Source organism: Ambystoma mexicanum, chromosome 13 (assembly GCF_040938575.1).
Source record: "Ambystoma mexicanum isolate Mex_15411 chromosome 13, UKY_AmexF1_1, whole genome shotgun sequence".
Lineage (NCBI taxonomy): Eukaryota > Metazoa > Chordata > Amphibia > Caudata > Ambystomatidae > Ambystoma > Ambystoma mexicanum.
The window spans coordinates 720,405,057-720,693,414 of record NC_090938.1 but is presented as its reverse complement, the minus strand read 5'-3'; the positions used below and the strand labels follow the sequence as shown (position 1 = coordinate 720,693,414).

The following is a 288,358-nucleotide window of genomic DNA, read 5'->3' as shown; positions in this document are numbered from 1 at the left end:
ATGGACCACCAAGTGCGAATAGTGCTTTTCCCACCATCTCACATAATGTCTCGCTTCCCCACCCCCCTGACTACTGCTAAACGTTGTGGGCTGCCTAGGGGCTATATCTACATCAATCCGTACATCTCAGCAAAGTTACGTTCTTATTTCCCTGTTGGGGGGTATTAAGCTTTTTGTATTTCCTGCCTCCTGACATTCTCTTCTTTGTGAAGAGACTACCCTCCAGACTCAGTTTCATCGGTGCCCCACCGGCGTCTCCTCCGGGGTCTTTGTTCGAGATCTCCTCCTTCAGGACATGTAAAACCTGTTGCACATCCTGGCAACTGGTGATTCAATAGTCCACTTCTCCCCTCTCAAAGGTCAGCGCAAAGGGAAACGACCAGCGATATCTAATGCCCTTCTCTGTGAGCCATTGTTTCAGGGGGCAGCAGTCAGACCTGATAGATCCTGGAACACATTGACTGTGTCCCCCTCTAAACGCACGCTGCCCAGATACTTCGCTTTTTCGAGAACCTCCATCTTTTCCTTGTATTTTAGGAAGCGGACCACTATGGACATTGGGCCCCTGCCTCCTCCGCCTCCACCTCTGTGGGCCCTCTCCAGCTGAACGTCCTTTCCACCATCTGCTATGAAGATGGTGTTAATCAGGCATTGCACCAACATCCGCCGCTGTCTCCCCCTTCTGTTCTCGTAGCCCAAGAATGCGCAAGTTGTTCCGGCGCTCCCTGTTTTTTTTAGGTCTTCAGGTTTCAACAACATGGCCTCCTCCCGGGACTCATGGTCTGTGAGCCGCGCCTCATACTTCATGTCTAGGAGGTCAACCTGCAGATGTTTATTTTCCATCCCTTCCATTTTGTCAACCCATCCCTTAAGGTCGCAGATTGACACCTGGATGTCTGTTCTGATGGCCTTGCTTTCCTGGAAAATGTCTTTTAGTTATTGCTAGATAGGGCCGGCGCACCCCTGCCTTCGGCCATGATGTTGTTCACTTCTGGGGTGTCCCCTGGGTCTTCCCCCACAGTATCTCCTGAATCGTTGTAGGGAGGCTATCCCTGACCCCTGATCCCACTGCTGCAGGGCCGGGCCTCGTGTTCGCTCCAGCATGTCCGGGTGCAGCTGGGCTATCTCAGTCCATTGCCATTCACAAACCCTGATGATCAATGCAGGCCTGTGCCCTGTGCTGCATCCCACCTCCGCACAGTCTTTTTGTCTCTTAAGGGACAGGGGCCCGCCACTCCCGCCAGCCCCACCGGGCCACCTTATCAGGGGATGGGCCCCTCATGGCTCCCTATGCCTGTCAACCTCAGAGAAGCACTAACCCTAAGGTCCACGGGCCACGCTGTATCTTGTATTCTGTCAAAGGGACAAGGTGGGCAGTCTCTGCGTTATCCTCCTCTGCACTCCGGGGTCCATCTCCCGCGTGCTTGGCTGCTGTTCCTAGGTCCAGCCTAGGCCAGCCCACTGTTCCTGTGACCCAGTGCCACTGAATCGGGAGGGGATGAGGGGCATCTGATCCCCCCTTCCTGGATATCACTGTACGTGGGGCCACCAAGAGTCTCAGATGATGTCTGGGCAGTCGGTGGCCCACGACTAGCCTCACCATGGGGCCTCCTTCTTGCCAGACCCTCCCGGGCCGACTTTCGACCCCGCCGACTGGGGTTCAGCTCCTGATGTAATTTCACCCCATGGGCCTGTAGCCGCTCCTGGATTCCTGGGCCCAATGTGGCCTGGGTATCGATCGTCCCGCTGAGGGACAGAGTCCAGCACCGCTCTTCAGTGGCCCCCAGCCAAGAGCCCTTTCAGCCCTCCGCACTGGGGTCAGATCGTCGCCCTGCAGGGCGCAGGGGGAGGACGGAACGCGACAGCCAACCTCCTCCGGGTACTTCACCTGCCCAGGGGCTCCCGTTCCCGTGTCACTGTGCGCTTCGCACCGACGGCACTGCATGCGCCACCGCCAAAGATCGAACTCTGCCCTGTCGTTCAGCTCACAGGGGAAATTGCTACTCCCCACTGCCCACGAAGCCCCAAAATGCACCTCTCCTGTAGCCAGGGGAGACCGATATCTCTGCCTACAGACGGTGTATGGCAGAGATCGGTCTCTACGTGGCCATCTTGGTCCATGCCCTCTGTTGGTCTCCCTCACAAAGTTTTTAAAGTGTATTTTTTCTTTGTTGATGGACGGATAGATAAAGAAGATTGATGCATAATACTCACCTTTGTATCTTAAATAAAATCAAAACCCCCACTAACTTAAGGGGGATTGGCCATTATCGGTGTGGGGACAGGGGGAAATAAGAGGGCACAAATGGAACTTGGGGGAGGGCATAATCAAATAAGAGTCAACAGGCCAAATTGGTTAAAGTAAGCATATATTTTGCCAAGCTATTTCCATGTCTTAAAAAAGGGGCATTATTTAAGTTCAGAATAGGTTTAACAAAGTAAAAGGTCTGCTTTAAGTTAATGTCACCCTAACAAGGTAGCTTATGTACTGAGCTTGTAAAAAAATCTTTTTTTTAAAACGTCCAAATGCATTTGGTTTTAGAAATCAATTAATGAAACAATACATACAAAAAGAAATGAACAGTCTGCCATCACCCTCCACTCTTCCCCTTCATCAAGAAGCTTCATGCTGCACACCACAGATACTAGAATTCCGCCAGAGCCCCCTTGCAAGTTACAACTTCATCATTGCAGGTCAGCATTCTTCCTCAAAGTACCCACTCAGTGCTTTGAAGCAGCCTTTTGGGTATACACAGTGTGCTCCATAGAAGCCTTCTCCATTACTTTAGTGTAAAAATAACATGAATATTACATGTTTAACTTGTGCTCCGTTGAGGAGACTATTACTATCTTATTTCATATTAATGTAAAGTGCCCTTCTGCCATTTCTTAGTGACCTTGTGACTCTTGGTTCTGACAGAAATAGTGGGTGTTCAGCAGTGTAGAGGAAGTGTCTGGCGTGAAACCTGTGATGTTGATTTATGCAGCGTGTAAGCACCAGAGTCCCTGGTGCTGATATGGCTTTTATGTGGTTTGCGGTATTGACATTTGAGTATAGATTTTATCCAGAGGGGAAAACACAACATCTGTCAAATGACTGTGCTGGGACACCGGGAGACATACTGGTGGGGGTGGGTTTTATATGATGATGTTGAATCAGTAGCTGGTCGTGCTCTGAGTGCCTATGCCAAGGTTCCTGTGTTTGGGTGGCATTAAGCTACCATGTGTTGGATATGGTCTGTTGTGTAGTATAAGGGCGCCAGTAGGGTGAAAGGTGAGTTAGTTAGCTGTGGAAGGGGTAAATGGTGTGGGGCTCTCTTGGATTCCTGTTTTAGGGATTTTAGAGCTCAACTGAATTGATAGAACTCATGTTGTGGTGTTATCGGTCAAGATGAAGCGGTGTTACTGTTCCGGGTTCCATTTTGTGATGATTGTGTGGTTGTGTCAGTATCTTATGTCTGGTGGGGTGGGAGGTTGGAGAGACTGACTTGACTGGGCCTAGTTTCCAAGCTGTTTTTCATTCAAGTGTTGTACACGGGTGCATTGCATGTGACAGTGAGGCTGCTGACCCACAGGGGTCCCATCTCTGTTTGGTCCTGGCTTGTGAGCTTGGTGTTCCAATATATTTTGGATCCAGGTAAATGATGCTTATTCTTAAATGTCTGAGTGCCCCTTCCCTTGGGAGTTGCATGCTTGTTCATCTGAGTGGTTCTGGTCGAAGGTCCCCTTTGTCCGGCCTTTAGAGGGTGCTGTGCTAGTTTGTATTTTGCAGTCTAGTGAACAGCCAGGTTTTGAGATTTTCTGAAGGTTATGCAATCATCCTCAGTGCGTTGGGCATTGAGTTCCAGAGCTTGGTTGACAGGAAATGGGATACTTCAGGTACTCAATTTATCAACCTCTGAAAGATGAAGACCCAAGTTGGCCCTTCCAGAATTCAGGGGTCTCATTGCAGGTTACACACACGGCATAATTAGCCTGAAATCCTGCAGCCACACTTATGCTAGATTTGAAAAGAAATCTGATCACACTACCCCTGCTCTGCAATCCCTATACTGAGTCCTACTCGAGGAAAGGTCCATCTTCACAAACTTGCAGGGAATACTGGACTAAAGCCCCAAAAACCTGCGAAAACTACAACCTGCCTCAGAACTTCAGATCCACTTTAGAAGGAAAAATCACTCTGGCATCATTTAAGCATAAACATTTGGGAAACAAAACCTTGGATATAGTTGCCCAACATTCAAATTACAACAGAGGTGAGTGAGGGCAGCAGGGAGAGGGCGGTAAAGAGGGTGAGTGAAAGAGAGAGAGGGGATGATGTAGGCGTAGCTTGACATTTCTGTAGCTATTCCATATTAGTGAAGCTTGCACTTCTGCTGCTCATTGTGATGAATCCTATGGACTCCTCACTACACCCCTGCCTAAAGTCTCCTCCCAGGTGGCCAGGGAAAGGCAGACGCTTCCTGACCCTGACCTTGGGGGTGGTGTACTGCAGGTGGCCAGGGAAAGGCAGACGCTTCCTGACCCTGACCTTGGGGGTGGTGTTCTGCAGGAGGTCAGGGAAAGGCAGACGCTTCCTGATCCTGACCTTGGGGGTGGTGTACTGCAGGTGGCCAGGGAAAGGCAGACGCTTCCTGATCCTGACCCTGGGGGTGGTGTACTGCAGGTGGCCAGGGAAAGGCAGACGCTTCCTGATCCTGACCTTGGGGGTGGTGTACTGCAGGTGGCCAGGGAAAGGCAGACGCTTCCTGATCCTGACCTTGGGGGTGGTGTACTGCAGGTGGCCAGGGAAAGGCAGACGCTTCCTGATCCTGACCTTGGGGGTGGTGTACTGCAGGTGGCCAGGGAAAGGCAGACGCTTCCTGATCCTGACCTTGGGGGTGGTGTACTGCAGGTGGCCAGGGAAAGGCAGACGCTTCCTGATCCTGACCTTGGGGGTGGTGTACTGCAGGTGGCCAGGGAAAGGCAGACGCTTCCTGATCCTGACCTTGGGGGTGGTGTACTGCAGGTGGCCAGGGAAAGGCAGACGCTTCCTGATCCTGACCTTGGGGGTGGTCTACTGCAGGAGGATCACCTGGGAGGAGAAAGGGCCCAGGGGAATAGGAGGACTCAGTGGGGTGAGACGCAGTATTGGTCTTCCTCTAGGAGGGACATATCCTCAATAACAAAGTGTGTGATGGTTTGGTGTCATAACAATCTTCTGGTCCCACAAGTTGAACATCTTATTGGGGACAAAAACAGTGAGATACCCTTAGACATTAAGAGAAATAAAACCCTTCTAAAACCCTGGACTCTTATAAAGCGAAAAGCTCCCCTAACTCCCAAAGGTGCTGTGTAAGGAAGTCTGTGAATACTAACAATTCAATCTCTAAAGATCTTTATTCCCCTACCCAATCCAATATTCCTTTAAACAATACTATGCAGAACAGAAATGTGTTTGAGACAGAAAAACAAGCTAGAGAAACTAACGTTTTCATTAGGGACTTCAAGTCCCATAATTCCTGAAGTACTGGGACGTTGAAGAGGGCTAAAGAGGAACCAAACTGCAGAAATGGTCTGCTTGTTAGTGGCAAAGACCCACGCCTGAGGGAGATTGGGAGGCTTAAAAGGTCCCCTCATGTGCAGGCCATTAGTGAGCAGGGAGAGCAGTGTTCGCAGCAGAAGCAGAACCTGGAGGAAGGAGAAGACACCGGAACCACTGTTATGCAGAGAACAGTAGCAAGTCCTGAGAGGGTCTTTGCCTCAAGAAGCCTAAATTGCAGAGGCTGCGCAGTGGGAAGCAAAAGCGTGGCAAGCTTTATTCCTAATGAGGCTAACCCCGGTGACAGGCGAGCACTAGAGAGCCTCTGGAGCGAAGGAAGCTCAATTTTCAAGTGGTGCGGGTGGCGGCGCGTGAACAACAGCAGATTCTTGGGTCGCGAGGAGCCACTGAAGCAGAGTACCTGTGAGCAGCGAGGGAATCGGATGCAGATGCCTTACCCGTTGAGTTCACCAGCTGATAGTGACCCCAGAGCGCTCTGAGACGCTCACATGCTCGATACAGGCGTTATCAGCGTATGAAACACCTGTGTATAAGTGAAAGTAAAAGTAAAGGTAATTTTGAATACAGAACTATCAGAAACCAGAGAAAACATTTTTCAAAGCCAAATGACTGTCTTTAAAAAGTGTGTGAGTTTATTGAGAACCCTGCAACAAGATCAGCCAAAGTAAAGAAAAATAATTGAAATTTAAAACCAACAGATATTGGAAAAGGCAGGAGGGGACTAATGGAAGTTCCAAAGGTTGTGAAGTTGGTTGCCCATATTTGAAGAAACCTATAACAAAATGTGGTATAAACCCACATTACCAAAGCCAAGGAAAAAGGGGAATAAAATCATATCTTTGTCAGTGTTTGGTTATTAACGCAGTGGGCAAAGAAGAGTGGCAAGGAGGCTGCCCTTCTGGAAAAGATTCTTCAGAAGGAGAGGAGCATAACTTGCAGAGTGTTGGAAAGTACAAAAGGGTACTAAAGCGCACCAGTGTGATGCGTGGTTCCCCTGAAGCATTGCTTAAAGTCTGATGTTGTACAGTAAGGAACACTGCAAAGCTGCTGTCAACTGATCTTAACCACAGAGGCACTTGTTGTTTATGAATTACTGTTTGGGCAGGTGGGTACCCCTGATTAGCGAACCTTGAAAGTAATAGTCCTGACATGGGAGTTAACCAGATGTAATTGAAGTAGTAGGTCTGGCATGGAAGTAAACCAGGTAGAAGTTGAAGAAGTGCTGTGAAGTGGTGTTGACAAGTTATTCTAACAGTCTTACATTGCTGAAGATAGAACTGTATAAAACTGCTGCAGAAGTGGTATATATCTTCAGAAATAATAAGTTGTGGCAAAACATCCCGACAAAGACAATTTATGTTGCTACTAACGAACTAAGAAATATTCTTCGTTTATGTGAAGAAGACCAATTTGAATCTAACTATTGTAAGTGTAAAAGAAAGAACATTTTTGTTGAACCACTGGAGTGCTGGAACTTTCTGTTGTCAAAGTTGAAGTTACAAAGAACTGTGTTGGACCTTTGTTATAAACCAGGATTTTCTTGTTTCTTTTTGGAACTGTGGAGCAGAGTCCGGCTTCAATCTGGGGAATGGGACCCAGATCCTAAGGAGAGAATGGTGTCCTATTGTAAATTTAACTACTATAATTTCATTTATTTTTAACTGCCATGCATTACCTTACTGAGTTACTGTATGTATAAGTGTGAGGGACAGATATCTTTTATTAAAAAAGAGTGCTTCCTTTAGTTAATTTTGGGCAGTGAAATCCTCATCAGGTTAGGGATAGTGAGCTGCTTATCCAACCTTATAATTTAATAAAATGGCATCTTTTGAAAAACCTTCACAAAGTAGTTTGCAAATGTTATTCTCCTCGCCATATATCATAATTAAATATTTCGAACGTGCCTGTGCAATATGTACCAAGTTAGCCGAAGAAAAGAGAGATGTGAGGAGGTTGAATACTGTATTAGGTTTTTTTTAGAGGCATAGTGTTTTTTATTGTAATTAAGTATTATCGTTTTTTAAAGTGGTTGTCAGAATTCCATCTTATGGGGCTTGACCATGAAGCTATTTAGAAAGAGAATGATGTAATTGTGCATATGAATTATATACTGTTGTTTTTAAGGATGTATTGGTATATCCAAAAGAAACATTTGTTTGATGTGAATGATATGTAGAAACAAAGCTCTAGAGTTGTAGGAAGCGAGGGCTGAGATGTTCAAGGTTGGCATCAGTAGTATTCTTGTCCTGTGTTTGTAGTTTTATTCTCACACTATAAAGTCAGGTTTAAAAGTACCAGAATGCTGTGTTATGATGAGCACTGCTGGTGATCGTTTGGTGCCCTTTGCTGACATTGCATCATTTGAAACTAATGTTGGTGCCACTATTAAGGTGCTGTATTTCTATCACAAGTGGAGAACATCTGAGAGTGGGAGCCAGAGAGGGCTAACACGGTGCACGTGCTACATCACGAGAAACATTTCTATGGCATACTCAATTTGGAAGGTTTTCTAGGCGCTAAATGTGTCTGTGACTTGTAATAAAGTGTTTTAATACTAAGAGCACACACCAGTGTCTAAATAGTTGCACCCCTTGTCAATTAAGCGGTTGAAGGGAAAACTCTACAGAAAAAGTTAAGTGTATGTGCTGTGGAATTTTCAACACAGTGATAAAGGATGGACATGTAACATTTGCACAGCGTGCTTAGAAGGACCCATTCAGAAGGTAGCCTTAATAGACTGTGCTGTACGTGCACACTATGCTGTGCCTCAACACAGTGATAAAGGATGGACATGTAACATTTGCACAGCGTGCTTAGAAAGACCCATTCAGAAGGTAGCCTTAATAGACTGTGCTGTACGTGCACACTATGCTGTGCCTCAACACAGTGATAAAGGATGGACATGTAACATTTGCACAGCGTGCTGTAAAGACCCATTCAGAAGGTAGCCTTAATAGACTGTGCTGTACGTGCACACTATGCTGTGCCTCAACACAGTGATAAAGGATGGGCATGTAACATTTGCACAGCGTGCTTAGAAAGACCCATTCAGAAGGTAGCCTTAATAGACTGTGCTGTATGTGCACACTATGCTGTGCCTCAACACAGAGATAAAGGAGGGACATGTAACATTTGCACAGCGTGCTTAGAAGGACCCATTCAGAAGGTAGCCATAATAGACTGTGCTGTACGTGCACACTATGCTGTGCCTCAACACAGTGATAAAGGATGGACATGTAACATTTGCACAGCGTGCTTAGAAAGACCCATTCAGAAGGTAGCCTTAATAGACTGTGCTGTATGTGCACACTATGCTGTGCCTCAACACAGAGATAAAGGAGGGACATGTAACATTTGCACAGCGTGCTTAGAAAGACCCATTCAGAAGGTAGCCTTAATAGACTGTGCTGTACGTGCACACTATGCTGTGCCTCAACACAGTGATAAAGGATGGACATGTAACATTTGCACAGCGTGCTTAGAAGGACCCATTCAGAAGGTAGCCTTAATAGACTGTGCTGTACGTGCACACTATGCTGTGCCTCAACACAGTGATAAAGGATGGACATGTAACATTTGCACAGCGTGCTTAGAAGGACCCATTCAGAAGGTAGCCTTAATAGACTGTGCTGTACGTGCACACGATGCTGTGCCTCAACACAGTGATAAAGGATGGACATGTAACATTTGCAGTGGGATTTATGTAGCAACACCCAGGTGTTACGTGGCCCGCGTAAAACTTCCTAAAAGCTGACTCACACATCGTCTTTGACATTGAATGGGGCCAGGAAACTGGTGTACATGTGCCCAGTTACATTTATGCTCGACATATGTCAAATTACTCTCCTTGGGTGTTTAAGAGTGAAAGTTTGCATAAACTATTTCATCAGCACCTTCATAGACACCCCTTTTTTCGGGCTACACTTTCATTGTGCACAATTCTAAAGACTATGATGGGTACATTGCCATGAACCAGCTGATTAAGGAAAACACTGAGAAATCCCCTTCAATGAATGCAGGGCTGTAAAATCATGATGTTGACAGTGGTCCCTTTAAACTTCACGTGTATTGATTATTTAAACTTTCCACCCATGAGCTTGAGAAACCTGACAGAGGCTCTAGGTTTTGAAGGAGCCAAGGGGTATTTTCCCCACTTTTTTGACACCGTGCAGATCCAAGACTACATAGGAGCCCTGTGGCATGGGCGCAATGATGCCTGATGTAAAATCAGATATCCTCCAATGGCACACGGCCAACAGTGGTGACATATTGACTTTCAAAAGGAGCTACCTTCTAATTGCCAACAGGATCTTCACATACTGTGGCCAGCCTGTAACCTCTTTAGGGACGGCATGAAAGAGATGACTTTACACAGATGGGAATGGGAACACGTGTGGAGAATTAAAAGTGGCCTCATGGAATATTGCGGGTTCATTGAGGTGTTTGGAGGGCACAGATTGGGTAGAATTTATGAGAGGTTTTGACACACTTTGCTTCCAGGGTTAGCCCAGGAAAGTTCCAGACTGAACGAGCACTTCATACAGAAACAGACAAAACCTGACCTCCTATTCAGAAGCTATTATATATACAGCAATTTAAAGCCATGTTTGGTGAGGATGAGTGTCGTAACCAATGAAAAGAGCGGAGCCAACTTTCATCACTCCAAGTGTTTCTTTCGGAATCACTATCTTAGACATAGTTCAAATATAAAATTGAGGGCACACTTTTGTTTCCAAAATGCTCTTTGCTTTTATGCAAATCGCCAAGCGTGGGTTCCTTGAAGAGATAGGGTGTTGCGTGCCCTGACCCGGGGTCGTGCACCTCATGATGACGACCGCGCCCGGACTGCTGTCTCTTAATCGACCTGTCTTTTTCTTTGTCGCTCTCATTTAGGGCCTTTGTCGCTCTCATTTAGGGGCCGATTCATGGAACAAATGTGCGCCAAAAATCTTGGCGCAAGCGTGAAAAAGCATGCGCACGCATGCGATTAATGGAAGGGCTTGCGCGTGTTTTCCTCTGGATGTGCGCCAAATCCGTGCGTGGCACAAACGGGCGCACACGTCATTGCAAGAACCCGAACGCCGTGTGCGACGCGCACAGGGAAAGCACACAACGTCGGCACACACCAAAAAGGGGGCGTAACACGTGGAATGGGTAACAACGCATGAAAATTAAGGCCTAACTGGGCAACTACTGCAGGGAAATACACGGAACGCCCACACGCACGCGAACCACACATATTCATGGAATCGAATACGGGAAACCCGCGCACGCTAAAAGACGCGCATAGCCGTCAACACGTCCGCCACACGAAGGCAGGCGGAAGCGTCCCCGCGCACAGTATAAAAGTGCCTGCAAACAACAAACATGTATATACAGCTATGATGAATGCCCCATTTGTCGCAGCACTGATCGTGGGACACCGCAGGAGGAGGAGAATAGCCAGGCATTTTGTCCCCCCGGACCAGCCTTTTTGGGATGCCTGACGACCAGGTCTATGGCAGGTATAGGTTTCCACCTCGTATCATCCTAGACCTGGTCAGGGAGGGGGAAGATGACCTTACATTCCCCACCCTGCACCCTTGGAGAAGGTGCTCAATGTCCTGCATTTTTTGGCCACTGGGTAATTTCAGCGGACAACTGCCATAGTGGGGGGTCACAGGCCACGCAGTCACGCTGCCTACACCAGGTGTTGGCAATCATGACTGCGCGCCCCTCAGTCCGCAGGCACATATACATGCCCAGAACACCCGCAGAAAGGCAGGCCGTGGTCCAGGACTTTTGCAGGGTGGCACACTTCCCCAAAGTGCTCGGTGCCATAGATTGCACCCATGTGGCCCTACGTCCACCTAGGGCCACTGAGCACATCTATCGAAACTGCAAGCACTGGCATTCCAACAACGTGCAGGTCGTATGAGATGCAAAGGGAATCATCACCTCTGTCTATGCAAACTACCCTGGCTCCACCCATGACAGTTTCATATACAGAATGTCTGCCCTGAGCCGGGCCCTGGAAGCTGGGCAGCATGGCGACATATGGCTCCTAGGTGAGTACAAATGCCTGTGCACATGCATGTATGTCACACACAGACAAATACACAAACCCTAATAATCACAACCATTATCACCTCCCCAGGGGACAGTGCCTGCCCTCTGAGCAACCACATGATGACGCCAATCCGGAACCCCACCACACCACCCCAGGTAAGATACAATGCTGCCCATATTGCAACCAGGGGCATAGTGGAGCGCACATTCGGAGTGCTCAAGTCACGCTTCCGCTCCCTTGACCGCTCTGGTGGACAGCTACTATATGCACCCCCAGTAGTGTGCAGGATCATTGTGGCAGCAGGTGTCCTGCACAATGTTGCAACACAGCAGGGTGTACCGGTGGACATGGTGGTGCCCCCACATTCCCAACCACAGGCACAGGCGCTGCCCATGGGAGGGGATAGGGCACGTGGCGAGGCAGCCCGGACCTAGCTTGTGGCCACATTTTTCACCTAAACTCCCACCCCTGCGGAGTGCACACAGGCCTGGCACATACCAGGTGACAATCCATGATGACAAAGAGAAGTCAACTGTCACAACCTTACCACCCTGAGAATGTTCCCATGGAAGTGCTACATCGTGTGCATCCCTAGCTACTTAAACATAACCAATCCTGTGTGACCAAAAGGAACACATGCAAGGTGTGTATCAACACCCCCCTGCAAAACAGGCCATGACAATCCCTGGTATGTCACCCAAACCCTCCCAACCCACATCACCCTTGTCTGCCACACCATGACATGGCATTCAATAGCAAAAGGCCAACACATGACCAATAAGATACAAAGTGACATGTGATAAATGGAAAGTGGCCTGAGACAATGATGCCTGACATGGAATCAGATGAAATGACTGACCAACAACCTCCCACACATACCAAGTCATACACAAATGCTTTCCACCAGTCATAGCATGAACACAACACTGAATGCCTGTTCACATGCACATTAGGCAAGGCAAAATCCCTACTCCCGAACCCGTGTGTTGTGTGTGTCTCCTGCAACACACTGCTCAGCACACAGCACAGTGAGCAGCACATTGTGTTGCAGATACACCTTGAGCATCACATGAAAAGGACAAATTAAATAAATAACCAATTGACGCATGTACAGGATACCCAAATGGTCATAGATAATGCACTGCAGGGACACAGCGGGCCCGAGAAGGCAATCTGTGTGCACCTGTGGCCATGGAAGGGTGGTTGTACGTGTGGTGGATCATTGTGCAACTGTGTGTGTCAGTAGGGACATGCACTCAATATATGCATGTGAAATCAAGTGACCCTCAATGTCCTGTACACATCACATGTGAACATTGCCCATGTGTACACCCCAGCATGTCAAACCACACCAATCCCTTGACACCTGAAAAGTAAAGACAACACAGGAACAGGGATTGACCAGCAGAACACATCATGTACATAGTACCCCACAATTACAATGTCAGAGTGCCCAAAACACTGTAGCCCAAGCCAACTGTCCATCACCAGAAGGCCCTCCCTCATTTACACATCACCATGACCTTCTGAACAACTGTCTCTGGGGTATGTAGCCTTCTTCCTTCGAATCTACCTGGCTACAGGATCACCCTACCCCTTGGTCTCCATGTTCCACCTTGCATGTAAATAGGGTCCAGCCCCCTCAGAGGCCACCTTGACTGGCAAAAATACCAAATCGCAGAGAACTCCAAGGAGCCAAACCCACAAACCAGGGAAAAAGCCTGTAGGCACCAAAAAACCCTGGGAGGGTCACCAGTAGATGACTTGAAGTAGCAGAAAATGTCCAAGCACATGTCCAAGCACAATGATGGAACAACCAAGGTAGCACAGTTCAACAATGCTCCAACAGGATGGGTACCATGTTCGGTACATAATATACAATGATGATGCAAAAACTGATGGGTAGTGTCACAGCTCCGGTGTCCAGGCGCAGGAGTGGCACGAACCAACCACCCCCTCCGTGGTCTGGGCGCCTGCAAGGTCAAACTTATACAGGCCTCTGAGACCCCGGCGGGGAAGGAGGGTCAGGGATATGTTGTACAGACAGGCATTGGTATTCAGGATAACCGGAAAGAGGGGCAGGAGAGGGGAGTAGGATTGACAAGGGAAAGTAGGCAAAATACAAAAAACAACTATTGACAATAACACATACTCAATCAGAGAAAACATGTTCATCATGCACATTGTACCAAATGAGTCAAATGCAAGCCAAAGAGAGACTTATCTCTGGGGTGAGTGCTGGCCTCCTGCCTGCGCACCCTCAGGTCCGGTAATAGGAGCAGTTCAATGCTGCAAAGAGAGCGCAAGTTACTAATCTGTGTGTGTTTACAACACACACACACACACACACACACACACAACACCATTCATGCCCCAAAGTAAGTGACTTCTCCACAAACAAACACTCTTGTCTGCTGCTTTGTACCCATACGTTAGCTTGTCCCTGTGATGGTTCATTCACTGTCAATGCAGTAAGGCAGGCGCAGGTGGGTGCGTGGGAAATGGAAGACCAATGCGTCAATAATCACACGTGACACAATGGTCCCTGGGTGAGCTGCTAGACGCGTATAGCGAGGTGCAACTTCAGTACAAGTTGTGTTCTGGCAGCTGCGGATTTCAATAGGTAGTGCACGTGCCAATTTGCCCATGCAAATGATATGCACTGCACACAAGTCTGTGCCTCGCTGGGTGTCCCTGTGCGCTGTATCAGTTCCTGGCTAGGAACGCTACTGCGCTAATAACTGTGCTTCAATGGAGCAGGGGGGACTCAAGGATATGTTCGATGGCCCCTGCGTGTGCCCCTGACAACTTTTAAAGCTACTTGGCACTTGGCCCCCAACGCATGTTAGCTGTACTGTGCGCTTCTCCAACAAGGCCTGGCGAAGCTCCCCAGCACTGGTGCTACTTAGCATGCATGTGCAAGTGGTCTGGGGGAAGGTTGTCTGCGGTGTGGCCCCTTGTGCTGCTCACCTTGCTTCGAGCTCCTGGAAACACGTCTGCTTCTGTCGGATGTCTGAGCACAAGCCCTGTACTTCTGCTTGGCAACACATGCGCACGTCTGCACCACCGAACGTGGCCAAGCTTCATAATTTCTTTGCCCTGTGTCTGCTGGCAAAGGTAGTCTGGAGGCTCTTTTTCCTGCAGAAAGGGCATAAAAGATGTTAATAAGGCTGGAAAGCTCCCTTTGTGTGTCTTCATGCTGGTTGTCACTGGGCCAGGTTACAAACCTACATCCAAACTCCTCCCACCATCAGTGTGACTTTGACATGCAAAGGGTGCAGGCTACCGTCTACAGTATGAAGTGCATCAAGCACATATACAGGCAAGAAAATAACACACATCACAATCCACATCAATTAAAGGAGATATCAATCATGTACCCACCCAAATTGATTACAGAAATGGCGTGGATAAAACGCAACCAATCCCCACTAGGGGTGTTAACACAAGCAGTACAGCAGCAGACAGGTCACAGTTATGAGGAAAGTCCAAAGCCCTAGTGTAACATTTCGGTACACTGAACCATCCTAGTGAGCCCATGGATAAGGGAAGCAGGAGTGGCCTTTTTGAGTCAGGACCCCAAGCTGCAAACACATACACGAGACAAGCTTGAAGGGCCCAGCTGGAACAGACAGTGGATGCTTTCAAAAGCCACAAAGCACCACACCATCACATGAATGCACAATAGACAAGCAATTTTAAACTAAATTAACTAATTAAACTAACAATGAAAAACCTATATTACCTAATTAAACTAACTATCAAAAACAATATTAACTAACTAAACTAAAAAGAAAAATCAAAAATGGCCACATACGACCCGGGGGGGGAGGCACCCAGGAGAAGGGAGGTACAGGGTGCACCTCAACACCCACATGCGATGATGTTGAGACAAAAAAAAAAACCCTCCATGGGCTCAACACCTGCACAGCCCAACCTGTGTGGGAGATATCTTGTTGTCCGAGTCAGCCTCTTCCTGAAAAGTTAGATGTGGCACAGGAGCCTGACCACGCCTAGGCACAGCTTTCCCCTCGTCGGCAGCAAGTCTGGCGGACGTGTGAGCCTAATTCTGTGCAGCGATGACACGTATGTCACAGGTTTCCCCTTTTCTCACCTGTTTTCTCTGTTTTGTGGAGTCCTTTGTCAGGGTTTTCTTCCGAGCAGTTTGTGTCTTGTACAAGCCCGCTCGGCCGTCTTCGGATTCCAGGATTCGTTCAGCTTCTTCGTCCGGGATCTATGGAAACTCCAGGAAGCTTGGAATGGAGGCAGCACACGGAGGCGGTCTGCGCAGAATGCAGAAGAAACAGGATCAAGGAAGGTAGAAGGAAAGGAGAAGGAGGAAGGTCCGGGAACCAGGAAGCAACACAGTTCAGGAGAACGAACTACAGAACACGTCAGGCAACAGCTATCGGTAGCGTTGAGACGCGCGGAACCGCAGGGGAGTGGCTAATTTATAGAACTTGCTGCATAGGACGTAAAGGTCGATAGACCGCGTTCTGTGTATACGGCCATGTTGGGTGTACTACAGCGAGTAACCCCCCATGTGCCAGGGACCAGGAAGACCAGAAAGGGCGTGATCGACGGATCATGACAGCATGCCCCCTTCTAAAACCCGTTCCACCGGGTTTACCTGGATGTATTCGGTGGAACCTTCTGAGCAATCTGGGGGAGTTCAAATTTGAGACTGGTTCCCAGGTACGTTCGCTGGGTGGATAACCTTTCCATTCCACCAGGTATTGAAGTTTGCCTCGTCTATATCGGGAATCACAAATACGAGAAACTTCATATTCCAGCTGGTCATTGACAAGCACAGGACTAGGTCTAAGAGTAGTCCGGGTAGTTTGGATGAAAGGCTTCAACAGGCATTTGTGAAAAACTGGATGTATCTTCTTCCAGGAGTCCGGGAGTTGGAGTCGAAAGGCCACAGGATTGATGATCTCTTTTATAGAGAAGGGTCCATAATACCGGGGAGCCAACTTATTCGGTCTGAGATGTCGGAGTGGAAGTTTCGAGGATAGCCATACTTTATCCCCAATGGAGTATGAAGGCCCTGGTCTTCTCCTTGAATCTGCATAGTGTTTGGTTTGGATTTGCGCTCTTTCGAGTTGTTCCTTGGCTTCTCTCTGAACATTTATGAGTGTTTCAATCCAGGAATGGACAGTAGGAACAGGTGTAGGGTGTGGAAGAACAGAAGGTAAAACCGAAGGGTGAAATCCTTGGCTGCAGAAAAAAGGGCTGGTTTTAACAGCCGAATGGTCCGAATTATTGTAAGCGAATTCGGCTACTGGCACTAAAAGTGACCAATCATCCTGGACTTTGGTAGAGAAACAACGAAGATATTGTTCAAGGGTTTGATTTACTCATTCTGTGACACCGTTGGTTTGGGGATGATATCCCGAGGAAAGAGCTCGTTGAATCCCTAGTATCCTGCAGAGGTGTTTCCAGAACTGAGAGATATACTGGGGTCCTCTGTCCGATATGATCTTGGAAGGAAGTCCATGCAGTCGGAAGGCGTGTTCCAGGAAAATACCAGCAAGTTCTGAGGAGGATGGTAATTTATACAGAGGAGTAAAGTGAGCCATATGAGTGAATAGATCAATGGTGACCATGATAGTGGTATAACCTCTAGAAGGCGGCAATTCCACAATGAAGTCTGTAGCAATGATTTCCCATGGTCTGGTTGGTGGTTTAGGCTGTAATAAGAGACCTGCTGGTTTCTGGTTATCATGTTTGTTCTGATTACAGACGGAGCAAGATTGAATATACAGTTGTACATCGGTCTTCATCTTGGGCCACCAAAATTGTCTTTGTATTAGATGGAGGGTGTAGGAAATACCACGATGACCGGAATGAAGAGTATCATGGCAGAGATTTATTATTCTTTGTTGTAATTTTTGTGTAGGAATGACCAGATTGGTATCTTTGAACAAGTATCCGTCCTTGACTCTCAAGTTCCATTGATTCCTTTCTGAAATTCCTTTCAAAAGTTCTGAAGTCTGAGTTTGCATACGAATATCTTCCAGGAGGTTGTTTGCTTGAGCTACGAATATGGTATGAGGAAACATCTTGGGATACGTCCGATCTTCCGGAGGTTCATAGTCTGGACGACGAGAAAGTGCATCAGCTATTACATTTTGGGTTCCAGGGACGTGGTGAATCTGAAACTAATATTGGGCAAAAAAGAAGGCCCACCAAGCTTGGCGACTATTCCTACATTTCAGGGCTTGCAACACTTGTAGGTTTCGATGATCCGTGCGGACATGGACCGGAAATTTGGCTCCTAGAAGTAAATGACGCCATTCTGTGAAGGCTTGACGGATGGCTAACAGCTCTTTCTCTAGGACGGAGTAATGGGTTTCACTAGGAGTTAATGTCCGAGAAAGGTAGGCGATGGGATGTTCCAAGCTATCCTCGAATTGCTGTTTTAGGACGGCTCCAATGGCATAATTGGAGGCGTCTGTCTCCACTATGAATGGTCGATTAACATCAGGCTGAGCATTAATGGGAGCTTGTGTAAATTCAGACTTTAACTGTTGGAAGGCTTTCTCTTGGGCTAAGGTCCAATGGAAGGGAACATCTTTTTTCAATAAGGCAATTATTGGTTGGACAATCTCGGAAAAGGAAGGTATACATTTCCTATAGAAATTAGCCAAGCCCAGGAAGGATTGTATCTGTTTCACCGAGGCGGGGCTAGGCCAGGATAAAATAGCCTTAACCTTGGATTGATCCATACCGATACCATCGGGAGTAAGGACAAACCCTAGGTAGTGAACAGTAGAAGTATGGAAGATGCATTTCTCGGGCTTCGCCAGGAGTTTATTTTCGCGTAAGCATTGTAATACTGCTTTCACATGTTCTTCGTGCTTGAGAGGGTCCTTCGAAAATATTAGAATATCGTCCAGATAGACAATCACAAAAAGGAACAGCATGTCCGAGAACACTTGATCCATGAAATGTTGGAACACCGCTGGGGCATTAGCAGGTCCAAAGGGCATGACTAAGTATTCAAAATGCCCAAAGGGTGTTCTAAAGGCTGACTTCCACTCGTCACCTGCCCTGATACAAATCAAATGATAGGCGCCCCTGAGATCCAGCTTGGTGAACACAACTGCGCCTCTTACTGCCTCCAGGATGTCTGAGATCAAGGGCAACGGATAGCGGTCCTTGAGAGTACATTGATTTAGACCTCGATAATCCAGACACGGTCTGAGTTCTTTAGTGTCTTTTTTAGGAACGAAGAACAGGGAGGCCCCTGATGGAGATTTAGATGGTCGTATGGTGCCATTTGCAAGATTTGTATCCAGGTATTCACGAAGGGCTTTCTTTTCAGGTTCTGATAGGATGAACATCCTTCCAAAAGGAATCACCGCGGAAGGTTCCGTTTCAATAGCACAATCTTCAGGTCTGTGGGGAGGTAAGGCCTGAACAATGGCAGAGGAGAAAACATCGGAATATTCCTGGTAAGTCTCCGGAACCCGGATGATGTTTGAGACTGAGATTGTGTTCTGATGAGTTGTAGGAAATCCTTTCGATGGTGTAGGATCAAGGTCTGGATGTAAGCAGTGGGACATACAAAACTCAGAACCCAGGAACAAGGATCCCGCTGCCCAATTTATATAGGGGTTGTGTCTTTGAAGCCAGGGCATTCCCAAAACCATGGGGTCATGGGCTGACTTGATGATGTCAAATCTTATCATTTCTCAATGTTGATTTATAGCAAGCTCGATCTCCTTGGTCTGCAGGGTTATAGGTCCAGAAGAAAGGGGTCTTCCATCAATTGCTTCTACAGGTTGCAAGATAGTCCGGCATTCGTAAGGAATATGGTGTTTTAGGACCCATTCATGATCTATGAATACCCCCATAGCTCCACAGTCGACCAGTGCCAGGATGGGGTATATTTCTTTCTTGGATGTTGTCAAGAAGGCCTGTAAGATTACCAAGGAATTTTGTCCATGAGAGTTCAAGGATGGAATAGAGGTGGAGCAGACATCTCTCTCCCGAACCTGCACTCCGTGTAGGATCGGGAGCTGGCGTTTCCCGAGCGCTGTGGTGGGGCAATCAGACATTCTCTTACTAAATGTTTGTCGGATGCACAATACATACATAATCCAGTATGAATCCTTCGCATCCTCTCTTGGGGGGTAATGGGTCCACGGAAGGCCCCTAATTGCATAGGTTCAGGCTCATTGCTTGGAGTAGAAATGCCTTCTGAGCTCGAAGGGGTTCCAATGGGGTTTTTCTGGAGTGGTAACTTGGTTTTCTTTTTTTTCTGCCTTTCTCTCCTGAATGCGAAAGTCAATCTGTAGAGCGAGATCCATTAGGGCTTGAAAGGAACCTGGCGTGCCACTCTGGCTAGTTCGTCCTTGATCTCTTTGTTTAGCCCTCTTCGAAATAAAGTGAAACAAGCTTCAGAGGACCAATCTGCTTCCTTAGCCAGCTGTTCGAAGTGTGTGACATATGAGAGCAAATCCTGGGTACCCTGATGAAAGTCGAGTAAACGTTCCTGGGCACTGTAAACTTGTTCCGGGCGTTCGAACATGGTCTTGAGGGCCTCTATAAAGCTGTCATAGTCATCCAGGAGAGCATCACCAGAGTTAACCAATGGGGTGGCCTAGGTCAAGGCATTCCCGGAAAGATGCGAAATAATAAAGCCCACTTTAGCCCTCGGCGTAGAAAAATAATAAGGCTTAAATGTAAAGTGGACCAAACAAGAATCTAGGAATCCACGAAGGCTCTTTGCTGAACCGTCGTACTTGTCAACGACACCGCCTAGAATTACACTCTCCTTCGTGGCGGAATCACGGGATAACACCAATTGTTTTAACGTGGCGTTTTCCGCCTTTAAGTTTTGCACTTCGGTCGTCAGCTCTTGCATGCCGCGCATAATATCCTGGACGGCCGCTTCCATGTCTGTATCGAGATCGGTCAGGTGGCGTCTCAATCTGTCACAGGTTTCCCCTTTTCTCACCTGTTTTCTCTGTTTTGCGGAGTCCTTTGTCGGGGTTTTCGTCTGAGCAGTTCGGGTCTTGTACAAGCCCGCTCGGCCGTCTTCGGATTCCAGGATTCGTTCAGCTTCTTCGTCCGGGATCTATGGAAACTCCAGGAAGCTTGGAATGGAGGCAGCACACGGAGGCGGTCTGCGCGGAACGCAGAAGAAACAGGATCAAGGAAGGTAGAAGGAAAGGAGAAGGAGGAAGGTCCGGGGACCAGGAAGCAACACAGTTCAGGAGAACGAACTACGGAGCACGTCAGGCCACAGCTATCAGTAGCGTTGAGACGCGCAGAACTGCAGGGGAGTGGCTAATTTATAGAACGTGCTGCATAGGACGTAAAGGTCGATAGACCGCGTTCCGTGTATACGGCCATGTTGGGTGTACTACAGCGAGTAACCCCTGATGTGCCAGGGACCAGGAAGACCAGAAAGGGCGTGATCGACGGATCATGACAACGTAGGTCAGCATGCACAACCTCCCGTGATACGCGTGCTTCCTTTTGCAAGGTAACACTTGTAACACGGAGTTCTTCCGGCGTGGCCTGGCTGGACAACTGATGCACCTCCCGGCAAGCACGTAGCTCGGCCGAGATGGTACGCTCAAGCTGCGCAAACCTCTCCTCTGACCGCTCACTCTGGGACATCAAGAGCACACCCAGAGTGTATCTGAGGGATTCATACTCAACCCTCAGGGCCTCCATGTGTGCCTCTGCGTGAGAAGCAATTGCTTGATGCAAAGACACCATTTCAGCCTGGCGTACCCTGTCTGAGGCCGCCATGCCCAGCCTGAGCAAGGGGGCTGTGGACTGTGCCGCCCACTGCTGGAGAAGCACCAGCCTAGCAGGGGGAGCACGGATTTGGCCACACGTTCCATTCTCACAGCGATGTTATTATTTGCTGCCCCCTGGCGTTCTGAATCGGCAGCCATGTCTTGCTCCCACTCAGTATACCTCGGAGGCACGTAGCCACCGCGTTGCTGGGCTTGACACCTGCGGGCCGCAAGGACCTGCCGTCCTTGTTGGGCTGGCACCGCTGGCGGCTGCAGGACTACATTCCCCCGTTGACGTGATGGCCCAGGCACATCAGCGACTGGTGTGGAGGGTGACCCTGCACCCCGATCCACCACAGGCGGAGGTCCCACCACCTTCTGGCCCCTCAGTGCAGGTGCCGCGGACAGAGGAGCATCCACATCAGAATCACTCACCCCTGACAAATGGACCTGATGCACATCCAACTCGACATGGACGCCAGAGTGGTCATCTGGGCTGGACTCATTGCCAGCCATAGACAAGATGGTCTGTAGCACATGTGGGTTCTCGTGGCATACCACCCCACGACCCCCACTTGTGCCGGGTTGCTGTTGTGATAACAACCCTGTGCCTGGCATGACAACACCATCCTCTGGCTCCATTGCATCATCATCTGAAAAGTGGCGAAAAAATAACATTAGTACACATGTCAGAAGCACATAACACACACACACATAGACATCACACAGACAGCCAACACATGAAGCAGACATGTGACACACAAATGAGAACCTGCCATGCATGCCAGGTCACTTTGACATTGCATCAGTGAGTAGGCATGTAGAACGGTGTAACACGGCTCAGAAGTGGGTTGATGCAGTGCAGAACATGTGTACGTTACCCACTATCTACATGAACAAGTACATCATGATGTGTATCAAAAAACCTGAAGGCAGTGCAAGGGCAAGTTCAGGAATCACGTGCAATGTGCATGCAATGTGTTGCATGGCTACAAGCAAACCCCTCCCCCCCTAAGTGAAAATGCAGGAATGCCTTGCATGGTAGCGAAAGGGTGACCAGAGACCTGTCTATTGGCAGACAGTGTTGATTAGCATCAATTGCATCATATGAGTCAACTGACAACACAGCAGATGATGATGGGACAGTAAGCAGGACACATGATGAACCCTCAGTAGTACACCCATGTGTGCAGAAGCCACTACACCAGTTGGACAGAGTCAGTGGGCCTGAAACAGGGGGAGGCCTGTGCCCCACACAGACGGTGACACCCTAAACATGTGTATGATGCAGGACTGAGCCAGAGTGGGCATGGGATGGCTGATGAAAGGCCATGAAATGTAGGTCACCCTGGACACGTACTACAATGATCATCCAGTCAAGGACACATAGGGGCATGCATGGAATGCACATGGAGCATGAATGGGCACTCATGTCCCTGTGGAGCATCTGCCATCTGCACAGTCCAAGTGAGACACCCTGCATGAAGGACAGAGGATGTACCCCACTGCATGTGTCTGGCAGGTTGGCTGGTGGAAGTTTGCATGTACACAGGAGGCTTGAACAGGCCATTGCAGTATGGCTAAATGATGCACACCAGTGCAATGGTGAAATTGGGGTACAGGGGGGGGTGGAGGGGCAAGGGAGCATGCCTACGTGGAGTACCCGCATGCAGGCAGAGGACACATGCACGTCAGTCATGCAATGACATAGTCCCAGTGCTGAGAGGAAAGACACCCCAGGCTACATGCAGAAGGGCCAGTGAGCTGGAACATGGACTGGAGGGGCATCCGGGTGACTAGCATGTGAGTAGGGTGCAAGTGTGGTGATGAGGACAGTCCCGTCTGCTCTACATGTCCACCATCCTGCACAGCAGGCACGCATCAGTGAAGCATTGCATGATTTGCGCATGAGAACCATGTACACATGACATGTAGTGGCAGTCATGCACAACACATCACACAAGTAAAACACACATGGCCCCAACAAACACAACACTTACTGGATGGGGCATCAAAGTCCTGCATCTCTCCCACTCCTTCGACCAATTATGTTGGTATGAACCCCGCAAAGACGGACTCGTGCAGAGTGAGGTGTTCCACCTCAGGTGCTGGCCCACTGCCAGTCACAAGAGTCATGTTGTAATTAGAGGCACGCTTTGGCTTAGTGCTGCGTTTGAGGTCCTTCCAGCGCTTCTTGCACTCGGCAGCTGTGCGCACCTCATGGCCGAATGCACTCACATCATCTGCAACGTGCTTCCAGTGGGTATCACGCTGGGCAGCCGTAGTTTGACGATTCGGCCCCACTAGCATGTCACGGTTGTGGTCCCGCACGTAGTCCACAAGGAAGTCCAGTTCCTGCGCACTCCTTGATGTGCTGGAGGCAGTAGCTGTGTCTGGGGTCCCAGCCCATGCTGCAGGTGCAACCTTCTTCCTCTTGGACGCAGGTCCGGACCCTGGCTAGCGAATGCCGGCCTGATCAGTATGATGTAAGATGTAAACAGCACCCCTGCACCTGCAAGACTGTATGCGACCCCGGTGATGAAGTGACGGGTCACGCAACGCTCAGGCACCCCAAAACTTGCGTAAAACCGCGCACACAACCCCCGGTAGCCCACGTGTGTGGAATTAACCTCCGGCAGTACGCGGTGGCACCCAGGGACACAAAAAACACATATGCGTGGGACACGCAGGCTACTATGACCTCGAAAACAGGTACGCGATACACAGGGGCACCCGCAGTGGGAAAAATAGTGTGCGCCACTCACCGTCAGACTAGCGTGATAATGAAAAACACGCATAGCCAATACCGCCGCCAAAAGAAGAGATACGTCCTTGATCCGCTGTGAAGATGTGATGGTGCGCAAAACAACACTAAGTAGCAACACACACGTCGGTCTCCACGAAAGGCACGTGCAGCGAACTGCTGGCCCCGCTCACCTTTAGCCCGTGCTGGGGGAAGCGCCCGTGTGCGTCACGTCACTTACGCGCTTAGGCCCTTTCCTCAGATTACACGCATTAACACACGGATGTGCTGTTTTTTCACATGCTGAATCACTATTCACCCGTCACAAGGGAACCGCCTGTGTGCGTAACGTCACAGACGTGCTTACGCGCTAAGGGCCTTTCCTCGAATTACACACTGACGTGCAGTTTTTTCACGTGCCAAATCCTCCATATCAAGCTGGCCACGTGACAACACACGGAAGACCATGCTCCTGCCCAGAAGGCCATTTTCCTGCCCCACAGAGCCCCGAGCACGCTCCCACCTGCCATCTGCTGCTGCCTGCCTGCCTGCTGGCCACGTGCCCTGCTATTTGGTGTCTGCACGTCAGCCATCTGCAGGGGTCCAGCTGCTGTGACCACCCCTGCTGGAACAGAAGACTCTGGTATACCTCTGGTATACCATCGCTCCACAGCCCAGGCCCAGGACCTAGTTGCCCACCCACACCTGTCTCGGGGTTGCCATGTCCAACACACCACCATCTGGCACCAGTGGCAACCCCCCAGCAGTGAGGCAGAGGGCTGCCAGCTTCAGTGACAAAGAAGTTGGCATCCTGGTGGAGCAAATCCTATGCCCTCTTTGGAAGTTCACACGCCGACTATGAAGGACGGAAGGGGATCTGGAAGGACATCATGGCTGCCATCAACGTGGAGGGGGTGGCAGCCCGCGACATGCAATACGTCCGGAAGAGCTGGGAGGACTTCAGGTCCAGGACCCTCAGCAAGGCCCGGCGCCTCTTGAAGGCAGAGGATGCAGAGGGGTGCCACGTCCACCTGACCAACATCCAGACGAGGGTCCTGGAACGCATAAACCCAGCTCTCCACGTCCAGATCCTTCAGAGGCAGACCCGTCTGGAGTCGAGCGGTAAGTGGCCATGCATTGCTGTGTGAAACAGGGCATGTAGCAGTGTGCTGGTAGTCAGCTACTTGCCTGTATGTGTGACATAGGCCATGTATGGATGTGTGTGTGCAGGGACATCATGGTGCTGCATGTGAGACCAGTCATGCGTGAACCACATTGATGGTGCATGTGTTACAATGCAACATGCGGAGCAGCATGCGGAATGGGAATGCACACATGAATGCATGCCTGTCTCCGTTCTTGGACATGGATGAGGTGTGAGAGATGGGTGCTGCTGTCATGGACATGTATGGTGTACATGTCTGTGTGTCTGAGTAGCGTGTGTGTGACTTTGAAACGCCATGGATGCATGACACATGTCCGTGACGATGTGTTGAATCACTGATGCAGTCTAGTCATCCTTGTATCCACTGTGTCTGTGGTGTACGAGGCCAGATGCATGAGCCTCCAGTGATGTGTGTGCATGTGATCAGTATGACCCATGATGCATGTGAGTTTAAACCCAACATTGTATGTTAATAGAGTCCCTTGGACATGGATGCAAATGTTGATTGCATGCGCCATGCCTGTTTCTGCATGTGTGTTGCCTGCTTTGACCCATGTGTTGTGGAGGGACATGATGGAAGTGACGTTTGACAGTGCCACTCATGTGCTATTGCTTCCTGTCTAGGGGACTATTGTACAGTACCCTGATGCTTGTGTTCTATGTCTCCCTCGACACAGCGGCGAGTGAAGAAGAGTGCGGAGACCGTGCTGTGGAGCAAAGTGCCGGGGATGCCTCCACCGGCCGGCGACGCAAGGCCCAGCCACCCTCCCAGGAATTACCATCATCCGGGAGCGAGGGGACTGGTGCCGTGTCTGCCACTACGGCTGCAGCGGAAGGGGCGGGTGAGCCCCCACAGGGGCTTGTGATGGCGGAAGACAGTGCGGAGCCATCCAGGTTGGTGGTGTACACAGAGGAGGAGGAGGCCGCTACTGAGCCGCAAATGGGGCCTGGTGGGGGTGGTACCACTGGTGCAAGTGGTGCAGTCCAGAGCCAGGGGCAGGAGGCAGCACAGGTCGCCGCGGAGGGGCCTGTGCATGTCACTGTCCCTAACCCTGTGACTGCACCACCATGCACCAGCAGGGATGCCCCGTCACAGGCCCGTCCGCAGGTAGGGGGGAGGTCCACGTCATCTGGCACTCCACTACCCGTGGACGAGGAGATCTGTGACCGTTTGGAGTCCGTCCTGATTGGTGTCGCGTTGCGCACGTGTAACATTCGTGATGACATGCGTGCTTCCTGGGGGGAGCACGCATGTCATCATGAAGAGCTGCGTGCCAACGTGGCCCAGTTGGGAGGGGCCCTAGTCGGAGGGTTCGTACATGTGTAGGGCGCTCTGGTGGCCTTTTCGTCCTCTGTGCAGACTATGCGTCCGTCTTTTTCCGTGCCAGATTCCACCAGGACCCCCTGTGGACCTGCCTCGACCAATGCAGCCAGCTCGGTGGAGATCACATCCCTGCCACAGTCGGGAGTCGGAGGTCCAGCAGGGGTGGACACCCCACCAACTGGAGCCCAGCAGATGGAGGATGTGCCGGCATCATCGGGCAGGGCACGTACACAACGACGCCGGTGGATTCCATTAGCCCGGATGCCGTTGTGCTGGCAGAGGCAGTTGCGTCGGAGGCAGCGGCAGGCTCAGCGTGGGAGGCATCATGGCTCGGGGCTATCAACATTAGAGCGGCAGGCATCGGCCGGAGGGCAGGAGGACCCTGGAATGGGAGTGTCTTCCATGTGGCAGCGGTTGGGCCAGCGGATAGATGCGGAGCGGCGGCGGGCGGAAGAGGCACGGCTCAGTATGGTCAGGGCGGAGAACTCCATGCGCAGGGCGTTGAGGCGGGCTGAGTCCCACGGGGCAACTTGCAGGGAGTTGGAACAGGCCATGACTACATCCCTGCGAGACCCCGGGGACAGGGGAGAGGCCCGCCTCCAGGACATCGACGTGGGGTTCGATGATGCCCTGGCCCGGAACATCACAGAGTGAGCCGTAGGACTTGCCCGCCGCCATTGTAAATAGTTGATTAGTGTTAGGTTTCCTTTATATTTTTCTTTCATTTGGGGCGCATGGACTATGCCCCACCTTTTTGTATATAGTTGGTTATTAGGTAGTGTTTTTTTGTAGGTTTCCTTTGAATTGTTGGGCTAATGGACCCTGGATTTGTACATTGTAAATAGTTGAAGAATGGATTTGACCTCTATTTTTTTTTTACCATGGAGCAATGGATTTTTTTTCCATTTGGTTTGATGGACGGACACTTTCGAGCCATTTTCATTTGATTTTATTTGGATTCTGCATTGATATATTTTTTGATTTGATTGGGACATCGAGCCTTTTGTTTGTTATCATTTTCTCTTGTGTGATTTTCTTTTATTCCATTGATTTTTCATTTAATACATTTTGGTTTCATACTTCAATTGTGTGGTATTCTCTCATTAGTTTCATGCATGTCACGATGTGGCTTTTCGCATTCACTTGCACCCATTGTGTGTGTGTGACGGACATGTATTGATGTGCATACTTGCCATTTGGGATGTTTCATGTAATGGGGATGTCAATGTGGGGTGGATGGAATACTTGGTTGGGGGTTTGGACTGGGGTGGCGTGGGGTGGGATTTGGGTGGCCATAAGGGCCCTGATTGTGGATGGTGATGACGTGTTGGGGGGGGGACTTGAGCCGGGGCCTGCTGGCAGGTGCCCGTCAATGCTGGGTGGGTGGGGTTCCAGGGGGGCATGAGTCGGGGCCTGCTGGCAGGTGCCCATCAATGCTGGGTGGGTGGGGGTGCAGGGGGACATGAGTTGGAGTCTGCTGGCAGGTGCCCGTCAATGCTGGGTGGGTGGGGGTGCAGGGGGACATGAGTCAGAGCCTGCTGGCAGGTGCCCGTCTATGCTGGGTGGGTGGGGGTGCAGGGGGACATGTGTCGGGCCTGCTGGCAGGTGCCTGTCAATGCTGGGTGGGTGGGGTACAGGGGGACATGTGTCAGGGCCTGCTGGCAGGTGCCCGTCTATGCTGGGTGGGTGGGGGTGCAGGGGGACATGTGTCGGGGCCTGCTGGCAGGTGCCTGTCAATGCTGGGTGGGTGGGGTACAGGGGGACATGAGTCCGGGCCTGCTGGCTGGTGCCCGTCAATGGTGGGTGGGACATGTGTTGGGGCTCACGAGTGCATGGTGCCATGTGGGCTGCCTGCGGGGCATACCCAGGGTGGATGGTCTGCGTGCAGGGCATGGCCAGGGGTGTAGGGTAGTCCCCTGTGGTGTCGGCTGCTTGCAGGACCTGGGGAGGGGGCACACTGGGGAGGACCCACACTGACAAATCGCGTGTGAAACTCCCTTCGCACCCCTCAGAATACACGTACCCCTCTCGCGCTAGCAAAAATGCGTTAATGAGTTCCCGCGCACACACCACATACATGTACCCCGCTCGCACAAGGCCTATCGCGTGTGAAACTTCCCGTGCACCCCCCAAATACACGTACCCCGCTGGCACAAGGCCTATCGCATGTGAAACTTCCTGCGCACCCCCAAATACACGTACCTCGCTCGCACAAGGCCTATCGCGTGTGAAACTTCCTGCGCACCCCCCAAATACACATACGCCGCTTGCACAAGGCCTATCGCGTATGAAACTTCCCGCGTACCCCCCAAATACACATACCCCGCTCGCACAAGGCCTATCGCGTGTTAAACTTCCTGGGCACCCCCAAATACACGTACCCCGCTCGCACAAGGCCTATCGCGTGTGAAACTTTCCGCGCACCCCCCAAATACACGAACCCCGCTCGCACAAGGCCTATCACGTGTGAAACTGTCGGAATGGCACTCTGTCAAGAGTGGCACAGGGCACCCAGGTAGGTTTTGGGTGGCTGTGCTGATGTAAGGTGACAGATAAGCACACACAGCAGGAAGCTCAACAAGAAAGAAGAATAGGCAACAGTAGCTGTGAACAAAAAGGGGCAGGGATTACAAAGGTACAAACAAACTGGATTCCCTCTTGGGGTGTATGCAGAAATGGGAAAGTGTGTTCCACGGACCTTTGGAAACTCCAGCCTTCTGCACAGATTGCTATAACAGGGGCCCACTCTGTATGCTCATGGCTGGGAACAACAGCAGTGGGTGTCTGTACCTGAATCCTAAGGCACGAACAAGGTAACAGTACTTCACAAGACTGAAGCCTGTACGGGTCCAGCAGGAACCAAACAATGACACGAAGTATGACACTGAAAATGCGACAAGGGAAGGGGCAGAGGTTGTCTGCCGGAAACCAACAGTCAAGCTCTGTACAAAGGATTTACATAAGACACAAGTGAAGACAAGAACAGAAATATCCAGGGAAAAGGAAGTCAAAGAGAACAAGGTTCAGAACAGGATCCGGAAGAAAGGAAGGACAGAACCTAATATCTAACTGTAGGCAATGGTGACCGGAAACTGTACACGGAATAGTAGAACAGTAACTCAGGGCTGGAAAGACAAGAGACAGTTAGCAGAAGGAAAAGAAGGAAACAGTATAACGGGAATGGATAACCTAAGGGGAGGACAGAAGACTCAAGGAAGAGAAGGACAGGGATCAAACATAGCTCTCAACCATTTGTGTCGCAAAGGCGGGTGAAAACACCCGATTTTATTTTTGGCCGTTGAGAGGCCCATTGAAACGTATGGGCGTGCAGGAGGCTTGGCGGGTGACACCCGCCAAAAGCATGTGAGTTGAGAGCTATGGATCAAGAACAGGGGGTTGCAAACAAGGAAGAGAGCAAGGGAGCAGTATCCAGGAAATAGGGGGGCTGCAAACAAGGAAGCAGGGCTGCAGTAACGGATGGCACAAGGTGCAGGCAAACTGTTGTGGACTGCAGAGGACTGTAGTAGGCTGCAAGGCAGGGAGTCCAGAGGAGCCGGACAGAGAGCTGTAGTAGGCTGCAGACAGAGAGCCCAGAGGAGCAGGGCAGCAAGGAGCGAGCCCAGAGGGGCAGGGCAGCAAGGAGCGAGCCCAGAGGAGCAGGGCAGCTAGGCAGGGAGCCCAGAAGAGCAGGGCTGCAGGCAGAGGAGTGTAGCAGGCTGCAAGGCAAGGAGCCCAGAGGAGCAGGGCTGCAGGCAGAGGGGTGTAGCAGGCTGTAAGGCAGGGAGCCCAGAGGAGCAGGGCAGCAAGTAGCGAGCCCAAAGGAGCAGGGCAGCGAGGCAGGGAGCCCAGAGGACCAGGGCTGAAGGCAGAGGAGTGTAGCAGGCTCTAAGGCAGGGAGCCCAGAGGAGCCGGAAAAGGGCACTGGATCAGAAGCAGGATAATACGGCAACAGGAACAGCATACAAATCATGGCTCAAGGAAAAAAGAGGCTGGGAGAACTCTTGATGCAAGAGACTGAGCTCCTGCAGGCAGCTGCTTAAATACAACCCTGCCCTGTACTTAGGCAGGCTAATTGGCAACACCTGGAGCAGCACACCTGAAGGTAATCTGCCTCCTCCTTCTCTGGTCCTGAGAAGGTGGAAGCAGCACTGAGCGCTAGGGCTTCTGGGGATTGTGGTTCCAATACTGATGAATGGGAATAGCCAGGAATTGATAACTGCAGCAGGGTGCATTATGGTACATGTAGTTAGCTGAATTAAATGGAAATTAAGGACCAAAGTGTGAATAGGGGTTGTTCAAAGAGTATCATGATGATAAATGAGTTCCAAATAGTCCATGATGGTTGCCAATGTGTGCGCCAGTGGCACATGCATGACAGTATGCCCCTCTCCATGCCCCTCTCCAGGCCCCCTGAAGACTGACCAACAAGAAGAGCAAGTCCAAGGCCTGTCACACCGTGAAGAGTCTTATACTAAGAAGGCACATCATGAAGATCCAAAAACTGTTTAAGGCTGCAAGGTGAGGGTTTTTAAAGGAGGAAACTTTACCATTGTTCAGAACCTTTGGGATTGAATCCAGAAAAGACAGTCTTAGGGGCACAAACCCCAACAGTGCGTTCATGAACTGAGGAACTGTGAGGATCTGCTGCAGGCTCCATGGCATATATTGCTTTGAAAGTAGTGGTCTTCCTTAGGGCTGGCAATGGTACAGTGCTGAAAGGTGGAACCAGAGATGCAGCTGAATTGGTTGCTCTAGGAAGGTCTTCCAAATCTTCGGATCTATTGGTAGTCGACGTGATCTTTATATTTGAAGACAAATCAGGCAAGACAGGAATTTCATTGCAAAGTGTAAACAGGGGTGTCTCTTTGTTCACAAATGGATCTTCAGCAGTATTCAGATACATGGACTGGTTCTTGAAAGGAACGGTATCCTCTAAGCACTCGGTTGTCTCATTAGATATGATAGAAACTATCACCACCTCCAGGATAGTTTGAGGGATGTAGATCAGGAAGAGAAGGTGCTGTGGGATCAGGTTGTGTAGCAGAAGCAGAGGATTCAACCGCAGCGAGCATAGCTGCGGAGGAAGCAGAATTCGGGACATCGAGAGCATCAGAAGTAGCAGTAACTTCAGGAAACACAGCCGCAGGTTCTTCAGAAGCAGCAATGGCAACATCAAAATTTGCAGCAGGGACTTCAGGAGTCACAAATGTTGCAGGGACACCATGAGTTGCAGGGAGCTCAGAAGCCACAGCAACTGGGGGATCAGGAATAGCAGTAGGAAGTTCAGGTGCTGTAGCAGCTGGGAGTATAGGCGCCACAGGAGCACCAGCGGGCAGGGACGTAACTGAGGCTGATGGAGTAGAGTCTGGTAGTTTAGGTGCTGCAGAGGCACCAGCAGGAACAACCAGAGCTGTAGCCTTAATAGGAGAACTTTTAACTGGCTTTGCAACGGGTACTTTCCTTGCAGGCAGAGAGGAAGGGGGTGCTTCTACTGCAGTAAGAGTGATTTGAGATGCTGCCTCAGTATCAGATTCAGGAGTAATAGCAGGAGGAGCAGCTGAGATTGAGCTTGCAGATTCTGTAAAAGGTAGCATGGCTGATGTAGGGTCAGGAAAGGGTAGGCTTTCTGATGGCTGGCCTTCAAAGTCTTGTGTGCTCAAGTTGATAGATAGGTCTGGGGTATTGACTGTTGGCAAAGCTGGATTCCAGACAGGTACTGGGTATAGTTCGGGATCTGACTCATGGTCTGGTACACAAAAGTCCAAAGAAGCAGAGTACATCTCTGACTCGGTCACTTCAGTAGAGGGTGTACGTGTGAGTAAAGGACCGCCATCAAGGGTAAGAACAGGACAATCCTTTGACTCAGCAGGATCTCCAGTCAGGTGATTACACTTGATTTGTGGTGTAATGGCAGTGTGAGTGATTCGGCCCACCGGAGGAGTTAATTCTTCACCATCTGAACAACAGCCTGAGTTACTGTGGCTAGTGAGTGAATGAGCTGTGTCAAGCTTTAGATGGTATGCATATGCCAAGTTCAGATCTTCCAACTGCTCTGTATAAGTCTGTATCTTTTTCTGTGTTACCATTCCAGGCCTTATCATATCAATCTCTAAAGACAGAATGTCTGGTGTTTGGCATAGTGTCAGATGGTCTGGTAAAATGTGTCCCTTTGCTAGATTCTTACAATGCAAATAGACAAATTCATCATAGAGGTCTTCGGTTTGTCTTTTAAGGCACAAGAGCTGTTCTTGTAACTGGTATGTTCCATTTGCCAGTTCTACAACTTCAGAATCTGATGTGGCAGAAAAGTAAGGTGTTGCAATGTGAAGACTGACCTTGGTGTTATCGTGGTTATTAGTTACTGGGGGAGCATTAAGACAACCGATGGTCAGTATTGGTCTTTTGTACCTAGGACCAGCTGCACTAACCTCAGGATACTAAATGCCTTGTCCTGTTAAATGAGTGTTATCAGCAGTCTGGGGAGGTTGTGTACCTTGCCAGGCTGATCTTGAGCATATCCACTTTGGCAACAGCGTACTCTGGTTGAGAGTCTGCCACAATGAGTGCAATATCTTTGGCTGTAGCAGTGTTAAGACATTGGTCCTGAGACAGGGCAGCCTGGAATAAAGGAATACAAGGTTTGTGTACAGGCTGAATGTCGAATGCAGTGTCAGAAGAAATGCCAGAAAGCGCATGAGTGTTTTCCACTGTTTGGGCTAACAAAATCTGCAGGAATTCATTATCTTGCTGCAGCTCTTCTACAGATAGGGACTGCGGATCATAGTTACAAATATCATAGTAGTTTAACATAGAATTGTCAGAGAGCCAGTTAGTGTAGTACTGTGCTTGCAAACCTTTGTTTACTAGGGCTAGTCTGTCTTTTAAATTAGGGTTTTTGTTTGCTGTCCTTAGGAAAACTTTAGATTTCTGCAGAGGTTTCCTGAACCGAAAGGAAAGCATCTTTGGTCTGCGTGTGCATTTCCTGCCTATGGAACAAGAATTTATTGGCTCTTGCATTCTGTCAGGAATGGCATTCTGTCAAGAGTGGCACAGGGCACCCAGGTAGGTTTTGGGTGGCTGTGCTGATGTAAGGTGACACACCAGGAAACTCAACAAGAAGGAAGAATAGGCAACCGTAGCTGTGAACAAAAAGGGGCAGGGATTACAAAGGTACAAACAAACTGGATTCCCTCTTGGGGTGTATGCAGAAATGGGAAAGAGTGTTCCACAGACCTTTGGAAACTCCAGCCTTCTGCACAGATTGCTATAACAGGGGCCCACTCTGTATGCTCATGGCTGGGAACAACAGCAGTGGGTGTCTGTACCTGAACCCTAAGGCACGAACAAGGTAACAGTACTTCACAAGACTGAAGCCTGTACAGGTCCAGCAGGAACCAAACAATTACACAAAGTACAACACTGAAAACGCGACAAGGGAAGGGGCAGAGGTTGCCTGCCGGAAACCAACAGTCAAGCTCTGTACAAAGGATTTACATAAGACACAAGTGAAGACAAGAACAGAAATATCCAGGGAAAGGGAAGTCAAAGAGAACAAGGTTCAGAACAGGATCCGGAAGAAAGGAAGGGCAGAACCTAATATCTAACTGTAGGGAATGGTGACCAGAAACTGTATACGGAATAGTAGAACAGTAACTCAGGGCTGGAAAGACAAGAGAAAGCTAGCAGAAGGAAACAGTATAACAGAAATGGATAACCTAAGGGGAGGACAGTAGACTCAAGGAAGAGAAGGACAGGCATAAAGAACAGGGGGTTGCAAACAAGGAAGAGAGCAAGGGAGCAGTAGCCAGGAAATAGGGGGGCTGCAAACAAGGAAGCAGGGCTGCAGTAACGGATGGCAGAAGGTGCAGGCAAACTGTTGTGGACTGCAGAGGACTGTAGTGGGCTGCAAGGCAGGGAGTCCAAAGGAGCCAGACAGAGAGCTGTAGTAGGCTGCAGACAGAGAGCCCAGAGGAGCAGGGCAGCAAGGAGCAAGCCCAGAGGAGCAGGGCAGCAAGGCAGGGAGCCCAGAGGACCAGGGCTGAAGGCAGAGGAGTGTAGCAGGCTGCAAGGCAGGGAGCCCAGAGGAGCAGGGCTGCAGGCAGAGGGGTGTAGCAGGCTGTAAGGCAGGGAGCCCAGAGGAGCAGGGCAGCAAGGAGCAAGCCCAAAGGAGCAGGGCAGCGAGGCAGGGAGCCCAGAGGACCAGGGTAGAAGGCAGAGGAGCGTAGCAGGCTCTAAGGCAGGGAGCCCAGAGGAGCCGGCAAAGGGCACTGGATCAGAAGCAGGATAATACGGCAACAGGAACAGCATACAAATCATGGCTCAAGGCAAAAAGCAGCTGGGAGAACTCTTGATGCAAGAGACTGAGCTCCTGCAGGCAGCTGCTTAAATACAGCCCTGCCCTGTACTTAGGCAGGCTAATTGGCAGCACCTGGAGCAGCAGACCTGAAGGTAATCTGCCTCCTCCCTCTCTGGTCCTGAGAAGGTGGAAGCAGCACTGATCACTAGGGCTTCTGGGGATTGTGGTTTCAATACTGATGAATGTGAATAGCCAGGAATTGATAACTGTAGCAAGGTGCATTATGGTACATGTAGTTAGCTGAATTAAATAAGAAAGTACCAAAGTCGTGCAAATGGAAATTAAGGACCAAAGTGTGAATAGGGGTTGTTCAAAGAGTATTATGATGATAAATGAGTTCCAAATAGTCCATGATGGTTGCCAATGTGTGCGCCAGTGGCACAGGCATGACAGAAACTTCCTGCGCACCCCCCAAATACACGTACCCCGCTCGCACAAGGCCTATCGCATGTGAAACTTCCCACGCACCCCCCAAATACACGTACCCCGCTTGCACAAGGCCTATCGCATGTGGAACTTCCCACGCACCCCCCAAATACACTTACCCTGCTCGCACAAGGCCTATCGCGTGTGAAACTTCCCGAGCACCCCCCAAATACACTTACCCCGCTCGTGCAGGGCCTATTGCTTGTGAAACTTCCTGCTCACCCCCCAAATACAAACAGGCACCCCTTCCACCCTGGGCATGCCCCACAGGCAGCCCACGCCACATGGGGGGGTGCTTTTTCTATGCAATTTACCTGGCGCGAGTGGGGTATGTGTATTCAGAGGGGTGCGCAGGGAGTTTTACACGCATTCTCGTGGTTGGGAAGCTGAATGCTGGTCAACTGGCCTTTGCACCATGTACTGGATTTGTGTGCTGTTCATGGCGCACGGGGCGGGTTTGGGGGCGTAACTGGCGCTGCTGCAGGGTCGCTGCGCCACGGCTGGTTATGGATGTTGAAATCCATGAATACGCTGTGCACTGAAATGGGTTTTGGCGCACGCGGCTGGCGCAGGCTGCCGCACGTGCACACTATGCGCCAGCCGCGTGCGCCACTTGTGCGCCGATTTCTATGAATTACCCCCTTAATCACTGCAGAGCTGCACTGTCAGTAGTGTGCAAGGGATTAATTCCCTCGCCACGCTGCCTGCAGTGCGCCAGGTAGTTTCTCTCCCTCTCCCATCCCTCTCCGTTAACCTTTCTACCCATTTCCCACTGGGGCCTGTGCAGTGTGAGAGTGCACTCTTTCCTTTGCATTCGTTCGCTCTCTCTCTTTCTCACTCTATCTGTCAATCATGGCGGAGTCAGGGGGAGCAGGGAGGATGGTCGCAGCCACTGGCTCCTCCCCTTTGTTCCCCCATGTTGCCCGCAGGGCTGCTACTGACTGGGTATCAGCCCTGATGTTTTCTTTAAATAAAAATCCATAAGTGCTGATGTACGCAGCTCAGCGCGCCTGTTAGTGTAGATTTTCCTTTTTGTGTGAAATTCTCTTTACCTGTGAGTCCCCCAGCACTTTTGCTAGACCCTGGATTTTTTACTGATTCGCCTGAGTGAATGGGAAGCTTTTTCCATACTCACTCCTTCTTTTACTCTGGTCCTGGCAACCCTTTTTGCCTCTTTTTAGTATTTTCTTCTGGAGACTTGCTTTCCTCCAACTTTTCTGCCTGGCATCTACATTTTACTAAAGCAGCACACTGCACTTTCTGTGCAGTGTTGCTGGGAGCTCCTAGAGCTTCCATATTATTGTTTCTTTTATTTTCACTGGGTTAACGCAGAGTTGCCAAGGTAGGGCGATACTTTTTCTCCTACCTGTATTTTCTTTTGCGAGATCAGCACACAGCACCTTCTGTGAAGTGCTGAGGAGATCCAATGTATCTCTTTTCTCACCTCTCCCGTAACATTTTGGTTACTGTGATAAGTCTATCTTTTCAGGCTGGTGTAAGTGTACCTTTAACACAACTTTGTGTGAACGTTTGTCGGAGGATGTAACATGGCTGCAGTAGTGGACACAATGATCACCATTTACCCAAAATGGTGCCTGTATTTTTTAAGTCCTGAACAAGATGGCTCGTCCTTTCTGGTGTCTTCTTCTACCTATCTGGGTGAGGGTGGATCCTCTGGTACCTATGTCTTTGCCTGGCTTCCCTTGGAAAGCCCATGAAGGGTCTTTGAGTGACTGGCAGGACAGGAAGTGGGGGAGGTCGACCAACAATCCCCTGTCCTTTGTCCTGCAGTGTGACTGAGTGAGACCAGTTCAGACTGGGAGCGGGCTGTCCTCATTGGACAGCCATCCCCAAGTTTGAATGGTGCATCGTACATGATTGGTGGGCTCAGCCAGTGTTCCTGAATAAATTCTGAGGTCCTGGAAGCCCGAAGAAGGACACTGCCAGCAATTTCCAGCGACTGCCAGAGCCTGCTGACTAACTGCTACCGCCTGACCTCAAATGCTAAGCGGCAGGGAAGATCCGAAGACAATGACTTCCTCCCTTGAACTGGTGGGCCTAACTAGTCATAAAACGACTTACAATTTGCTGTATCTCTGGATGAGCTGTGACCTCCACAGCCTGCAATTCCCCCATACCCTGGGACCTGTGCTGCATTGCTGTATATCATCACCTGAAGCACGGTTGCGCCTGGAACTTTGTGGGCATCGTACTAAGCCTACAGCAAATTGATCCAGCTCCCCAAAGTCCCCTCAGCCGAGATGAGGGCTGAGAAAAGGAAACGAGTCTACCAGCGCCACACACGTCCTTTTACAAGCCTGAAAAAGGCACCAACAAGCCAGAACCACGAAGATCCTTTGCTGGGCATCCGTCTGCATGAGAGCTGTTGCCAGATCCACCAAAGTCCCTTTCTTCTGTCGCCAAGACCGAGAAACCTGTGACCGGGTCTGTTGTCGCCTCACTGCTGGAACTGTCCTACAGCTACTGCTTCTTCATTCCAAGGTACTGTCCTGCTCCTGGTACAACTTTCCTGGGGGACTGCTTGTTGATCCTCTGATTCTGGTGGCTGTAGATAACCTTATCTCGCACCCCTGCAGGTCTCCATAGCGATGCATTGGGTCGGACAACCCATTGTACTCTGTTTTGCCTTAGCACACTAGTCTTTGGTGCACTCTTCAAGGAAACCTCCTAATTTCCTTGACTAAAAAAATCGTGTTACTTACCTGCAACCTGAGAAGAGCTCCTGTTGGACTCCTCCACTCTGAACCTTGTACGTTGCCTTTAGCGCCTTTTCCTGCTCAACCCCTGGTCACTCATCGCCAAGTGACCCTGCTGAACTGTGTGAGACACTTATACATTAGGGTTGGACTCTCTAAGATAGGCTGGAACAAAGTTACTAAAATGCATATGTTTGCAACAGTTTGCATATATGTTTCAGATGGTTTTACTATGTGATGTATTGCTAGAACTGCTATTCTAAAGTTACTACAAGTGAGCATTTCTATCCAAACATTACTGCAAGTGTTCTTCTATTGTTCTACTATGTTAATAGTACTTACCTGACTTGAAATACAACTGTGTTCCTTAGTGTGTGTATATATATAGATCTCTATTTTGTATGTAATGTCTTAAGGGTGTGTTTCCTTAAACTAAGTGTATGCTCTGAGTTCATTATACCTCACTAAAGCCCACCTCCATCCTTAGACTAAGCCTGGCTGCTCAGCCATTGCCGCCAAATCTTTCAGTAGTTCAGGTCAAACCTAAGTAGTGTAACCCTGTTGAAAGTGCTACCACGGGTAGTACTTGTAAAACTCCCTAACAGCGCCACTTATACAGAGTCGCTTGAAAACTACGTTGCTAATGGCACAGTAACGGGGTGCACCAGCGCTGCAAGCATGGATTCAGCCCATCTCATGTTTAGGCTCAGTGCTGTCACTGTGCCCAGCCGAGAACCCTCCCGCCCAGTGAACCTTCCCCTGCTGCCTGAAAAGAAGACAGAAAAGAGTGTTTCATGTAATTGTGTGATGTGTATGTATGCTTATATGTGTGCGTGTTTGAATGTAATGCAGTGTGTGTGCGTGGGCCTGTACGTGCGCGTGCCTAGGCCTATGTGTGCATGTGTTTGTATAATTGGTCACTGTAAATCCCTGGCAGAGGCTGTTGGTATAGACAGGTTGTGTCAGCAGCTTCATGCATGTGATTTATAGTGACCCTTTCAGGTAGATCGGTTGTGGCAGCAGCCCCATGAAAGCGTTTTCCACTGGCCATTACTGGTGTAGGTATGTGTGATGCTGGAAATGCATCGGAGGGACAGGGCCTCCGTATCCTTGTCCTTTACTGCTTTGTATTGTGTGTTCTGTCGTGGTTTCCGCGCAGGAGTTTGTGTGGGACTCCTGGCGGTGCAGCTCTCTCTTTTGGTTTGGTGAACAGACCCATGGGATACCCTTATGGCACCCACGGGTAGGGGTGCAACCCTGTGCCCCTAGTGTATGTTTTTGGGCACCTGTGTGTGACCCACAGAGCAGGGTACGGGCTGGTGGCAGCTCTGTGCTGAAATGACTGGTGCCCAGAGCATCCTCCATTTTGGGATGCCCCGGCCCTGTCATTGGAATCGGTAGATTCCTGATGGAAACAAAATGGCCCCCTTGGCCTCTTGTCTTTCATCACCTTTTACCTTGATCTTCCCGAAATCCCGGGAAGCCCTGCCTCTGTCCCTTCCCCCTGACTGGCTGTTGGGTGGAAGTTCCATATATGGTAGTGTGGGGAAGTGCTGACCAGACTGGCTGGAGCCTTCTCAACGACCGTATGTTGTGGATACGCCTGTGGGTGGGACCTGGGTGTGTGGTGAATACGTATTCTGTGTTGTGGGTGTCTTGTATCTAGTGGTTGACACAATGACTGAGACAGCCCTGCCCGAAACCGGTATGAATGCAGTGTGGAATGTTGAATGGCTCGGTACTTGTCCCAATACACATAACTTGTTGTGAGTGTCTGGAGAGAAGTGAATGGCCTGAATGCACTGTGTGCCTGATTGGCTACCTGCCTGCATGATTGCCCTTACTCGTGATTGGATGCTTGAGTGTGACCCAGCAGAATGAATGGGAGATCAACAGTATATCTGGGGACATCTCACTGCTAGGAATCGTGTTCAGAAGCTGAAGTCCACTACGACGAGTAACTGGAGTAACTGAAGCTTGACCTTGAAGCCCTGCTGGACGAGAAGAATTGCTGTTGCTCTCCTTCACAATCTGAAAGCTGCTGTGCCTCCAAGGACTGACCCAGAGAGGACCTGGTAAAGCGCCCTCTTCCCGAGCTACAAGGGACCATCGTGCACCAGCTGATCTTTGCCAAAGCTCCCTGGTAGACAGACCTTCGACAGGCTGCCAACCTGATACAGGAACTGCTGCGGAACTCCAAGGAGAAGCGCCCGAACTGTTGTCCGCCACTGTCGCCGACCGCCGTCTCCAACTGGAGCCGCCGTGCTCCCATTTGCCTAAGAACTTTTTCGAATCCAAGGATGCTCTCGTCCACATCGTCACCGTTGTATCCTGCTGGAGAAGGCCTGACCGTCGACGCGCCGAGGAGCATCCACCGGTGGGTTTTCCGCCACCCAAAGACCACAGAGACGCCGATGACTCGACGCCCTTGCTGGGCCACAGTTCTTCAAACACTTTGTGGTCCAGAACTATCGACACCGAGGTGCCCCGTACTTCTCTTCCTTGCAGGACGTTTACGCTTCCCCGTCAATGAGCACCGCTAGGAACGAAGCTGCCACTTCACCGTTGCAGTTCGACCTGTTCTCCGTCAGACGTTCGAAGACCCGTGCCTTAAAGGGAGGGCACTCAAGAAGGGCCGTTGATTCCCCGACAAGGAACGCTACAGCACCAGGTGTTAGGGAGAATTCTCTCTTTAGGCTGAATTTCCTAACCTAGTGAGTCCCCCAGCAGCTTTGCTGGATTTCTGGAGTTTGTTTTTTCTCCTGCCAAGAGTGAGACTCTTTTTCTCCCACTCTTGGACATGATTTATGGTGTTCCTTTGACTGTTAATGTGTTTTATGGGCTATGGGGTCCTTTACTCCATAGGGTCTCGTGTTTTTACTATGTGTGTTACACAGCACCCTCCGTGCAGTGACACAGGGGTGTCATAGTGACACCCCACCATAGACTCCATACCCTAGGACTGACTACTGTCTCCCAGGGCATGTAAATTCACCATTGGCTTTACTAGTCTCAAATTATTAACAGAAACCAGTACAAACCATCATATTGTGGACGTACTGGTCGGGGCAATTCGATTGCCCCGGGGTCTGTTAGTCGAGGGGGCACGTCTCCGTCCCCCCTGATCGAGTTTTGGCTGGTGGCAGTGGAAACAACTTTTTATATTCGACCGCAAATATATTCCTATGGGATTTTCCCATTGTTCGAGGCTACCAACTTTAATTATTTAATTCTCATAGCCTGGAACATACCGCCGGTTTATTTATTTAATATTAATTCGCCGGTTGGTATTTTTTGCCAGGACTCGATTCTAAAATGGCGTGTGTGTCCTCTTCTGTGACTCCAACCCAAGTCGAGCCCTTTGTTCCACTTTTTGGCGGGCTTCTCCACAGAAGCCTCCAAAAGTGGTGCCACTCTGTCTGGGTACCACAGGGGGTGTGGGAGGGGGTTTAGGCACCCTGGACTGAGTTACCTTGGTAACTCAAGTCGCACTCTTGTGTGATTGGCCCAAGTGGTGAGCCGGCCGGCTCACCACTTAGCATGTTTGATTGACAGCTAGGCTGAGTGAATGGGGGTGTGCTGCATAAAAGCAGGGCTTTGGGGACTGGAACTTCAGAAGTCACCACAGGACCTGAGAATCCGACGAGGGAGAAGCTGAGCCCATCTACCACGACAACACCACCGGTGGAGCCCTGCGGAACCGACTCACCACTTCCCGACGACAGAGAAGATCTCCCGGCTGGAGAGGCTTCTTCCCCTGACTGGTGGGCACAACCAGTTTACCTTCTTCTCTTCGCACCCCAGACCGCCTTGTGGTCGAATTGCCTGTGCCAAGCACCCCGGCAACCGGATAGCCACTTACCACTGGACCTCAAATCAAAGGACCGCTCCTTTTACCTGAGAAACTCTGCGGCTGGTTTCTTCCCTGGCAGTGCAACGGACTCCTGTCTTCCTCCCCGACGAGATCCTCTCTTCCCCCGGACGAAGCACCGACTTGCATCCACTGCCAGGAACAACTGCCCCCGCTGGAGGAGTCTCACCACTTTAAGGTACCGTGTCCGCCAGGCCTCCCTTTCTAAAGATTGCTACAAGGTAATAATAACCCCTTAACCTTCTGGACTGGGCTGGCCGCCTTGACCTTCTAACTGGTCCCTTTCTTTGGTCCAACTCTTTTTGAACCTTTTCAAGACTTTTTGTGCACTGCAACCGTGTGACCTTGGACACATTTCGTTTGATCCTCTTAAAGTGGATCCAGCCTACTGAACTCTAACTTCACGGTGTTACTTTGCCTTCCTCCCTTGTTGTGTTCTTGTAAAAGTGTTGGGACCTGTTTCAATGTATTCTCTGCTTTTCTCTCCCTTTTAAAACGAATTATTAGAGTGCCATCTGTGTTAAGCGCTCACCGCTGTCTGAAAATAAATGGGGCTTTACTTAAGACTTGTCTAATATTTTTCTAAGGGAGTGTATATCTTTTAGTGACCGTGTTTTTGAATTGCTTACTATTAGTGCCTGTGTGTTTTTCTAGATGTGGTTTTAAATAAATAATTATATCTCTTTTACACCAAGCCCTGGTCAGTGTTTACTTGTTCTACTGTGTTCTTTTGACCTATTGTGAATACTCTGTATACTGCCTAACTCTTCTTGAGGGAAGTCTGACTGCTCAGCCACAGCTACCAAGTGAATCTGTGTGGTACAGACTGTTACCAAGTGGGTTTACTGCCAAACACCTGTAGTCATAAATCTTTTGCAGTGGTCCCAGAGGGAACTGCACAGGTTTCTGCCTAACACCAGGTACTTTGGGGTTGCAGAACTATTGGGAAGGCTGTTGAGAACAATATATGGACTGGGCTTGTATCTTTCTTCTACAGGTTGCCCAGGTGGGGGGATCTCCACACAGAACTGTGTTTAACGGTAGTGACCAGTATTCTGCCAGTTGTTCAACCATCTGGCTTTCCTTCCTCTCTCTACTGCTGGTTTCCCTTTATTCAATCTGTGTGTCATTCTGACCGTATGCACTTTAATGAGATCTAATAATGTTTGTGGTACCACTTTAGAACTGTATATATTTACCATTGTTGATTTTCGGAGTACAAAGTGAGTTATTGTAATAGTGTACATGACCTTGAATATTAATTATATAAAGACTGTGTTTTAACTAATACAGTGTGTGGACATTCCTTTGTCGAGGCTTGGGGACTACACTGTACTTAAGAACCAGCCTGCATTACCTCCTGAGAAGCTAGGCCTTGATTGCTCGTCCATTGCTACCACAATAGAGAATCTTGGCGGGGGTCCTCTGTGCCTCTCCTCTACCATATAGAGAGCGGAAGTACAGACACCCCCTCCGGTCTTTACAGTATGTTGCGGCTGCAGTCTAATGAAAATGTGATAAAGTGCTCCTGTGTATTGTAATGTTGGTGACACGGCATTTCATAGATTTTTTTCATGTGTTACCCTAAAGAACTAATTATACACTGTATGGCTTTTTACACATTTTTCCCAAAATTGGGCTGCAAAATGCATCATTTCAGCACATGATTTAAAAAAAGTTTTTCGGGGAACCCCCCCCTCATTACCCTTGGTCGCTCGTGCTAATTTGAGTAAATATTTAGGCCCCTTCACTAAATATATGCACCAGACATGACTGGCTGTGAATCATGAAAAGTACAGAATATTTTTCATGTTTCCCCATTTGTACATCATTTTTTCTCAAATGTTTTGCTGCAAAATGCATAATTTCAGCACATTATTTAAAAAATTGTCTGGAAGACCCCCCATTCCTCCACCCCTCCCTTAGTTATTTTGGGCGCTGTGAAGGCATCATGAAGAAAGACACAGGCAACAGATTAAAAATTCAGGAATTGTCTCATCACTACTACTACAGATAGCAAACCCAATAGAGCCCTTGGTAGCTACTGAGGGGTCTGATGCCCTGGCACTTAGCTTTTCGAACTTTAGGGTCCCCCAACTTGTATCGGTTAAGCCGCATCCCATTTCTGACGGCATTTGTGAAGGCATCATGAAGCAAGACTCAGACAACAGATTCAAAATTCAGAATAAAATACTTTATTAAATAAAATGTCCTGATGGTAGAAGGTCTAACTTGCCCTATACTAAGGTGGGATTTCCCTACCTGAACATCACTAAGGAAAGTCTGAGTCAAAGAGTTCAACTTAAAAGCCTGTCTGTGTCCAAAACCTATCCTTGCCCTACAACTAAAGCTAACCAATATGTGGGGATGTCAATAATGAAAGAAATGGTGATTAACTCACCGTTCTGAGCTTCTTCCATCTCTTGCCTTCCTTTTCAGTTCCACTTCCCCAAGTTCAAGAAAGTTCCACAAAAGTCTCCAAATTACCTTTCTCACGTTCAAGGTAATAAATACAGTGCCTCACAATCCTCGGCCTTCCCTTCCCCAAGTTCCAAGCAACACAGTTCAAAAGAAAAGCGTTTTGAGGCTTCATTCTCAAGACAATACTTGCAGTTTCTCAATTCTCAGGGTTCCGTCCCGTCCCCTTTCCTCCATACTTATGGGACATTCTGTCCTATGGGACGGGACCGGAGCACTTTTGTTAAAAGCATCAAAAATTAAAATTGGTGTCCTTCTTCTCTTTTTACGCGGGGTGCCGCATGCGGCCGTAACCCCGCCCTTCTGAGCTCCGCCCCGCGCATCACCCTTCAGTCCTTTTCTCTGCACTGTCGGGGCTGGATGCACTTCCATCGCTGGGAGGTTTACTTTTTTAGCACCTGCTGTCCTTCCTTTTTGCTCCGTTTCCTCGGTCGCCAGTCCTCCGTCTATGCCAGAGCGTCTGGGATTCGCTTCCTATTCTTCGTGCGAACATCGTTTGTCAGGGGTGGATCCTCATCCTGTTTGGAGTGTCTAGGCTGGCGCATTGTTGTGACTCATGCCTTAGCGCCCAGTGAGGTCTTTACTTTTTAGGGCACACCGGCCAGGGGACTCCTTCACGGGGTTCTCGACGGCCAGGAGGGGCTCTAGTAGCTCTGTCACTAGGGTTTCCCCTGAGGTGCTCCAAGCGCCTAACAGGCGTACCGGAGATTCCTCTGAGGGTTCTGACGGACCTGCCAGTACCGGACATTGTTCAGAGGTTCACCATCATGGTGCTAAAGTTAATCCCAGTTCGGCTGGGTGCTGAGATACCAGGGTTCCCCTGAGGTCTCTGTTTCTGGAGCTTTCCACACTATTACCAGGGTATGCCATGAGGTCTCCTCTTCTGGAGCTTTCTGTACTGAGTCCCAAATCGAGGCCCCTTTTAAGGGAGCTTTACGTACCAGGTTGAAACCTGAGGTTCCTCTTGTGGAGGCTAAAGTCTGTACCGAGTCCCGACTCGAGGCCCCTTTTAAGGAAGCTTTACGTACCAGGTTGAAACCTGAGGTTCCTCTTGTGGAGGCGAAAATCTGTACCAAATCCCGACTCGAGGCCCCTTTTAAGGGAGCTTTACGTATTAGGTTGAAACCTGAGGTTCCTCTTGTGGAGGCTAAAGTCTGTACCAAGTCCTGACTCGAGGCCCCTTTTAAGGGAGCTTTACGTACCAGGTTGAAACCTGAGGTTCCTCTTGTGGAGGCTAAAGTCTGTACCGAGTCCCGACTCGAGGCCCCTTTTAAGGCAGCTTTACGTACCAGGTTGAAACCTGAGGTTCCTCTTGTGGAGGCTAAAATCTGTACCGACTCCCGACTCGAGGCCCCTTTTAAGGGAGCTTTACGTACTAGGTTGAAACCTGAGGTTCCTCTTCTGGAGGCTAAAGTCTGTACCGACAGATCTGAGAGGCCTTCTCAGAGGGTCTTGTCGGTGAGGTATTGTCCTCAACCGTCCCACGCTCAGGGTCGTGGTGGTACCGGGTCTGTCGAGGGGTCAAAGAGGGGGGTCACGGACCGCATTCCCTCTGATACCGGCTTGTCCGAGGTTCCTCCGTTGGAGGCTAATTTTGAGACTGGTTCGAAGATGTCCACTAAACATCCGAGTCCATCCAGTACCGGCTTTGCAGAGGATCCTTGTAAGGCTAAAGTGTTACTTAAGTCCCCCGAGTCTCCTGAGGAGAAAATTGCCTCAGCTACGCATTTGACGCAGTTCTCTTCAGGTGGTGACAAAATGGCGGGCCAACCTGCGTGGCCTACAGCAGCCATTTGGGATACCTCCCTTACACCTACGTTCACAACATCTGCTGCTGGGAGAAATAATAACAAGTTCAGCCCTTCTTTTGACTGACATGCGTGGGCTCTGCTGCCTTAAACTGTCTCGCTCCCTCCTGCTTCTGCTCCACTGATCTATGTGGACCCGGCTGGTGGTGGACCCTCCTGGCAACCATCCTCCTTGTGTTCATGGGGGTAGGTCCCTTACAAACGTTTTCTTCCTCTTCAACACCTAAGCCCTCGGCTAAGGATGAGTTTTTTGGGAAGTTTCAGATGCTCATGCACTCTGACCCTCTGAAGACGTATTTCAAGCGTCTATTCCTCCTGTTCCACCCCTGGCGCGGCTGCTCCAATTCAGTTTTCCTTTTAAAGCCTAAGGCTATGGGCGTGGAGGACCAATCTTCTGTTTCCGCATTCCATGACCGGGAGGGGCTTGTGTAGCTCTGTTAATAGGGATTCCCCTGAGGTGCCTCAAGGGTCTAATAGGTGCACCGGAGTGTTCTTCGAGAGTTCCTCCAGAGGACCTGCCAAAACCGGACATAGTTCCGAGGTTCACCATGCTAAGGTTCACCCCAGTTTGTCTGTGGCTCTGTATACCAGGGTTTGCCCTGAGGTCTCCAATTCTGGAGCTGTCCCTGCTGATACCGGGGTAGGCCCTGAGGTCTCCATTCCTGGTGCTTTTCACACTGAGCCACGGCTCGAGGCCTCTCTTGAGGGAACTATACATTCTTGGTTAAAACCCGAGGTTCCTCTAATTACAGTACCGACAGAGTCGAGGGATCTTCCAAGGGTCCTGTCGGTAGGGTACATTCCTCAACCGTCCCACGCTTGGGGTTGTGGTGGCACCGATTCTGTCGAGGGGGCAAAGAAGGCGATCAGCAACAGGCCTTCCAGTACCGGCTCCGCCAAGGTTCCTACATTGGAGGCTAATTCTGGGTCAGTTCCTAGGATGTCCACTAAACCTCCTAAATCTGCCAGCACCGGCTCGGCCGAGGATCCTTATTTCAAGGCTAAAGTGTTGCTTAAGTCCTGTGGGATATATTTGCCCACTCAGCAGTACTTTCCCACATCACCAATCTGCATTTCAGCAGAAACAGCAAAATGGCTGCGCTGGCTCCTGTGAGCACCATTGCACCCAAACTACGTTTTGCAGTGACAAAAGGATGGCTGCACTGTTTTGAAAGCATCATTGGGCAAGATGGAACAGGGAGCACCCTAATAAAGGCTACTAGGGTGTGTTCTTGTTTGTCTTGAAATGGAGTGAAAAAGCAGCACTGTTTTGCTGCAAGCCCAAAATTCCCATTGAAAAAGGGGATATTTTACCTTTAACCCCTGAAGTATCAAAGGTGAGGTATCTCGTCCTTGGGATTACCTCCCTGCTGCCAAGGATGAGATACCTCGTCCTTGGCACTTAAGGGGTTAATGAAACAGAAAACGTTAGAAGGCATTGAATGGCGAAATACCAAAATCACCAAAAAAGACCTTGGCACTGGTGTTCTTCATCACACTACCTTTATCAAAAAGACCCTGTCATGCCCAGCCATATTCACATTGTGCTCCATCAGAAAAGAGCCTTATTCCTGAAAGACAGGCTGTGGCAGCTAAACCTGAGAAAATCAACAAAAGCTTTCCTTCAGCTACACAGTAAACGCTTAAATTTTGTTACAAAATGTCAAAAATGAATTCTTGAAAAGAAAATCATATCTTTCTGTGCACATGTCAATTTCATGAAGACTACAGCTACAGAACAATAGTGGGAAGTAGATGGATGATAAATCCCAGCAGCACTGACCACGTGTCAAAAGGGGCTTTTGCAAACCAGAGAAAAAAAATGCCCGTTTTAAAAAAGTACAATGTTGAATGAAAGCTTGTCTGTGCCTAGCAATGTAAAGGGGTTTGTTGCTGGGGAAATGTATATGGGCTGTTTATTCAACAGCCTTGTTTTGATTCAGGACAAAATAAAATTAAAATAAAACCGGTAAACTGCATGGGATGGATTTTGCAAGCTCCCAAAACATGTTATTCCTGTTGCTCTGCTAAGGCTTCCCCCAAAAGGGAACCACTATAAACTTCCAGGACACAAAAGTGGCTCGGAAGTGGCTGTTTTGCTGGGACATACTCTTTCATCTACGACCTGTGGACTTTTGATTGACACGGATGCTATTAGCCACACCCAATTGTCATTAAAAAGAGCCAGCCGCGCGCTGCTGCGCGCGCGCTCCGAGAAGTGGCTCGGAAGTGGCAGTTTTGCTGGGACATACTCTTTCATCTACGACCTGTGGACTTTGATTGACACGGTACTACACATGAAGACCTTCTCTGGACCTAATATCCCTCTATGGACTTTCATAGACACTGTAATATATTTATGCCTGCTACTGTATAATTATAGTATCCTAATATCCTTCTTTTATATATTTTTTCAGGATACTATTAGCCACGCCCCATTGTCATTAAAAAGAGCCAGCCGCGCGCTCCTGCGCGCATGCTCCGAGAAGTGGCTCAGAAGTGCCTGTTTTGCTGTTCTGCTGCTCGACAAGTGAGCAAGCGTACAGCAGAACCCTTTGTCTACTTTGTCTACTCATTAGCGCTTTCGTCACTTGTTACTGGTCTCCCTGGCCCTCACTATTGAGAGTGTGTGCGGGACCAGGAGAGGCCTTCTCTCATGCTGTATTATCGGTGTGTGTAGACGTGTGGTCGCCGCTCTAAGAAAGTAGCAGTCGTAGTACATGTTCTCAGTTCTGTTTCTTGCAATAGGTAAACAAACCGTTGTTTATACTGTTATACTGCACAAAGTTCTACTGCTGTTTTACTGCCTAGGCGCTCAGGCGCTCTGTGTGTTCTGGGTGTTCGGGGTGTTCTGGGTCTGTGTGCCCCCTCTCGCAGTTAATACTTGCTTCTTTGGTTAGCAATCTGGACCACAACAATACCAACTACTACCATTAAGCTTTCCACTATATTGTCTTCTTTACTGTCAGTGTTTTATTTTGACCAGCATGTTGACCTGGATGATTATGAAAAGGAACTAGCCATGCATACAAATCTGCGTAATCGTTGCATTTGTGTTCCCAAAATTATCTCGCGCCCTAAAAAAGGCACGATACAGGGAAATTTGATTAACGACTATTTTGGGAAAATGCCAAGTGTCACGTCAGAAGCTGAGCTTGTTGAGATTGCTTCTCTCAACTCAGCATCTGTTGACTTGGTCTCCGAGTTGACTAGTGATCTGGGCTGTGTTAGTGCAAAATTGCTGTGTGATGTGTTATGTGGCCCCATGGAAGTACAACACGATTACATTGATGGTGGTGATGGTGTTAATGTAATTCATACGGATACACAAGTTGCCATCAATTACATTCCAAGTCTCCTTGACCCAAAAGCTAATGATTTTTTGCCTAATGTGACACAAATGCCGTCTGTCAATGCTGAGTTGTGCGGCCTAAATGGCAATGGTGGAACACATAATAGGAGCATTGCTGCCATTGTGCATAGGGAATTTAACAGTCAAACCACAAGTGCTATCGATATATCTAACTCTGAGCTTGTGGACTTAGACATTGAGTATATGGGCATTGACCCTGAAATGTCCCTTGTTGATGCAGTTGCTACCCCCATGTATTTTAGCCCCCCTCAAAGATGGCTCTGGTTCCCATGTCTAATGTTAAAGAAGCTATTAACACCGAGCCAGCTCCAAAGCGTGCCTCAGAGTATAACTCCAATAAATCTCCTGTATTTAGCTTCACTTCTAACGGAAAGCCTGGAAAGATTGTACGCTTACCTAGAAATGTGATTACTGACCATGGGGAAGGCTCAAGTGAAAATGACGCAGACACTAGTATGAATTCTGATGAAATGTTTAACGCCCTCGAAAACTTACTTTCAATGTTACTTGAGAAGTGTTCGCACCTAGAAACAAAAATCGATGTGCAATCCTTGTTAATCCATACTAGATTTACAGAGTTATGCTGTAAAGAGTGTGTAAGTAAGCGTGTGATGCCACATGCAACAATCCCCGTAGTAGCAAATCTTAAAACACAAACTCATAAATGTATTGATATGAATGTAGGAAAGAAGCCTATCTCTGCTAAAAGGAAACCCCCACAAGCTCATCAAGCTTTTATGTATAGTAAGAGAATGGTGAAAAGGAAAAAGTCCCCACATGCTGATCCCATTGCCGTTGTAACTATTGATATTTGTGCTGCTGAGGCACCATCAGCCATAATCATTGATGATGATAATGTACAAGGACAAGTGGGTGCTAAAACAAAGGCTAAAGTGCGGCCCAGTAAAACCACTGATGCTGCGTCTGACTCAATATGTGTGTTGGATGAACCTGAGGGGCAATTGGCCAAGGTTAATACACCAGTATTGAAGCAGCCGTGTGCTGCAGTGCCTGTTCAAAACAATGGTGTTGCAGTAGCGTCGATGCAAATGACACTGCCAGATGCCTGGGTGTTGAAAAATCCTGTCAATGGTATTTCTAATAGTTGTGTAAAGGAAGCATCTAATGTGGGAATGTTGGCTGCGCTACAAATCACTCAGGTGCATATGGATAAATCTCCCCCTCCGCTGAATTGGTCAGCGATCCTGAGTATATTCAAATCCATTGTGCCCTTGCGGGTAATCTCCTCCAACAAAATCCGTTTGGTTGATCAGTTAGAAATAACCAACAAATATACTTCTAACATATGCTTTGAGGCTGAAAGCACTTTGCATTATGTTTTGTGCTACGAGGTGGGCCTATTACGTATGGGCTATGCCGCACATAAAGTAATGATACCAGCTGTGAAATCCTGAACTAACTTTGTACAGCAAAAGCCCACTCTTTTTGATCTTTGTGCACCCCACCAACTTAATCAGGAACCTGGGCCAAAGGTGAATTGTGGGAAAGGACTAGCAACCCATCGTTTAAGTCCACCTGTTCCTCCTACAAGAAATCCCCCAGCAATGAATGTGGCTAATAGTGGGAGGGATACTGGCAATGGTTTCCACTGACGTTTAAATCCATTTTGCAGAGTCCCGCAATTGACTGCACTCTTTACAACTGTTATATTCATGGAATACGAGAGGTTACTCACACTTATTTGAGGCGGAGGGTCTTATCGATTACCTGTCAATCTTTCAAATTGTTGCACTCCAAGAAACGTAGCTGTCCTCTGAGATCCAACTAGACGATAGAAGTACCGTACATCAGGTAGCTACTAAGGGCCCTTTTGGACGTCCAAAAGGGGAACTGTTGATATCTGTCCAATCACCATGGAAGATTGTAAAGCTCCCCCTGCCCACTCAACATGTGTTAGTTGCAAAACCAACTTGGCTATTGGAAGTTATAACAGTTATTAATGTTTATGATCCCCCCAATATGGGCCATACTATAGAAAATGTGCTTACTGTAGATGCTGTTTTAAAGAGGTATAGTCATCGCCATTCAATCTGGCTACTAGGGGACTTGAATGCTAAAATTGGTGATCTCAGCAATAACCTCGAGACGAATGACAGGCTGATGAGATCAGCAACCGTCCAGGAATCTAATAGGCAAGGCCATAAATGGGCTAACCTCACTAATAGCCATGGTCTAGTAAAACTAAATGGACTCACTCCAGCCAATGCTTTGATGAAATATACCAGGGTTGAAGGAAGATCAGCCGCCATCCTTGATTATATCTTCACTAACAACTTGGGCCTCCACTCCATAAGGGATATGGGTATTGTGGAACGTGAAGAAAGTGATCACCTTCCACTCTGCCTCTTGTATGTATTCCCTTGTAAATGTGATGTTGGAACCGACCATGATGAAAATGGGATGGTTCATGTGAATGAAGGTAAAAACAGAATAGTCTGCCATAGTCGAAACCTTGAGAATGTCACTTATGTTGTATCTGTTCTGTTACCTGAGTTTATTAAGGAAGGGGTCTCGGGTCTAATGTCTGCGAGCCAAATCTTGTCCCAATTTAGTCTGCTAATGCAGAACATTCGTGAACATGTGCGCGAACGTAGGACCTATAAATCTGCTGGTGAACGGACCAACATTATGTTACCTCGTAGGGTGGGCAATGACAATATAATTAGAGAAGCAAAAAAGCACCTTCGTAATGCTATTAGAATGGTAGTGGAGAAAACTGATCCAACATTATCTGTTCAGGCTGTTGCATGTCACATAAAACGGATTACAAAAAGTGGGCAAAGCTACATAAAAGGGAAACTGAAATACATCTATGCAAAAAAATGGCAATGATGGCACTGTCTAACAACAGCCAAGGCATCTGGCATCTCCTTAGAAAACATAAAAAACGTGATCTGTCCATTAACTGTATTTCTGAGGATACATCGGCCCTATACATTAAAGATCCATTGGGTAAAATTGAATGTCCACTAACATTCTCCCATTGCCTGATGCCACATGGGATTGCAACGCATCAGTATCCGATATTGTTAGGATCATTGATAAACTTAAAAATTCACGGGCGGCAGGCCCTGATGGTGTCTGCAACTTAGTCATTAAGAAACAACCAGTTCTATGGGGTGCGGCACTCTTGCTGTTATTTAAACAAGTTGGTAGGTCGGGTGCGATTCCCCCATCGTGGCAACAAGCCATATTCTAACTGTACACAAAAAAGGATCCTGGGACAACCTGGCTAATTTTAGAATGCTTGCAATGCTTGATGTTTCTTCAAAGATTTTCACTAAGGTTCTGCTTCAAGAATTGAATGTTTGGAGTGCTGCTTCTAATATTTTACCTTCAAATCAAATAGGTTTTCGTGATAAATCCAGTACTACGCATAACCTATTGATATTAACATCTGCAATTGAGCATGCTTGGACCAAACAGCATTTAGATGTATATTGTGCCTATATAGATTTCTCCGCCGCGTTTGATACCATCCTACGCAACAAATTGTGGCAAAAACTAAACTCTTGGGGAATTCCACAAGGTCTCTTGTGGATGTTGATGTTGCTTCATACAGATACCTCGGTAAGAATAAGACTCAATGCTGCTGGCAGGTTATCGAAAAATATGGCAACTCGTTGTGGGGTGAAACAAGGGTGCATGATGGCGGCAATCCTCTTCAATCTCTACCTGTCCGATGTGATGAATGCCTTTAATTTAACTAATGCCAATCCCGTAAAAATAAATGGTGTGATTGTTGGATGGCTCGCCTATGCGGATGACCTGTTGATACTGGATTATACACCAGCCGGTCTCCAGCATATGCTTGACTCCCTAGTGGCTTACTCTGCCACCAATGGCTTGACTATAAATAGTGATAAAAGCAAAATGATGGTCTTTTCAAAAAAACAAAGGCCTAAAAGATATTTGTGGAATCTGGCCTCAAAAAAGTTGGAACAAGTTACATCATACAAATATCTTGGTATCATTGTGGACGAGAAGCTCACTTGGGAATCCCAATGGTCAGCACTTCAGAATCGGTTTAGGAATGCCTTGAGTGCTTTTATTGGTCGAAGCAGTGGCTATTCTGTCACGTCGGTTGTAAATATCTACTTGGCTAAAATACGGTCAATGATTCTATATGCTGCCGAGATATGGGGTCACTCTTTTGTCAAACGCAGGGTAGTATTTGAGGCCAAACTCTTGAGGAAGTTATTCCGGTTATCACACAACCTCAGTGTGGAATACCTGTATTTGGAGTTTGCCATCAAAGGTATTTGGTGGGCCTACACATGCCAATGTGTATTGACCTACGAAAAGGTGGTTACTCTAGCAAATGATACGATTATTGTGCTATACGTGCAAGCATATCTTTGCTTAGCAGGCAATATGCCTGTTGGTACTCTTGGCACCTTACAAAGATCCTATAGAAAATGGTTGCCTGGGAGTACTCCTGGAATACTAACGATTGCTTCTCAAAAAAGGGACATAAAAAAGAAAGTGTTTGAGTTCTGGAATGAGCAAAATGTAACCAATGTTGCCTCAAAGTCAAATAGTGGTCCATATCTCGAAGAGTACCTAACTAGAATCAAGCCCCCTAAATATATTGTGGCATATCCTAGTACTCGTTTATGGTCATAATACCGAAAATATAAATCTCATTTTTTTTAATGTCGTTTGTTATTCGAAAGGCGGGGGTTCCCCCCCCAACCCCCTTTTTTTAAACATTTTTTTTTCATCCCAGACCCCAAAATAAATATATAATTAAAAAAAGAGAAATTCGACTTTTTTTTCGAGATTTTTTTTTCCAACCTTTTTGTCATTCGAGATTATTTTTTCGATATTTTGACCGACCACCCCTAGTACTAGCACTTTTCGTACTTACCTTCTAATGAAATTTAATATGACGGAAGCACTGGCAACCAAAGGCGATATTACTGGTATTCCACATGAAATGAGGAAATGTCATCTATGTGGCAATAATGTCTCTGAGTCACTTTATCATTTAATTATGTATTGTGAAAGTCTGACTGCGATTAGAACCAAATCTTTTAAATGTTTTAATAATGCAATTGACATGACTTATCCAACTGAATTATGGTTGTCTTTTATGAGAGGTAATGATACTAATTTAATATACTATTTTGTTATTTTTTATGTAAAGATTGTGGCAATTTTAAAATGTATTGAATGATGAATTTTAATGTGTATTGGATGCTATATTTTAGAATTGTGTAATTTTAGCTTTTGTATTGATTACCTGTATATGTTGTATGTCTCTGTGTTATAGAAAGCCTTTTGGCTAAAAGTATATCTAATAAAAATGTTAAATGTGAAAGTGATAATTGCTAGGTTGGAAAACTTTGACTGACCAAGACAAAGAAACTTCACATACTAATCAGACTTGGGTCTGGGCTGAGCCATCTTACAATGGATCTTCCAGGACACAGATGTGCGAAGTGAAAAATCACACCTACTCGTGACTTCTACAGGAAGCTTCAAAGGAAATCTCTGTGACAACCCTGGATTGAGGGGGTAGCTTGGAAGCTATGCCCATATAGGGGAAACAATACTGAACATTTGTTTCCAAATACTATTTTATAAATAAAACCTATAAGACTTTTATCTTTGCCACAGGACTTTGCAAAATGTAAAAAGTTAACAGTTTAAATGTGATTTTATGGGCTTTCATTTAAGACGTCATATACTTCACTGACACATGGGGAATAGAAATGGCAGAGAATTGGGTATTATAAGGAAAGTATCCATGATGCCATGGCGAATTTTAATACTTACATGCCTAATGATAATCCACACCCATGTATAAAGTTATAGAATTTTAAGTAATATAATTCTCACTGAAAAACGCGAAAAACTGTTAGAAGGGTGAAACAAGGTTCCACAACTGTGAGGATTGGACTGCTATGCTCTACCTACAATATGTAATCTGCCCATGTGATTGGTTAAAGTGCCACAAATGTATAAATGTGTAAATTAGGTTATCACTGATTTTTGGCAAAAAGGACTGTGGGATGGCTGTCTACCTCATAAAATTCACGCTCATAAACTGGGACTCCTGCTCGAGGAGGCAACCAACATTGATTGTCCTATCCACTTCTTGAAGGTAGGCCTAGCTCAGTTCTGCCCACCAATAATTCTGTGATTTCACCATGCTCTATAAATAAGAGTGGTTGACAGAGCTCTAGGCACACTCTCTCCTGAATTTCCAGCACCTGCGTTCGCGATCTTCCACATTCATCCTACCAGGCCAAAGCAAAGATGACCAGATTTCACTGCCAGGCCAAAGCATAGCTGGCTCTACTCCAGCAAAGGCCTAAGTTAAGAAAATCCCACTGAAATCCCATTAAAAAGGGGAAAGGCTGTGGTACCTTAGCATCCTGAGACCAGACCGGCTTGTCCACTACCTGTGCCATCCAGTGACCCGAGTTGCCCAGCTGCACTTGCCATCCGGTGACCAGACCTTTGCCCAGCTGTCTTTCGCCAGGAGAGTCCGCTACTTGGTGACCCGAGCGGTGCAGTGACCAGAACCCCGTTGACTGTTCCAAAATTCCCAAACCCAAGCGTGGACTGTGAGTATCCCACATCCCATAACACATAGTCTACCCCATCTTGACCCTTTTGTCTTTGTTCCACTCTCTAAGCAACCCTATCCATATCCTGATAACTTGTCCAACTGTCAGAATTCTCTGTGCATCTTGTACTTGATCTCCAAGCATTAGCGCCACGTTTCTCTTCATTTCTATAAGAAATCATAATCATAAGTCATTAGCGATATTTTGATTAAATTAATTAATTATCCCTAAAGAAAAGGGGTACACTGCGTGAAGGGTTACAACTGCAGCGTAACTTTTATATTCATGGGTGGCGTTCCTCTTTTCTTAGCCATTAAATTTAGTTTAAGTAAAATAAGTCTTTCACTTTAAAACCAATTTTCTCTTTTTCACTGCTATATTTTCCTAAAAACAAACCTCACTCTACCTTCCAAATCTCTCTGAATTTACCAGCTAGAGAGCTATTTTCACCTCTATTTTGTCCCTGTGATATATATCTATCCCCAGCCCAAAAAGCGCATTAGGAATTCAAGTATTTCATCCATTTTTCCTCAAATTTGTTTGTGTCATTTTAAACAGGAATTAAAAAAATTGCAATTTTCCAACCTGTCATTCGGCTGCAACATGCTCTAATTTTCCACTTGTTTTTGAATTGTGTGCTTCTTATTAATCCCTTGCCTTGTGATTATTAGGATTTATGCATTACTGTCATCGTGAGAAGTCATATTTGTCTCAAAGATTTAACTGCACATTAATTATTTATTTGTCAATTTCTGAGTGTCATTTCATGCTATTACAAAGAGTTTTTCCCTTTTATTTTGTGAGGGAAGGTCAGATTTTGATTCTGTTCACTGCCTCTTATCCCTGACTACCTGCTGCTTCTTTCTATCCACTCAGAATTTGGGTTGCATTGCACCTTAACTTGGGTGCTATCTATCAGAATTCAAAAAGTGTTCCTATTAAATTGTGCTTTGGATATGTTCTAATAGAAGGTTAACCAAGTGCATTGCTTCCATTTCCATTGTAATTATAACCTCAATGGTGATTGCTGCCCAATATTAAAATGTGTGTGATTTTTGTGATTTATAAGAATAAAAAAATATTGTATTTCACTAACCGGCCTGGTACATGGTCCATTGTGACCAGGAATATTTGTAAAAATGGGTGTGAGACGAGTTGGGTATCGGCTCAATTTGAATTCATTGAAATGAAAGAAAAAGCATTCCTATTGAGCACCACATCCCAGGCCAAGACCAAATGTCCTGGTCCAGTGTGTGACGCCGATTGGAATCCTTAACAAATTGGGGGCTCGAGTCGGGGATTGAGTTTGTTTATTTACCCGTGACAGCCTAACACAACAGACTAACCTGCAAGGTAGTGATACTTTTTGTGGCTGGAATACTGGGTTACACTGTGGAAGCGCCTCCCAAAACAAAAGACCTAACTACCAGGCCTTTGTATAAAATTAAACCTGAATCATACCCAAAAGTAGACAAAAAGCAATAGCAAACAGATTACCCTTACATACATTAATTAATAAAGAAAGAACACTTTCCAAAATGGCCACAGTAGAGCTCAACATAGCTAGGGAGCACCTTCTGCACAAACTATTTGTCAGGGGGGAATGGCCAGAACAAGATGAAAAAGTCTGGCTAGAACAGGTCACTGCCATAGACATGGATACATGGCAAGACGTGGCCTATTACACCAAGCCCTGAGTGAATTATACATGACTCCAAAAATTAAAGAGGAACAGACTAAAATTGTCAGAATTTCAGCCTTTATGTATCTTCATATGGGAGTGATGCGGGAAAAGCATGAGGAAAATATAACTCTTGCACAAAATCAATCCGAACTTTTAGCTCAAATTCAGACTGAACTGAAATTAGCGGAACAAAAATTGCAGAAGAGCCAAGATTCTGAGGCAGAATCTGGTGATTACATAAAAAGCTAAAAGAGGACTTGGCTCTCCAACAGCAGAATAATGTAGACCAACGGGCCCAATAAAAAGTCTTAAAAATGAAGTGTCAAGAAAAGGTTGACGGTTGGAGAAAGAGTATTTTGGACCTAATACCAACTTGAGGGACCCCGAACAGGTAGAGAGGGACAGGGCAACCCCTGATCATAGTATGATGACCTCTGTACTAAGGGACTCAAACCCATTTAACACGTTGTGCACTGCTGACTTCATGGCCACCGGTTCACATGAGCCGGAAACCATGAGGCCATCAGAATTAAATAGACCGAACATAAAGGAATTGACAGGTCCGTGTCCCCCAGAAATTGATAGAAGGGCGTCCCTGTACAGGTACAAAAATATAAAGGCCGATGCCTCTGACCAGGAAAACTCCTATGAGGAGAAGGTCAGGGAATCAGATCTGCAGAATCACTACCTCCAAACAGACGAGTCAGTTCGATTTGCACAGGAACAACAGGTAAAGAGGCCCCAAAAGAGCATCCTGAAGACCTCCACCCAACCAGGGCATGGGGGGGCGCTCCTCCGCCAGCCCTGGAAGCAGGGAGGAGTCAGAAGACTACTCTCCTGTGCGCCACAGGGGAGTAAAAACTAGGCTCCACCACTCTGCGAGCCTCTCCCAAGCTCAAAGAATCCGGGAGCGTCTAGATGATCATGAGGGGACTTCAAATAGCAGAGCCTCTGATTCTGTGGGTGAGTGGACTCGGGTGGCAAAGCCAAAGAAGGCAAATAAATTAAAGAGAGTTACGGCAAAAGACCCCATTAAACAGATTAAGGCGATTAGGAATTTCATAACCCCATACCACAAAAACGCAAAATATTCTGTCTGGGAACATTTGGAACTCTATGAGCAGATGATGGACACTTTCCACCTTAAAGACAACCATAACTACATAGAATATGCTAAGTGGACGTTCTCTCCAGAGTACTCCAGCTTCTTTGTTGGACTGGAGGACCAGAACCATTCAAGGTGGTCCACCTACAGGGCGGCCATCTTGAAAAACTTTTCCGCCCACAGAAACCCTCAAGAGGCATGCAAGGCGGCCTACAATTTGCAGTGCGGGGAAGATCAGGCCCTACGGGAATTTGTGCAGGAGCTAAAACACGCCTTTGCACAAACCACTAGGAAGGTACACATGGACAGCAGGGAGTTTATAACTACCTTCTTTCATGCACTCCCAAAGTATATCATGACCCAGCTGGTGAGGGATTTCCACGATAAAAGATCTCTGGACTGGGTCATAGAGCAGGCGACCCACATTTATGAAGTCCAAAAACCTGCAGAAAACTAAAATCAGACCAAAAACCCCAAGCCAGCCAAGACCCCTGCGGCTGCTAAGGTAGCAGATGTGAAGGTTGCCCCCATTTTAGACCTAGAGAAGGGGGAGCCTAAAAATGTACCTACACAAAATCAGCTAAATCAGAGATCCAGAAGGCCTTCAGGCCTTCAGGCCAATCACAAACAGGTGGCGGTCAGGGAGGCAATCCCACCAATGGGACCCCCAAGCCCCCTGATTTTATAAGTCCCAGATACAAGAGCAACCAACCAATCTTGGGGTATGTATGGGCTCCCCAGCCCAAAGGGGATCCAATCAGGTAAGTACTGCCCCAGGAAACTTCCCTCCTAACCTCCCCCAGGAGGGCAGTAATCGCCCAAATGCTGGGTTAAGTTTCTTTCCCCGGTACCCACAAAACCCCAACCTGCAGGACAACCCTCCTTTCTTTCCCCGCTTTCAGGAAACCAGACAACCCAATCCGGGAGAGGGGAGGCCAAGGGTGGAGGGTTACCAAAATTCACAATATCCAGGTTACTACGGGAGAAGGGATAGTTACCCTTCCCGTGATCCACCTAGATTTGAACAGAGACCCCCGTACCAGCCGGAACGGGTGTCCCGACTGGAGCGCCAAGTCCAGAACTTTACCCAGGATCTGGGTTGCCTGTTGAGGGCTCAACAGAACCCTGAGATGAACATGGCGGCTCAGAACCCCACAAACCAAGGGTCTGGCACCCTAGAACTATGATGGGGAGAGAACCCTGACAACTCACTGGTTCCAGAGGAGGAGGCACGGGGGGAAGGGAGGTGTAAAGCCCTAGAGGAAGCTTCATTCCTCACTCGTGAAAGCCCCTGGAAACCCAAGAACCGGAACCGAAAGACGGAAAAAAGGCCAATTTTGTGGAGAAAGTTAGTGTCATCCAGTTTGAAGGGGAAGAATCCTCAGAGGATTCTGGGAAAACCATCTTCTCCTTCAGGGACAGGGGAACTCCTCCCATAGAAAAATGGGTCCTAAGAGATCTAAATGAAGACTGGGTGCTGTGGGGACTGGTTCAGAATCGCCCATCTTTGAACCCCAGAATGAGCATCCAGAGAATCAAATATTAATAGAGGGATCCCAAACCTCACAAACCGATTCTGGTGAGTGCCTCCAAGAACAGGGGGGTCAGCCCAGAATCAGAAAAGAAGGGGCCCGAAACTCCCCAAATATCAGAATGCAAAATTTTGCTTTTAGATTCCCAAACTCCAACACAGAATTATGCCCAAACTACCCCTGTGTCGGAGTCCAAAATAAAGAAATTGACCACCCAGCTTGCCCAAAATGCACACTACCTTTGCCCACTTGAGGAGAAGGAGGGTATATTTTATGCCACGGTCCAAGTGCAGGGGCAGTGTACATTTTCGGCACTGGTGGACACTGGATCCCAAGCCGCTCTTCTGTCAAAATGGGCCTTTGATCAGCTAAATTCAGGAAGGGGGGAGATATACCAGCTCCCTCTCACCCCTCTCCCAGGACAACTCCAGAACTTTGACGGGAATGAAATTCCTATCAACGGGAGAGCGGATTTGGAAATAAAAATTGGGCGACATAAGGTTTCATAGTCGTGACTCCAGAGGGCACACCCTGTCTACTAGGGAATGCCATCCTGCGCAGGTTGTTCCCGCTAATAGACTGTGTGAACAAGGTCCTCTGGACTCAGACTAATAGGCCAATAAAATTGAAACAGAGTGTCAACCATGTTAGTTTAAATGGCACATGCCACATGGTTGAACAAAAACATGATCATATTGTGTTTGATTTCCAGAACAATCAAATACCTGACGTGACAGTAATTGCTGTCGGACAACAAACTGGTGATTGGAACACCTCTCCATTCCTGAAGATCAACCTTCCATCCAGTATCAGATGGCAATACACACTGGAAGGAAATACCTTGAAATTCTATACCAATTCACAATCTGAAAATCCCAATTCTATAGTCACAAGTGATGAGAAACCAGCTCAAAGTTTAGCTGATATTCAGAAAATTAGAGAACAGTTGTTCATCCCTATTCAGTTAAATGAGGGGAAGGAGTCTGTTCTCGCCTGAGTATGCGTGAACAATGGTAAGAACTTCATCAGTGAAGCCATGTTCCGAAAGCTCCCAAAAGATCCAGCCACTCACACATTTAAATTGGGAAATGGGCCTGGAAACTCCCAATTCCAAACATCTCCTGCCTAGCAGGTGTATTCTCAAAATTTCTATAGGAAATAAAAGCATAGAACATAATTGTTGGGTCGTGCGAGATGTCCCTGCTGCATTCTATTTAGGCAGTGACATTCTCAATCGTTTTGGCAGTAATTTGGACCTGATAAATTACAAAGCCTGGTCCCGACTAGGGGGCAATCCCATGGACTTCATGATTCAGAAAAAGCATTTCGGTGAGCCCAATTGCTGCCGTATGCAGTTGAAGTTCAGATTGGAGAGGAGGTCACCATCCCAGGACGGACCCGACTATTCCCACTTGAATTAAAAATTAAAAGAGGACAGAAACTGCAAAATCCTGGCGCATATGTACACCTCAATGCCCATCTCCAACAGCAGGGCCTGGGGTTAAACCCAACCCCATTGGTCAATACAGAACACAACACCATTCCAATATTGGTGGATAACAGCGATCTTGGGAGTATCACTCTGGGCGCAGGCACCATTATTGGAATGGCGGTTGATGACCAACATTTTCCATGGATCTAGGAAATTAACTAATAGGACCAATCCCCAAAGACTGTTTTGACAATGACAGTGACAATGACTTACCACCTGACAGGATCTTCACCCGGCAAGGGCGGAATTTCCTGGTGTATTCTTCCTGCCCTTACGGTGAGGAAGAGGTGACTTGTGACATCAGGCCGGATGAGGTTATATTCCAGGTCCACAAGGACTGCCTCTCCTACCTGAAACCTTCTGTCCAGGTCAATACTCTAACCAGAGACCTCTCCACCCAGCTGGAGGAGGCCGCTGAGATAGCAAAACCAGAAGTCTTTCCAGGCTTCAGGCAAACGGGTCAACCTAGCTGATGCCTGTGAGACTCTGGAGCAAAAGCAAAAGTTGAAACAGGTGTTCTTAGATTTTCAGGATCTCTTTGCGGTGGACTTGTATGACTGCGGTCGCACCGTAATCCACACTACAACAATTCCCACGGACCCTGGAATGACTCCAGTGTTTGTGAAGCAATATCGCTTGCCTCTCGCATCGATGGAGTCCCTGATGGAAATAATCAAAAACCTTGAGTCCCGTGGGATAATTCGTCCAGTCCACCAGTACCTTTAATAATCCAGTGTTGAGGATTTAAAAACCAAATGGCCAATGGAGACTCTGCGCTGACCTTAGGGAGCTAAATGAATGGGTCCACATATCCCGATGGCCTCTCCCATACATTGACAAAGGACTGGCCCAGATCCAGGAGTCAAAGGTATACACTGCTATTGACTTGACCAATGGGTAATGGACCGTGCCTGTCAGTAGGGAGGACCAATGCAAGCTGGCCTTTCCTTCGGGGGGCAGCTGGACACGTGGACTCGTACTCCCTTCGGATACATCAACTCCGGCAACAAATTCAACATCTTCCTACATAAGGCCATGCCCGACTTGGGTGAAAGGGGTAACTTGGCCTATGTGGATGATGTCCTGATAAAAAGCTCAACTGTGGAGGAACACATAGCGGAAATCCGTTATGTTCTGACCCAGTTGAGGGTTGCCGGAGCTAAACTATCCTTCCAAAAGACACATTGGTGCAGGACCTGTGTCAATGTCCTGGAGCACGAGATAATTCCTGAGGGTCTCTGTCCCCAGAGAAGAAAGTGGAAGCACTCCTAAAACTGAAAGACCCCACAACTTTGCATGAGCTAAGAAGCCTCCTTGGACTAATTATAGTAGGAAGTTCATTGAGGATTACGCAGAGATCACAAGACACCCTGATCCATCTGTTGAAGGGAGGGGATCCAGTGGGAGTGGGGTCCAGAACAAGCCGAGGCAGTAAAGCAACTCAAAAGAAGCCTCTTGCAAGTGCCTTGTCTAGCTTACCCTGTCAAAAACAAGGAGTTCTTCTTGGAGACAGGGTTCTTGAATACATGCCTGACAGCAGTATTATATCAAAAGCATGACAAGATCAATAAAGTTACCTCCTATGCAAGTAAAACTTTATCCGCTGTGGAGGAAAAATTCAGCAATTGTGAGACGGCACTCCTGGCAAAGGTGTGGGCATTGAAAAATTACCGCCTGTTGATCCAGGGGGAACTGTCATCCGCCGCTGCTCTTGGCGCCTGTTTCCGCGCTGGCGGATCCTCGACAGGGGACGGGGCTGGTGTTCCACCACATTCCGTCCCCTGCATAGACTGCCGGTCTAGAGGTTTTTCAACATGGCGATCGCTGGGAGGTACCTAGCTCCGCTTCCCCCAGTGGTCATCGCGTTGCAACCCCCTTGCTGTGCGTTCTTTCGCAACTTTTGGGTCTATGCGCTAGTTTTCCTATTTTCCCACGGCCACCCTTGTCTGTGTCTTCTGTTTTTTCTGGCTCGCCCCTCTCGCGCGTCGCCTTCTCGCTCTCTTTCCTCCTTTGTTTTTCGCCTCTCTCCCGCTGCTACTCACCGGTCTCTCCCCGCGGTCCCTGCTTCGCTTCTCCGCAGGCCAGCCACGGGCGTCCACTTGTTTCCTCCTGAAGTCTCTCTCTCTCTTGCCGCTCTATTCCTCCTTTCTCCGCCCAGTGCTGGTTGTGGAAGGCGTGTTCTTTGAGCGGATTCCAGCAGTGCTCCTTCACCTGCAGTTCTCAGTCCAGTCTCGTTCCTGCTGCTGCCTGCTTCTGCCAACTTCCCTACTTGCAAGGACTTCGTCAGTCTTCAGATCCTGGACTTCTCGTGCTACACAGCATCTCCACTCGCCGGAAAGGGTTTTTTCCGCCAGTAACAGCTTTTTCCCTTCTGCACAGCCTGATCGCGGGAAGGGGGCCCCAGGACTGCTGTTTGCTAGCATTCACTGTGGCTTCCTCCCGAGACAGGCATTACAACCTCAAGAAGGAAAAGGATTACCTGTCTCATCGACTGCTACATCTGGAGGACTTAGAATGAGGTGAGGAGAGTTGGGAGGAAAGAGGGTTGGAAGAAAGCATTGAAGAGGACAGTTTGCAACGCCAACCAGTAAAGATGTCAGCCGAAGAACAAATTCAAGAATTATGGAAGGCAATCCAAAGCATGTCCCAAGAGCTCCAGACCGTAAAGGCGGAGAATGTTGTTTTGAAACAGATGATCTCGACACGTGAACCCCCATCGCCGGAACTACCGGTCATGGCACTCTCTGCAGGAAAGTTTGATAGGACACCCAAAAAGGTCAAGGAGTTCCTGGAAGCTTGCATAGTGTATTTCACATTCAGACCCCTTTTGTTTTCTACTGACCAAACTAAGATTGGGTTTATGATTTCTAATATGACCGGTAACGCTCTGACATGGGTTACTCCGCTGGTTACCAGTGCCAACCCAATACTATAGGATTTCACCGGATTTCAAACCTTATTAAAACAAACCTTTGAAAGGCCTGAACTGACATACACGGCTTGTGAGGATCTGTTGGATCCGCCAGGGGTCTTCGGATATTCTAACTTACATATCTGAATTCAAAACATTGGCGGCAGGAGCCGGATGGTCGGAGCAAGCCCAATACGCCATTTTCCGGCGGGGTCTCAAAGAGGAGATCAAGGATGAACTTGCTAGAACTCCTCGACCACTGTCTTTTCCAGACTTACTGTCCGCTGCTCTACAAATTGAATACCGCCTACAGGAACGGCGTTTGGAACGTCGTAGACACAGAGCAACGGCCTACCTTACTGAACCCTCAACTTCCTCCTCCACTACTTCTTCTTCTTCTCACCTTCCTGAGGAAGCCATGCAGATTGGAGCTACGAGGAGACCTTTGTCCGCAGCAGAGAGAAGGAGAAGAAAAGAGAAGGGGCTATGTGCCTATTGTGGATCAGATTAACATCTTCTCAAAGAATGTTCCGAACTTCCTCAGAAGAAACAGGGAAACGAGCTCCCTCGGCGCCAGTAGGGACCTGGCTCCGAGGGGCTTCAAGCTTGACTTGCAGTCCCTATGTTTCTCTCTCGATCTCAGCTCCCAGTTTCTAGGATGACTCAAGACTCATGGTCCTTCCTGTGCTCATCAATGTCCATGGAAAGGCAGTTGAGTGCCTCGCACTCTTGGATTGCGGAGCGGCAGGGAACTTTGTAGACACCTTTTGGGTCAAACAGGTGGGCCTCCGCAGACTGCCCCGCATCGAAGATCAAAAGGTGGAGGGTGTGGATGGATCCCCCCTCTCTTCAGGACCCATTACTCACACTACCGAAGAACTTCCTGTGACCATCTTTCAACATTCTGAGAATATCAAGTTCGACATAATACAAGCTGCCCATTTCCCGGTTATTCTCGGAATTACCTGGTTTAGGAAGCACAACCCATACATTAACTGGGCAGAAAACCAACTAAACTTCTGCTCCTCATATTCTAAGCTCCATTGTTTTTCCAGCAGAAGTGATCTCCAGACCATGACAGTACTGGCCAAGGAGCAACCTGGCGTACATGCCTTACCTTTGTACTGCTCTCCCTACCAGGAAGTGTTCATTGAAAGAAGACCTGCTACCTTGCCTCCTCATAGGCCAGAGGATTGCACCATTGACTTGGAACCCAACGCTCTGATACCGTTCGGAAGGATGTTTTCCTTGACGCAAACTGAAAGACAAGTTTTGCGGGACTATTTGGAAGTCAATCTGCAGAATGGGCTCATACAAACTTCTAAGTCTCCGGCAGGAGCTTCTTTGTTCTTTATAAAGAAAAGGGATTCCACTGACCTACGTCCTTGTATAGACTACAGAGGCCTCAATAAAGTGACTATCCGGGATCGGTACCCTATGCCATTAATACACGAAATAATTGAAGCAGTTCAAGGAGCACGCTGGTTTACTAAACTGGATCTAAGGAATGCCTATCATTTACTACGGATTGCCCAAGGGGACAAGTGGAAGACAGCCTTCCGTACCCCCTTTGGTCTGTACGAGTATAAGGTTATGCCTTTTGGCTTGGTTAACGCTCCAGCAGCATTCCAAAGGTTCATGGACCGAATGTTTTCAGACTTGTCTGTCTCTGTCATAATCTGTCTAGACGATATATTGATCTTTTCTGTCACTCTGGAAGCACACAAGACACATGTACAACAGGTATTGGAAAGACTTAAAGACAATCAACTTCTAATTAAACCCGAGAAGTGTTTTTTTGCCGAATCTTCTGTGCCTTATTTGGGTTACATTCTATCTAAGGAAGGCATTTCCATGGATTCGGGCAAGGTGGCTGGCATACTCGATTGGTCTTCTCCATCTAATGTGAAAGAGGTACAGAGATTCCTTGGGCTGTCGAATTTCTATCGCAGTTTCATCCCTAACTTTTCGGAGATTGTACTTCCCATAACTCGTCTGCTCAAGAAAGAGGTCAGCCCCTTTCGCTAGACTGATGAAGCAGAACAAAGCTTTGGTCGTCTCAAGAACCTCTTCTGTTCAGCTCCCATTCACCGCCATCCCGACCAGAACAGACAACTTATTGTTGAGACAGATGCTTCCGCTATGGCTATCGGAGCAGTTCTATTACAGTCTTTTGACGACCAAGAACACCCCATAGCCTACCTTAACAAAACTTTGTCTCCTAGCCAACTTAATTATTCGGTTCTGGAAAAGGAACTCTTGGCAATAAAGCAGGCCTGCGAAGTTTGGTGATATCTTTTGATGGGAGCACGCCACAAGGTCATTATCAGAACAGATCACAAGAACTTGAAGGCCCTGCAGACTATGGAATGTGTCAACTCCAGGCAAGCCCGATGGGCTTACTTTTTTGCCCAATACGATTTATGCATCACCTTCCTACCCAGCACCCTTAATAAACTGGCTGATGCTCTCTCTAGGAAGGATTCCCTTGAATCTAGGGTACCTGTGAGAGAACCAATGTTCCACAGAAACAAGATTTTGGCTCTTGTCAACACCTTTCTCCAAGAGGTCAAGTCCGGGTTGATTTCTGAAAAATCAGAACTGCTGCAAAAAAGAAAAAAGCCATATACGGAGAAGAATGGTCTGGTATACCTGAACAATCACCTGTATATCCCTGCTGGTCCTCTGTGTCAGCAGATCATTGGCTGGTGTCATGATGCACTCACCGCCGGACATCGTGGTACATATAACACCACGGAACTGGTTGCTCTGTCTTTTTTTTGGCCAGAACTTAAGAAGGACGTCAAGGAATATCTGTATGCTTGTCCGGTTTGTGCTATGACTAAAACACTTACTGGAAAGCCTCTAAGCCTTCTCACTCAACCGGAAATGCCTACACGTCCTTGGGGTCTAGTGTCCACTGATTTCATCGTCGAACTCCCGGTTTCCAACTCCTGCACGTGCATCAGGGTGAATATTGATACTATGACCAAATTGGCTCACTTTTCCCCTTTACCTGGTCTGCCTTCTGCCACAGAGATGGCTGAAGTGTTTTCCCGGGATATCTTTAGACTTCACGATCTTCCAGATAAGATCATTTCAGATCGTGGCGGTCAGTACGTATCCAAGTTTTGGAAAGCACTTTGTTCTCGTCTGGGTATGGAACGAGCTCTTTCCTCGGGGTATCACCCCCAAACTAATGGTCAGACAGAGCGCCTCAATGCTACGTTGGAGCAGTACCTGAGATGTTATAGCAACCAACTTCAGGATAATTGGGTTTCCTGACTCCCTACGGCTGAGTTTACGTACAACAACTCTAGGCATTCTGCCATTGGCCAATCTCCCTTCTTCTGCACTTACGGAGTACATCTCGTGCCTTTCTTCCCCTAGTGCCGTTGCCTACCAACTCCCCGACGGTAGAAGGAGTCCTGCAATCCATCGCAGAGGCCCATACCATAGCCAGACAGTGTTTGGAGGAGAGTCGGAAATCCAATAAGACTCAGGCCGATAAACATTGTAGGCCTTGTCCGGATTGGAAGGAAGTGTGACATGGTCTAAACTTTCTCCTCGTTTCTTGGGGCCCTTTCCCATCCTTTCTAAGATCAACCCTGTCTCTTTTCGGATAAAACTACCCCCTCACTTGGGGCGCGTTCATCCTGTTTTTCATGCTTCACAGCTTAAGCCTTTTATCCCTGATTCCTACCAGAGCACCATTCCCGACCAACAAATTACACAAGAGACACACTCTGATGGATATGAAGTCTCGGCTATTCAGGATTCCAGATATTACCGAGGGAGACTGGCATACTTGATTTCATGGAGGGGCTATCCGATATCGGAGGACTCTTGGGAACCGGCTTCCTACATACATGCTCCCCGGTTGCTTGCACGTTTTCATTCCCATTTTCCCGGCAAAGACTTAGAATCAGATGAGGAGAATGGGGAGGAAAGAGGGATGGAAGAAAACATTGAAGAGGACAGGAACACAACATAGTGGAGACTCCACACCAGCCTTTGCAATGCCTCCAAAGTGACAGAATCCGGGCCGGAAATGTGAGTAATTCCAGAATTACTTCCTGGATTCTGTCAATGCAAGGCTTTCGTGTGGAGGTCAGATATGGCCAAAACAAGAAGAGTCCCCTCGCGCAAGGTCTGGCTGACTTGCATGATTGTGCATGAGAAAATTGTCTCGAGGACAAAAGTCTTAAAACCCAGGACAACATGGAGGCGTAGCTGAATTCCCCACACAAAGTCTATGAAGAAGACAAGTGCGAGGGAATGCCCACAGTTTATGTGGACGGGTGCTCCTACCATGTTGAGAACAATGCGGAAAAGGAACTGGTGGCCGGAATTGGGAATGCTTGGGTGAATGATGCCCTGCAACCCTCTGCTGGGTACACAATTGGTCCCTGCAGTAGTCAGGTGGCAGAGTTGATGGCATTTCAGCAGACCATCCTCATTGCCGTCCAACACCAACTACACAAACTGGTCATATCACCGACTCAGATTATGTCCGGAATGGGTTCGTGGAGCACATAGTTAATTGGAAAAACAGAGGCATGCTGTGTGCTAATAATAAATTGCTGAAACATGGCAAGCTAATCCAAAATATTAATGACCTGGTCACCTCTACTGGGATGACAATCTATTGGAAGAAGATCAAGGGCCATTCCAGAATAGAGGGGCCAGACAAAACTGCAAATGACCTAGCTGATCAGCTGGCCAAAACTGCAGCCCTCCAGGGGGATCTCCTTGAGACCGAGTCCCTGTTGGGGGAAATCCAGGTCATGGCTATCACTGGGTCCCAGACAAATGCTCACAATGAACTCTCAACTGCCCAGTGGAGTAAGGAGACCCCAGATGCTGATTTAATCACGGCACAAAAAGGGGATCCGATTATTGGTACATTTTATCAACACATTGAGGACCCTGAGAACTTTCCCCTGACGGTTACCGAATACATTGGGAAATAGGACCTCAGAGTTTTGATGAAGTGTCCAAAAAGTTTCCGAATCCAAGACGGTTTGTTGGTAAGGAGATTCATATCTGGCTGTGACCAGTGGGTGGTGCCTTCCTCATTCCGAAGCCTGATGCTAAGTCACGCCCATGATGTGGCCACAGCCATTCATAGGGGGTTTCACACTACTTTAGAAATCTTGTGGGAGGTTGCATATCAAGTAGATTTCATCGGGCCCGTGATCCGCTCCTCTAGGGGGAACAGGTACATGTTAACCATAACATGCTTGTTTACCAAATGGGTGGAATGTCTCCCGGCCCCAAATTGCAAGGCAGAAACAGCAGCTGCCCTGATGATCAACCACATCTTATCACGTTTTGGCCTACCCCAAAGTATTGAGTCAGACCGAGGTAGTCCCTTCACCAGCAAAGTGATGACAGAGATATGGGAGATACTTGGGGTAAAAAGGAAACTTCACATCGTATACCATCAGTCCTCTACTGGTGTAGTTGGAAGGTACAATAAAACAATTGTTAGCATTCTAAAAAAGTTTGTGGCAGATTCTGGGCCAAGTTGGGACATTCGATTACCGCTTGTTCTGATGGCCATCAGATCTACACCTTCTTCTGCAACTAAGATGTCTCCATTTGAGCTGATGACTGGCCGAAGGATGGTGCAACCTCAGCATCTGCTCTATAGAACACAAGAGGAGACACTGATTAACGCCTCCACAACTCATGAGTATGTTGAGAATCTAAGAAAACACCTTCAACATGCCTTTGCGTATGCTCAGCAGAATCTGGAAAGATCTGCAGAGGGTATGAAAACTCAATATGATTTAAAAACAACCAAAAAGGAATACCAAGTAGGAGACAGGGTCTACTTGTACAATTTCCAAAGGACCCAGATCAAAGAGCGTACATTTTTGGCAAGCTGGCGGGGTCTTTTTGAAATTGTAGAGAACATTTTACCTGTTGCCTACAGAATCCGCATCACCAAAGGCGAACTGACAGAAGAGAAATGGGTCCATATTAATCAGCTAAAGAGTTGTCACCTTAGGCACACTTTGCAGCAAATTGAGGAGCCAAGGGAGAATCAAATAGAGGAGACATCTGAAGAATAAGAATAAGAAAAAGAAGAACCAGAAGGGGTCAGATAGGTTTATAGGGATAATTAATGAACAGGGAGTATTGTTCATCATTTGTCTTTATTGTGTAAAATACGGTCATTATTGAATGCATGTGTATCCCACTGCTGTCAACCTTCGTGGATGGCAGTTAGTGGGAACATTTAGTAACCGGTTTGTGTTTATTTCATAGATTTGTACTGGTTCCACCCATTCATCAAAAAGGAGGAACTCCCCAGGGACCGGGAAAGGAAAGAACAAAGGTAAAGCTGGGGTGTCGCTCCACACCATAAAGAAAGACCTAAAGGGAAGCTGCGCGTGTCACTCCTCACTACATCGTGAGACAACAGGAGGATCGTGGAAGCACCGCTCCCTGATGATGGAAGGACTCCACCTGATGAGCCCAGTTGTGCCCACCTGATGAATCTCACTTTTCCCTACTCTCCCTCGGCAAGGAATCTCAGAAGAGTCGGGGGGGATTTGTGGGATATATCTACCCACTCAGCAGTACTTCCCCACATCACCAAGCTGTATTTCAGCAAAAACAGCAAAATGGCTGTGCTGGCTCCTGTGAACACCATTGCACCCGAACTGAGTTTTGCAACGACAAAAGGATGGCTGCACTGTTTTGCCAAGTGTCATTGGGCAAGATAGAACAGGGAGTACCCAGAGAAAGGCTACCAGGGTGTGTTTTTGTTTGTCTAAAATAAATGGAGTGAAAAAGCAGCACTGCTTTGCTACAAGCCCAAAATTCCCATTGAATAAGGAAATATTTCACCTTTAAAATGATGCCGCTTTAATGCTATTTGTCCCTGTTCTTCATCACACTTCCTTTACCAAAAAGACCCTGTCATGCCCAGCCATGTTCACATTGTGCTCCATCAGAAAAGAGCCTTATTCCTGAAAGGCAGGCTGTGCCAGTCAAAACTGAGAAAATCAACAAAAGCTTTCCTTCAACTACACGGGAAACGCTTATATGTTGCTACAAAATGTCAAAAATCACTGCTTGAAAAGAAAATCATAGTTTCTGTGCACATGTAAATTTCATGAAGACTTTTGCCTGGTACAGACAGTTGTGTAAAACAAGCTGACTACAGCTACAGAACAATATTGGGAAGTAGATGGATGATAAATCCCAGCAGCATAGAACACGTGTCAAAATAGCTTTTACAAACAAGCGAAAAAAAACGCCTGTTTTAAAAAAGTACAATGTTGAATGAAAGCTTGTCCATGCCGAGCAATGTAAAGGGGTTTGTTGCTGGGGAAACATATATGGGCTGTTTATTCAACAGGCTTGTTTTGATTCAGGACAAAATAAAATAAAAATAAAACTGTTAAACTGCATGGGCTGGATTTTGCAAGCTCCCAAAACGGGTTATTCCTGTTGGCCGAGCTAAGGCTTCCCCCAAAAGGGAACCACCAAAAACTTCCAGGACACGAAAGTGATAATTGCTAGGTTGGAAAACTTTGACTGACCAAGACAAAGAAACTTCACATACTAATCAGACTTGGGTCTGGGCTGAGCCATTTTACAATGGAACTTCTAGGACACGGATGTGCGAAGTGAAAAATCACACCTACTTGTGACTTCTACAGGAAACTTCAAAGGAAATCTCTGTGATAACCCTGGATTGAGGGGGTAGCTTGGAAGCTATGCCCGTATAGGGGAAACAATACTGAACATTTGTTTCCAAAGACTATTTTATAAATAAAACGTGTAAGACTTTTATGTTTGCCACAGGACTTTGCAAAAATGTGAAAAGTTAACAGTTTAAATGTGATTTTATGGGCTTTCATTTAAGACGTCATAGACTTCACTGACACATGGGGGAATAGAAATGGCAGAGAATTGGGTATTATAAGGAATGTATCCATGATGCCATTGCAAATTTTAATACTTACATGCCTAATGATAATCCATACCCATGTATAAAGTTATAGAATTTTAAGTAATATAATTCTCACTGAAAAGCGCAAAAAACTGGTAGAAGGGCGAAACAAGGTTCCACAACCGTGAGGATTGGACTGCTTTGCTCTACCTACAATATGTAATCTGCCCATGTGATTGGTTAAAGTGCCACAAATGTATAAATGTGTAAATTAGGTTATGACTGATTTTTGGCAAAAAGGACTATGGGATGGCTTTTTACCTCATAAAATACAACCTCATTGTTAGGGAGAATTCTCTGTTTAGGCTGGATTTCCTAACCGAGTGAGTCCGCCAGCAGCTTTGCTGGATTTCTGGAGTTTGTTTTTTTCTCCTTCCAAGAGTGAGACTCTTTTCCTCACACTCTTGGACATGATTTGAGGTGTTCCTTTGACTGTTAATGTGTTTTATGGGCTATGGGGCCTTTTACTCCATAGGGTCTCATGTGTTTTTACTATGTGTGTTACACAGCACCCTCGTGCAGTGACACAGGGGTTTCATAGTGACACCCCACCATAGACTCCATAACCTGGGACTGACTACTGTCTCCCAGGGCATGTAAAGTCCCAATTGGCTTTACTAGTCCTAAATTATGAACATAAACCAGTACAAACCTTCATATTGTGGACGTACTGGTCGGGGCAATTTGATTGCCCCGGGGTCTGTTATTCGAGTGGGCACGTCTCCATCCCCCCTGATCGAGTTTTGGCTGGTGGCAGTGGATACTACTTTTTATATTCGACCGCGAATATATCTGTATGGGATTTTCCCATTGTTCGAGGCTACCAACTTTAATTATTTAATCCCTATAGCCTCGAACATACCGCCGGGTTATTTATTTAATATTAATTCACCGGTTGGTATTTTTTGCCAGAACTCGATTCTAAAATGGCGTTTGTGTTCTCTTCTGTGATTCCAACCCAAGTCGAGCCCTTTGTTCCACTTTTTGGCGGGCTTCTCCACAGAAGCCTCCAAAAGTGGTGCCACTCTGTCTGGGTACCACAGGGGGTGTGGGAGGGGGTTTAGGCACCCTGGACTGAGTTGCCTTGGCAACTCAAGTCGCACTCTTATGTGATTGGCCCAAGTGGTGAGCCGGCCGGCTCACCACTTAGCATGTTTGATTGACAGCTAGGCTGAATGAATGGGGGTTTTTTGCATAAAAGCAGGGCTTTTGGGACTGGAACTTCAGAAGTCGCCACAGGACCTGAGAATCTGAAGAGGGAGGAGCTGAGCTGACCTGCAACGACAACACCACCGGTGGAGCCCTGCTGAACCGTCTCACCACTTCCCGACGACAGAGGAGATCTTCTTGCCGGAGAGTCTCTTCCCCTTGAGCTGGTGGGGACAACCAGTTTGCTTTCCTTTTCGCCTACCAGGACGTCTAGTGGTCGAATTGCCTGTGCCAAGCACCCCGGCAACAGGATAGCCACTTACCACTGAACCACGAATAAAAGGACCGCCCCTTTGAATCAAGAGACTCCGCGGCTGGTTTCTTCCCAGGCAGTACAACGACCTTCTGCTTTCCTCCCCAACGAGATCTTCTTTTTTGCTGGACGAAGCACCGACTCGCAACCGCTGCCAGGAACAACTGCCCCCGCTGGAGTGTTCTCACCATTTCAAGGTACTGTGTCCGCCTGGCCTCCCTTTCTATAGATTGCTACAAGGTGACAGTAAATCCTTAACCTTCTAGACTGGGCTGGTCTCTTGACCATCTAACTGGTCCCTTTCTTTTGGTCCAACTCCTTTCTGAACCGTTTCGAGACTTTTGTGCACTTTTCAACCGTGTGACCTTGGACACATTTCGTTCTGATCCTCTTAAAGTGGGTCCGGCTTTCTGAAACTCTAACTTCACGGTTTTATTCTGCCTTCCTCACTTGCAGTGTTCTTTTGAAAGTGTTGGGATCTGTTTCAATTTATGCTCTGCCTTTCTCTCCCTTTTAACCGAATTATTCGAGTGCCATCTGCGTTAAGTGCTCACCGCTGTCTGAAAATAAGTGGTGCTTTACTTAAGACTTGTCTAATATTCTGCGAAGGGAGTGTATATACTTTAGTAACTGTGTTTTGAAATTGCTTGATATTAGTGCCAGTGTGTTTTTATAGATGTGTTTGTTTTTTAATAAATAATTATATATCTTTTACACCAAGCTCTGGTCAATGTTTGCTTGTTCTACTGTATTTACCTGCCCTATTGTGTATGCTCTGTATACTGCCTAACTCTTCTTGAGAGAAGTCTGACTGCTCAGCCACAGCTACCAGGTAAATCTGGGTGGTGCAGACTGCTACCAATTGGGTTTACTGCTAACTCCTGTGGTCTTAAACTTTTTGCAGTGGTCCCTAAGGGAACTGCACAGGTTTCTGCCTAACACTCATAAACTGGGAATCCTCTTCAAGGAGGTAACCAACATTGATTGTCCTATCCGCTTCTTGGAGGTAGGCCTATCTCAGTTCTGCCCACCAATAATTCTGTGATGTCACTATGCTCTATAAATAACAGTGGTTGGCAGAGCTCCAGACACACTCTCTCCTGAATTTCCGGTGCCTACGTTCGTGATCTTCCACATTAATCCTGCCAGACTCCAGATTCAACTACAAGGCCAAAGCAAAGCTGACCAGATTTCACTGCCAGGCCAAAGCATAGCTGACTCTACTCCAGCAAAGGCCTAAATCAAGAAAATACCACTGAAATCCCATTAAAAAGGGGAAAGGCCGTATCCTTAGCATCCTGAGACCAGACCGGCTTGTCCACTACCTGTGCCATCCAGTGACCCGAATTGCCCAGCTGCACTTGCCATCCGGTGATCAGACCTTTGCTCAGCTGTCTTTTGCCAGGAGAGTCCTCTACCTGTTGACCCGAGCGGTGCAGTGACCAGAACCCCGTTGACTGTTCCAAAATTCCCAAAACCAAGTATGGACTGTGAGTATCCCACATCCCATAACACATAGTCTACCCCATCTTGACTCTTTTGTCTTTGTTCCACTCTCTAAGCAACCCTATCCATATCCTGATAACTTGTCCAACTGTCAGAATTCTCTGTGCCTCTTGTCCTTGATCTCCAAGCATTAGCGCCACTTTTCTCTTAATTTCTGTCTTGCATAGATCATAAGTCATTAGCGATATTTTGAATAAATTAATACATTTTCCCCAAAGAAAAGGGTACACTGCATGAAGGGTTAAAACTGCAGCGTAACTTTTATATTCACGGGTGGCATTCCTCTTTTCTTTTCCATTAAATCTAGTTTAAGTAAAATTTGTCTTTCATTTTAAAACCGATTTTCTCTTTTTCACTGCTATATTTTCCTAAAAACAAACCTCACTCTACCTTCCAAATCTCTCTCAATACACCAGCTAGAGACCTATTTTCACGTCTATATTGTCCCTGTGATATATATCTATACCCAGCTCAAAAACCGCATTGAGAATTCAAGTATTTCTCCCGTATTTCCTCAAATGTGTTTGTCTCATTTTAAACGGGAATTGAGGAAATTGCAACTTTCCAACGTGTTATTCAGCTGCAGCATGTTCTAATTTTCCACTTGTTTTTGAATTGTATGCTTCTTGTTGATCCTTTGCCCTGTGATTGCTAGGCTTTATGCATTACTGTCATCGTGAGAAGTCATATTTGTCTCAAAGATTTAACCGCACATTAATCATTTATTTGTCAATTTCTGAGTGTCATTTCATGCTATTACAAAGGGTTTTTCCCTCTTATTTTGTGAGAGAAGGTCGGATTTTGATTCTGTTCACTGCCTCTTATCCATGACTACCTGCTGCTTCTTCTTTCCACTCAGAATTTGGCTATTTGTGGGTTGAGGGAACATTGCAGTGGGAAACCTTAACTTGGGTGCTATCTATCGGAATTCAAAAAGTGTACCTATTAAATTGTGCTTTGGATATGTTCGACTAGAAGGTTAACCAAGTGCATTGCTTTCATTTCCATTGTAATTATCACCCCAATGGTGATTGCTGCCCAATATTAAAATTTGTTTGAATTCTAAGAATAAATATATATTGTATTTCACCAACCGGCCTGGTTCATGGTCCATTGTGACCCAGGATATTTGTAAAAGTGGGTGTGAGACGGGTCGGGTATCGGCTTAATTTGAATTCATTGAAATGAAAGAAAAAGCATTCCTATTGAGCACCACATTCCAGGCCAAGACCAAGTGTCCTGGTCCAGTGTGTGAAGCCGATTGGAATCCTTAACAGTCCCCTGACTCCCCTGAGGGGACAGTTACCTTATTTTCTCCTATGACGCAGTTCTCTTCAGGTGTTGACAAAATGGCGGCCCCCACCTCCTTGGTCCACGGCGGCCATTTTAGATACCTCCCTTACACCAACTTTCATGACGACTGGTGCTGGGAGCATTTCTTTTTGGGCTGAGCAGTTTTTCCACGCTATGTGGACAACAAAAAACAGTTTATCAGTCCTGGTGACAGCTCCAACTAAGGCCCCTTGTACACAGAGGTCAGAGTCCCAGACTCGGTCCTTTTCTACGGTCAGGGGGTTTAAGGGTCGCCGTGCACGCCGATTTGAAACTCCGGTTGGTGGCCCTGCCTAAAGCTGAAGCGGCAAGGTGGTTGGTTTTTCTCTCAGCCATCAGTCTCCTCTACAGGGACAGGGAGTCTCCCTACTGACAAATCACCCAAATGATATTTTTTGTCTGTCACACTACACTCCGGTGGGAAGATGAATCTCATCTCATCTGGAGGGGTGGTAAACCATCACCGAAGACTGGTGGGGATGGCCCATCGTTTAGGCAGGTTTTCGTATTCGCTTGCCCTTTCCTCCTGCCCCACCCTTCAAACCTCTCTTCCAACAGATCGGATGTCCTCCCTCAGAGCAGAGGTACAGAAAATTGTATACCTCAGAGCGGTGGAACCTGTTCCCCTCATGAACCAATGGAGGGGCTATTACTCCTGTCTTTGTCACAGTGCTCAACCAGGCTGGCCTGCGCACTATCTTTTTTATTTATTTGCAAGTCCTCTCTTCGAAGGGCGATTGGCTCAGTGTGGTGGTCTTCCAGGATGCGTAAATGCACATTCGAATAGATTGTGTCCTCCAACCTATTCCGCATTTTAGATGTAGTCCATCCAGCTTTCTCGGCACAGGGCGCCGTCCGTCGATGTCGTTGAGTCGAAGTCCTGCGAAGGCTTCCGTCGAGGGTGACGTCTTCGGTATACAAGTAGCACGTGCAGCGCCCGTTGGCCTCAGTTCTGTTTTTCGAGGTCCCATGAGAAGAAATCTCCTTGACGTGAAAGGCAAAAGCATCGGTCTAGGTCCCGAAGTAGTCCACACCACTCTTCTTCTTCGATAAAACAGTCCAAAAAAAGACACCACCGGTCCCCTTCCACCTCGTCCTCAGATGAATCTCCCAAGAGAATGAAATGCCCCACCTTCCTCCGAAGAATGGGAAGCATTTAGAATTAAAATGATGGAGGTTTTTGAAAAGGCTAAGCCTCGGTCAGCGCCTTCCTCAGAAGCCGGCCAGGAGCGTTACCGTTCCAAAGATTGGGAACCCTCCAGGATCCCAAGCGAAAAAGATTGCTCGAGTCGAGTCGACCGCTCGAGGTCACCAACGCTGTCCGGAACCCGACACACCTCGAAGGGCGAGCCTTCGAAGAGCACCTCGATGCCCTCGAAACCAGCTCCGTCGACGACTACTATTTCGTCTGCGCCACCGATGCCATCAACACCTTTGTCGACGTCGACCCCAAAGCCTTCAGCGCCAAATGTTTCAAAGGCTCCAATTCAGTCATAAACTGTCAAAATGACAGTAAAAGAAAAAGATGCAAAGACTGTAAAGCCTTCAGTGGCTACTGCAACACTTCCTCCAGAAAAAATGTATAAACCTCTACCAAGGAAAGAATTTTTTAAATCCTTAACTTCAATTTTTGAAGATCAAGAGAGGTCTGAGGAGGAGGAGGGGTAGGTTCCTTTTGGCCTAGAGTATGGCACCCCTAATGTCCCTGAATGTCTGATTTCTGAGGAAAGCAGAATGAGGGATCTGGTGGAAACCTTCCATAAGGCAAGTGGAATTGACACTTCACCTGAGACAGATTTTGGCAGGCCAGAACCTGGGGAACATGCCAGTCCCTTATACAGGCAGCTGATGACAAAGGTGGTTGATTATTTAGGATGGGCTAAACCACCAACTCAGTTCATCCAAGATGATCTGACTGATATATTGGATCATGGCCCCACCGAACATCCGATTTTACCCTTCAATGTAGCCTTACAAAATAGGGTGGTCAAAAATTATAAGACCCTGGACTCAATTCCTCCTGTGAATAATTCCCTCACTTCAAAATACTGCCCTTCCATTAGCGACCCCGGCTATCTGTCCAAACACCCTACTCCTGGGAGTCTGGTGGTCCAGGCAGCCACAGCTTCAAATAAGGTGGCGTACCCTTCCATCCCTCAGGATAGGGACGACAAGCGTGTATATGTTTGGGCACGCAAGATATTTTCAGCTGGGAGTATGGCGTTAAAATCAGCCAACTGCTCATGTGCCTTGGCAAAATGTTCATACACTCTGTGGGAGTGCATTGCAATAGCGGCAGAGCACATACCAGAAGGGGAAGAAAGGGAAGGATTCCTAGTCATTGTTAGAGATGGAAAGGAGGCCATGCAGGAATCCCTTCAATCTGGATTGGACACTGCAGATCGTGTGAGCAGGTCCATGGCCACTAGCACAGTGATGCGCAGATTTGCGTGGCTGCGAAAGTCGGGTTTCGCACCAGACATGCAAAACCGTCATTTGAACTTGCCTTTGACGGGTCTCACCTTTTTGGCAACAAGACTGACGAGAGCCTTGAGAGGTTGCAGACCTCAAAATCGAGTGGCAAATCTTTAGGAGCTGCTATTAGGCAACCTCAGCCTTTTCGTGCATCAGGAAAATCTTGGAGGGGACGATCCTATCGTTACTACTCCTCATATGGAAAGGCGAGAGGAATGGCCAGTCAAAGAGCCAGAGAAAAACCACTCGTGGTGGACGAGGAAAACGTGCAAAGCCAGCCCCAGCTGTAGCCTCTTTACCATCAGCGGCCGCAGCAACTGCCACAAAATTACTTTGAGGACTTGCATCACAAGACACCTGTGGGAGGTAGGCTGTCCCAGCATCTGCAAGAATGGTGAGCCATTACTTCAGATGTTTGGGCTCTAGAAATAATAACCCAAGGTTACTGCCTCCCTTTTCTAATGCAACCCTGAAGCAATCCACCAGGGAGACACTCTTTGAAGTTTCCAGACCCGCTCCTACAGCAGGAAGGCATGGTACTCCCCATATTTTTTGATTCCCAAAAAGTATGGAGGACTGAGACCCATCTTAGACTTAAGAGGCTTGAACAAGCTCCTCGGGAAGGACAAGTTCAAGGTGGTCACTCTTTCTCAGATCCTTCAGGCCCTTCAACTTCAGGATTGGTTGGTGTCATTGGACCTCCAGGATGCTTATTTTCATGTGCCAATCCATCTCAAGCACAGAAAATACCAGAGGTTCGTAGTTGGCGACTCGCACTATCAGATTCAAGTCCTACCATTCGGGTTGACCTCTGCCCCGAGGGTCTTCACCAAGTTGATGGTAGTGGTGGCAACGCACCTCAGGAGAGGGGGGATTCATGTCCACTCCTACCTGGGTATTGGTTGATCAGGGCACGTTCTACCGAACAAGCACTGGATCATCTGGAAGTCACCTGCCACTTCCTCCACAAACTGGGCTTCGCCCTCAATTTCAAGAAGTCACAAATGACACCTTCCCAACAGCTCCAGTACATAGGAGCTGTACTAGACACATCCTTGGTAAAGAGCTCGCCTCCCAAGTCGAGGGCTCAAGACATTCTTCCGATGGTTTCAAAATTCCAAAATGCCCAAAATCACCAGGCCTATGACTTCTTAAGGTTGCTTGGCCTCATGGCATCCTGCATTTTCCTAGTGCCAGAAGCACGCCTGAGGATGAGATGCCTTCAATGGGCTCTAAAGACTCAATGGTCCCAGATCTCAGGACAAATGATGGATTTCCTTCAGATTCCGAACAAGGTTCGGCAGGATCTTCTGTGGTGGACTTGCACAGAGAACATGCTAAAAGGAGAAAATGTTTGGCAACCATGGCCGGAGATTACAGTAGTGACGGACGCCTCACTCATGGGGTGGGGAGCTCATGCCAACGATCTGACAATTAGCGGTCATTGGTCTCCATCAGAGTCCAAACTACACATCAACCTTTTAAAGCTGAGAGCAATCAGACTAGCGCTGAAGGCTTTTCTGCCATCTGTCAAGAGGAAAAATGTCCTGATAATGACGGACAACACAGTAGCCATGCATTAGCTAAACAAAAGAGAAGGTGTAGGGTCACCACCTCTGTGCAGAGAGGCAATGTGGCTCTGGTATTGGGCAATTCAAGAAGGAATCTCCTTAGCGGCAGTTCATCTAGCCGGGGAGGAGAATATGATGGCAGATGCTCTGAGCAGGCAGAGTACGGTGTCCCACGAGTGGGGACTGGCTCAGGAAGTCCTTCAAGAGATCTTCACCCTTTGGGGAACCCCTCAAGTAGACTTGTTTGCAACCGGAATCAACCGGAAGTGTGTAAATTATTGCTCAAGGTAATTTCCCCCAAGAGGAGCACTAGGGGACACGTTCGTGGTGGAGTGGAACTTACCACTGCAATACGCGTTCCCTCCGATTCACGTCATTCCTCAAATCATCAGGAGATTCAGAGGGTTCGGAAACGGCATGATCCTAATTGCCCCGGATTGGCCCAGGAGAACGTGGTACCCGGACCTTCCAGACATGTCCATCTGCCCTCCATTACGTCTTCCTCAGAGAGAAGACCTGCTCTCACAAATGGAGGGCCAGGTTCTTCATTCAGAGATCAGGACTCTCAACCTTCATGCTTGCTATCTGAAAGGCTGAGATACAAGGATTGGGACCTTCCAGATGACGAAATGGAGGTGTTGCTTTCGGCAAGAAGGCCAGCAACAAAATCTCTGTACCATTGCCGCTGGAAGAAGTTTTGCAACTGGTGCAGGGAAAAGACTGTTGATCCTTTTCTGTGTTCTATCCCAGAAGTGTTGACTTTCCTCTTGTCCCTGGCACATAGAGGCCTCAATGTTGGGATCATTAAAGGTTATCTTGCAGCACTTTCCATTTTCAAGCGCTCTTCGGAATAATGTTCCTACTTTAAAATTCCTTTGATAATACAATTCTTAAAGCGACTCACCAATGTGTTTCCTCCTTCTTCTTTCCAAGTCCCAGTTTGGGACCTGAATCTCGTTCTAAAGTTTTTAATGTGTGCCCCTTTTGAACCCTTGCACACTTGTCCATTAAGATTACTAACGTTGAAAACTGTTTTCTTGGTTGCTTTAACATCTGCACGAAGAGTGAGCGAATTGCAGGCACTATCCACTGGGCCACCCTATACTGTGTTCCACAGGGACAGAGTTGTATTGATGGTCAAACCTTCATTCTTACCTAAAGTTGTGTCTGATTTCCATTTAAATCAGAAAATTATTCTGCCCGCGTTCTATCCTCTACCTCATCCCAGTAAGGAGGAGGAAAGATTGCACAAGTTGGACCTGAGAAGAGCTCTAAGTTTTTACATTTCTAGGCTCTCCAAGCTTAGAGTAGATAATCAACTTTTCATTGGCTTCCCATGGAAGGAAATTGGGTCAATCAGTGTCAAAACAAACCCTATCATGTTGGATTGTGCTTTGCATTTCAGAATGCTACAGATTGGCAGGCAAAGATCCACCAGAAGGCTTGAGGGCCCATTCTACCAGAGGCATTGCCTCTTCGACAGAAAGCCCTTCAAAGAGGTGTTCCCATAAAATCAATTTGTGAAGCAGCAACTTGGTCATCGCTGCAGATTTTTTCAAAAATCTTTAGTCTGGATGCTTCCGACTCTAAAGAGCTTGCTTTTGGTAAAGCAGTGTTATATTGAGCCATATAATATTAAAAATCTACTCCCTCCTCCAGAGAACCTTCTACACTGCTTTGGGAGTCTATCTAAGTTGAGGAATACGTTGGAGGACACAATCGATTCGAAGAACAAGTTACTTACCAACTGGTAACGTTCTTTCGACTGGATGTTCCTCCAACATATTCCTCATCGCCCTCCCATCCTACCCCTCTGTAGATTTTCCGGTGTTATTACCACTTCAACTCTGGCAAGGCTGACAACTGGCTACCTACATTATCTATACAGCAGAGCAAGAGGGGAAAAACAGAACTGAGGCCAACGGGCGCTGCGTGTGCTACTTGTATACCCGAAGACTGCACCCTTGATGGAGGCCTTCGAGGGACTTCAAATCGACGACATCGATGCATGGTGCCCTCTGCCGAGAAAACATTTCCGAAGCAGCTAAAGCTGGATGGAATACATCTAAAATGAGGAATACGTTGGAGGAACATCCAGGCGAAAGAATGTTACCGGTTGGTAAGTAACTTGTTCTTCTGATTTGGAGCCCTCACATGAAATATTGGCGGTTCTCCCTGGGAGCAGACCACTTCAGATTCGAGTACTCCTTTTGATCTCGGCTCAGCGAGATGCACCGGAAACTCCTCTGAGGGGCCCCGCAGCGAATATCCAATACTGGATCTTCTTCCAAGGTTCCCCATTTGGGGCTAAGGCTGAGCCCAGTTCTGTGGATTAATCACAGGATCATAATTGCCCAATAAAGATGCAAGATTAGGAGAAGTGCATGTGATCTAAGATTTACACAGTATCACACAAACAGTATTAACAAGTCTAATATTTATCATCACAACTGCAGGTCAAAGGATCGAGAAGGGCATTGCTTACAGAGCAGTGGAAGATTACCTGCACAACCAGCTCAGATCAACCTGTGATGATTTCAAGCACCAGTCATGGCCTATGGCCTTTAATGAAGATTCAGGAGTGTAAGTGATGCTGTGGCCCAGGAGGAATGCATGGAAATGGTCCAAATGACACTGCAGCATTGAGACGGGAGGTGTTGCTTCAACAGGTAAGCTTCAATGCATCGGATAATGCTGGGGATCTGGGTGAGCTGAAGATAGGACGGGTGGTCCTTTGAGAAATCTGGAAATTGGAAGTTCCTAGAGAATCCAGTTTTTATGTGGTCAGCATTCCCCAAATGAAGAGGGATTTGTGGATTGTAATCGGAAACTACATGACATTGCGGCTGAGAGGGCCCCGCAAATCTAATGCACCAACATGGCAAAACCAGGTCCTATTCTGACTGTCAAAGATCCAATTGGCTGGGAAGAAGTTGCCAAAGGTTTAATGCTCAATGGAACTCGAATGTGTATCAAAAATAATAGTTTCATGGGCCTGAAGAAAAGACTTGGGACCTCATTACGAGTTTGGAGGTAGCCATGGTGCTATTAGCACCATGGCTGCCTCCAAACCCGTGTCCGGGTCCGGGTAGTCGGAATGGGGACTTACCGGGTCATTCCAACCTTGGAAGACCCGTTAAGTCCCCATTCTGAAAACCATTCCCCATTCCGATTCGAGCCCTATAGGGCTCAATGGGAATGGGGAAGGAGCTAATAACGGGCCCGCAAATAGCGGGCTGCTTATTAGCTCCCTGGTCCCTTAGCGGCTCCCGCTAAGGGCAGCTGGTAAAACCAGCCGGCCTTAGTGGGACCCGCTAAGGGACCTCGGAATGCGGCGGTAGGGGGTTAACGGCACTGGCATCCTTACCGGTGCCGTTAACCCCCTAACACCGTACTCGTAATGAGGCCCTTGGACTTGATGTGAGTTCCCGTTATTGGCTATAACTGAAAATCATTACATATTCTGGCCAAGTGCATTTAAAAGATGACGTTAAATTTAATTGGTTTGACATTGTTTCCTATCTCTTTGATTATTTATTGGAAATTTTGATCAATGTTCAGAGACTGTTATTAAGAAGGAACTATATGTATTGCAAGTAACATTTAAAATGAAAAGAATGCTATTGAACAGTCACCCTCTGTTCTGTACTGGATGTGTTGTGTCACCTGTGATGAATCTGATAGTATCATCACTTCTCTCCCTGAGGGAGCCTCTCCCTATGTGGCCAGGGGATGGCAGCTGCTACCCGATCCTGACCCTGGGGGCACCTATATGAGGGAGGACACCTGGAGAGAGGCGACCATCTGGAGAGAGACATGACATCTTCAGGGAAAAACATGTATCCCCCATCCCCTTTTAGGGATGTTCCCTCCATTCCTTAAGCCGTAATGGCTTAGTACATCACTAATCCTCATCCACGTACTGAATCCAGTATTAATATTCCCTGACATGACAATCAGAGTAATACATTAATTACTAAGATGATGAAGAGGCAGGGAGCAGTAATGATTACTCCTGAGATAATCCCATACCAGCTTCCTCAACAACACAAGGAATCCTCCATCAACTACTGAGACGAGGAAGAGACAAAGAACAGTAAAGATCACTAATGCCGGGTCTAGTCTTTGGAAACTCCTTAATCAGACTGGGAAGCTTAAAACACATATAGCCGACAGCATGAAAAAGAGCTGCAATCGCTGAGCAGCGCGGTAACCGCCATGAGCACCGGCCGGAGCGTTGGGAGAGAGACGCTGCAGGAAATGCTACCGAAGCTAATCTGCCCAGCAGGATAAGATAAAGGAGTGCAGAGGACGCGCTGCCTGAGAGGGAAAGGCTGCAGAAACCGAAGACCGGCACAGCAGATGCTCAGAGGATGACTAGTCGCCCGCCTAGCCCACAACGCGAAGCAAACAGAAGCCGAGAGCCGCTCAAGACACTTGGAGCAACCGGTAAGCCTAGGGAAACAGAAAGGGGTACCGGGTTGCCTGAAAGTGTGCGCCACTTCAAAGTAGCTATCCGTAAGCAAAGTGAAGTATGTGAAGAAGCTAATGACATCTTCAGGGGAAAACATGAATCCCCCATTCCCCTTTAGACATGTTCCCTCCATTCCTTAAGCCTTAATGGCTTACTGCACCACTCATCCTCATCCATGTACTGAATCCAGTATTAATATTCCCCAGTGTTAGGAAAGATTTCCATTTATGTGTAATTTTCCCTCCAGTTGTGTACCCCCCAACTTTTTTGCTGCTGTTTAACACCATAGTCTGACTTTGCCAGAGAAGCACAGCCTTCAGTTGCACTCCTCTGGGCTTTCGCTCACTTTTTATGGGGAAACTGACAAGCCCTTAAGACAGTCAGTACTTGGAGATCTTATTTCCCTTAGCCCTTTTCTGTGTTTCAACTTTTCTGCAACATGTAACAAGTGCACAATGTACCTTCCAGTACAGTGCACTTGAGTATCTTAGTCATTTCCAAAGGCCCTAGATAATCTCGAAGGATTTTTTAGGAGATGTGAAGATGTGTCAGGGATAGGGCTGGTGGCAGCTTATCTATTCATATAATGTTAACTGTTTCCTGTCAGGTAAACCGTGATTACCGCGTTTGGCATGAATAGGTCGCCTGGCTCCAAAATGGCCATGCCACGAGGTTCTTTGTCCTGTCGTTTGGCCATCTTGCTCCTTCACCTTCCCCAGGTCGAGCTGACCCGGGTCAGTCCTTATTTGGGCATGCAATTTCCCACAAAACGCCAAGCTTTTGCAGGCTTCTGCAGGTCTTGTGTGTGTGAATCCAGGATGTGGGCTGGGATGTCTGTTCCCAATACACATCATGGGTGCCAGAGAGTCTGGAGTGCTGTGAATGCGTGGGACCACCGTAGTCCATGATTGGTCCACGTATGGTGTGCCTGAATGTGAGCAGATCTCCCATTGGGTCCTCTTCGTTTTGGCACGAAGGAGATTCTGGATAAGAGAAGCCCCCAAATAGCCATACCATGTCGATCTCTGGTGTTCTCACTGAAAGAAGGATAGGATCCAAGTATCCTGAAGCTAAGAAGCCAAGTCGAGGAACCGCTGATGACCCGCTGGAAGGTTTGGCACCCTGAGCCCACTGTTGTCCCGTGGGACCCCTCTGCATCTGGTCGTCCTAGAAGGTCTGCGAAGACGCTTCGACCCATTAGAATAGTGGGATCAGCTATTCTTGGCACTTTCAACAAAATCTGCAAGTAAGCCTTCTTGGAAGTGTCCCTGGGTCGTCCAGTGGGCTGACCATCTTACGCAGGATGTTTGCTCTGTCTCCGCCGCCGCTTCGAGGAGACTCTCGAGATTTTGTATACTGCTAGCTCTGTGTTCACTGCACCCTCACACCGAATTTCATACACTTGGCATTCCCAGGTCTGAAGTGAGATGAGTGCGCCCGAACCGTCGCATACGCGGATACCGTGTTGCCCAGCTCTGGTGACAATCTTTGCAGGTGCGCTGCATTTGTGGCCCTCCTGCCCCTGAAGCCTGCTACAGTGAAACTGGCCTGATCCATCCACCAGGAGCGGAGAAATCGCCACTGTCCCGTTTGGGAATCATTGCTGTATCTTCGTCGCAGAAAGCCACAGAGCCGCCAAAGTGCCACACTTGAACCTGCAACCAAGGTGGACTCGACTGCCAAAGTTTTGTTTTGAGTGCGACGAGGGACGGTGAATAATTGCAACCCTAGCCAGTGGCCCCTAGTGCCTCCACCCATTTTTATGCATGTATTTGTATTTTGTTTATTTGTATTGCGCACCCTGCCCAGGGGCATCAGGACGCATGTTTGAAAAGGCAGTTACAGATAAGTGTTACATAGATAGGTACAAGTTACATTATATATACATATTTACAGCATGAATAAGAACATGGATACGAACATTACACGGAATGGCCTAGAGGCCTACATATACAGTATATACAATGAGTAGCCTGATAGCGGGTAACAGCTGCATGAATTACAGTTAAATAGCCAGGGCATCCTGATTGTGTAGCCACCGTTTGGTTTTATTTTTGAAGGATTAGATGGATGGAACATTCCTAAGAGCATTGGGTAGGGAGTTCCAAAGCTTAGCCGCAAGGACTGGGAAGCTCGAGCCTCTGGCTGTCTGAAGCTTGAAGCTGGGAATGGTTAGTGGGTGCGCCTGTGCAGATCTCAGGGGTCTGGATGCTGTATGCTGTGTGAAGCACATGGACAAGTAGGCAGGTGCAGCATTGTTCTGTGCCTTGTGGGTTAGAACAAGTGCTTTGAGGGAGATGCGAAGTGTAATGGGTAGCCAATGTAGGTTGCGCCTGGTAGAGGAGATGTGGGAGCGCCTAGGAACGTTGAGAGCAGCCCTAATGGCATTGTTCTGGGAGACCTGAAGTTTATAAAGGTTTCTTTGACTAGACCCTAAGTAAAGGGCATTGCAATAGTCAATTTTGGACATGATGACAGTTCTGGCAAGGATCAGGAAATTGTCCGTTGTCAAGAAGGGGCGGCAAGCTGTGATAAGTTTACACGTATACTATGAAGCTGAAACTACTGAATTGGTTTGTCTATTGAGGGAGAGAGTGGAATCTAGGTAAATTCCAAGTGTTTTGGTGACGTTAGTGACTTTCATAACATTTCCATCAATAATGAAGGAACTGTATTTGGGGTCAAGTTTCGTGAGTTGGACTGAGGCCTGGATGACAGTGTAGACTGCATTGAGAGTGTTGACATCGGTTACATAGTCACCAGTGATAGGGATGAGTATCTGAGTGTTGTCCGCATAATTAGTGTAGGAGACACCCAGATAGTCAAGAATATCAAAGAGCGGTTTAGTAACGTTGTAAAGCGTGGGCGATACACAAGAGCCTTGTGGGACTCTGCAGGGGACATGAGCTGGGTCAGCAGAGGCTAAGGGAGTGAAAACCCTCATGGATCTATTTGCCAAGAAAGAGCTGATCCAGGAAGTAGCTGCGTCAGAGAAGTAAGCGGCAATCTTAAGGTGATGGAGGCGGCTGGTACGGGGAAAGAGGCGGTCGCAACCACCGGACGGGTACTGGAGCCGCGGACAGGTGGAAGAGCGAGCATCAGGTGGCGCCGGAGCAAGCCGCGGTGAGAGAGCGCCAGAAGGCACCACGCGGAAGCGAAGCTTCCGACACAACACATTGAAGCAGCTGACCATGCGGGAGACCGAGTGTTGTGGGGGTGATCTTCCACGCAAGTAAGCCCGGAAGAGAGAGGTGGCGAGGAGGCGGTGCTATCGCGGGTGCAACAAAGGAGGTCGCACCGGTCAGCTGATCAACAGCTGAGCCCCGCATTTCTTGTGAAGCGGAGCACCTAACACTGGGCAGTACCCGAGCTGCATTGCGCCAAGGAGAAAGATGGAGGTACAAGGAAAAAGTCATGAGGAGCAGCAGAGGGACGACCTGGAGGCATTCTTAGCAATGGCAAGGAGGGCTGGGGACAAGTATGGCACCAGCTGGATGCAGCAGATGGCATCACAGGTTGGGGCCGACGTTGCAGGCCGCAGCCAGAGGTCCGACTCACCGTTGTTGTTTCCACCAATGCCAGTGGAAGAGGCATGGGTGGAAGTGCACTCCCAGGAGGGAGAGGGGCAGGACATTGAGGAGCTCGAGGAAGAGGACGCACCGGTCGGCAAAAGGAAAAGGGTGATGACCAAGAGAGCCAAGGACAGCCAGCAGCAGGCGGCGGCAGGACAGAAACGGAAAGCCAACCCTAAGGGAAAGGGGAGGGCGCAGGAGGTTGAAGCCACACCGACACCTATCCCTGCTGAGGCTCCAAGGCCAATCGGAGGTCCTCGCAGCGCACCTGTAGCCACACCGGCGGTAGCAGCGGAGGGTCTGACCACCTTGGAGATGGTTAAAGGTAAGTTCAGGGAATGTATGGAAGCATGGGGAGCTGGAGTAAATGCACAGATGCCTTTTAACAATAATAATGCCTTGAACCTAGTGGGGAAGGGGGCTGAACCGATTCACCAGCAAGGGGTAAGTGTGGTCTTGGAGCATGGGGGACTGTTGGGGAGTCAGCCTGTTGTGGGGGTGAGTCAGCCCGTTGTGGGGGTGAACCCGGTGCAGACGGGTGGAACAGGCCAAGTGACACAAGGAGCAACCAGCGCATATGCGCCCCAAATAGGGGGAACACCATGGTGGGGCGCACAAGCGCCTCCACAGGTTCAGGGGCAGGAGCCGGCTAGCAATGCCACAATATATGGGAGGCCCATGCCAGGATTTGCACCGGCCAGAGTGGTGATTAATGCGCTGGCTTGGCACATCCCTCTGGCATACAAAGAGCGGGTATGGAGGAAGGAGTTCATGGATATTCTGGAGTTGGTGGGGATGGTCCCCGTGGGACAGGGGTTCAGTGAGCCAACTGAAAGGGAAAAGGAAAAGAAGGAGAGGGAAAGGCCTAAAGTTGAGCTCAATATCCATACCTGGTTGAGGGCTTTCCGGGTGTATGCCACCAAAATATTAGAGAAATTCCCACAAGATGGGGTGGCTTTGATGGCTTACGAGCAGTATATTCATGAGCAGTATTTAAAGCATGGGGGAGATGCATGGATCAACTATGATAGGGGTTTTAGACTCAAAATGCAGGTATGGCCGGCAATGACCTGGGATGAAGTGGACGTGGGCGGATACATAGACAAAATGGTACCATCCAGGCCAGTGGATGAGATTGTTCCGAGCGAAAGACCAACACAGGGCAAGGGGTCCTACTCCAGGGGGAGGGGGTCCTTTCGAGGGAACTCCTCCTGGAATAACCGTTCCAACTACCAGGGGGAGTTACCAGAATGTTGGTTGTTTGCAGAGGGGAAGTGCACCTATGGAAATGCATGCAGGTTCAAGCACTCAAAGGGCCCGAGCTCAAGGAGGCACAGCTCCACCAGCAGAGAGAGTAAGGCGAAGGGCAGCACAAGAACCAAAGAAAAAAGCAAGCATGATTAAAACACAACTACCAACGCCAATACGTTTGCAGGCCATGATTCCATTTCTGAATACATATTGTGACAAGGGTGACGCAAAGATGTTGTGGGAAGATTTCAGGTGGGGTTTTAAGATTCCTTTCAACTGGCAAATGGGACCAAGGGAGGCTCGCAATTTGAAGTCGGCTTTGGCAATGCCTGAGGTTTTGGCACTAAAGGTGGGGAAAGAAGTGCAGTTGGGGAGGGTGGCTGGCCCCTTCACCACACCTCCACTAGAAAACTTGGTAGTGTCTCCACTGGGCCTGGTACCAAAAAGGGAAGTGGGGCAGTACAGATTGATACAGCACCTGTCTTTCCCGGAAGGGGAGTCAGTCAATGATGGCATTTCAAAGGAACAATGCAGGGTTTATTACGCATCATTTGAGGAGGCGGTGGAATTGGTAAAAGCCTTAGGGGGAGGGGCACTCATGGGGAAGGCCGACATAGAATCGGCTTTTCGCTTACTACCTATCCATAAGGACAGCCATCATTTGCTGGGGTTCAAGGTGCTACAGGAATACTTCTATGACAAATGTTTACCGATGGGGTGTGCAATTTCATGTGCCTATTTTGAGAAGTTTAGCCGATTCCTTGAATTTTCCGTAAGGCAAAGATCCAAGGTCGGGGGGTTACTCCACTACCTCGATGATTTCCTTTTTATTAGGAGAAAAGGAACACAGGATTGTAAGGAACTCATGGGGGTATTTCAAGGGCTGATGGAGGAGTTTGGGGTTCCGCTGGCCAAGGGGAAAACTGTGGGTCCGGTCACGACAATGGTATTTTTGGAAATTGAAATTGACTCGGTGGCCTGAGAATGCAGGCTGCCAAAGGACAAAGTAGTGAAATTGAAGGATGTAATTGCAAGGATGTTGGGCAGAGAAAAAACACCTTGAAAGAGCTTCAGTCTCTAGCGGGCAATCTGAATTTTGCAGGCAAGGTGATTCCGGCAGGAAAAGTGTTTGCTAGAAGTATAGAGCTAAAGACAGTTGGCTTGCAGCATGCGGGTCAACATGTGCGCCTAGGGAAGGAGGTGAAAGAGGATCTTAAAATGTGGAATACTTTTTTGGACTGTTTTAATGGGGTGTTGTTGTGGAGAGAAAACTTGGGACATGGAAGTAGCCGGAAGCTGGTTACTGACTCGTCAGGGGCCCTAGGGTTTGGTGCCATCTTGGAAAAGAGATGGTGCAGACAGGCATGGCCTGCACGATGGCATGCAGAGGGGATCACCAAGGACATTACGGTGCTGGAGTTGTTCCCGATAGTGGTGGCATTCAAGCTCTGGCCAGACCAGCTGCAAGACAAAAAGGTGATGGTTTGGTCGGACAACCTAGCGGTAGTTCAGATTATCAACCAGGGAACAAGCAGGAATGGCAGGGCACTGGGGTTACTCAGGGAGCTAACAAGGTGCTTGCTGCAGCTGAATGCAGAGGTCAGGGCACGGCATATCCCTGGGGTTAAGAATGTGGCTGCTGATTCTCTTTCTCGTTTACAGTGGGGAAAGTTTTGGGAAAATCACCCAGAGGTGAGCACGAGGATGACACCCTTCCAGACACAATGGTGGGGCTTGGTTGGGGAGATCTGAGCACACTGATTGACGCGGCACTGGCACCTGGCACAATGCGAAGATATAGAGGGTGCTGGGACCGATTCGTAGCCTTTCAGAACAGCATCTTGCCCGAGAGTGAGAAGGAAAAGCTGGTGCGGGCCTTTGTGGGATGGTGTTGGCAGCAAGGAAGGTCCAGATCTTGGGTGGTTTATCACCTGGCAGCGGTTGCTCATTTCTACAAATTGGGGGGCAGGCCCGATCCCACTAAGGAACATTACATTGTCATGGCAATGAGGGGTTGGGCCAAACAGGTGATAACCAAACCAGATGAGCGGCGGCCCATAGATGTGGGGAAATTACACGAAATGATCAGGAGCTTGACTGGGGGGTGTCGGGATGAGTATGAAAAAGCATTGTTCGCAGCAGCCTTCTCACTGGCATTTTTGGGGCGCTAAGAGTAAGCGAATTGGTGCCAGCCAACAAGAAGGGTAAAGGTTTGAGTTTACTGAGGAGCTGTGACATAGGGGTACAAGGAGAGCGGGTATACATATTTCTGAGGAGATCTAAGACGGATCAAACAGGGAAAGGCAGAAGCATCATGTTAGGGGGTACCCGGGACAGCCCGGTTTGTCCAGTAGGATGCGTAAGCGCGTATTTGAGGTTGAGGATTCACACGGGGGAGGAGGAGCCTTTTCTTGTGCATAGCGATGGGTCAGCTTTAAGCCTTTTTCAGTTTAAAAAGGTAATGGACATGGTGGAAGTAGGTAATGGTAATGGTGGAAGCAGGGTTCTCGATGGGGGTCTACGGGACACATTCCTTCAGGATAGGGGCAGCCACGTCAGCAGCAGGGATAGGCCTGGGAGCAGAAGCAATCAAGCAGATTGGGGGCTGGAAGTCCGGTTGTTTTAAGCGGTATGTCAGGCCTGAGAAAATGTAAGATTAACGGTTCCCCCCTCCTATCTCCTCTCAGTAGCATCGACGAAAGGAAGGCGACGGTCCGCCTGGGTGGTGGGCCATTCATTTGTGTCAAGGGCCAGGGCAAGTTGGACAGCCAAGCAAGAAGAGTTGACCGCCGGGGAATACCGGGTGCAATGGCTTGGAGTGCCAGGTATGAAGTGGGCGCAGCTGCGGGGGTACATGCGCAGACTCCTGAGGGAACATCGGAGGCCCGATGTGTTGGTGGTGCACCTCGGGGGCAACGACCTGGCTAGTCTAGGGAGGGGATCTTGCTCAGCGAAATTATGTCTTCTTTACAGGAGTTATCGGCAGAAATGGGGGAGACCGAAATCGTGTGGTCAGAAATCATCTCGAGGCACGAATGGAGGGGCGCTGAGAGTCAGGCAGCCGTGAAGAATTCAAGGAGGTAGAATTGGGCGATGGCAACATTTTGCAGAGGAAGGGGCTTTCAGCATATCAGACATGGTTTGATCAATCTCAAAAACACGGAGTACTACTTGAAAGACGGAGTTCATTTGTCAGAGCTGGGAATGGATTTGTTTTTCTGGAATATCTGCACAAAATTGTTGGAATTGTAAGCAAGGAAAGGAGGGAGCCACGGTGGGCGGTAACCCACCTTTGGCGTGGCAGTGTTGTGGTAACCAATGATAAGACAAAGACTCTGAATGAGCCATTGCTAAACCGGAAGGGGCTTTGCCCATTCTAGACAGCGCCTCCTGGGAGCCTAAACGGCGGGGGTGTCTGACGGTAGCATTCGGGGCTCAGCTTCCCCCCAACAAACGGCGCTCCCCCAGTCCGCAAAGACCTGCAGGGGCAGGCGGTTCTCAGACTCGAAGGCCTTGGGGGAGTTGGGCCTGCAATGGACATGGAGGTAAAGGGGGAAGCAGGACGGGGAGCAGTCGCCACACTTTTGGAACTATTTTCAATATCTGTTTGCAGTGGTTGTATATATGTAACAATAAATATGCGGCCTTGTTATGCCAAACTAAAGGAAATGTCTCATGCAGCACCTTACTGGAGGGGAAAGGAAAGGGGCTTGCAAAAATGGGACATGGGTGATACAAATGGCATAGCTAGTGGACAAATGCCCAGGTTATGGCGAATTAGGAATTAGTCCAATTTGCAAATTACGGTTCCCCCAGTATGCACAGGGTGGCTGGATTTTGTCACGGGGGATAATTAAGAGTTTGTGACTTTGCGGCATCCAGACATGGAACATTGTGGGGCGATGGGGCCCTCAGCAGGGAGTATTCGGGGTATAGAGGGTAGCCTCGTGCGGGGATTACAATAGGACCACGAGTACCAGCAAACACTTGGCCCTAATGGGCTTTAAAGAAGGTGTTTACTAAGCCCTAGGGCATTTCGATTTCAAAGGCGGTTTAGGTCATACCAGATGTGATTATTCTTATCGTGTTAGGGCAACACACCTCATTATGTGCAATGTTGAGATGGTTTCGGCCGCTGAGCCATATTCTTGACGATGCAGTGTATAATTGTTTTTAAAATGGACAGTTTTAATTCGATTGATCGATTTGCTATCAATGTGCAGTGGTAGGCGGTATGGGGTTTGGTTTAGACCGCGGGTTGGTAATTAATTATATTCTCACCTATCGCTCAGGTGGCGCAACTGCAGCAGGACAACTTGAGACTTCGAGGGTAGCATACCTCTCGTTAATAATGGGAATTATGTTCTGCGTAGAACGGAAACAGTATGCACACACCGATCGTATGTTGACTTGTCGGGTCGTGCTTATGCCACCTGGAGACTTTGCAAGGTATGCATTGGGTCGCTCCGCTGCTCCTCAGGTGTCTTTCAATTGCATGGTGCACGTCTTGACTTGCAACTAGGAAGTTGAAACCTGGCTCTGTATTAACAATTTATTCAGGGTACATGGCTGTACAAATGGCGGCGTGCCTCAGAGAATTTTCAGAGGGAGAACTATGCATGTTGTTAAATGGCGGCAAGGTAGCATGAATGAGTGCCCCAGTTACTGGTGATGGCATTGTGCCTATAATGTGTTGGTCATGGGCGGCTGTGGGGCTTTGTGAGGCGAGACCATTGCAAGTTAGGCAAGCGCACTACGCATCAACATGGGTGGAAATGGAAATGGCGAACACTACAATTAGCACAGCACCGTTAAGGGCTTACGAGGTTGTGATGCACATTACAAAATGGGGGGCCACCTCCTTTAGTCCTTTTATTAATCACAAAACATGTGGGGGCAGGGGAATTAGTGCAAGAAATGCAGCCCCCTCTGTTATGCACGTGTTAAGTTCACCTTCAATGGTCGCAGCGCTGCACAGCGCTTTTGAACAGGTTTTCACGTTCCAATTGCCGGGTGAAGGGCAACGAGGAGTTAGAGGATGGTATCCCCTAAGATTGGGGGATGCGACATTAAGGCATTCGCTCGAAATAGGTGTGTTGCTTTAGTAAATTGGTAAAGGAAGGTATTTGAGGTGGAGGATGTAATGGGGTAGTTGCTCATAGCTGAGTCACTATGAAGGGTCGAGGAGGGTGCACCGTAACGAGAAGAGGTATGCCTCGAAAGGAATGGTTAAGGATGACTAAGGTGCTTCAATCAGTGGGTATACCGCATTTAGTATACCCGGGGAAATGTGTTTTACGTGGAAGGGTGGGGACAAACTCTGCCTTTCATCACACACGCCACAGGTAGAAAGGTGTAACGCTCCGATGCCGGAGGGCTCGTTGCGGATATATAAGGCTGAAGTATTCCAGATTTTAAGGGGCTTCCCTCAAGTAACTCGTAGGGTGATGCGCTTGCTGCAGCCCCCAGGTTCAACATGGGACGTAGTTAGGGGGAAGCTAGGGGTCAGCTGTTTCTTTTGGGGACAGAGGCGGTCAGTAGGAGAGTGTTGTATCCTGCATAAGTATGAATGAGGTCTGAGTCAGTGTAAGAGCTGTGTTGGAATGCTAGGGGAGCTTGGGGTGTTCAGGCTCTTGGGGATTCCAAGGGAGACGGTTAGGGACTTGGAGCTGGGCAGGGAACCAGGGAAGAAGCTACTAATGATCTCTCTCTCCTATACTATGAACTGAAACTGTAACCAAGAGAACAAAGCGTGTTTCCTTTTTTATACCTACCTGGGTCAGCCTGGTTCCTGCTCCTTGTGATTACTGGCCCAGGGTAGATCCTGCAGGAGGCAGGACACATCAGAGAGTAAAACAGAGTTTGATGGTAATTTTGGGGTAAGCACTTCACTGATCAGGGAAGGTGTTGGAGTGCAAATTTGGGTGAAGTAAGCCAGTTCACACTGACAGTACGGATCTGGAGGGGTGCCAAAGCACGCAGGACTCTGGAGAAGGTTAACGCTCACGAAGGCCAGATTTCAAGTTAGTGGGGAATATCTCTATATACTACTGATTGTGCGCTGGGGTCGGTTAAAGAAGGCAGCGTTATTAGTACCGACTTTCAACTAAAGACAAACAAGATTGTTTGGCAGACCCAGGGGATAACGAGTTTTCGGAAGGGAAGACGGGGGGCCAGGTGTCAGGCATTACCAAAGCTGCAAAATTCTCTAAAAATAAGGGTTAAGTTGGGAATGAACTATGGGGGAAGTAATGTGGTCCAAGAGAGGGTTTGACATTGGTGTTAGGGGAGGTTTAAGCAGGACCCTATGTCCTTTCCCGCAACTTTCAGTGGTGCCGAATGCCAGAATGCAATTTAGGGAGTACATAAATTGCGAGTTTATGCTACACTAACACCGGGTGAAGGCTGAGGGCAGATTAGGACGGAATGATCCTTGTGCGCAGCTGGCCGATTGTAGCGACATAGCGCCATGGGTAGAAAATAAAAAGGGGGATACGTTTGTGTGCGATTATGGGTTAAGTCTTGAGCAATATAAAATGAGTTGAAAGAATATCAGGATTGGTGGGTTAGGTAGCATCGTCTTTGCAGGGCTAAGAAAGCAGCATGAGTAGTAGCATGAGTAGTGGCAGCTTTCAACTAAGCACAAGCAGGACTCTTTATCGTTGCGTCTGACCCAGGGAATATCGAGATCTCCGAGCTTATGATAGCAGGTCGGCAAGGCCAGCTCGGTGTTGGGATTCGTTAACATGATGACCGACTCAGGTAACAGCGAGATTTCTGATGTTATGACTGGGGGCTATAGGTCATGCTTTACTAAAGCTGCAAGGTAAAATTGGGGAAAGGCATCATTATCTAAAATAAGGTATTATGCAATGCAGGATATTAAGCAGTACATTGGGGTACATCGATGGCATTGGGAGTGGGGGTTTAGGACTCAGAGGTCGGCAGGGCCAACTCAGCCGTTTTGTCCTTCCGGGGGCAAGGATCAAGTAGCAGTGGGGTGGTGCATCATCATTCTCTAAAATAAGGTGCTAGGCAATGCATTGGGGACATCATTAGCATTGGATCTGGGGTTCTATGGGTGAACAGGTCGGCAAGGCCAACTCAGCCGTTCAATTCTTCGGGGGCAATAAACGAGTAGCATGGGCTGGGGGACATCTGGTAGGTAGTAGTCTGGGTTTTGGTAAAACGCTACTAAGGTTGGGAAGCTTTGGCCTACGTACTGAATAGAAGAGAGGAAAGGGGTCTGTTTTAAGGGTAAGAGGTTGGGCCAGCGGCTCTCTGTCATGAATGGCACTCCCCCAGGCCGTTAATACTCCCAAAAGGGCAGGCAATCAACAGAGGATCAGGGTAGGGGAGATTGGGCCTACATGACGAGTACTAATGGAATTGGGAGCCCCCCCTTTGAAAGTCGGGCGGCGAAGGGGGCTTTTTCTAAAGGAATTAAAAGGTCAGCTTCTCCCATCGGAAATGGCACAAGACCGGGGATTCTTGTGGGGGCGAGTTTAGCCTGATAAAAGAGAGGACTGAGGCAAAGGGGAAGTAAGGCAAAGGTGGTGTCTGAAAGTCTAACTAAGGAATGAAAGCTCTACTTCACCCGTCAAGAACGGCGCTCCCCCAGCATGGTAACTCCTGCAAGGGCAGGCAGAGCAAGGATAAGTTGGTTGGGGAGTTTTAGCCTGATACAATATGGAGGGAATTTACTGCGGGTGAAGTATGACGAACGGGTTGTCCGGACAGCCAGGTTAAAAGCAGGAGCCGGTGGAGGAGCCATTGCAAAGCCAGAAGGGTCTTCACTCTTTCGGACCAATGCCTCCTGGGAGCCTAAAATGGCGGGGACATCTGGTGGTAGCAATGAGTGCTCAGCTTCCCCCCAACAAGCGATGCTCTCTCAGCCCAGGAACACCTGCAGGGGCAGGTGGGTCTCAGACAGGAAGGGCTGGGGGAGTTGTGCCTATTATGGACTTTGGAAAAAAGGGGGAAGCAGGTTTTGGATGGGGCAGGGAGGTTTACAGAAATTGGGCACTAAGCTCCTGGAACTAAGAAAGAGGAAAGGGGGGAGCCGCAGTGGGTGTTAACCCACCCTCGGCATGGCGGTGTTGTGGCGACCAGTGACAAGAGACAGACTCTGAATAAGCCATTGCACAGCCGGAAGGGTCTTCGCTCTTCTCGGACCAGCGCCTCTTGGGAGCCTAAGCGGCAGGGGCACCTGATGGTAGCAATGAGGGCTCAGCTTCCCCCGAACAAACAGCGCTCTCCCAGCCCAGGAACACCTGGGCAGGCTGGTCTCAGGCACGAAGGGTTGGGAGAGTTGTGCCTACTGTGGACTTTGTTGGCAAAAGGGGGAAGCAGGTTTTGGACACGGAGCAGTCGCCGCACCTTTGGAACTATTTTCACAATTGTTTGCTGTGTTTTCTATTATGTGTGAAAATAAATCTGCAGCCTTTTAGGCCAAAAAGAAGACATGTCTCATTCTGCACCTTACTGATGGGAAGAAGAAAGGGGCTGAGAGGAATGAGCAAGAGTAATGTATATTGGTATAAGAATGGGCAAATGCAAGGTTATGCGCATGTACTTTCTGCGGTCTCTAGGGCTGTTGTCAGGCCGTAAGGCACTGAAATTAAGTTTAATCAAAAGTGGTGGATTCCCTGTGAGACCCCAATTTTATGCTGCATCAGAATATGGTGCTATTTCGAAAAGTGTCGCTTTGCCATAGAACATCACTTTTCTATATGTTCACCGTCCTCAGAATCAGGCCCACAGTTGCTTATTGGAAAACCTGGTGACTGGTTTATAAACTATGAAACAAGAACATCTCCCCTGGGGGGATTTGGAGAGCAACATCTGTGGCAGACCCACAATTTGTAGTCACACATCATTTGCACATTAAAGTGGAACAAAATAAAGAAGCTAAAAACTAGGCAAATGTGTTTAAATGTGGTATGCAGTGTTACGTGCATCCCTCTAGACAGTGCTCTGAAGCAGCTCTACTAATCACGGCGCTTTAAAACACACTAAAAAAGAATAGATTTTGGGAAATTCCAATGTGGAAAAATGTGCTTGAAAATATTGCTTTAAACTCCATTTCAAAGCTTTCGAGAGGGGGACACCCTCGACATTTTCCCCCTTACAGGGATTGTTCTTGCCTACTCGCTGTAATGGGGTTTTGGGGCTCTTTTAAAACATTTTCCAGGGCCACTTTTCGTTCCCAGTCCCTGCGCTACTGTGGACACGCCCTCCCAGCTTGATTGGCATGTGCCACAGCCAGTCAATACCTCACGCTCCTGCAGGGTGTATAAGGAAGGCGAAGCGACTGACACGCCCACTTCATGGTCTCTGCTGAGAAACGAAACTGAACGTCACTTGTGTATAAACTGCTGAAAAGGGACATGGCCGCCGCAGCCGCCCAGCTCCAGGGCCTGAAGGAGGAGGCCACCTGCTCCATATGCCTGGAATACTTCACAGAGCCGGTGTCTGTGGAGTGCGGTCATGCCTTCTGCCGGTCCTGCATCACCCGGTGCTGGGAGGGACTGGAGACAAACTTCCCCTGCCCTCAGTGCAGGAAAGCTTCCCAGAGCAAAACCCTCCGACCGAACTGGCAACTGGCAAACGTGGTGGAAATAGCCAAACAGCTTCCCCTTCCCAATGCGACCCCCCCGGAGGAGAATCTGTGCTCAGAACATGAAGAGAAACTGAAACTGTTCTGCGAGGATGACCAGAGGCCCATCTGTGTGGTCTGCAGCATGTCACGTGATCACAAGCCCCACACAGTGCTCCCCATCAGAGAAGCAGCCCAAGAGTACAAGGTATGTGTGCTATGGGGACATGGGCGTGTTCTCACACACTACTCCCCATTTCAGAGGCTGCCCAGGAGTGGAAGGTATGTGTGCTGTGCTGTACACCAGGGACATGGGTGACTACGCCATACAGTGCTCCCCATTCCAGAGGCTGGATGTGTGCTCTAGACCAGGGACGCAGGTGGGTTTTCTGCATAGAGTGCCCCCTATTTCTGAGCTGCCCAGGAGTACAAGGTTTATATATGCTATAGGGACAGGCGGAGATGGGGAGGGCAGGGTTTCCCACACAGTGCTCCCCATTCTATCTGCCCAGGAGTACAAGGGTGTGTGCTGTAGGTCTGGGACATGGGTGGGTTATCACACAGCGCTATTCATTTCTGAGGCTGCCCAGGAGTACGTAGAAGGCACACTATAGCTCTGTGGAGAAAGGAGGGCCTACACAATGGTTCCCACTCCAGACACGAGTGTCCAGGATTACACAGTATGTGTGCTCTATGTAGGTCGAGGAGAATAGTGGGGCTCAGCCTCCCAGAGGAAGAGGGGCATCGTTGTGGATATGATGGCACTCATTATAACCACAGTGAACCCCTTAAGGGGGCGGTCCAGCACAAGGAGGGGCGAGAGCAGACAGGGTGAGTGAATTGACTGGAGGCAAAAGGCACCCTCCTTGCACCCTCATAAGGGTGTCCAGGCGGAGGTAGAGTATGTAAAAGGCCAGGATTCAAAGAGTCTGTCTAAAAAAAGCAGTGTGCGTTAGACGGGTCTGCGATCTTAGGGTGCACCCTGTATATCCAATATAGGAGACTGCCTAAGGGCGCACTCTGTATATTATGTGAAGGGCCCAGTGCCATAGAGTTCACACCTTGTGTCGTATACATGAAGATACTCAAGAGCACACAATGTGCACATTGCAAGCTTGGGACCAAAGGGTTGTCACATAATAAGGCTGACTAAATGTACAAGATGTATATGACCAGATAGGAACCACATGTGCCACGATGCTTCCCAAGAGTACAAATGATGTATGTTACATGTCATGAGAGCCTAAATCTCATAGTGAGTGGAGGCTGCCACAGAGTGTTTATGCGGCATGGCTTGGGACCCTAAATCTCATACTGCGTGGAAGCTACCACAGAATACAGGGGCTTATGTGGCATGTCCTGGGATCCTAACTCTCGGGCTTAGTGGAGGATGCCCAAGATTACATGGTGCATGTGTAGCATGTCTTGGGACCCTTAATCCCCTACTGAACAGAATGTGCCACAGAATACAAGGGTGTATGTGGCATGTCTTGGGATCCCAAAGCTCATGCTGGGTGGAGGCTGCCCAAGATCACATGGGCCATGTGTGGCATGTCTTGGGATCCAAACTCTCGGTCTAAGTGGAGGCTGCCCAAGAGTACATGGGGCATGTGAAGCATGTCTTGGAACCCTAATCTCATACTGATTACAAGATGCCACAGAGTACAGAGGGTACATGTGACATGTCTTGGGATTGTAAAACCCATGCTGAGGGAACGCTGCCACAGAGAACAGGGGGTGTATGTGGCATGTCGTGGGATTCTAAGTCACGCTCTGGGGAGACTACCAGTGACTTTGTGTGGCTTGTCTGAGTTCACAAGTCTAAAGCTATAGGTCCCCCCAACCCCACACTGGGTATCGTCCCACTGATCATTGACTTTAATGACCTGGATCCCAGACACGGTGTGAAGTAATGTGGAAATGGTGCATCAGGTATTATTTTGCCCCTTGGGTGTGCAGTGGTGCATAACAGGAGAGCCTTCATTACCTGCCCTCTCTGGGAGGAGACAGTCCCAGAGGGACAGGGGCCCTGAGGTCTGTGCTGGTGTTCAGTGTACTGATGTTGCTTCGGGTGAGTGTTCATGTACAGGGACCCCCACCCCAATTTTTTTTATTTTTTTTTATTATTTTGGATGGCTGATTAAATCAACCTTTCAAAACAAGGTTAAAACATGACACACACATCATAAAAAGAAATTTTGTCAGATAAGTAAAAAAAGAAAATTACATTACATTTGCTTGACTAGTGATTAAGACAAATAGGTAAAACCCTCTACACAGCTACTTTCAGTTAGCGTGTCTAATTCTATGAGTCAGCCTGCAATAGCATGTTAAAATCAGATACAAACACATCACATTCAAGTTGACGATATATATAGAGAACCAGGTACTAACCCATTTCTTCTATTGGGCAGACTGCTTACTCACTTGGATATATTGGACATAATATCTTATTTAGAAATTGGATAGTGGCTATTCTTACTGTTATCTTTGGGGTTGCAAACAGCTCATACCATAGCTCATCATTAGAGCGTCTTATGTAATGGTACCTTGTTAGTTTGTCAACTAAGTCCTTTCTCTGCAATTGTAATGCAACACATTCTATCAATAGATGTTTCAGTGTTTCTTCAGCTTTTTCGTCATTGCAGAATCGACAAAAAAAACAGTCTCTCTTAATAGTGCCCCTCCTTAGCAGAACTTGTTTCGTTGGCCATAAATTCAGGCGAAATCTCAGTATTTGATTTCTCAATTTGTGAGAAGGACATTTTAATAGATAGTCAGCAGTTTCCCGGAATTTTTTATGCCCAAACAGAGCTCTATCAAAATCTTTTAGTTTCATACAGTTCTGTTGCGTTATGTGCCAATCTAAATGATACAGTTTGGTTTTAGCTTTGGTAGGATTAGATAGTAAGAGATCTAATGAGATATTAGCTTCTGTTAGATCCGACAAGACAGCCGCTCTCCAATTTGATGGCAATAAATGTTCTGATCGCAATAAGTAGTCTGCCAGAATCCTTAACACACTATTGCTGGATAAGCCCAACACACATTTCCGAAATAAGCAGCATCTCTTCCAGGATGCTTGAATGTTCACTGAGAGAATTCCCAACTCAAAACGAAGCAGTGCTGTTGGGCTAGAGTTTGGAAGATTCAGAACTTTCTTCCAAAACCTAGCCTCAATTTTGTTCCAGTAACCAGCCTGTAAAGGTGACCAGGCTTCTGAACCATAGGTAACAATAGGGATTACTTTCTGCTGATAAAAAGTGAGAATGTGTTTGCACGAGAACTTACCATACTTGTATTGTAAGATTCTCGCTTGCGATATTAAAGTGGACAATTTACTCTTTATACTATCTCTTTGGGGTATGTTAATAGGGGAGTTGCTAAATGTGATTCCTAAGTATTTATATTCATTCCATCACTTGTGTTTTCTCCAGATTTAAGGTCAAATTGTTTTTGGCAACGTACTGATCAAGTTTATCAAGCATGTTTTGCAGGCCTCTCGGTGTTTGCGAGATGAGAACTAAGTCGTCTGCATACAAAAGCCATGCAATGACCTGGTTGCCAAGTTTGGGAGCGTCGTTCACAACGTTGTTAAATTCATTACCCAGATCAAATATAAACAAATTAAACAATGTAGAGGCTAAAATGCAGCCTTGTTTCAGGCCGCGTTTGGTAGGTATTTCATCCGATAGCAGCCCTTCTAAGTTCAATTTGACTTTCATTGAGGTATTTGAATGAAGTAAATGTATTAAATACACAAGTGAGGATGGACAGCCAAATTTTAGTAACTTCTCCAATAATAGGTTCCGATCTACCGAGTCAAAGGCTACTCGAAAATCAAAATACGCCAGATATATTGGTTGATTTCTTATGGCGTGTAACTCTTTGATTGCATTAAGGGTCGTTCTATTGATGCTGGTGCCAAGACCTCCCACAAAACCAGTTTGAAATGGATCTCGCCGATTCTCTTCTGACGCCCAATTGTTGAGATCTCTTAAAACAATTCTGCTAAAGATCTTGCCAGGGGCGTCAAGAAGAGAAATCGGATGGTAACTGGCCAGATTCGCTCAGTCGCCTTTCTTATAAATTGGCACTGTAATGGCCTTACACCACGACGGAGGAACTGCCTGTTTTGTTTGCAGGACCTGGAAGATAGCATAAAGAATAGATGCCCATAATTCCGGATTCTGTTTTAAGGCATAATTTGATAAACCGTCAGGACCTGGAGCTCTTGAAGAGCTAGCTTTGTTGATGTAAAACAAAACATCTTCACGATCAAAACTAATCTGAAAGGATGAGTTCAATACTTCAAGATTCAGCTTTGAGATATTATTGGACGGAAGAGCGTAAATGCTGGTGAAATAAGCGACCCAACTTTTTTCCGACACACCATTAAGTTGTGCTGTTAGCTGCGGAGCACCTGCTCCATTATTTATCATTATCCAGATTTGTGATGTATTTTTAGTTTGGACCATCTGTAGCCATTTTTCTCCATCATGTTGGAACATGTTAGCTTTGTGACCTCGAATCCAGGTTCTATATTTGGTCTTCAATTTGCGTAGGGCCAGTTCTCGATACTGTACCGGTAAATAAGAAGTCTGTCTTTTCTGTTTTCGATATTGCCTCTTTCTATCTCTAATGGCCAGATCAAATATATGGATGTGCCGCTGCCTGCTCTTCTTAGTCTCTGTGGTTGAGACAGGGGCAAAGAGATGCATTTTATCATGATAATCAGTAACATCCATACCTCTTGTCAGTCGCTGTTGGTCATTTGTTACACTGCATGCAAATGTTTGCAGTGCATCACTTGACCAATGTAGTCTGTTTCGTTGGGGATTTATGATTAGACCACTCAATTGATTTTGACTGGAGCGAAGTTCTTCCTTGGTTTGGATCAAAAACTCAGCTCTCAGAATCCAATGATCACTCGCTGTGGTGGGAACTACCCTAAACTCGGAGATTTTCTCAAACAGCCCTCTATCAACATACATATAGTCAATTATAGCATTTTGAGCACCACAAGACCAAGTGTATGATGGAGGATTATCAGTTTTCACTGCCCCATTTAGCATAATTAGGTCCCAAGTATTAATAAAGGTTCGCCACGGCGAAACCCGATCCAAACTTCTTTTCTTAGATGGTGCCAGCAAATGTATATTCAAATCCCCGGCTAATATTACATGCGCAATGTCCGGGCTAGTTATATTGTCTTCCATTAATGTATTCAAATCATTAAGGAGAGTAGAAGTTGAAATTGCAATTGGGTTCCAATATATATTTATGACTAAGAATTTCAATTTTTGGAACATTATTACTGAACATTGCAAATGGGAGTTTGGATTGGGCCCCTCAGAGATAATGGCTATCGTGGACATGTTAGAGATAGTTGCCAACCCAGACATAGGTCTACCTTTTTGTCCTTTAATTGCTGGAACTAAATGGACATAATGATTGTTCCACGATAGGGGGACGGTCAGCCAGGTTTCTTGCATAAGAGCTAGATCACACTCTTTGAGATCACACTTAGCATTATTTACCAGATGTTTGTGTCCCCTCGTGTTCCAGCTCATGACTACCAATTTCTGACATCGGAGTCATCGGTTCCTAGTTACGCTTTCCCACAACTGCATCCCCTACCTGAGGTGTGCTCACCACTAGTTACCTGACTAGCAGGTTTAATGGTAGCCTCCACCGGACGGGATTCTTTGGTGGTTGGAATTAAATCAAAGCCCAAATCAAAAAATTCAGATCTAGCGGACCAGATGATATTATAAATGATGCGAGAGCTTAACCACATGCAGGACACCGTTGGGTCATTATCATCGGGGAACTCCACTTGTACCACATCACCTGAGGAGATATCCTCCAAATTTGGGATATCTGCAAATATTTGCATGATGCTTCCTCTGTTCATTATGTATGTAGGTAAGGAACCCCCCGACAACTAAGGAACAAGGAAAGCAACTGGGTAGGCTTTTTACTCTTGGGTGGTGCCTTGAAGTCAGGGTGATTCCGCTTACTAAATGTATCTCTATTCTTGTAGCATTTTGTCTCCTCCAAAGGGGATTTAAACCTTACATTCTTAGAGGTGCTTTCTTCATGAGATGGGTTTACCACATCAGAGTGGCCACTCCTCATTGCCTTCAGGGATGATTTAAGACTTTTTTGTTCTGTGGTTAAAGCAACTAGACAGTCTTTAATTGTGCATAGAATATTGTTTTGCAGGTTGTCTTGAGCATCCGAGATTGTTTTATTTGTTAGTAGGTCATTCTTAGAGGACTTTACTTCCTGATTAGGGAGGGTCCTTTCGCCATTAGTATTCTCATCATCCCCTGACTCAGGTTCCTCCACTGATGGATTAAAAATCTGAGACAGTGGATGAGTCACACACGGCTTAGGATGGTATTGACTCATATACTCGTCCACAGCTTTCCTAAGATCCTGCGTGTTAACTGTGGCATTGGGCACTGGGTCAACTTTCACTCGATTATTCTTCAATACAGGTGGCACTTGAGTCGGGACCATTACATTACTAGATCCACTCCCTAGCTCCTGCGCAATATGCACCAACTCGTCTAAGGGAGAGTCACATGGTTGGGGTCCTTACCCTTATTCCTCATTCTTTGTCTTTCCTGAGATAGATTCTGATATTTTTTTGTGATTGCACTAGAAGCTAACATTGAACATCTATCTGGTTTAGATAGGGATTTAAAGAATTGTTTCGCAGACCCACTCGCAGCCATTGTTTTGGACTTCTGATTTTTTGATTTCTTTGGATTTATCATTGATTGATTGGAGGGGCCCTTAGATTTTTTCGCAAATATCGTGTACGCCCCTTTTGACTGCTGTGTTTCTCTTATTTTTGAATCATCAACTATAGGAACCCTTGCCTCCTCTTCCCTCAGTATCAACTGGTCGGGTAAGGGATCCATTACTGTCATCTTCACAAAATTTCCTCCCTTCCCACCGTGAACAGATTTGGCTATTTCTATTCTTGGACCTGATTGTAGCACCAAAGGTGCATTCATTGTCTCCTTGGCTGTTACTTCTCTTATAATGCCCTCAACAAAGGGCACAGCCGTGTTAACGCTTCGTATATTTCCCCCAACTATAACTGGGCTCAATTTGCCATTTAGTTGGTCATCAGTATTTTTGCAGGTTAATAACAACATACCCAGTTGTTTTGATAGATGGGCTGCCTGTTCGACATCAGACTCTTGCTTTTGGGCCAAGGACAAACCAAATGCCTTCTGAGATCTTTGGAAATTATTAACATTATCTTGTATTACATTAATTTTGGAGTCTAAAGTTTCAAACAGTCTAGCTAGGGACATCAATGCCATGTTCATATTTTCCAATGTTACAGGAGCATCTTTTTTTATCGCGAGATCCGGACTTGTAATCGAACTGTTTCCATTTGGTCTCCTGGGAGTCGGCGGAATAAATGAAATCGAGCTTTCAGATTCGGAAATATCTCCGGTATTAAATAGTGCTGGCGATTTAGAGAGATCAGATGCGTCGTCCTTGGCCACAAAGCAAGAGTCCGATGACTCCAGCTCAATAATTGCAACATCTTCAGCAACACCAACATCCTGGCTTTCTATCGGGAGGGGAGCTAAACTAACAACCCCTGAACGAGCATTCTGAAGTATCATTGAGTCAGACAGTGAAATATTACATAGCTGTTCTTCCACTTCATTACCACCATTTGTAACCTGTGTCACCTGTGGAATCGCAACAGATTGCTGAGCAGAGCTCGCCCCTACGTCGTTACAGAGGGGCTGTGCCTCTATATTCGATACACTTAGATTGTTAAGTTCAGGCATTCTAGCCACAGAGCGTGGTGTCCGTCAACTGTTGAACCCAAAGTTTCTTAAATCGCCCATGACGGAATCAAGTCGTGATCTTCTCTTCTTTATTCGCTTGTCCCACGGTGCACTTTTAGCAGAGGGTCGTGCCGTTTTTAGAGACGACGCTGGACTGTCTCTTGAAGTGGACTCCAGTAGGGCATGTACTCGTTCCGTGCAAGGCATGCCAGTACGAAGTGTGTACATCTTAACACTGGGGTGCCTCTTTTTGGACACCACAAGATTTTTATAGCACTTGATTACAATGTGCTTTTCTAAAATCTAACTGGAAGACAAAACACCAGCTTAAATAACCGGCACTAGCCGCGTTGCCGCGGCGAAGCGGCAAAGCAGGACTTAACAGTGCTTTACACGGGTGCGCGCGCCCCTGAGCTTATATAGCTCCTCCCAGCCCTTGATGCAGTAAAGCCTGCTGGGTCTTGTAGTTGATGCAGCAACAAATCCTTTATCCACAGTAGAAGCGCTGGAAAAGCGTCCGCGGCAAAGCGGGACTTAACGGGGCTTTACACGGGTGCGCGCCCCCCACCCCAATGTGTGTCTGAGGCTGAGTGGGCCCCACCTGATCTAGCACACATGACCTGACCCATGGCAGTGAGGTGGGCAGGGCACCCGAAAGTGATGAGTGGGCACTGGTCCCCGGCAGTCTCGACTCTACCACATTTACTATAACAGGGGACGGGTGACACCTGCGAGGGAAGGTAACTGGTGCTTTAAACCAGGCAGCATCGGGGACTGACTCAAAGGACCTCATTGCAAGTTTGGCGGTATTATACCGTGACACTGTAGCTGCTATCTGGCTGCTGCTATCCCCATGATGGAATCCCACAGGACAGGCAGTAATCCTGCATGGACAGGTGCTGCCGCTTTACCTGCTAGCAGTAACTCCATGTCAAAGTGTGGCTTCCAAACCCATAAACTGGCGAAGCGGTGGCCTGACTTCTAATGACGCCCTTCTTTTAAGGAAATAACGGGCGATTGTTCCCGAATTAACTCCTAAAATCTCACTTATTGTGACTGCAGACCCACTTCTCCACCTTTTCTGACTCCAGACCTCTTTCCCTACTGCTGGACTGCAGCCCCTCCCACCCCCACTTCATCCAATGGCGACCTCTCTGCTGATGGGCAAGGGCCCCTGCCCTGGGGCACAGTCCCATCACATGTGAGGCTGGCGCTACTCTACGCCGGAGGAAGAAGAGACATGTTCATAGGACAGAGGATAAGCCTTTCTTGGGCTTTAGAGGGTTGGGGAAAAATCTTACCTGTTACACTTACAGAGCCAGGCCTACTGGCTTCGCCAGTGCTTGATTCTTGTGTTGCATCTTACAATGACAGGCCATCTAAGTGTAAATCACTGTGAAATGTGCTCTTACCAAGGAGGTGGTGCTGGGAGCCTAGCGTACATTAGTGTGAGCATATGCACCGCCTGGCCTATAACTAGGGTGTGGGCCGATAATGCATGTTAATGCCCTCCCCCTGGCTTGCATTGCAATAGTAGTTACTAGAGCAAACCATGGTTGATATTGAGGTTTCTGCGTAACCTTTACTCTCTGATCAGTGCACTGCATGTAACTTGGAATGTGCCCAACATGTGACCTCACACATGACCTCACGTGTGCTGTGTGTCCCAAGCCTCGCTGCGGATGCCCCTGCTGAGGGTGCAAGTTCCGGGACCATAAGCCTCCCACCGTAGGAGGGTCTGCTGAGGAGAACTAGGTGTGTTTGTGCCAGGGCAAGGATCTCAAATCAGGTTACATATGTGTCGGGGGTAGTGTCAACGGTCATATTTAATGGCGGAAAGTATATGAGGATTGATGATTTTAAGACCTCTATGGACAGAGTGTCTTCCAAGATGGATGAACTATGGATTGTAAACCAGTCTATGGGAGCAGCTGGGAGTCTGAGGCAGCATTCTTTATAGACTGTCCATTAGCCTATGGGAGCAGCTGGGAGCCTGAGGGAGCATTCTTTATAGACTGTCCATTAGCCCATTGGAGCAGCTGGGAGTCTGAGGGAGCATACATTATAGACTGTAAGTGAGTTTATGAGTACATATAGGGGGCGAAGGAGGCTTTCTTTATAGACTATATACACGCGTAGGCTGCCCTGGGAGACTTCTGTCTTGTTCTCTGTAGATTATTCATTTGCAGGAAATCCTTTCACTAACAAACTGTTATTCTTTTAGGGTAAACTTTGCCGCCACATGGAACATCTGAAAAAAGAGCTGAAGGACCTGCACGAGTGGGTAGAGGAAGAAAGCAGGAAAACATCAGAGCTCGAGGTGAGAGCAATGGCTGCATATATGTGTAGAGAGGCTCAGGGCAGAGAGGCACAAGGGCCCCTTTGAGAGTCCATGGAGCGGTGCTGGATGAGTGAGCTACGAGACATCCCCTGAGAGTACAGACAGAAGAGCTGGAGGGGAGACGTACAAGACAGCCCTTGAGTGTACAGAGAGCAGAGCTGGAGGTGCGAGATACGAGACATCCGGTGAGAGTACAGAGAGCAGAGCTGGAGGGGAGCGATACGAGACATCCCCTAAGATTTCAAGTAGCAGAGCTGGAGGGGTGAGATGCGAGACATCCCTTGAGTGTACAGAGAGCATAGGTGAAGGGGAGAGATACGAGACATCCCCTAAGAGTACAAGTAGCAAAGCTGGAGGGGAGATGAACTAGAGGGCAGAGATACAAGACATTCCCTACAGTTAGCAGTTCTGGATGGGAGAGCTATGAGAAATCCCTTGAGAGGACAGAGAGCAGAGGTGGATGTGAGGGATATGAGACTTCCCTTGAGAGTACAGAGAGCAGAGCTGGAGGGGAGAGATATGAGACATCCCCTGAGAGCAGCAGAGAGCAGAGCTGGAAGGGAGAGGTACGAGACATCCCCTAATTGCACAGAGAGCAGAGCTGGAGGGGAGACATACAAGACTTCCCCTGAGTGTACAGAGAGCAGAGCTGGAGGGGAGGGATACGAGACATCCCCAAAGAGTAATAAGTAGCAGTCTTGGATGGGAGAGCTATGAGACATCCCTTAAGAGCACAGAGAGCAGAGATGGAGGGGAGAGATGTGAGACATCCCCTAAGAGTACAAGTAGCAGAGCTGAATGGGGTAACTATGAGACATCCCTTGAGAGTCCATGGAGCAGAGCTAGAGGGGAGCGATATGAGACATCCCCAAAGAGTATAAGTAACAGTGCTGGGTGGGTGAACTATGAGACATCCCCTAAGAGTACAAGTAGCAGTGCTGGATGGGAGGGATACAAGACATCCCCTAAGAGTACAAGTAGCAAAGCTGAAGGGGAGAGATACTAGACATCTCTTGAGTACAGAGAACAGAGCTGGATACGAGACACCCCTTGAGAGTACAGAGAGCAGAGCTGGAGAGCAGACATACGAGATATTCCCTAAGAGTACAGGTAGCTGTGCTGGATGGGAGAAGTATGAGACTTCCTTTGAGAGCACAGTAGCAGAGCCTGAGGGGCAAGATACAATACATCCCCTGAGAGTATAAGTAGCAGAGCCTGATGGGGGAACTATGGGACATCCCTTGAGAGTACAGAGAGCAGAGCTGGAGGGGAGAGATACAAGACATCCCCTAAGAGTACAAGTAGCAGAGCCTGATGGGGGAACTATGAGACATCCCTTGAGAGTGCAGGGAGCAGAGCTGGAGCGGAGAGATACAAGACATCCCCAAAGAGTATAAGTAGCAGAGCTGGATGGAAGAACTATGAGACATCCCCTAAGAGTACACGTAGCAGTGCTGTATGGGAGAGGTAAGAGACATCCCCTGAGAGTACAAATATCAGAGCTGGAGGGGAGCGATATGAGACATCCCCAAAGAGTACAAATATCAGAGGTGGAGGGGAGGGATACAAGACATCCCCAAAGAGTACAAATATCAGAGCTGGAGGGGAGGGATACGAGACATCCCCTAAGAGTACAAATAGCATAGCTGGATGGGGAACTATGAGACATCCCTTGAGAGTGTAGCGAGTAGAGCTGGGGGGGAGAGAAACTAGACATCCCCTGAGAGTACAAGTAGCAGAGCTGTAGGGGACAGATACGAGACATCCCCTGAGAGTACAGAGAGCAGAGCTGGAGAGATATGAGACATCCCCTAAGAGTACAGAGAGCAGAGCTGGATGGGGGAACTATGAGACATCCCTTGAGAGTACAAGTAGCAGAGCTGGAGGGGAGAGATACGAGACATCCCCTTAGAGTCCATGGAGCGGAGCTGGAGACGGGAGAGAATAGACATCGTCTAAGAGTGCCAGGAGGATGAGCTGGAAGTCCGACATGAGGGTCCTATGAAAATAACAAAAAGCAGGAACGGATGCGGGGGAGTCAGCGACATAAGGGAATAATAATAAGGAGACCTCCTGTGGATACTGTTCCATAGTAAGGGCATTAGGGGGTGTATAAAATCCCTCTAATGGTGTGCAGCGAGTGGTAGAGCGGAGTCAGTGGCAATGAGTGAAGCTGTTGGACTATGTACAAGAAGCTCTTGTGCATGTCTGTTCACCATCTTTGCAGCCCGGCTTTGCTGTGGAAGACGATAGCCCGGGTGTTTGCTCTGGAGCTTCTGAGCACTATATGTCTCTCTTAGACCTTCTCCCCTGTCTCCTGCTCATGCACATCTCTTTAGAATGTGTGTGTGCATTTTAACCAGTGTGAAGTTGGGTGGGGATGGCCAAGTCCCTACTTGCTGCCCGTATCGAGCTGGCAAGTGGATCGGTGCTTTGTGATCGACTGGAGAGTATGTGAGAGTAGGAGACTCATTATGTGTCAATCTAGACTGCATTTTTGGCATGGAGGATCGCTGTATTGTAATGGCAGAGGTGTTGTGCGGTGTATCATTGTCATTGAAAATGTATGATAGCAGATGCATGCGGGTGTGAGGCCTTCCATCCCGCCTCCGAGGCTCCTTTCCCCACAACACAGGCCAAAAGACCTGCTCCACGGCACGCAAACCACACCATTTAAACAAAGTTAGACTATTGCAACATTCTACTTCTAGGCACTTGCGCAAATAACATCAACAGACTTCAAACCGCGCAAAACTACGCCCTCAGAGCTGCCCTCAGTATCCCAAAGAGAGATCACATCTCCCAGGCGAGGAAAGATGCCCACTGGCTCCCCATCAAAGAACGTATAACATTCAAGGCCCTCACGATCATTCACAGGTGCCTCTCTCAGACTGCCTCAGCCTACCTAGCAGAAAGAATACACCAGGCTCCAGCCCACAGACCAAAACGAGACCAATACTCTCACCTACTCTGAGTCCCAGCTTTTAACAGAGCCAAAGCTGGCGGCATTAGCTTCGAAGTTCTAGCCCCAAAAGCCTGCAACACCCTCCCGTGCAGCTTAAGAAACGTAGAATCTCTCACAGTGTTCAGAAAAATGCTAAAGACTGAACTTTTCAACTAGAACGCCGAACATATTGTCTCAAACTCTGTTCCTCTGTAACCTCGGAACACCCTTTAACAATGTTCTGTGTTCTCTGTTTATTGTACTATTGCTTTCTAATGTATTGGCCTAAAACCTGCTAACTGAACATTCTGTAACAGCGCCACAATGCCTCCAGGCCGCTGGGCGCTTTATAAATCCAAATAAATAAATAAATACATTTAAGAGACCAAGGAAGCTAATGTGAGTGCTGGCAGGCCCTCGAACCACCTATAGCCACCATGTTATATTTCACGGGTTGTGCTTTAAAAAGCACAAAGAGCGCTGCGTGCGCATTTGTCCCTCTAGCCTGCCCGCTTCCTCAACCCATTTCCCTCCCGCCTCCCAGCCCTCCCACACAATCTGATTGGTCCCCTTCCCCTTAATAGACAATATGACCAGGGCAGCCCTGCCCAGCAGCCCCAGAGGCTAAGGCCCCCAAGGCAAAGGGTGGCTCCTACAGCGGTGGCTCCAGACTGTGTCTGCAGGTGTCAGCAGGGGAACAGGCAGCCTAACAGTCTACTAACACCAACTCCTCATTCACTTTTAACAAAGCAGATGACACTGCCCCCACCTACGTTTGCCTCAAGGAAAAGGAAAGCAGTAACAAGCACCTAGTATACCCTAGTTACCATTTAAAAGCAGCTGTAAAACACAGAGAAACGTACATCCTTCTCCCGAACCCCCCACTCACTCAGGGACCACCCCCACCTCCACTAAAACCTTCCTGAGATCACCACGAGCAGCCCCAACAGTATCCACAAGAGCTAGACGAAGACCACACTGCCGTCAACCAGCATCAACTGACAAGGTAGGCACAATTTCAGTTACAGTTTCAGTTCAGTTCACGCTACTACCTAGAAATCTCAAATCTAGATGTGTTTAAATCTGCCATTTTGTGAAACATAGGCCTCCCTCCAACTATCTAGGCGTCTCAAATCCAGGTGTGGTTAGATCTGCCATTTTGTGAAACATAGGCCTCTTCCCACTATCTATAGTCTCAAATCCAGGTAGATCTCCCATCTTGTGAAACATAGGCTTCTCACCCACTATCTAGGAATCTCAAAACGGGTATGGTTAGATCTACCATTTTGTGAAACATAGGCCTCTTCCCACTATCTAGGAGTCTCAAATCCCGGTGTGGTTAGACCTGCTATTTTGTGAAACATAGGCCTCTCTCCCACTATCTAGGAGTCTCAAATCCCGGTGTGGTTAGACCTGCTATTTTGTGAAACATAGGCCTCTCTCCCACTATCTAGGAGTCTCAAATCCCGGTGTGGTTAGACCTGCTATTTTGTGAAACATAGGCCTCTCTCCCACTATCTAGGAGTCTCAACACCAGGTGTTGGTAGATCTGCCATTTTGTGAAACATATGCCTCTCTCCCACTATCTAGGAGTCTCAAAACCAGGTGTGGTTAGATCTGCCATCTTGTGAAACGAAACATAGTCCTCTCTCCCCCTATCTAGGAGTCTCAAATCCAGGTGTGGGTAGATCTGTCATTTTGTGAAACATATGCCTCTCTCCCACTATCTAGGAGTCTCAACACCAGGTGTTGGTAGATCTGCCATTTTGTGAAACATATGCCTCTCTCCCACTATCTAGGAGTCTCAAAACCAGGTGTGGTTAGATCTGCCATCTTGTGAAACATAGGCCTCCCTCCCCCTATCTAGGAGTCTCAAAACCAGTTGTGGTTAGATCTGCCATCTTGTGAAACGAAACATAGTCCTCTCTCCCCCTATCTAGGAGTCTCAAATCCAGGTGTGGGTAGATCTGTCATTTTGTGAAACATAGTCCTCTCTCCCCCTATCTAGGAGTCTCAAATCCAGGTGTGGGTAGATCTGTCATTTTGTGAAACATAGGCCTCTCTCCCACTATCTAGGAGTCTCAAATCCAGGTGTGCTTATATCTGCCATTTTGTGAAACATAGGCCTCTCTCCCACTATCTGGGAGTCTCAAATCCAGATGTGGTTAGACCTGCACCCGAACTACATTAAAGCATACGGTACGTATACCTTACACCACGTCTGAGGACACAGGCCGCAGGCACGGCCAAACATCCATGCACCGTAGAATGCAGCTATAGCTATGCCATTCCTGTCTAGCAGCACACATAACCGTCTACATTGAAACACCTGACGTACCTCAACACCTGTGCCGCTAGCATACAGCGACTACCAACGAAAAGAAATTCGGTATAGCTGGGCACACATCGAATCTTCAACAATAGCACTCTATCCCTAACCTTCAACAGTGCCCACCCACGTGCCTGACCTTTGGGCTGCTTAGTGGAGCCTAGCCAGCCACCTAAATCCTAAGCCGGTGAAAATGCACACAAGCATCTCTTAATCTACACTCTTAAAACCTCCACCACATTGACTGCGGTAACCTAGGGCGTTACAACCACAAAGCGCGTTGAGGCCATACAAATGGGGAGAGAGCGCTATATAAATAACTGAATACAATACAATGTCCCAGGTCTATAGGTTGCTGTTCCTCCTACGAGGACCTTTACATAAGTGGATGCTGCCCTCAGAGCCGGAACCAAATGCTGACTCCAGAAGTCTCCAAAGTCGCACCTTCACTTCTATTTGTAGGTTTACTGCTGCTTTGGGATTCCATATTTTAACATGCTCTATTTGGGAATGTTAAGGAGGCCTCGCTCAGTCATAATTCAATAAAAGCCCCATCAGTGACGGAATTGTGCAAACAGCAAAGGTTTTATTCTCAGTCGACTGGGGGCCGTTACACAAGCCAACGTTGATCAGTTAACCAGGCAAGGACTCAAAAGCCTGCCCCTTTTGAACACACCTTTATTGAGAATACAGCATTGCACAATATTTGTATACTAATCTAAAGCTTAGATTTTAACATATTCTAATTTGCCCTTTTACTTAAAGGTCAAAACACTTCCTGAAATACATTACTCTTTATGCAAATTTGCAAGACTAGGTAGTTTCCCAAATTTCACCGACTCATTGACATATGTTTCAACCTTAACACTGGACAAAACAAGTTCTGGAAATGACCCACGTCTTCAGACGTCTTAGCACACTGTGTCCCAGACATGGATAAGCTGTCTAGTTTTCTATTGGCTAATCCATCTTCTTATTTATTTGTGACTGTATGCCAGTTTCACTGGCAAAACAGCACTGTGGAAATAATATATTCTCCCATTTGATGCTGCCAAATTGTCTGCACCTGGATTGCCCAAGCCCCATCCTCCAGCCGTGGCTGGGTTACTGGCCACCATGTTTTGAGCTCTTCACAGCTATGTATTCTCTGGGCTTTCAACACCCTGCCCTGAGGCCTATTTCTAATTTAACACATGCCATGGTATTCATTTTAAAATAAATGTATGCCTGTTGCTGTGATATTTTTTATGTCAGGAATCAATATTCTGTGTTAATGTTGTGAGCACTGCAAGCGTACCTATATGTTATATGTTGTCCTAAACAAGTGTGTCCCGTGTTACCTATTTCCAATGTACATTGCCTTGTATAAGGGCAGCTAAACTACCTAAATAGACAATACTCCTGAGTTTTCAATGTTGGGCAGGTGGGAGGGGTATAGGCCCTAAATACCATATTTACCTATCTGTCACAGGAGAGGGGGGGTGCTTCTCTACATGAACATTTGAGAAAACCCACACTTTCACTAGGGCCACTTGTATTTACTTTGATGCTTAAGGACATATTTGATCCTGGAGAGAGAGAATCTCCTACACTCCCAGACTTTCCTATGGATCTGCTGGTGAAATCTGTTTGGGCTTTATTCAGTGACAAAGGGTGCTGTTTTTCCATGAGAAATTCTTGTGTCCTTACAGGGTACCACACCTCAAACATCCCACTTTCTCCCTTCCAATTCTCACTTTTCAATCCCTATTGGACACGTGCTTTAGCTGTGGGACTTGAAGCTGACTAGTATGAACACATCCCAGTCAGATATGTACATAGGGTTTTAAATATTTCATTTTCTGGGAAGGATGTTCACCCAGTCTTCATCACAAGGATCAGCGAATGGCATCACCAAGACCTTGAAGCCAAGAGTACAAGGAAGAACTCTTAAGAAAATATCACAAGAACAGGATTCCCAGACGATTTTAAAGGACCAAACACATAAGAACTACATCTCCCGGAATTCCCTCTCTCACAAAGGGAAAATCTGGAGCAGATCTGTGAAACTCAACTAGAGGTATAAGGAAAAGAAGACTATGGGGAAACCCTAATCATCCCACAGAAGTAGCTCCCCAGCCCGCAAGAGACACACCTCTCTCCCATCTAACAGCATTGGTGACTGGGTGAAGCACAAGTCTTCCCTGTGCAAGAACCAGTCACACAGAGAGGACTTCACTTCTTCCCCCACTTCAGGAAGATTTGAAGACTTGCTCATGCCCAATTCCTTCCCTGAAGCTACCTCAGCCTCCAGGCCCATGCTACTCCCCCTGAGTGGTCCTTCTGGTATGTCTCTACTGCCTTTGACTAACATCGGGCGTCTGCATGCTTTGCTGCATCTTCTCCTGGGGCTTCTGGTCCTTCAGCCGACCTCTGGATCTCTTGGTTTGGGTCTCCTCTGGCCCTCCCTGGAGTTGTTTACGGCCAAATCTGCATCTGAGGGGTATAGTATAGACTTACCTTCATTTTCCCCATACAAGCAGACGGGTTTTAAGTAGGAATGTTTTACTCCCTATTTTTGAAATTGGAGGTGAAATAATTTTTCAGGGAGTAAAAAGTAATTTCTTCTCTCAATGGGGATATTTTTTAGGAGACTGAAAACATTTGATCTAAAAAAATAATTGTAACCATATATCTTTGCACCTAGTGATTCGCAGCTTATAATGCTTATAATGCATGTTTACATTAAAGCCTTTCCTCAGATTTGGCGCTAATATTAGCACTCCTTCCTGTTCCTCTGCTCTCCAAATGCCATAGATCCAAACCTGTCCATTGAGCAATGTGAGTAGCGCTTCTTCCTGTGGCACTGCTCCCCAGATGCCATGGATCTGAACATATCTCTGGAGCCGTGTGGGTAGCGCTCCTTCCTGTGGCACTGCTCTTCAGATGCCATAGATCCAAGCCTATCCATTGAGCTGTGGGAGTAACGCTCCTTCCTGTGTCTCTGCTCTCCAGATGCCATGGATCTGAACATATCCACAGGGACCAGTGATGCACAGCCTGGGGCAGGAGATGGGGCGGGGTGGGGGGCTAATACAGAGAGCACTACTGCTGCCCACAGGGATCAGTGATGCATAGCTTGGGGCAGGAGATGCAGAGCGTAAACAGATAGCTCTGCTGATGCACACAGGGGCCAGTGAGGCATAGCCTGGGGCAGGAAATCGCAGTTGAGACAGGAAGCACTACTGCTGCACACAGGGACCAGTGATGCACAGCCTAGGGCAGAAGATGGGGTGCTTATGCAGCGAGCACTACTGCTGCACATGAGCTTCAGATGCACATGACAGCATGGGTGCGGGCAGAGCCACCATATGGGGAATATACTGATCTTTAGCTGATTGGCAGTCATTAATCAATAATTCACGTGTGTTAGGTTTAATATTTTAGAAGTTATTAAGAGGAAACCACTGCAGGTGTTACATGTAGGTTACTTTATGATGGTTAATATAATAATCAGAAATATAATGTTTGTCTTTTGTTTGTTTTAAATCTCATTTTTAAGGCAAACATTATGAACCAGAGAGAGAAAATCCTTAGTACATTTGAGCACCTGAAGCAGTTTCTGGAGAAGGAGAAACAGCAGCTGCTCAGCAGACTGGAGAAGGAGCAAGAGGAGAACATGAAGAAGATTCAGGAGAAACTGACCCAACTGGAGAAGCAGCAAAGCACCCACAGGGACCTGATCACAGAGCTGGAGAGCAAGTGCCAGCAACAGGATGTGGATCTCCTGAAGGTGAGGGGGGATCAGGTATCTATAGAACTATAACAGTGATCCACTCACAGGAGCCTGATCACATAGGAAGTAGCAGCAACAGGATGTGGATCTACTGAAGGTGAGAGGGGATTAGTAACCTAAAGATAAAGAGCAGCAATCCACCCACAGGGGTATGATCCCAAAGCTAGAACAGAGGTGCCAGCAGCAACAAAGGGAGTTCCTAAAGATAAGACTGGATCCGAGATCTATAGACCTGCAACAGCAGGAATCCACTGCCAGGGACCTGACCACAGAGCTGGAGAGGAAGTGCCAGCAGGAGGATGTGGAGTTATTAAAGGTAAGACGGGATCAGGGATCTATGGACCTGTAACAGCAGTGATCCACTGCAAGGGACATGATCACAGAGCTGGAGAGGAAGTATCAGCAGCAGGATGTGGATCTACTGATAGTGACCAGGAATCAGAAACGTATAGCAATAGAGCAGCAATCCACCCAGAGGGGCTTGATCCCAGAAACTACAACAGAGGGTCCAGCAGCAGGACGTGGATCTACTGAAGGTGAGAGGGAATTGGGAATCTATGGCCCTGTAACAGCAGCGATCCACTTTGGAAGGTCAGAATAAGGACCAGTGATTCTGATCCATTTTCAAGCCATTTATATTAAACACAAAGATGAAACTCCTAACTGTCTCCTCAGTCGTTGTTGGGTCTCCAAAGAAAACCGTCCCTGTCCAACTCTAACCTATTCTATCCCTGCCACTGTATATATAGAACTAAGGAACAGGAGAATGACTCCCTTCTCCTGTATTTTGCTTTTCAGTAATGTCACTTTTAGTTCTTGGCAATTCCTTGATCAAGTTCACACAGTTCAGAGATAGGGTTCTTCAGCTTTTCCACGGTGTTCTTGACACTTTTCTTTCCCCTCTTTATCTTCCTTCGATCTCTCTTTTGATCTAATGTCCTTATTGTTCCCTCTTGATACACAGTCCACTTCCTTTTCTGGCTGGGCCAGTTACTCACTCTTCCATAAGTTTTCTCACTTTCTTTGTACACTTCTTTATCACTGGATCAAGTATTAAGATCCCAGAAATGGTCTTGGCTTGATTTCCACTTTTTTATATTACTGGAACGAGTATGATTGTGCAAGTAAGGATTCACTCTTGGCTCCCTCTCTTTATTACTCGGACGAGTATGATTGTGCCAGTAACAATTCACTCTTGGCTCTGTCTCTTCTGTATTACTGGGATGAGTATGATTGTGCCAATAACAATTCTCACTTGACTCTCTCTTCAGGGTTTCTGGGACGAATATGATTTGTATACTCATTATGTTCATGTTCCCTCCCAGTTCTCCCGCTGTCCTCATTAACTTTTTGTCTAGGGGTTAGTGTTACCAGGCCTATTATCAGGATGGGAAACTCTTCAATCTTCTTCAGGATGCCTTCTCTCTCTTCTCTGGTTTCCTCTCTTGCTACGCAACTATCCCTGGATGTCAGAGTCTCGGTGGTGTCTGCGTAGTTGTTGGACTGCACAGTCTACCCCTTCTGGGTCACGCCACCAGTTACAAACAGCTTGCTTCCTTGGGGTTTCTCTGCCCCAACAGCTCCTGCCTTCAGCTGTCTGCGGAGCCGTCTTCCACGCCAGTTGGTCCCTTTGTCAGTCGGCAGGGTTCCTCGCGGTATCTCCTTCTCTTCAGCAACACCTGCTGGAATCTCCTGGGCTTCTCTCCACGCAAAGCAGGTTTGAAGCTCCCAGGTCTCTCTTCCTGCTTCAGCTCCTCCTTCTTGTTTTATCACGTGCAGCTGGGCCTTCCCCAATTTAGGATCCCAGTCCTTCTCTTTCTCTTGAGTACTCCGTATTACACAATCTCTCTTCTTCTTCACAGTACTTGATGCTTGACTGTTCTGTATGCATCAATCACTCTTCTTCACAGCACTTGATGCTGGAGTGATCTGTAATGCTCTTGAATATTTCTTCTTCTTGGAATCTTCAAAATATACTTCTTCATAGTATACCAATGGTTTTACATCACAGTAACGGATATTGGTTTAGTCTTTCTGTGACTTGGTCCTCACTAATGTTTTAGGGTTGAGTACATCAGGGAGTTTGTCAGTGGAATGTGAGTCATTGTCCCCAAGGGGGGAGTCTCTCCCAGTGAGGTCCACTTGCCTATACCCTTAGGGAGGGTATTGCATAGCGGTCTCACGTCCCCAGACTCACAGGGAAAAGCTCCCGCCTGGGAAGAAGTGACTGAATCCTGTGATTCATCACACCACCCACGGGACTAGATCACAGAGTTAGAGGAAAGTGTTAGCAGCAGGAAGAGGATTTACTGTAGGTGAGGGGATCAGGCAGCTATAGAACCAGAAGTGCAACATTTCTTCCATATGGACATTACATCAGCGCTATAGGGCAAGTGTCAACAGCACAATGATAAGAAAAGGTGACCCCTTGAACTTTCTTAATAGTAATTCAGAAGTACAAAAACCATATGTTGGCAACTGGATCCATTTGGAAATAGTCAACTGGAATGTGTGCCAGGGCAGGCTGCATTTAAGTGAAGAACTAACAACTGCAGAGGATATTTACAGCTAAGGTGGGATATCTCAAGTCGCTCTATGTCAGCTTCTACTAAATACGGTTGTTAATGAAAATATATAAGTATGTAATTATCTACATCAAGGTATTAAACAATAACATTAAAAATTTAATCAATACAATATTTACACCTCTCGATTTTCCTTCATAGCAGTTCAGGAGATGCACATAAACTCAATTTTCAGTAAAATGATAATATAGCAAACAGTTGCAAATGATTTCTACTGGTCCTAGTTGCTGACATACAATATCATATGTAAAATGCTCAGGATGTCAGTGCAAAATCAGTTCACACTTTCATCAGCAGGTGGCACCAAAGTGCTGCGGGGAATGGTGTGTGATGCTATGAGCAAGTGATGGGTGTAGGTGGGCAAGTCCACACTCTATTAACTTTATACTCAGTGCTGTTACCCTTGCCCAACCTCTTAGCTGTCCCTCTTGTCCCACAGTTTGAGGACCACCCAAGGGTTGCTGTGTGATGGATCTGGTCTCCCTATTGGTCTCCTGATACAGGACGGCCCCCAATCCCTCCAGACTTGCATCCACATGCAGGATGTAAGGGTGCTGGGGATCTGCATGGGCCAGGGCTGGTGCTGTAGTGAGGGTCTGCTTGAGCTCCTCCAAGGTCTGCTGGCATTGGTCTCTCCATCCTTAACCATTGGGGTCCCAAGAATGTACATTTTGTGGGACTGATGGTACTCCTCTTGCCCTTCTGGGTAGTGTAAGGGTGTGTAACGAGTAGACTGGCACACGGGTGGTATTGTAGTAGCTATAGACTTTTATTGTGGGTAAATGAAGAAGGAAAACTATCTATCCTGTAAGGGAGACATGGTATCACAAGTATGACACTGACACAAGAGCTAGAAGTTTCAAAACCTTTAATAAATTCTTGGGGTTTTGAAAAACTCCTACTTTGCCCTGTAGCTATGATGAGAGTAGGCTCTACCATCAAATATCAAAGAAAACACAGTCCTAGTCAGTCTATGTCAAATCAAAATGGCCTACACTAAAAGAAAATCATGCTTGCCCTATCTCTTATACAAATATTGTGTAAAGGGGAATGTGTATGCAAAGGAAAGTCGGTCTTATAACAAAAGATTGAGGTGGCTGAGTCAGCTCTCCTCCCCATGTTGGACAGCACGGAGTAAGGTAGACACTGTAGACAGGATGAAACACACTGGCTCAGGTTATCAAAAAAAGGACAGTTCAAAATGTGGGTCGAGGCCCGATTGGCCTTCCACGTTAAAGTCACTTTCAGTTCACTAAAAGTTTTTTTCACAGTTCAACAAAAGTTCACATAGGTCTCCCATGTTGGGCTCGGACCTCTCAACAAAAAGTACCTGATTCAACGTCACGTAGGTCTCCCTCAGTCGGGCTCGGACCTCTCAACAAAAAGTACCTGACTCAACATCACGTAGATCTCCCTCAGTCGGACTTGGACCTCGCAATGACAGCACTTGCAGGGGTTCCTTTCCCCAAGCTTTATTCAGATTCATTAGGGGTTCCCTTCCCCTAACTTATTTCATATTCCAAGTCTCCCTCGGTCGGGCTTGGACCTTCACTGATGTTGAAGACTTTCGAGTGTGCACAGCTTTTTCCATATACCTCCACAGGACCACTTTGACTTTCACTTTATCTCTACCTTATGGTATTTGCCCCAGTGTCTCTTGGTCTTGGTAGTTCCACAGCACAATCAGGAAAATTCAAAAATCTTTCTCTTAAAGCAATCACCTTTTAACTTCTCCTTTCAATGGGATTAATATTGACCATTGCCCCCTTCAGAGTTAGTTCACTTTGACGCTTTTTAACAAGACATGGAGACTTTAGAGTGAGCAATTTCCTTTCGCGGGACCACTCCGCTACTCTGTATCACTGGCTTCACTGTTATCAGTAACGTTGAAGTTCACTACTGGTTTGCTTTCTTTCGCATCTCATCTGCACGCGCGCAACCTTCAATCGTAAAATATACTGTTGCGGCTTCAATCTTTCCTTGACACAAACCGCCTTTCATCTCTTTCGCTAACTCACCGGTTGTGTGCATTCCTTTCTTTTCTCTGCGGCTTTGATTCACAAGTCCAGGTTGATACCACAGGCTTGGCCTCACCTCCCCAACTCTGCAGTTCACCCAGGAGGGTTGCTGGCATGCTTGAAACACAATGCTGGCTTCTTCTTGGCTGGGATTTGGCTTTCTTTGCATATCCCTCACGGTTTCCCAGAGGCAACGACCTCCTGCAGGGATCTTCAGGGTTTCTCTACACCTCTCTCTGGTCCCTGTATCTGTCGTCCTACTCCAGTGAGTTTGCCTTCGCCCCGGAAGATCTGCTCCTTCTCGTGCCTCACTGTGCTCAGAGTGTGTCTTAAACTCTCTCATGACATTCAAAAAAGGGCTAAAAACCAAGCTATTCAACTAGCCAAGTCCCAAGGGAGTTCCACTGTAACCATGGAACACTCCCACTATAATCCTGTCGAACCTGTTCAATACTGTTCTCATGAAAATGCTTTAAGTTGTATTGCTCAATATTGCCCTGATGAATATGCGTTAAGTTGTACCTAAGTGAATATACTGTAACAGCGCCACAATGCCTCAGGGCCGTTGTGCGCTTTATGAATTCAAATAAATAAATAAATAAATACATAAATAAATAATGTTCCACCTTTTATCCGTGTGAGGGGAGCTAATGGGTATCAGATGTATGTGATTAAGGTCAACTGCCTCACTTTGACTTACCTTATTAACGGGACATGTCCAATGAGATATGCAAGTGTTAGACTTTTTATTCTGTCCTCCTCTTCCTAGGCCCAGTGTTTGTGTAGAAAGGGGGAATGGGGGGAGTTGGAAGGTCAGAGAATCCTAAAAAATAGGATGGGGTATGGGACAGGAAAGGGGCGGATAGGGCATCTCACCATCGGTTGCCTCACCCACAATCCCCAAAGATCCCCCACCCAAGTGATCCTCCTGCACTGGTCCACCCCAAGGGTCTGGATCCAAAGAGTGAGAGAGAGATCCCCTGGGACTTGTAAGGGAGACACCCTTTGGTTTCTCACAATTCCTATTTCTAAGAGGAATTTCCCTGCCTCAACTAAAATCCTAAGGATTCGGTCAGGATGTCCAAGAAAATAAATAGTCCACCGTCCTGTGTCAGCAAAACTATTTCCATCCCTTACACTAATCACTAAATCTAAAAGCTGCTCTACAGTTTGTGGTCCAGGAGAACGACTCCCTTCTTCTGGACTGGGTATAACTGTTCTGGGTGATGATTTGATCCAAATGTGCATTACCAGATGGAATAACTCCCTTACCCTGGTCTTTCATTAATGTCCACAGTGTAGAACTCCAGGGGGAATGACTCACTTTCCCTGGCCTTAGAAGAAGGACTCAACTTTCTTGATATCTCTTTCTATGGATTTCACAATGTTACTGAACCAGGGGGAATGCTCCCTTCCCCAGGTCTCTCTTGTTCTTGATATTGGCAGCTCACAATGTCAGGGGGAATGTCTCCCTTCCCCTGGACTTTCTTAGGCTAAATTGGTAGTTCACAATGCCAGGGGGGATCTCTATCTTCCCCTTGTCTTTCTCAAATAAAAACAGATCGATATGGCTCCCCAACCCTTGTTTTCTTAAAGATTTGTTTAGGCAGACCTGGTTCACTTGCCTGCCTGCCAGATACTGCCATGAAGAAGATGGTTAGGGAGGCTCTACCTCTCAAGTTGCATGTCCACGACCCTACTTCCTCTTTTAGTTATTCTTCCCGATAGACTTGGTTCACTCTCCTGCCAAGTAAGATCATAATAACAGTTGTTCCAGCTATTTTTAACTTTACCTGGGTCTCAGACACGGGGTTCAGGGTTTCTTTCTCCCCCTTTCTCTCTCCCGACAGCCCAAGTAGTCTCTGGAGGATAGCTCAGGGGCAACGCGTTCGCCTTGGAAACAAGACGCCACAGACCAACTGGGTATTAAGCGCGTTATAAATAACCAATTACATTACATTACAAGTACCTTCTGGGTCTCTGCCAGTTCTCCTCCGTCAGTTGCGTGCTCTTCTGACGACCTCTTGGGCTTCCTTAACTGTTGTGCTGCGTCGGCTCTGCAGCGTTTCCTGCTGGGTGGCTTGCGCGTCTTTCCCGACCGTGTTGTCCGGTTACTACTTCTTCCAGGACTTCCGCTCTTCCAGCACTCCTGTCAGCACAGGCACAGGGGACCGTATAGGGACACCAAGGCTCCCTCGCTCATATCCTGATCAGTGGTTTCCTCCTCTCTCCATGCGAAACGTCATTCATGCTTGTGGAACCTCCTGCGAGGGTCTGACAACAAAGTAAGTCTGACTGGACCGCTCACCTAAGTCACATGGAGCATTCTTCATGGCTCTACACCTCTTCCTTTTCCCAGTACTTGTCTGGTATACCTACTTTGGGGAGTTCACACTCTTCTTCGTCCCAGTACTTCCTAAAGTTCTAGTTTCACAAAAGTACAAAGGAACACTAGGCAAGGTGATGGTGTATGGAGGTGTGTAGAGTAGGAATGAAGGTTGTTAGCAGAGGTGTGTGTAGGACTGGTAGATCGCGTTCTCCCGGGTGTCTTCCCTGTATCCCAGAGGGGGAATCCCTCCCCCATGAGATCCTCCCACTGAGTACCATTTCCAGGGGGACTATCGGGTAGCGACCTCACCTCCCTGGCCTCGTGAGAAGGGTCTCCCTCTGGGAGAAGGGACGACATCACGTGATTCATCACAGTAGGCTGATATCCCTTGGTGTGGTCCCCAAGTGGTCGGGTGATTTTTGGCAAATCTCGTGACTAGCCTCCAGTAGTAGTTACAGAATCCCAGGACACTGCAATTTCTCCAGGGTCTGAGGTTGTTGTCAATCATAGCTCTGCATCTCTGCAAAATGGAAATTAATGTTTAGAATATTGTGGTATGGCTATTTATATTGTCCTCTTTCTCTCTTTCTCTCTCTAGGATGTGAAGAGCGTCTTGGGCAGGTACGTCTCCTCTTGCGTTGATGAACCCTCATTGTAGACTCCCTTTTATCCCTGTGGATGTCCTCTGTTCCTCACATTTATTACATACTACAGACCCCGGCTCCATCTTCATTGAAGGAAGAGTCCTGTCTCTAAGCTCACAGTGCAGGTCCCTACCTTCACTCTAACCCTATATACACCATACAGGCTCTGTACTATTACCACTTGCAAGCCTCAGACTCTGTACTATTAGCCCTTGCAAGCCTCTCCCTCCTTTCTCTAAGCTCACAGAGCAGGCCCATCCTTCTGTAAAACCCTAAAGACCCCATATATACTCTGTACTATTACCACTTGCAAGCCTCTCTCTCTCTCTTTCTCTCTCTCTCTCTCTAAGCTCACAGTGTAGGGCCCTTCTTTCTGTATAAGCCTATGGACCCCATATAGACTCTGTACTATTACCACTTGCAAGCCCCTCACTCTGCTCTGAAAGGTCACAGTGCAGGGACCTTCCTTCTGTGTAACCCTATATAGAGTCAATATTTTATGCTTACCCCTGGGATGTCTCCCACTCCTCTATCTGAGCTCAGCAAAGAGGTTCTTTCTCTCGCCCTAACCCCATACGTTTTGCCCTTCCTCTTACCTCTCTCAGCTGCTCGCAGGCCCATGCATACCCTGGAAGTTCTTTCATTCTTCTCATGTACCTTTTTATTAGCACTGGCAGTGGCCGCCTCAGCCAATCAGAATGCTGGAAACGTGGGCTGTAGCTTGTGGTACTAGTCCGCATTCGGAGCAGTCTAAGAGTTGCTCACGTTTGTTCACTACTCTCTCACTTTTGTTCTCTCGTTCACTGCTCTTGGCTGCCATGAAAATAGAAATTGCGCTTTTTTGCTTTTGAAAGAGACCTCTTCCTGTTTTAATTGCAGAGTTCTACAAAAAATGAAGCGACACTTTAACTTCCGCCCCTGGAAGACGCTAAAGGGTACGAATGGCGATGATCAGCGGCCACATGGAGGCATGTTTGATTTAGTTATGCTTGAGCACGTCATGAGCGCTTAGTCGCCTGACATGCGTCAGCACTTTGCTAATTCCATCATCACGGATCCAAGGGAAATAGCAAAGATGGCTGATTTGTGGCTCTCTCACAGAGTCGACCACAGCGATAAGGGGACAGGTAAGGCAGGCCGAAATTCAACCAAGTAGAAATGGGTAACCACTTGTGGGTGGGCCCTAAAAGAAGGATGGCACCACTAACCCAAAGGTGAGTGGTGGTTCCTCAGTAATACCCTGGCTCCCCAGCACCTTCTGGGACTAACGGATTGCTGAGCTGTGCGCCTAAAGCAGGGCTCAAGTCGAGGGTACGCGCGGGTGGACGGCGTTCCCCCCCACTTTATTCAGAGAGCGGACGCCAGACCCCAGGGTTTTTTAGAGGCTATGTGTAAAAGAAGACACTTTGACCGTCTTCTGCAAATTTTTGATTTTATGCACCATCTGGGTTTCGAACAGTCGCCAGGTTCACAGGTCGGGCACTTCACCATTACACTGTATAACCGGGTGAAAAATAAAAACTAAGGGTGAAATGTCACATTTTGGGACTGCAGTCTCCATGGAAAACATTGGCATTGATTCTTGGGGTTTAAAACGTGCACACTTTTTAACATTTTTAAACCCTAGAAAATATCCTTTCTTGGTTTATGTGTATGTTGATTTTATGAAAGGCAAATGCCTATCCGTCTTGTGCAATTTGTATGGTTATGCAAAGCCAATTGAATTAAATGTGCGTATTTCACCGTTATATGCTCATCTGGTGACGTCACATCCCATGGCGTATGTTAATAAGTCCCCTAACTTTTTTCTTTAGGACTTGACCTCTGGTCACCGGGAGGCTTGCCCTTGTGCAGACATCCCAGAGATGTCTTCAATTTCGCTTAATGTGGCAGGGTTAAGACCCAGAAAGGAAGTTGGGGGAGTGCTGGTAGGGGTTCCCTCCAATACTTAGCAGTATGTCCATTCCATTCTAGTGGAGAACCAACATACCACTGGAATCAGAGACACTGCTGTCAGTACCACTGATGTTGACAGCACTTTCCTTTGGCCAGGGGTTCTACCAAATAGTCCTCTGCAGGCCGCTAAGTTATTTAGTGCCTCGTTAAGACTTTCCCTATTTTTAACATTTCCCTCTAGATAGTAAACTGGAAGTTAACTCTCCCTGTTGGTGTCCAAGAAAATGTCCCGGGCAAAGATCTGGGAATGACTTGGAAGAGAGAGGCATCTTTAAAGGCACCACTCTCATCCCAGGAGTTGTAACATTCAATTCTACTCCTGTGGGTTTTATGTGTTTTTAGTGAGCATTTTTGATTTCTGATTTTATTTTCACCATGTCTTTGTATTGCAAAATATGGGGGAACCCCCCCACACCCTTGCTGCCCCATCTCGCCACGCTCTCTCCTACTGACCCCCAAGTCACATTGCCTTATCCAAACACACTCCCTGCATTTTGCAGTAAAAACAAATTTGTGAAAATCAGCAATAAAAAATACCACAATGAAAAATATAGGGTAGCAAGTCTCTGTACCCTCTTGTCAAGGGTCAATTTATGAAAAGTTATCCAGGTCCAAAAGATGAAGTACCAGTTTCTCTTCTATGTCTTTAGTTGTTAAGCCTTGTATTCCACCTGCTCCTGCGGGTGAGGCTGAGAACCCAAAGTCCTCCTGGACCATTCAAAACCTCTACTGGGGGGTCGCTGTTGTGCATGAGCAAAATGGCTGCTTGATCCAGGAGCTCTGCTGCCTGAGACCGCAACGCAGTGGCAGAAACACCCTTTCTGTGCACCATATGCAGCGAAAAGGCCTGGTGGTAGATCTAAGGGATGTATCTCCCTCCTCGCCGACTTTGAGACCTGCCAGTGCACCTGGACCGCGGCAGGCCTTTGTGTGCGTCCCGGCCTTCTGGCACGGCTCACGTTTCTGTATAGGGCGCGCCTGGAGCATTGTAGCAGGGGACCTGGACTGCGTGGGCTGCGAGGAGGGACCTGCAGCTGGGGGCAGCCACCTTCACCTCTGTCACCCCTATATGAAAGAAGGAAATCTACAGACTACAATTTTCACGAAAGAAACAGATAGAAATAGTCTTCTACAGGCAAAAAGTTTCCACCCAAAAAATACCTTCTCAAGCATTCCACTCAGTCAGTTTCTGAGATATCGTAGGATCATCTCTGAGGACACTGATGTAATAAATGAGGATACCGGTAAAAGTTTATAAGAGCTTTAATGTAGGCCCCCGGAGCGATCAGCCGCCGGGAATTTAATGCATATAAACACTCTAACAGAAGAACATTCTATAATCCCTACGTTCCACTGACAGTGTCAGTGTGTATCTAACATCTAACTTCTCCCTTCCTATATGAAACGGGATGGGAGGAGAATGAAAGGAAAGAAGGAAACAAAGAGGAAATAAGAGAAATATGAAAGAAAGTATGGAAACTTGGAATGGTTGGGGATAACTGTGACAGTAATATCATTTGCAATAGTTTTTTTCTAAACAGGAGGATGCTGTGGCCAGCACTTCAATAATAGACATAGTCACTGTTGAAGTTTCAGATGGCCCTCTGATTCCTCTTGGACAGTCCACCAGCAGAACCTTTATCACTTTCATGAGAGATCTTGTCATCTTCTTCTTCATAACCTTGTTGGTGTATATCTTTTGTCTGAACATTGCCTTTCAACAGTGTGTCTTTACGTGTGCTTGGTTTGTTGAAATCTTTTTCTATTTTCACCAGGTCATCACCAGACCATCTCTTCCCATCATCCAACAGCACAGATTGCAGGGATCTGAAACCAGATTCACCTTTGGGTGTTTTCTTGGGCTCTCTGACACATACCCAGTCTCCTTCTTGAATTACCATTTGTTTTACTCTGTTCCTTGAGTCATAGTATGCTTTGTATTTACTTTGTTTTCCTTTCACTAATTTCTGGACATGGTCCATGTTCAATTTTGCTTCTCCATTGTCCATGAAAATCCATGCTGGTCTGAGTCGATTGCATGCGACTCTGCCTCTCATCATGATGAATGGTTCGACATTGGTGGTGGTGTGTGGAGTTGTCCTGTATGCACATAGGGCTTCTTTAAGTGTCTCCCTCCATGGAAATGTGTTGACTATGGCCAATTGAATCACACTCTTTACTAGCCTGTTCCTTCTCTCTACAAGTCCATTAGAGATTGGGTGATATAAGGATGTGGTTATGTGATGGATTGACCTGTCTCTGAGAAACTCTTGAAATTCCAATGATACGAATTGTGATCCATTGTCGGAGACCAGTTCTTTGGGATCTCCTTCTCTGTTGAACACATCTGTCAGAAATTCTGGGATCTTTTTTGTGGTTACACTTGTTTCTGATATTCCCCACTCTGTCCACTTGGACGTATAGTCTACAAGCACTATGATGTAGATTTTTACAGCTTCAAGATTCTCGAATGGACCCATGATGTCTATTGCTAGTTTGGACCACACATTCTTTGGGTTTTCTACTGGCTGTAATGGTGTTTCCTCAGAACTTTGGATTTGTCGCTTGTGGCGCAGGCAGAGCAGTTCTTGACCATTTCTTCCGCTTCCTTCCACATGTGTGGCCACCAGTAGTTGCTTCTCAAGCGGTTCTTTGTCAAACTTCTCCCTAGGTGTCGTTCGTGTGCTAGGTCGAGTAGTTTTTTTCTGAGTTGTACTGGTGGAATGACTCTATCGCCTCTATAGATGTGTTCCTTGTCCATGGATATTTCTTCCCTGATGGGCATGAAATTTGTTAGATTTTGACACAATCCTCTCCAGTCATTGGTTATTGCTTTCCTAATTTCTTGTTTTTCAGGATCAGTAACGGTTGTGTTTTTCCATTCTTCTATGGGAATGGCTGGATTTATGTCAGCTATTATGTCTCCCTCTGGACCTTCAGATTCATCATCTTGGTTGGTCGATAATCTGGAGAAACAGTCTGCCACTTGACTTTGTGTCCCTGGAGTGTAACATACATTGAGGTTGTATTGCATGATATCAAGGATCCATCGTCTGATTCTTGGTGATATGAGGTGAGGTGTTTTAGACTGGAGGACATGCACTAGTGGTTTGTGGTCTGTTCTGAGTATAATGGGTAGCCCCCAAATTAAATTCCTGAAATGTTGTTCGATCCACTTGACACCCAGCGCCTCCCTTTCTATTGTGGAACAATTCAATTCTGCTCCTTTCAACACTCTGGACGCAAAGGCAATTGTTACTTTGTTCTTGTTTTGTATTTGTTCTAAGACTCCTCCCAGACCGCTCTTACTGGCATCCACTGATATGATTGTCTTCGTGCTGCAGTCAAACATTCCTAAAGCTGGTGCTTGATTAATTTGAGATTTTATTTTTTCAAACTCCACTTTACATTCTTCAGACCATTCAAATCTATTCACCTTCTTCATGATGTTTCTCATATTCTTAGTCTTGTTGGCATAGTCACCTATGAATTTGGAGTAGTACTCCGTCATTCCAAGGAAGCTCCTCAGTTGATCCTTGTTTTCTGGTTCTGCAATGTTCATTATGGTGTCCATTAGTTCTTTCTTGGGACTGATGCCTTTGGCGTCTGTGGAATGACCAAGGTAGGACACTTTTTTGCATTTGACGTTGCACTTGTCTAACTTTAAAGTGAGGCCGCTTCTTTGGATTACTAGTAACACGCCCATAAGTATTGCGTCGTGTTCCTCTTCTGTGATGGCTGATATGAGGATGTCGTCTTGGAAGCAATGTACACCTTCCAGGCCCCCGAATATATGTGTCATTAGCCTCTGAAACACTGCTGCAGCTGATGCGAGTCCGAAAGGCATTCTCTTGAACATAAACGCCCCCAACGGAGTGACAAATGACGTAAGGCTCTTCGAGTTCTCCTCCAAGGCAATTTGATGATAGGCCGAGGATAGGTCCAGGGTACTGAAGTACTTTGCTGGTTTTATGGTTGTCAATAGTTCCGATATATGTTTGGAAGGGGATGCCTATCAATCCAGATGTTTTTGTTCAGGTCCCTTAAACCGACGCACATTCTTATGGAGTTGTCAGGTTTCTTCACAAGTACTATCGGAGCAAGCCATTCTGAACTCTCAATGGGTTGTATGATGTTCTGTTCACATAGGCGCGTGAGTTCAATTTTTAATGCTTCTTTAGTTCCAATAGGAACTCCACGAACTCTGTGAGCTATCGGGATGGCACCTTTTTTCAGGATGATTCTGTGCTGGAAACCCTCCAGGAGTCCAATTTTTCCACTAAACACTTCGGGAAATTGTTTCGCCAGTGCCTCTTTAATATCAATATTTTCGTTCAGTACAGTTAAAATGGGGTTCTCTTCACCAGGGTGAATTCTCACACAAAGAGCAGCTTGCTCTTCCCAGCCTACTACAGATGAACCATCTCTTGCTTTAAAGAGTCTGCAGTACGTTTCTCTGTCGCGAAATCTGAGCTTCACCCATGTGTACCCAATGATGTCTATGGGGGGTTTTCCATATCCTGTCGCTCTTACTGCAATGTTCTTTATGTCTCCCATCTTGCCAGACAAATCTCCTAGAAAGGTATTTACATCCACCATGGTATATGGGGATCCAGTGTCTACCATAATAGGCAAGGATATACTGTTGATCTGTATGTCGATCCAGGGACCCTTGGATTGTTGCAAAGACGTGACAGTGAGTATTTGTATAGGTGGACTTCTTTGATTGATGGTCAGAATCTCATTGTGTCCTTGGTCAGTTTCAACAGCTCGTACAGTGCCTCTCATCGACCTGGTGAATGGTCTTCTGATGAACCTGCCAGATCTTCCTCATGTATTCTTGCAGACTTTTGCGAAATGTCCAATTTGGTTACATCTGTAACATTCAACGGCTGCCGCAGGGCATTCTCTGTTGGCATCCTTGTGCCTGTACCAACCGCACTTTTGACAACGCCCTTGATTTTGATTTGGATACCCTGGATTTCTTCCTCTTCTAGAATAGGGTCTCGTAGCATGTGAAGATGTTCCTCTCACGAGTGCCACTAAAGGTTCAGTTATGTCTTCTTCAATGAATTTGACCTCTGTATTTCCTACTTGGTCGAATCTTTCCTTCATGCAGCGATCACCTAGCTGCATGCTTCTCGCAATTTCGGTGGCTTGTTCCAAGGATGGGTTCTTTGTTTGCCATAATCGTTGTTGGATTCGTGGATCGGCAATATTCAATACTAGTTGGTCTCTTAGATATTCATCCCCAACGCCAGTGAAGCTACAAGTCGACATAAGAGTTCTGAGAGATGCTATGAAGGTGTGAATTGACTCGCCCTTTAGCTGTTTCCTGGAGAAGAATATGTACCTCTCTAGCATTTGTCTTGTTTCCGAAGTGTTTGGCAAGTTTGGCTAGTGCGCTCTCAAATTTGCGGTTGCCGTCTCCTCATGCGTCATCGGATTCAGAAAGCGCCCTGAATATTCTTAGGGCCTCTGCTCCTGCACAATTTAGCAAGGTCGCTTCCTTGAGATCGTCATTGAATTTGTTTCCACCAATGGCCCTCAGATATACTTGGAAGCCATCTATCCACTGTTCCCACGGGCACTTTGGGTTTCCGGGGTATGGGAGAAATTTTGTCAGTGGTGGGACATTCTGCATGGCTGTATGTGTTTTTTTTTTTTTTAATTTAAAGTGCTTGGTAGCAATTTCCAAAGCTGTGTTTTGATATTGTTGAAGAGTCCTTATTGGACTGGACTATCTGGCATGGTCTGTGGTAACCATAAAACGGTTTGCGCTTTCAAAATCAATGATATGTGTTTACACCACACTTGTGCACAATCTTGGTTTGTGCAGTATCTTTTGTGCTCACAGTACCGATGATGTGTGTTCTCACCACACTTGTGCACAATCTTGGTCTGTGCAGTGTCTTTTATGCTTCCAATACCAATAATATGTGTCTTCAGCACACTTGTCTGTCTTGATCACATATAAGTTTGGTCAGTAATTTTTTTTTTTTATAGATGTTGTGCTTTCTATTGGACTGTGTTGACAGGCTCTTTGTAGTCTCCCTTCGCGTTCCGGCTATGTGTGTTGTGATCTTTATCAGACGGTATTACTAGCGTGAGCAACTGTATTTCGTTCCATGCTTGTTTCGCCTTGCCGTTGTTGTGGCAACAGGATAATAGTCCTCAAAATGGCAGCACGCAAATCTGACGCATTAAGGTCCTTTCCTCGAATCGCCAGCCTGTCGTTGGCCAGCGATTCGAATGATGGGCTTTATGCTGAGATACTAGTATGCAGTACTATCGTTGCCGAAATGTCCCTTTTGACCAATGCGTCACAGGCACGATATATAGATATCTCCTACCTGCGTTGTCGTCAAGGGCTGGCCTCCGATGTCGTCAGGAGGGACCGCAATTGGATGCAGGAGCGCGGTCAGCTGTTTGTGGATGTGCGGTGCACGGCACCATCGGCAGCGCAGTGGGGCTAACTCCGGGGGCCTTTTAGGTAATCCTCGTCGCCATTTGTAATAAATGAGGATACTGGTAAAAGCTTATGATAAGAGCTTTAATGTAGGCGCCCAGAGAGATCAGCCGCCGGGACAGGAATGCATATAAACACTCTAACAGAAGAACATTCTATAATCCCTGCGTTCCACTGACTTAGAGTCAGTGCGTATCTAACATCTAACAACCGACTACATCAACAAGACTCAAGATTTATCCCAAAAATTTGAAGAAAGAGTATACGACCATTTGACAGTCGAACAATGTGCAACTAAAGCCACACAGATCCAAAGACAAGAAGCTCTAGGTCCTAAGGAAAAGAAAAAAATTGAAAATCTTGTGTACGTGATAATTTACTCCAATTAGAGCAACAAAATAAAGAGGATTGTTAGAAAGCATTGGAAAATCCTGACATTGGACCCAACTCTGGCAAAACTATTTCCAACTCTGCCAGTATTTGCATACAGCAAGAGCAGATCCATACGAGATAATCTAATCAAAGCAGATTTTTCAGCAAAAAGAACCACAAATCAAAAACACAAGGGAACCCTCCCTTGCAATAACTGCAACAATTTGATAAAGGGTGAATACATCAATCACCCTCACAGGGGATACAAGCTCAAACTACGACATACATCAACCTGCGATACTAAAAATATCATCTATGGGATCAAATGTCCCTGTGGGATTTTTTTACGTAGGAATGACAACAAGAAAAGCAAAAACTCGCTGGTCTGAACAAAAGTCAAATATTAGACTAAAGAATGACCGCTCACCAGTAGCCCAACATTTTTTGAGGGAATCTCATTCAATAGCCCAAATCAAATGTATCATTTTGGAACATGTAACATTGTCAAGAAGAGGAGGCAATATGGCAAAATCACTGTTACAATGTGAATTATTCTGGATTGACCTATTGAACTCCATGCACCCTACAGGAATGAACAGTGATTGGGATATGAGCTGTCATCTTTAAACGGCTACAAGGTATACTCTCTGAAGACTGGTGACACGAATATTCTACTTACACTTCTGCTTGTCAACACTTTGGATCTATAAGTCACAAACAGACAATAGAACGAGAAACTAATACACCCAGTGTTTTCTAAAAAAACATCACAAGATATTCACCAGACCGCACCTTGTTGTGGGGCTAATTACGTTACTCTACAGACTTTCAGTCGGACAATAATATCAAATGCTAAATTGCAGATCTATATTATCTATAGCAAAACAATAAAATAAAAAGTAATTAAACAGATTTACAAATTGCGATAGCCGGTAAACCAAGGAAAGATTACATTTACTGGATGAGCACTATGAATCGTGGCAATATTCCAAGATGGCGCCCGGAATAAACTGGAAATACTACGAAGGCAGAATTACCCATGAGCCTCAACCGTTTCCCAGACAACGGCATTGTTAATGGCAACACGGACGTAGAACACTTGCGTCTTAATTTCAGGACCTGCGGAAGCGATTACTTTGTTTTCTGGATACTACGAACGAACGCTGCGCTAAGGAGAAAGAATAAAAGTCATTGGAATATCAGCATACTAAGCGCCAAAACGGCTAAAGAAGACTTACAGCTCGAGCCTTACACTACGCACAGAGTGCAGCAAGTAAGTCAGCAGAGGAATGATTTTCCTACCACACCGCAGAATTTTGGAATGATTGCCAGCGGCACTACAGTGTTTAGAAAATTAACAAAGACATAGCGGTGTAATTATCTAACAAATATACAACCATTTACAGATTGGATACCCATTCGAGGCAGCAAGTAGAAGTCACGGAAATTGAAACCAAAATGACAGAGCACCAGATAACTATCCGCGTGTGTAACTAAAAACACAAAATTAAGTCCAGAACCACCGTGAAGACGGTGAGTAGCCAGAACCTTATACCTTGTAAATACAGATGAGATTACCATGGAGTGGGACCCAGCGCTTCTTGCAGAGCGACTGTGTCCCACTCACGGTTTTAGTAAATTGGATTCATGGCAAGTGTTGGTAAAAAATGCATTTCTCTACTAGGTGGTAGCCCAACATAGCGTTGAGCCTCAGATAACCCAAGAGTGAATTACACTCTACCGAACCATTTCCAGTCACAAGTGGACATTTAAAGGACACAGGTCAGTTCCTTGTCTTCAAATGATAAATAGCCACAAAATGAATAATATTGAAATTCAATTTAAGGCTTATACCAATTTATTCTGTTTATTTTCAGGGAATTAAAAGTTGAAAACTGTACGTGATGAAGGGCTAGTCCCGAAACGCGCCGTACAAATTTACGATTCCGAATTTAAAGACACTGGTTTATATTGAAAATGAAATGAATTTTCAGTTTTTTGTGTATAAAAAAATGACGATTGAATGTCGAAAATTGTCCACATTTAATCTATTGACTGAATTGTATTTACTTTAAAGAGATTTTGTGATATTTTGTTTCAATTAAAATGTGCAGTCTTTGAAATATATATTTATATACCTGAATGATACTAGTGTGGCATCTTTAAGCAAATTAACAACACACTTGTTCCACCGAGAATTTCCTGACTGTTACCACTGACTACGGTCAGACAAAAGTGTGCCCTGTGTTAGCCCACCTGTTCCAAGGTGGACCATCCTCTTTTTCATTTGTCATATAGGTCTTGTGGCCGAGACCCACACAGGAGCACCTGAATTTTATTATTAAGTTAAGTAATTTATTATGGAATTTATGAATCAGTTACTCTAGGAAACAAGGGACTGCACCTCTACACCGTATGTTCAACACCCCTGACATACTCCCCATTAATTCCACGTGCCCCTTTCGACAGAGTGAAGCGGGACCGGGTGGAAGCCCTGCCTACATGTCGGTGTTGGTGTTACGCAACACACCGGCTCCGTTCCCTTGTTGCCGTTGCCCTCCGGCACGCGGCCTGCAACTGGATCCGTTTTGGCAGCGCCTGCAAATCATCACACGTGGCGGCTCCTAGTGGGGGGCTGGAAGCGCTGAAGCAGGTGATGGACACTGGGGAGGAATGCGAGGTGCTGGGACGGACAGAGCCCTCGGACCTGACTGTCACCAGCACCTGTCTGGTCGGAGTGCTGGGACCGCACCAGCTGTGAGCAGTGGAAAAAGAAGCAGCATATCCCTCTGGGAGCGCCTGGACACATGGTGAATCTCGGCCCATATTAACACTGCCCTGTGCCGCCAGAGCTGGGAACTCTGTACATGCCACTGGAACCTTCTCTGGGCTGCGGTTGTACCCCCCCACTCCGGGGGGGTGTGGATGACCGCCATGGCCGCCAGCCATAATCCTTGAGGCAGAACTATCCGGATGGGGAGCCAACCTTGCCCGGTGCCACTCACTGAGATCTGCACGCCACCAACCTGCTGGGCTCACTACGTGATGCTCAAACTCTAAGGCGTCCTGACCTGGTTACTATGCGGTCTCCGTTATTGACACAGCTGCACTAAAACACCCTCACTGTGCACAAAATTATCGGAAACATCGGGGGATCCATCCCTGGCGATGCGCTGCCTCCCCTGCTGACCCTGTACATCGCAGGTCCCAGCGCCCTCTGTCCTGACAGTGAGGTGGTGGGGGCGGGTGCAGGGGCCTGTGAGGCATCACGAGTGGCTGCCTGCTGACCCCAAAGACGACTGGGCCCCATGCACCTACGATCACCTAGCCACTGCTGCCTCAGCGCTCTTGCGCCCGGGGGGCATACTGCCTACCCCTGCTAAAGACAGTGCGGTGAGTGACTGCGCACCCGTGTGCCCTTATCCTTTACTCCTGAGATACTCACCGGGGCGCCCATCCGCTCCCTTCCTGAACAAAAAGGCCAAATTCTACGTAGAAGTACTGGACCGTAGGGCTACGTGCCACATAACTGCTATCCCTATCCTGCGCATTGGGGCGCATAGCCACAGGAACTGCTGCACCCGGGCTGCACCTGTTGCTCCGGCGGGGTTGTGCTCTCTGCTGGCGCAGGGGCTGCGAACCCTTGGGGTCGGCCCCCTGACGACCTCCTGTGCTCCAGGCATGTGGTCGGCGGCCTTGCAGGTGTCCCTACTACAGCTGGCCCACCCAGCGACCCGGGTGGGGCATACTTCCCTGGATGTTGCACTCTCCATATCTGCAGGACTCCCTAGGCTCGCTCTGGCGGTTGCTGCCCCACACAGCCCACGTGCCCATCACCCTAACAGGAGGCGCATGGACAAAGAAGGGGGCATAAAACAAAGCTCCATAAATATGTTCACCAAAACTGCCAACAAAGAACCAGGAGAAACTGACAAGGCAGTGGCAGGCCCTCGCCTTCCCACAGTGGGGAGCCCACGGAGATGCAGCAGATGATGGACTTCATGTGTGAGGGGTTCACAACTCTCAACACCAAACTCGACGACATGAGCGGTACGATTAGTGCCATAAAGGCCCGCATGGAAAAAGACGATACCCGGGTAACCGAAGTTGAGTCCACAGTCGGGGTAGCTGAAGACAACATCAACTCACTCAGGACTGACTTGACCGCACTCACCAAGCAGTTGTATATTGTCAGCAAGAAAAATTAAGATTTGGAATCCCGATCACGGCATAATAACATACGCATAATTGGAATCAAAATCACTGGCTTCATGGAGGACTAAGTTGAGTGCACCCTTCTCTCCCTGCTCAAATGCCCCAAGCTCTCGCCTCAGTTTGCTATAGAACGTGCTCACCGTTCATTAACTGCAAAACCTAAGCCGGGGGCCCCTCCCAGGCCAATTATTGCCAGAGTCTTGAATTACTGAGACAGGGATGCGTTACTGCGGGCTGCCAGAGCCAAGGGAGAGCTCATGTTGGGATCTAACAGAGTTCACCTGTACCCGGATTTCTCTGTCTCAGAGCAGCAAGAACGGAAATCCTTCATGGTGGTGAAAAAGAGACTATACTGCCTGTGAGTCAAGTATGCTATGCTGTTCCCCGCCAAGTTGAGAGTAGAACGCTCGGAGAAGGTTTACTTCTTCACAATTCCTGAGGAAGCAATGAAATTCCTGGACCAACACTTCCCTGGGTGATCCTGCTTATCCTCTCACTACACTAGTGACTGATCCCACTGGCCGTTGCTTAAGTACCAACGCAGGACTTAATATGAGTAGCTCTGAGTTGGGTCCCCAGTGCCAACTACTGTTTCCCCCCTGCAACGGTTCTAACTCTATGCTACTGTGCATTCTATACTCGCGACTCTTTACCCTGCTGTGTTACGGACCGCGCTGCATGACGCGAACAGCCACCCCATGCTAAATTGCTTACCACTTACAATGGCCAGATGATGGCTGATACACTGAGATGCATGAAACATTAGAGGTCTGGGGAACCACGCCAAGATGCGGATGCTACAGCTGTATGCTGAACAACACAAGGCTTGAATCCTCTTTCTGCAAGAAACGCATGCTATAGTGGCGGGCTGCGATACGTTTGCTAAAAGCTGGGAACACAGCGTTTTTATATACAATACACTACCCAAAGCCGAGGTGTCATGATCCTTATTCACAAATCGTTACAATATGCACCCAAGGCCACATGGGTCGATCCCCTTGGGCGTTATTTGCTGACGCACGGCGTGCTATCTGGTCTGGAGGTGGTGATGCTTAATATCTACGGGCCCAACATAGATGATCCTGACTTCTATATTCATTTTGCATACTTGCTGGCAATGTACCCTCTAGTTCCTGTCCTGTGGGGCGTGGACTTCAATACCATTATAGACCTCAACCTGGACAGAAACGGAAATAAGGCCAGGCAGCTGATTGGAGCCGCCCGACCATACTTGAAAGACAGACTGGACTGGGGGTAGAGGACGCCTGGAGACTGCTACATCCCCAGACTCGCGGCTACACCTTTTACTCAACAGTACACGATTCGCATTCTGGTGGCTCGTATCTGGGACACTAATAAAATTGACGATAGAAGCAGACCTACTCCCCAGGACATACTCGGAGCATTCCCTGATCACCCTGATGATGACATGGGGTGAGAAACAGTGCCCCAGACACCCCTGGAGGCCCAAGCCCCAGGCGCTAGATTGATTAGATTCTGTATTTCGAGCCGAGCTAGAGGAATGTGTGGAAGATTATTTTTAAATAAACGCAGGCACGGTGGACTCCCTGGCTATCCTCTGGGACACCTTTAAAGCTTATATCCGCGGTATGACCCTTTCCAAAGAATCGGGGATTCTCAGGGCGATACGCCGCAATATACTAAATGTTGAGGCAAACCTTATGCAACTCGAAACACAATATGCTACAGACCCCACCTCCACTACACGAGGCGAAATAAAAGAAGCCCTGGACAGCTTCAGGCACCATGCTGAGAGGGAATGGAAGTTCCTCGACAACACAGTAATAGCAAGACAATATGGCAAAGGGGAATGCCCGGGGAGGCTTCTGGCTAGGGTGGTGCGACAGGAGGAGGGTGGGAATCACATTCCGTTAATTCAAGATCCTGATGGGGTTTTGGTCCACACTGAACAGGGTGTAAATGTGGTATTCTGTTCCTTTTATGCGGCGCTCTTTGCCAATAATGATGATGCATCCGGCTCGGATATAGACAATTCTTGGACGGATTGCCGCTGTCTGTACTTTCCGATGAGACTAGAGAGGTCTTTGACAGACCGATTGAGTTGTCGGGCAATAGAGCTGGCTATTGAGGCATTGCCCTCTGGTAAGACCGCAGGCCCGGATGGCCTCACCACGGATTTCTATAAATGCTATAAAAGTCACTCCTCACGCCTCAGCTGTCTGCCCTATGGAGTGAGGCCTGTGCAAAGGGAGAGCTGCCCCCCACACTCAGGGAAGCAGTGATTACTGTACTTCTTAAAACCGGTAAGCCAGCTACGCATTGTGGTTCATATCGCCCCATGTCACTTATCAATAGCGATGTTAACATAGTCGCAAAGGTGCTTGCCCTTAGGCTTGCTGCCTATATCACACATCTCATACATGCAGACCTGGGGTAGTATCCAGACTATACTGCTTCAGGAACGGATTAATAAACCGCTTTCTAAGCTCCGCGAGACATGGGGAAGGGAATTGGGTACTGACATCACTGACGAAGGCTGGGAGGCTATGTGCATGCGAACTCGGGAGGTTTCTCTGAATGCTAGGTTCCACCTGATCCACTTCAAGGTGCTACATAGATTCCACTACACCCCAGCTAGACTACACATCATGTCCCATGATCACACTCCCCACTGCCCCAGGTGCCACATGGACGACGCAGGCTACTTCCACATGATTTGGAACTGCCCCAGAATCATGGGGTATTGGGGAGGGGGTTTGCACTGCTGTATCTGCTATGCTAGATTGCACAATTGATCCTACGAACTGCCTGTTCCATGAGTTTTCAACACTTCAGAGAGCCTGTCGTAAACTGGCTAGCCTGTGCATGATCCTTGCGGTGCGCTGTATACTGCTGCTGTGGCTTAGGCCAGCTAGTCCCACCATCGAACAGTGGCTCCGCAATGTAATCTGGGCATCAGAAAATGAGGAACGCTGGATCTCCCTGCAACCAACCTGCTGCAAACCCCCAGACATCTGGCCACCTTTTCCGAGCGTACCTGCAAACAATCACCACTGACGGACCGGTTGCCATTGATCCCCTTTGAACTCTGAAAACTGCATGTGTTAGTTTTGCATTTGTTACCTCATTCTAAGCGCCACACAGCGGTAATGTACTGTAACATAATCGGGAATGAGACCACTTCTAAATTCATGTAACGTTGTATAATGCTACTGATATGATTGCCCGTTCTGCCTTGTCAAGCATTTAATAAATAAAGTTTAACAAAAAAAGAAAAACTTCTACTGAGGGTTCTGCAGAAAAAACTATTAGATGTTCAGAAGGATCAGGTTTTCTGAGGGGCTTTGGGGACAGACCCCCTCTCCCAATAGAAAGACAATTCCTAAGGGTAGCTGTTGAACCTATAGTCAGCAAAGACTGCCCCACAAGAAATATAGTCAGGGAAGGGACTTACCCCATAAGGGATCGTTTCCCTGTGGTTATAGTCTGGGGAGGGCGCATGTTCCTATTTTTGGGGATTTTAGGGCCACATTTATGGGCCCATCAATGTTTTGTTTTTCCCCTTCACTTTTTGGAACTTTGACTTCTTTTTGGTGACCAAAGGGTCTTCTCTTGACGTCCCCTGCCATTACGATCCTTTTACCGAATTTAAGGTATATGGTATTGGGTCGCACCAAGGGGCTCAGTCGAAGGGGTTCCTCTCAGACACCCCATGTTTGCTGTAGGGTGATTGTCGCCCTTCAAGGGTTGAGGGAGTAGGTTGGTGGCAGTTGTACTTTATTTCTGTTTTCAGCAAGAGTGAAAGACATTTTACATCATTGGATCGCCCAATGTACCTTTTTGGTAGCCATTGGAACACCAGTAAATTTGTTCTAAAATCTGCTCTTGGCCATTTTGTATTTTAGGGCTCCTTTTGTTCGGGGCAACCATGAGGTGGCTTTAAAATGTCTATTCTGACCATGTGCGCTCATTTTGAGACTACGATGGCAGCCCCCATATTGGTTTAAACTTGGTTTGGCCAGTCTAAGTACCCAGGCTCTCCCTCGCAGTTCCTGTTGAGGTGGTTTCGGTTAAGGGGCAGTCGTACTGACTAACCATAATGGTTGGTCATCTGATCCTTTGCCCCCAGGACCCCTCTAGTGATTGGCCCTGCTGCTGACTTGCTTACTGAGATTTTACCTCCGATTCCTGTTGTTTTGCCACTTTAAAGCCTCTACTTGGCCATACTGGCAGGTTCCAGTGGGTTGGACATATCCTGGTTTGGCGTTTTTTGGCTCTGGAGTTTAAGCTTCCTGAAGTCTCCTCTGTCTCACCTATACCCGGTTAACGCCTCCACACTGGAACCGTTGTTTGTGCCATCTGCCACTGCCACCAGTCATTTAGTGCTAGAATCTACACTTGGCTGTGTCACTACTGCCATCCAGAAGTGGCATGATGCCTCAACCACCTTCCAGATCTTAAGCATGGGACGTCTGAGGGTGACTCCACCCATTATCCCTTTCCTGCGATCTTTTGCTGCTGGGCTGCCTTCATCTTTTGTCCACCGAGCCTCCAGGAGCCTTCTTTACAGGTTCCTTCACCTTCCTTGCCGAAATCTCCAATGCAGGCTTGAAGGTCGACACCATGGGAAGGGCCTTTGTTGCTTTCTTGGGTTTCCCTGGTTTTGGCTGTGTGAAGGTGTAAATCCCTGGGTGCCCGATCCTGTAAACCACGCCTGGGAATGAAAACCTGTACTTATCACAGTAATGCAAGCACTAACCTGTGTGAGGTCACAGCAGCAGCCAGAGTGAGAGGAAATAGCCCAAGGAATATCCAAACACCTGGCAGTAACAGGGTTTCTTTTTCTGGGCTTTTTCTCCTATCCTCTACCTACATGTGCTAGGTGCTGACCACCAGGTCTATGGCCTTCACATATGCCGGGGGTAGGTTGTGTCTTTAGGACACTGTGTTGAATTGTGCAGGCTCATAGGGGGCTTTATTTACTTGTAGGATGTGTGGTTCCCTTGTACTCCCACACCCTGTTAATGTATGCTCGGTGCCCTCCTGTTGCAGTGGACTCGCATCTAGACCGTGGGGTGTGAGGAGAGTCCTTTTTAGGCATTTACTGGTTGCTTTATAATATTCTGGGTATCTTGTTAATACATTAAGTATTATACATTAAGTACTTATTTTACCTGATGTATTTCTATGTGTGACTTAATAAAGTATATATAATTTGTTCAATATATCAGTGTAGTGTATTTTCTAGAGATGTGTGTGTGGACTAATTGTACCTTTGTGTCGACCCCTGACTGAGAGTAAAGCCTTGCCCCTCTGTAAGCGTCATCTGTCTTAAAGGGAGATTTAGCTTCCCTGTCTTGTCTGGTGTGATAGCCCTCCATTAAGGTCAGTGGTTGTAGTGCCCTAAACAGGAGGGGCCTTAAAAGGTGCATGTGCTTTTTTGAAGGCCTTCTGCCCTATTCCTTTCTATGGGCATAAAGTCCCCTCCTGCAGTTACCTGCGCCTGACTTATGCTGCTGGAACCGGAGTCTAGGCATCTCTCCCGAGGTCCCCCTGAAGAACTGGGGTAGGCAGCTGCCCCTTCCCTTCAAAGCAACAATGACTTTGCTTTATTACACATTCTAGTGCTGACTCTAGGACTGCCCCTTGTATCGAGCCTCTTTCTTCCCTACTGGGGCACTGTGAGCACTGCTACAAAGTATCCAAAAACTGGGCGACCTGCCTTTTAAATTTGGATACTTTGATTCTATCGATTCTAGAATTGGTGTGCCTTCTGAACCTATAAGGCCTTTGTAAGAATTGTACTAACCCCTCCGCCGTTTTTGCTAATTGTTCAACCCATTACTTGAACTGAATTCTAAAGTGGGGTGTGTTCCAATTTTGGGCACCTACCTGTGGTTTGTATATGTGTAGACATTTTGTCTTACTTATCATGTAGTGGGCCTCATTACGACCCAGGCGGTAAGTGTTTAATGGCGCCGTAAAAGGCTGCGGCGCCGTTAAACACTTAGCGCCTAATTACGAGGTCCCTTTGCGGGACCCGACCTTAACGGCTGGTCTAGACCAGCCGTTAAAGTAGGGACCCGCAAAGGGACCTTGGTGCTAAGTACGGTACCGCAATTTGCGGTACGGTACTTAGCGCCTTCCCCATTCCCATAGAGCCCTATGGGGCGAAAATGGGAATGGGGAAGGGCCATGATTCAATGGGGAATTACCACCCCGCCAACCTTGGAATGGGGTGGTAATTCCCCATTGAACCATGGCGGACCCATTACAACACCGGCACCAACCATGGTGCTAATAGCGCCATGGTTTAGCGCTGGTGTTGTAATGAGGGCCAGTGTCTTTTACTTATGCATATGTGTTGTTAATAAATAGATGTCATTTTGTACTTGCTTGAGTGGACATTTTATTACTTGTTAATTGTACTTGTCGTGCTCCCCCTCGGATGCCATCCCCCTAGGGGTCATTAAAAAGAGATCGCTCCCTCTCTATTATCTGAGATTATGAAAGCCATTAACGACTCCCAGCTAGGGTAATCCCCCTCCTAAAGAAACCTACTCTGGATCCTGCTATCCCATCTAACTTTAGTCCTATTTCTCTTCTTCCTTTCTTGGCTAAACTCCTATAGTCACAGGTGTCTCCCTTGCTATCCACCTTTCTTGAATCTACCAATTTTCTTGACACTGTTCAATCTGGGTTTCGTCCTGGTCGAGGCATGGAGAGTGTTCTGGTCGCCATTTTGGACGACATGACCAGGCTTGTGGATACTGGTGGGTGGGAGCCCTGATTCTGCTGGATCTCTCAGCGGCTTTTGACACAGTCGACCACTCCATCCTGCTATCTCATCTTGCCCAATTTGGTATCTCAGGGCAGGTGCAGCCTGGTTTCAGTTGTTGATTGCGGATCGGACACAGACCCTCTCTTTGCCTCTTTTTCTGCCCCCCCCCTGTCACCTCAGTTGTGGAGTGCCCCAAGGCTCCTCCTTTTCGCCGATTTTGTTCAATATTTACATCTGGGCCCTTGTGTGTCTCATCCGCTCCTTCGGCATCAGATGCTACTCGTACGCCGACGACACTCAGCTACTGATTCATTTAGACCTTGATCAGCCTTAAGTGTCGTCGAGCCTGCGGGGGTGTCTGGCAGCCGTTGGAGATTGGATGAACCACAATTGGCTCAAGTTGAACGGTGATAAGACTGAGGTGATGGTGGTGGGTTACCCTCCTGATCCCACTCTTTGGGTGTCCTCCTTCTGGCCTCCTTCTTTGGGACCTTTGCCGCCTCCGGTTAAAAAGGTTAAAAACTTGGGTGTTGTGTTATCGGCCTCACTGTCTATGGACCAACAAGTTTCTGCTGTATGTCAGGCTGGTCATCCTCAACTGAAAATGTTGAGGAAGGTATTGCCTTTGATCCCGGCTCCACTGCGCCCTCCAGTGGTAGCAGCTTTAGTTCTATCTTGGATAGACTATTGTAATTCCCTATATTTAGCCCAACCCAAGAGCTTGATTAAACGATTGCAACGGCTCCAAACTCTGGCTGCCCGAGTAGCCACTGACACTTCTTATGGTGCTCATATTTCGGTCACTTCATTGGCCCCCGGTGGCCCAGCGGGTGAAGTTTAAGGCCTTGTGCATTCTTCACTGGGCCCTTCACGGTCAAGGCGCTGAATACCTATTTTCCTGTTACCGTCCCGCCTGTAATCTTCACTCTACCACTATGGAACAGCTTATAGTGCCTAAATACAATCGTGACCGGGTGGGTGGACGGGCGTTCTCCATCGCAGCAGCTGTTTTGTGGAATGGCCTTCCACTTGTCATCAAAAATACTCCTAACAACTTGGAGTTCAGAAAGAAGGTTAAAACACACTTGTTCTGATTTAGTTTTGCCCCTGTTCTCACTCTCCCTAGCGCCATGATGCCTTTGGCCACCGTGCGCTTTACAAGATATGGTAACATAACATGACATAACTTTACATCAAACCCCTGATGTCTTAAGTCTCAGTCTAACTGCTTGTCCTCGCTACCAAGGGAGCCTTATGTTCCTACCTCTGTGTCAAAACCCTCGTAGGTCCACTAAGATCGGAGTCTCAGATTCCTACATCAGTAGTGGTTCTAAAAACCTAACAGGCAAAAAAGGTTAGAAAACGCAAATGGATAGATCAGGAAAAATGTGGCACTTACCCAGCATCTGGCATCCCTCAGACTTGCAACTATTTAAATATTGATAATAAAACAAACGGAAACCAGTGCGAATATCCACACTGCTAATCCCTTGTATCATTTCTATGTCACAGTATAGATTCGCCAGCCCACCCTTTCCTCCCAGAGGGGCTCCCATTCAAAGACTATTTCTTTAAAGTAGAGATTCCCCAGCCCGCCCTCTCCTCCCTGAGGTCTGCCCTTCAGAATGTGTGTCACAGTAGTGGTTCCTGTGCCCCTCCACTCACTGCTGCCTGTCTCTTGTCCCTCATTTATGAGTGGTGCTCTCCGCCCATCTGCTTTATGGGGATGCGCTTCCCCTTCCTTTCATGTTTAGTAATTTAGAGCCTTCCTTTTCCATCTTTAGTAATGGGGTCTCTTTTTCCTCCCCTTATCTTACCGTTGAGACCCCCTATCTCTTACTTTTTTTTGGAGGCCGAAGGTTATATACAATATCTCTTTCTATAATTCTCAGGTGCAGTGACGTGAAGGCTCTGAAGCCCCAGGAAGATGCCCCTGGAATGGAGACGACGCTGCAGAGCATCAGACGCCATGCCCAGCTGCTCGCAGAATTACAAGGTAGATATGAGGCCAGGCCCGTCCAAGAGATGATGGTGGTTGGGAAGGATTATCCAACAATCTCACTGCACTTATTACATTGAAATACATGTGAATACACACATCTCAATGAGTAACAGATCTGCCTGTATTCTTGTACTTGCATATTTCAAACCCTACAATACCAGGCAATGGAGCGCATCACAGTGGTTGAGTCGGGGGGGCGGGGCTGGCTTTTTGGTGGGCGAGAGGCGCATCATATGACCGCTATTACCTGGTGCACCGAGTTTTTAGTGAAACCCTTAAATATCAATGTCTTCAGTTCTTTTCATCCACTGCAGGCATAGTGGTGCTGCGTGGAGGTGGGTTGAGACGGCGTTCCACAGTGGCGATAGGTCTCCTTCGGTTACCCGCCCCCTGTTTTATCTTTCCTTTTCAACATTTGTTTGTTTCCAGTCTTGCAATGATGTGGCTTCTAGAATTGCTCTGGCCTCCCTAGTGTTGTGGCTAGGTACGGTTGTGACTGGGTTGCCCTAGCCTTGGATGTTATAAAGTCTATTTTAAAGATTATTCGGGCTAGTATCAAGGTTGGGGAAAATGTGGTCAAACTGTTTGATGCTGATGATTTGTGAGGGGCAAGGGTTGAGGGTCAGAGAGGAGTAGGTTTCCACTTCCAGGTGAGCTTGAACTTGGGATTACTGCAGGCCTGAAATCCGAGGCTGGCCAGAAAGGTTTGGTTTTGTGCAGTCATGCCAATTGGTACAAAGCTGTCTGGGCATTTTTGTCACTCGGGTAGCTTCAGCGTGAACCCTTCGAGGTTCATGGTAGCGAGCCACGATCGGATGAGCCTTCGATCGGATGAGCCTTCGATCGGATGAGCCATGATTGGATGAGTCATGTTTGGATTAGTGTTTGATTGGATGAGTCATGTTTGGATGAATCATGATTGGATGAGCCATGATCGGATGAGTGGTTGATTGGTGGGGTTCCTGAGAAGCAAAACCATGTTTTGAATGGGGTTGATAAGAAATGAACTGGTCATCCATGATTGGATGAACAAACTAAATACATATACATTTCATTGATAATGCACTAGTTGAGTTAAACTCATCAAAATTAGCGAAATAAATAGTGGTGTGAAAAAAGATGAATTGTAACATTAAACTTTAAATATGTAACTGTCGGAAAGTGAGAATAACTCCTAAAAAAAAAGGGTAAATGGAAGGATTGAAACAAATCATTAAAGAAGGGGAGGGGGAAAAGTTAGAAGGGGACAATAAAAAGAGAACCAATCTTCTACCATTTTACTTTAGAGAAGGGAGGAATACAACATTAAAAAACATTATAATACAGAAAAATAATTCAAAAGGGTGTTACTATTAAAAGGAGATTTGCCCGGGGTGGCGCTGTGGAGCAGCCCAAGATGGCTGCTTAGCTTTTGAGCTCCGTGCGGCTCCGGCCCACATCTGCCTACATCTGCGAACATCGGAGCTTGCTACACTCCTGTTGCAGCCGACCATCTGCCCCTGTCTGCTGGGCAGCTCCTGGCGGAGTCCTGGCCTTTTTTGGTTACTGGGAGACCTGCTACGGCCACGTTTCTCTGGAGGCCTACCCGGGCCGCGACGTTTACTCGAGGCCTCACCACCCTCCCGCTGCTCGCTCGCCCCCGTCTCCCTCCCTGGGGGACCCCGCGGGGCGGTTCGTTGCCTGGCGGGGGGCTGGGACTGAACCAACGGCTGCGGCGGTCTGTGGGGTACGCCGCCACATCGACACTCGTCTGTCGGAGGACTGCGCTATTGAGGTGAGGAGCGGAGGGGAGACGCGCCCCGTGCGGGGCACGGTGGTCCCGGCCTCCGCCTCGCGCTGCCCCCGGACCTGCCCTGCGGGCACCCCTACCCCCCTGGGGGGAGGTCTCGACTGCTGGTTCCTGGCGGCGCGCCTCGCTCTGCACTGCCAGCGTGATCCACATCCACATCGGTGAAGGCCCCCCGTCTGTCCGCCCGGGCTTGATTTGACTCCTGGACCCCGTGCCCATCGCCTCATCGTGGGCGACGCTTGATGACCACGGTGCCCTTTGCTACTCTCCATCATGCCGAATAAATCGAAAGGAAACTGCAGGGGAGGTTCGATGGATAGATTTGCTAGAGCGGTTCCAAGATCCGACGCTTGCTCATCCCCACCCCTGCCGGAGGAGTCCGGGGTGGAGTTGTAGGCCGGCCCGCTGGGACCTGACCTCACGGTTATCATGGAGTCGATGGCCAAAAATTTTGCTTCCTTCCACGAGAAGTTGGACGATATAAATGCCAATGTTGCCTCGCTCAAGACACGTGTAGACCAAGCTGGGACTCGAATAGCGGAGGCTGAAAGCAGGATCTCTACTAATGAGGACGAACTACACGTGCTGCAGTCCACGGTCGCGGCCCTGTCCGGGGACATGAAGGCGGTTAAATCCAAATGCGACGACTTGGAGTCCCGCTCTCGCAGGAATAATCTACGCATCATCAGTGTTCCCGAGAACGCACTCAAAGGGCGCATGGAGGATGCGATCGAGAGCTTGCTCGGGGAGCTGCTCGACAACCCAACCCTGTCTCCGCATTTTACGGTCGAGCGCGCACATCGGGCCCTGTCCCCTCGCCCTAGACCTGGTGATATTCCGAGACCCATCATTGCCAGGATCCTGAACTATCGGGACAGGGACCTCATCCTACGCTTGGCACGGGAGAAGGGAGAGCTGCGCCTGGAAGCTAATACCGTTAGGATTTTCCCCGACTTTTCTGTAGCGGTCCAGCAGGAGAGGCGCCAATTTCTTGGTGTAAAAAAGCTGCTCAGGGAACGCAATGTCCCATACGCCATCCTCTTTCCGGCTCGATTGAAGTTGACCCACAACGGCAAACTCTACTTCTTCACGGTCCCCGAGGAGGCAGTGAAGTTCATTGAGTTGGAGATACCATTGCCTAATCCGATAAATGCTCCCGTGGCTGCTGAGTGAGCACTCCCTGTAGTGCCCCACTCTCCTCGTCATTTTTCTCCGCTCATCTGGGATGTGATGGTGGTAATACTGTTCTTTACCCCGGCGACTTGGATCCTGTGGATGGCCATCCGGCCTGAGGTTTCACCTTGGTCCCTTGGACATTACTCATTACTCCTCGTACACTGTATGCTCCTGCGTGAGATCGCCTACTGTTCTTCTGTTGTCATCCGATCTCAACTCCGGGGTTCGAACTTGGATCCTTCACTGCAGAACCTGACTCGACGGCCTATGTTGGCCTACATGATGCTTAAGATGCCGTCCGCACGGCTACAGCGCCCCCACTGCGTTTGCAATGGTTGTGTTTGTGCTTGGTTTGCTGTTAGGGCTGGGTGGCCACTGTTGGGCTGGATTGTGGGCGCATCCCCGTTGGGTGGTGCCCTCCGTTCTTCCCCGGTTGGGGAAACCCGGTCGCTCCCCTGGCTTAGCTGGGGACCTTGGGTTTGGGTGGGGGACAATTCCTACTGCAAGTTGTGGGTGGGCAGTGAGGGTGGTGGGTGGTGATGTTGGGGGTTTGTGGGGTTGTATTACAAAAGACGGAGGTAGTATGGCAGAAAGTATGACATCGGGGCACCATTGTAGGGCCCATTTTAAACTACTGGCTGTCTCTTGGCAGAGAGTTTGGGATGTACCCTAGTTTAATGCAATGGCAACTGTAGTGCTGTCTTGGAATGTTCGGGGCCTTAGTAACTATACCAAGGCTCGTAAAATTATGGCTTACGCCAACAGACATTGCTGTAAAATTTTGCTCTTGCAGGAGACCCACTCTGGGGGCCATTTGGCCAGATGTATGGCCCCATCCTGGGGCCCCAATAGATATTTCACCTCCTACTCCTCCCGGGCTAGGGGGGTCCTGACGATGGTTCATAGATCGCTCAAGTTTTCCCTCCATAAGAACTATGTTGATCCAGAAGGGAGGTATGTTATCCTGCATTGTTCATTGGCTAATAGGGAATACCTGCTGGTCAATACATATGGGCCTAATGTGGACTCTCCTGAATTTGTTGACCGGGTGGCAGCGATACTGCTGGGTTATGTGGGAGTACAGATTATTTGGGGGGGGGACATGAATTTCATAATGGATACCACGTTGGACAGAACGGGCACTGCCCCCAGATTGCTCTTGGGCGCAGCGCGTAGACTGTTAGCGCACGGGGTGACACTAGATATTCGAGATGCATGGCGGGCGATGCACCCGTTGACGCGCGAATATACCCATTATTCCTCGGTACACGACAGCTCCTCGAGGATTGACATGTTTTTCGTATCCAGTACGCTTCTGGGTAGGGTGGCTGAAACTCAGATTTTGGCGCGTACCTTATCGGACCATTCTCCTGTCCGGATGTCCGTGGACCTGGGTGTCCCGGTTCCCACTATTAACACATGGTGCTTCAAGTCTGCAGCCCTGCAGGACATAGTATTCAAGGCGGATATTCTTGCAGATATACAGTCCTACTTTGAGTTTAACTTGTCCCAGTCCACCTCCCTGGGGGTCCGGTGGGAGGCCTTCAAAGTCTTCATCAGGGGAATGTCCATATCGAGGGAGGCGGGAGTACTCAGGGCTATACGTGCCGCTCTTGCCCGCTCCGAAACCAAATTACGCGACCTGGAAAGTGCGCATCCTACTTCGGTTGACCCAGCCACCCTTTCCCAGATTAGTGAGGAGCTCCAAGCTTTTAATGACCAGGCCATCAGGGAAGTTCGATATTTCAGTCGCCCTCAGGCGGCTCGCAAATACGGTGAGGGGGACAGGCCGGGTAGGACGCTGGCTGCGGTGGCCAGGGGCGAGTGGGGTCATTCACAGATCTCCTGCATCAAGGACAAGTCAGGGCTGGTCCAATTGACTGACCAACAAATCTTGGAAGTCTTTGCGGACTTCTACGCTGACCTGTACTCCCAGCCCCCTGAACATAGCGAGTCCCAAATGCGCGATCTCCTCAGCCAGATCCCCACGACACTCATCTCCCCCACAACCAAAGACTCATTGGACTCCCCCATTCTGCTGGACGAAATTGTCAGGGCAATCTCCAATCTCCCCAAAGGAAAAGCTCCCGGCCCGGATGGGCTGACGGCAGAATTTTATCAGGAGCATGTGGCCATCTCGGCCCCCAGACTGCTGGAGGTCTGGAACGAGTCGCTCCGGCTGGGCACCCTCCCTCCATCAATGCGGGAGGCCGTCATTACGGTCCTTCTCAAACCCGGGAAACCTGCTGATGAGTGTGGATCGTATAGGCCCCTCTCACTAATGAATTTAGACACCAAAATATTCGCTAAAGTGATTGCCAACCGCTTCCTCCCGGTCATGTCCTATATGGTGCATGATGACCAATCAGGGTTAGTCCCTGGGAGGTCGACGTCCCACAATATTAGACGGCTATTCAATGTCATGGCCCGCATGGATCAGGGAGTTAGCGCCGTGGCGGTTACGCTGGATGCCCAGAAGGCTTTTGACATGGTCTCCTGGAAATATACCTGGGTGGTGCTGGAGACCATGGGTGTAGGGCCTAACATGATGGCGTACATTAAGTTGCTATATACTTCCCCGGTGGCTAGGGTGCGGGTTAACTCCCAGACGTCAGCTCTGTTCCCTCTTTCTAGGGGCACCCGTCAGGGCTGCCCGTTTTCTCCGATCTTATTCGCCCTGGCAATAGAACCAATGGCCGACTATATCAGGGCCCGGCACGCTCATCAGGGGATTCGCTTGAAAGACGCTCCTGAAATCGTCTCGCTCTACGCAGATGATGTCTTACTTTTTGTAAGAGACCCGGATGTGCACCTGGACCCGATCATACGCGGTATCACCCGAATTGGCACTCACTCCGGGTTCACCATTAACTATACCAAATCGGAAATTTTCCCTCTTACTAGTTCCACCTCCCAACCACTTACGGAGTACCCATTACGCTGGTCCCCAATGGGGATTAGATATTTGGGGGTCCAGGTGTCTCGGACTAGGGAAACACTGCTAGCGGATAACTACCGAGCGGTGGCGGAGCAAGTTGAGGCCAAAATCGCGCGCTGGCGTGCCCTCCCGCTGTCGCTGGCCGGTAGACTCTCGCTGGTGAAAATGATCCTGCTCCCTAAGTTCTTATATATCTTCTCTAATGTCCCTGTCTGGCCAGGTGGGAGATACTTTACAGACCTTCATAAAGCACTTGCACAATTCCTCTGGCACTCTGGTGCGGTGCGTAAGAAATGGTCGGACATGTGCCTCCCATATGACAGAGAGGGCTTCACGGCCCCGGACCTGCTTAAATACTGGACGGCTGCACAGGCGCAATTCGCCTCGTACTGGTACCCCGGACCCCCACCTCGCCCCCACGTCAAATTGGAGTCTCTGGCGGGGACACCCTGTAACATAATGTCCCTGATTCTAAATAGGAAGTATGTTCCGGACTCACCTATCGATCCAGTCCGGGCCACTGTACAGGCCTGGGGCCGGCTGTTTGTTACATGTGCCGAACAACACCCATACTACAGGTGGCTTCCCGCCTGGAATCTTCCCGGGCTTGAACCCATGTGCGACATTGCATTGGCGCGCCATTGGGAGGCGTTGGGTTACCGTGCCCTCACTGACTTTTATCCAGATGGGCGGTTTATAACACTGCAGCCGGGGCACTCCGGTTCAGTTATGGAGCTGCTGCAATTTTACAGGCTGCGCGCAGCCTTTCGCAGCGCGTGGCCTGACTTCCCCGCTGAGCCTCCGGACTCCCCCGGGGTTGCATACATTGCTAATTCGGGAGGTGCGCGCGGTGTGGTCTCCTCATTATATAGACTGTTGCTGTCCGCCCCCTCTCCCCGCCCGTCCAGGGCACGGGAGGACTGGGCCGCTGAACTGGGGACGGAACTTACAGACCAGCTGTGGGGGAAAATGTGCTCTCATACCAGTGGGGTGTCCTTGAACTTCCGCTACCGCACCATACAGTATAAATTGCTCAATAGGCTGTATTTTACACCGGGTAGAATTTCGAGATTTGCACGCTCTGCTCCCCGGCCCTGCCCTCGCTGTGGAACCGATGGTGCTGACCATCTGCACATGTTCTGGGCCTGCCCGGAGCTGGCCACATTCTGGTCCAAGATCATGCGGACGTTGTCGACAATTATTGATTCTGAGGTTGACCCCGACCCGCTGGGGGCACTGTTCGGGGTGTGGGGCCTCGGGGAGCCTAGAGATGTGGTTAAGTTCCTGAATGTAAGTTGTGTGGTGGCCAAGAAATGCATCTTGCTGGATTGGAAAAGCTCGACCCCCCCTACATACCAGAAATGGTTGAATCTGCTCACATGGTCTAGGAATTGCGAGGAGGGGTTTTTGGATATGCTCCCGGCCCGTTCTCGTCCCCGTAAATCTGGTCTGCCTTTAATAGTTATTTGAACAGTTTGGATGACATCTCCACGGTGGGCGGGTCTCCCCGGCCTTCTCCTATTGCTGTCTAAAGTGTTGGTGACTCATGTTTTGTTGCTGATGGACCCTGGCTGCCTACTTTCCGCAGAAAAGCCCTTGCATTAATGTACCTGTATACTGCATTTGTTGTTGCTGTCCTGATGTAAATGTGTATGCTACCTGCCTCTGTCAACAAAAATAAAAGTTTAAAAAAAATAAAAAAAAAAGGAGATTTGCCCAAAAGGAGCTGAAAAAATACATTCTTATTTCGGTCGGAAGTATTGTGGTGAAAAGACCGATCTGATAGAACATGTGTGGCTTGGACCCTCCCCTTCCTACAGTGGAAACTGAACTAGACGGTAGCCGTGACTGCAAGGGCTGTTGCCGCCCTGTACCATTTGTTGGAGGTCGTAATGACGGATGTACATATGTTGTTAGTGTACTTTTAGTAGTTTTGCTTACCTGTGATTTTCCATTGATAAGAGTTGGTCCAAGGCCTTATAAATATTACTGTACTTGTATACATTCTGCCTAACTTGAGTTATTAGAGTGCTCTGTGTGTGCTACACTGAACCCTTCACCACTAAGTTTAAGCCTTACTGCTCAGTCATTCTACCTTGATAGAGTTTGGCTAGACATTAGTCTCGTCCTGTTCACCATAATAGGGTGACCTCTCAGAATCTGGCACCAGGGCTGATTCTGAAAATCCATCTTTACGGCCTCAGTCGACTATGCTTCCTGATTAGAGCACATAGAACTACAAAAGGGGAATAAAGACATTATTTATATCCTGAGGGCAGTACAAAAAGGACCCCCTCGGCCTCTGAATAGTTTGAATACAGGTCTGACTGACTGTCCTCGTGAAGCAACAGTCTGGCCAATGAGTCCAGCTTAATGATAATTTAACTTCACGGTCGCCTAGTGCCAAAACTTAGCATTAACCGCTGCGAGAGGTCAGAAATGCGAGGCAGGCAACTCTTTGATGATTGTTCAAAATATGCCATTTTATTAAAGTATAAATAATATTAAATGCCTCACTGTCACTACTCTGTCACTACTCTGCTGGGGATTTCCCTGCCTAACCAAAGCTAAAGGGAAACCCTCTAACACAGGATATCTGCCCTCACACTAAACATTATATGGTGTTTCAAATAGAGAGGGGCACCTGCTACCTTTTTTGTATTTTTGGAAGGAACTTGGGGCTGGTCACCCTAAATTACCTGGGGGCAACCAGACGTGGACTCCCTGCTCACTGTGCTCAGAGAGGCACAGCTCTACCTCACTGATGAGGCCCAACAAGGCTGAAACACGTGTATGGGGTTGCTGTTGGTATTCTTGTTCAGAAGGGAAGCGCCATACCATTTCGGTGCTGGACTGCCCATGTGGACGGCATCGAATTACAAAATGCGGGCAAGTCGGCTCTGCTATTTTGTAATTCAATCTTTTGGGATACGTTATTTTAACGTACATCTGTTCCAGCTCCTGCGCATTGCCTACACCTGAGGGGGCTTTTATGCCTCCCAGTCACCTTCAGGTGTGGGCTGCTAGGCTTAATTGCCTGACTACTATTACAGCAGGCCTCTTCAGCCCTCTTCCTCGATCCAGTATTCATGGGATTATGGGACTAGTTCGTTCTTTAAAGCAACTTCTTGCTTTTTAGGGGTAGATTTATTTCCCTTAAAACCATTAAAAGATGAACAGTTAGAATTGGTTGTTACAGAGGAAGACAATTAACTTAAGGCAATATTGCCAGATCCTTTTACTTTATACCTTTGGAAGTAAGGAGGGTGTTTATGCTGAGATACCTTGAAAGATCTTTCTGTTATGAAGGTTTGTTTAGGTTTTAGGGTATATGTGCCGAGAGCCACAGAATGTATATGAGGTTCAGATACATTGTAATGGCAATAAGCCAGTACCTGTTTGGCAATCTTGAAAGGTGTTCCCTTTCAAAGGACACATGTCGCGTCTCATCCCACGGGATCTCCTCACCACCCTGGGCCTTGTCTCCTCCCAGGTGATCCTCCTGCAGTACACCACCCCCAAGGTCAGGAAGTGGCTGCCTTTCCCTGGCCACCTGGGGGGAGACTTTAGGAAGGGGTTCAGTGAGGGATCCGTAGGATTCATCACACCGCCTTTAGGTCTTGTGGTGTTGGGGTAATAGGGTACGTGTGTTCCAATGCATGAAGTTACTCTCCCAATGCAGTCAATTGCAATCATTCAGATTTGACAGATGCACAGGTAGGGTTAATGCAATACCTCAGATGTAACTTAAATCCCCCCGAAGTGTTGCTTGCGAGGACACTGAGCCAGTATTGGGTTCAAAATAGGAGGTCCTTTATCAGATATAGTGGCATGATATGCTTGATCCAATAAAAAGGCAAAATTATCTGTGATTTGAATGCCCTTTTCCGTGGTCCTTTACTTTGTGCTGAGAAGGTTACGCTCTGAAAGAGTGACATCTCTGGGGCGGGAGAGGTCAGGGAGGAAAAGCCAAAACATGACAGTTGGGCACCCAAGAAAGTGGGGGTGCTGTGGTGGGAGCTGGAGGGGAAGCATTAGGTGAAGGGCAGGGAGTGGGGGTCAGTGGTTGGAGGGGGAGGCATTATGTGAAGGGCAGGGAGTGCAGGTGCAGTGGCGGGACCTCAAGGGGAGGCATTAGGGGAAGGGCAGGGAATGGGGTTGCAGTGGCGGGAGCTGGAGAGGGAGCATTTGATAAAGGGCAGGGAGTGGGGGTGCAGTTTTGGGAGATCGAGGGGGAGGCATGAGGGATAGGGTAGGTAGTGGGGGTTCAGTGGCAGGAGCTGGGGGGGCATTAGATGAAGGGCAGGGAGTGGGGGTGCAGTGGTGGGGGCTGGAGTGGAGGTGTTAGGGGAAGGGCAGGGAGTGGGGTTGTGGCGCTGGGAGCTGGAGGGGAGGTGTTAGGGGAAGGGCAGGGAGGGGGGTGCAGTGGTGGGAGCTGGAGGGGGAGGCATGAAGGGAAGAGCAGGGAATGGGGGTGCAGTGGCCAGAGCTGGAGGGGAGGCATTAGGGGAAGGGCAGGGAGTGGGGGTGCAGTGGTGTGAGCTGGAGGGGAGGCATTAGGGGAAGAGCAGGGAGTGGGGGTGCAGTGGCCAGAGCTGGAGGGGAGGCATTAGGGGAAGGACAGGGAATGGGGGTGCACTGGTGGGAGCTGTAGGGGAGGCATTAGGTGAAGGGCAGGAAATGGTGGTGCAGTGGCGGGAGCTGGAGGGGAGGCATTAGCTGAAGGGCAGGGAGTGTGGGTGCAGTGGTGGGAGCTGGAGGGGGGCATTAGCTGAAGGGCAGGGAGTGCGGGTGCAGTGGTGGGAGCTGGAGGAGGGCATTAGGTGAAGGGCAGGGTGTGGGGGTGCAGTGGCAGGAGCTGGAAGGGAGGCATTGTGTGAAGGGAGTGGGGGTGCAGTGGCAGGAGCTGGAGGGGAGGCATTGGGGGAAGGGCAGGGATTGGGGGTGCAGTGGCAGGAGCTGGAGGGGAGGCATTAGGGGAAGGGCAGAGAGTGGGGGTGCAGTGGGCAGAGTTGGAGGGGAGGCATTAGGTGAAGGGCAGGGAGTGGGGGTGCAGTGGCAGGAGCTGGTGGGGAGGCATTAGGTGAAGGGCAGGGAGTGGGGGTGCAGTGATGGGAGCTGGAGAGCGGCATTAGGTGAAGGGCAGGGAGTGTGGGTGCAGTGGTGGGAGCTGGAGCGGGGCATTAGCTGAAGGGCAGGGAGTGTGGGTGCAGTGGTGGGAGCTGGAGGGGGGAATTAGCTGAAGGGCAGGGAGTGCGGGTGCAGTGGTGGGAGCTGGAGGAGGGCATTAGGTGAAGGGCAGGGTGTGGGGGTGCAGTGGCAGGAGCTGGAAGGGAGGCATTGTGTGAAGGGAGTGGGGGTGCAGTGGCAGGAGCTGGAGGGGAGGCATTAGGGGAAGGGCAGGGATTGGGGATGCAGTGGCAGGAGCTGGAGGGGAGGCATTGGGTGAAGGGTAGGGAGTGGGGAGCAGTGGCAGGAGCTGGAGGGGAGCATTAGGGGAAGGGCAGGGAGTGGGGGTGCAGTGGTGGGAGCTGGAGGGGAGGCATTAGGGGAAGAGCATGGAGTGGGGGTGCAGTGGTGGGAGCTGGAGGGGAGGCATTAGGTGAAGGGCAAGGAGTGGGGGTGCAGTGCTGGGAGCTGGAGGCAGGTAGTGCTGGGTTAAGTTTGGATCTAATATATCACTTGTTTTTCTTTTACTACAGAAACTTTTCCTGCAGAAATGGGTAAGTTTGATTAATGGTAATAAATATATTTTATTTAACATACTTCAATGTCTCGCTGGTTTGTCTGATTTCACAAAACCTTAATTTCCTTCTTACTTTCAGAATTGAGATACGTGAAATCCTGGGAACGTGAGTACATGTGATTTACAAATTCCAAACTCTAACCCTCCATGTGGCCTCTTGGATCTCAGGAGTCACTGTGAGGAGTGGCATGAGTCCCCTGCAGCCACACTCGGTCATACGAAAGGAACATGAGTCACAGAGAGTCACCAGAAGGTTAGGTGGCAGAAGTCCCTTGCAGTGACACTTGGTCATAGGAAAGGAACATGAGTCACAGAGAGTTACCAGAAGGTTGAGGCGGCATGAGTCCCCGCATGAGTCGCTTGCAGCGACACTCGGTCATAGGAAAGGAACATGAGTCACAGAGAGTCACCAGAAGGTGAGGCTGCATGAGTCCCCTGCAGCGACACTCAGTCATGGGATAGGAACATGAGTCACAGAGAGTCACCAGAAGGTGAGGTGGCATGAGTCCCCTGCAGCAACACTCAGTCATAGGAAAGAAACATGAGTCACAGAGAGTTACCAGAAGGTGAGGTGGCATGAGTCCCCTGCAGCGACACTCAGTCATAGGAAAGAAACATGAGTCACAGAGAGCCACCAGTAGGTGAGGCAGCATGAGTCTCCTGCAGCGACACTAGGTCATAGGAAAGGAACATGAGTCACAGAGAGTCACTAGTAGGTGAGGCGGCATGAGTACCCTGCAGCGACACTCGGCCCGATTCTGAGCCTGTGCTAAATGGCACGTAATAATGACATTCCTTCCTCCAAATTTTCCCACCTGCATTCTGAAGGTGATGGGAAGATTGGAGGAGAGATGTCGGCATCAGGCAAGAAAAAACATATAAAATATGTGCAGATGAAGCGCTGCAGGGTTACCGTGCGCAGAGTACCTCTGGCCAAAATGCAAAGAGCAAAGGCACAAAAGCAAAGTCACATTTCCACAATACGGAAAGTGTCGGCGGCTTGAAGAGTCTCGGCAGCACTTTCTGTGACGCAGAAAATGTGGCACTGACAGTTTGAAAAGAAGATTTATTTCAGACAGTCCTAGATTTTTTTGGGGAAAAGTTAACAATATGTAAGGAATGCCACCTCTTTTCATAACTAACGTCACCTCCAGCGTGCTGTTAATTAACACCTCTTTAGACTGGTGCAGAAAGGGTGCTCTAAGCTTCAGAATACAGTCCATGCCAGCCCCTTACATGTGAGGCGGTGTATTGCCCTCCCCAGAGTGCACAGAAAAACATAAATCACCAATGCAATTACAGAGCAAATACTTTGAACGTAGACAGACGCAATAACTCACAACCACACACTCTTAGAAGATAATCAGCTCTTATACGGCTATTTATTCAAAGCTTAGAAGCAACCAATAATAACATAGAAATAACTCACAGAAGTAATATAGATATAAATCACAGAAGAAGTAAAGAATTCAAAAGGAAATACATCACCGTGAGCGTAACAGGATTCCTCATCTCGCCCAGAAGCGGCTGGAAGACCCCGGGAACAGCCAGGCCGACAGCACCACAGCTCACAGGAGTGTCATGACCCATAGAACTTGCCCTTTCTGGACCTCCTGGTCCTTATCGCGCCGGGGCTTGTATTCCTTGTTACTCCCAACATGGCCGCAACAAGCGACTAGCCTCACACCAGCTTTCACGACGCACACAGCACGTCCTATGAATTGGACACGCCCCCGCGGCCCAGCGCGTCTCAACGCTTTCATTAGGTAGTGACTCGACGTGTGTGTGCTGTTTGGCGAATCTTCTATCCAAGATCCTGGTTCCCTTCCTCCTTCCTCCTTCCTTCTTCCTTTCCCTCTACTCGACTCCTGGAATCCCCATTCTTAGCGTCCGCTACCTACTTCCCTGGACATCCTGGAACAACGGCCTTCTCTGAACGCGCTCTGCAGCTGGACGAGACTCGAGCGAGTCTATACAAGACCCGATCCGTCCACAAGAGGAATCCTCCCGCGAAACAGAGCAAGAAGCGATCCCAGGTGAGACGGGGGAGATTTACAACAGTTTGAGATGCCAAACGACCGACACCGATACTGCTATGGAGAAAGCAGTCCAGGACCTTATGCATGGCATGCAAGAGCTCACAACTGAAGTACAGAACTTAAAGGCTGAGAATGGTGCGCTAAGGCAGCTAGTGTTGTCTCGCGACCCCGCTAACAAGGACAGTGTATTACTTGGTGGAGTGGTGGACAAATATGATGGATCAGCAAAATCCTTACGTGGATTCCTGGATTCCTGCTTGGTGCATTTTACCTTTAAGCCCTATTATTTTTCAACTTCTAGGGCGAAGGTGGGCTTCATTATCTCGCACCTCACAGGGAACGCGTTAACCTGGGCTACGCCCCTTAGTCAACTCAGGGGATACCCTCCTGGATGATTATGATGGATTCATTCAGGCACTCAAGACAATGTTCGACCGCCCAGAACAGGTTTTTAGTGCTCAAGAACGCTTACTTGATTTTCGACAGGGTACCCAGGATATGTTAACATACGTTACTAGATTCAAACAACTGGTCAAGGAAGCAGATTGGTCCTCTGAAGCAAGTTTCACTCTATTTCGCAGGGGTCTAAACGAGAACATTAAGGACAAATTAGCCCGGGTAGCTCGTCCTAGTTCCTTCTAGGCTCTTATGGATTTAGCCCTGCAGATAGACTTTCGAATCCAGGAAAGAAAGGCTGAAAGAAGAAAGACCAAGACACCTTTTCAAAAGAATTCCCTTGAGACCTCTGTTAAAACCGATTCAGACCCAACCCCTGACACAGATCCGGAACCCATGCAAATCGAAGCCTTCCGTGGGCCTATTTCCCCTCAAGAAAGGATGAGAAGGATCCACACAGGCCTGTGCATGTATTGTGCCTCGGATAAACATCTTGTTAGAGAATGACCTCTAGCCCCTCCACGGCGTTCGGGAAACGCCAGCTCCCGATCCTAGATGGAGCGAGGTGTCGGGAGAGAGATGTTTGCTCCACATCAATTCCATCCTTGAACTCTCCTGGACAAAATAGTTTGGTGATTCTACAGGCCTTCCTTTCGCCCTCCAAAGACGAGACCTATCCCATTCTGGCCTTGGTGGACTGCGGAGCTATGGGAATTTTCATTGATCAAGACTGGGTAGTTAGTCATCATATTCCGTACGAGACACGAAACACCATGCAGCCGGTGGAAGCAATTGACAGAAGACCCCTCTCTTCAGGACCCATAAGCCTGCAGACTAAAGAGATCCAACTTTCCATAAATCATCATCAAGAGCGGATTACATTCGACATCATTAAGTCAGCCCATTACCCCATGGTTGTGGGTATGCCCTGGCTACAAAAACACAATCCGTATATCAATTGGACAGCAGGATCATTATTCCTGTGCTCAGAGTTCTGTATGTCCCACTGTCTTTCCCTGGACCCGTCCTCGATAACTCCTAAAGAACCTCCAAGAGACCAAGAAACACCACTCATGGTTTCCAATATCATACAAGTTCCAGAGACCTATCAGGAGTATGCTGATGTATTTTCTACCGCCATAGTCCAAGCATTACCCCCTCACAGGCCTGAAGACTGTGTCATAGATACAGATCCCTCAGCTGTAATTCCTTTCGGCTGAATGTTCATCCTTTCCAAACCTGAAAAAAGGCCCTTCGGGAATACCTCAACACCAATCTTGAAAATGGCACCATAAGACCCTCGAAATCTCCAGCGGGTGCTTCGTTGTCCTTCGTTCCCAAGAAGGACACCAAGGATCTCAGACCTTGCCTCGACTATCGAGGCTTAAACCAATGCACCCTCAAAGATCGATACCCACTGCCCTTGATTTCGATATCCTGGCAGCTGTAAGAGGAGCCGTAATTTTCACAAAGCTGGATCTCCGGGGTGCCTACCATTTAATTCGAATCCGGGAAGGGGACGAATGGAAGACAGCCTTTAGAACACCCTTTGGTCACTTTGAATACCTAGTCATGCCTTTTGGACTAGCCAATGCTCCTGCAGTCTTTCAGCGTTTTATGGACAGGGTGTTCTCTGATATGTTGTTCCTCTTCGTCATTGTCTACCTGGATGACATATTGATTTTTTCCAAAGATCCTCTAAAACATGAAGAACACGTAAAAGCAGTACTACAACGACTTTGTGAAAACAAACTGTTAGCCAAACCCGAATAATGCTTGTTCCACGTTACTTCTGTTCACTACCTAGGATTCATCCTTAGCCCAGAAGGAATTGGCATGGACCCTTCGAAGGTAAAAGCCATACTGGCTTGGCTCGCTCCCACTTCTGTGAAACAGGTGCAATCCTTCCTGGGGCTCGCCAACTTCTACCGGAAGTTTATTTCTACCTTTTCAGAGATTGTTCAGCCGATCGTAGCTCTATTGAAGAAGGACACACCCTTTATCTGGTCTACATCGCAAGATCAGGCATTCCAACGATTGAAGACGGAGTTCACACAAGCCCCCATCCTGACCCAACCCGACACAAATCGCCCATTTCTAGTGGAAACGGATGCCTCTAACTACGCCATAGGGGCGGTCTTGAAACAGGAACTTGAGGATGGACTGGAACACCCCATTGCTTACCTTTCACAAACCCTGACCTCCAGTGAGACTCACTATTCCGTCCTGGAAAAGGAACTCTTGGCCATCCGCCAAGCCTTCACTGAATGACGACACCTACTTCTGGGTGCTAGATATCCAGTTCAGGTCGGAATCTCCAAATCCTACAGTCTTTGGAGTGCAGGAACAGTCGTCAGGCCTGTTGGGCCTACTTCTTTGCCCAATACCAGTTTCAAATCATTGACGTTCCCGGATCACAAAACATGATTGCTGACGCCTTATCTTGACGTCCAAACTATGCAACCACTGAGGATAAGGCCTATCCTAAAATGTTTCCCCAAACTATCTTTGTAGCTCAGGCAATCAACCTCCTGGAAGAAATCCGAGCTCAAACCCAGTCCTCTGACCTCTGGAAGGAGATTTCAAGGAAGAATCCATGGAATCTAAGAGTCAAGGAAGAATATCTATTCAAGGACAATGCACTGGACATTCCTACGCAGAAATTACAACACAAGATAATAAACCTCTGCCATGATACCCCTCACTCCGGTCATCATGGTATAACTAACACCCTCCGTCTTATACAAAGACAGTTTTGGTGGCCCCAAATGAAGACCGACGTACAACAGTACGTCAAGGCTTGTACTGTCTGCAGTCAAAACAAACATGATAACAAGAGACCTCCGGGTCTTCTACTGCAACCATCGCTGCCAACAAGACCATGGGAGTTTATTGCTACAGACTTCATTGTGGAGTTACCACCTTCCCGAGGGCACATGACCATCATAGTAACCATAGACTTGTTCACCCGTATGGCTCATTTCACACCTTTGTATAAGCTACCATCCTCCTCAGAACTTGCTGGAATCTTCCTGGAACATATTTTCCGTCTCCATGGACTTCCTTCCAAGATCATATCGGACCGAGGACCTCAATATGTCTCACAATTCTGGAAACATCTCTGTCGCATTCTAGGGATCCAACGCGCTCTTTCATCAGGTTATCACCCACAAACCAACGGAGCCACGGAACGTGTAAATCAACTCTGGAGCAATACCTTTGTTGTTTTGCCACCAAGGTTCAGGATGACTGGTCTCTCCTCATACCCTTGGCCGAGTTTGCCTACAACAATTCCGATCACTCTGCACTCAAGGTCACCCCTTTCTATTGCAGTCAAGGTTTTCACCCGTCCGTTTTACCTTCGGTTCTTCCACATCCCACTCCAGTACCTACTCTCGACTCTTGGATACAGACTCTCATCAACATTCACAAGGAAGCCAAGGAACATTTGAAAGAGGCCCAAACATGCACTAAGCTCTAAGCGGATTCCAAGAGAAGACCAGCGGCCTCCTATTCTGTTGGTGATGAAGTCTGGTTGTCCTCGAAACTATTACCCCGACATCTACGGCCAAACAAATTGGCTCCTCAGTACTATGGACCATTTTCCATAAAGGAGGTTGTCAATCCTGTCTCATTCCGACTCAAGCTACCCTATTCCTGGAAGAAAATACACCCAGTTTTTCACACCTCCCTATTGAAACCTTACATCCAATCCTCCCGAAAATCCTGCAGGCCCAATCCTGTTGTGAATGATCAGCTAGAATATGAAGTGTCCCGAATATGTGATTCCAGGTATAAACGGGGTCGACTTCAATACCTTGTTAAATGGAAAGGATACCCTCCTAGCGAGAGAACCTGGGAACCAGTTTCTAACTTAAATACCCCTCGACTGCTTAGAAGATTCCATCTCATACACCTGGGCAAACCTGGTGGAACAGGTCTTCGGAGGAGGCATGCTGTCATGACCCATAGAACTTGCCCTTTCTGGACCACCTGGTCCTTATCGCGCTGGGGCTTGTATTACTTGTTACTCCCAACATGGCCGCAACAAGCAACTAGCCTCACACCAGCTTTCACGACGCACACGGCACGTCCTATAAATTGGCCACGCCCCCGCGGCCCCGCGCGCCTCAACGCTATCATTAGGTAGTGACTCGACGTGTGTGTACTGTTCAGCGAATCGTCTATCCAAGATCCTGGTTCCCTTCCTTCTTCCTTTCCCTCTACTCGACTCCTGGAATCCCCATTCTTAGCGACCGCTACCTACTTCCCTGGACATCCTGGAACAACGGCCTTCCCGGAACTCTGAACGCGCTCTGCAGCCGGACGAGACTCGAGCGAGTCTATACAAGACCCAATCCGTCCACAAGAGGAATCCTCCCGCGGAACAGAGCAAGAAGCGATCCCAGGTGAGACGGGGGGAGATTTATGACAAGGAGGGCCAGACGTAAGCGTCCTTCTCCGGCTGAAGTCTCACCTGACCACCTCTGGGCTTCTGCAAATATACACACTCCACAAAGGGGAGTCAATTCTCGAACCTTCTGGAAATTGCACTTGCACAGTTGATGAGCAGCCGTCGGTTGCTAGCTGGGTCAATCGAGAGCTACCCTCAAGGAGCAGAGTGCCTCCCTCCTCACGCTCCACAGAGAACAGTAACAAACCATAACAAAGTTAGCTTTCCCAGCAGAAATGTCCTTGACTGCATACCAGGTTTGGAAAGCATGTTTTTCTCAGCACCGTGAATCTTAACAGTCAGCAAAATGTGTGCAGCTTTTCACTGCGGCATGAAGTAAATATCCATCATGGCTCCGAGCGCTCCCAGAATGCATTGTGCACCGGCGCCATTTTAGTTCAAGCATAACAATTCCACCCTTGGATATTTACCTTCCATAGCCCGGTGGCAAAGGAGCTGGTCTCTGAAACCTACGAAGTGTTAAAACTAAATTGGGAATAAATTGAATACAACAACAACAAGCTATTATGACTGCTACTATAATAAAAATGTAAGCAAAAGCGTAACGTAGTGTACCCCCAATATCAGATATCCATGAAAATAACCAATCCCACCAATTCCCAGTACGATCTTGAGACACTTGAGAAATGAGATCCCTCAAACCTCGAATATGACTTTCAATAGATCGGGAATGGTCACTTAAATTGAAACAACACATACCTTCAAATGCGTTACACCCTAAATTATGTTTTAGCAATAGATAATCAACAGCAGCTCTGTTCTGCAAAGTTGCTTTTTTTAATAACTTGACTATCAATGAGTAATTCTTCTAATGCCTGCGAAGTATGATTAAGGCTTTTGACTACTAAACATGCTAATTTCATCAAAGATTTGTAACCTCCAGCAGCTAAACCCCAAATTCCCACTAATGAAAGGGTTAATGCTAGAACCTCAGCTTCTGATAACAAGTGTACATGTGAATCACAATCAGGAGATAGACCTACAGATTCGAAAGTTGACCTTTTACCTCGAGTTATCGCTGGGTGTAAAGGAAACATCATTAGTCCTAATCGAGTTAAAGCACATGGACCTCCGGAAATGTTAGCTGGAATATAAGTATATGTGATGTTACCACATGAAAAGAGCCATCCTGTTGGAAGTTTCACATGATTCAAATGACTGGCAGCTATCACTGTATGATTACAAGACATAGGGCCTCATTACACGAATGGCGGTAGGGATTTACCGGTACCGGTAAATTACTGGTACCGGTAAATCCCTACCGCCTTACTACGAGGTCCCTTTGCGGGTTGGGGGATTTAACGCCTGCTTTTTGGAGGCGTTAAAATCCAACCCGCTAAGGGACCTCGGAGCTAATTACGGCAGCGCAAAATTGCGGTGCCATAATTAGCGCCTTCCCCATTCCCATAGAGCCCTATGGGGCAGAAATGGGAATGGGGAAGGGCAATGGCGGAAGGGGAATTTACCGCCCCTCCAACCTTGGAATGGGGCGGTAAATCCCCTTTCCGCCAAGGCGGTGCCGGTATTTTACCGGCATGAGCCAGGGCGCTAATAGCGCCATGGCTCACCGCCTACCGTGTAATGAGGCCCATAGTATTATTTACACTGGTGCATGTGCGTGGCACTCGTGAACATAGTCGTCTCTCAAACATTGTATGATTATGCTGGTTGGTTAAGTCGATTTGTCGGCATTTGCCAATTTCTTCTGCATCGCAGGTCATAAAATAACATACATTACCTTGGGTTATATTATAAGTAATAACACGTGTCAAATTTCTCCATTCACGGTCGGTCTCTTGGCAGAATCTACAATATTCGTAAACTGAAAAAGATTGCCTAATATCTGAGTCTTGAACTAAAGAATCATTGTGTGCGACGCCGAAGATATGCTTTAAAACCGGAACAGGCTACTAAACACGTAGTCAATAAAGCTCCAGCATTGGGCACATCAGTAAGCCAAAAGTGTGATATGTTGAGTACTTGCTGTGCCAGATATATCCACATATTTTCCGTTTGGGTGATCATAGGAGAATGTTTTCGCCTTCCTGCAAATGCATCTTGCACGACTGGCATCAAGGTTGTTTTCACTTTCTCCTGATGTGTTTGCCGCATTTCACGAATCGATGAGTCTGGCTGGCTTTTCGGCACCGGCATAAGGCTGCTTTGGGACAACATTATTCATCACTATCAGTATCCCCTTGATCACTGGCACAGATGTGACATTTTTCGTTGGTAGCAGCAGGCTGTTTAACTCTCCCAAATGGAGTCCATTTAGTACCACAATTACACCAGCCAGACACAGAATCTACAAGGCAAACCCAGAAAAGAGATCAGTGTTGCACTTCACTCTCTCAGGTAACATTTGTCTGCGGGTACATATTGCCATTTCTTTCTACCAGGCTCCATAACTAAAACTACTTGATCTTTTCCTGATGCAATGACATCTGCGGGTACTGGTGGGCCACTTGGCTTTTCCACCCACACCTTTGCACCCGGTACCATACTGTCTGAAGAGCCAAAACCTCGGTCCCCACGGGTAGTTAACACTGTAGGAGGCTCCCCCTTCTTAATCATGGACAACAGGAATAATTATCAATTGGGCCACTTGATCACCCTTGTGGATTGATAACAATTGGTCCCCACTATTCATTAGGATGACTTTAATCTCGCCTTGATAATCACCGTCAATTACCCCTCCCAACACTTGAACTCCCTTCAATGCTAGGCCAGATCTAGGGGCAATCCATCCCACATGCTCTGGGGGAATTTGTACTCCAATCCCTGTTTCAATTACAACTATTCCTCTTGGATCTAATCTGATTTCTTCATGGGAATACAAGTCTACCCCTGCTGACTCTGGAGTTTCTCGATAGGGAGCTAAAGAACCTCGAGTAATTTCCCAATGCAATAGTGTTTCTCTGACTGAATTGGGTTGAACCTGTAAAGTAGGAGTCATTAATCGCATCAAAGGAGTTTCATGTTCATACACAGGCCAATTGTTTAATACTTGCACCGCATCAAACACACAATCACGCCAGCCTGCCAAACTGCCGTCTCCAGATTTGCGCAACTGTTCTTTCAATAACCCATTCATTCCTTCAATTAACCCTGAAGCAGCTGGGTAATAGGGAACGTGGTACAGCCACTCAATGCTCTTTTCCTGACAAAACTCCTCGATTAATTTGCCTTTGAAATGTGACCCATTGTCACTTTGAATCTGCAAAGGCACTCCATAATGTAGTATGATCTGATCTAACAACCTGATGGTGTTCAGTTGTGTTGCACGTTTGCACGGCAAAAGCATCAAATATCCTGAGTATGTATTCATAATATTGCATGCATATGGACAACCTCTACTAATTGGCATGGGACCGATATAATCAATCTGCCAAATTTGACCTGGTAATTTTCCTCTTCTCAATGTGCCTCGGACAATTTGAGGGATAGGTCTATGCAGTTGGTGTTGGCACACGGGACATTGCAAAATGATTGTTTTCACTACTTCTAAAGGAAGACTGATTCCTCGAGCTTGTGCCCACCTAATAGTAGCCTTTTCTCCAGGGTGCCCACATTTCTGATGGGCCCATTTGGCCAAACCCTCCAAATCGTCTTCCTGAGCCTCTGCTTCCACAGATGAAATCTTGGTGTGCTCGTCTGCAACAGAATTAAACCAACGTTCTAATGAGTCTTTGGCACAATGCGCGTCCGCATGATATACAGTGACGTCACTTTGTAATAACATTTCTGCAATATCTTGCCACAGTTCTTTTCCCCACAACTCTTTTGAATGAATCTTCCACCCATTCTTTTGCCAAGTTGGCAACCACACTGCCAATCCATTCGCCACTGACCATGAATCTGTGTACACATAACATTGACCAGGGGTCTCTTGTTTCAATGCTTGGTAAACTGCGTAAAGCTCTGCAAACTGACTGCTCTTCCCTTTCCCTGTCGTTGTCAACATCTTTTTTGTTTTGGGATTGTACGACACTGCTTTCCAGTACCGCTCAGTTCCCACATATCGAGCTGAACCATCCGTGAACCAAGCATGCTCTGTTTGCTCCACGGTCAAATCGCTGTAAGGTACTCCCCATTTCACTGGAGACTCACGTTTTTCAGGCACTTCCGGTGGTATGTAATCTGAGGGCGGTATGTTGGCTACCTGCTCATGTAATTTTGCCACTCCACCCTTTCCTGATTTGGCTCTGTCTTGAATATACCATTTCCACTTAATTATGCTGGCTTCTTGAGCATGTCCTATTCTATGCGTTTTAGGAGAGCTCAGTACCCACTGCATGATTGGTATTTCTGGTCTCATGAATACATCATGGCCCACCGTCATCTGCTCGGTATCAACAAGAGCCCAATAACACGCCAGCAATTGCTTCTCAAACGGTGTGTATGAGTTACCAGCATCAGGCAATTTACGACTCCAAAACCCTAATGGCACACGTTTCCTGTCTTGTTTCTGCCACACACTCCAGTTAGCATAATTGTCTTGTACAGACACATTTAATTCCACTTCGCCTTCCTTCAAGGGCCATAAATCAAGCACCTGCTGCACAGTGTCTTTTGCCATCTCAAAGGCTTTCTGCTGCTCCTCCCCCCACTTAAAATCATATTTCTTTCGTGTCACCTTGTAGAGGGGGGCCAATATCTGCCCTAAATGGGGAATGTGCTGTCTCAAAAACCCAAACAGCCCTATAAACTGCTGAGCTTGCTTTTTGTTCATTGGAGTGGTGAATTCAAGTATTTCCTGTCAGGCTTTTGGCACCATTTCTCAATGCCCATGATGCCACTGAATCCCTAGGAATATCACGGTTTCTGCTGGACCTTGAATTTTACTTGGGTTAAAAAACTTGGGGAAAAAAAAACTTCAGTACTCAAAAACTTCACTTCCAAGACAACCAAATCCTATCTACGTTTCAACAGATTCTTGAATACTCGGAACAACTCATCACAAGTATCGTGTTCGTGATGCCAAAAATGTATTGCTCTCCCCAGAGTGCACGGAAAAACATAAATCACCAATGCAATTACAGAGCAAATACTTTGAACGTAGACAGACCCAATAACTCACAACCACACACTCTTAGAAGATAATCAGCTCTTATACGGCTATTTATTCAAAGCTTGGAATCAACCAATAATAACAGAAATAACTCACAGAAGTAATATAGACATAAATCAGAGAAGAAGTAAAGAATTCAAAAGGAAATACATCACCGTGAGCGTAACAGGATTCCTCATCTCGCCCCGAAGCGTCTGCAAGACCCCGGGAACAGCCAGGCCGAGAGCACCACAGCTCACAGGAGGGCCGGACGTAAGCGTCCTTCTCCGGCTGAAGTATCACCTGACCACTTCCAGGCTTCCGCATATATACACACTCCACAAAGGGGAGTCAATTCTCGAAACCTTCTGGAAATTGCACTTGCGCAGTTGATGAGCAGCCGTCGGTTGCCAGCTGGGTCAATCGAGAGCTACCCTCAAGGAGCAGAGTGCCTCCCCCCTCTAAAAACACGCTCCACGGAGAACAGTAACAAACCATAACAAAGTTAGCTTTCCCAGCAGAAATGTCCTTGACCGCATACCAGGTTTGGAAAGCATGTTTTTCTCAGCACCATGAATCTAACACTCAGCAAAATGTGTGCAGCTTTTCACTGCGGCATGAAGTAAATATCCATCATGGCTCCGAGCGCTCCCATAATGCATTGTGCACCGGCGCCATTTTAGTTCAAGCATAACAAGTGGTTGGCAAGGCTATTGCTTTGCCGTAAATCACAGCTTTGCAGGAGTGGCGGACTTGATATATTGCCACAACTCTCGGATTACATCAGAATCCTTTTCTTCATGGAAAAGTGTCATTAAACTGAGACACAGCACTTTTCCATTTTAACATGCACCTCTGAATCAGGCCCACGTCTGCAGTGCAACTGGCAGGAAAGTGATGCTGTGGTTGATTAAGGCCTCTGCACTGCAAGTGGCTTGTGAATCTTATTCGAGATCAGTGATCAAGCAAACGGGCTTATCAATATTACCTGGATTGCAACTCGCCCGTGGTGTATAGTAATGTTGCTGATAGGGTCACTATCATGAACCGGCTCAGTGTAATTTATATAGGAGAGGAGGGGAAAGTGGTCGCTTTCTGTTCTTGTTAAGACCTTCATATCTAACACTTTTGGGTACATGTTGATGTTTAAAAAGACATAATTGATATGATGCACTATTGTCAGTCACTCTGGTATATTACTCTGGCGAATCGCCCGGACAAAGACCGTTCAGCTTGATAAAGCCTCGGGAGTAAAGCAGGGAAGCCCATTGCAGCCCTTTAATGTCTTTATGTTTACCACAAGGCCCAAACCAGATGAAAATAAGCAACTATGGTTTCTATAAATCGTAAAACACTATATTGTTCACAAACTTTTCGAGGATCATAAATGTTGATGATTAATAGAGAAAGTGTGTGGCCACACTTTCAGGCCCAATTAATAGTAGCGCAAGCACTGACCCGACTGAAGCGTTGAGCTTGATGATTTGGTAAGTATTATCAACACTAATGATCAGTCCTCCTTTTGGTCGGCCCTTGAGTCCCCGTGAGTCCATAGTTTGAATCGAATGGCGGCCGCTGATTTCCAAGTTATCCTGAAGCCAGGTTTCCTGTAAAGCCACTACACAGAAATTGGGGATGTTCTCTAATAAACCATCAGGTTCAGTGTAGTGGGAGAAACCTTGAGTGTTCCAGGACAAAGTGGTAAAAGTGCGGCTGGGATCTATGTGGATTTTGTGGTTGGAGAATTGAAGATAACCACTGCCAGCTGGTAGCAGCCAACCCTTCTTTCTCTTCTAAGGGAGAGTGAACATCAACATGTCTTAACCCAAGAGCATCAATGGCGACCGTAATAGCGCTGCCTTGTGAGGTGGGAGATAGTGTTGATCGATTAAGGTTGACTGCAATATGTTGGATGTAGAGGCATCTAGTTGAAAGCAAAGTACAGGTCTACTAGATTTCAGTGCCCCCCACCCCCATCTAGATTCATACCAAACTTTCTAGATGGGGATTTAACAATAGAAAGTCATAGGGCCTCATCACGATTTGGGCGATATCCCGGATGTAATACCGCCCAACTGTAATAGCGTTAGCGTTTCCGGCGGTATTACAGGGGTTTGGCGTTAACTGTAAATTTCCATTCCCCATTGGGTCCATTCTTCGGCATTAATACAGTGCGCCAATACAGCCAGCGGTAATATAGGGCGCTAAATGGGATTTTCACCTCCAGAAAAAAGCTGGAGGTAAAACAGCCCATTTAGCGCCCAACTCGTGATAGGGCCATCCCTTAAATGCAGCGGTAATACCGTTAACGCTGCACTTAAGGGCTACAGCTCAACTCGTGATGAGGCCCATAACCTAATTTCCCCAGGATTGTGAAAATAAACTATGGCGCTAGCATAGTATGAGTGTTCTAGGAGGTCAACAATCGCGATGTCCTCCACTTGTAGAGATTGCAGAGGAATGGACTAAATGGAAGATGGTTGTTTGATTTAGGTAATAGTCCTGACTAAGACAAAAGAGGCTCTGTACTTTGAGGGCCAAACAGTCAACATCCGAATTAGAATGAGGTTGGTAGAGGCCCCTCTTCCCATTTACTGATTTAGTGACACCATTTTCCTCATGGACGGATAGTAGTTGGAGCCTTTAGGGTGTGTGTCTGGAGCAACAGACGCAACAGCGTTAGATGTTATCCCATGATTGTCCTCTCAAAAAGGGTTTCCCAATCCTTCCAGAACGTGGGAATCTTTTGGTAATGGTTGGCTCTTAATAGTTTCTGTAGTCTGTATAGATGAACAGGTGCGTTTAGGGTGAACAGGAGTAGCTGCCGATGGTGTCTTTATTTCTGGAGGCACCTCTAGTAAAAAGAGGATTAGGCTCATTACCTGGAAGCCTGGATCTGACCCCCTTTTGGTGAGATTTTAGGCGGAGACTTTGGTCTTATTTCCTGCTAATGGTAGTGTCATATGAACCCTGGTTCTTGATCACAAGGGTAATAACTCTTGAGCTGGAATTAATCAAGCCAGGGTTGCTGGTGCGTCTGGAGTGCTACTAAAATCAGGGTATTTAGTATGAGCCTTTTTCTTATGCGACTTCTTTTTGCTCTTTTTACTCTTCCTTTCTATTTTTTAACAGGTTCATTGGGGATTGAGCCCTCCTTTGACTCATTGTTATGGATGATCACACAGATATCTGAGTTTAAGAACTGAGCGGAGTCGCATCCCACATTGAGCGATTGCAGGAGTTATTGACAATGGACTCCTGTGGAATCCGCCTGCATTTACCAGGTGTAAATAGCAGGCAGAGTCCATAGGGAATCCATTGGTTTAATGCCAGCATGAAAATGTGTGCTGGTGTTAAACCAAATGTTGTTTTCGGGTGGAGCAAGGATACATGATGGACAGTGTTATTCTGTTCAGTGCCCCCAGTCTCCTGAAAACAAAAAGAAAATCCTACACATTGGAAGAAATACAGGATTTCATGTGTGACTACTGTCTTTACAGGTTTTCCCCATCCAGTGTTTTGCAAAATGACCCCCCTTCTTTCTTCTCTCTCTCTCTCTTTCATTCTTTTTCATTCCTTTTTCATCCTTCTTTCCAACTTTTCCCCTGCTGCTTTTTCTGGATGTCCATATTCTCCCATGTATCTGTCTCTCATCTCTGCTTGTTTCTCCCTGTCTCTTGGTCTCTCACCTCTGCTTGTTTCTCCCTGTCTATCCGTCTCTCATCTTTTCTTTTTGCTTCCTGTCTCTGTCTCCCTCTGCTTGTTTCTCCCTGTGTCTCACCTCTGCTCGTTTCTCCCTGTCTCTCATCTCTGCTTGTTGCTCCCTGCCTCTCCTCTGTGCCTCTGCCTCTTGTTCCTCCTGTTACTTCGTTTATCCTATCTGTCACTCTCTCCTGTCTGCTTCTTTCTCCCTGTGTCTCTGTCTCTCCTCTGCCTCTCATTTGTCTCTCTCCTCTCTGGCTCCTCATCTCTCCTCTCTGCCTCTTGCTCATGTTCCTCCCATCTCTCTCTATTTCTCTCTCTTTCCTATCTGCCTCTCTCTCCACTCTGCCTCAGTGTCTCCTCTCTGCCTCTTGCTCATGTTCCTCCCATCTCTCTCCCTTAACCTCTCTTTCCTATCTGCCTCTCTCTACTCTGCCTGCTTCTTCCTATCTGTCCTCGTTGCCTGCTGCTTTCTCTCTCCCACTCATGCTTTCTCTTCACATGTCCCTCTCACTCTCCCTGCTCATCTCTCTCTTTGTTCTCTGTCTCCTGCTGTTTCTCTCGTCCTCACCTGTGTGTATTTTGTGCTGTTTCTTCCACTCTGGTTCTGCTGGTCTTTCTCTCTTCTCTGTCCAGTTTTCTCTCCCTCTCCTTTGTCTCTGCGTTTCTCTCTTGCTATATTTCTTTCTCTCTCCTCCTATCTCAAACCTTTACCTCTCGATTTGCCTGTCTCTCTGCCTGTGTTTGTCTTTCTCTCACCCTTCTTGTCTCTATAGCTCCACCTTGCCTGTTCCTCTCTTTATTTCTTTTTCTCTAGCTGCCCGTCTTTCTTTCTTGCTGTGTTTCTCTTTCTGCATGCCTTTCTTTCTTGCTGTGTTTCTCTCTCTGCCTGTCTTTCTTCATTGCTGTGTTTCTCTCTGCCTGTCTCTTTCTTGCTGTTTCTCTCTGCCTGTCTCTTTCTTGCTGTGTTTCTCTCTGCCTGTCTTTCTTTCTTGCTGTGTTTATCTCTGCCTGTCTCTCTTTCTTGCTGTGTTTCTCTATGCCTGTCTTTCCTTCTTGCTGTTTCTCTCTGCCTCTTTCTTTCTTGCTGTGTTTCTCTTTGCAGCTCTCCATTTCGTTATTGCTGTGTTTCCCTCTGTGTGCCTTTCTTTCATTATTGCTGTTTCTTTCTGCTTGTCTCTGTTTCTGGCTGTGTTTCTCTCTGCCTGTCTTAATGCATTGCTGTGTTTCTCTGGCTGTTTTTCTTTCTTGCTGTTTCTCTCTGCCCACCTGTCTTTCTTTCTTGCTGTGTTTCTCTTTACGTTTCCCCTGTATTTCTATGTCTACCTTTCATTCTTGTTCTTTCTCTCTGCCTTTCTTTTTTGCTATCTTTCCCTCCTCCTGCCTTTCGAAGTTGCTGTGTTTCCCTCTTTCTGCCTTTCTTTCTTTCTTTCTTGCTATATTTCTCTCTGGTTTTCCCTCTTTTCTTGATGTATTTATTTGTCTACCTTTGTTTCTTGTTCTTTCTCTCTGTCCGTCTTTCTTTCTTGCCGTGTTTCTCTCTGCCTGCCTGTCTTTTCTTCTTGTTGTGTTTCTCTTTCTGCCTGTCTTTCTTTCTTGCTGTGTTTCTCTCTGCGTGCCTGTCTTTCTTTCTTGTCATGTTTCTCTCTCTGTCTGCCTGTCTTTCTTTCTATATTTCTCTCTCTTTCCCTCTTTTCTTGCTGTATTTCTTTGTCGACATGTCTCTCTTGGTCTTTCTCTCTGCCTTCCTTTTTTGCTATCTTTCCCTCTTCCTGCTTCCTGTCTTTCCTCATTGCTGTGTTTCCCTCTGTCGGCCTGTCTTTCTTTCTTGCTATATTTCTCGTTGACTATCTTTCTTGTTGGGTTTCTCTTTGCCTACCTATTTTCCTCTGCTTGCTCCCTGTCTTTCTTTCTCGCTGTGTTTCTCTCTGCCGCTCTTTCTTGCTGTGTTTCTCTCTCTGCCGCTCTTTCTTGCTGTGTTTCTCTCTTTGCAGCTCTCCCTTTCTTTATCGCTGTGTTTCTCTCTGCCTGCCTTTCTTCATTGCTGTGTATCTCTGGACATGTCTTGCTTTCCTGCTGTGTTTCTCTGTCTGACTTTCTTTCTTGCTGTGTTTCTCTGCCTTCTAATCTTTCTTTCTTGCTGTGTTTCTCTGCCTTCTAATCTACCTATTTTCCTCTGCTTGCTCCCTGTCTTTCTTTCTTGCTGTGTTTCTCTCTGCCGCTCTTTCTTGCAGTGTTTCTCTCTTTGCAGAAAGTGTACTGACGTCCACTCCACGAAAATGCAAACTGCTCTTGACACTCTTCAGCAATTGGCACGGAGAAAAATGCATTGGCTAAATCGATCACTGCATACCAAGTACCCTCAAACTTTTGGACATTTTCAATCAAGGTAATGGCATCTGGGACTGCAGGCACTAAGGGAGGAGTGTGTTTATTCAACTCCCTGTAATCCACTGTCATCCTCCATTACCCATCCCCCTTTTTAATAGGCCAGAGAGGATTGTTCCATGCGGTGGTAATAGGGCGTAATACTCCCGCCTCCACGTACTCTTTGATGGTATCTGAAATTTCCTTGTACCCCACAGGAATGCGGTATTGTTTCATTGCTACCTGCTTGGTTGCCACTGGCACTTGCACTGGGGGCATCTTCAATTTGCCTACGGTAATGGGTGTACAGATTAATGCACTCACCCCAAACAGGTACGTTTTACCGCCAAGTCTCAAGGTTAACCCTTCCAAAATGTCAAAGGCAATTATATATTCAGGTATCGGGACTATCAACACTTGGTATTTCTGCCTATTCAAATTGCCTATTTTCATCTCCACTTTCGTTTGTACTGTGGGGGTCTCCTTTCCCCCTAGACCTGTAACATTAAACTGCCTTTAAATCGTGTTGGATTACCATGAATCAAAGAGGCCTCCGCCCCGGTGTCTATCAATGCTCGCACCCCTTGTGTATTTCCTGGCCCCCAAAAAATCTTAACATCAACATGAGGCCACCTATCCACTTTTATGCGGGCAGACGCTGCCGGAGCTTGGCCGAAGCCCTGGTCAAACTTCAAATGAGTGTGACTCGACTCCGCCTCTAACATCGCACTCACCACCTTTCTCAAATCAGCGTATGTTGGCTGGTTTGGGGAAGGTGTTCCCATAGACCCTTCATCTTGTTCTTCCGCAGCGGGAGCAGAAGGTGAGGTGTCCCCCTGTGGCGTGGTGACTACTTGTTTCTTAACCTATTTATAGCGCTCTTTGGCTGCAAGTCCTCGTTTTTTGTATAATTCATACATTACTCTGGTTTCTATGCCATCAATTTCCTCGTGTGGCACACCATCTTTTAACAAAGCCAAAAACATGTCTTTTTGGTTGACATACGGGAGTCTCTACTATCTTGCCGCTTGCCTTCGGTTCTTCTCTCACTACGCCCCTCTCTCTCCCATGGCTTGTTATCGCTCTTATCCCACTCCCCCAAATCTGCAAGTTGCCAAATGACATCTGCTACCTCATCAGTAGCCTTGCCCGTCATACCTACGAGCAAAGTCATAATAACACTTTTGTATGCGGGTGGCGCAGTTCTAATCACCATGTTTCGAGTTGAAACTGAGAGCGGCACGGCTCCCATGTGATCAGGAGCATCTATGTGAATAGCCTCTTTAATAGCATGCTCTCTGACTTTTTGAATTGCTTCTCTCAACGTATAGCACTTTGTTTCTTCACTAGGCCAATCTGTGGTAATAGGGTATTTACGGTTACATGCTTGGGCTACCAGGTGCAACAAAGACACCTGAGTATCTTGACCATTTGCATCAGGGGGCGGTCCTGCTCTTAAGACCTCCTGTACATTGGTGTCAATTGACAGGGGTAAAAAACGCGGTGAATCCGTAGAGTCTACCAACAACCTTGCAGCACCCCCATCTAGTAATCTCACCATCCATGTCAATAAAGCTTCCCCTGATTTTTGCCTCAAACGGGTAATAATTTCCCCAACCTCCTGTTGTGTGTAATCCTCCAGCGTGGTTATATCCACCATTCCGCCAGCAGGATTCTGCGGGTGGGGTCCGGCTCGCCGTCTTCTAACGGGCTTAGCCGCCACTGTTTTCTGTTTCACTTCAATTTTGGGGTCAGACTCATTTGCAGAACTACTTTCTAGACTGGTTGAATCAAAAATATCACCATCCCACTTATCCGGATCCCAGTCCACACGAGCGGTAGCGATTACAGTTGCCACCTTTCTTTTGTTGACCCCTCCCCGTCTTTTCCTATACTTAGACTGGGCTACTCTGACTGCTGCCCTCTCGGCCACCGCCTGATATGTGTCGGCCTTATCTTTAAACAGTTTCATTTGAATCTGCTGCATTAACGCAGTATTTTCCTATTAGCATGCAAAAGAACCCAACCTCACCTACCTAATGCCGCACATCCTTTGCCACGTTCTACTGGAACTTGTTGCAAGCATGCCATTACATCAGCCGGATCGGCACCTCCCAATCCTTGATCCCATGTTTCACTTAGACCTGCACCACATGCCCACGCCTGGGCCAACTTATCATATGGACTCTTAGTCCATCCTGGAATAACAATATCAGAACAGTCACCGCCAGCAGTAACGCTCTTCTTCCTGAACAAACTACTCATTATCGCAAACAAAACAAAACCTCGTTGTATCTATATATTTATTCTCTCCACGCTGCAATCACTCCCACAGGCACTCACACACTGGCAAAAGGAGGAAAAAAAAACTTCACTACTCAAAAACTTCACTTCCAAGACAACCGAATCCTATCTACGTTTCAACAGATTCTTGAATACTCGGAACAACTCATCACAAGTATCCTGTTTGTGACGCCAAAAATGTATTGCTCTCCCCAGAGTGCACGGAAAAACATAAATCACCAATGCAATTACAGAGCAAATACTTTGAACGTAGACAGACGCAATAACTCACAACCACACACTCTTAGAAGATAATCAGCTCTTATACGGCTATTTATTCAAAGCTTAGAAGCTACCAATAATAACATATAAATAACTCACAGAAGCAATATAGACATAAATCACAGAAGAAGTAAAGAATTCAAAAGGAAATACATCACCGTGAGCGTAACAGGATTCTTCATCTCGCCCAGAAGCGGATGGAAAACTCCGGGAACAGCCAGGCCGAGAGCACCACAGCTCACAGGAGTGCCGGACGTAAGCGTCCTTCTCCGGCTGAAGTCTTACCTGACCACCTCCGGGCTTCCGCATATATATACACTCCACAAAGGGGAGTCAATTCTCGAAACCTTCTGGAAATTGCACTTGCGCAGTTGATGAGCAGCCGTCGGTTGTCAGCTGGGTCAATCGAGAGCTACCCTCAAGGAGCAGAGTGCCGCCCGCCTCTAAAAACACGTTCCACGGAGAACAGTAACAAACCATAACAAAGTTAGCTTTCCCAATAGAAATGTCCTTGACCGCATACCAGGTTTGGAAAGCATGTTTTTCTCAGCACCATGAATCTAACACTCAGCAAAATGTGTGCAGCTTTTCACTGCGGCATGAAGTAAATATCCATCATGGCTCCGAGCGCTCTCAGAATGCATTGCGCACCGGCGCCATTTTAGTCCAAGCATAACAGGTAGTTGGCAAGGCTGTTGCTTTGCCGTAAATCACAGCTTTGCAGGAGTGGCGGACTTGATATATTGCCACAACTCTCGGATTACATCAGAATCCTTTTCTTCATGGAAAAGTGTCATTAAACTGAGACACAGCACTTTTCTATTTTAACATGCACCTCTGAATCCGGCCCACGTCTGCAGTGCAACTGGCAGGAAAGTGATGCTGTGGTTGATTAAGGCCTCTGCACTGCAAGTGGCTTATGAATCTTATTCGAGATCAGTGATCAAGCAAACGGCCTTATCAATATTACCTGGATTGCAACTAGCCCGTGGTGTATAGTAATGTTGCTGATAGGGTCACTATCTTGAACCGGCTCAGTGTAATTTATATAGGAGAGGAGGGGAAAGTGGTCGCTTTCTGTTCTTGTTAAGACCTTCATATCTAACACTTTTGGGTACATGTTGATGTTTAAAAAGACATAATCGATATGATGCACTATTGTCAGTCACTCTGGTATATTACTCTGGCGAATCGCCCGGACAAAGACCGTTCAGCTTGATAAAGCCTCGGGAGTAAAGCAGGGAAGCCCATTGCAGCCCTTTAATGTCTTTTGGCCTCATTACGACCCAGGCGTTAAGGGTTAACGCCGTCGTTAACCCTTAACGCCTATTCTGATTTTAACGGCTGCTTTTAGCAGCCGTTAAAATCCATGGCGCTAACCTGCCATGATGTAATTACGCCACCGTAATTTACGGTGGCGTAATTAGCGCCTTCCCCACTCCCATTATGCCCTATGGGGCAAAAATGGGAATGGGGAAGGGAAAATGGGAAATGGGGATTTACCGCCCCACTCACCTTGGAATGGGGCGGTAAATCCGCCATCCACCATGGTGTAAACATAGTTTACACCATGGTGGTAAAGTTGGCGCAATTAGCGCCTGGGTTGTAATGACCCCCTTTATGTTTACCACAACGCCCAAACCAGATGAAAATAAGCAACTATGGTTTCTATAAATCGTAAAACACTATATTGTTCACAACCTTTTGGAGGATCATAAATGTTGATGATTAATAGAGAAAGTGTGTGGCCACACTTGGAGGCCCAATTAATAGTAGCGCAAGCACTGAGTCGACTGAAGCATTGAGCTTGATGATTTGGTAAGTATTATCAACACTAATGATCAGTCCTCCTTTTGGTCGGCCCTTGAGTCCCAGTGAGTCCATAGTTTGAATAGAATGGCGGCCGCTGATTTCCAAGTTATCCTGAAGCCAGGTTTCCTGTAAAGCCACTACACAGAAATTGGGGATGTTCTCTAATAAACCATCAGGTTCAGTGTAGTGGGAGAAACCTCGAGTGTTCCAGGACAAAGTGGTAAAAGTGCTGCTGGGATCTACGTGGATTTTGTGGTTGGAGAATTGAAGATAACCACTGCCAGCTGGTAGCAGCCAACCCTTCTTTCTCTTCTAAGGGAGAGTGAACATCAACATGTCTTAACCCAAGAGCATCAATGGCGACAGTAATAGTGTCGCCTTGTGAGGTGGGAGATAGTGTTGATCGATTAAGGTTGACTGCAATATGTTGGATGTAGAGGCGTCTAGTTGAAAGCAAAGTACAGGTCTACTAGATTTCAGTGCCCACCACCCCCATCTAGATTCATACCAAACTTTCTAAATGGGGATTTAACAATAGAAAAGTCATAGGGCCTCATCACGATTTGGGCGATATCCCGGCTGTAATACCGCCCAACTGTAATAGCGTTAGCGTTTCGGCGGTATTACACAGGTTTGGCGTTAACTGTAAATTTCCATTCCCCATTGGGTCCATTCTTCGGCATTAATACAGTGCGCCAATACAGCCAGCGGTAATATAGGGCGCTAAATGGGATTTTCACCTCCAGAAAAAAGCTGGAGGTAAAACTGCCCATTTAGCGCCCAACTCGTGATAGGGCCATCCCTTAAATGCAGCGGTAATACCGTTAATGCTGCACTTAAGAGCTACAGCTCAACTCGTGATGAGGCCCATAACCTAATTTTCCCAGGATTGTGAAAATAAACTATGGCGCTAGCATAGTATGAGTGTTCTAGGAGGTCAACAATCGCGATGTCCTCCGCTTGTAGAGATTGCAGAGCAATGGACTAAATGGAAGATGGTTGTTTGATTTAGGTAATAGTCCTGACTAAGTGTCACGCACGGCGGTCGCTGGCAGTTGTGGAGACGCTGGCGCTGGAGCGGCCATTGAGTAAGCCGTTACGCCGCTGTGCGTTCTCCAGCAGCGGTCTAGCTTTCCGCCTTTGGACCAGCGGCGTCCTTCATTACGAGTGCCAACCCGGAAGCCCGCACGTTGCAACCTATTCGCGTTAGGCTTCCGGGTTGGTACGCTCCAGTCCTTTCTACTGTGTCCTGCCTCTCTCTTCCTTCTCCAGCGTTTTTGTGTCCGTCCCGCCTTGCATCTCGGCTTCTCTCGCTCCTCTCTGGCTTCCCTCGCCCGTAGCAGTCCTCCCGTGATCGCTACCACCTGGCTCCCACCTTTTTCCTTTCTTTTCCTTTCCGATCGCTTCTCGCCACTCTCACCCTACTTCCCCTGTGGAGGCTTGTCATTCTGTTGGATTCTCCTATTCCAATCATCCCGGCCTGGTATCCTATCATCTTGCCCAACAAGGAGGGGTTTTTTGTGCCTATTGGCTTTTTACCCTTCATCGGTCTGCCCCGGTTCGGGGGCCCCCCTAGGCCCCGAGTTAGAGGGGCAGGGTGGCTTCCTCTCGAGGCAGACCACAGCTGCATTCCAGAGAAGAGGCCTTGAGAAGAAGGAGATTTGGAGTCCAAACAGAAGAGGAGACTGCAGGTGAGCAGGAGGGCTTAAGGGACACTTGGGAAAGTGGTGAAGAGTCGATTGGACCAGGGAGTGATTGTGACACTAAGACAAAAGAGGCTCTGTACTTTGAGGGCCAAACAGTCAACATCCGAATTAGAATGAGGTTGGTAGAGGCCCCTCTTCCCATTTACTGATTTAGCGACACCATTTTCCTTCATGGATGGATAGTAGTTGGAGCCGTTAAGGTGGGTGTCTGGAGCAACAGACGCAACAGCGTTAGATGTTATCCCATGATTGTCCTCTCAAAAAGGGTTTCCCAATCCTTCCAGAACATGGGAATCTTCTGGTAATGGTTGGCTCTTAATAGTTTCTGTAGTCTGCATAGATGAACAGGTGCGTTTAGGGTGAATAGGAGTAGCTTCCGATGGTGTCTTTATTTCTGGAGGCACCTCTAGTAAAAAGAGGATTAGGCTCATTAACTGGAAGCCTGGATCTGACCCCCTTTTGGTGAGATACTAGGCAGAGACTTTGGTCTTATTTCCTGCTAATGGTAGAGTGTCATACGAACCCTGATTCTTGATCACAAGGGTAATAACTCTTGAGCTGGAATTAATCAAGCCAGGGTTGATGGTGCGTCTGGATTGCTACTAAAATCAGGGTATTTAGTATGAGCCTTTTTCTTATGCGACTTCTTTTTGCTCTTTTTACTCTTCCTTTCTATTTTTTAACAGGTTCATTGGGGATTGAGCCCTCCTTTGACTCATTGTTATGGATGATCACACAGATATCTGAGTTTAAGAACCGAGCGGAGTCGCATCCCACATTGAACAATTGCAGGAGTTATTGACAATGGACTCCTGTGGAATCCGCCTGCATTTACCAGGTGTAAATAGCAGGCAGAGTCCATAGAAAATCCATTGGTTTAATGCCAGCATGAAATTGTGTGCTGGTGTTAAACCAAATGTTGTTTTCGGGTGGAGCAAGGATATATGATGGACAGTGTTATTCTGTTCAGTGCCCCCAGTCTCCTGAAAACAAAAAGAAAATCCTACACATTGGAAAAAATACAGGATTTCATGTGTAACTATTGTCTTTACAGGTTTTCCCCATCCAGTGTTTTGCAAAATGACCCCCCTTCTTTCTTCTCTCTCTCTCTCTTTCATTCTTTTTCATTCCTTTTTCATCCTTCTTTCCAACTTTTCCCCTGCTGCTTTTTCTGGATGTCCATATTCTCCCATGTATCTGTCTCTCATCTCTGCTTGTTTCTCCCTGTCTCTTGGTCTCTCACCTCTGCTTGTTTCTCCCTGTCTATCCGTCTCTCATCTTTTCTTTTTGCTTCCTGTCTCTGTCTCAATCTGCTTGTTTCTCCCTGTGTCTCGCCTCTGCTCGTTTCTCCCTGTCTCTCATCTCTGCGTGTTGCTCCCTGCCTCTCCTCTGTGCCTCTGCCTCTTGTTCCTCCTGTTACTTCGTTTATCCTATCTGTCACTCTCTCCTGTCTGCTTCTTTCTCCCTGTGTCTCTGTCTCTCCTCTGCCTCTCATTTGTCTCTCTCCTCTCTGGCTCCTCATCTCTCCTCTCTGCCTCTTGCTCATGTTCCTCCCATCTCTCTCTATTTCTCTCTCTTTCCTATCTGCCTCTCTCTCCACTCTGCCTCAGTGTCTCCTCTCTGCCTCTTGCTCATGTTCCTCACATCTCTCTCCCTTAACCTCTCTTTCCATCTGCCTCTCTCTACTCTGCCTGCTTCTTCCTATCTGTCCTCGTTGCCTGCTGCTTTCTCTCTCCCACTCATGCTTTCTCTTCACATGTCCCTCTCACTCTCCCTGCTCATCTCTCTCTTTATTCTCTGTCTCCTGATGTTTCTCTCTTCCTCACCTGTGTGTATTTTGTTCTGTTTCTTCCTCTCTGGGTTCTGCTGGTCTTTCTCTCTTCTCTGTCCAGTTTTCTCTCCCTCTCCTTTGTCTCTGCGTTTCTCTCTTGCTATATTTCTTTCTCTCTCCTCCTGTCTCAAACCTTTACCTCTAGATGTGCCTGTCTCTCTGCCTGTGTTTATCTTTCTCTCACGCTTCTTGTCTCTATAGCTCCTCCTTGCCTGTTCCTCTCTTTATTTCTTTTTCTCTAGCTGCCCGTCTTTCTTTCTTGCTGTGTTTCTCTCTCTGCATGTCTTTCTTTCTTGCTGTGTTTCTCTCTCTGCCTGTCTTTCTTCATTGCTGTGTTTCTCTCTGCCTGTCTCTTTCTTGCTGTTTCTCTCTGCCTGTCTCTTTCTTGCTGTGTTTCTCTCTGCCTGTCTTTCTTTCTTGCTGTGTTTCTCTCTGCCTGTCTCTCTTTCTTGCTGGGTTTCTCTATGCCTGTCTTTCCTTCTTGCTGTTTCTCTCTGCCTGTCTTTCTTTCTTGCTGTGTTTCTCTTTGCAGCTCTCCCTTTCGTTATTGCTGTGTTTCCCTCTGTGTGCCTTTCTTTCATTATTGCTGTTTCTTTCTGCTTGTCTCTGTTTCTTGCTGTGTTTCTCTCTGCCTGTCTTAATGCATTGCTGTGTTTCTCTGCCTGTTTTTCTTTCTTGCTGTTTCTCTCTGCCCACCTGTCTTTCTTTCTTGCTGTGTTTCTCTTTACGTTTCCCTCTTTTCTTGCTGTATTTCTATGTCTACCTTTCATTCGTGTTCTTTCTCTCTGCCTTTCTTTTTTGCTATCTTTCCCTCTTTCTGCCTGTCTTTCTTTCTTGCTATATTTCTCTCTGGTTTTCACTCTTTTCTTGCTGTATTTATTTGTCTACCTTTCTTTCTTGTTCTTTCTCTCTGTCCGTCTTTCTTTCTTGTCGTGTTTCTCTCTGCCTGCCTGTCTTTTCTTCTTGTTGTGTTTCTCTTTCTGCCTGTCTTTCTTTCTTGCTGTGTTTCTCTCTGCCTGCCTGTCTTTCTTTCTTGTCGTGTTTCTCTCTCTGCCTGTCTTTCTTTCTTGCTATATGTCTCTCTTTTTCCCTCTTTTCTTGCTGTATTTCTTTGTCGACATGTCTCTCTTGGTCTTTCTCTCTGCCTTCCTTTTTTGCTATCTTTCCCTCTTCCTGCTTCCTGTCTTTCCTCATTGCTGTGTTTCCCTCTGTCGGCCTGTCTTTCTTTCTTGCTATATTTCTCGTTGCCTATCTTTCTTGTTGGGTTTCTCTTTGCCTACCTATTTTCCTCTGCTTGCTCCCTGTCTTTCTTTCTCGCTGTGTTTCTCTCTGCCGCTCTTTCTTGCTGTGTTTCTCTCTTTGCAGCTCTCCCTTTCTTTATCGCTGTGTTTCTCTCTGCCTGCCTTTCTTCATTGCTGTGTATCTCTGCACATGTCTCGCTTTCCTGCTGTGTTTCTCTCTGTCTGACTTTCTTTCTTGCTGTGTTTCTCTGCCTTCTAATCTTTCTTTCTTGCTGTGTTTCTCTGCCTTCTAATCTTTCTTTTTTTCTGTGTTTCTCTCTGCCTGTCTTTCTTTCTTGCTGTGTTTCTCTACTTTCTAATCTTTCTTGTTTTTTTTTTTATAACTCTGTTTCTGATGTTTGTTAATCTGCTTATAATCACATGCTGTGCATAGTCCGACATCCAGTGGTCACTGCAGAGTATTGCATCTTTTTTTCATAGTCGAAAAGGGGACGTCGACATAGGCGTGTCTGTAACACTATCCCTATAGTGACGTGCAGTGTACCCACAATCCCTCACGCGTCGAGGTCCCTCAGATTGTTTTTTTCTTTATGCGGAGCTCGCTAGAGAAACATTGCAAAACGATATTCGACCCTTGGTCGTTATTCTTTTAAAGATCATATAACATTAGATCCCTCCCTCGACGGCGAAGCTGTTCACCGCCGGTTAAGAACTTCGACGGCAGGGATCTCGACGGAGGCGATCCACCGGTGCTGCCGGACACGTGGCCTGGCCTCGCCGGCCTACACAGTAGGGAGAGTGGGGGTCGTGGGTCATTTTCTGCTTCTCTATAAGAATGCCTTTCTCTGCCTTTCTCTGTCGCCCCCTTTCCTTTGAGGTCGTTATCATTGCTATGTGTATCCTCAGCTATGGAGAGGACTCCCTTTAGATTTTGCCCGCCCTGCAAGGGCAAATTTACGTGGAAGGACAAGCACAAACGGTGTAACCGTTGCTTACCCCTCGACCACAACGAAGACGGCTGTGCGGCCTGTAAGCTTCTTCGCCCAAAGACTTAAAAGGACCGCAGGGTCAAGAGGTGGGCAGCCTACGCCATGTCTAGAGCTGATTCCTCATCTGCCGCCGCCGCCGAGTGTGACAAGGATAGTGATAACCCTACCTCCGTTTTGGAGGTTGTAGACCTCTCGGGAGCATTCCCGCTCCTCAGCGTCTGTCCCCGGCTCCGACAAGTCCGACTCATGCCCAATTTATGGGGATGAACACCCCGGCGACACAGACGCACACAAAAAACACACACATAAACACACAACCCACGCCTCTTCTTTGTCGAAGACGAAGAAAGCACTAGCGCCAACGGAGATGCAGGTCCTATCGGCGGCCTCCACTGACCGTAAGGGTCACAAGTCCCCTCGCAACCGCAGCCGCGACTAGCGACTGGGCTTCCCCCACATAAGGGCACTATCACCAAATCGCCAGGCGACGTGCCCCGCCAGAGAGCGCCCGTCAGCGAAGAATATGCAACACCGGTTACATCGACGCCAGAGGAACCCTCGACGGACAATTTACTCGTCGAGAGCTTAGCACGTATAGTTTCCACAGATAGCCAAAGACGGACGGCGAAAGAAACGCTGAATACCGCTCACAAGGCCAGGGAAACACCGAAAGTGTCGGAAGGAAGGCAGGGACCGCCCCATCCGTCGAAGGAAACACCTAGCCTATGAGAATGGTTCTCAGAAGGCGAAGGGAGTTTATCCTTGATGTTATGGGATAGAGCCAGGCGGCTACAGGCGCAGGAGCCACCCTTTTCACCTCCTGACCGCTCTTGCCTATCACAAGGGACCCTACGAAAGACTCCAATCATGTATGGAGAGGATGGAGAGATTCATGTCTACTCCTGAACATCCAACACCCAAGAGACCAAGAGAGGGCCCCCAGGAGGACCCCAGGGCCAAATACCCAAGACTTTTTAACACCCATCAAGAGGATGATAACATATATGACCTCACTGAAGAGGACTCTCACTTCCATGAAGATGAGGAGTTCTTGAATAACGAGGAGGAACAAAACCTAGATGAGGAAGGTTTTGAAGACACAGACATGGGTGGTGGGAGCTTCGAGGAAGACCCAGAAGAGGGTGCATCACAGCCCTGGCAGTCTCCTTCAGCGTCAACTGACCCTGACGTCCTGAATCTGTCACCCCCTAAAACACCAGCCAGGAACACATCACCTATAGATGACCAACCTACTTTTAATGCGCTTCTACGTAAAGCAGCAGCACATTTCAAAATTGAGACTGGGAAAATTTCTCCCGACATAGACTTTGTAGAAAAGATCATTAAGGAGAAACCCCCTTCTAGCCAAACCATTCCCCTTCTCGCATCAATAAAGCAACGACTTATTCCATCGCTGTCTACACCTGCATTGGTCGGAGGGGTCAACCCAAGGATTGAGAAGCTGTTTAGTCCCTCCCCGTCGGACCTATTGTACATTAGGGCCCACTCAGTGCCAGACTCCTTGGTAGTAACCAACACAAGGAAAAGGGCATGGGTTCCGCTATCAACCAGTGAAGCACCCCAGACAAGGAAGGGAGGAAGCTATACGCCCTAGGTAAAAGGATTACAGCCTCAGCAGCCTTTTCGACCAGAATTGCCAATAACAACTCTTTACTGGCAAGTTATGCAGATGCCCAATGGGGGAAACTACGCCAAGACATCGAAGAGGTGCCTGAGCCTCTACGTACTCGCTTGCTAGCCACGGTAACGGAAGGAACCTTGGTGAACCAAAGCATTATCAAAAATTCCCTAGATGCTGCTGAGACGGCGGGCCGTTCTCTAGTCCAGGGGATCCTTCTCAAGCGGCATGTCTGGCTCCGTAATTTAGGTTTTAAGCCAGAAACCAAGGCGTCACTCATCAATAAACCAATAGAGGACTCCAACCTTTTTGGGAAGGCGGTGGATGACGCACTGGAGACTGCAAAGAAAGATTTTGATACCATCAAAACCGTAGACCAGATTTCAAGGCCTCCCAATAAGCGAGGTTATGGCAACAAACGCTTTTTTCGAGGCCAACGCCAACAACAACAACAGCAGCAATACTCTGCAGGTAACTGGTCCGCTAATCAAGGAACCAGTGGACAATACGCCCAGAGAGGACAACGGCGTGGCAAGGGAAGAGGTCGGGGCTCCACTCCTAGAGGTTCCCAGGTCACCAACACCAAATGACCCGAAGATTCGGGTCCCTTCCCATGCATCGCCGGTCGGGGGCCGGTTAACATCCTTTCTTCCAGCATGGGAGGGAATAACATCAGACCGCTGGGTACTGTCAACAATAGCCCGCGGGTACTGTATAGAATTCAGTCGCTCCCCCATGTACAGACCCCCTATCACCGGAGCACCTCACCATCCTTCTTCAACAAGTGAACCAGCTACTAGAAAAAGGAGCAATAGAGGTCGTGCCTCTGTCTCAGGTAACGGAAGGTATTTATTCAGTGTACTTCCTTGTACCCAAAAAGGACTTAACCATGTGCCGTGTACTAGATCTGCTCCCAGCGAACAAATTTGTAAAACCTCAAAACCTCAAAAATTTCGTATGGTGACATTACAGGAGGTAATTCTCCTGCTATCTCAGGGAGATTACATGACAACACTGGACATGAAAGATGCATACTTTCATATTTTAATGTTGCCAGCGCACAGAAAATACCTCAGGTTCGTGATAGAGGGCAAACACTACCAGTTCAGAGTGCTACCCTTCGGCATAGCATCAGCGCCAAGGGTATTCACGAAAGTACTGGCAGTGGCAGCGGCCCACCTGCGCAGGTTGTCGATACCAGTATACCCTTACCTCGACGATTGGCTCATAATAGGGGAATCCTACGAAACATGCTTCTGAAATACCCAAAAGACTGTAGACCTCTTGTTCCAACTGGGCTTCTCCATCAATGAGAAGAAGTCCAGCTTAGAACCCAGCCAGATCAAACAATTCCTAGGGGCTCTGATTCGAACAAAGGACGGCCTTGTCTTCCCCTCCAACGAGAGGGTCCAAAATATGCTGTTTCAGATCCCTCAATATGTAGCCGGTCGAGAGGTGATGGTACGCAAAGCAATGCGCTTGCTAGGAATGATGGCATCATGTATTTATTTGGTACCTCACGCGCGCCTGCGCATGCGCCCAATGCAAGAGTGGCTCAACAGCCAGTGGTGTCAGGCCAGCGGACAATGGAACGATCTAGTGGTGGTCTCGCAGGCCTTGGTTCTCTCGCTACGGTGGTGGTCGAAGGAAAACCTTGTAATAGGTAAACCATTCACCACCCCCGCAGTGGATGCCACTCTAACCACAGACGCATCCCTCACAGGATGGGGGGCTCACCTATCCCATCAAACTGCACACAGAGTTTGGACTCCGAGCGTAGCGTCCAAACACATAAACTTGCTGGAACTACTAGCGGTCTTCAAGGCACTGAAGGCTTTCCAGGCACAACTGCAAGGGAAGACAGTGATGGTCCTCACAGACAGCACCACAGCCATGTACTACCTGAACAAGCAAGGGGGCACTCACTCTCCAGGACTGTCCAAGCTGTCCCAGAACATCTGGAAGTGGGCTCTCGGACACAACATGTTCCTATTGTCACAACATGTACCAGGGGAATTCAGTCTGCTAGCAGACGAACTCAGCAGAGACTTCCCTCTGCCCTCAGAGTACGAATGGCGGTTACACGAAGACATCGTCTTTGACGTTTTCACACAATGGGGCTTCCCAGAAATAGACCTGTTTGCAACTCTGGAGAACTCACAATGCCAAGATTACGCCTCCAGATACCCCCAGAACTGCTCCATGGGGAACGGTCTCTGGATACAATGGTCAGGGAGATTTGTTTACGCTTTTCCCCCCGACTCCTCTGCTCAACAAGATAGTGCACAAGATGCACCAGGATCCAGTCACCATGATACTAGTGGCCCCAATTTGGGCCCGGCAACCATGGTTCGCTCACCTGATGGAGATGTCCCTGTCCCCACCGGTAAAACTTCCCTGCCTGTACAACATGCTGTCACAGGACAAGGGCAGGACACTACACCCATGCCCACAGACCATGAATTTAGCAGCCTGGCTCCTCAGATCATAAAATGTAGCTCCTGCAGAGATGCATGGACATTCTCAAGGAAGCAAGGAAACCTAACACTCGTTACTGTTATTCTAGCAAGTGGAAGAGATTTGTCATCTGGTGTAGAGGTAAGAGCATCAACCCTGTTGACTGCTCTCCCACACAAATTGTTCTTTACCTGACCCACTTACTAGACTGAGGTTTGGTGTTTAATTCTATTAAAGTCCATCTAGCTGCACTTTCCGCATACACCATTTCTCAACTTAAAGTGTCATGGTGGAAAGTCCCAGTTATTAAAGCCTTCATGGAGGGAGTAAAGAGGATCCACCCTCCTATAGCAAACCCAGCTCCCGGATGGGACCTAAATGTGGTACTTACCAGGCTCATGGGCTCACCCTTTGAACCCATGCACAAAGCAACACTTAAAGACCTCACTCTTAAGACTGCTTTCTTAATAGCTATTACCTCCATTAGAAGAGTAAGTGAACTACAAGCACTCTCTATTCTAGACCCCTTTGTAACAGTTCACAAAGATAAGGTGGCTCTAGGCACACTCCCGAGTTTTGCACCGAAATTCATTTCTAAATTCCATGTCCACCAGTCTACCAACGTTCTTTCAAAACCCTTCAAATTTGGGGGAAAAAAGCCTGCATAGACTTGATGTGCGCAGAGCTGTCATGTTTTATATGGAAAGAACTGGACCACTGAGAAAGACTAATCAGTTCTTTGTCTCGGTGGCAGCAGGAAGAGAAGGAGATGCAGTTTCAAAATCCACTATATCTAGATGGATTGTACAATGCATCACTCTCTGTTACACTCTTGCTAAGAGAGATCTACCCTTCAAGCCAAGAGCACACTCTACTCGAGCCACTGGGGCTTCCATAGCATTCATTGCAAATGTCCCTCTTGAGTCCATTTGCAAAGCGGTAACCTGGAGTTCTGTACACACCTTTACAAAACACTACTGTCTAGATGCCCACTCTAGATCCGATTCCCAGGTGGGACAAGCAGTATTAAGACATCTTTTCTCTACTGTTCCTTCTCACAACCCACCTCCAACTCCGGGCACTGCTCGCTAGTCTATGCACAGCATGTGATTCTAAGCAGATTAGAAAACATCAGAAGACAAAGCATTTCTGATGGTTGTATCTGCTTAGATTCACATGCGCCCACCATTCCTCCCCGCTTGGATGGAAGGAACATAGACATCCTTTTATATCTCTCTCTCTTTTCTGTACTCACTCACGTCTATAAGGGTCCCGCAGAAAAAATACAAACAGAGGGACCTCGACGCGTGAGGGATTGTGGGTACACTGCACGTCACTATAGGGATAGTGTTACAGACACGCCTATGTCGACGTCCCCTTTTCGACTACGAAAAACAAGATGCAATACTCCGCAGTGACCACTGGATGTCGGACTATGCACAGCATGTGAATCTAAGCAGATACAACCATCAGAAATGCTTTTACGGTAAGTAATGCATTGTCTTATTGAATTTAAATGGCACAACAAAAAGAAAACATTAAAATGAACATAGGCATTTATCCGAAAGACAGGGCAATATCGAGAGCGGCATTGGCAATGCGTGGCCGAAGGGCCATGAGACAGTTGTGAGGCAAATAAATGCTGGCAGGGCTGGTTGCGGCTAACATCTTCGGGTTGAGGGAAGGGTGGGGGAGGAGGACAAGAAGGGGGGGAGAAAGGGGAGGGGGAGGAATGAAAGAAGGGGGAGGGGGAATGGGGAGGGGTGGATTTCATTGAGCATCTAGCCATTTACCCCATATCTTTTCAAATTGGTGGGGACAACCTTACGCGTTATAAATTCGACGCTCCGAAGCTGCGCATCTGTTAGGTTCGTTGTTCCAGCGGTTCAGGTTCAGTGGGTCTACAGAGCCCCAGTTGGCAGCGATGAGCCTTTTGGTCGCCTCTAGCGCGACCGCCACAAACATTTTTTCGTATTTTGTCAGGTCTACTTCCCCCCAGATGCCAAGAAGTGACATTTTGGGATCTCCAGGTATTGGTGTCGCAAGGACCGTGGAGATCTTGTTGATGCAGTCTCCCCAGAAAACTTGTAGGATCCAACAGTCCCAGATCATATGGTAAAAGGTGGCCGGTACACTCCTGCATCTGATGCATGTCTCATCCTCAGTTCCTCCCCACCTGGCCATAGCAGTGCGAGAGTGGTAAGAACGGTGTAGGATTCTAAGCTGTATTAGTCTGAGCCTGGCTTCTATACCAATTTCTCTGGGTGACATTAATGCGTCTATCCAGTCTTCTGGTTCCAGTCCACCCAGATGTTTCTCCCACCTTTCTTTGAGCCTGTCGAGTTGTGTGGCCCCAAAGGAGTTAAGGGCCTGGTAGAGGGTAGAGGTGACCCTGGAGGGGATTCGTTGCAGGAGGACATTGGTCTTGATGGGAGAGCATGGGGGTATATTTATGTCAGGGAACTGGGCGTGAATGGCGTGGGTCAGTTGCGCATGTCGAAACTGGTCCATAGGTGCCAAGTCGAATTGCTCTCGCATGGCTTCGAAGCTTAGGAGACGACCCCCTTGGATCACCTGTTCCAGTGTCTTTATCCCTTTTGCCCCCCAGTGTTCAAAAGAGCCCATTTTCATTATTTCTGGGAGGTATGCGTTATGCCATATGGGTTGGGATAGTGTAGGCTTCCCCTTCCAGCCAACCAGATTATGTGCGTCTCGCCAGGCACGACGGATATGGTGCGTTATTTTGGGCAGCATCGGGATTCAGCTGTTGTTGGCATACAGGACCTGTAGTGGGGGGACTGGGGACATGGGTTCCAATTCAATACGGATGTGTGGGAGTGTAGGGTCTGCGTGTAACCAATCGTTCACCACCCCTACCTGTGCCGCTAGATAATATGTGCGTATGCAGGGTAGACCGATGCCTCCCTCCCATACCGATCTCTGGAGCGTGTCGAGGGCAATTCTGGGTTGCTTCCCTCCCCATAGCAATGTGCGAAGGCTCCTGTCAATGAGTGTGAAGGTTTCCCGGGGGATAGTGTGCGGGGTGTTTTGGAGAACATATCGAAGTCTGGCAAGGGTCATCATCTTGAACAGTGCAGCTCTGCCTATTAGCGACAGGGGGAGTGATTGCCAATGGGAGACGCCGCTATTAAACCGCTCCAATACGGGTTGAAGGTTGAGTTGGAAGAACCCCTCTAATGTCGGGTCGATCAGTATGCCCAGATATTTAAATTCTCTGATACAGACATGGTAGGGGCAAACATCTGGGACCGCGGACTCGCATGTCATGATCCCTGCTTCCAAGGGGTCAGGACTTGCCCCACGACCTTGGAAGCAGGCCCATAACTCTGATCCCAGGAACCAGCCAGTCCCTATTGGGACCTTTTGGACCTTGTCCTGGCGCCAGTGGCGCCAGGCTCATGATGGTGACTGGTCCCAGCACTGGAAGCGCCGGGCTCATATTAGATAAGAGTGCTTGGTGGACCTACCTGTAGCAGACCATGCTGCTTACTTACCAGCTAGCTGGTCTCCTGATTCTTCTCTGCCTGGGACTACTTTTTCTGTCTGGGTGGAGCAGGAGCCACTCCCTGGAAGCAGAACACAGGAACTCTTCTAGAAATCTGGAACTCTTTTCTTACCTGGGTGGGGCCGTGGAAGAAGACGCCGAAGCACTACAGAAGGCTATTTAAACCACACCCGATTGGTTTCACGTGCTTCGCGTTATTCTGCATCTGCAGCAGGACGCTCACCGTGTCAGCTCCAGGAAAACTCCAGCTCCAGATCCTGCGAATACGAAATAACCTGCTGGAATCCAACCTTCAGTCTTCTTCAGTCTTCTGCGCTCCTGCAAGACAAAGGCACAGGTTAGGCTAAAGTAAAGGCAGCGAATCTACTTACCTAATCCAACGGCAGCATCTGAAGCGCCTTTTTCTGCCTTTCTCTTCCGGCATCCGACATCTGCAAAGAGAAAGAACATCGGTCAGTAATATTTAATTACAGAGCCTGCTTACCTGTGTTACGCCCGTACCAACTCAGCTAGCGCTGCATTCCGGCACCTGCAAGGCAAGATACTTCGGTTAGTAACGCTTAGTTACAAGACTGCTCACCTGTGTTACGTTCACTTCCAATCTGTTCGCGCAGCTCCTCGGCACCTGCAAAGACAAAAGAGACATTACGGTGCATTCTACAACGCTGGACAGTCTTTCTGCTTACGTGCCATTAGAAGGATAATCTTCATCGCCACAGCATCTGAAAAGGGAAAAGACATAGACTTTAATACTTAAGACTTTTGAAAGAGAAGTGAACAATCAAAAAGGAACTTTATTACTTACAAGGCACGCTCGTGCATTAACGGCGTCATCGCTCTCAGAAAATCCTCTGCTATCAAGAGGCAGAACTCGCATCCAGTGAAGCAACTGGACCCAGCGCCCCTGCACAAGACGCAGGATGGAGAGCCCGGCATTTACCTATATAAGGTAAGCGCAATATCAACCCAGTTCCACGGGGAAAGAAAGGGCGAGAGGGGCAAGGAACTTTACAAACCTTCCAAACACTAATACCTTGGTTTACCCTTGCAGACATCTCACTCTTCAGCTTAAACTGTCGGTGGGAAGGGGGCCCAGTCCGGGAGCAAAACGAACCCTGCGCCTAACACTGAAGACAGTATCCTCGCCAGATCAAGACCTGCGCCTCCGGGGGAACCAGGTGAGCGTTACAGAACGCGAAGCCTTACCACATAATTCCCGCCCAGGCGCAATGGAAACCTCAGACACAGACCAGTTGGCCCAATTACTCGGGGAGTTGAGGGCGGAAGTACACGCTGCACGTCAAGAAACAAATGCCCTAAGGAGGGAGTTAGTGGTCTCTAAAGAGCGAACAGACGATTTGGCTAGACAATTGTTGCAAGCTCAAGCTGGACAAACTCCTCTACCAAACCTCAGTGGGGGCCACGCTCCTCCAGCTTCTTCGAATCCGGTGCAAATCAATCTACCAGGAAATATACCTTTGGCTCCGCCCGAACGCTTTTCAGGTGATCCGAAAAGGTTTGCTGTGTTCTTTAATCAATGTCGCTTGCACTTTTTGTGCAGACCCGCCGCTTTTCCAATGGACCAGGCTAAAGTGGCCTTCGTGCTCTCATATCTCAGTGGCAGTGCCGCAGATTGGTCTGTTCCTTTAGTGTCTCAAGATGACCCCATTCTCCATAACTTCCAGGACTTTCAAGCCAGTATGGAGAAACTGTTCGCAAGGCACTATCAGGGACAGGCCTTGGACAATGAACTTCTTTCACTACGACAGGGCAATCAAGATCTTCTGACTTATATTGCATCATTTAACAGACTAGTGGTGGAAACCGGATGGCCGGAGGATAAGAGGATAACACGGTTTTACAGAGGTCTGCGTGGGGAATTAAAAGACGTTCTGGCTCAAGTGGTCAATCCTCCACAAGACTGTTCCGAATATATCGATCTGGTAGTGCAATTGGATCATCGACTACAGAATCGGAAAGCCGATCGATCCAGATTTGAAACCCGACTTTTTTCAAGGCCACAAAGTTCTACGAAAGGAACTGATTCTGTGGAACCCATGCAAATAGGGGGTGTAAAAGGACCTTTAACCCAAAAGGAGAGAGAAAGGAGGAGACAACTACAATTATGCCTCTATTGCGAAAACCCAGGGCACTTTCTTCGAGATTGTCCAGTGAAACCCAAGAAGAAGATAGTAGGGGCGTCTGATAAAGGTACCGAGAATTCTGAGCCGGGAAACAACCTCGCCCGGCAAGTGTAGAGGTCCGCTTGCCGAGCGTTAAAACCAGCTCTTTGACCTCGCATTTCATCATGCCCATGGTCCTCGTGAGTCCTGAACAACCTAATCGTATGCATGCCATTAAAGCATACATTGATAGTGGCGCAATCGGGAATTACTTGGACTGTGAACTGGCCGCCAGGATGAACCTATCTCTTTGTCCAAAGACGGTGAAAGACGTCATTACCACCGTGGATGGGACGGAAATAGCTTCCGGACCCGTAACTCACACCACCATGGAAGTAACGTTAGTAAGCCAAGATGGGCATCAAGAGAAGATCGTGTTTGATGTGATCAAGGCTCCGCAGTTTCAAGTCATCTTGGGAGTTCCTTGGTTGGAGAAACACAATCCTCAAATTGATTGGCGAGCAAAGACAATCAGGTTTCCAGAATGCGCTTCTACCTGCTACCCTCAGCCCTCCACCAAACTAGCTGCAACTGTTTCTGAGGGTCCACAACTGCCTCCTGAATACCAGGAATTCCAAGATGTCTTTCGGAAAGACCAAGCTAATTCTTTGCCTCCCCACAGATCATACGACTGTCAGATAGTGTCATGATCCGCCCCTGGAAGCTATGGCACGATTGGAAAGCACTGCCACGGAGAACCTGACAGTAACGGCCTAGCCCTCAACCAATATGGCCGCCATCGCTATTTAAACCAGCCCCGCCCACTTACCTGCGCGTTGTATCTGTGATTTCCATCGATACGCTCGCTCGGCTACTCCTCCGAGTAGCCCCCCCCCCAGCCTCCTTCCGTTTTCTACCTGCCCTGCACACCACTTGTCCAGCCTACGATTTACCTTGCTTCCTTCGTTCTCCGGCGTCTGCCGCTCTTCATTCCACTCTGTTTTCTTACCTTTGGCGCCTCGCCGTTCCGACTCGCGGCATCCTCCGCCACTCTCGCGCCTCCTTGCGTTCACCTCTATTAACTTCGGGGTACTGCCTATCCTTTGGGTTCGGGACTATCCATAGCTTCTAGTCTCTTCCTCTCTTATCGTTCTGCTTTCATCGCTCTCTTCTGAATCATTTACGGATCCTTCTGTGACATCTCACAGATGGTTTATTATTCCTGCCAGTTTGCTTCCTATGGGATCCTGAGAAGATAAGAGTCACCCCAGAACTTTACCGGTCTGCCTATTGCAACTATACTCGACTCGAGTATCCTTCCTGGAACTGCCTGCAGGGTTTTTTGTGCCATCCATCGGCTTTTTCCCTGTCTTTTTGGGGCTTGGCTCCTCGGGGCCCCCCTCAAGACAGGTCCCATTCCCTGTCGAGGTGGCCTCCGAGGGAGCCAGGCCTTACTTGCATGACAGGAAGTCAAAGGAGAAACCATCTAAGGAACGTTCCAAGGTACTACGGAAGAAGTCATCCAGTGTCCCAGGATCTTCAGGTGAGGAGCAGGGGGCGGAAGGTGATCAGCGTGACAGAATACAACGCCTGAACATAACCATGGCTTCTCTGGAACAGTACCAGGAGTTGGTTGCCGCCTTACAGAGTGTAACTCTAGAAGTACAAGCCCTGAAGACCGAGAACGCCGCTTTACGCCAACAAATGGTCTTCCGTAGAGATGACCAAGGGGATTTGCCGCCTATGCCTCTTACATTTGGAAAGTATGATGGTTATCCCGGCGGTCTAAAGGAATTCCTAGACGCCTGCCAAATTCACTTCACCTTTCGACCTTATGCCTTTGAAACTGCGAGAGCTAGGGTCGGTTTCCTTATCACCAACCTAACAGGGAATGCCTTGGCCTGGGCCACCCCTTTGGTGACCAGAAACGATCCCGCTCTGTCCAACTATGACCAATTTGTGGATCTCTTCAAGGGGAGATTCGATCGTCCTGAGGTCCTATACACCACTCTTGAGGCAATACTCGATGTGAAACAGGGGAACGCAGACGTGCAGACCTACATATCCCGATTTCTAAGACTAGCGGCGAAGACAGACTGGCCTGATTCGGCTAAGCAAACAATATTTAGGAGAGGTCTCCAGGACGAACTAAAGGACGAGTTGGCTAGGGTAGCTCACCCACCGTCGTTCCAAGATCTCATGACACTGACCCTACAATTGGAATACCGGCTATCTGAACGCCGACAGGAAAGGAGGAGACCTCGGCTCAATCTACCATCACCTAGCCCTGCTCCACATCCCCCCAGAGACATGCCGACATCAGAAGAACCGATGCAGATAGGAACAGCCCGAGGTCCTTTGACGGCTACCGAACGCAAGAGAAGGAGAGACTCCGGCCTCTGTTTATACTGCGGCTCCTCAAAGCATTTACTCAGGGACTGCCCGGAAGTCCCTCCACGAAGAAAGGAAAACTCCAACCCTCGGTCCTTTGCAAGGGAGGTCTCGGGGGAACAAGAAGCAGCCCTTGCAACCTTACCCGACCCTCGGAACTAAGAGAAGACAACAGTCTAATGATCTTTCGAGTTCAACTATGGACTACAGAATCCTCCCCTATAGAAGTTCTAGCTATGCTGGACTGCGGAGCCGCAGGAAACTTTATGGATATCGAATGGGCTAAGGCACAACGAATCGCCATTAAACGCAAGGAGAAACCTATCCCTGTAGAAGGGGTAGACGGCGAGCCCTTGTCCTCAGGCCCCATAGATTCCGAGACTTTACCCTTGCATTTGGTCTTAGGAGAACACCATGAATCTATGATATTTGACCTGATTCGAGCAGCACATTTTCCTTTGGTGATAGGGATACCATGGCTCAGACGGCACAACCCTCAGATTAATTGGACCACCAATGTTGTGCGTTTTGACTCTACTTATTGTAAGGACCACTGTACCATCAATCCCCCTACCCAGGGAGAGAACAGGGAGCACCAAGCACCCCAGTGTAAGGTGGTAGCTGCCATTCCCCTACGATACCAGGAATATGCTGAGGTTTTTCAGGACTTTGTACCCAAGCTCTTACCTCCCAATCGACCAGAAGACTGTGCCTTAGATCTCCTTCCAGGGTCCGTGGTTCCCTTTGGTAGAATGTATACTTTGTCTCCTTCCGAAAAACTAGCCTTACGGATCTACTTGGACGATAACCTTCAGAATGGACTCATTCAAGAATCCCGATCGTCCGGGGGAGCATCTTTATTCTTCATCCCCAAAAAAGACACCACCGAATTACGACCTTGTATTGATTACAGGGGTCTCAACCAAATCACTGTGCGTGACCGCTATCCTATGCCTTTAATCAGAGACATTCTGGAAGCGGTCAGAGGGGCCTCTTATTTCACGAAACTAGACCTCAGGGGAGCCTATCATCTTCTCCGGATAAGGACAGGCGACGAATGGAAGACCGCATTTCGGACCCCATTCGGGTTATACGAATATCGTGTCATGCCCTTTGGTCTCGTGAATGCCCCTGCTGTTTTCCAAAGATTTATAGATAAGATCTTTTCTGACATGTTGTTTGTGTCAGTTGTCATTTATTTGGATGACATCCTTATCTACTCAGAAAGCCTTCAAGAACACCAAGACCATGTGAGACAGGTGTTACACCGACTCCTGTCTAACTGTCTTCTGGTCAAACCCGAGAAATGCCAGTTCGAAGTAACATCTGTTTCTTATCTAGGTTATATCCTATCCAAGGAAGGAATCCAGATGGAACCCGAGAAGATTAGAGCCATCATCGAATGGAAAGAACCTAGAGGTATAAACGAGGTTCAAATATTCTTGGGTTTAGCTAATTTCTATCGCCAGTTCATCCCTAATTTTTCCGACCTGATGTTACCTATTACCAGTCTTCTCAAGAAAGGAGTTAAGTACGTTTTTGGTCCAGAACAGAAGAGGTCGTTTTTTCGCCTTAAGGAGTTATTTACTTCGGCTCCCATACTTGTACAACCTGATCAAACAAGACCCTTTATCGTGGAAACAGACGCGTCTGGAGGAGCACTGGGAGCCGTACTTCTACAAAGAACGGATGATGGCCTCAAACACCCAGTCGCATACTACTCAAGGACTCTGACGAAAAGCGAACGTAATTACTCAGTTCTGGAAAGAGAATTGCTTGCCATAAAATCAGCCTCTCAAGAGTGGAGGTACCTACTCTTGGGAGCAGCTTACCCGTTCCAAATACTTACAGATCATCGCAACCTCCGGGTATTGCAGCAGATGGAGTGCACCAATGCTCGACATGCCAGATGGGCCTATTACTTTTCCCAATTTGAGTTCACCATTTCATATGTACCGGGTACTGAAAACAAGATGGCAGACGCACTCTCCAGATGCCAAGGAGAGGAAGACAACCTCCCACAAGAGCATGACCTCTTGTTCCCAAATCTGAAGATTATGGCTAGGGTCGTGCCATTTCTACAAGATCTGGTAACCCACTACAGTCATCTACCGGCCATACCCGCATCCATCACTCAGGCCAATGACGGTCTATTCTACCATGGTACTAAACTGTTTCTCCCTTCCAAAGAGCTTCAGGAACAGATACTTTCGTGGTGCCACGATACCCCCCTAGCGGGACACCCAGGTATCAAGAAAACACAGGAACTCATAGGTCGCAGATTCTGGTGGCCAGAACTACCCAAGGATGTAAAAAGATATGTAACCACCTGTCCCGTATGCGCCGCCAACAAGTACCAAACAGGCAAACCTTTGGGCAAGTTGCAACAGCCTATCCTACCCACTAGACCCTGGGAACTGATTTCCATGGATTTTATTGTTGACCTACCGGAATCCGAAAATAAGACGGCAATTATGGTCACTGTAGACACCTGCAGCAAGATGGCTCATTTTTCTGCTCTTTCAGGTCTTCCGTCAGCTCCAGAGACGGCTTCGATCTTTCTCAGAGATGTTATTCGTCTCCATGGATTGCCTCGGACCATTATTTCGGACCGCGGAACCCAATTCACCTCCAAATTCTGGACATTACTATGTCACCAATTGGGTATCAGCCGAGCACTTTCCTCTGGTTTTCACCCCCAAACTAACGGACAAACCGAGAGACTCAATGCTGGGTTGGAACAATATTTAAGGTGTTTCTGTAGTCACAAACAAGAAAGATGGTCAGCCTTTCTCTCTCAGGCCGAATTCGCCTATAATAATAATTACCACACGTCCATTCTCATGAGTCCATTCTACTGCACTTACGGGTATCATCCACAACAAATACCCTGGACCGGAATGCAACCTACCCAATCTCCTGCCATAGACGACAGGTTGTCGGAACTCAAGGAGGTTCATAAGATGGCTAGAGAAGCACTGGAAGGCAGTCAGCTCACACAGAAAAAATGGGCGGATAGAAGTCGCCGATCCAACCCAGAATGGAAGCCAGGACAGAGAGTCTGGTTATCTACCAAACATCTTCCTAGATGGATACACACAGGCAAATTCGCACCTCGATACCTGGGTCCTTATCCCATCATCAGACAGATCAACCCCGTAGCTTATGAACTACGCTTACCTAAGGGTCTTCAAAGAGTACATCCAGTCTTCCACACCTCATTACTCAAGGAATACAAGGAGGATCCTTTTCACCGCAAGACTCAGAAGACTAAAACACCGAAGGTAAAGGAATCCCAAGAATACGAGGTGGAGTACTTAGTGGATTCACGTTACCACCGAGGGAGACTCCAATATCTGGTCCATTGGAAGGGATATTCCGAAGATGAAAGGACGTGGGAACCCAGATACCATCTTCACGCACCCAGACTCGTAAAAGGGTTTCATCGGAGGTATCCAGGAAAACCAGGGGGTTTCCGGGGAGAGAGAGGCCATACTGTCATGATCCGCCCCTGGAAGCTATGGCACGATTGGAAAGCACTGCCACGGAGAACCTGACAGTAACGGCCTAGCCCTCAACCAATATGGCCGCCATCGCTCTGCTGTCTCGTTTGTCTCTCTCTATTTTCTCTGCAGATCTCCTTCAGTGACTCCTCTCTGCTTCTCTTCTCTACTCCCTGTCTCTCCCTCTCTTCCCTGCAGGTCTCTTGTACCCGCCTCACTGTCCCCTCTCTGCCTGTCTCTCTTCTGTGCCCCTCTCCGCCGTTGTGTCTCTCCCTCCTTACCTGTCCCTTTCTCGCTCTCTCCTCTTGCTCCTCTCTTTCTTCCCTTCTTGCGTTCTTCTCGGTTTCTTTTTCATCTCCCCCTCCTCCCAAGCCCCCCCTCCCCCCATATTACTGGCAGACCTGAATACCCCCATGTAGCCTGAGATGGAGAATGAGGAAGTTATCAGAATTGTGAGGGCAAGAGGGGGAGAGTTCTCCCCGTTATCTCTGGAATTTGGGGGTCACTTCGAGTTTCATTTAAGAATCGAGAACCAGCCACATTCCCATACAGGTGTCTGGCGACAGGAGGGTGTGATTGGCTGTACTGTCCCCATTGGTATGATTGACAGGCTGTGATTGGCTGCGCTGTCCCTGCTGGTGTGATGGACAGGCTGTCTGAGCGCTGTGATTGGCTGGTTTCTGAGCCGTGTTTCTCTCTCTTGCAGGTGAGGTGACTCTGGATCCTGGCACCGCTCATCCCGAGCTCATCGTGTCCGAGGACGGGAGAAGCGTGAGACGCGGAGCCCGAGCCCAGCACCTGCCCGTCAGCCCCCAGAGATTCAGTCATCACCTCATCGTCCTGGGGAGCCAGGGGCTGAGCTCAGGGAGACATTACTGGGAGGTGGAGGTGGGGGGCAGCAGGGACTGGGCCCTGGGGGTGTGTGATGAGTCTCTGCCCAGGAAGGAGGGGTTCCCACTATCACCTGAGGGGGGAGTCTGGGCAGTGCTGCTCCTGGGCGGTGAATACAGGGCTATCACCTCCTCTCCCACCCCCCTGATCCCCCGCGCTCCCCCCAGGGTCCTGGGCTTCTTCCTGGACTATGAGGCGGGCAGGTTCTCGGTCTACGATGCTCAGGACCGGGCGCTGCTCTTCACCTTCTCCGGGGCCTCCTTCCCCCGCACCCTGCGGCCCTACTTCTGGACATGGAGCCCCGAGGGGGGGCTGCGGATCCTCCCGGGGGCAGGAGGGTACTGACAGCAGCGGAGCCCGGCAGCAGGTAAGGGGGGGCTGTGTCCAGCGGTGTATAAAGATAGGGGGGGGGGCACTCCTTGTATTTGCAGTGTCTGTTATGGGGGGGCTCAGCTGCCAGTAGTTTATTTCTGGGGGGAGGGGGGGGCAATTGCTTCTTTCAGGGACTGCCCTGTGATGTTTAAGAAGTGCGGGTTACTTTTGCCTCTTTGGTGTTGGGGGGAGGGGGGGGAGAAATGAGAGGGGGGGCTTGGGCACTGTCCTCTGATGGGGTTAGGGGGGTTGGTTACTGTCCTGAATCTGAAAGGGAGGGGTGGGGGGCACTGTTGATCGAGGGTCTTGGCGGCTCATCCGTCCCCCACTTCTGCACAAGAAGGGCTTTTCAGTGTTAGGTTTATTTGCAATATTTATCAGATGATCTCCTGCTACAGGCTCTTGGTATTGAGCCATTTCTTTGGAGTTCCACTTCTATGTTTTACCGCTAATGTATATGGGCTGCCTGTGTTAATGCTGATCAGGATGCACCTGCGGGAGGCGCCATAGAGGTAACGCTCAGCATTCTGACATTACACCCTATTCCCTGAACCTGCCAAGGGACACCATCATCCTGTAAGAAGGTGGCATCTAGAACATGAGAAGTATTTAAAATAGCACTTTATTGCGACCACACCTGCAATGTCTCCCGTAGAGTCTTTTCCTTCAGTAGGGAAAGAAAAATAGGCAGCACACTACTGGTGGGGACGAGGCGCGAGAAAGGCGTTGCTTTGTGTTCTTACACATCACTTCTTCGTGTTGTGTTCGCGCTACTTTGAAGTGCCCCAGTAACGGGTATTATTACTACCCCGTGTAATGCTACTCAATTCATGAGTCGGGAAGATTAAAGGCGGAGTCTGCCCTGGCCTCAGATTGGAACTTGCAACGGGCAGGCCGCCCTGACGTCATAGACCAACAGCCTTTCACTCGTGAACTATACATCTGGAGAAACCTATCCATGACGTCATAGTGCACATGTGTAGTTACTATGTATGCTTTTATATCTATCTTAACTTTAATTAGAATGTATGAACTTGCAATATTTTTTATTATTTAATTTGTTGATTGTATTTCAAGGATATTGGTAATCTGGTTTTACATAGTAATGTATAAAGTTTATGATTTTAACCAAAAATACATTTAAACAAGAAAAGGTAGTCTACATGGTGCCCGGTGGTCCATGGATTGAATGCACCCCGACTTTTGGGAGCTGCAGTTAATGGGAACTATTTGATACACATACGTGGATTTGTTTACGGCTGTTATATAGCACAGTAATAATGCATTTACATTACCTTTCATTTTAAGCTTGAGTTCGCTCTTCCCTCCTGCTTTCACTTGCCAAAGGCCTCCAGTTGCTAAAATGAGCCTTGCTCGCAGTGTGCAAGCTTTGCACCTCCATTCCAAGGATTCATCTCCATACATTTCCCACTCGCAGTGTGCGAGCTGTGCACCTCCATTCCAAGGATTCATCTCCATACATTTCCCACTCGCAGTGTGCGAGCTTTGCACCTCCATTCCAAGGATTCATCTCCATACATTTCCCACTCGCAGTGTGCGAGCTGTGCACCTCCATTCCCAGGATTCATCTCCATACATTTCGCACCTCCATTCGATTCATCTCCATACATTTCCCACTCGCAGTGTGCGAGCTGTGCACCTCCATTCCCAGGATTCATCCTCATACATTTCCCGCTCGCAGTGTGCGAGCTGTGCACCTCCATTCCAAGGATTCATCTCCATACATTTCCCACTCGCAGTGTGCGAGCTGTGCACCTCCATTCCAAGGATTCATCTCCATACATTTCCCGCTCGCAGTGTGCGAGCTGTGCACCTCCATTCCAAGGATTCATCTCCATACATTTTCCGCTCGCAGTGTGCGAGCTGTGCACCTCCATTCCAAGGATTCATCTCCATACATTTCCCGCTCGCAGTGTGCGAGCTGTGCACCTCCATTCCAAGGATTCCTCTCCATACATTTCCCGCTCGCAGTGTGTGAGCTGTGCACCTCCATTCCAAGGATTCATCTCCATACATTTCCCACTCGCAGTGTGCGAGCTGTGCACCTCCATTCCAAGGATTCCTCTCCATACATTTCCCGCTCGCAGTGTGGGAGGTGCAATTTCCCTCTGTTACATTCAGCCAATCAAAGCACAATGCAAGCCCGTGGCTACACGTTTAACATTACTCAAGGTCCTGATAGGCTTGGGCTTATAATCTTCTAGATCTACTCCACTGGTACAGTCCATGCTGGAGCCATTGCCTATATTCATGGATTGTTAGATTGCTATATTATCCACAGACAGTTCTGTTTGAATGAGGACATTTTGTGATCCATGGACTAGTCATGAGATGCCGACCTATCACCCTTCAGATATTGGTAGCAGGTCCCTAAACACAGCCCTTTGTAAGGACTTTGTCAAGATTGTTACACATCAGTGATGTCATCGAAGATGCCATTTGTGATGTCATCTTTGTCCTGGGTGTTGGTCTGAGCTGTGCATGTGGGGCCATGAGTTATGGTTTCATAGGTTACCATAGAATCCTGCCCCTGCCTTCAAACATTGGGGCTCATTCTGAGCCTGCCGGTCTGGAAACAACGGTGCCGGTAAGCTTACCGGCACCGTTGTTTCCGGACCAGCATACTACAGGTCTGCCTGCCGGAGCCGCCATGCCCAACAGGTCTGACCCTGCCGGGCACAGAGCCCATGGTAGGCAGACCGTCACGGAAGCACGGGCACCATACTCTTACGTCCCGCCCCCTTCCCTCCATACTGCATGGGTGTCCTTGCGAGGGATGGGAGACAGAACCTTTTTCACCAGAAAAAAACCTTCTTCCCCTTAAAATGTAGAGGCTCGCAGGGGTTCGGCCCTGGGAGCATGCGCTGCCCTGACTCCGCCCTCCGACGCCACACCCCAGTCTCCTTTTCCACATCGACTCAAATGGGTCGAATTCACCAGCGCTCCTGGGTTTGGCTTCGGCCATGTAATTCCACGCGCGGACACTTCTTCTGTCTTTTTTATCTTTTTATCACAGGTACTCGGTCCTCAGGCATCATGCTCCTCCCCAGCGCATGTCGACTTCCACAGGGTTCAGCAGGTGTCCATCCTACTACGACAGGCTCCTCCCTTCTTAAGACCCCCACGCCCTTTGCCTACGTTGCCTTGGCCCCGACCACAGCTGGCAAGCTTTTACAGCGTGCAACGCTCTGCCATCTAAGGCGCTGAAGAACAGACTTGTCAGGTGGAGGGAGCTCTTCCAGAAATCGCCTCGAGAGGACCTCAAGGACTTTGTCTTTCACTGACCCAGGCCCAAGTTGGGGCCCTTGTTTTCCATCACACCCTGCAAGGGACACTCCTTCCCAGGGACTCGCCCACGCGGGTGGGACCGCTCAGGTTCTTGCACCGAGGCTGCTTCAGCTACCGGCCTGCGGGCCGTGGGGTCCTCGGATCCTCCCGGTGAAAGTTTCGAGGCACCGGAAGGTTCTTTTACCAGGGTTACACTGAGGGGCCACGCCCTAATACCAGCGATTACGCAGAAGGGGCGCCTAAACGCAGCTCTACCGGCCCCCCAGGCCAAGGGTGCCACACCTACCGGGCCTAGGCCCGAGGAGCGGGTTAGGCCTCATAATCCACACTCAAGAACTCTGGAGGAGCCTGGGCCCAGTGAACCGAGCAACACAATTCAGGCACGTGGCAGGCAGCTGAACAAGATGGCAGCCGGGCCGGACATCAGCACCTGTCCAACGTCATTCCACGAAGTCTGCGAAGAACGAGTGTCAAGGTGGGACTGGCATCAACCAGGTACGTGGCCTACGGCCTACCCCTCATTTGCGCAGGGCAGCTTTCCCGTGCGTCCATATGGGCAGAGCATGTGGCGACCCCAGCAACCCGCCGCGACTCCCTCTATATCGCCTACCACCTCTTCAGGGACCGAGGACATCTTCTTCCTAAAGTTCCTCGGGTTTATGAAATCATCCCAGATGGGGGATATCCTCGGGGCTGCCATCAGGGAGGTCCTCCCTACAATGCTAGCGGCACCACACACGCCTCTGCTGATGCCCCCGGCCCTGGCACAGCCTCTGCCGCCTAGCCCGGCCACTCAGCCCATTGTTCAGGCGTTTCCTCAACCCCTTCCACAGCCTCCAGCTCCGGTATCCGCACCTCAGCCTCCGGCAAGCAACACTCCACCTCCTCCGGCACAGGATCCTCCTGACCCCCAAGACACAGAGGAGGACCCAGACACTCCTTCGTCGGCCAAGGCCTTCCACGAACGTCTGGCTGGACTAGCGGAGTATCTACGTCTGCGGCAGAGCAGTCAGCAGAGGGGGTCCTTGCAAAAGTACTCACGAGGCACCCCTGACGCCTTGACGCCAAATACAGGCAGATGGAGGGGGATACACTCTTTCTCTCCTCCCATCCTCAGCCACGCACCTCAGTGATAGCCGGGCATCACTGTACTCCAAGCCCCAGTCGTCCTCATCTTTGTCATCTGCAGCGCTGCTAGGCATGGAGGAGAAGAACCTGGGAGGCATACAGGAAGAAACTGTATTCTAACGCTTCCTTGCATCTTTGTCAGGCCAACGCGACGCCATGCTGGCGGCCACTAACCAGAGATTATGGTGGGAAATCGCTGAGTTCCTCCCAGAAATCCCCACGCAGAGCTAATCACGCTTTTAGGCCGGGCTGGCCGAGGCCAAGCTCGTGGCACAGGACATCATGGAATCCACCGTGGCCCACATTGATACCTCTGGCCGTGCCATTTGTATTGCCACGGACATGACAAGGACAGCTTGGCTCTGGGCCAAAAAGTTCAATCCGGACGTCCAGGAGTGCATATTGGACCTGCCATTCGAGGGGAGTGACCGCTTTCACTCCACCATGGATGAAGAGTTGGACAAAAAGAAACACAGCTCACAAACGGCCAAGTCTTTATCCATCCTGACAAAGACCACGCCCAAATCTTACACCCAGTCACAGCAGCGCTCTGACAAGGGGCGCTCATCTGGAGGCTTCAGCGACTTCCAGGAACGGAGGTCCAGGCAGCCAGAACGCTCGCCGACCTCACATCGGCGCAAGCAACAAAAATGGGGGGGAAATAGGGGGGAGTAAGGGATTTTTCCAGTTCCCCCCCTTCCTCAGCAACAGCCTCTGAGGGAAAGAAGGCACGACACGCCCCTCCGGGTCCATGTGTCACCAGTGGGGGGCAGGCTTGCTCTCCATGTGCATTTTTCGCGCCAGAACTTTGCGGACCCTTGGATCCTCTTGGTAGTCTCCACGGGGTACCGCCTACCTATCCCTGCTTCTCCTCCATCCTCCCCTCAAGTTGGGACAGCAACCCTTTTGGCAGAGATTCGGTTGCTCGTACTGAGCCAGGCCATGGAGGAAGTCCCAGTCTCCCAGCGAGGCTTGGGCTTTTACTCCAGGATTTTTGCCATTCAGAAAAAGAACTAGGCTGCCTGAGGGTTGTACTGGTCCTCTCCACCCTCAACCTCTCCTTACCTCTCCAAAGATTCAAGATGGTTATGCCAGCTTTTATTGCGGAGACACTGTGCAGGGGAGACTGGATGTGCTCCCTGGATCTGAAGGACGCGTACCTACACGTCCCGATTTGGAACCCATCATTCTTTCCTCCTGTTCAGGATCATGGGCTACTATTTCCAGTACAAGGTCCTTCCTTTTGGTCTTCACCAGACTCATGAATACGGTGGCTGCCCTCCTCAGGGCCTCCACATCTACCCATATCTCGACAACTGGCTCGTCAGGGCTACATCTCCGGAAGCAGTTCACCACTCCTCCCATGCTCTGAACATGCTGCACAATCTGGGCTTTTCGCTCCATCTCAAGAAGTCGCAGCTGCAACCCACGCAGACTCTGACCTTCTTGGGCCTCATCAGGGGGACACGCTCCGAGAAGGTGTTTCCCGAAGAGGACAAGTTCACGGCCATCAAGAGGGCCACGTCCCATTTCCTCTGCAGACAGGCGACCTCAGCCTGGTGGTACCAACATCTCCTGCGTCTTCTAGCAGCGGTCCTATTGGCCGTCCCCCCACACAAGACTCAGGATGAGGAGGATACAGCTGCACTTCGCGGCATCATGGAACCAGGAGCGGGGCTCTCAATCCGAGATAATCAACATTCCTCCATCTCTCCACCTGGACCTCACATGGTGGTCCAGGGACTGCAACCTACAAACGGGCAAGCCTCCCAACCCGCAGGTGACCTCACCACGGACTCCGCTCTCGAGGGCTGGGGAGCCACCCTGGAGGATCTCTGGGTCCACGGCACCTGGACTCGACAGGAGCAGGCTTACCACATCAATTGGTTGGAACTGAATGCCATCTGGCAGTGCTCAGAGCTTTCCTTCCACGTCTCAGGGGCAGGGTTGTCATCATCCAGACAGACAACTCGACCAGCATGCACTATGTCAACAAGCAGGGAGGGACCAGATGCCCTCCACTGTGCAGACTGGCCATCCACATGTGGCAATGGGCCCTGGAAAATGGCATCTACCTCACGGCAGTCCACCTTCCAAGGGAATCCAACCTGGAAGCGGACAGGTTCAGCAGGCTGGGAGTGGACAACTACGAGTGGCAGCTAAACAACCTTGTCATTCAGGAGATCTTCCACAGATGGGGTCTCCCTCAGGTGGATCTCTTTGCCACCTAGCACAACAAGAAGAGCCCTCAGTTTGCCTCCTGGCAGGGACAGGGCCGCGGCTCCTTGGGCGACGCATTTCTTATTCAGTGGAATGGCATGACAGCGTACGCCTTCCCGCCCACTCCACTGATTCATAGAGTGATTTGCAAGATCAACGAGTCTCGCCAGCTCAACATCATTCTAATCGCTCCATGGTGGCCGGCTAGGCCATGGTTCTCGGAGCTGCTGAGCCTCTCGGAGATGCCTCTGATTCACCTCCCGATGGGCCCAATGCATCTTCTAGCGCAGAAGGGGGACAGGGTCATCCACCCCGTGCCACAGAAACTGGCCCTCACAGCGTGGTTCCGGAGCAGGTAACGCTCAGTCACCTCAACCTATCCCAGGCTAATCTGGAGATCATACAGGGCGCTAGGAGCAAGGCTACCAGGGCCCTGTATAAAAAGTAAGTGGACCAGGTTCTGCCACTGTGCAGATTCCAAGGAAATCGACCCCCTGGCATGTGCCTTGGATGACGTGCTCTCTTTCTCGGCGCACCTCGCCCACTCTGGCGTGCAGCTGGACACCTGCCACACTTACCTCTCAGCCATCAGGGCCTACAGAAACTCTGAGGAAGGGGTCTTCTTCTCCTCCTCCAATCTGATTGTCAAGAAGCATTTGGCTGGGCTCGCAAGGCTCTATCCGCCCATCAAGAGGCCACACCCTTTGTGGGACCTGAACATAGTCTTGGGCGCCCTGGTGCACAAACCGTTTGAGCCAATGGGGTCCGCGGACATCAAGCTGGTCACCATTAAGACGGCCTTACTAGTCGGCCTCACCTCGGCTCGCAGAGTCAGCGGAATCCTGGCGCTTGTCGCCTCACTTTCAAAGTTCGCAGACAAGTATTTGAAACCGTATGTTTTGGAGATGTACTCCTACCTGCAGGACACCACGGAGGTCATTACCTTAATCGAAGACTACCCATTCGACAACAAACGACAAATCTTAGTCAGTCTCGATATAGTATCTTTGTATACTTGTATCCCTCAGGACATCACCTTAGAAGTTCTAGAAGAGGTACTGCAAACTAAGAGAACAGAAGGGGATTGTCCAAACAGTTTCAAACTGTGGTGTGCGACTATGTCCCTTAAAGAAAACTTTTTAAGTTTCAATCAACAATTGTATCATCAAGTACACGGCACGGCCATGGGGTCATCAGTAGCTCCATCTGCAGCCAACTTATTTGTAGAATTCTTCGAAAAGAGCGTTATCTATAATCCCACGAATCCATTCCTAAATCATCTTCAGATTTGGAGGCGTTTTATAGATGACATCCTAATGATTTGGGATGGTGACATGGTATCCTTTGGAGAATTTCAAGCATGGCTTAACGAGCAAAATCAATTCCTTAAGTTTACAGCTGCCACGAGTACTGTTGAAATCAACTTTCTTGACCTAACAATATGGTCTGACGACACTACTAACACACTTAAAGTCAAGCCGTATCACAAGCCTACGGATCGCAATTCTTTCTTACAGTTTAATAGCTGCCATCCGAGTCATACTAGAAATAATTTACCAGTGGGTCAAATTCTCCATCTTAAGAGAAATAGTTCAAGCACAACTACCTTCGAAGTAGAAGCGGCTAATTTAAGTTCCAAGTTGCTGTTAAGAGGATATCCCCCAAAAATTATAAAAAGAGCTCACAAACGAGCTAAAAACAACAACAGGGAAGCTCTTCTTGAATACCAGACAAAATCTAAAGACAATGATCAAATAGTGTTCATAAGTACTTTCAACACGCTTTCCAATCAAGTGAATGCTATTATAAAACACAACTGGCACATTCTTGACTCAGGAGAATGCCCTATTCCGAGACCAGTGTGTGCATTCAAAAGAAGTCAAAATATTAAAGATATGGTTACTAGGAACGACATATCTATACACCTGCCGCAGATGACACTAACTGAGTCCTGGGGGTTACCAAAACCCATTGGACATGTACCCTGTGGACACTGTAGTTGTTGCCCGAACACCAAGCGTACAACGCAAGTAGACCTGGGGCTGGAAAAACCTTGGCAGCAAAGACCATTCACTAATTGCAATTCACAGATGGTAGTATATGCGATCTGGTGCCCTTGCCAAAAAACATATATCGGCATGACGGAAAGGAAAATAAAGGTAAGAATTACAGAACATAAAAGCTGTATCAGGAATAGGAATGTCGCAGCCCCGCTTGTCTGTCACTTTCTGGCCATGGACCACATACCTGAATCTTTAACATGGAGTGTCTTGCTACAAGTAGGTAAGGGCAACAATACAACATCAAATAAGAAAAGACTTTTTGAAAAAGAACAACGTTTAATTTTTCTCTGCAACTCAGTCGAGAAAGGGCTCAATGAACAGGTTGAATGGAATAAATTGTGAACGATATTCATGAAGCCCCAGGATTTAACTTGCCATTCATATAAGAGACATTTTCTCTTATGGCTGTGTCAGATAGACGTTCTCCTATTAACTATATGTCACAGCAGTGTATAGCGATATGCCCAAAACACGAGTAAGTCACAAGTATTATCTAATCTAGATTGTGACAGGCGGGATCAATATATTACATCATATGAATTTTGGAAGCAGAAGCCACGCCACGTTACTATTATACAGCTTGTTTAACCTGCACAAGGATCGATTATGCACAGGCTTTTATGATGCGAATCATATTATTCAAATTATTCCACAGTTCTGATGTTATATAGTAGTGAAGGGTTTCCATCTAAAATCTACAGTGCGACAGACACTTTTTAGTGAAACCCATTTTCAGTTACAAGATGGCGCGCAGATTTTTACTCATAGACACTGTTGCCTTTGCCGTCTTCGATTTCTAGGACTGCATCGTTTGGGCTTTCCGTGTTTTGGCAGCATTTAGCTACCTGTTCATTCAGCAGCGTCGTATTGCCTAATGGTGACCTAAAACTAGCACAAGGGGCCACTGCGGACAAGAGAACGCAGCTAGAATCAAAGCCGAGTACGAACAACCTTAAGTAAGTTCTGCATGCACCAAAACGAAATGGGGGTTTCGTCGCACATTATTGTTGTGTTTTCTCTCAACGTTGCTACCAGCTGGCAGGCGCTTTTCCATTGACAGTCGGAGTGAACTTGTTTCTTTGCTGTTCCGTCCTTCTCCCCCTCCCGTGTTTCCTTTGATTTAGGTGATCAACGAAACAAGTAAACTGTGGGGGTGGTCTCGCAACTTTCTATTTTCACTAGACCTGCACGGCGACAAAACGCGTCCCAGCCATTACAGACACCTGAGATCAAACGTTCCCAGCTTAAGGTCAGTCGAGTTGCACACCGTTAATAAGACCATATCACTTCAGCTATTCAAGCACGGTAGAACCAGTGTGATAGAAACACCATACATGTATAGACAAATTTATAATACGAACAGAAGTTGATAGTATGCGCTTGACAGCAATGAATGGAACTTGTCAGCGCACTTTTGGTTAATAGAGCGTTCCTATAATAGGCACGTGATGTCAACAAATAACCCAGTTTAGTTAAAAGATCTTGATTTAGAGTGGTTTGAGTCATGGGAACTAACTTTAATAGAATATTCCCATCTTGCTTTAAAAACTTCATAATTGTAGCAGATAACACCGTGTTGTTACTGCCCTATCATTAACGAGGCTTTGCCATCCCACTTTCTTTCAGGGGATTTTACTCCTTCACACGAAGACGTTTTTGTTACTCCCGCAACTATTTACCAGTTGACTGTGAGTTAACCCTTCAAGGTATTTATAGACCTGGAGGTCGACTAACTACTATAATCAGTGGTTTGATTCACAATATCTGACTGATTTATTCGGGTGTCTTTGTTTCTCTCCCCTTTTGCTGTGTAGGTTGGCGTTATCCAACAATAAGAGCTTCCTCCTAAATACTGCCCCCCCTTATTTGTACCAAGTTACATGGTCAATTTTTGAAGTCTGTAAACAATTGTAATGCCAATTGTTGTTCATAGCACATCACCCCTGAAGAATTTCCCGGTAACAACTCTCTCGAAGGAGAATGGGAATGAAACATGTCGGGTCTTTTTCTGTGAGAAAGATGTCGCAGTTACAATAAGGCATTGAGAGTCGCTTTGGATCCAGAACTAGTAATAGGAAATTATCAGTTACTAAGGAGATCCAATTTAGACATCCGTACTGTGGGCTAATCCAGGATGCTAATGCTTTTTATATATATATATATATTTGTTTATGTCATTTGTGCTGGCTATCATATAATTGGATGTTGTTGTTTTAGTCGTGCAATGACCACCACAATAGAGCAGTATTTGTAATCATAATCGTTTTGTTCTGCTTTCTTGACGTTTTATTGTTTTGGTGGCGGTAGTGTTTTCACGTACACATGGAATTCTAGGAGCACTTCTCTTTTTTCCACTTATTCCTTATTAGTTTTGCATTTAGTTATGGATTGTTCCTGCTCGAATACATCGTTATTATTGTGGTCGGTATCCTATTTTTAAGAAAAGAAAATTAAATTGATTTTTATAACATGTAATTTTGCAATAAAGTATAATAATATGTATATTTTTTCAACCACAGCTGTCAGTGTAATTTGTTGCAACTGAGGGGGTGTAGCAGCAAGGTTTTCAAATAGTTGAATTTGTATTCCTAAGGGAGCAGTGACAAGAGGAGCTAGGACCCTTCTGTTTTTGACAATACGTTTTATGTGGGCACCGTCCTAGGCCTCTCTTAAATAAAAACCCAGTCCTTCTCTAGTTCTATGGCTTGTCGCCTCAGAACCATATACTACCTTTCACAAGGACAAGGTGGTCCTGCGGACACACCCAGCATTTCTGCCTAAGGTGCCATCTGCTTTCCATTTGAATGAGGAAATTGCCCTTCCTGCCCTTCCTACTTTTTTTGCCGATCCTAAGGACGAGGCACAGAGTTCTGCACTGCCTACATGTCAGGCGTGCCCTGAAATTGTACCTTGACAGGACCAAGGCCTTCCACAAGTCAGACACCCTATTTATCACTTTTGGAGGTACAAGAACAGGCTATCAGGCCTCCATATCCCGCTGGATAGTCTCGGCCATCAAAGAAGCATACGAGGGCCAGCATAAGCCCCTTCCGGCGAACATATACGCCCATGCAGTCGGGGTCAAGGCAACGGCCATCGCATTTCAGCACCATGTCCCATGGCAGGTCATAAGCAGGGCAGCCACATGGGCCACTCCCTCGGCTTTCTGCAAGCATTACTGTTTGGATGCCGGCTCCAAATCGGATGCAGGTTTCGGGCAGGCGGTTCTCAGGAACCTGTTTGCTTAAGGAGGGTCTCATCTCCACCCTGGGGCTACATTCAGTTGTAATCGCCCATGCAGTATGGAGGAAAAGGGACGGGACATAAGAGTAATTATAAGTTACTCACTGTAGTGAACAACATACTCTTAGTCCATAGTCCCCTTTCCTCCATATGTCCCACCATCCTCCTCACCCCCCCAATAATACTGGTGTCATTAGGCAATGGTAAGGCTATTGTCGATGCATCTATGGGGACTGAGGTGTGGTGCCGGCGGGCGGAGTCAGGGCAGCGCATGCTCCCAGGGCTGCACCCCCGCGCGCCTCTAAATTTAAAGGGAAGAAGGTTTTTTCTGGTGAAAAAGGTTCCGTCTCCCGTCCCTCGCAAGGGACGCCCATGCAGTATGGAGGAAATGGGACTATGGACTAAGAGTACGTTAGTCACTACAGTGAGTAACTTATAATTTAGCAACGGTGCCGGTGCTTCCGTCGTCCCACTCCCATAGAGTTCTATGGGACTCTATGGGAATGGGGACTTATTTTACTGGCGCCTGACTTTCCGGGCCGCTGGGGTTGTAATCCCCCGGTGGCACCGGGAAGTCAGGCACCAGTAAATATTTACAGGTCTGGCGGCAACCCGCCGGTATCACCGGCACGGTTACCACCAGACCCGTAATGAGCCCAATATTGCGAAAATTATTAGATGTACATATCTTTTTTTAATATTTCTTATTCTAACGTATATGTACTTGTAGCATCGACAAAAGTAAAATCACATAAATTAAAATTACACTTAGCTTCTCCAAGGATGGTTATAACTTCCTTGGTTCCACTACTTACAACATTTGTTGTAAGTCAATAGCTCATTAGTGTTCATAGCAATCTGTGACTTAATGGTACCACACATTAATCTCCGCCTACACGTGTTTCAGCACATAGGGAATGAAAGTCAGCTATCCTATGGTGAGCTTCTTCAGGGATATTCCTTATTTACAGTATAAGTCTAATACTTGTACTTTTTGTAAGAAGAAAGATATGATAGAGACATTAAGCCATTGGGTAACAGTTTGCAACTCGCTAAAAGAAATGAGACAAATTTATTTAGGAGAATATTTTATGGGTGAAAGTACATCGAGTCCAAGCGAGTGGTGGGGTTGGGTGATAATTGGAGAAAAGCCAGGTTTAATGATTGCAGAGTTGAAATTTATGGATAGAGTGCTAATGATGAAGAAGGAATTGAATGAAATAATACATGTGTAATTGTATATGTTTAGATTTCTTTTTTATGTTTTATGGTTCTTTTTTAATATGATGTAATCATGTTAAAGGTTTTGTTAAACCAATAAAACATTTTAATAAAATAAAATAAGTCTAATAATAAAAAGAAATATTGATACATTTTTTGTATAGAAATCAAATTGCTTAGACTGATATGGGGGGGAGAATTTAGGAAGGCATTAGCATAACTGTGTTTTAAGTATGTAAACACTCAAATAGTTATCCAAATAATATGCAATGTATATTTACTTGTGATCATTCTTGTCATAATCGAAAAATAATTTTAAAGTAAAGGTCCGACCTGTACTGCATGAATTATCTAATGTTCGTCTGCAGTCTCCAAATGTCTCTCAAATGTGTGTGACCTGCAACGAATTCATTTTTTCAGAATATGTCCATAATTGGCCTGAACCCTTTCTATTCATCTAGTTGGATATTTACTCACTGGAATCTATAGTCGCTCTCTTCTTTGGATTCCTGATCAATTTCTTGCGCTCCGAGTAATTTTTAAGTTCGTAGCTTGCTCACATTCCTTCACTGCATAATTATCTTTATTGTCTATTCTATACGGCATATCAGTGTATACAAACTCCTGATAGGTTTACCAGTTGACTACTTCTTACCTGGTTAGATGCTGGGAGTCTCCTCTCTCCTGCAGCATGATAACCACGGTTGTGATACCCTAAACACAAAGTTTGGTACAGCTGTGTCTCTCCTGGACATTGCCCGCTGTTTCTTTGTGCTTGAGACAACAGTGTCTCAGCACTGCTCAGTGTCTGTCTGGGCTTGATACAGCAGGGTCTCAGCACTGCTCAGTGCAGCGTCTGTCTGGGCTTGATACAGCAGTGTTCATGCACTGCTAAGTGTATCTCAAGGTTTGGTACAGCAGTGCCTCTCCTCGACATTGCCCAGTGTCTCTCTGAGCTTGGGACACCAGGGCTCAGTATCTCGCTCTCTCTCTGCTTGGCACAGCGGTCTTTCCTGCAATGCTCATTGTTCCTGAAGATCTTCTTCGTCACAGTACTGTCACCCTTGGATACAGTTACGGAATTAGCGTAATACATAGGTCCGTCCTCACAATTGTTATTCAGCAAGGAACATCGGGCCAGTCATGTTGGGGTTGTTACTGCTGAGGGGAGGCTGTGACCCAGGTGATCGTCTTTGTCCCTAGAAGGGGATTTCCTTCCTATGAGGTCCTCTTGCATATTACCACCTCTGGGGGTATTATTGGGTAGCAGCCTCACCCTCCCGGGACCCATAGAAAAGGGTTCCCCCTGGGGAGAAGTGATGACACCTGGAGTATCGTCGCACAACCCTTAGAGCTTGATCAGCAAATTACCCGCCCTCTCGATATGCGTGTTCCTTATACTAAGAAAACAACTGCAGCCTCCCCAAAAAAGGGCAAACAAATAGTTCAATGATATGTCATTTGAGTTTCAAGGCGCGACAAGACAAGGGAGGACAAGACAAACGATCTTACTAGGCCATGTGTCATTCAGATCGTGCAAGTGCAGGGGAAGGGAGAGGGAGAAGTGCCGAGGAGAAGGCTGGGGGGGGAGTGCAGTCAGGGCAGCATTGCTCTGAGTAAGTGCAAAGAGGCAGGGCACTGTAGAGGTTACAGTTACAGCCACTAAGTGTGCGGTAAGCCCACAGGCAGTGCAGGTGAGACTGATCACAGGGGGCTGGTACCCAGTGAGACTCTAAGGGTAGCCAAGCAACCAGTCAGTGCAGCAAACAGGTAGGTTAGCAGGGGAGGGTGAGAGAGAAAGCGGCAGAGAAAAGTAAAGTCTTGAGCTGCTTCCTGAACTTCAGTTCATCCGTCTCAAGTTTGATGAGCGGGGCAGGGAAGCCATTCCAGAGGGAGGCACCTGCATAGGAGAGAGATCTACCCCCCACTCTCTGCCTGGAGAAGCGTCTGACCCTTAGAGAGTTGGAGGTAGCTAAGCAAAAGAGCTCAGGAAGGAAGGTATTTTGGAAGAGAGAGTTAGATGTAAAGCAGGCCCCGGCCCCAGAAAGCCATGTGGGCGATGCAGAGAGTCTTGTACTTGATCCTGGCAGCCACCAGGAGCCAGTGTAGAGATTTCAGGGCTGGAGAGATACGGTCACCGGACTTGAGGCCAAGGTTAAGTCCTGCAGTCCTGTTCTGGATTAGATGAAGAGGGCAGAAAGTAGAGGAAGGTAGATTGAGAAATAGGCTGTTGCAGTAGTCCAGCCTAGAGAGAACCAGGTCTCTGGAGACAGTGATGGCCTGGGCACTCAAAAGAGAACGACTAGAAAGCTAGAAAAAATTGAGGAGACCCCAATCTGAAGGCAATAAACTATTCTTCAAAATCCAAGCTGGAGGCTGCTATGTGCCGATTGAAAGGAAAAAGAAAGCTTACTCCAAAAACCTGTAGCATAGGATTCCGCTCCCAAACCTTCAAGATATTCTGGGAACTGAGCACCAGCCTCAACCTTCCACTACTTCAGTCCCATCATAAAATCTTTCAGAGAAACTACGAGCCATTTTCTAAAACAATCCACCCAATATGAGCCTTCTGACCCTCGAGTAACATGCTATTTCCCAATACCAAACATACCATTGCCCAAAGCCCCCCTCCTAGTACAGTGAGTAATTGCTTCTATCAATACCCTCTGGAAGACATAACCAAAATCGTCAAAATGATGACAGCGTCTGGCACTCCAGTTGCACCCAGGCCTGCTATCATTGTCAAAGGTGTACCTCTACCTTACCCACTCCAACATAAGATTCGGAATAATACCCCCAGCATTTAAACTAGACTCTGCACCTACTAGACAACAACCAATCAGGTTTGCAACATTTCAGACTAATTTCAGCCTCCCTCATCCTCGCAAGGAAAGATTTCCAAGGCCTTGGAGAGGAATAACTCTGCCATCTTGATCCTGCTGGACCTGCCGGCAGCATATGAAATGGTAGAGCACGCTCTCCTCCTAAACCGACTCGCTCCAGTATGGGTTTAGGGCCTTTGCCTGGCTGACAGGACAACATTGGTGAAATTGGGGTTGTTGAGAACAACCCCCTCCACCCTGAAAATTGGTATTATCTGGGGATCTACACCATCGCCCTGGATGTTTAACGACCAGCATCCAACCGCTAAATGCCATACTGCAGCTGTTCTCACCAACCTCGATACAAGACTGGATGCCAAGAAATCACCTATGGCTGAACTCAAGCAGAAGCGAAAAGCTACGTTTAAAATTGCAAAAGCATTCTTGAGACCCCTTAAGGTGCAAGTTGATGCCTTTAAAATTGGTAATTCTGTCCAGCATCATACAGTCACCATGATCATGTTATGTTGCAAGGTCAATCTATTGTGGTCGGTACGTTGAACTGGCTTCATTACAACTCTTTAAGAGCATGCAACTGAGCTAATGCAGACATAGCCGAGACAGCTTAAACCAATCAATGCCCTCCATCCCCACTTTTAAGGCCCCAGCAGCCAGTGATTTGAACCCCATCAGCCAAGAAAAATGGCCCAACTAAAACAGAGAGCTACTGGCAGCGGGGTTAGGCCACATAGAACCAGCTGCAGACATTGCTCTAAGCTCCTCTGAACATCCCTAAGCCCTTTAAATCAGCAGGTGCTTCAAAATATGTATCTGGAGTGGACAAGAGTGGAGTCCAAAGTGCAGTGTGTTTTGTGTTGAGGCAGAACAAGGACGCATGCCACTTGCTTGGTATTAGTGGGCATTTGATGATTAGTTGTTGGATTTCAACTCCTATAGGTTCTAGGGGATGAACTACACATAATATGGATTGTCCTACAGCAAACGGTGCACAGGGAGTACCACCTTAGGGCCCGATTCATGGAATCTTTTGCACAGTTCAAAGTGTACTGCTGAAAAGTGGCTTTGCACTGCCGGCACAAATGCTGATTCATGGCACCTACGGAGCGGCAATCACTTCTAGTAAATCTATCTTCCTACGAACCCACTCCCATTGAAAAACAACTATTAAATAAAGGCCTAGGATATGTTATCTCTGATAAACATGACCTTTTTGTATTTCGCACTGACTTCTTTAAATTCATGAGAAAAATTAGACTCAAAGAATTTTTCGCGAACTTACCCGAAAATTCTAATTTGAGTATGACTAATCATTCTGGACTCAAGAATCCTTCTACTTTTTGTCCTCCAACCTATGCTCTTTCGCCCGAGTCAATCTTGTTTGAGAAAAGAGTTTTAACAGAAGTCAGTAAACTTGAAAAATTAGAAATACCAATGTACCAAAATCTAACCACATTAGAAAAAGAAGCTGTGGAGTCACTAGCATCGAATGAAGATATCATAATCAAAAGAGCGGATAAAGGGGGAGCTATAGTTATGCTCAATAAAAAGACTACATAGAAGAATGCCAGAGTCAACTTGATAACACAGAATACTATACTAAACTATTAACTGATCCAACTAATGAACTAAAAAGTTTAATTGACTTGAAAACAACTAAAGCTCATGAGAGATGCTGGATCAGCAAACAAGAATGGCTTTTTCTCAATAACCCTGAACCAACTATCCCAAAATTCTATTGTCTACCGAAAATACATAAGTCCTTAGTAAAACCACCAGGTAGACCAATAGTTTCAGGGATTAACTCAATTCTTGAGCCCCTGTCTAAATTCGCTGACCATTATTTAAAAGGCTATGTGGGCAATATGAAATCCTATTTAAAAGACACAAAAGAAGTGATAAAGAAGTATGAAAACTTACCTTACGACCCAGAGAGCTCCTATCTAATAGGCTTAGATATAGTCTCCTTATATACAAATATTCCCCAACTGGCGACTCTGGAAACCATCGAAGAAATACTGCTCACCAGACTAGACAACGATCCAGTTCCTAGCTCGTTTATTCTGTGGTGTATAGAAGTAGCCCTTACAGGAAACTACTTTGAATTCTCAGGTACATTCTTTCAACAAATCGAAGGAACGGCCATGGGAGCCACTATGGCACCCAGTTTAGCAAATTTATTTGTTGAATATTTTGAGAAAAAATGTATTTACACACAGAACCCGTTCCCGCCCAACATACTATCGTGGGCGAGATACATTGCTGATGTTTTAATGTTATGGACAGGCAAAGCAGAAAAAGCACAAGACTTCCTAATTTGGCTTAATAATTGTAGTCGACATCTCCAATTCACTATGAATATTCAAAAACTATCAATTGATTTCTTAGCTCTAACTATTGTTCATGAGAATGGTAAGCTACTAGTGAAACCATTTCATAAAACAACTGAAAAAAATTCTCTCCTACATTACGAAAGTCATCATGTTAAACATTTAAGAGACAATTTACCCTATGGTCAATTTTTGCGCCTCAAGAGAAACAGCAGTCGCATAACAGCATTTGAAGAAGAGGCGAAGATTTTAACATCCAAATTAAAACAAAGGGGCTACCCAAAAAACTGATGAAAAAATCAGCAAAAAGGGCAGCCAATAATAATCGAGATGCACTTCTAGAAGAGAAAACCAAACAGCCTCAAAGAGATCAATTAGTATGTGTTAACACATTTACTAACCTTAGTCTGAGAATTAGCCAAATTGTAAAAAAAACACTGCAACATTTTCCAAGATTCAAATTCAGGAGTACCGATACCAATGTTTTCTTATAAAAAATCCATTACCATCGGAAATCGGGTAAGCAGTAGCAAACTCAGAGAAAAAATACCAACTACTAACCGCCTGACCCGCTCCTGGGGCCTTGCACCAATAAATGGACACTATCCATGTGGGCACTGTGCAGTATGTAAACTTACAGAAAAATCTAAAAATGTTAACATAGGCCTTTCGAAACCGTGGCAATAAAAACAGATGACAAACTGCAACTCAGAATACGTGATCTATATGATCACATGCCCATGTAATAAAGACTACATAGGAAAAACTAACAGAAAGGTAAAAGTTAGAATGCTTGAACACAAGAGTTGTTTAAAAAGAAAGGTTCAAACAGCTCCATTAGTTAAACATTTCACTGAAAACAATCATCATTTTGAAAGTTTTTAATGCACAGTACTCCTGACAGTACAGGGCAATAACCACAACATTAAGAGTAAAATATTATTCGAAAAAGAACAAAGGTTAATCTTTATGACAAAAAGTGATAAAGAAGGGCTAAATGAATCTATAGAATGGTTAAAAATCTGAGTTCTATGCCCCGTGAGAGACCCAACTATGAGAGAACATTTGAAGTCTGCAGAACTAAGAATACAAAAATGGCAGTAACTGCTTAATAAATATCTTAAGTGTGAACATTCACAGTCTAAAAACTGAATACACCCGAGTTGAGATGCAAAATCTTTTTCCACCCAAAAGATCTACGCTACACTAATCAAATGGTTAGTTCAGGCGAGCAACGACAAACACTAATAAAGGCGTGTCTATAACACTATCCCTATAGTGACGTGTGTTGTACCCATAATCCCTCACGCGTCGAGGTCCCTCAGATTGTTTTTTTCCGCCCAGCTTTTGGTCGCCTTAGGCGGAGCTCCTAGAGAGACATTGCAAATACTTACTATCGGACCTCGGTCCTTAATTATACTTATTATATTGTTAAAGATCCCTCCCCTCGACGTTAGCTGTGAAGCTGTTTCTCCACCGAGCAAGTTTTCGACGGAGGGGAAGAGACGGAGGAGATCCTTCGGTGCTGCCGAACACGTGGCCTGGCCTCGCCGGCCAACATACAGTAGGGAGAGTGGGGGTTCGAACTTTTATCTTCTCTTTGAGAATGTCTTTCTTTCTCCCCCATCTTTCCCTTGGGGTTGTTATCACCAGTTATTATTGCCTCAGCTATGGAGAGGACACCTTTTAAGTTTTGCCCACGCTGTAGGGGCAAATACACTTGGAAGGACAAACACAAGCTCTGTAATCGTTGCTTGCCCCTCGATCATAAGGAGGACAGCTGTGCGGCCTGTAAGCTCTTGAAACCAAGAACTCTTAAAGAACGCAAAGTTAAGAAGTGGGCGGACTACGCTATGTCGAAGTCAGTTTCCTCGCCCGCCGCCGCTGTTACAGAAAGTGACGAGGAGGGTGATAACTCGACGTCCGTTACGGAAGTCATTAACCCCCAGAAGGAGCGCTCGCGCTCCTCGATGTCCGTCCCTGGCCCCGACGGGCTCGGCTCACGCCCTGCTCATGGGGATGAACACCCCGGCGACAGGGACGCACACAGACCCCATAGGCCTAAGCACACATCCCACGGCTCTTCTTCGTCGAAGACGAAGGATCCATCAGCGCTGAAGGGGACGCAGGGCACTCCGGCGTCTACCTCAGACCGTAAGGTTCTCAAGCCCCACCCACAAACGCAGTCGCGACCGGCGATTGGGCTTTCATCAAACACGGGCGCTACCCCAAAATCATCCGACGTAACGCTCCATAGAGCGGCCGTCGAGGAACAACGCGTAACGCAGGCAACGTCGACACCAGAGTCCTCTACTGACAAACTCGTTGTCGAGAGCCTGGCGAGAATTGTTTCCGAAGACACACGTAAGCGGACGATGAAACAAACGTCGAATACCGCACAAAAAGCTATAGAGACGCCGAAAAAGCATAAGAGTAGCCAGGAACTGCCCCTTTCATCTAAGGGCACTTCGGAACAACCGGAGGCCTTTTCAGATGGCGACAGAAACCTTTCTTCGACGTTGTGGGAGCGTTTTAAGCGTTTTGAAGGTGAAAACACTGATTTCCCCCCTCTAGACTATTCAGGGGTCCCCCATGAGACCCTTGAAAGACTCCATTCTTGTATGGAGAAAATGGAAAGGTTTTTGGGAAACCAAAACCCACCCACACCCAAAAGACTAAGAGAATGGCCCCAGGATGACCCTAGGGTCAAAATTCCTAGGCTGTTTCCCCCTTCTACAGACGTATATGACCTCACGGAAGAGGAGCAATACCTCCAGGAAGATGATGAGTGTTTGGGTGGAGAGGAAGAACATGAGGAAGAGGGGTTTGAAGAAGATCCTTACACTAGTGCAGGAGCTTTCGAAGAAGATACAGCTACCTCGCAGCCTTGGCAATCCCCATCAGTGCACTCAGACCCTGATGTCTTTCACCCTTCTCCTCCCAAGGATTCACCTATTGGAAACACCTCTCCCATAGATGACCAACCTTCACTTAATGCACTATTGCGCAAGGCAACAGCGCATTTTGAAATAGACACAGGGGAGACTCTTCCTGACATAGACTTTGTAGAGAAAGTTATTAAAGAAAAAGCCCCTGTTAGTCAGTCTATTCCGCTCCTGGCTTCTATAAAGAGAAGAATAACTCCTTCCCTTTCCAATCCTGCCTTAGTCAGAGGGGTCAACCCTCGGATAGAAAAGCTCTTCAGCCCTTCGCCCTCTGACCCATTGTACATCAGAGGCCATTCTATTCCGGACTCCCTCGTAGTTACTAATACAAGGAAAAGAGCAGGGGTACCACTATCCACTAGTGAGGCACCACCTGACAAAGAGGGCAAAAAGCTCTACGCACTTGGGAAGAGAATCACGACGTCCGCCGCCTTTTCAACTAGGATTGCAAATAACAATTCCCTACTAGCTAGCTACGCAGATGCACAGTGGAGCAAGCTGCTCAGCGAAGCAGAGGACGCACCAGAACCCCTGCGTTCACGCCTGTTAGCTACAATCTCAGAGGGAACTCTTGTAAACCAGGGCATCGTAAAGAACTCCTTAGATGCCGCAGAGACGGCTGGCCGTTCCCTGGTTCAGGGAACACTTCTCAAACGCCATGTCTGGCTGCGCAATTCGGGATTTAAGCCGGAAACCCAGGCTTCCCTGATAAATAAGCCCATAGAAGAAACACATCTGTTTGGGAAAGCAGTTGATGAGGCCCTAGAACATGCGAAGAAAGAGTTTGATACCATCAAAACTCTTGACCATATTTCTAGGCCCCCTAACAGACGCGGCTATGGCAATAGACGCTCCTTTCATGGCCAACGCCAGCAGCAAAACCAACAGCAATTTTACTCTGCTACCAACTGGCCCTCTAACCAGGGTAACAACACCCAGCTCAGTCAAAGAGGCCAACGCCGTGGCAGGGGAAGAGGTTGCGGCTCCAGCCCCAAAGGTTCCACGCCCAATACCAACAAATGACCCGAAGATTCGGGTCCCCTCCCATGCATCACCGGTCGGGGGCCGGCTAACATCGTTCCTTTCAGCATGGGAGGGAATATCGTTAGACCGCTGGGTATTATCCACCATAGCCCACGGATAGTGCATCGAATTTAACGGTTCCCCGAATTACAGACCCCCACGGAACTGACGCATGACACCGGAACACCTCACCATTCTTCTACAAGAAGTAGAAGAGCTACTGAAAAAAGAAGCTATAGAGGCTGTCCCCCTATCTCAGGTAACAGAAGGTATTTATTCAGTGTACTTCCTTGTACCCAAAAAGGACTTACCCATGCGCCCTGTATTAGATCTGTGCCCAGCGAACAAGTTTGTCAAATCCCAAAGGTTTCACAGGGGGATTACATGACAACACTGGACATGAAAGATGCATACTTTCATATTTTAATGTTGCCAGCGCACAGAAAATACCTCAGGTTCAAGATAGAGAACAAACACTACCAGTTCAGAGTACTACCCTTCGGGATAGCATCTGCACCAAGAGTATTCACGAAAGTACTGGCAGTGGCAGCGGCCCACCTGCGCAGGTTATCCATCCCGGTATACCCTTACCTCGACGACTGGCTCATAACAGGGGATTCTTACAAAACATGCTTCTCCAATACCCAAAAGACTGTAGACCTTTTGTTCCAACTGGGCTTCTCCATCAACGAAAAGAAGTCCAGCTTAGACCCCAGCCAAATCAAACAATTCCTAGGGGCTCTAATTCGAACAAAGGACGGCCTCGTCTTCCCCTCATGCTGTTTCAGATCCCCCATTATGTGGCGGGTCGAGAGGTGACGGTACGCAAAGCAATGCGCTTGCTAGGAATGATGGCGTCATGTATTTATTTGGTACCTCACGCGCGCCTGCGCATGCGCCCAATGCAAGAGTGGCTCAACAGCCAGTGGTGTCAGGCCAGCGGACAATGGGACGATCTAGTGGTGGTCTCGCAGGCCTTGGTTCTCTCGCTACGGTGGTGGACAAAAGAAAACCTGTTATTAGGGAAAACTTTTGCCACACCCGCAGTGGAAGCCACTCTAACCACAGACGCATCTCTTACAGGATGGGGGGCTCACCTATCCCATCACACTGCTCACGGAGCGTGGACTCCGAGCTTAGCATCCAAGCATATAAACCTGCTGGAACTACTAGCGGTGTTCAAAGCACTGAAAGCCTTTCAGGAACACCTACAAGGAAAGACAGTGATGGTCCTCACAGACAGCACCACAGCCATGTACTACCTCAACAAGCAAGGGGGCACTCACTCTCCAGGACTATCCAAGCTGTCCCAGAACATCTGGAAGTGGGCTCTCAAGCACAACATGTTCCTACTATCACAACATGTACCAGGGGAACTCAATCTGCTAGCAGACGAACTCAGCAGAGACTTCCCCCTGCCCGTAGAGTACAAATGGTGGTTACAAGAAGACATCGTCTTCGACGTCTTCAGACAGTGGGGTTTCCCAGAAATAGACCTGTTCGCAACTCTGGAAAACTCTCAATGCGAAGATTACGCCTCCAGGTACCCCCAGAACCAGTCCAAGGGGAACGGTCTATCGATTCCATGGTCAGGGAAATTTGTTTACGCTTTTCCCCCGACTCCCCTTCTCAACAAGATAGTGCACAAGATGCACCAGGAACAAGTTACCATGATACTGGTGGCCCCTATGTGGGCCCGACAGCCATGGTTCGCTCAAGATGTCTCTATCTCCTCCAGTGAAACTGCCCTGCCCGTACCACATGCTGTCACAAGACAGGGGCAGGACACTGCACCCATGCCCTCAGACCATGAACTTAGCAGCCTGGCTCCTGAGGTCATAGAATTTGGACATTTACAACTTCCAGAGAGGTGCATGGACATCCTCAGAGAGGCCAGAAAGCCTAACACTCGTCACTGCTATTCTAGCAAATGGAAAAGATTTGTCATCTGGTGTAGAGGGAAGAGTATCAACCCCGTTGACTGCTCTCCCACACAAATTATTCTGTACCTGACCCATTTACTGGACTCGGGTCTAGTATTCAATTCTATTAAAGTACACCTGGCAGCGCTTTCGGCTTACACCACTTCACAACTCAAAGTATCGTGGTGGAAGATCCCAGTAATCAAAGCCTTCATGGAAGGGGTAAAGAGAATACACCCTCCAATAGCAAACCCAGCTCCCGGCTGGGATCTAAATGTGGTACTCACCAGGCTCATGGGGTCTCCCTTTGAACCCATGCACAAGGCAACTCTTAAAGATCTCACTCTTAAGACTGCTTTCCTAATAGCTATTACCTCCATTAGGAGAGTAAGTGAACTGCAGGCCCTTTCGGTTTTAGACCCCTTTGTAACAGTTCACAAGGATAAAGTGGTTCTACGCACACACCCAAGGTTCACACCGAAATTCATCTCCAAATTCCATGTCAACCAGTCTGTAGAACTACCAACGTTCTTTCAAAATCCTTCAAATCTAGGAGAAAAAAGCCTGCATACACTTGATGTGCGCAGAGCTGTCATGTTTTACATGGAAAGAACTAGTCCACTGAGAAAGACTAATCAGTTCTTTGTCTCGGTGGCAGCAGGAAGAGAAGGAGATGCAGTTTCAAAATCCACTATATCTAGATGGATTGTACAATGCATCACTCTCTGTTACACTCTTGCTAAGAGAGAACTACCCTTCAAGCCAAGAGCACACTCTACTCGAGGCACTAGGGCATCCATAGCATTCATTGCAAATGTTCCCCTTGAGTCCATCTGCAAAGCGGCAACCTGGAGTTCTGTACACACCTTTACAAAACACTACTGTCTAGATGCCCACTCTAGATCTGATTCCCAGGTGGGACAAGCAGTATTAAGACATCTTTTCTCTACTGTTCCTTCTCACAACCCACCTCCAACTCCGGGTACTGCTCGCTAGTCTATGCACAGCATGTGATTCTAAGCAGATTAACAAACATCAGAAGACAATGCATTACTTACCATAAAAGCATTTCTGATGGTTGTATCTGCTTAGATTCACATGCGCCCACCCTTCCTCCCCGCTCGGATGGAAGGAACATAGACATCCTTTTCTATAGCTCTCTTTTCTGTACTCACTCACGTCTAGAAGGCTCCCTCAGGGCAGAAAAATACAAACAGAGGGACCTCGACGCGTGAGGGATTATGGGTACAACGCACGTCACTATAGGGATAGTGTTACAGACACGCCTTGTCGACGTCCCCTTTTCGACTACGAAAAACAAAATGCAATACTCCGCAGTGACCACTGGATGTCGGACCTATGCACAGAATGTGAATCTAAGCAGATACAACCATCAGAAATGCTTTTACGGTAAGTAATGCATTGTCATTCTTTTGATTGATAAGCGATTACATAGTGTCATTCTTTTCATACAGTATGGAAAGCTATAAGCAGCAACAGGTACATGTTATGTAGAGGGTTAAAAGAAGCAAAGTTAAGCAATGTCTGAAATGACCGACACTTTTCTGAGCCTGATGATACAGTGAGTATTGTTATTACATAACCCTCTTAATGTTGCATAAGTTACATTTGAGTTGTGATGTCATTTCTACATGGGAAATTCTCTTGTCTACCCCATTTTTGTCAGTCTTGACTTGTGAAGCCACCAGAGATGGGTTTGGGTAGAATTCTGTCTTGGACGGTTAAACCTCTTTAACATTTCAGCGGAACTCTTTTCTAAAGACCGGGCGCTTATTATCTTTGGTAAAAGGCACTGGGTGACACCACCCAGTAAGCCAGATGCTCACAGGCTGCTCTTATTCAAAAGCTGCGATATATGTTGTGCTAGTTGGTATTCTGCTCCTATCCTTCCTTTGTTAGCGGAACGTTGTGAAGTAAAAATAGTGTCCAATATTTTAGATTAGTCCCGCAAAAGATATTTAATCAAGAAAATAAGCAAATCCAAAAATGGAGGCAAACAGCTTCCTTAGCGGTATGGGCTCATAGCCAATGCATTTGGGAGTAAAACTCCATCTTCAGGGCTGAGCAACAATGTATATGCATTAATGAGGTAAATCCAGACAAAAGTGCATTTACATATACATGATCAAACAGTTTCAACAAAATTCGAAGGCCAAATACATTACAAATTGGTTCATATAGTGTATGGAAAAAGGAGAAAAAAGAGAGTAAAATCGAGAGAGAGAGAGAGAGAGAGAGAGAGAGAGAGGGACTGTCGTGGTGAGTTAATCAATTACTAAGTATGGGATACACTGTACCTTAGTAAACAGACCTTTGTGTCTGTGAACGTAACAGAGTGCTTTATTAGCATTTCAAAAGAGCAAATAGGTGTGCGATCAAGGCACATCTAAGGCAGTTACCTTTTAGATGTAATGCGCAATCCTGGAAGGCTGTTGCAGTAAGATCTGTGAAAGATCCACGCAAGAGTATAAGAAAATGTGTGTGATTGCCACGCTGGCAGAACCGGCAGCCATAAACATGTTACTCACCTTCAATTGCGGGCGTGTAGCTCACAGTGGTGGCGTGCGCGGGATCGCACTGCCGATTGTGTATATGCCCATTGCCCTGATGACAGTGGGCGCTGCAGCGCCACGCACCGGGAGTCGTTGTGACGTCATCGTTGCCTCGTGTCCCAGACCCCCCCTGTGGATACAGAGGGGCGGGAGAGTCTGGGCTGGGTTTTGGTGAAGATAGTGCAAATAAATGTTCTAACATGGAGAAAGGTGGCAAAAACAACCAAACATATTAAGTGACCATGTATATGAAAAACAATTTGAAGGTTACTAAAGAAGTGCCATAACAGTAAATGGAAAAATGATCATTCTAATAAGGAGTCCAATCACGGCACCACAACAGAGTCTTGCAAGGGAATGTACAATAGAATAAAAGTCATGTCCACATTAGATTTAGTCACACAGTGAATGATATAATATAGTTCAGTTCCGGATGACTGTTAGGGTTCTCCAATTTTTCTTGATGATATTTTCGATTCTGTTGCTCTGGGTCGAGAATTTAGCTACATAAACCAGTGGTGGTGTGGAGGTGTTTTTTTTCTTTCGGTATAAGTAGTTCCTCACATTGTATGTTTGCTGTTTTGGTAGCAGCTGCTTCTACTTCTTGTGTTTTATATCCTCGGGCAGTGAATTTCTTCCCCGTCTCTGCTAGTTCCTGTGAGTAGTCTTCAGGGACACATACGATATGTTTGACCCGTAGCATTTGGCCGAATGGTATATTTTTGATGAGACTCGGTTGATAGGAACTCAGTCTGTGGAGGAGGTTATTGCGACCGGTATCTTTAGGGTAGATGTTGGTCGTGTACCCAGTTGTTCCCACCTGTTGCCACAAATCTTCTTTACCCAATGAAATTAGTAGGGGCTTGACGTGTTTACACCAGCTTAGATTCATCCCGCCGCTTTGTGACAGGAGATCTTTCATTGCTTCCTTGTATTTGCTTAGATGTGGCGAAACACAGACTGAGCCAATAACGGAACGGGCTGGAAGCTATTGTATCTGAAATCTGCATTTGGTTAAGCTCTACACGCAGCTTTGTATTTGGTGTGCTTTGCGGTAAACACATGGCCTGTAAATGAAATGCATTTTCAAACACTGATAATCTAGAACTATTGGCATGGAGCCAGATTTCTGACCTGAAAATAGCTGAAGGCCTGGCTTGCAAGTTATATAATTGAAGCCTGAGCGTGAAGGGCGAGCAGTGTTTTGCAAAAGCCTGAAACGGGAGAAACGGATCAAAGCCACGCCCCAACAGTTCATGAGACTAGCCTGCAGCGGTGAACCACGAGCGTGAAGGGCGAGCAGTATTTTGCAAACGCAGGTGCTCTGCATAAGCAGGAGGCCTGCACAAGAATCTCCTCTAATCCCTCTTTGCGCTGTGTGCTGGCTGGTGAACCGGATCTGTAATCTTAAGGATCCCTAACCAGCTTTACTCGGCCTTACATGGCTCCATCTATCATGTCAGGCATTGAGACACCTGGATTTGCCTGGACTGCCTGGATCTTGTGGAAGCACTTAAGCAGCAAAGGTAATTTGGCCTGAAGCTGGGGGCTGACTGTGTGTGTCTTGTTTGATTTAAGTAGTACCATTCAAGCCCTGCTAAACTGCTACATTTCACAAACCACAAGAGAAAAACAATCCCAAAGCGAGTTCCTATATTTTCTATGGTAGATCTTGACTTGCAGAGTGGGTGCAGTTTAGTATTTGCTCCCTCCCGTTTGTATGGATGTTGGTGGCCCAGCTAGCTGCCCCGTCTTTAGCCTAACGTGTGGAGCAGGGGGGAGGAGTCGGACTCTGGAAGCCTCCTAAGTCGGGCATGCCCTGCTCACAAGGGTGACATTTTTGCTTCTGTTGTCTTAACTAATTCCTACAGCCTTACGATGGTCAAAAATAAGACGGATGACCCAAATCTAGCTGGTGCTTCCTAACGTAAAATATCTAGAATGCTCAAATTGATCAAAGATGTAAACCAATTGATCAGTGAAATTAAGGGCCTCTTATCTGATATTGATGGTGATGGGGGGAGGGCTCCACAGCTACTACGACGGCCGATAGCGGATTTGCAAGGCAAACCACCAGAGACCAACTGTGCAGTCCCTGGATTTTCAGATCTGTTCTCTTTTTGTGATGCAGCGAAAGCCACAGTTCCTGCCCCTGCTAAATTCTGCCTCGGTCCCCACATTTCTAAAAGACATCTGGGGGCCCTTTGAAGTAGCTCACAAATCAGGCCAATCGGAAGCCGTAATTATTTGTTTGAGTCATCTAACACTGGGCTGCACAGGGAGCTCGATGAGCTCCAATATAATTAAAATACATCAGCAATCGAACCCTGGAAAGTCTTTGAACTCTTTGACAACTTTGGCTGATCAATCGGAGTCTCCACAACCCCAAAATCCCCTAACATCACCTTCTAACATGTCTCACCTCCCTGCACTCTGTTATCACGGGAGCATTGTGCATTGACGTAAGTAATGGGAGTCATGGGGGCCCGGTGGTTACTGCAATGACTAAGCCTACCTCTGTCTTATCTGCATTGCCCCTCGGCAATCGTTATCAACCCCTCAGTGTGTCCTCTCCACCGGCCGATGGTGTCTCTCTCCCCTCCCAACCTACGCAGCCTACACAGAATTCACGTCAATGGAAGTTGGCCCAACAGAAAAGAAGGCCCAATCGGGTTGGGAAGTCACCAGAGTCAGGTGCTCGTAAATCTTATAGTGAAATTGGGTCCCAAACTCGTGACCCCGAACTGACCCCTAAAGATTGTCCTACTAGTTGTCCATCTGTCGTCAGTAGAACAAATGTTAATTGATATTAAAACGTCAATCATATCAAGAATGCTCAAGTGGGAGGGGGAAATGGGTAAACTGGTGGAAGAAATCAAATCTGTCACGGCCAAGGTGGCTTTCCTGACCCCCGGATCTAATATTATGGTACCCACAGGCAAGCAGTACTCTGAAGGTGGTATTGAGAGTAAAGGTGTTTTTTTACCGGTCCACAGGCCAGAACTACTCAGGCTATCGAGTAAGTCGTGTACTCCGGGTATGAGTTCTACAAAACCCAGCCCTGTTGCACGTTCTGTATCTGTAGCCGTGGGGGAGGTGAACTGCAGTCGGAAGGCATTCCGCCCCAACAACCGGGCACCTCCTCCGACCGGCTCTAACGCCTTTCCACTATTTGGTGAAGCACACGCCTCCATCAGATGCACCTGAGTGGCGTAGGTGGGCAAGTTAATAGACCTTCTATAGTGATGAGTAATGTTCCTAAACTTGCCCCCCCGCTCGTTTGAAGATCAAGAATCACTAACTAACAAATGCATTTACTGGTTTCACCATGTTAAAGGATGTCTTTCAGCTATTAGGAATGATATCCAGTACTGTGTTGGGGGCTATCCCGGGCATGGCCCTGGATTATATACTGTTTTTTTTGTATCGTGGCACCTTGTAGAAGGACTTTGTGGCATCAAGCATAGGGTGTACTTTACCAGAAACACTAACATCTTGTTAAGGTCTGCTGAGATCTTTTTTAGGGTACATCCTGCGCAAGAGCCATCCATTAATCGTTCAAACCAGTCCTTTCTACCTTGGAGCTCACAGGGAGTACCCCTGCAGGGAATGTTCCCTCCTATTATATGGCCCTGTTCGTGTATATTTGGAAGAAGTAGATTGACTGGGAAGTAGAGTTGTCCTAATAAAGGGGCCCCCAGATGAAATTAAGATGCTATGCTGGAATATAGCACGACTTAAATGGCAGCTGGACAATAACTTCCACATTATAATGCTACAGGAAACCTGGGCAGTAGAGCCACTACGTCTCCAGGAATACAGACATTTGCCATCCAGCAATTAAGGGCCACAAGGGTCACCCTAGCTGCGGTCTGTTGGTGTGGACTGACATCACTTTGGGATGGAGGGTTGAATCTTGTTCCTCGGATTGTGCAGACTTGCAAGTCCTGTTATTTAAGAAAGATTTCAAAGTCCCACTGTGTTAGGGAGAATTCTCTTATAAGGCTAATTTCCCAAACCTAGTGAGTTCCCCAGCAGCTTTGCTGGATTTTTGGGGTTTGTTTTTTTCTCCTGCTAAAAGTGAGACTCTTTTCCTCCCACTCTTAGGCATGATTTGAGGTGTGTCTTGACTGTTTGTGTGCTTATGGGCTATGGGGTCTTTTACTCCATAGGGTATCATCTGTTTTTATATATGTGTTACACAGCACCCTCAGTGCAGTAACACAGGGGTGTCATAGTGACCCCCAAACATAGAGTCCATACCCTGGGACTGACTACTGTCTCCCAGGGCATGTAAAGTCACCATTGGCTTTATTAGTCCTAAATTGTGAACAGAACCAGTACAAACCATCATATTGTGGAAGTACTGGAAGGGGTTAATTAGATTACTCCTGGGTCTGTCTTCAAGGGGGCACTGTCCAGTCCCCCCTTGTCGAGTTTCTGGCTGGTGGCAGTGGTTATCACTCGAAATATTCCCCCGGAATATTTCCTATGGGATTTTCCCATTCATTTTTAAACGCACCACTTTTTGGTGCAATGTTAAAGATACCGCCGGTTTATTTATTTAATATTAAATCACCGGTTGGGTCTTTTTGCCAGAAATCGGTTCCAAAATGGCGTTTGTGTCCGTCTCTGTAACTCTGACCCAGGTCGAGCCCTTTGTTCCACTATTTTGGCGGACTCCTCCACAGAAGCCCTCCAAATGATGCCACTCTGTCTGGGGTCCACAGGATGTGTGGGAGGGGGAATAGGCACCCTGGACTGTGTTGCCTCAGCAACTCAAGTCGCACTCTATTCTGATTGGTCCAGTGGTGAGCCCCCCTGCTCACCACTTAGCATGTGTGAGTGACAGCTAGGCTGTTGAATGGGTGTTTTTCTGCATAAAAGCAGGGCTTTGGGGACTGGCACTTCAGAAGTCGTCACAGGACCTAAAGAATCCGAAGAGGGGAGAAGCTGAGCCATCTGCAACGACGACGCCACCGGTGGAGTCCTGCTGAAACGACCTCACCACTTTCCCGACGACAAGAGAAGATCTTCTGCTGGAAGAGTCTTCTTCCTTTGAGCTGGTGGGACCAACCAGTTCGCCTTTCGATTTCCAGGACGTCTCTTGTTCGAATCACCCATGCCAAGCCCCCCGGCGGCTGGATAGCCAAGCTTCACCACTGTGACCGCGAATAAAAGGAACGTACCTTTTAACCGACGAACTCCGCGGCTGGTTTCATCCCTTCCAGTCGTCTTCCTCGACAAGATCTTCTCTTCCCCTGGTCGAAGCCACGACCTGCACCCGCTACCAGGAACAACTGCCACCGCCTGTGCTTCCTCTCTTTTCAAGGTACTGTGTTCCGCCTGGCCTCCCTTTCTACGGATTGCTAAAGGTGACCCTTAAATCCTTGGCTTTCCAACTGGGTTGGCCCCAAGCCTCCTAACTTTATCTTTTGTCTCGAATCAACCTCTTCTGAACATTTTGCAAAGACTTTTTGTGCCGTTTAAACTTGTGTGATCTTGGAGACATTTCGCCTTGCTCCCTTTAGTGGGCCTGGCCTATGAACTTTGACTCTACAGTAGACTCTGCCTTCACTAACTTGCTGTGGTCTCTTAAAAGTGTTGGTAACTGTTTTATTTTCGTGACCTGCCTTTTTCTCTCCCTTTAGTTTAATTATTGGAGTGCCAAATGTTACACGCTCACATCTGTTTTGTCAAATAGTGGTGTGTTAGCCTAGACTTGTCTAATAGTTACTAAGGGAGGTGCGTATACTTTGTTGATTGTGTTTTGAACTTGCTTTGCCATACAGTGCTAGTGTAATTTCCAAAGTGTGTGTTAAATAAATAATTATATACTTTTGATACCAAAGCTCTGGTCAGTATTTGCTTTTTCTACTGTGTTTGTAGCCCTATTGTGTATGCTCTATATACTGCCCTACTCATCTTGAGAGAAGTCTGACTGCTCAGCCACAGCTACCAGGTAAATCTGGGTGGTGCAGACTGTTACCAATTGGGTTTACTGCTTATTCCTGTAGTCTTAATCTTTTTGCAGTTTTCCCTAAGGGACCTGCACAGGATTCTGCCTAACACACTGTACCTTTATAACCTCTACAACAGACCCTCTTCATCCGTCGGTCTATCCACATTGAACTCTCTGCAGGTGCACATTAACAACGACCATCATCAGGGCTCTCTAGGAGCAGCATTCTTGCTGCTGGAGATTTTAATCTCCAATTTGAACCAGTGCTGTTGAACATGTGGGATGACCAGGATCATGCCTGGGATATTCCGTATTTGGCAGCCACTAGCCCCAAAAGATGCCACAAACTAGCTTTGGCCTCTTGCTGTTTGCTTGCCAATATAAACACGAGGGCCGGCAATGGACAGTTTAGCAAAGACCAACCGGCTAAATTTACCTTCAGGGGGCAAAATGGGAACTCCCTCATTGACTATATCTTTATTACAGGTTTGGATTGGTCAAAGATCACTGATTTTGAAGTGATAGAGAGATGGGAGAGTGACCATTTTCCATTAACTGTGAAAATAAGGGCATCTGAGGCAAAACTGGGCTCCCTTAGTAATAATGTACATTCTCATCCCGTGATGATTAGCGGCCATGCCCGGAAATCCATCAGATGGGCTGAGTCAGTATTAAAGAGGCCTGACCTTAAGCCAGGGCTTTACAATTCCATACTGGCAAATCTAGAAGGTATTTGTAATGGAAGAATTAACGGCCTTGGCTGAATGATTGTATATCCAATAAGCTCATTCCCCATATCTCAGTGATCACAGTTAAAATGAGTGAGAAAAACGCCTAATCTAAACCTAAATCTAAGATTGGAGCAAGTTACGACCATCAAATAATGATAATACCGTCCAAGTAGAGCCTTATCAAACAAAAAAGGGCCTATACTAAAAACCTATTGCCAATCCTTACCTCTATGTTACAAAATAGTGTGGGATAATGTTCACAAGAAAAGAAACGGTTCCCAAAATAATAGGTCAGGATCTCCTTTCCCCACGTTTTTAGCACGGGAAAAGATGGGACTCTTGAGCACAGCACACTCCTGGGCTTCTCGGGCACGAGGTTACAGTTCCTCTTCTCAGTATCAGGACCTTCTGTCTCTTTTATGCAAAGTCTCTTGCTTCAGAGGGCCTGATATGCCATTAATGTTATGTTATTTGACATTTATATAGCGCTCTAATTATCATTGGTATGACCTCAAAGCGCTGGTCGGTTGAACGCCCTCGGGGACCGTAGTCCAGGTCAGTTGAAAGAGTAGGGTGTTGAAGGGTGCTTAGGTGCACCAGTTAAGTGTGCAGCTGATGTAATTGCCTGATGGTAGGTGCATCCTAGCATTAGGTGTGGTGGTATTGGTATCGGTACAATGTGTGCAGTTTGGCCGGTGGATACCAAGACTGGATTCTGGCTGCGTTAGGCCTGTGGGACGCTTATGTGTGCACCTAGGCCGGTTTTTCGTGGGTATAGCTGCGTTCTATTAGAATAATGAGGTGTTCATTGGGTAGTATTCATATGTGAGCAGCTAGGCCAAATTGATTGAGGGGTGTAGCTGCACTCTAATTGTGGGATGGTGTAGAGCAGAAAGTAAGCATAGTGATATATGATATGATGGTTCATCCACACAGTGCCCGCGCACAATGCGCTTCAAGCGCTCGAAGTCAAGGTAGGGAATGAGGGAAAACATAAAGACACTCAGGAATGTGAAGATTAGCCACTGCATTCGGCCTAGCGACATCCAGATAGTGCAATTGCCAAGACAGAGACAGGAGGGAACGGTACAAGAGGACCAGAGGGGCTGGGGGCACAAGCGACATTGTGCGGGACCAGGGCGGTTGGACAGACAGCAACAGTATGGAGGGAACAGAGGGCCAGGGGGCAGACAGCAACAGCATGGGGACTAGAGGGGGCACAGGTTATGTATGGACGTTCACACTAACAAAGTATACTCTCTTGCAAGTTTTGGAAAGCAACAAGCAACTTGACACATTAAAAGTATCAATAATAGCTCCTGATGAAGGGAAGAAATGTCCCAAAACGCGTAGAGCATGTGATTTTTTTATAAGATGATTTATGAATTGTTGATGTATGAATTTTTGGCTTATTTTGAAAAACAGATTAGTGTTTCGGGATATTTGTCGGTACAACCTCTCCTGTTGGCGACCTAGATGGGTTTAAATTTAGCCTTTCAGCCGTGTCGCATCCTATGTGGCATTTGTTGGAGGAACCAATCCCCTACCTCCTTGGTTACTAATATGAATAGATAATCTGCCACTCAAGAATTGCGCCACAATTGTTAATTCAAAAATTTCAAAGAAACTCCTTTATTCCTTATTTGCCCTTTAATTCTTGTTCTTATTTGCCCTTTGATTCTTGTTGACACGTGTTTCGGCTACTCAAGAGCCTTTTTCAAAACAAAACATCTCATTACTGTTCGAGGCCGACGCGAGGAGACGGATTGTTACCAAGCAGAAGGGAATTACCCGGGACTTATGGAATAAGACGGAATTTGATGTGTACTCTATCAAGCCCTGTTTTGTTTTGAGAAAGGCTCTTGAGTAGCCGAAACACGTGTCAACAAGAATCAAAGGGCAAATAAGAACAAGAATTAAAGGGCAAATAAGGAATAAAGGAGTTTCTTTGAAATTTTCGAATTAACAATTGTGGCGCAATTCTTGAGTGGCAGATTATCTATTCTTATTTTGAAAAACGACTACAAATATAAATACATACACAAAAGAATGTTAATCAGACGTTACTGCTTTTTTGTGAGCAATCGTAATTACTGATCTATAAATTGTAGATGAAAGTGACTAAAGAAAGAAATCGATTTAGATGGTCTAAAATATTGATTGGACTACATTACAATTTGGTGTGCAGGTTGTGGACACCTGTTTAACTATTGACACAACCTACTGTCAGGGTTGTTTTTCTCTCCTGCACCCTACTACTAATTTAATACATTTTATATTTTTGATTTAACGAAAGGTGTGCCACTGGTCCATGGGGATTAGCAGTGCAAGATCTAAATTTGGGCAGGAAGAGGAATACAGGTCAACCTGTTGAGCAGCACTTTGGTGACGACCTTGAGCAGGAAGTGCTTATAGGCAAAGTCTGAAGGTTTATATTTAAAGTGCTAGCATGGGGCTACAAATCTTTGTCAAAACAATGTTTAGGTATTTGACTAAAGAACAAAAAAAACCACTTGCAGTACTGAGAGCAGTTCAATAATGTATTTTGCTGAGAAGACCGACTGATCAGTAAATTCTTCAGAACAGTATGGGGAGCCAGGAGCAACTCGCAGGAAGTCAATCAGCCAACTTGAAATTGAAATCTATAGAACTCGCAAAGGATTAGATTGTAAATATGATTCCCATATGTCCACCAAAATAATTATCAGTTTCGTCAGAATCAATATTCATTTTCTTATTTAATTTGTATTTAATATTGTTCTTGGTGTGTCAACATCAACATGACAATACACACATCTGCAAGGTACAAACAAATCTAAAAATCACATGCAATTCCCCAGCCACCGGCTTCCCTTCACTTCCACTTAAAGTATTTTCCCTTCTTAAAGACTCCTTTTCTTGGATCAGTGCAATCAATATTTATTTTCCTTTCCAACCGTCCATCGGATGGTCACCAAGTTCTTTAATGTAATGGGACCTGCCTTAATAAAGTTGCTAAGAATGTCTCTACAGTATTCCATAAAACGGGATCAGACACTTAAATAAGTTCTCAATGACAAAAAAAAGCTGTAATCTTCCCAGATGCCAGTTTTACCATACTTTACCCCCACTACGCATATAATATTGTCCCTTCAATATTTTTTCAGCATCAGGCCAGTGTTATTTTGGCAGGGGTGTGAATGAGTAATTAATGCAACTGTAAGCCAAGCAGCCAGGTGAATACAGTCTGCGGTAACCCCAGAATCACAAACTATTGGTCCATGGGTATCTGTAAACCACAAATCTGCTTTATTCTAGTGAGTCTCTGTTCCAGAACACCTGAGCTCTAGGGCAGGACCGCCACATGTGAGTCACAGTGCCTCACAATTCCTCCAACGCAATAATGAATAGGACTATTTCATGTTATTAGGCTGTGTGTGTTGGAAATCCCATCAGTGATGAGAGTTGGAATACACATTCCATCTGGGGAAACTATGGTTTGGTGCCCAGATGCAAATCCATCTATCGCGGTCTATGCTCGCCCCAAGTACATTTTCCCATTTGGGCATCTATAAAAGTGCCTCAGTCCCATCTACTCTATCCAGCAGTTTGCATTGTGTTGACACCGGGCCTTCCATTCCATATCCCATTAGCAAACACAAGCCTCAACACAAAAGGGCGTCTGCCTCTTTGACTCGATTTTTAGCAATTCAATGACATAACTGGACATAATAACATCTTTTCTTTCCTTTATTTCAAACTGCTGCATTTTGGATTTCCTCAAACGCAAGTGGAATACCCGGTTTGTAAAGTTGTGACAATCTTTTAAGACCCTCCACCATTCCTGTGGAGAAATCTGGGTTGCTCAAAATCGGAGCTATGACACCCAGACCAACACACTGCCTAGGTATGGCTCTACTCCAATAATGAATCGAGGTGCGGGTCGAACACCATAATGTATCACTCCTTAAAACATCTTTTATGCTTAGACGTGGAATTTGGGTCAGAGGGATCGGGGCCCTTGCCCGTTCTGTTACAACACACTTTTCTACCCAATTCACTTGGCTCTAGTGCATCATATGAGAGACATGTGATGCCATGACACATCTCTGTATATCCAGAAATCCCAGCCCTCCCAACCTCGTGTCTCTCATTAGGCCTCTATTTGGATTTGTTGCCTTTTTCTTGGCCCATATAACAGAGAAGACTGTTTACTGTAGGATATCTATACCCGATTCAGGGATTTTGTGCTGTAAAGTCGGGCACATGTATAGGAGTCTGGGATCAGATTAATTTTGATAACTAGTATTCAACCCATCCATGATATTTCTTGCTTGTTCCAACCGCCAATATGATCATTCAAATCTTCAAAGAAAATGATCCCAATATGTATTCAGGGGAGACTAGGGTACTCTGGCGCTCAGGCATTCAAAAGTCTCCTCTGCCCACTGCAATGCATAGTCTCGTAGAAGATTCATCATAATGTGTGGGAGAACAGATATAGTCATGCCTTTAGATCAAGAGTAATTAAAGGAAAGCCAGATACCAACTTAATTGCCCCATTCCCTTCATGAGTGCCAGACGTGTTGAGGAAACCTCTGCCATAATCACAGAAATGTGATCTGCATATAAGAATGTATGCAATCTCCAAATCTCCTACACCCCATTATGTTTCCAGTTACTCCAATTATCCTAGCCAGTTGCTCCAGTCATCCTAGCCAGTTGCTCCAGTGACATGTACTAATTGAAATTTGAAAGTTCAAAACGTAGGGCAGTAAATCTGTTTGGGCCCAGCAATTTATTCTTTTTAAGGGAGCGTATTGCTATGTTTAAATCATCCTCTTGCAGAGGGCATTCTAATTCTTGCTGGTCTTTATCTGAGAGCCAAGGCATGTTTGCTGAACCAATACAAATCTGTTGGATCTTGGAATCTAAATTATCTCTAGCCAATAGGAAAGTAAAATAGTTCACTATGAGGTCAAAGAGGCTGGCATTTCCCCAAATGGAATGGGCTTGTCTATCTGCCAAATGGGCTTCTAACTTGGCACTGGCTATTCGCAGGTCTCTGAACGCCTTCCTTATTTTCAGGGAGGCACCCGTTTGGATTATACATTTCCCCCCAAATCACTGCTTTCATGCAATTCCATATGCATGCCTTTGCGATTTTCCCCACATTATTCTTTTTTTTTTTAATTAAAAAGACATATTCATTGCTGGGGAGATGTTATCCCGTAGAACAAGATAATACAGTATTGGATTATGTAGCCTCCATCTTGAAATGGATAAAACCAAGGTTACCCGGGCATGATCTGACCAAATGCCCAAGCCAATATAAACTGATGGAATAAAGGATGAGGACACCAGCAGTATATACATTCTGGAGCAACTCTTATGGACCCCTCATCCATCTGAATGTGTAAACTTCCACAGATCAATTACATTATAAACCCCTAATACTCTATCCAGGGCTACTGCATTATTTAATATCTGCTGCACAAAGGTGTTTGGTTTAGGGGTGGGTCCCATGGGGAATAAAGTTTGGTTGAGGGGTTAATTTTAGGGTATACAAATCAGCCCAATTATCGTTCTACCCTCTACGAATGAATGCGGTTAGCAACATATGTTGCTTCTCATTGGGGGCATTCAGTGAAATGAGCGTTACTAGGAGACCAACTAATTTACACTCCAGCAAAATAGATCTACCTTTAGGGTACTGAAATATGCTAATGTTCGCAAACGTTATTCCCTTAGCAATGACTGATCCCTTTGCTTTTCCACTACAAATGCAATATATTGCAAAGGGACGTTCCTATTGCTCAGTCTGAGCTCGTCTTGAGGGCACAAGTGTGTTTCCTGGACCACTGCAACACAGGCTCCCATATTGAGCAATCACTTAATGTGATTTCTGTTTAATACATCAATCAAGACCCTCCACACTTAGTGTCATAATACAGATATCTGCTGCGTGGGCCATACCAAAATGAGCCATACACGGAATACAAGCAGGCTAACATGGCTGAGAAAATTAATTTCCTTACTATCAGTTTCTCTGTGAGCACTTGTATCAGTGAGTCGTAACCTTGTGTGGTACCCTCCTGCCTCTCCCCTCTGACTCCATAAACCCACACCTAGAGTCATCAAGCCACTCATTGCTATGGCTCAAGGGGCCGTTGCTACTGTCCGAGGGGCTCAGGGCCATGTCTCCCATGTAACCAATAATTATTAAATTCTGAGACTACCATTGTATAACTTTTTACTTTTATACAAATAACCTGTACATCAACCTCAACAACAAAACAAAAGTTCCTTCTGCTAATCTTCATGTCGGGTGATTACTCTTCACCCTTGGATCCCCCTCAGCCGGGCTCCGATCCTTCTCTCAATGTTAGCCTCCCACAGACGGGCTCAGACCAACCACTCTGAACGTTGGCCTCCCTCAGTCGGGCTGAGACCAACCACTCACTGTGGACATCCCTCAGTCAGGTTCACACTTGTCATCACAATGTTCATGGGTGTATTACTGCTCACCCTAATTCGCAAGCATCCCTCAGCCGGGTTCATATTTGCGAAAATACACAGTTGACTTGGTTCTCTCATAATGCAGGATTTACTTTCCTTGGCTTTCTCCTGGCATCCCTCTGTCGGGTTCACATTGCATTTTAAACACACAGTTCCCAAAAGAATGTTCTTATAGACCCCCTTATGTTCTCCCCTTACCTAAGTCTGGGTCTTAGCCCCCCGTCAAGCTTTCCCTTAAGTCCCCAGTCAGGCTTCACACAGTTCTATAATCACAATGACTTTGCATGGGTTACTGTTTTACCCTAATTTGCACACATCCCTCAGTCGGGTTCACACTTGCCCCATTTACATAGTTCTCTTTGCTTCCACAATGTGCCAAAGACTTTTGTCTGTACAAGGGGTTTGGCTTGACCCTCGTATGACCACTTTGACACCTTACATCGGCCTCCCCTAAGGCCTCTTGCTACTTGTAGCTTCTACACAACCAAAGACTTTCGACTATGCACGGGTTTCAGCATAACCCGCTGCAGGACCACTTTGATTTCTCAGTTTAACACATTCTCCTTGTTCAGGAGCAGGAGTGGGGCGTCAGAGTCCTTCGAATGAGCACCCACATGAAGCCGGACTACTCTAACTCTGATGCCAATTTTACTCACAAAAGACCTTTGTACTTTAGTCTTTTTTCTTCATACAATGTTGCTCTTCGCATCCATGAGCCCAACATAGTCTGTTATCAGCTCTTTCCGAGTCACCGATTGTCATTCGCCAGCTGTAATTCCCGGTCTTACGTTTCCCTTCTCGGAGCCTCCACGGATAGGGTTGAAAAGGGCAAGGGCAATTCCCTCCTCGTCGTCCTTTCAGGGCTCGCCGCCTTTCTCCTTCATTTGAACTGTCGTCCTGGAATAGCTGCTTCCTCATGCGTTTGGCCTTGCTCAGAGTTTGCTTTCATGCTCCGCTTTTTATCCCTATGGGGAAAGGGAAGGGAAGTCAGGTGTGTGTAATTATCAGCAATTACCTGACTGTGCCTGACCATTGTGTTGGGACATGTCAGGTATACAGCTAGTGTTAATCCGTTGTCTTTCATGGCATTTGGTCTGTGAGAAAGTGGTTGTGTCAAGAAGGGGGGGGGGTGGGTTCAGTTTCTAGATATCCTACGGGGTAGGATGGGGAAAAGGTGTCATAAGGAAGGGGGTGCCGCGTCTCACCCTTTGGTGTCCCACTTCCTCTTCCCAAAGACCCCTCATCCAGGTGATCCTCCCGCACTGGTCCACCCTCAGGAACTGGATCCAATAGCGATGGCCCTGTCCTGGCCACCGTGATGACAGATCCCTGGGGACTAGCGAGTGAGACACCTTCAGGTTTCTCACAGTTCCAAGGAAAATGATAACAAAACAATTACTAAACAATCCTGGTTGGTACAACGGTGAATGTCGCAAAGCAAAGTCTGATACCCTTTCCTGTATAAAATCAAGCTTGGGATTGGATAGACAAAAGCTCTGCGAATATCGCGTAAAATATAAAAACTTGGTTCATTAAAAAAAAAGGGAGTTTACTCTTGGTAAATTGGCCGCTCTCTATTCAGCTATGCAAATTGGGGATTACACACTGTTTTGGAAAATGGTGTCGACAAGCGATCTGAAGGGCGACCAGTCACTACTCTGCCACATTAACGAGGTTGGGTGGCGGTCACACTTTGCCAATTTGTGTCAGATCACTCTGCCTCCTACGTCACCAGTTCTTTTTTTGCTGGATTTCCCCAGAGCTTGACACTCTGACAGTGACCATTGAAGAGGTGGCTATAGCTTTAAAATCCTTAAGCATTGGAAAAGCAGCAGGCCCAGACCTTATTCCGATCGACTTATTAAAAGATGAGGTGGTTATCTGGGCCCCTGTACTTTCCAGGCGGTTTAATGCTGTCCTGTCCAGAGGGGAGGTTCCAGATTCATGGAGAAGGGCAGTGATTATACCAATCTATAAAAAGGGTGGCAAAAACAACCCAGGAAATTACCACCCAATCTCCCTTCTGGACGGCATTGGTAAATATTTTGGTAAGGTAGTGCTGAAACACCTTCAGGACTGGGCAGACAGGGGCGGACTAATTCCCCGATATTCTGGCGGGCTTCAGAGAAAACAGGAACAATTGATCCGTGTTTCATGTTATTTCTTTTATTACAAAAATATAGTGTTCTAAAGAAGATGTGCCTGTATGTCGCTTTTGTTGACCTAAAAACTGCATTTGACTCAGTCTGAGGAGCCCACTCTATGGCAAATATTGCATAAACGCGAAGTCCCTGGTGTTTTGATTAACATAATTCGTCAGCTTTATTCCTCAGACACGGCTAGTGTACGCTTTGGGGTAGGTGGTGAACAGACTCAGCCTTTCACTGTTGAAAGAGGGGTCAGACAAGGTTGCACATTGGCCCTCTTCCTTTTCAATCTCTATGTACAAGAAGTGATTGACATACTACTGAAAGAGGGTCAAGATTGCCCCAAAATTGATGCTGATAAATACGCAGCCCTATGTTGCGACGACAAGGCGGTCCTAATAGCAACAACCCCTGAATAAAATATTCTGTCTTTGTGAAGAAACGTTAGTCCTTACATTGAATATTGAAAAATCTAAAGTTATGGTCTTCCGACCCAAATGTGTAAAACCTAGGCTTTTAAAGGTGGAAGTAGATGGCTCTGGGCTTGAACAGGTGGAATTTTATAATTATTTAGGGCTGAGATTTGAGGAACAGGGTGGCTGGGCAGCCCAGCTTATTAAATCGTCCACCACCTTAGAGAAAGTTGTTGGAGCAATCTTGGCATTCCACGCCAAACACAGTAGAGGTGCAATTTCTCCTGCGTTGGACCTATTCCATAAGCAGGCCATCCCTGCTGCTCTATACAGCTCCGTATTGTGGGGGCACTGTAATATCTTGAAGGTAGGTGCCATTGAACAAAACGTTTTAAAGAAATTGTTATTGCTACCTTTTTATGCTCCATCAGCTTTGGTTTTCCTGGAACTGGGATGTGCCCCGGTCGCTTCCTTGATACGTGCTAGGCCAGCCCTATTCTGGGCACGATTATGGAGGCAGCGCGGCCTCGAGAGTTACCGGAATGCAGCACTTCACCTCTTGGCTATGGTGGGTGATAAAAGTGTACAGTGGGCTTCTCATGTTAAGTCTCTTCAGGATCTTGATCTGCTGGAGTTATGGCTAATCCCTTCAAATATAAGGCCCTCCACGAGTGTGATACTAAGAGAAAGGATCAAGTGGCAATGAAATCTTGCTGGCGGATGCTGCTGCCTTAAGACTGGGTCCTGGTTATTTGGAATTGAGACACACAGCGGGACATAAAATGTACTTGGACTTGATATTTCCAGCTTTGGAAAAGGCTTTGTACTTGGGTTTTCGATTTGGAATTCTTCTGGTAGCCGCGGTAACACAAAAGTGGTCAACCGGCAATTCAAGTGTTTGCCCACTTTGCAAGGAGGGCACTGAGACAGTTATGCACTTTCTGTTATTCTGCAGCAGATCTGCTTCTCTGAGAAACATGTATTTAACCCCACTTTGGAGAATTGCAGGGATTCGGCAAACAGTTAGTGCAGTCAGTGTCTCGATATCCATGTTGTTAGAGCAACTGCACATTATATTCAAAGAACATGGATGCTCACAGCCAAGTCTCATGCCTAATTGTAAGATGTTATTTGAGATTATAGTGGTCATGAAAGTGAGGCTGTGAGCTGTTGACTCTCCTCTAAGTTTTATCTATTGTTAGAATCATTGACTCGATCACATTAAGCTCATGTATTCTGCTGCCCACTTTTATCTCTGCTCTTAGATCTAATGTACTGTATATTATGGTTACATTAATGGTGGTTATGGAAGTGGGGCTGTGAGCTGTTGACTCTCTTAAATTTTATCTATTGTTAGAATCATTGACTCAATCATATTAAGCTCATGTATTTTGCTGCACACTTTTATCTTAGCTTTTAGATGAATTGTACTGCATTTTATTTGATATGTTAATTGCATAAGGACTGAAGTCAATTTATTCCTTTTTAGCAAATTTATCGTCCTATTCTATACTGTTATTTTAGTCACATATACATTTATGGTTGATTAACCGTAATAAAGTTGATGATGATGATAATGGAAGGACAGGTGAAGGTGCTCTGTTGCCATGGATGCAACTAAATTTCAATATGGCATTGCTAGTTCTTTCGAGAGAGAGATTTTTCCACTTGGCCTGACCACCTGCCATTGCTCCTAAAGCTAGAAAGTGCAGAAGAGTATCAGTGCAAGTGCGCAGCCTTGTCTTACCCCCACACTGATATCTATTGGTGCTGTCACGTCCCCGCCAAGACTCCACTGGACTCTTGCTGTGTTACAGTTATAGAGACCCTGGATCACAACAATTGGATCGGGGCATCCAGAGCGTGCAGTGATATCCATTGTTTTGCCCTAGGTACTCGTTGAATGCACTGTTCAGATCCGTAAATGTTAGAGACTCATTATTCTGAGAGTGAAACTTTGGGAGGCATGGTCTAGATTAAGAAATATTTGGTCTGATGATGTCCTGGATGAGATTTCTGAGTTGGATTGGAAATACATTCTAAAGGTTAATTTGCACTTGGGTCCTGATATGGGCTTACAGTTAATTCGACAAAAAATTATTGGGAAGGTGTATTGGACACCTGTTAGGATGTTTAGATTGGGGCTCCGACCGGATAATTTGTGTTGGAGTTGTAACAGGGATAGAGGTACTTTAGTGCATTTACTGTGGGATTGCCCGAGAGTGCTGGAGTTTTGGACGGCAGTGATTGATAGAATTGATTTGATTTTTGATGTGGTTTTACGGAGGTCGGCAGTGAATGTCATCTTACTTTCCCGTAAAGATAGGAGTGGTCGAATTGCGAGACATTCTTGCTGGATTGATAGGGCCATTATGGTGGCTATTAAGTTAATACTCAGGGTTTGGAAATCAAGGAAGAAACCTAATGTTGACGAGTGGCTGACAGAATTACATGTGTTGGCACAGTATGACAAGGTTTCATTCCATAATAAAGATAAGGATGAAGATTATTTGAGATTGTGGGGTCCTTTTATGGCCTTGTATGGCTGATGGGGAGATGGCATTGTTTTGGCGGTAATGGTATTCGAGGTGTAGAGAGTGGGGTTCCCTTTTTTTTTCTTTTTTTTTTTCTTGTCTTGTCTTGTGTGGTTGTGGTTCTTTTTGATGGTTATGTTTCACTATGGTTGGTTCTCTGCTTGAAATTAACTGTTTAAGATACTCTTGTCAGTTTGTACATTTCATGCTTATACTGTCTGTGAAACATTGTTTCTCTTATTATTGTTTATGAGAAAACGAATAAAGTGTTGTTAAAAAAAGAATCATTGGCTCAATCATATTAAGCTCATGTATTTTGCTGCACACTTTTATCTTTGCTTTTAGATGAATTGTACTGCATTTTATTTGATATGTTAATTGCGTAAGGACAGCTGTACTGAAGTCAATGTATTCCCTTTTAGCAAATGTATCGCCCTATTCTATACTGTTATTTTATTAACATGTACTTTTATGGTTGATTAACCGAAATAAAGTTGAAGATGATGATATTGGAAGGACAGGTGAAAGTGCTCTGTTGCCATGGATGCAACTACATTTCAGTATGGCATTGCTAGTTCTTTCGAGAGATAGAGATTTTTCCACTTGGCCTGACCACCTGCCATTGCTCCTAAAGCTATAAAGAGTGCACAGCCCTGTCTTACCCCCGCACTGATATCTATTGGTGCTGTCACGTCCCTGCCAAGACTCCAATGGACTCTTGCTGTGCTACAGTTATAGAGACCCTGGATCACATACAACAATTGGATCAGGGCATGCAGTGCCTCCCAAGGTTTTGCCCTAGGTGCCCGTCGAATGCACTGTTCAGATCGGTAAATGTTACACAGAGACTCATTATTCTGAGAGTGACATACTTTTGAAAGATATATTTATAGTCTAAAAGATTGTTCCACTGTGCTGGTTCCTGGATGAAAACCAGCCTGGAGGTCAGTAATAATCTTATCTTGCACCCATCCTTCAAGATGGGAAAGCAAAACTTTCACATAGACCTTTCCTACTGCATCCAGCAGGGAGATAGGCCTATAATTGGCAGGGTCCTTCCGGCCCCCCTTTTTATATAATGGTACAATGATCACCCTTATTCATGAACCCAGCATTATTCATGATTCCAGGATGTCATTCAAAAGGCGGTAGAAAACCGAGGCCAGGAGCTTCCCCCATCTCTGTTGTTCCGAAACCTCATTGACTACTGCCATTGTACATTTCGGCATCAATGGAATCGAAGAAGGTGTTCCCTGGCAATGATTATCATCCCAGGGTGACCATTGGGCACTGTATAAAGGTTGGTGAAGTGGTCTAACCAATCCTTTTCTGGGATATTGCCCTGAATTATATTCATGTCGTAAGATTTCACTAGTGTTATTCTCTTCCAAAAACATGCAATGCAAAAAATATATATATATGATCAGCATTTGTTTCTCTGGAGGGATCATCCATTTTCAAAGAGGTCGCAACTGAGCAGCCACCTCTCGCCACTGTGGCACAGGGAAATCACAGGACTAGTACCAACCGTTGTTGTGTCCGAAAACAGCCCCCAAAGTCCAGACTCCATGTAACCACTGACCCCTGCCCACTTCTCAACGCTTAACTGCACTGTCAAAAAGAATGACCAGCACCCCATGTAGTGTGAAGCAGTGCCCATGTCTTCCATTGGTAGCCATTACTAACCATTTCCCTTTGACTGCTGTATTCTACTATGAACTCGTGGCAGAGGAGTAGGGAATTCATAACCTTGAATTTTTACTTGATTTGGGTTTTATTACTGGTTGGTGCTACACGTCCTTTGCTCATTAGAGCCCCACCCCCATAACCACTGTCACGTTATCACTTCCTCTCCCTCCCTGCACCTCTGAATCCTGCCCCACCATTGAACACAGGGGGGTTGCTATGTCTGGAAAAGATCCGGGGCTAAGGCCACTAATGTTGGGACTGTCTGGCCTTTTGGGTGTAGCCCCTCAGCTTTTTATCCGGAGGCTATAGCCCCCCCCCCAGCCTCTCCTAGTGACGCCTCGGATTGAACCAGTGACTGAGTTTCCCTCCTGTCGCTACTCAGATGTGCAACTTGCTTCTTGAACCTCTCGTTTTATTTGCATTTCACAGTTTTTCTCTTCCTTGAGGTTTTATTCCTGCCATAAGAGCAGCAATGGCCGACCCATTCATGTTATTGATTCATGCGGCTTTCAGCGCCAACCTAAGATTGTGATTATCTGAAGGTGCGCTTTCTCTCGCTGTGCGCTAATGGAATGCTTTTTGCACCGTCACATTATCTCACAGAAACATTATATTGGTTCCTTGTGCAGGCAGCAGGTGGTAAGATATTTTCCTCTGCAGTTTGTAACTTTGTCCACTGAGATAGTTGTTCATTCCCTGTGCAATCTAGCAGTGTGGGGTCATTCACACACAGGCTCCTCGCATTCCATATCATGTGTCCTTCTTCTGATGAGCGCGTGCTGCTGCAGTGCAAACTGAGTGTGATCTGCAGGTTCGAATCCCGGCAAGTCCAACTCAGCCTTTCATCCTTCCGACCGAGGTCGATAAATGAGTACCAACTTCGGTTGGGTGGTGATTGTGTGTGTGTGAATATGTCCTCTGTACATTATCTTCCACCACTGTGACTGTGGATATGCCGAGGACATGAGGCATCACACTGATCCATCCCCACACAAAAGGTAAGGCCTGAAGCAGTGTTTAATATACATCTGGCCCATGCCACGTCATAGCTCGGGGTCCCACTAGGTCACTATTGGGGAGCCACCTTGTAGTAAAGTTGAAAGCTGAGGAGATGACCATGAATGGGTAACAGCACTGCTTCCATTTGTAAGGATATAGAGTCAGGCTGTCATCTTGGAGATAGCAAAGCTCCCTTGGGCAACTTGCTGCACTGTGCTCCATAGCAATTACATTTTGGGTCTGTGCTTGGGTGGATATATGAATGGAGAATGTCCTGACACTCCACTTCATATGTTCTGTGACCCTGAAGCAGGACAACAGTATAACACATACTGCACACTTCCCTTTTGAACAAAACAACAGCACAGAAGATCCGGTTCAGAGTGCCTATCCTTTGAACCTTGCTGGGCTTCTCCTTTCTCGTACCATTGACATGGCATCCCTCCATAGCTATTTGTGCTGCCAAATGTCTCTGAACAGCACTTGAGTTCCACCCGGTCAGTGTCATTGCTACTTTGCTTCTGCAAGACCGTTTGTACTCTCACTGTGGTTGCTCTGTGACAGTCCAATTCATGTTTGTTGTTGTGGATCATTTTGTACTCTTCGCATACTCTTTTCTATTATTATTTTTTATTTTTGTGCATTTTTAAAGCTTTCACACAGCCCGGGGGCATTGAGGCGCTGTTACAGGAATATGTGTTAGTTGCGATTTATAATGCGCTTAATAACCAGAGGTTTCTAAGCGCGGACCTGAGGATCGAACCTGTGTTGCTTCGTGTGGTCTTGTTTCCAAGGCGAGCACGTTGCCGCTGAGCTATCCTCCCGGGACAAAGCTACCGTTTCCATGTCCAGACACTGTTGTTATCTGGGATGACATAGTTCCTTCCAACCCTGAGCGTTTGTTGGATCTGATTGTACCTGGACCCTTTTACCTTACATTAATTGGAACAACTGTGACACACGTGTGACAGAGCTGGTGCAAATCCGTGGGCTGAGACTGCCTTAATGTTAATAATCGTCACCACATGTCCTTCAACAGTACCCAGTGGCCCTAAAGCACATTATAGCCCGGCCAGTTCTACGATGGTCGGCTTCCCCAAAGTAGTTGGGGCTGTGAACTGAGGACATGTGGCCCTTGTACCGCTAAACGAAGAGAGCAGATTTTCTGAAACCGATGCATACAACACTCCATCAATGTGCAGATTGTCTGGGACAATGACGTGCACTTTACCCAATTGTGTGCTATCATTCCCAGCTTAACCCATGACTCCATGGCTGAAAGCAGCCTGCCTTACATCATGGATGACCTGCAGCATTGCCGGGCATGGCTGCTGTGTGTGTATGAAGAAATCCAAACCTTAGAAAACGCATGCCATAAAGCCTGTGGCCCACCTCCACCCCACTGTGCACACCAGGGGTGGATTGGCCTATAAGGAACTCTGGAGATTTCCCCGTAGGCCTCTGTACTCAGGGCCCCTTTTTGTGGCATTTGTACATTTTCTCATAGGAAAATGGTTGGGTTTGCTTAAAATGTGCAATATTGGGCCACTTTGAAAATTATTTCCAGGGCCTCTTTTGTTTCCCAGTCCACCCCTGGTGCACACAGAATACACATGCCTCTCTCTGAGTATGTGCATGAGTTCTGGGTGAGCAGAATGTCGAATGGTAGAAGCGATTACTGCACGGAATGTGTTGGCTGGCACATGTACAATATCAACTTGAAACTCGCATACCTTTGACTTATGCAATGTAAGGTATGCTTAAAGTCAAACTTCAACCTCAACAGCATTCAACACTTTACTCAACAGCTCATGGTTGGTCTTCAGTATAATATGTGACCCCAATACAAGTAGTTTGTTTCCATCTGTATCAATGTCCTGGTCACGTAAACCAAAGCATCTTTTGCCCACACCATACCAATGATCTCAAATAAGGATCTGCACACCCTTTATGCACTCAAATGATCCCAAGTCAAGAGCCACTGCTAAATCTAGCTATATCTATCTGCTGTAAAACAATCAATAAAGTATCAACTAGATTTCTAGGTAAATTAGTTTTTATTGTAATCTTGAATTCACTAAAACGTGCATCACTTCATTCTATCCGAACCTCATTATGTAGTTGCATTTTTCCTACAACATGTTTGCTACTTATGTACAATCCCATTTTCCTTATTAGTGTTATTTACCTCTCTTGCCCGTGTCCAGCATATGAAGTAATATTGTTTTCAAGGGAGGCTGTGCAGCATCCATGTATTAGGCTATTTTCTTTTGTTTGTCCTAGTGGGGCAATGTGTCACCTCCCAACCTCCTACAAAGCTCTAGAGACAAATACACCCTCCCCGCAGCATATTGTGTATAGGAGGTATCATGCCAACGGCCTGGGTTGCAATTTCATTGACGTATTGACCCCCCGCCCCCCTTAGGTTTGCAGTGAGGGACTCCATTAGAGGTTCATGGTGGTGGCAGTCAGAGTCTGAGAGTCTCGGCTGCTGTATGGTGCACGTCCTCATCCCTGAAAACAAGGTAAGACGTTATCAAGCATGAGTAGGGTGTAATTGTTTACACTCAAGGAAAGTGGGTGGTTTTAAAAAAAAGGAGACAAGCATTGATACAACTTTAGACTGAGAGTGCTTCCGCTGGGCCCAAACTTTACCTGGGTGCAGGGTGAGCCTAGGTAACTGCGTTTAACATTGCACGCTACTTTACCAGAATTTCTGGTAAACTACAATATTAAAAGCAATTAACGCTCTCCCCCCACGTCTGAAACCACACGTGATTGCATTATACTTCATCCGGACCATCTGATGTGTTTGTTCACAGTGAGGTTCACAGAAAGTGTTTCCTCACTTCCCCCCCCCAGAAGCTCAATGTCTCTACAGCTCCGGTTCTCTGTAGGCTAGACTACTGCAGTAGCCTTTTCCTTATTCTGCCCTCTTCTTCTCTACGGCTACAAGACTTATCCATCTCTCCTGCCCTCAAATTTCTCCACTGGCTCCCGGTTGCTGCAAGGATCAAATTCAAATGCCCTTGCATAATCCATAAGGCTGTCTGGGGCCAGGGACCACACTGTCTACAACTGGCTCTCACTAAATACTCTCCCTCCAGATCTTTACATTCCTCCGGCACCAACTCTCTGCGTGTCAAGCGCTTCTCTAAACAGCAAGCTGGTGGCCAATCGCTTTCCTCTGCAGGCTCCCTCCTATGAAACCGTCTTCCTCTTCGTCTTTATCCGGATCCCCTCAAGTTCCAGAAGTTCCTCAAGAACTTCCTTTTCACCTCCTCCTTCCATTCCTCCCTCCTCTGCTGAACCCCACGGTTGCTGAGATTGGTGCCCAGGTGTGTCCTCCTGGGTCCTGGCCTCCCACACCCAATCTCCCCGCTCCTGGCACTTGCCTTGGCACCCACTGGCCTATGCCACCACAGGCCTGCACTTATCTATTGGCAGCGGACCACTCTCACCTAATCACTTAACAGCTACTCACTCCCTAGCACTTCCCTCTTTGGTACACCCCTAGCACTCACCCCCCACTCCCTCGTCCCTTCCCTCTTTGCACTTGCACATTCTGAATGCTCACAAGGCCTATTAGATCTGCCTCTATCTTTCGTTGTTATATTTGCTTTTTATTCCCATGTTCCCTCCCTGTGGGCGCTTTGGCACTCAATTTACTTGATGTATAAGCACCTTACAAATGCACAATAAACAAAGTTACATCTCTAACTATTTGTGAACCTGGTGGCCCAGAGGTAACATCTTAGCAGCTGTCACTTGCACAATGCGATAAATCGATTGATGATAAACTGAACCTAATAAAGCCTAATGTCAGGAAACTCGAAGAGAAATATAAGAAAATGTCTTGCTTTTAGAGATACTTTTTTCATGAATTACAGCATCCAATTGTCTTTCTTGCAGTTGTATGCCAGTTAAACGTTTTCTGAGACAGTATACCTAGCAGCGACCGCTTTGCCCACGTCCTCTGGAAAATACGCATCTGAAACTACAAAGCCATTGTGGAGAGGTTTATTCCAATAACCCCTGCTAAACCAAAGCAGATGTCCAATGGGTCTGACAAAGCAGTTGCAGCAATTTCGAGCTCCACAGTTGCATAAACCTGCCAGGCACATTGCGTGCAAAATATACCAAAATGCACCTACAGTCAGTGATGTTGGCGGCAGCATTGTGACACAGGAATGCTCCACAAACATGAACAAATCAAATGTTTTAAAGTCCCAGCAGGGCCGCACTTTCCAAAAGAAATGGTTAGAACCTATAATTGGCTTACATAGGATGAGTCTGTTGGAAATATGTTCTGTAAAGTATGCCAGTCTGCTAATGAAAAGGGTATGCCATTGCCAGAAAGTGGCCGTGATAAGGATGCCTGGAATGCTATCAATAAACATGGCTTTAACCATTCTAAGAAGCCCATAGAGAGATGTAACAGCCATCAGAGTTCACACTTCATCGGGCGGCTGCAATGGCACTAGCGTCTGTGAAAAGGGGTACAGATGTTGCAGCAGCTCTGTCTTTGGGCCGCCTCAAGCAGATGAGGGATAACAGAAGTGCGCTGGTGAATATCCCGACCACATTGTTGGCTTTAGTTTGGCAAGGTCTTGCAATTCGGGGCCATACTGACGAGGACTCTAATCTAAAGGCAATTCTGTCGCTTTGTGGCAGAGATGTCCCGGAACTGCAAACTTGGCTTCAAAGAACAGAGTACAAATGGATGTCGCATGACATATTAAATGAAATGCTGGCAATTATGTCACATAATTTGCTCCGTGGCCTGATGAAAGAGATTTATGATGCAAAATTATTTTCTATTATTTTAGATAAGACTGCTGATGTGTCAATAAAAGAGCAGGTCTCTGTAGTCTTTCGCATTGCAAAAGAGGATCTTCAGGTAGAGGAGATTTTTTTTGCCTTTTATCAAATGTCTAGCACTACATCACAAACTCTGTTTGCCATTTTAAAAGATGTTCTCCTGAGGTTTGGTTATAAAATGGAAAACTGTCGAGGGCAGTGTTATGATGGTGCTTCTAATACGGCTGAAAATCGACAGGGTTTGCAGACATTGGTACAGGAGGTGGCACCACAAGCTATTTATGTGCACTGCTTTGCACACAATCTGAACTTAGTAGTTCAGGAAGTAGGTATGGAAATTGACAAGTTCAGGGATCTATTGGTTTTTGTACGGGACTTGATTGGGTTCATTTGAAATGAATTCCCCAAAACACCTTGCTTGTTTTGAAAGTTGTCAAGAGGAAGGGAGTGTCAAACTGCTTCCATTCTGTCCTACCCGATGGACATCTCGAGCAAAATCTTTGAAGACTGTGCTTGCTAACAACAGTTCTGTAAAATAATTTCTGGGACTTGCAGCCGGTGCCCACAATGAAGAGGGAGCAAAAGTTCATGCGTTGCCCTTGTAGCTCCATAAACTCGAAACCTTTCTAGGTCTTCATCTTCTTTGCATGGCATTTTCCTGTGTTGAAACTGTGAACACTGCTCTACAGAAGGTCATTTTAAGGTTCCATGAAGCATCGGTTATGAATGAAAACCTTAAGACCATAATTGCACAAATGCGTGAGGGATTTGAAAAAAACTTCATCTCAAAAACCACATCAGCGGCCGATGATTTAGATGTGGAACTAGAGGAACATTTTGTTCAAAGAATATCCAGGAAAAATCCACGGCGCCTGGATGATGGGTCAGTTGCCCATGTTTTCCTGTCTCCCAAAGACCTCTATAGACAAGGTTACTATGAACTCATGGACCGTACATTGGTAGCTTTGTCAGAACGTTTCAATACAACTGCACGTGAACATATGGTTAACATAGAAATATTTGTTACAGGGAATGCCACCAGTGAATATATCATGTTTTTTATAAGACTGACTTCCATGAATGCAATCTAGAGCTACATAGAAATAGGTTCCTTGAACTTGTATAGAGGGATAAGACTCTGGTTATATGTTTTCAGGATGTCTTTGACTTATTCCAAGGTGAAAGGGGTCGTCCTATGTGCAATTTGTTCCCAGAACTGGCACCACTGTTTCAAATTGCAGTAACCATCCCTGTATCCTCCTGTTCTTCGGAGTGTTCATTTTCTTGCCTTTGGCGCATCAAAACATATCTGAGAGCTACAATGGGCCAAGCTCCATTAATTACTGATGCTTTGCTACATGGACACACAGATGAAGCGGCCCATCTGGATGTTGAAGCCATTGCAGATGAATTTATTCAACAAACTGTTGTCCGTAAAAGTAAATGTTGCATGGGGAAGGTGCTGCAATGAAAACAGCTCACCTGTTCTCCTGGCTGGCCAATCTACAGCAGCACTATTGTAAGTTTCATTTGTTGATGTTTTACTGGGCTGTGGCACCACACACATCTTGCTTGGTAGTTTAAATATTTTCCAAGTAAATAGAAGAGTAGGATGCTGGGTATCTACTCGCTAATATTAGCAATAAGTGAACTGTGTATTTGACTATACCATTCTTAATGCTCATACATTATCTTTACAAGTTAATAAACATACATAAATATTAAACAAAAGTGAGCATTTTTTATGTGTTTCTATTTGAGTATAAAGGCCACTACAATGCAAGTGGTTTACTGAAACTGTAGCGAAGATACTGATGGCATGTAATGTTAATCAAAAACACAACAAATGGGTAAACATCATAATATATATATATATTCACACAGAAGGTGAACCCAAAACAATACTGCTGTCCAACAGTAGGTCTGCCCGGTTCTCGGGGGTAGTAGTATCTCTTGCACTCAAGTGCAGTGACCAACTTCCAGAGGGTCCTTCTGGTACAGCAAAACAGTCTAAAAACCTGCTGTAGCTTCAAGTGGGCATTTAGACCACCTTTTGGGTGATGGTCATGCTGTGGTATGAAGGGTATGATGTAGAGCATGACAAAGCACTGTTGTCCTTTTTAATCAGGAAACTTCTTTACTTGTTTTCTCTTGAATTGGGAACTTTTTTAGTGTTGGTGGAGGATCTCCACCTTGCCGCTGTACCTTCTGTTTACCGAGCATTTCGTTCTCCCATCCTAGTTGTGTTGCTCTGCCTTTTGAGGGCTACTACAGCCTGGATGATTATAGAGGGGTGAAGTAGGGGCAGTGACAAATATACACAATACTTTACCAGGAACCCACAGCACGGAGCTGCCTGTCTGGGCTGCCTGGTTTAATTCGCTGTATGGCTAAAACCAAAAACTCCTTCAACGCCATTAATGTCAATGCACGGCTACTATATGTTGCTCACCAGCCCCAAACGTAGCAAACGGACACCGATGGTTGACGCTCTTTGAGAAGGGATTTCGATTTACAAAGTCACATTTAACCACAAACTTTTTCTAGAATGGGACATTTTTATGACCTTGTGCTTGAAATCATTGAGTCTGAAAATGTGACACTGCAGATAAAAATGTGCATAACCGAAGCCTGTGTTTGTGTTGTTTTTCAATTCTGGAATGAGAGAGTTAAATGGCTGTATGGAAGTTCTACAATATGAAATGGTCACCAAAAACGTATTTTTTCTAGTGCACTCTCTTTATAGAAAAGATACCAGTGCAGGGAGGCTGACGGGTGTATATCGGAGGGAGATACACCAAAGCAGGGGGCAACCCAAGAATCTCGAGATGCCAGAGGCATTATATTGGTAAGCACAGGCCCAACCTCTCCGTATTTATTTATGCTGCTGTCTTTTTCTTCTTGAATGGTTCATACCTATGTTTTTTTACATTTATTGATGACGATGTAAGCGCAGATGCTCTGCTATAGATGAGAGAGAATGATGGAGACCTGGCTTCTGGGCCTTATCTTCGACCCATTTGGTGCCCATTTCTTCATTCAGCACCAGGTCCATGCTCCACCGCCTCCCCACAACCCCCTTGAGGTTCTCATGCTACATGCAAGTCACGTGTCCAGCCTACATTTGTAAAGTGTGTCCCCAGATGACCTTTGGCAGAAGGTGCATTTGTCCATTGAAGACGAAGGCCCCTGTTGCTCTACAGTGGGCATTACTGCAAAGAAGGCTTCTATCTTTAACCTTTTGTGAGCATTCATCCAGTAAGTATCAGATCCATGTCCTGCTATTAAACCTGTATGATCCGCTGCGTTGAAAGGGGGCTGACCGGGCAAATACCTTTAGAACCAGGGGCCACCCCTTATATTCTCAGGATATTCGCCAGCAGCCGGGAGGCTGAAGGTTGGATATGGGAGGGAGGTACACCAAAGCAGGGGGCAACCCAAGAACCTCGAGATGCCAGAGGCTTTATATTGGTAAGCACAGGCCCAACCTAAACTGCACGTATTGAGACATCCAAGAACTTGTCTGGCAAAAGTCATCAAAGCAGCGAATAAAGAGGTGGGGCTAGTGACCCCACTAATAAAATGACTCTTCAATTAGTGGGAAGAACTGACCCACAGCCGTTTTCGGATGGATGCATCAAACTCATTGGCATGTTTGGGTACAAAAATGACAGCGAGTATTAAATATGTGTTGAGACCGACATCGGAACTAACTGATGAAATATCGAGTACTCAACTTGGCATAAATGCAGCTGAGGAGTCTGTCAGGCTGGCTGGTCTGCATCCCTCAGGTGAACCCAAATAGGTGGCTGAGGAACGGCGCGCTTTTCAACCTGCGGCCTCCTCATTAGGTAAGCTTTGCACAGAGCTACTGCTCTTTCGCAAAGATAGTGCTGCTTTTTGCACTTTTTGATTAAATAAAAGTTGTAACCTCGCTGTGTGCGGCTTTTACCTTCCCTACTCCCAGCTCTGAGCCTCTTCCCCGTTTCCCACTCCCCAGCCCGTCTCCCAGCCTCCCTCTAGACCCTATTTGGGCCTGGTTCCCCCCCTGCAGCCCTCAGGTGAATCCAACTAGATGGCTGAGGAACGGCGCGTATTTCCATCCGGCGCTGCAGGTGAGTGTATCAAGACCATAGCAGGCCTGTGGGCCAAATTGAAGGCTTTACATTAAAACAACTGCATCCAGCGCCTACCGCACTCTCTGTGCTCCGGCCTCCCAGTAGGCCTAACTTCCTGATTCCTCCCCACTCCTCCTGCCTCCCATCCCTCCCACCTCGGTGGTGGACAGAAACCCTTTTACAATAAGCATCCAGGGCAGCCCCGGACCCCAAGTCAAAGGACAACAGCTCCTGAAGAAGCAGCTCCAGACCGTGTTGGCCCGTGTTAGCCTGTGGAGCCTGCAACCGTCACCCAGCAGCTACTGACTAAGTGCGGTTATGGGCAGGGGGTACAGCCATTACTGCCCCCCACTGAACTGACCAACCCTAGCCACCTTATTAATTTTGCACCTAGCCTGATTGTGCCAGATAAACTGATTGTGCCAGATAGCATTTCACATTTAGCCTGATTGTGCCAGATAGCCTGATTTTGCCAGATGTCCGGATTGTGCAAGATAACATTATTTCCCATCTAGCATGACTGTGCCAGATTCTCAGACTCCGACGGTTTCACAGTAGTCACAATACCCTTGTCACTGGGCCACTCCTCACCTGAGGTTTCTGTGTTGTAGTCGGTTGGTTCGTCAGAAGAAGTCTCCACCTTCTGTTCTTTCCACGCACTGGTTGTCCTCTTCTTCACTGACTTGCTCTTCTTTTTGAAGAGATAGGGACGGGCTCCCCCGGAGGCCACTTTGCCGGGAAGTCAAACTGCCCGGCAGCCAGGACCCCGGGGAGCCCACACCAAATCAGGGAAAAGCCTTAGCTGAAAAACTCTGGGAAGGTCTTGTAGAGTAGAGGTGGCTGTAGATGATCTTTAGCGGGTCTGGAAGTATTTTCTTCAGAGCTGATTTCCTTGCTGTGGACCGCGAGTTCCAGAATGCAACAGAACAAGTGATGTCCAATGAGGGCATAGGTTGGAAGTAGTTTGTACTGCAACAGGACAATTGATTTCCAATGAGGGAACAGGTTGGAAGGAGTTTGGATGGAGTCCAAAGTGGGAGAGTATGCATTGATAGCTGTAGCAGGCGTATAGATAAAGGGGCTGGAGCGGAGCGATTTGAAGAAGTGATACCAGCGCGACCAGAGGGCTGTACCGCAAGAACTCCAGCCGTTATGGTAGCAAGCAACAGAAAGCGTAGAGAAAGCAGAGAGGGACGCTGTACCATAAACTGAAAGAAAGAGCAGGTCACGGTACTAAGCCAAGCGCGGCACTGCAGCAGGAATCGGGATCGGGGAAAAGGAGGAAACAATACCGTAAGTCTTCATGAAACAGGAGCGCTGTTTCGCACACGGAGTACACAAACGAAGCATTGGTCAGCAAAGGAGTTGCAACGCGCCGAACGCCTCACCTGGTGGCCAATTATAGCACACGGATATTCCTGTCAAAAGACTAGAGCGTTACTCCGCGTATAGGACAACGTGAAGAACACTAAGTCCCCTCTACTATGTCCATGCCTAGTATCTCCTACATCTATCCCACACTTTCCACGTGTGATTCGTCACACAGATATCCTGATTGTACCAGATAACAGCATTTCACATTTAGCCTTATTGTGCCAGATAACCTGATTGCGCCTTGATACCCTGATTGTGCCAGATAGCAGCATTTCACATTTAGCCCGATTGTGCCAGATAACATGATTGTGCCAGACAACATGATTGTGCCAGACAACCTCACTCCACATTTCACCTGATTGTGCCAGATAACCTCATTGTACATTTAGCTGGATCGTGCAAGATAACCTGATTGTAACAGATAGCCTCATCTCACTTTTAGCCTGATTGTGCCAGATAGCCTAACCTTGCCAGATAGCCTTACTTCAAACTTAGTCTGACTGAGCTAGAGAACCACATTTGGCATTTAGCCTGAACTGTACCTTATAACCATAGTTCAACTACCTAGGAGACTCGAATCATGGAGTGTCTCTATAACTACTGTGCTCTGAAAGGTAGGCCTTCTCCACACTATTCAGGAAACACAAATGTAGGTGTCTCTCATTAACTACTATATCTAAAGCTTAGACAACCCTTTATAGAGATAACCAGAAACCCCAACAATAAGCCTTGAATCCCATCAAGCCTAGGACCTCCCCATCGTATACCATCCCTAGTAAATCCAGCGGTAAGGCAAGGACCCCGTGGCTACTTCGGCGAGAGCCTTCCCAGCCCTCCACCACAACCACCCGACCTATCAAGCCATAACACCACCCAATGCTAATATTTAAAAATTTAAAATAAAGACCACCCGACGCTAAACCATTACGCCTATAATGATATGATATGATATGGCATTTGTAACGCGTCTATACACAAGTGTTTCAAGTGTAATCACAAACACAAGGAAGACAAGAACTATCACAAACCAACCAGGAAAGCATTGCATGTGGGCTACCGCCCCTGCAACCTAAAACACAACCTAAACGCAAACAAACCTATAAACCAACCAAACCCAAAGGATCACAACACAGACAACCCAAAAGCAAAGAAACATCTAAATCAACCTACTACTAAGGAACGCAACATGCCACGAAAACTAACAGGGCCACGCGAAAGACAACCAAGAGAAGGAATAAACCAAATGGAATCTCACCACATAATCACAACTGCGGAGCACACCCCCAAAAACACGGTCGACAACAGAACAAATGCCAAGAGAAGAAAAAAGTTGCTATACTTAACACCATACCTCACAACCAACCACTCACCGAACAAGTCAATACGACCAACCATGCGAGACGTATCAACAACAAAACAGAGCCACGCCGAAAAAGAACAGCAACATCCAGAAGGAATACAAACAAAATCGACGCCCTCACTCCATATATAACACAAAAACACGAGGACACCTCCCTCAAATACAACAAAATATAGAAGAGGAACATGAAGAAAACAAGAACCGAATACTTAACCTAGTAAACCTACTGAACAACGACAGAGACGCGACTGAGCCACCATCACACCCTGAGAGCAACATGGGACCAAACCAATGCAACAATCACAAGGCAAAACTGATATTAAAAAAACAAACCGGGCCAAAAAAATCCACAGCAACCTAATCAACGCAAGATCAATATCAAAACACGCCACAGAGATGTACAACCTGCTCTGCGACGAGGACATCAGCGTCGTATTCATCATAGAAACATGGTGGATGACAACTACAAAATCACACTCGACAGCTGCATACCCGACAACTTCCAGTGCACACAGTTAAACAGAAAAGGAAAAAAAGGAGAGGTCTTGCAATAGCATTCAAGGAACACCTGAAAATAAAAACAGACAAACCACTAAACATCAAAAACTGTGAATTCATGGTCCTTCACTTGACAGTAAACCCAAAAACAAACTTAAAATTCACAGATTACCGACATACGACGCAACTTGCGTCAACAACTTCATAGAAGCCATCACCAACATAGCCATCCAACATGAACATTTGATAATCCTCTGGAATTTCAACATCTGGTTTGAAGAAGAAAATGCAAACTCACAGAAATCGCTAATCGAGCAACTAAAAACCATGAAACTACAACAATTGGTCAAAAGAGCAACACACACGGCGGGACAAGCACTGGATGCAATCTTCACCAGCAAAACTCTTATCACCACTGCACCACCAATACAGATACTCTGGAGCGATCACCTCATCATTCCATTTGTGATCATGCTACCAACTAAGGTAGCCAAGCAGCCCAATAAACTCCCAACTACCACAAAAAGAAACTGGAAGACCATCAAAGAGAGCAACTTAATAGAACAAGTTGAACTCACAAAACCAATTACCATTAACCTGGACGAAGCTGACCTCGACGGAAAAACCGAGCTACTTCACAAATGGATCGCTGAAGCAATCGACGTCATCTCCCCTGAAAAACCTTTCACCCCGTCACGAAAGAGAGCAATGGCAAAATGGTTTACCATACTGCTCAGCACCATGACAAAGAACAACAAGAAACTCGAACTAGAATGGAGGAAAGAATATGACCAAGAAAAGAGAGCCCAATTCCAATGACAAATCCAGTCTTACAAAAAAGAAATCCAAAAGAACTGTTCAACATCATAAATCAAATGAGGAACCCACCGGGATGCAACAACACTCCAGTACCTTCACAGAAACTATGTAATGACCTAGCGAAAGACTTAAAAAAGAAATCTGCGACATCCATCAAATTATACAAAGCAGACCAATCAACCAAAACACACAATCAAACCCGACAAACGTAAAACCACAGCATAAACTCCAAAGTTTCCCACAAATATCAGTAGAGACATTCGTTGAGCTGATAAGACATAGCAACAAAGCAGGCTCCCCCATGGACGCTTGCGCCCCAGACATTTCCAAATCCATCCTCACACAGGGCGCACCACTGGAATACTACATAATCCTTTTTAACATGTCACTCGCAACAGGGTAAGTACTGCGATCATTCAAATCGGTGCACGCCAAACCACTGCTCAAGGACACGAGAGGCGACGTGGAAGACCTCTCCAACTACTGACCTATTTCAAACATCCTCTACCCAAAAAAGTACTACAAACTAACACAAGAACACATAGAAAAACACCAATTGCTGAATCAGGTCCAAGTCGGCTTTAGACCCGGGAGAGGAACAGAAACGGCACTCTTATCTATCTGGGATGACTTAAAGACAAACGCAGATTACAACACAGCATCTGCCCTAATACTACTCAACCTCTCCACAGCGTTCGTCACAGTCAGCCACAACATCCTCAACAAGAGAATAGAAGAAATAGAATAACAGACTTAACAGACTTAGCCCTACTCTGGATTAAACCCTTCAAATCTGCTCCACTGGACACCGACTGTGGAGTACCACAAGGATAATCCCTATCCCCACTGTTCTTCTACATCTACCTGGCTCCGGTAATCAAGATCATCAAAAAACACAACCTTACGTGCTGCAGACAACACACAAATCATCTATAAAATTGAACATACACAAGAAGCGAACACAACTCTGGGAGAATGTCTCAAAGAACTCTACGACTGGATGAACACAAACAGCCTAAAACTCAACCCAGGCAAAACAGAAATCATGATTATATCCAAAAATCTTGAAAATAACATTTATATCCCATGGCTCACAGAACTAGGAACAGCACCAACACCATTGAAAATAGTCAAAAACCTTGGAACCCTAATGGATAACATGCTAACATTAGAACCACAAGTAACCGCAATAATCAAGAAATGCTTATGCCTCCTACACTCGATAAAAAGAATCCTGCCGTTCCTGTCCTTCACCCATAAAACACTGACAATCATCGCCCTCATCATGTCGAGAATTAACTACGTCAAACAGCCTCTACCTCGGAACGCCAGAACACCTGCTGAAGAAACTACAACATATCCATAACGCAGCAGCCACATTCCTCCTGAAACTATCGCGAAGAGACCACATCACCCCGCGCTAAAAATGTTCACTGGCTTCCAATCAAACAACTAATCACATTCAAAACAATGTGCATAACGCACAGAGCAATCCACGGCCACGGAGCAGAATTCCTGCAAAAGAAATTAACGTTTTACCAACCAACAAGTACATTCAGATCAAGCAATGACATCTGCCTAGAACCAAAAGAATTCACAAGGAAAAGCTAGAGGGATCCTCCTTCACTCGCCTGTCAGTAAAAACTTGGAGCACCCTCCCGAAAGACATACGCAATACAAAAGACCACCTAAAATTCAGGAAACTACTCAAAACCTGACTCTTCACCACAGAACCAGACGGAATAAACTGAAATGAGGAAAAAAAAAGAAAAAACAAATCCCCAGGACTCACCCTCACAAGCCAAACCCTGTCGCTAGGCAGAGCCCAAGGGACAGGGACCATTGCTGGAGACAAAGGAGCATTAGTCACTAACTAACACCCAACAGGACAGGGTGCGCTTAGAATTCGTAGGGAAGGGACCACACCTTAGGAGCTCAGACAGCCAAGGCAAGGAAGAGCCCACATACGACCAAAGAGCAACCCATAACCACAGCAATCTCAACCCTGGGTGGGGAGACCCTCACCTCCTTTCCTGCCCACATATCACTAGACAGCCACAGGGATAGGCCACCGCTTCTCGCAGAACCAGGCGAATGACCTTCATCAGACTGAAAAGCCAGACACCCTACAACGACGCCCGAAAGAACAAGATAACCCCAAAAAACCATCTGCTGAAACCTCTACTTTCTGCACAAGCCTCTCATACCCTAAACAAACACAACCACTCTCTTACACTGCAAACCACAAGCACTTCACTACACTGCAACAACAAAACAAACCACACATAGTATCGCACAACAGCACAAGGTAGTCCGCAAATCCGTAAACTGCACCCATGCTCAGCGAATGGTGCTAACCGAACTGAAGCTGCCAACAGAACATCACAAATTTTGCTCTGCCTTTATCCCGCTCCACCCTACTAACTGATCCTACCCTCTTAACCTGCAGATCCTTCAGACCACCGGGGGAACCCTCTGGTGGTGATAGTGCACAGTATAAATATCCTTTAACACAACATAACACACACCCATTCACACATACATTACATAACACTCCTTGCACATATGCATGTATACATACATAATGAGCTAACATGCAGCCCTTTAACACTGCTAGTTTCAGGAACGGCCTCCCTTGCCCCACAGCTGAACAAAATGGAGCACATGTTTCCCCCACAATGTGTGATTTTAGCAGCTTTTGCTGCTTGAAAGCACAACATCTCCCATCCAATATGTACACCCACCTTAGAATGATGGTGCTGGAAACTGGAGGGGAGAATGTCGTATTTCCACACACTTTTTATCACAAGCTCAGAATCAGGCCCCCAGACACTCTTGTACAGAACCTGAAAAAAGGAACAAGTCTACAGAGATGGATGTTGCCGAGGTCGCGGCACAAAGAAAGGACGCACACACGGAGGCACGAAGGAAACTTCTTTATTCTCTATCTACTGCGTAGTAACTGGCGCCCTACGCGCCTTTTCCCACAAACCCCCACTTCCCCGCTCCCACGTCACACTAACACTCCGCCTCCCCAACGGAGGGGGCCAAGTGCCCTTAACTCGTGGAGCGCCGGGTAACACTACCCCCGAACATTATATCCTAACATCAGCTCAACATTCCTCAACAAGTCTCATTGGTTTCTTGATCACTCGTCGGGGCCTCTCATCTTGAGCTGTCGTCTCTAGGGCAAATGGATTGTCCACTCCCTGGCTCGTCCCTCCCGGATCCCCGACCGGAGGGGTCCACAGGTCATCTCTCTGCATGCGAGGTTCTGGGGAAACAGACCTCCTCGGCTCTTCCGAGCCCTCTCTCTTGATATAATGTCTAAATTGTTGACAGTTCCTGGTGACGGCTCTATTCTGATCTTCAGCCGTCACCATCGTACCTTTTACTGCGACTACCCTCATGGGACTTGGGGCAAATCGCGGATCTGTCTTCCTGGTTATTTGTTGTTGCACGAGGACGTCGTCTCCTACCTGGAAATCTTTTGTTTCAGCGTGGCGCCTCGCATCAGTGTCACATCTTGCCTTCTCCTTTGCTTCAGCATCACGTTGGAGCGTCTCAGTGTCAAGTGGTTCTTCACTTGACGGATTGCGTGGGATGCGGGTTCGCACCTCATAGCGAAACATTAGTTCAGCAGGAGTCTTGTTTGTTACTTCATGCGGGGTATTCCTGTAAGCTCTCAGGAGGCGGCACAGTGCTTGATGCGGGTGAACTGCCTCCACCTTGGCTCTTTGTATCGCTTTCTTGATGGAGGCCATGAAGCGTTCCGCCATCCCATTCGCTTGCGGGTGTCGAGGGGTTATCTTCATGTGCTTGAAACCCAAATGCATTGCTAGTTCTCCGAACTCGTGCCCGCAGAATGGTGGTCCATTGTCAGACTTGATGGTTTTGGGAATCCCCCACTCGCTGAATACTTCCTCTAGCACCTCTGCCACCTGGGGAAACGCTGTGGTGGAGACCGACTTAACTATGGGGAACCTTGAATGTTCATCTATTAGCAGCAGGAGGTAGTCGCCAGTTTCGGTCGGTCCGTAGAAGTCCACGGCTACTCGTTCCCAGGGGCGATCTGGTATCTGTGTGTGTTGCAGCGGGGGTGGACGTTCCATTGAGGCGGTGCACTGGCACGCATGACAGTTTTTCACCCATTCATCGACCGCCACATCTAGGAAGGGAAACCAGACGTAGCATCTCAACTGTTTCTTGGTGTTCTCCGCCCCTCGGTGACCTTCGTGGGCCGTGCGGACCACCTCGCTTCGTAGTGTGGCGGGAATAACAATCCTGCAGCCTCGTAGAAGAATGTTGTTGTCCTTCACAGCCAGCTCACCCTGCACTCTGGCCAATCTCGCGATTTCCTGTTTGTTGACGCCCGGATGGGCTAGCATTGCCCTGTGGTGGTCTTTCCATTTGTTGGTTAAAGTCAAACTGATTGCAAGGGCTGTCGTCGGGTCAGCGGCAGATGCGGCGGCCACCCTTTCGAGGGACAACGCCGGTGGTAGCGATCGATCTGCTATATACTGCACATAGGCCACATCTCCTTTCCGCGTCAGCGGGGGCCCCACAGGGTGTCGTGACAAATAATCAGCTGGGTTCAGCTCACCTCCGGGGCGATGAATGATGTCGTAGTTGTACTCTTGAAGCCGGATGCCCCACCTCTCAATCCTTGGTGGCATCTTGGTGTGCGGGTTCCCAAACAGGGATAGGAGTGCCTGGTGGTCGGTAATCAGCGTGAACTTCTTCCCGATGAGGAAATTGTGGAAGTGTTCACATGCCCATACTGCGGCCAAACTCTCCTTCTCGGCTTGCGAATAAGCCAGCTCCGGCGTGGATAACGCTCTGCTCGCATAAGCGACCACATGTCTTGGGTTGATGTCTGCCCCACTGGTTTGAGCTAATATGGCCCCGAGGCCGACTGGGCTTGCGTCCACCACCACCTCGGTGTGCCACGCAGGGTTGAAGTAGGCCAAGCGGTGAGCCTCCGTGAGGGCCTGCTTGATGGCAGTGAATGCCTGCTGGCACGCGGGAGTCCACTCGAACACTGTCTCCTTCTGCAGGAGCCTCCTCAGCGGGTCTGTGAGGGAGGCAAAGTGGGGAATGTATCTCGCGCAGTACCCCGCCATGCCAAGGAAGGAGCGGACGTCTGCAACCTGCAGCGGTTCACCAAGGCCAGTGATTGTGGCAACTTTGTCGGGGTCCGGCATCATCCCTTCCCCGGAGAAGATGTGGCCGAAAAATTTAAGTTTCGTCTTGCTGAATCTGCACTTGGAGATGTTGAGCGTGAGACCAGCAGCTTGAAGAGCTTCACACGTGGCATGCAGCGCTGTGTCGTGGGACTCCTTGGAAGCGCCGAACACGAGTATGTCGTCGCTGTAATTCAGAGCACCCTTAACGGGTCTGATAATTTGACGTATGGCTTCCTGAAAAATCTCCGCAGCGGACGAGATTCCGAAATTCAGTCTGCGGTATCGGAATAGGCCATCATGAGTCGCAAATGTTGTGATGACTCGGGAGTCAGGGTGTAGCTCCAGCTGATGATAGCCCTGAACTAGGTCGAGCTTGGAAAACATCTGGGCGTTGTTCAACTGCACGATCATGTCTTCTATGCACGGACCCGGGTGCCTCTCCCGCTGGATAGCCGTGTTGGCCACCCTCATGTCCACGCATAGACGGATTTTTCCACCTTCTTTGGGTACGACCACCAGGGGGGAGACCCATGGGGTTGGGCCCGTTGCTGGCTCAATGATGCCGTCGGAGAGCAACTGCTGGAGAGCCTCAGACACTGCCTCTTGGAGGTGAAACCCGACCCGTCTGGGGTGTTGAGGCACTGGGCGTACCAGCGGGTCGATGTGTAGCTTGATGGGAGGGGCTATGAGTTTTCCCAATCCGGTACACAGCTTTGGGAATCTTTCCATTATGTCGTCTTGTGTTATTAGGTTCTGGTTTCGAACGCATGCCATTGTGCTAATTGAGTCCTTCGGGTTGTCTGAAGTTGCGGTAATGGTATCACCTGCTTTCACGTGGATCTCGATCAGACCCAGGCGGGATGCTGTGTGGTAGCTGATAAGGCATCTACTCCTGGTGAGCGAGCGAATGACATGAATGGTGGTGTCCACCTGTCGTCCATTCAGGAGAAACCGTCGAGCGAATTGACCCACCGTCTGCAAAGGGGTGGCAGCGCCCCACTGGAAGATTCTTGAATGTGACGGGGCCAGCTGTGGTGGGTCAGACATCCTGCCGTAGTCCTGCTCGCCCATGATGTTCACAGTGGCGCCAGAGTCGATCATGAACTGGAATTGGTAGTTTCCCATCTTGATCGGTATTTTTGGGGCTTCCCGCGCCTCTTCGTTATCAAGAATGAGATTGACAAACTCGTCCTGGTCATATGGATCATGCGGCGCATTGTAGGCCGCCTCTTGATCTTCATGATAGAATGCCTCAGGCCTTTGTTCCATGGGGGGGTTTTCGTATTCATCCACGAAATGCCTGGGCTGGTCCACCTGGTCTGGTTGCACGTAGTATCCCTGCATTTGGTACTCATCGATTGCTCTGACATATCGTCTCTGGTTTTGCCCTTGTTGGTACTGCCTTGGTTGATTGTATTGTGGGGGTGGCGGCCGAAACGGCGTTCTGGCGGGTGCTTGTGGACGCATCAGGGGAAATGGTATGCCCTCCCTACATACAGAGTGGAAGTGCCCCTCTCTTCCGCAGTTCGTGCACCGTTGGGATAATGCTGGGCACGACCCGGAGTGTGGGAAAGACATCCCGCACCGATAGCACTGTCTTTGCTGGCGCGGGGTTGGTGCCCCTGGTGCTCTATATTGTTGTGGACCTCTGTCGCCCTGTCGAGGCGGCTGTATGGCGCCTATGAGTTCATTGGTGTCTTGTTTGGGGATATTTGTATTGCACATGGATGAAGCTTGTGCATCAACTCTCTCGTGTATGTGAGCGAGTTCGCTGACTTCGGGGATGGTGAGAGGCTTTTTCAAAAGTTGTTTCTTGAGCGCAGGAGAGAGACAACCTTCTATCACTCTCAGCCGTATTGCTTCTTCCAGGGAGAAAGCGTCAAACTGGCAGTTAGCACCTTTCACTCTTAAGCGAGTTATGAACTCATCAACAGTCTCGTGTGGCAGCTGGGTGCATTTGTTGAATAGGTACCTCTCATAGTCTCGGTTGACTTCGATGATGAGTAGCTTGTCCAGGGCCTTAATCAGGTTGGGGAAAGAGTCTTGTTCTGCCGTCGGGATTGTTTTTACTACCATCTTGATTTCACTCCCCACGAAGTTGAGAAAAATGTCCCTGATGTTGGGGGAATCACCATCGCCAGACCCCCGCACAAAATGGTGGAAGTCGTCCATCCAGTCAGTCCACCTGGGACCTTTCGTCGCTTGTGGCGTCATGGTGAATGGCGGGGGCAGCCTTAGCTGTATAGATTTTGCCGCGCGCGCAGGCTGGGGGGACCCAGGATTGGATCCCTGGACGCTCATGTCGTCAGGAGATGAGACCTCTGCGATTGCGTGGACAGCAGGGACCGCCTGGAGTGGAGGATGCGGTTCACGTGCGTTGTTTTAAATAAATGGCCCTCTTGCCCCTGAAGCCTGCTATAATGAAACTGGCCTGATCCATCCACCAGTTTTTTTTTTTTCTTTCCCTCTTTTATCCTTCAGCTGCAGCCTTGCATGCGGAGGAGGAGGAGGAGCGGCGGGTCGGCGGCCGCCCGCGCGAGCACTGGCGGGTTTCTGGGCCCAGCGCCACGGAAGGAGGAGCAGGAGGAGGAGGCTCCGCGTGGTACCTTGCACGCGAGCCAGGACGCGGCGGACTGCCGCTGGAGGACTCCGGTGTGCGAGGAACAGCCTCGTCGCCAATGTTGCCGAGGTCGCGGCACAAAGAAAGGACGCACACACGGAGGCACGAAGGAAACTTCTTTATTCTCTATCTACTGCGTAGTAACTGGCGCCCTACGCGCCTTTTCCCACAAACCCCCACTTCCCCGCTCCCACGTCACACTAACACTCCGCCTCCCCAACGGAGGGGGCCAAGTGCCCTTAACTCGTGGAGCGCCGGGTAACAATGGACAATCCTAAATAAGACCCTTGTCTCTGTGCCGTTCTTCTTGCCAATCTTACACTTTCAAATGACATCTTATTCTCCTAATTGTTCTACAGCAGCAGCAATACAACTGGTGCAGCAGAAGGACATCCTGATGCTGGAAGGCAGAGTGCAGAGAAGCCTTGAAGGTTGCATCTGGGACAGGGTCAATTTGGTAGCCTCTGTCTACAGTGGAACAATGAATAAGGAAAGATTGGGGATTAGAGAAAGTAAGTGGCTTAATCACAAGATCATAATTGCTCAATATAGATGCAAGATTAGGAGAAGTGCATGTGATCGAAGATTTAAACAGTATCACACAAACAGTATTAACAAGTCTAATATTTATCATCACAATTGCAGATCAAAGGATCGAGAAGGGCATCGCTTACAGAGCAGTGGAAGATTACCTGCACGACCAGCTCAGATCAACCTGTGATGATTTCAAGCACCAGTCATGGCCTATGGCATTAAATGAAGATTCAGGAGTCTAAGTGATGCTGCGGCCCTGGAGGAATGCGTGGAAATGGTCCAAATGACACTGCAGCATTGAGACGGGAGGTGTTCCTTCAACAGGTAAGCTTCAATGCATCGGATAATGCTGTGGATCTGGGTGAGCTGAAGATAGGACGGGTGGTCCTTTGAGAAATCTGGAAATTGCAAGTTCCTAGAGAATCCAGTTGTTATGTGGTCAGCATTCCCCAAATGAAGAGAGATTTGTGGATTGTAATCAGAAACTACATGACATTGCGGCTGAGAAAGCCCCCGCAAATCTAATCTAACATGGCGAAACCAGGTCCTATTCTGACTGTCAAAGATCCAATTGGCTGGGAAGAAGTTGCCAAAGGTTTAATGCTCAATGGAACTCGAATGTGTATCAAAAATAATAGTTTCATGGGCCTGAAGAAAAGACTTGGACTTGATGTGAGTTCCTGTTATTGGCTATAACTGAAAATCATGACATATTCTGGCCAGGAGAACTGAAATTTGAAGTGCATTTAAAAGATGACATTAAATTTAATTGGTTTGCCATTGTTTCCTATCTCTTTGATAATTTATTGGAATTTTTGGTCATTGTTCAGAGACTGCTATTAAGAAGGAACTGTATGTATTGCAAGTAACATTTAACATGAAAAGAATGCTATTGAACAGTCACCCTCTGTACTATACTGGATGTGTTGTGTCACCTGTGATGAATCTGATAGTATCATCACTTCTCTCCCTGAGGGAGCCTCTCCCTATCTGGCCAGGGGATGGCAGCTGCTACCTGATCCTGACCCTGGGGGTAACTATAGGAGGGAGGACATCTGGGGAGAGGCGACCATCTGAGGATAGACATGACATCTTCAGGGAAAAACATGTATCCCCCATTACCCTTTAGGGATGTTCCCTCCATTCCTTATGCTTTGATGACTTACTGCACCACTAATCCTCAGCCATGTACTGAATCCAGTATTAATATTCCCCGTCATGACAACCAGAGTAATACATTAATTACTAAAATGATGAAGAGAGAGGGAGCAGTAATGATTACTCCTGAGATAATCCCATGTAAGCTTCCTCGGCAACACAAGGAATCCTCCACCAACTACTGAGAAGAGGAAGAGACAAAGAACAGTAAAGATCACCAATGCCTGTCTAGTCTTTGGAAACTTTTTTATCAGACTGGGAAGCTTAAAACACACACAGCCGACAGCATGAAAGAGAGCTGCAGTCGCAGAGCTGCGCGGTAACCGGCACAAGCACCGGCCGGAGTGTTGGGAGAGAGACGCTGCAGGAAATGCTACCAAAGCTAATCTGCCCAGCAGGATAAGATACCCGAGTGGAGAGGATGCGCTGCCTGAGAGGGAAAGGCTGCAGAAACTGAAGACTGGTACAGCTGATGCGCAGAGGATGATTAGTCGCCCGCCGAGCCCACAGTGCAAAGCGAACATAAGCCGAGAGCCGCTAAAGACATTTGGAGCAACTGGTAAGCCAAGGGAAGTGGAAAGGGGTACCGGGTTGCCTGAAAGTGTGCACTGCTTCAAAGTAGCTATCCGTAAGCAAAGTGAAGTATGTGAAGAAGCTAATGAAATCTTCAGGGAAAAACATGAATCCCCCATTCCCCTTTAGACATGTTCCCTCCATCCTTAAGCCTTAATGGCTGACTGCACCACTCACTCTCATCCATGCACGGAATCCAGTATTAATATTCCCCAGTGTTAGGAAAGATTTCCATTTCTGTGTAATTTTCCCTCCAGTTGTGTACCCCCAACTTTTTTGCTGCTGTTTAACACCTGCTGCCTTCAGCTGCACTTTTCTGGGCTTTCGCTCACTTTTTATGGGGAAAATGACATGCCCTTCAGACAGTCAGTACTGGGAGACTTTGTTTCCCTTAGTCCTTTTCTGTATTGAAACTTTTCTGCAACATGTGACAAGTGCACAAAGTACCTTCCAGTACAGTGCACTTCGGTCTCTTAGGGCCTCATTACACGGTATGCGTTAAAAACCGCCAATTACCGGCATGGCGTAAATAGCGTGTCCGCCCTCGCAAGAGGCCGCAAATTGCATGCCATTACGAGATCGCGGGCACGAGCCTACCGCCATGCCGGTAATGAGCCTACCGCCATGCCGCAAAAGTCCCCAAAAAGTCCCTTAACGGCATCCTCGAAAGCGCTGTTAGCACTTCCGCCCTGCCGCCACATGCAAATAGCGGTTTCCGCAAATAGCGGTGACCGCCATTAGCGGTCACCGCTAATAGCGGTCACCGCTATATTGCGGAAACTGAAATAGCGTCATCGCACCGGAACGGGAAAGAGCACGGCGGCCATCTTTAAAAACACAATCCATTGCCATCCCCCTTATCCAGGACACCTTACCAGGAACCACGTTGGGAAATACACCAAGGACACCGTGAAGATGCCCAAGGCCATTAAAAAATCGTCTGAGCGGCAACGCAAGGAGAAGTTTTGCAAGGAGGAGCTCCTGATGCTAACGCAGACACTAGCAGACAATGCTCATGTCGTCTTCAACCACGACATGCGTCGGGAGACCATTGTGAAGAAGAAGGCCATCTGGGAAGAGGTAGCCCACAAGGTCAGCGCGGTAGGCACCACAACCCGCACAGTCAAAGACTGCCGAAAGAGGTGGGATGACCTCCGGCTCCGTGTGCGGAACATTCTATCCGTGAACCGCAACCTGGCTACGGGCACAGGAGGAGGCAGTGAATCGCCAATCAAGCTCACCGAGTGGGAGGAGACATGCGCATCAACCATCGGGGTGGAATGCATTGAGGGAGTTGGACAAATGGAGCATGGCGTGGCCGTTTCGTCCGATGGAGGTGAGTGTATGCATCAAACAATGCACAGTGAAGTGTGATGTTCCCCCCAATCATGTGTCCATATCAATGCCGTGGCTCCAGCAACAAACAGACATGCATGCATCACCACATGCCCAAACAACACAGACCCATTCATGCATGACCCAACCAATATCCCCATTACCTGCATCCACACTGAAGAGCCCGGAATGCATAGAACGGCATGACGTATTCATTTTGCTCAAGGCAGGTCGACCCATTACTGATGGTTGTCAACATTTCTCACCCTTGCAGGATCACACACTGACACTGAGGAGGCACGCACTTCCACACCTGCTCCCACATCCAGCAAAAAAGCAAGGAGGGATGCCACAGGGGACACCGCCACATCCACAAGGGCAGCCAGGACGAGTGTCCATGACCACAGGGACAAAAGCAGCCGGAACACCAGTTGCACGCATCCACAGGCCATGGCTGCTCCCGTCGTGGCACCCACGGAAGTGTCTCCCCCAGCAGGTGAGGGCAGCATCGAGGGAATGCACTCTGCTGCCACCAGCTCAACGGGTGAAGCAGCAGCCACGGCCCCACCTTCAGATGAGGAGGACACACCTGCCATTGATGCTGATAGCCAGAGCCCCAGACCAACAAGCCCCTTACTGGCAAGCCCGAGGTACTCCTCAGGTCCGGGTAGTCATGGAGATTCACCCACCCCTGAAGGGATATGGAGCCCCCAGATATCCTCTCCTGATGCAAGTGCAATGGGACCAGGTGCATCAGCCATCCCACCAGCACCCACCATGCGACATGACCTCTCGAGCATCTACCAGAGGCAGAACGAGATGAGTGGCCTAGTAGGTCAACATGTGGCAGAGACAGTCCGCCTGAGGGAGGACATTGCTACATTGGCACAGCAGACAAGGGAGGGCATGGAGGCATGCACCAGCCGAATCTGCAGTGAAATGGCCCAACTGCGGCAGGCCATGAACCGCATAGCAGACGCTATTGAGCGTCGGTGCCCACTCACGGCCCAGGAAGAACCAGGCCCCTCCTCGTCTGGGAGTTCACGCCAGACTAGTCCCCTGCGCCGGTCTATGCGGAACCTGCGGCGCACGGCTTCACAACCACCAGATGACGATGCAGGCAATGGCAAATAGGGCCACCAGGATTCGTGTGCCACATGTGGCGATGGACACAATCACGTCATGAGACTCACATGGGAGTGTTGACGGGGGAGGGGGGTAAGGGTCTGTTTGGGTGTGTTGAGGGGGGAGGGGGGTAAGGGTCTGTTTGGGTGTGTTGAGGGGGGAGGGGGGTAAGGGTCTGTTTGGGTGTGTTGAGGGGGGAGGGGGGTAAGGGTGTATTTTGGGAGTTTGGGTAATGCACTTTCGTACCACAATATGTTCAATATACACTGTTCAGAGTTTGAAACCCAAGCGTGGTCTCCATTATTGTGTATGTGTCATTCATTGTGGACAGGGTCCTTTGTGGGCCTCGAAACATGCACCAGGGCAACAATTCCCATCTACGTCCATGCTATTTCACCTTGGTGCATGATGAGATTACAGAATCAGATGCTGATGTACATCGTGTGCCTCCTTGGCACTGCCTGTTTCATGTCCTGCTGGGGCATTCCACCTGCACTCATCCTCAGCCACATCATACTCTTCTGGTGGTTGCATGTCAATTTCAGGTGGCATAGGCACGTTCCATCATATGCACATTTTGTGATGCTCTACACATGCCATGGTTGTCTTTGCCACTTTGACACGGCCGTACAGGAGTGCCACACCCAGGCCGCTTAGGCAGCGGAGCACTGTCATTGGATGGATGTACTATATTGTTGTCCTCTTCCTGCTGGTTCTGTGGGTTCCGTACAGGTGTTGGGAGCCACCTCCTCAGTGGATCGCTGGCATTGCCTGTATGGTGTGAGGAATGGGTACCTGTTACGGGTCACCTCTGGTGTGGGCTGTTGTTGTTGGTGCTGCACTGCTATCATGTAGTCAAGGCTGTCATGTCATGCTGCTGCTATTGGCACCATCTTGGTGTGGGAAGGGGTGTGGGTAGGGGTGTGGTGTGCTCTTTTGTGCTGCCTGTCTCCATTGCATGCACCTGTGCTGATTGTGTCCACTGCTCAGGTCTCTTAGCGGGTGCTTTTCGATGCCGTTATTAGCGCCATGCCGGTAAGGGGTTTTTGGGTGTTTTACATGCCGCTAATACCATGTCCGCATGGCTTGTGATGGCCTGGTATTAGCGCCATGGCGCTAATTCCGGCCTGGGGGTCGCGCGCCCGCGGCCTTGCCGCTATTAGTGGCACCGTAATTAACGGGTGCGCAGATATCGGTGGGTTCGGGTCGTGATTGGCTTAGGGAATTAACGGTACCGGTAAATCTTTACCGGTACCGGTATTCCATTACCGCACAACGTGTAATGAGGCCCTTAGTCATTTCCAAAGGCCCTAGATACTCTCGAAGGATTTTTTAGGAGATGTGCAGATATGTCACAGACAGGGCTGGTGGCAGCTTATCTATTCATATAATTTTAACCCTTTCCTGCCAGGTAAACCGCGATTACCACATTTGGCACGAATAGGTGGCCTGGCTCCAAAATGTCCATGCCACGAGGTTCTTTGTCCTGTCCTTTGGCCATCTTGCTCCTTCCCCTTCCCCAGGTCGAGCCGACCCGGGTCAGTCCTTATTTGGGCATGCATTTTCCCACAAAACGCAAAGTGTTTGTGTGTGTGCCTCCAGGATGTGGGCTGGGATGTCTGTTCCCAATACACATCCTGGGTGCCAGAGAGTCTGGAGTGCTGTGAATGCCTGGGACCACCGTGGTCCATAATTGGTCCACGTATGGTATGCCTGGATGTGAGCAGATCTCCCATTGGGTCCTCTTCATTTTGGCGCGAAGGAGATTCTGGATAAGAGAAGCCCCCAAACAGCCATACCATGTCGATCTCTGGCGTTCTCACTGAACGAAGGATAGGATCCAAGTATCCTGAAGCTAAGAAGCTGAGTCGAGGAACCTCTGGTGACCCGCTGAAAGGTTTGGCACCCTGAGCCCGCAGTTGTCCAGTGGGACCCCTCTGCATCTGGTCGTCCTTGAAGGTCTGCGAAGACGCTTTGACCCAAAACCTGCAAGTAAGCCTTCTCGGAAGTGTCCCTGGGCCATCCAGTGGGCTGACCAGCTTACGCAGGACCTTTGCTCTGTCTCCGCCGCCGTTTTGAGAAGACCCTCGGAACTTGGTATACTGCTAGCACTGTGTTTGCGGCACCCTCACACCGAATTTCGTACACTTGGCGTTCCCAGGTCTGAAGTGAGACAAGTGCGCCAGAACCGGAGCATACGCGGTTACCGTGTCGCCCAGCTGCGGTGACAATCTTTGCAGGTGCGCTGCATTTGTGGCCCTCTTGCCCCTGAAGCCTGCTATAGTGAAACTGGCCTGATCCATCCACCAGGAGCAGAGAAATCGCCACTGTCCCATTTGGGAATCATCGCTGTATCTTCATCGCTGAAAGCCGCAGAGCCGACAAATTGCTGCACTTGAACCTGCAACCGAAGTGGACTCGACTGATGAAGTTTGGTCCGGAGTGTGCCGGGGTTCGGTGAGTAATTGCAACCCTAGCCGGTAGCCCCTAGCGCCTCCACCCATTTTTACACACAAGTGGCCCCTGGGGGCCCCTCTTCTTTCCACCTCTAGTGCGAACTAGCGAACTATTCCCAACTCTTGGAATCGACTCTGCCCTCAAGTGGAGACCCTCCTCGAATAGTGGGAACTTATTCTTCATCGCCTCACCCACCTTCCTGAGCTGCTACAGCCCCCTGAAGAGACCCCGTTTTGCCCATTGGAACTACTGCATGCGCTTGCATTGCCTGTACTTTTTACCATTAGGCTCCCCTCTTCTTAGGGACTGGACTGCCTCTTAGTTAGGAGTGTGTTGGATGCAGAAGGGGCTAAGGACTACTTGCACTACTGTTTCCTTCCCTTTTAGGTTGTGGACCCATTCATGCATTTAACCCTTTAGACCCCAATGTTCTTGTATATATGTATCTTGATAGTGTTGTGTTGGCTTCATAAGTATTACTGTGATTTGATTTGTATGTTTGAAACTCAAAGGCCTTGAAATAAATCTATATGTATTGTTAATATATCTACACCTGACTGGGAGTGATTTGCAAGTGTCCTTTACTCTGTGTGCTCATTGAGGTCTTTCAGTCACCCTCACCCCTCCTGAGACCTAGTCTTGAACGCCACCAAGCTACCTTGATTGGTATGGCTTGTCCAGAAGGTTACCCTGTTCCAAGAAGCTAGGCTGGCCTCCTGAACTTCTGCCCACCAGGTCAGAGTTCAGAAATCCATCTTAACACCCGACATGAAAACCAAAGTAATACATTAATTACTGAGATGAGAAAGAGGCAGGGAGCAGTAATGATTACTACTGAGAGAATCCCATACCAGCTTCCTCAACAACACAAGGAATCCTCCATTAACTACTGAGACGATGAAGAGACAAAGAACAGTATAGATCACTAAGGCCGGGAAACCTATGCTGCGGTCTACTCTTTGGAAACTCCGTAATCAGACTGGGAAGTTTAAAACACACACAGCTGACAGCAATGAGAGAGAGCTGCAGACGCAGAGCTGCGTGGTTACCTGCACAAGCACCGGCCGGAACGTTGGGAGAGAGACGCTGCAGGAAATTCTACCGAAGCTAATCTGCCCAGCAGGAGAAGAAACCAGAGTGCAGAGGACGCGCTGCCCGAGAGGGAAAGGCAGCAGAAACTGAAGACCAGCACGGCAGAGGCGCAGAGGATGACAAGTTGCCTGCCAAGCCCACAACGCGAAGCGAACATAAGCCGAGAAGTGCGAGAGACACTTGGAGCAACCGGTAAGCCCAGGGAAGCGGAAAGGGGTACCGGGTTGCCTGAAAGTGTGCGCTGCTTCAAAGTAGCTATCCGTAAGCAAAGTGAAGTATGTCAAGAAGCTAATAAACCTAAAAGCTATACCACGACTGAGCAAAGTGAAGTATGTGAAGAAGCTAAAAGACCCATAAGCTATTCTACGAATGGTTCATTGAACTCGCACCTTAAAGGGGCAGAGAGAGAAAACTGAGCGACGGTGAACGAACTTGAAGGGCAAAAGCCAAATTTGTGAAAGGGAGAACCATTCAAGAAAAGATACCCAGCAATGGGCTGCTATTGTTTCATAGGTAAAAGACAATTGTAAAGACATGATATGAAAGTCCTGGCAGGAGAGTGCACCTGGTGAAGAGAATTGTAATTCAGTTATGGTATAGAAGTCCCGGCAGGAGAGTACACCAGGAGAAGAGAAATATTGTATAGAAGTCCTGGTGTAGGAAACTCCAGGTGAAGTTAAAGTGTATAAAAAGACTGCAAAGAGGTCCTGGCAGAAGAAGAGACCAGGCCAAATCAAGTGTGTATTAAGCTGCAAGAGAATCTCGAGGAAGATAGATTCCCTTGAAATTGCAAAGTAAAAGACGAGTAAAGAAGAGCCTGGCAGGGGAGTATACAAGGTGACCTGTGAGTCTGTACCTGCATCGAAATTGTAAAGTGAAAAGGAGAATCCTTAGGAAGTCGCATGCCCTAGAATCTTGAACAATTTGAAACGCGATTCTTTGTTTTGAACTGATTTGCTAAAAGGAACCTGGGGAAGGGAACTATTTCCCTGAGAACTGTGTGTGCGCCAAGAGGGAGAAGCCATCCTCTTGGGCTACAAGAAACATACATATTGGTAACAATAACCTAGGGAAGGAAACCATTCCCTGGAACTGTGAACATTGTCCACTTGGAACTTTTTGGTTGGAGTTATATCTTTTTCCTTGAATTGGAACATTTGTTCACCTCGAGATTCAGAGAGAATACCCTTTACACCTTAGAGTTACATTTTAGAGTGTGACGGCCAGAATAGGATTTCGGACAAAGGACGTACTTTTACTTTGGACATCTTGACAACAGACAGAGCTATAGTTCTCGTAGAGACATTCGCGGCCTAGTGTGGAGTTTGTTCTGTTTACCAAGCTTGAGCGTGTCTTTCCCTGCTTGACAGTGTCATCAGTGATGAGTTGCCCGATTCCAAACATTTGCTGGGCTAAGTGATTGCAGATCTATGCTCATCCTGGTGTCTTGTGATGAAATCGTTTGATGTACACTTAAACAAATAACACTATATAGTATTAAAAATCAGGATTAGGGAAGAAAGGTACAATGAGACCCGAGTTGAAGATAGTAAGTGTCACAGATGCCCTTAACACACCAACTCTCCAAGACAGTTCAACTTTTATTATTACAGACAGTGCAAAGGGGATCACTAAGGGCCTTCTCTCTCTCTCTCTCTCTCTCTCTCTCTCTCACTCTCTCTCTCTCTCTCTCTCTCTCTTTCTCTCTTTCTCTCAGCTAAAGCGGGGGGTTCCCTCCCTAGTCCAGGCATCCCTGAACCCCAGGATGGTCACTAGAGATTGGTGACCCCCTACTGCCTCCAATTCTGCCTGCCTGCTTGTGATGGCCTAAGAGCAAACACCCTTTCCATCTAACTCCCCATGGGAACAATCGAGGTTTTCGAGGTGAAACCTAACTGAGGTCCCACAATATAATTTCTAAAGAAGAGATGCTTTCCAGACACTCAGGCCCCACTTGGTCTTATCCTTTCACGCCCTTGTATTCCTGGCCCTGATGTTTTATCCTTTCTCCCTTACCTTCTACTCGCCTCCCCTTCTTTCTTCCACACTCCTTTGTTTCTCCCTCTCTCTCTCTCTCCCTTCTGTCCCACTACTGTTGTCTTGCTACTCCCATTCTCCTCCTCTTTCTACCACTACTCGCCACATTACTACTACTCTCCCCTCCCCACACTACTACGACTCTCCACTCCACTCACACATTTTCGCAAAGTAACTCTCTGTCACCTTCTCATTCGTTCTCATTCACCCCATCTGTAATATTCTCACTTGCACACTTTGCCTGCACATTCACACCCAAGTGCCACTTCCTCTCATCAGCCAATGCCTCACCGTGCACACTTCAGCAATCCTCCACTCTCCTCTGTCCTTCCTCTGCTTTGTCTTTTGGTCCTCCATTGACGTAATCCGAGAAAACCAGACCTTCCTGTTTCTTGTGTGCCTTTTTATTCTCCTCCTTCCCCTCCATTGGGTCACTCCCAGAGCTGGTTCCCTGGGCCAACTGCTGTCTTTCTTTCCCCCCACGGGTGGCATATCAGTTAAGCATTGACATATAATGTGTGTTAAGCCCCACCCCCTTTTATGAACGCAGGTCTGCCTTATTAAGGAATGGTGGCCCACTCGCAAGAGAGGCAAAGTCCAAGTTCGTAATGCACTGAGCATTGTGATTGCCGCTTTGCTGTGTGGACCTCTCCACAGCTCCGTTGCAGGTAAATTGAATGTCTGTGGCACGTAGAGCACTGGTATCGCTGCTTCGCTAGGATGACCGCTCTGCGGCCCTGTTGCAGGTAAATTGAATGTCTGTGGATCGTAGAGCACTGGTGTTGCCGCTTCCCTAGGATGACCGCTCTGCGGCCCCGTTGCAGGTAAATTGAATGTCTGTGGCACGTAGAGCACTGGTATCGCTGCTTCGCTAGGATGACCGCTCTGCGGCCCTGTTGCAGGTAAATTGAATGTCTGTGGATCGTAGAGCACTGGTGTTGCCGCTTCCCTAGGATGACCGCTCTGCGGCCCCGTTGCAGGTAAATTGAATGTCTGTGGCATGTAGAGCACTGGTGTTGCCGCTCCCCTAGGATGACCGCTCTGCGGCCCCGTTGCAGGTAAATTAATTGTCTGTGGCACATAGAGCACTGGTATCGCCGCTTCACTAGGATGACCGCTCTGCGGCCCCGTTGCAGGTAAATTGAATGTCTGTGGCACGTTGAGCACTGGTATCGCTGCTTCGCTAGGAGGACCGCTCTCCGGCCCTGTTGCAGGTAAATTGAATGTCTGTGGCATGTAGAGCACTGGTGTCGCCGCTTCGCTAGGATGATCGCTCTGCGACCCCGTTGCAGGTAAATTAAATGCCTGTGGCGCACAGATGGCTGGGATCACCACTTCGGTGTCAGACAGCGCCACAGTCCTGTTTAATGTAAAATGCATGTCTGTGTCGCGTAGAGCGCTGGAATTATTACACTGATGTGTGGAATGCTCGGCCGGTTCATCATTTCCCGCTGTTTCTCTCCAGGTCGGGTTGCTCGTTCTTTCTTCCACGACTGTCTTCTGGGAAAGGTAGTCCTATGGGATAAAAAGGAACCCACAGGGCGGTGTGACCAAAAACAGTGGTAATGCAGTGGTAACAGAGTTCCCACTGCATTACCGCCACATTACCTCACCACTAAACTACAGTTTTGGAGGTAAGGCAGAGGAAAATCCTCCAGCAGAATTCTGGAGGTAATTCCTCTACCTTACTGCCCAAAAATGGCCAAATCGGTGATATTACCACTAGCGATAATACTGCCGAAATCCCCATGGAGTCCTGACTCCAATTAATGGGGACTAACACTGCCTACCACAACTTGTAATCCGGCGGTAATTCTGTCATACCAAGTGGTGGTAACAGTAATGCCGTTTGGTGTTATCTTGGGGGATTTACCACCGAGATACCACCAAACTCGTAATGAGGTTGACTGTCCAGTATTGTGCAATACAGGTATGGGGCAAGAAAATGTGATACTAATTTCAGACATGCTGGCACATGTGGACAGGGTCTTGGACCCTCCCAACTCCCACCCTCTAGGGCAGGACCGGCTATGGTGAAAACCCTTGTAGGCCTCCCATCCCAGGCTGAGAGGGGTCCACATCCCTTCTTGACAGGGTCAGGTCCCCCCCTCTCCTCTGCACCTCACTACGCTTCTTGATTTTACATCAGAATACTTTAAGAGATTGATGTGCAGCAGTGTTTACTCCTTTTCCTACTTCATGGAAGAACACTTTCCTACATTTGTACGCACCTCAGAATCAGGCCCTCAAGGGCAGATTCTGAGCTCATGATAAAAAAAAGTGTGGAAATACAACATTCTCCCCTCCAGTTTCCAGTACCACCATTATGAAGTGGGTGGAATTATTGGAGGGGAGATGTCGTGCTTTCCAGCTGCAAAGGCAGCTAAAATCTCATTTTATGGGAGAAAGACTGCCACTTTTCTAATTTAATAACATTTTCTTAAACTTTCATTAAACTAGAAAAGTGGTTCTGCAGTCTAAGAAATGCTATATTTATCAAGGGAAAAATGGTGCAGTACAGTATTTTAGCTCTTTTTTCATGTCTTAAACCAGTGCTGCTCGGAGGAGAATCCCCTCCATTTGGCTGCCCTGCATTCTTGATGGTTGGAAGGGCTGTTATCAAGCCGAAAATCAGGCACATGCAAAAGCCGAGGCTTTCATGTCCCTGCACCACATTCTTTGATTATCAGAATATGATGTTTGTAAGGAGAGTGTTCCTACTTCAAGGAAGAACACTTTCCTGCGTTTGCAAGCACCTCAGAATTGGCCCGTCAGGGCCTGATTCTGAGGACTTGGTAAATTCCACGTACAAATACGACATTCCCTCTCCAAATCCTTTCACCTCCATTCTGAGGTGCAGGGAGGAGTGGAGGAAAGATGTTGTGTTAGCAGCCAAGAAAAATAATGTAAAAAGTGCACAGATGAAGCTCTACAGGCTTAACGTGTGCAGAGCACCTCTGGCCCAAATGCAAAATTCAAAGACACAAGTAAGATGAGTACACAGGGGGTGTTGGAATCGAGGTTGGAGAGCAGGTCTTCATAGATGTTCAGGAGAGCAGCTTCCGTGCTTCTGGCAGCTCTGAAGCCAGACTGATGGTCATGGAGACAACCAGCAGATTCAGTGTGAAGATTAAGATGGTAGATGGCCAGCATTTCCAGGAGTTTGCCCAGGAAAGGAGTGATGGAGATTGGACGATAGTTAGCTGGGAAGGAAGGCTCGGCAGAGGGTTTTTCAAGAACAGGGTGCACAGGGAGTGTTTCAGGGGGGAGGGGAAGACTCCAGTGCGAAGGAGTGGTTGCAGAAATCAGCCACAGAAGGAGCCAGGGTGTCAATGTGGTCCTTGATGGTTTTGGAGGAACAGGGGTGAAACTGTTTTGACGAGACTGTCATAGATCGGACTTGTCTCGAAACCTCGTCTGAGGAGAACATGGGAACGGCAGAGGAGGGAGGAGAGGTGGCCGCGGAAGGGCCAGAGGAAGAGCAGGGAGTAGAGGGAAAAGGGGGAGAGGAAGAGGGAGAGGACAGGATGTCCTGAGTTTTAGAGATGAAATGAGAAGCCAGGAGAGGTAGAGACTGCAGCAGGATTGGCCAGCTCCTTGCAGATTTTAAAGAGTTTGGCTGAGTTGTTAGATGCCACAGAGATGAAGGCTTGGATGTGGCCTCTCTTCTTGGTACGGCCGCCAGAGAGCCGGTATTGCCTTTGGAGCAGGCGGCAGCAGTTTGTCAGAGGATGTACCGGAAGCGCGCCATTTCCTCTCAGCCACCCTGCACTTGCATTTAAGGGTGACGAGGTCTGAGTCGTACCAAGAGTTGCACTTGGCTTTGAGCTTCAAAAGGATCCTCATGACAGGGGCAAGAACATCGAGAGTATCAGATATAGCAGAGTGGAGCATGGAAAGGGCTGTGTCAGGGTGTGAGTCAGCCAAGTGAGGATGGGGGGAGAAAGTGGCGGCGAAAGTCTCAACTGACACACGCTTCATGGGTTAGATAACCGAGAAGGTAGGTGGCAGTGCTGGA

The 288,358-nt window shown here is 47.5% G+C and overlaps 1 protein-coding gene across 6 annotated transcripts; it reads left to right on the top strand.

The window, feature by feature from the left end:
- Positions 1 to 99,901: 99,901 nt before the first annotated feature.
- On the top strand, positions 99,902 to 274,828 carry LOC138521802 (E3 ubiquitin-protein ligase TRIM39-like). 6 transcript variants are annotated; one of them, XR_011283125.1, is made up of 10 exons: positions 99,902 to 100,357; positions 110,203 to 110,298; positions 119,134 to 119,364; positions 126,898 to 126,920; positions 148,611 to 148,714; positions 160,326 to 160,346; positions 160,449 to 160,475; positions 260,785 to 260,902; positions 274,389 to 274,541; positions 274,675 to 274,828. XR_011283125.1 is itself a non-coding variant. In XM_069634917.1 (9 exons), coding segments are annotated over exons 1-9 (1,038 nt in total). In that variant the 5' UTR covers positions 99,902 to 99,940; the 3' UTR covers positions 274,676 to 274,828. The 6 variants fall into 6 exon arrangements, 5 of the variants coding, with proteins under 5 accessions (XP_069491018.1, XP_069491017.1, XP_069491013.1 ...); XM_069634917.1 differs by lacking the exon at positions 274,389 to 274,541; XM_069634916.1 differs by having other exon boundaries at positions 274,389 to 274,828.
- Positions 274,829 to 288,358: the final 13,530 nt, after the last annotated feature.

Bases quoted from the DNA above. Each gene is read 5' to 3' on its own strand.
- LOC138521802 (XM_069634912.1), top strand. From the start codon at position 99,941: ATGGCCGCCGCAGCCGCCCAGCTCCAGGGCCTGAAGGAGGAGGCCACC. The intron at 110,299-119,133 runs GTGAGAGCAATG...CTCATTTTTAAG, and splicing joins GGAAAACATCAGAGCTCGAG to GCAAACATTATGAACCAGAG. The intron at 148,715-160,325 runs GTAGATATGAGG...CTTTTACTACAG, and splicing joins GCTGCTCGCAGAATTACAAG to AAACTTTTCCTGCAGAAATG.